This window comes from Carcharhinus amblyrhynchos, chromosome 5, assembly GCF_965287045.1.
Source record: "Carcharhinus amblyrhynchos chromosome 5, sCarAmb.v2.hapA, whole genome shotgun sequence".
Classification (NCBI taxonomy): domain Eukaryota; kingdom Metazoa; phylum Chordata; class Chondrichthyes; order Carcharhiniformes; family Carcharhinidae; genus Carcharhinus; species Carcharhinus amblyrhynchos.
In genome coordinates this window covers 121,635,153-121,878,945 of record NC_137328.1, presented here as the reverse complement: position 1 = coordinate 121,878,945, position 243,793 = coordinate 121,635,153, and the positions used below count along the sequence as shown (strand labels likewise).

The 243,793-nt window shown below is 45.7% G+C and overlaps 3 protein-coding genes across 6 annotated transcripts; 2 read left to right on the top strand and 1 right to left on the bottom strand.

Moving 5' to 3' along the window:
- Window positions 1-1,683: 1,683 nt before the first annotated feature.
- hgfac (HGF activator) lies at window positions 1,684-72,220 on the top strand. Of its 3 annotated transcripts, XM_080189493.1 has the most exons (19): window positions 1,684-1,842; window positions 7,543-7,639; window positions 18,081-18,177; window positions 21,683-21,756; window positions 24,369-24,482; window positions 29,274-29,405; window positions 32,292-32,402; window positions 36,151-36,325; window positions 40,246-40,340; window positions 47,921-48,034; window positions 49,412-49,543; window positions 56,012-56,122; window positions 58,486-58,660; window positions 59,364-59,458; window positions 60,766-61,006; window positions 63,469-63,608; window positions 63,728-63,868; window positions 67,855-68,003; window positions 71,946-72,220. In XM_080189493.1, the coding sequence occupies exons 1-19, from the start codon at window positions 1,780-1,782 to the stop codon at window positions 72,126-72,128; spliced, it is 2,439 nt and encodes an 812-aa protein (XP_080045619.1). In that variant the 5' UTR covers window positions 1,684-1,779; the 3' UTR covers window positions 72,129-72,220. The 3 variants fall into 3 exon arrangements, 2 of the variants coding, with proteins under 2 accessions (XP_080045619.1, XP_080045620.1); XR_013886696.1 differs by lacking the exon at window positions 71,946-72,220 and having other exon boundaries at window positions 63,739-63,868; window positions 67,855-67,970; XM_080189494.1 differs by lacking the exons at window positions 7,543-7,639; window positions 18,081-18,177 and having other exon boundaries at window positions 1,718-1,842.
- Window positions 72,221-79,195: 6,975 nt separating this feature from the next.
- dok7b (docking protein 7b) lies at window positions 79,196-152,905 on the top strand. 2 transcript variants are annotated; one of them, XM_080189760.1, is made up of 14 exons: window positions 79,196-79,339; window positions 79,478-79,523; window positions 85,554-85,784; window positions 90,471-90,671; window positions 96,835-96,954; window positions 104,764-104,871; window positions 107,911-108,779; window positions 122,860-122,908; window positions 141,643-141,737; window positions 142,559-142,628; window positions 145,039-145,100; window positions 147,021-147,078; window positions 150,698-150,856; window positions 152,201-152,905. In XM_080189760.1, the coding sequence occupies exons 1-14, from the start codon at window positions 79,286-79,288 to the stop codon at window positions 152,338-152,340; spliced, it is 2,262 nt and encodes a 753-aa protein (XP_080045886.1). In that variant the 5' UTR covers window positions 79,196-79,285; the 3' UTR covers window positions 152,341-152,905. The 2 variants fall into 2 exon arrangements, with proteins under 2 accessions (XP_080045886.1, XP_080045887.1); XM_080189761.1 differs by lacking the exons at window positions 141,643-141,737; window positions 142,559-142,628.
- Window positions 152,906-177,747: 24,842 nt separating this feature from the next.
- On the bottom strand, window positions 177,748-201,003 carry lrpap1 (low density lipoprotein receptor-related protein associated protein 1). Its single transcript, XM_080189491.1, has 8 exons — window positions 200,793-201,003; window positions 185,913-186,057; window positions 184,504-184,634; window positions 182,718-182,838; window positions 181,617-181,772; window positions 180,140-180,222; window positions 179,087-179,263; window positions 177,748-178,146 (listed from the first exon to the last, which is right to left on the bottom strand). Exons 1-8 carry the CDS (start codon window positions 200,961-200,963, stop codon window positions 178,078-178,080), a joined length of 1,053 nt encoding a protein of 350 aa, XP_080045617.1. The 5' UTR covers window positions 200,964-201,003; the 3' UTR covers window positions 177,748-178,077.
- Window positions 201,004-243,793: the final 42,790 nt, after the last annotated feature.

Here is a 243,793-nt window from a genome sequence, read left to right as displayed (position 1 = left end):
GACAACATCCCACCCTATTCCTGTAACCCCACATATTTACTCTGCTAATCGCCCTGACACTATGGTCAATTTAACATCACCAATCTACCTAACCAGCACATCTTTGGACTGTGGGAGGAAACCCACGCAGACACAGTGAGAATGTGCACACTCCACACAGATAGTGACCCGAGCCAGGAATCGAACATAGGTCCCTGGTGTTGTGAGGCAGCAGTGCTAACCACTGTGCCGTCCAGCATGTACTGACAGGTTAGCAGGTAACTCATCACCACCTTCTTAAGGGATGGACAATGAGTACTGGCCCAGCCAGCAACATCCACATCCTGTGTTTGAATATATTAAAAATAACTTCTCATCACCAACCATCTAACCAGGCCAGAGGCAAAGCCTAGAAGCGTCATTATGCATACGGTTCATAAAGAAAAGCAGTAATGAGTTCAAGAACTGAGTGGCCCTGGTGGAACCCAAACTGGGCATCACTGAGCAGGTTATTGTTGAGTAAGTGCCAATTGGTTGCACCCCTTCCATCTCTTTACTGATGATCAAGTGTAGACTGATGGGGCGGTAATTGGTCAGGTTGGATTTAACCTTCCTGGGCCATATTGCTGGGTAGATGCCCGTGTTCTGGCTGTACTGGAACAGACTGGCTAGGGGCACAGCAAGTTCTGGAGCACAAGTCTTCAGTATTATGACTAGGATGTTTTCAGCGCCTGTAGCTTTTGCAGTATCCGGTGCCGTCAGCCATTTCTTGATCTTATGTGGAGTGAATTGAATTGGCTGAAGACATTGGTGATGCTGGGGACTGCCGGAGGAGACCAAGACGGATCATCCATTCAGCACCTGTCTCTGAAGATGGCTACAAATGCTTCAGGCTTGTCTTTCGGACTCTGCTGTATATGTGAAATAGATCTGCAATGATGATGTACGGAAATGTGAAGAGGAATAAGGTAATGACATTAATTCATCTCACCTCCATCAACCATTAATATAATATTACCTATTGCTCACACAGCAATACCCACAGCTCACCCATCTTGAGAATTTGCTGAATACATGAAGTGGAAAAACTTTACAGTGTTATAGGGGATGAGCAGGGAGTGTGGAATGAATTGGGAAACTTTTTCAAGGGGCTGGCAAAAACAAAAGGATGAGTAGCCTCCTGCTATTATTGTATCATCAGATAATTGACGGTCTTGTAGTTTAGAAAGCCTAGACTGCTTTAGAAACATAGAAACATAGAAGGTAGGAGCAGGAGGAGGCCATTTGGTCCTTTGATCCTGGTCCACCATTCATTACAATCATGGCTGATCGTCCAACTCAATAGCGTAATCCTGCTTTAATTCCATGCTTGGTCACCTATTCATTTGTTTGGCAAATCATTCAATTGATAACACTCTGTGAAGTGTGATCTTCTGAATCAAATTTATAAACATGATTTGTTGCTGTTAATGTGTCACCAGCAAACCACTGAGTTTCTAGAAGCTTCTTCCCCTGTTGATTCAGGTGTTTACTGAAGAGGCCAGTACGATATTTTTGATGTTGAAACTTTGCCAGTAGTTGCAGCTGGTTTGGTAACAGTTGAGTTAATGATCAATGAGGAAAATGTCAGCACTGCTTGCCCGACTCCCCCACTGTGAGATCTGTGATCGCAACTGGATCCAATCATTTCCAATAAACCACCTGACCCCTCAGTGATCAGAAATCGAGTTGGCACAGTCTGAATCTGTCTGGGTGTCGGAGTCAGAGAAATCAGCAAGATTCAAAGGTGTCCAGGAAGCCATGCTTACACAACAATCAGTGATTGTCTTTTGGTGTTATGTTGCTGGTGGACTGGTGGGACACGTACGTAAATATTTACTTCTCAGTATAGTGTCAATGGAACAATCTTTACTTCCTCGATTGACTGTACCTTAGAAAAGTCTCGCATGGGTATGGCGCCCTTCACAGCACCTTCCAAAGTGCTTTACGGCCAATGAAGCACTTTCCCAAAGTCAGGTACGCCTTGTATTGTTGGATAAATGGCAGCCAATTTCCACAGACTTGATTATCTGTTGTCTGAGCTTACATTGTTTACAGACTAAAGAACATTGGGGAGAATTCATTTACTCCTTTATCAATCCTGCTGTGGGACCTTTGACATCAACCTCAGTGAGCCGATGTCACATCCAAAAGATGTTGTTTGTGGCTTGATGTAAGATTGGGAAATAATAGACCCTATTTGGAATATTGTGAGCAGCTTTGGGTCCCATACCTAAGGAAGGATGTGCTGGCCATGGTGGGGGCCCAGAGGAGGTTCACAAGAATGATGCCAGGTTTGTCCTATGAGGAGCGGTTGAAGATTTTGGGTCTGTATTCGATGGAGTTTAGAAGGATGATGAGGAATCTAATTGAAACTTACAGAATACTGAGAGGCCTAGATAAGAGTGGATGTGGAGAGGAGGTTTCCACTAGTGGGAGAGATTAGAACTCAAGGGCACAACTTCAGGCTAAAGGGACGCTCCTTTAAAACTGAGATGAGGAGGAATTTCTTCAGCCAGAGAGTGGTGAATCTGTGGAATTCATTGCCACAGAAGGCTGTGGAGACCAGGTCATTGAGTCTCTTTAAGACAGAAGTAGATAGATTCTTGATCAATAAGGGGATCGGGGCTATGGGGAAAAGGCAGGAGAATGGGGTTGAGAATCATATCTGACCCATTCAGAGTTGAGGAGGAACCTCTTCATTCAAACGGTGGTGAATCTCTGAAATTCTCTGCCCGTTGAAGTGGTGGAGGCTACCTCGCTAAATATATTTAAGTCACGGGTAGATAGGTTTCTGATAGACAGGGGAATTAAGGGTTATGGGGAGAGAGCAGGAAAGTGGAACTGATCCACTTCAGATCAGCCATGATCTTATTGAATGGCGGGGCAGGCTCGAAGGGCTAGATGGCCTACTCCTGCTCCTACTTCTTATGTTCTTATGTTCTTAGACCTGATGGGCCGAATGGCTTAATTCTGTTGCTATATCTTATGAAGTTACGAACTTACGATGCTGAAAACTCATATGGTTCATGAATATCCTGTAGAGAAAGAAATCTGCCATCCTTAAATGGCCTGCCCGTACAATTGACTGCAAAGACCACAGTAATGTGGTGATCCTAAACTGTTCTCTGATATGGCTGAGCAAGGCAATCAGTTCAGAGGCAGCTTTGGATGGGCAACAATTAAAATGAAATGGCCTAACTTCAGGACTGGGATTAATACAGTAGGTGAGATAAGGAAATACGTTTTCACACCAGAGTGGAATCCATGAAGATGCATGTGGAATCTGTGACAATCCTTCACCGGTGTACATACTTGGTGATGTCCCTCAGAACTGAGAGCATTTTTCAAAGTGGAAAGTAGGCTGCCGTTGAGATTTGAGTGGTATATGAGCTTGTACACTTTGGATGGCTGGTGAAGATTTATCAAGAACAGAAACAGAAAGATTGGGAAGGGTATAAATTTGTAGCTCTGTGGTGATAGGAGGAATAGACACCAGTGGAGGCAGGTTTGAATGATTTTATGTAGATTTTAAAGATAAAGTTTTTTTGTGTTTGGAGCGTGAGGAGTAGTCACTGGCGAGACCCACATCTCTAGTAGGATAGCATGGTGGCACAATGGTTAGCACTGCTACTACGCAGTGCCAGGCACCCGGGTTCGATTCCTGACTGGGTCATTGTGTGGAGTTTGCGCATTCTCCCCATGTCTGCATGGGTTTCCTTCGGGTACTCCGGTTTCCTCCCACAGTCTGAAAGATGGTTAGGGGTATCGGCCGTGCTAAATTCTCCCTCAGTGTGCCCGAACAGGCGCTGGAGTGTGTTGACTAGGGGATTTTCACAGTAACTTCATTGTAGTGTTAATGTAAGTCTACTTGTGATATTAATATTTAAACTGAATTAAGGGCCACTTAAGGGCATTTTCCTGCCCCCATTATTATTTATTGCCCATTCCCAAATGAGAAGATGGTGGAAGGCTGTCCCCTTTAATTGTCTGTGGAAAGGGTATCAGTCATATCTGGAATGGTGTCGAGATTTTTGAGTGTGTTGGAGCTGCACTCATGATCTCTATGACTCTGTGCCACATCCTGGCATGGAGTCATAGAGATTTACAGCATGGAAACAGGCCTTTCTTCCCAACTTGTCCATGCCATTTTTTTGTTTAACCACTAAGCTAATCCCAATTGCCCACGTTTAGCCCATATCCCTCTATACCCACCTTACCCATGTAACTGTCTAAGTGCTTTTTAAAAGGCAAAATTGTACCCACCTCTATTACTGCTTCTGCAAGTGGGGAGTATTCCATCACACTGTGCCTTGTAGAGGATGAATTTGGGTCAGAAGTTGTTTTCCAGCAGCAGAATCTGTGACTGAGTGGTCCTCTGTAAGATTTCCTCTCCTTCCAGCACCGGACAAAAAACATAGGAACTTAGGAGTTAGCAGCAGAGGGAGACAAATTCAGTCCTTTGAGTCTACTCCGCCATTCATTCAGATCATAGGTGATCTCTCCCTGCACTCAAATCCACCTCCCCACCTGTTCCCTATAAACCTTTGTCCCTTTTTTCAATGAGAAATATATCTTTCTCCCTCTTGAATCCATTCAACAATCCAGACTCCACTGTGCTATGGGGCAACGAGTTCCAGAAATTCACAACCCTCTCTGGAAGCAGCTAGAAAGGGTGCTCAAAACACACGCTGCTCCAAACAGTCCTGACTGAATAACTCTGGAACTTTGAACTGCTTTGATTAACAGTTCCAGAGCAGATTAATAGTTCATTGTTGATACAATTAGTTTGCTCTCTATTAGGCCTCAAGTGCTTTCTCTTTTCTCCACAGTGTTCAGTCTGGCCTCATTTTTTAAAACTGTCATTTCTTTTTAAATCTCTGGCCTTGCCGAGAAGCCTAAATGCTTTGAAGTTCTTTGTTAACATTCTATTTACTGCTCCAGTGCCTTTAACTAACCTCCTGATTGACAGGTCCAGGTTATTTCACAACAGGCAGCAGCTTTGTTTGTTTTTATTTCTCTTCTTCATTGATTCCTCTTTTCTAATCATAGTGTTTTGTTAAATAGGCTTTCTCTTTGATCTCAAGTTTCAACTGGTGTCAGCAGCTACTTGTTCTGTCTGCAGTTTATTTTTAAACAGACTTGTTCTTTGTTCTAAAAACTTTGGTTGAATTTATTTTCATAGTGTGTCTTCAACCTCCAGCCAGCACTGCCATAGAAGAGGCTGGCACCACTCCCCCGCCAACTTGGCAGTGTCACATTGATACTCTGGCACTGACACCACAGCAGTGTTACATTGATACTCTGGCACTGACACCCTGGCAGTGTCACATTGATACTCTGGCACTGACACCCTGGCACTGTCACATTGATACTCTGGCACTGACACCCTGGCAGTGTCACATTGATACTCTGGCACTGACACCCTGGCAGTGTCACATTGATACTCTGGCACTGACACCCTGGCAGTGTCACATTGATACTCTGGCACTGACACCCTGGCAGTGTCACATTGATACTCTGGCACTGACACCCTGGCAGTGTCACATTGATACTCTGGCACTGACACCCTGGCACTGTCACATTGATACTCTGGCACTGACACCCTGGCACTGTCACATTGATACTCTGGCACTGACACCCTGGCAGTGTCACATTGATACTCTGGCACTGACACCCTGGCACTGACACCCTGGCAGTGTCACATTGCTACTCTGGCACTGACACCCTGGCAGTGTCACATCGATACTCTGACACTGACACCCTGGCACTGTCACATTGATACTCTGGCACTGACACCCTGGCACTGTCACATTGATACTCTGGCACTGACACCCTGGCACTGACACATTGCTACTTTGGCACTGACACCCTGGCAGTGTCACATTGCTACTTTGGCACTGACACCCTGGCACTGACACCCTGGCAGTGTCACATCGATACTCTGGCACTGAGACCCTGGCACTGACACATTGCTACTTTGGCACTGACACCCTGGCAGTGTCACATTGATACTCTGGCACTGACACCCTGGCACTGTCACATTGCTACTCTGGCACTGACACCCTGGCAGTGTCACATCGATACTCTGACACTGACACCCTGGCACTGTCACATTGATACTCTGGCACTGACACCCTGGCACTGACACATTGCTACTTTGGCACTGACACCCTGGCAGTGTCACATTGCTACTTTGGCACTGACACCCTGGCACTGACACCCTGGCAGTGTCACATCGATACTCTGGCACTGAGACCCTGGCACTGACACATTGCTACTTTGGCACTGACACCCTGGCACTGTCACATTGATACTCTGGCACTGACACCCTGGCACTGTCACATTGATACTCTGGCACTGACACCCTGGCACTGTCACATTGATACTCTGGCACTGACACCCTGGCAGTGTCACATCGATACTCTGGCACTGAGACCCTGGCACTGACACATTGCTACTTTGGCACTGACACCCTGGCACTGTCACATTGATACTCTGGCACTGACACCCTGGCACTGTCACATTGATACTCTGGCACTGACACCCTGGCAGTGTCACATCGATACTCTGGCACTGAGACCCTGGCACTGACACATTGCTACTTTGGCACTGACACCCTGGCACTGTCACATTGATACTCTGGCACTGACACCCTGGCAGTGTCACATCGATACTCTGGCACTGAGACCCTGGCACTGACACCCTGGCAGTATCACATTGATACCCTAGCACTGACACCCTGGCAGTGTCACTGTGACATCCTGGCAGTGACACTACATGGCCAGGGTCTCACTTCCTGGATGTTACTGTCAGGAAGGCAGGGGGCATTGCCAGAGTGGCACTGTCAAGGGGTAGGGCCTGAAAGGTTGGGACTTAAAGGGGATCTTGAGGGGTAGATAGCAGGTCTTTGGTAACCCCATAACTGCGTGTCTCTCTTGTGGGGAGGGGGTGGCGGGGATGAAGCCTCTGGCTTGAAGGAGGTCAGGTCACCCTCAGACCTGCATAGTGTTGCGGGGGAGGGGGATGGGTGGTGGTGACCCGTACATTTAATGGTGGGGGGCAGGGTGCCCCTCTGTGATAACAGTTTGGGGGGGGGTCCTCCCTTGGTGTGTTGGGGGGAGGGGGTTGCCATTTCTGTGGCTCGGGGTGGGGGGAGATGTCCTTTAAAGATGGTGTCCCGATCTCTGTGGAGATGGGTTCCCCATTGAGGATTTCTTTTCCCAATGAAAGGTGATTGAATTCCAGCTGCTTAGCACTGCCATCCAGGGGGATCAATCCGGTTTTACCAGTAGTGCCGGTACGTAATTTGTTTTCTGGAGAATCGCGACCCGTGTCTCCTGGAAACAGCCTGGGTGGGGATCCGCCACCTGCACCCCCACCCCCGCTGCTCCTCAGCCCCCGCCTTTCCTGCCCAGCACTGGGACAACTGTTACCACCATTCAATTCTGCCCAATAAAACCATCGTAGAGGAAGTGACAGGAAGAGCATGGCAGGTAACGCTTTCTGTATTTAAATTCACAGTTTCCCTCGCAATCGCAATCAGCCTTCAAGTCAGGGGTTCCCAGAGATGGGTATGAGCATCGAGAACCACCTCATCCCCTCCAACATCCACACAGAGGTAACAGACTGGGTGCTGCTTTTCTGAATTATAATCCTATACTGATTGTCAACATTATCTCCATCTATGGGGTGTGCGTGCTTTGAGGGGGGTGGTGGTTGCGGTTGGGTGTTATCATTCATTTCTAGAGGGCTAGAGTACAAGAGCAGGGATGTACTGCTGGGGCTGCATAAAGCTCTGGTCAGACACCATTTGGAGTATTGTGAGCAGTTTTGGGAAGGATGTGCTGGGCTTGGAAAGGATCCAGAGGAGGTTCATGAGAATGATCCCTGGAATGAGGAGCTTGTCGTATGAGGAGTGGTTGAGGACTTTGGGTCTATACTTGATGGAGTTTAGAAGGATGAGGGGGGATCTAATTGAAACTTACAGGATACTGAGTGAACATGGAGAGGATGTTTCCAAAAGTGGGAGAGCCTAGAAGTCAAAGGCACAATCTCAGAGTGAAGGGACACTCCTTTATAACAATGAGGAGGAATTTCTTTTGCCAGAAGGTGGTGAAACAGTGGAGCTCATTGCCACAGAGGGCTGTGGAGCCCAGGTCATTGAGTGTCTTTAAGATAGAGATAGATAGGTTCTTGACTAATAAGGAGATCAAGGGTTATTGGGAGAAGGCAGGGGAATGGGGATGAGAATCATATCAGCCATGATTAAATGGCGGAGCAGACTTGATGTGCCAATGGCCCAATTCTGCTCTTTATCTTATATTATGGGTGACCTATTGGTCGGCTGGAGGAGTGGCGGTTGGACATTGCTTTGCAAGTGTTGATTTGCACAGAGCTTTGGTCAAAGCCACCCTGAGGAATTGTGTTCAGTGCTGGGCAGCTCAGTGAAGAAATATTAACCTTAGAGCAGAATCCCTGTGTCCCTATGCAGGTCCAACAAACAACAAGCAACTAGGAAGGTGATGGTACGTGTTGCTGCAGTTGTATAGATCCCACATAGAGTCATAGAATCGTAGAGGTTTATAGCATGGGAACAGGCCCTTTGGCCCAACTTGTCCATGCTGCCCTTTTTTAACCACTAAGCTAGTCCCACTTGCCTGCGTTTGGCCCACATCCTTCTATACCTTTCTTACCCATGCAACTGTCTAAATCCACATCCCTGGTGAGACAACAAGTGGGATATTGTGTACAGTTCTGGTCACCTTAGCAAAGGAAGGATTGCCATAGAGGGAGTGCTACGGAGGTTCTCCAGACTGACTCCTGGGTTGGAGGGATGGACCTATGAAAGAGACTGAGGAGACTGGGCATGTATTCATTAGAGTTTAGAAGAATGAGAGGTGATCTCATTGAAACATACAAAATTCTTACAGGATGTGACAGGGGTAGACACAGAAGGATGTCTCCCCTGGCTAGGGGTGGAGTGGGGGCGGGGGAAGAGTCTAGAACTAGGGAACACAGTCTCAGAATAAGGGGCATTTAGGACTGAGATGAGGAGGAATTTCTTGTCACAGAGGGTGGCCTGTCTTTGGAATTCTCTCAGGTTTGTCAAACATGATTTCCTTTTCATTGATCCATGTTGACTCTGACCAATTCTACCATTATTTTCCAAGTGCCCAGTTATCATCTCCTTTAGAATAGATTCTAGCATTTTCCCTTCTGCTGATGTCAGGCTAACACATTTGTGATTCCTTGTTTTCTCTCTCCCTCTTCTCCCACCTCGAGTGGGGTTATGTTTGCTACCTTTCAATCTGCAGGCACTGTCCTGGAATCAATAGAATTTTGAAAGATGACCGCAAATGCATCCACTGCCTCTGTAGCCACCTCTTTGAACACTGGGTTGTAGATCATCCAGTCAAGGGCGTGTATCAGCTTTTAGCCCAATGAATTTCTCCAGCACTACTTTTTTTAACAACACTTATTTCTTTCAGGTCCTCAATCTCACTAGTTCCTTGGCTCCTCAATATTTTGGAGGTTTGCTTTTGTCTGCCTCCATGAAGACAGACACAAAGGGTAGGATTTTCTGGCTGCACTTGTCCCAAAACTGGAAAATCCCACCCAAGATCAATTCACCATTCCCGTTAAGGGCAGGACAGGAAAATTCCCCCAAAGCATTTATTTTGTTTCTCTGCCATTTTCTTATTCCTCAATTTTAAATTCTCCTGTCTCTGTAAAGGGCCCACATTTGTCTTTACTGACTTTCCCTTGTACATACCCCTAAAACTTTTACAGTCTGTTTCTATCTTTCTCACTACTTCACATGTTCTAATTTCTCTCTCTGCCTTTATCAATTACTTGGTTTACCTTTGCTGTATTTCAAAATCCTACTAACCCCCAGGCTTTATTGCACTTTTTAGCAATTTTATAAGCCTTTTCCTTTGATCTAATACAATCTTTAGCTTTGCTTGTGCACCATGGTTGGATCTCTTTTCCTGTTGAACTTTTGTGCCTTAAAGGAATGTAGCTTAGTTGCAAACATGTTCTTTAAATGTTAGCCATTACCTGTTTACAATCATGCCTCTTAATTCAGCTCCACAACTTATCTCTGCCAAGCTGCCCCTCAAAGTTTCAGAGTTTCCTTTGTTTACATTTAAGATCCAAGTTTTGAATTGAATTGTATCACTTTCAAACTTAATGGAAAATTCTATCATATTATGGTCACTCTTACCTAACGGCTCCGATACTACGAGATTACTAATTGGCTCTTTCTCATTGCGTAATACTAGATCTAAAATAACCTGTTTTCTAGTTGGTTGCTCAGCATCCGGGGGTGGGGCATGGTGGCACAGTGATTAGCAATGCTGCCTCACAGCGCCATGGACCCGGGTTCACGGCCTGTGTGGAGTTTGCGTATTCTCCCCGTGTCTGCATGGGTTTCCTCCGGGTGCCTGGGTGGGATTGTTGTCAATGCAGACTTGTTGAGCCAAAAAACCTTCTTCCGCACTGCAGCGAGTCTATGGAGTATCATTAATTCTATCTGATTGTTTTCACAATCTCTATCCCTAACAGCTGATGCTTTCATTTATTTGTTACACGTCTTTCCTTCCTGCCACTGTTAGTTTATCGTATCTTCCCTCTCCGCCCACTATTTAGTTTGAAGGCCTTTTTACTCCCCTAGTTATACTAGTAATCTAATCAAAGTATTGAAAATGATTAAAGCAGTTGATGGGATAGATAAAGAGAATATAAGCGATCTGTTGGGTAAGTTTGGATGAAGGAGGCACCATCTTAACATTAAGCCATAGAGTCATAGAGGTTTATAGCATGGAAACTGGCCCTTCGGCCCAACTTGCCCATGCCACCCTCTCTCTTAAACCCCAAAGCTAATCCTAATTGCCTGCATTTGGCCCATATCCCTCCAAACCTATCTTACTAATGCAACTGTCTAAATGCTTTTTAAAAGACAAAATTGTACCCGCCTCTACTACTACTTCTGGCAGCTTGTTCCAGACATTCACCACCCTCTGTGTGAAACAATTGTCTCTCTGGACACTTTCGTATCTCTCCCCTCTCACCTTAAACCTATGTCCTCTAGTTTTAGACTCGCCTATCTTTGGGAAAAGATATTGACTATCTACCTGATGTATGCCCATCATTATTTTATAGACCTCTGTAAGATCACCCCTTAGCCTTCTACGCTCCAGTGAAAAAAGTCCCAGTCTATCCAGCCTCTCTTTATAACTCAAACCATCAAGTCCCGGTAGCCTAGTAAATCTTTTCTGCACTCTTTCTAGTTTAATAATATCCTTTTTATAATAGTTTGACCAGAACTGTACACAGTAGTCCAAGTGTGACCTCACCAATGTCTCGTACAACTTCAACAAGACATTCCAACTCCTGTATTCAATGTTCTGACCAATGAAACCAAGCATGCTGAATGCCTTCTTCACCACTTTATACACCTGTGACTCCACTTTTAAGGAGCTATGAACCTGTATCCCTAGATCTCTTTGTTCTGTAACTCTCTCCAATGCCCTACCAATAACTGAGTAAGTCCTGCCCTGGTTCCGTCTACCAAAATGCATCACCTCACATTTATCTAAATTAAACTCCATCTGCCATTCGTCAGCCCACTGGCCCAATTGATCAAGATCCCATTGCAATCTGAGATAACTTTCTTAACTCTCCACTATGCCACCAATCTTGGTGTCATCTGCAAACTTACTAACCATACCTCCTATATTCTCATCCAAATAAATAATGTAAATGAAAAATACCATTGGATCCAGCACTAATCCCTGATGCACACTACTGGTCACAGGCCTCCAGATTGAAAAACAACCCTCTGCAACCACCCGCTGGCTTCTGTCAAGAAGCCAATTTTGTATCCATTTGGCAACATCACCCTGCATCCCGTGAGATTTAACCTTATGCATCAACCTACCATGCGGTGTCTTATCAAAGGCCTTGTTAAAGTCCATGTAGACAACATCAACTACACTGCCCTCATCTACCTTCTTGGTTACCCCTTCAAACTCAATCAAATTTGTGAGACATGATTTTCCACTCACAAACCCATGCTGACTGTCCCTAATCAGTCCTTGCCTCTCTAAATGCCTGCAGATCCTATCTCTCAAAATATCTTCCAACAACTTACCCACCACAGATGTAGACATATTGGCCTGTAGTTCCCAGGCTTTTCCCTACAGCCCTTTTTAAACTAAGGCATAACATTTGCCATCCTCCAATCTTTAAGCATCTTCCCTCTGTCTATCAATGATTCAAATATCTCTGCTAGGAGACCCATAATTTCCTCCCTAGCCTCCTACGATGTCCTGGGATACATTTCATCAGGTCCCGGGGATTTATCTACCTTGATGCGCTTTAAGATTTCTGGCATCTCCTTCTCTGTAATATGTACACTCCTCAAGACATCGCTGTTTATTCCTCCAAGTTTTCTAACATCTATGCTTTTCTTAGTGGTAAATACTGATGAGAAATATTCATTTAGGGTCTCATCCATCTATTGTGAATCTGCACGTAGATGATCTTGTTGATCCTTGAGAGGCTCTGCTCTCTCCCTTGTTACTCTTTTGCCCTTTACTTATTTGTAGAAGCTCTTTGGATTCACTTTTGCCTTATCTGCCAAAACAATTTTGTGTCCCCTTTTTGCCCTCTTGATTTCTCTCTTAACTCTACTCCTATACCCCCTATACTCTTCAAGGGATTCACTTGATCCCAGCTATCTATGTATGTCATATGCCTCTTTCTTCTTCTTGATCAGGGCCTCAATATCTTGAGTCATCCAGGGTTCTCTACTTCTACCAGCCTTGCCCTTCACCCTAAGAGGAATGTGTTTACCCTGAACTCTGGTTAACACACTTTTGAAAGCCTCCCATTTACCAGATGTCCCTTTGCCTTCCCATGGACTCCCCCAATTAACTCTTGAAAGTTCCTCCCTAATACCATCAAAATTGGCCTTGCCCCAATTTAGAATTTTAACTTTTGGGCCAAATCTATCATTAAGAACATAAGAACATAAGAAATAGGAGCAGGAGTAGGCCATCTAGCTCCTCGAGCCTGCCCCGCCATTCAATAAGATCATGGCTGATCTGTCGTGGCTCAGTTCCATATTCCCGCCCTCTCCCCATAACCCTTAATCCCCTTGCCTATCAAAAACCTATCTACCCGCGTCTTAAAAATATTTAGCGAGGCAGCCTCCACCACTTCAACGGGCAGAGAATTCCAGAGATTCACCACCCTTTGAGTGGAGAAGTTCCTCCTCAACTCCATTCTAAACCGCCCCCCCCCTTTATCTTGAGACTGTGCCCTCTAGTCCTACTGTCCTTTCTGAGCAGGAAGAGCCTCTCCACCTCTATCCTATCCATCCCATTCATCATCTTATACATCTCAATGAGATCTCCCCTCATTCTTCTAAACTCTAACGAGTACAAGCCTAGTTTATTCAGCCTCTCCTCATAGCTCAACCCCCTCAACTCCGGTATCAGCCTAGTAAACCTCCTCTGCACTCCCTCCAAGGCCAAAATATCCTTGCGTAAGTGCCGCAACCAAAACTGCACACAGTACTCCAGCTGCGGCCTCACCAGTGCCCTCTCCATAGCTATCTTAAAACTAATAGAATTATGGTTGTTGGTCCCAAAGTGATCCCTCACTAACACTTCTGTCGCCTGCCTTTCCTTATTTCCCAAGAGGAAATCAAGTTTTATCCCCTGTCTAGTCAGGCCATCCACATATTGCATGAGAAATTCCTCCTGAATCAACGCAACAAGTTTCTCTCCATCCAACCCTCTAATACTATGGCTGTCCCAATGTTGGTAAATTTAAAATACCCTACTATTACCATCCTTGAGCTATCTGTAATCTCCTTACATATTTGCTCCTCAATTTCCCGTTGACTATTTGGAGGCCTATAGTACAACCCTATCAAAGTGATATCCCCCATTTCTCAGTTCTACCCATATAGACTCAGTGACTGATCCCTCGGATATATCCCCTCTCAGTATTGCTGCAATGCTTTCCCTGATCAAAAGTGCAACTCCCCCTCCTCTCTCACCTCCAGTTCTATCTTTCCTATAGCATCTGTATCCTGCAACATTGAGCTGCCAGTCTTCTCCTTCCCTTAGCCATGTTTCAGTAATTGCTATAATATCCCAGTCCCGTGTATCCATCCATGCCCTGACGTCATCTGCCTTGCCCATCAGGTCTCTTGCCTTGAAATAAATGCAGTTTAATGCTTAAATGCAGGATTGGAGAATAACTAATGTTGTACCTTTGTTTAAGAAGGGAGCAAGAATAATCCAGGTAATTACAGGCCGATGAGCCTTATATCAGTGGTAGGGAAATTATTGGAGAGGATTCTTCAAGACAAGATTTATTCCCATTTGGAAGTAAGTGGACGTATTAGTGAGGGGCAACATGGTTTTGTGAAGGGGAGGTCGTGTCTCACAAATTTGAGCTTTTCAAGGAAGTGACGAAGATGATTGATGAGGGTAAGACAGTGGATGTTGTCTACATGGACTTCAGTAGGGCCTTTGACAAGGTCCCTCATGGCAGACTGGTGTAGAAGGTGAAGTCGCATGGGATCAGAAGTGAGCTGGCTACGTGGATACAAAACTGGCTCGGTCAAAGAAGACAGAGGGTAGCAGTGGTTTCTGAATGGAGGGCTGTGACAGGTGGCATTCCTCAGGGACTAGTGCTGGGACCTTTGCTGTTTGTAATATATATATATAAATGATTTGGAGGAGAATGTAATTGGTTTGATTAGTAAGTTTGCGGATGACAGAAAGGTTGGTGGATTTGCTGGTAGCGATGAGGACCATCAGCGGATACAGCAGGATATAGATCAGTTGGAGACTTGGGCGGAGAGATGGCAGATGGAGTTGAATCCAGACAAATGTGGGGTAATGCATTATGGAAGATCTAATAGATAGGAAATATACAGTAAATGGTAGAATCCTTAAGGGTATTGATAGGTAAGGAGATAGGCAAAGGGTGTACAGGTACACAGGTCACTGGAAGTGGTAATGCAGGTGGAGAAGGTAGTCAAGAAGGCATACGGCATGCTCGCCTTCATCGGCTGGGGAATTGTGTTTAAAAAATTGGCAAGTCATGTTGCAGCTTTATAGAACTTTAGTTAGGCTGCACTTAGAATATAGTGATCAATTCTGGCCCTCCACTACCAGAAGGATGTGGAGGCTTTGGAGAGGATACAGAAAAGATTTACCTCACTCGTGCCTGCTATGGAGGGTATTAGCTATGAGCGGAGGCTGGAGAAACTTGGTTTGTTCTTACTGGAGTGATGGAGGTTGAGGGAGACCTGATAGAAGTCTACAGGATTGAGAGGCATGGACAGAGTGGATAGTCAGAAGCTTTTTCCCAGGGGGGAAGAGTCAATTACTAGGGGGCACAGGTTTAAGGTACGGGGGCAAGGTTTAAAGGAGATGTACGAGGCAGAGTTTTTACACAGAGATTAGTGGGTGCCTGGAACTCGTTGCCGGGGGAAGTAGTGGAAGTGGATACAGTAGTGACTTTTAAGGGATATCTTGACAAATACATGAATAGGATGGGAATCGAGGGATATGGTCCCTGGAAGGATAGGAGGTTTTAGTTAAATTGGGCAGCATGGTCGGTGAAGGCTTGAAGGGCTGAAGGGCCTGGTTCTGTGCTGTAATCTTCTTTGTGTTTTATTCTTAATCTGCATTTAACTGGCTGTTCCGGGGTGACCATTCGTCACCCCAGAGGAGGTAGTGGAAATCTGGAGTTCAAGCCTGAGATCGATAGGGTTTTGTCTGGGTAAGTGTAAGAGTTCTGGACATTCTCTCTTCCACCTTCTTCTGTCAGGAAAAAGATGCAAAAGTCTGAGGTCACACACCAATTGACTCAAGAACAGCTTCTTCCCTGCTGCTGTCAAACTTTTGAATGGACTTACTTTACATTAAGTTGATCTTTCTCTGCACCCTAGCTATGACTGTAACACTACATTCTGCACTCTCTCATTTCTTTCTCCATCAATGGTATGCTTTGTCTCTATAGTGCACAAGAAACAATACTTTTCACTGTATTATACATGTGAAAAGTACATATATGTGACAATAATAAATCAAATCAAACCAAAATCAAATCAAAAAATCCACACACTTAATTTCTGAGGTAACCTTGTGTCAGAATGTTCAGTCGGTGCTGAGATAATGTATTGAATTGACACAAAACTTAAACGAATCAGTGAGAGAATGGAAGCTGGAATGTGGGTGTTCAGGTGAATGTGTTGCAGCCTCTCACACTCACACATGGACAACAGGCAGCGCTGGGCTCCCTCTAGTGGTGTTCCTGCTTTCCTCAGTGAGAGGTGGCGGTCTGAGATTACTCAGAGAGTCTCTGTGGCAACATACAATTTTACATGCATGTTGCAGCCTGAAGTTATGAACCATATTGGTTGACACTCCAATGTCCCTTCCATCACATGGCTGGCAAGACCCACCAAAGCCTCTACTTTCTCAGGTGGCTAAGGGGACATTTAGCATGTCCACTATGACTCTCACCGGTTTTTACATGTACACATAGAAAGCATCCTTTGCAGATGTATCACGGCTTGGTATGGCTCCTGCTCTGACCAAGACCACAATAAACTACAAAGTGTTGTGAGCATAGCCCAGTCCATCACGCAAACCAACCTCCCATCCATCGAGCTTGTTTAACTTCCCACTATCCATTCTATGGACCAGTTCATCTAACATCAGGAATAAGGAAAATGCCAGAATCTATTATAACCTGGGTTCAGTTTTGTCTTCAGGTCACTGTCTGTGCGGAATCTACACGTTCTCCCCGGGTGCTTCGGTTTCCTCCCACAGTCCAAAGGTTAGGTGGATTGGCCATACTATGTTTCCCCTTAGCATCAGGGGTATTAGTAGGGTAAATATGTGAGGTTACAGGGTAGGGCCTGGTGGGATTGTTGTCAGTCCAGGCTTGATGGGCTGAATGGCCTCCTGTTGGATGGTAGGAGTTCTATGATGCAAAACATGACGCTGACCAAAGAGCAGCAGAATTAGACAATGTCAGCAGGGATTTATGAAAGGGAAATCATATTTGACAAACCTACTGGAGCTTTCTGAGGATGTAACTCATGGGAGGGAGCCAATGGGTGTGGTGTATTTGGATTATCAGAAAGCTATGAGCAGCCCTGGTGCCACTTCCATTCATCACCATTTCTGTGCCACCTCCCACACCTGTCCCCTTTGCATCCCAAACCCCCACACTGCATATTGGGCAGTAAATGGTACGAGTGTGGAATTTGGGCCAGAGTCAAAGGGCATATGTGAAGTTTGCAGCCCTGCATCTGCTGGGCCAGGTTGTGAAGATTGGCCACATAAAACAGATGAGCTTGGAAGTGCAGAATGTAGTGTTAGAGTCATAGCTAGGGTGTAGAGAAAGATCAACTTAATGTAAGGGAAGTCCAATCAAAAGTCTGGTGGCAGCAGGGAAGAAGCTGTTCTTGAGTCGGTTGGTACGTGACCTCAGACTTTTGTATCTTTTCCTGACAGAAGAAGGTGAAAAAGAGAATGTCCAGGGGGCGTGGGATCCTTAATTATGCTGGCTTACTTTCTGAGGCAGGGCGAAGTGTGGACAGAGTCAATGGATGGGAGGCTGGTTTGCTTGATAATATAAACACTGCTATCATGAGAATGTCACATCTTGGGGTAAGAACATCTGAATTTTTAAAAACTAATAATGGGACATGGGTGTCACTGGCTAGGCCAGCATTTACTGCCCATCCCTAACTGCCCTTGAGAAGGTGGTGGTGAGCTGCCTTCTTGAAATGCTGCAGTCCATGTGGTGTAGGTACACCCATCGTGCTGTTAGGGAGGGGGTTCGAGGGTTTTGACCTGGGACAGTGAAGGAACAGTGATATATTTCCAAGTCAGGATGGTGAGTGGTACGGAGGGGAACCTCTACGAGGCCTGAACTCAGTTGGGAGCAATGGACTCTGCAGAGATCAGCACTGTTTTAATTTCTTCATCATATTGATGTTAATTTAACCTCTTCAGTGTTCACCGAGTTTGGGGAGCTGTGTGCGTTTCCTTTCCGGTTTGCTGGCAAGCTACATCGCACGTGTATATGGAACGCTTTTGCAAATAGAAAATGGTAAGTCCGGCTCTACCCACTGACTATTCATCTTCTCCCAGGAACAATAGATGATCTAGGTTAATAACCTGCTGCCCCATTGCCATATGCAGCTTATCTGGGTTCTGGCATGGTGGCACAGTGGTTAGTACTGCTGCCTCATAGCACCAGGGATCCGGGTTCAATTCTGGCCTCGGTGACTGTCTGTGTGGAGTCTGCACATTCTCCCCATCCCTGCGTGGGTTTCCTCTGGGTGCTCCGGTTTCCTTCAAAGATGAGCGGGTTAGGTGCATTGGCCATGCTAAATTGACCCTTAATGACCAAAGGGGGACTAGCTGTGGCGAATGTGTGGAGTCGCAGGAACAGGGAGTCTGGGTGGGATGTTCTTTTGGAGAGTAGATACAGACTGGATGGGTCAAACAGCCTCCTTCTGCACTGTAGGAATTCTACAGCGTGAGTGCAGCCTGCAAGACATTTTATCAACCATTGGCCATGCGTGTTATTGACTCATCCCATGATTTCCATCTGCGTAGCTTTTTTTCTTACTGGTGTGACTAAAGTGATGCACGTGAGAAGGAAGGGAAAGTGAAGTGATGTGTGTGCTGATTGCTCACAACATTGACTGTGAGAGCCGTGCGCTCTCTCTCTGTCCAAATTGTAAATATCTTCATTTTACCACTTGAAAGTGATGATAGTTCTGTTAATATATAAATGATGTAGCACGGTGGTTTACACTGCTGCCTCACAGCGCCAGGGACCCGAGTTCGATTCCTGGCTTGGGTCACTGTCTGTGTGGATTTTGCACATTCTCCCCGTGTCCGTGTGGGTTTCCTCCGGTTTCAAAGAGCAAAGAACAACACAGCACAGGAAACAGGCCCTTCGGCCCAACGAGCCCGCGCCGCCATTTTAACATTGTGAGTTCCCTCTTCCACCCATGACCTTTGTCTATGCTTATGGCACTCCACATTGGAAACCAGATTGAGGGTTTAATTTAGGGACAATTTGTTACTCCAATCAGCCTAAGAGCACATCTTTGGGGTGTGGGAGGAAACCGGAGCACCCGGAGAAAACCCACACTGCAAAGATATGTGGGTTCGGTGGATTGGCCATGATAAACTGACCCTAGTGTCAAGGGGATTAACAGGGTAAATATGTGAGGTTACGGAGATAGGGCCTGGGTGGGAATGTGGTTGGTACAGACTTGATGGGCTGAATGGCCTCCTTCTATAACTTTTATTAAATATTCAGTGTGTATTAGACGTATTTAATCTTATTCATGCGGTACTGGTTAATGAACAAGCCCAATTTCAACCTTGTGGCCACTGAGATGAAGGAGGGCTACTCATGCAACCCACCTATTAGCCTAGGTTACCCATCATTGACCTAAAGTCTGTGCCCAACCAGTGAATGTTGAAAAGCTGTTCAGCCACAGGATGCTTCACAGACCACCTCATCCTCTGATGTTCACCTGTCTATCCAGCAAATGGGAAGTCAATGGATGTCCAACAGGTTTTATCCTCCTCCTAACCCCTGTGACAGGCCAATCTTACCCCAAACTCTGGCAAATTCAGCACTATAGGATGGTTATAATGCTGAAGGAGGCCATTCAGCCATCAAGTCTGTGTTCTCATCGAATCCCATAGTACAGAAGGAGGCCAATTGGTTCATCCAGGCTGCGCCAATCACAATCCCACCCAGACCAAATCCCCATAACCCCATGCATTTATCCTAGCTAGTTCCCCCTAATACTAAGGGGCAATTGAACATGGTCAATCCACCTAACCCACACATCTTTGGACTGTGGGAGGAAACCGGAGCACCTGGAGGAAACCCATGCAGACACAGAGAGAACGTGCAGACTCCACACAGAGACCTGAGGTTGGAATAAAATCTGGGTCCTTGGTGCTGTGAGGCAGCAGTGCTAACCCCTGTGCTGCCCTTTCTTCTGTGAAGGATAAGTCTGAAAGAATCATGCAGATGCAAAACACTAACTGTTTCTCTCTCCACTGATGCTGCCAGACTCAGGGAGTTGATTATGTGCTTTCTGTGCTTCAGTCTGTGAACTCTCTCCACAAGGGGAATTTAGATCATTCGACCAATCCCACCCATTCCCCAGAGCCATGAATTTATTTCTCTTCACAAACTTATCTGATTCCTTCCTGAAAGCACCAGTTGAATTTGCCTCCAGCACCACATCCTCAGCCTGTTCATTCGAGATCCTAACCGCAGGGAAAGTGATGGCCTAGAGGTATTATCGCTAGCCTGTTAATCCAGAAACTCAGCTACTGTTCTGGGGACCTGGGTTCGAATCCCACCACGGCAGATGGTGGAATTTGAATTCAATAAAGGATATTTGGAATTAAGAATGAAACCATTATTAATTGTTGGGAAAAACCCAACTGAATTATTGAATTCAAATTTCACCATCTGCCATGGTGGGATTTGAACCTGGATCTCCAGACCATTACCCTAGGTTTCTGGATTAGTAGTCTAGCAATAATACTACAACACACCTCCACTGTCAGAAAACAATTTGCAGAAGAGATTGTAGCTGGAGTAGGCCATACCATCCACACAAAGTAGCTCCACTATTGGTTGAGGTCTTGGCTAATCTTCCATCTAAACTTCACTATTGCCATCCTATAGCCAGTGCTCAGAATCGAGCAATCTCAATCTTAAATATACTCAAACGACTGAGGAAGAGAATTTCAAAGATTCACAAACCTCTGTGAAGAAATTTCTCCTAATCTTAATCCTAAATGATTGACCCCCTAATCTGAGACTCTGTCAAGTCCCATTCTCCAGCCCGGGGAATCCCAGCCTCTTAACATCCACTCTGTCAAACTCTCCCAGAAGTTTATACATCTCAATGAAATTGCCTCTCATTTTTATACCTTAAACATTGACTCCCACCATCACAGATGCACAGCAGGAGCATTGTGTACCATCTGCAAGATGCACTGCAGCAACTTGGCAGGCATCTATTGATAGTGCTTTCCAAACCGTTAACCAGTTTCTCAAAGGCAATTAGGAATGGGCAATAAATGCTGGCACAGCCAGCGATGCCCATATCCTGTGAACAAATAGTTATTAAAAATTCCCTTGAGAAAGTGGTGGTGAGCTGCCATCTTGAACTGTCATCATCCATGAGGTGTAGATACATCCACAATGCTGTTAGAGTGGTGGTGGGGGTGGGGGGGGTGAGCAGTTCCTGGATTTTGATTCAGTTACAGTGAAGGAATGGCGATATGTTTCCAAGTCGGGATGGTGAGTGACTTGGAGAGGAACTTGCAACTAGCGGCATTCCCATGTGTCTGGTGCCCCTGTCCTTCTCAATGGTGGTGGTCATGGGTTTGGAAGGGGCTGCCTGAGGGGCCTCGACGAGTTCCTGTTTGACAATAAGTGCTATCTTGTCAGTAACAATCAAATCCCATGAATGAATGAGTGAAAAACAATTTTAAAATCCTATTCTATCTCAACAGCTTTCTACCTTTTCTTGTTCCTGACACTTCAATTTCTGTTTCAGGTGTGCCACCACTCCCAATTTTGATGTGGATGGGCGATGGGGCTTTTGTGATGACGTCCAGCCATTAACACATGGTACAAATGCCCTACTTATTTGAAAAACAAGATGACTTGACAGAAAACAAAAGGAAGTTAGAGTCGCATTTGATAAAAGAATATCTGTAACCAGTGCTTGCATTTAATCTGCATATGTATTCGGCAAATCAAATGAATCACAGGAGGAGAATTCCTGGCGTGTATACAGGATTGCTTTCTGGATCCATATGTTGCGGAATCAACTAGAGTACAGGCCATCCTAGATTGGGTATTGTGTAATAAGAAAAACACCAGACGTGAGGTTGGGACAAATTAAAATTCAGCAAAGCAGCCAAAGAGATTAATTAAGAAGGGGAAAATAGAGTATGAAAGTAAGCTAGCGGAGAACATAAAAACTGACTGTAAAAGTTTCTATAGATATGCAAAGAGGAAAAGATTGACAAAAGTAAATATAGGCCTCTTACAGTCAGAAACGGGAGAATTCATAACGGGAATAAAGAAATGGTCATGGAATTAAATTTATTCTTTGCTTCAGTCTTCACAAAGGATGACATGAATAATGCCAGAAATTCTGAAAGAAACATGTTTTAGTTAGACTTTCAGAAGGCTTTTGACAAGGTCTTACATAACAAACTACAATGTAAAGGTAAAGTGCATGGAATTGTGTATAGGTAGTGTCTTGAGATAGATAGAAGGCTGGTTAGCAGATAGGAAGCAAAGACTTGGCAAAAATGGGTCTTTTTCTGATTGGCAACCAGTAACCAGTGGGGATCCATAGGGATCTGCGCTAGGAGCCCAACTGTTCACATTATATATTAATGAATTGGAAGAATGAAGAAAATATATTATTGGCAGATGATACAAAGTTAGATGGGAGGGTGAGCTGTGAAGAGGATGCAGAGATGCTTCAATGTGATTTGGACAGGCTGAGTGTATGGGTACTTGCGTGACAGTTGCAGTATAATCTGGATAAATGTGAGGTTATCCACTTCAGTAGCAATAATAGGAAGGCAGATTATTACTTGAATGGGTGTAAATTGAGAGAGGTGGATACTCAACAACATCTTGGTGTCCTTGTGCATCAGTCACTGAAAGCAAGTGCCAGGTACAGCAGACAGTAGAGAAGGCAAATGGTATGCTGGCCTTCATAGCGAGAGGATTTGAGTTTAGTGATAGGGATATTTTGCTGCAAATGTATAAGGTGTTGGTGAGGCCACACCTGGAGTATTTTGTGCAGTTTTGGTGTCCTTATCTGAGGAAGGATGTCCTTGCTATAGAGGGAGAACAGCGAAGATTTACCGGGCTGATTCCTGGGATGGCAGGTCTCTCATATGAGAACGGACTAAGATAGGATTTTATTCACTGGTGTTTAGAAGAGTGAGAGGGAATCTCATAGAAACTTATAAAATTCTAACAGGGTTAGACAGGGTAGATTCAGATAAAATGTTCCCAATGGTGGGGGAGTCCAGAATTAGGGCTCATAGTTTGAGGATAAGGGGTAAACCTCTTAGAGCTGAGGTGAGGAGAAATTTCTTCACCCAGAGGGTGGTGAATGTGTGGAATTCACTCCCACAGAATGTAGCTGAGGCCAAAACATTGTCTGATTTCAAGAAGAAATTAGATATAGCCTTTGGGGATAAAGGGATCAAGGGATATGGGGGGAAGGGGGGGAATCAGGATATTGAATTTGATGATCAGCCATGATCAAAATGAATGGTGGAGCAGACTTGAAGGGCCGAATGGCCTCCTCCTGCTTCCAGTTTCTATGTTTCTGTAAATGGTCTTTCCTTCCAGGTCTACCTCTTTCCCCTTTCTCTGGCTAGCTTTTGTTGCCCACCTCTAGAAGTACATGCATAGTGCTGTTAGTGAGGGAGTTCCAGGAGTTTCACCCAGAGACAGTGAACATATGAGCCAGAATGAATTTGATTTGTTAGGGGCTTAAAGGTGATGGTTTTTCCACGCACCTGCTGTGTTTGGGACTGTTTGCTTTTCCCAGGAATCGCCAAACCTTCCAGAAGGTGAAAGGGGATCATTGGATTTCACAGAGTTCTCCTAAAATCTTACATAAAGTTTCAAGTTTATTTATTAGTGTCACAAGTAGGCTTACATTAACACTGCAATGAAATTACTGTGAAAATTCCCTAGTCGCCACACTCCGGCGCCTGTTTGGGTACACTGAGGGAGAATTTAGCACGGCCAATCCACTTATCCAGCATGTCTTTCAGACTGTGGGAGGAAACTGGAGCACCCAGAGAAAATCCATGCAGACATGGGGAGAATGTGCAAACTCCATGCAGACAGTGACCCAAGCTGGGAATTGAACCCAGGTGCTGTGAGGCAGCAGTGTTAACCACTGTGCCACTGTGCAGCCCTGTAAAGAGTGATCAATGGGACAATGTGCTAGAGGGAGCCCAATGGTGTGCCACCATCTTCAGTCGAGGGAGAAAGGGAGAAAATTACAGGAAATCAAAGGGCTAAAATTACCATTGCGTGGTTCTAATCTGCAATATCATTGGCTTTTACCCCAATAAGTTGCTGCTTTAGCCAAATATTCCCTCATTGAGGAAATATCTCAGTGGCATCTGTATTTAAGTGAACCTGTTTTGAGTGTATATTTATTGTGCTCTGATCTCTTCTTACTTGTTTAACAGATTATTGTGAAAATCAACCTTGCTGGCATGGGGCTGCCTGTATCAATATCCCCACTGAGCACTCCTATCAGTGTATCTGCACTGACCAGTTCACAGGAAGGGACTGTGAGAAAGGTATGTGGCGTGGACATTCTTATTACTGCAGTGAAAGTAAGACCCTAGGCTGTAGAATAAATACAATAGAACTGTGTTCGGTTCTGGTCACTCTATTATAGAAAGGATATTATTAAACTAGAAAGAGTGCAGGAAAGATTTACTAGGATGCTACTGGGACTTGATAATTTGAGTTATAAGGAGAGGCTGGATAGACTGGGACTTTTTTCTCTGGAGCGTAGGAGGTTGAGGGTTGATTTTATAGAGGTCTACAAAATAATGAGGGGCGCAGATCAGCTAGATAGTCAATATCTTTTCCCAAAGGTAGGGGAGTCTAAAACCAGAGGGTATAGATTTAAGGTGAGAAGGGAGAGATACAACAGTGTCCAGAGGGACAATTTTTTCACACAGAGAGTGGTGAGTGTCTGGAACAAGCTGCCAGAGGTAGTCGTAGAGATGAGTATAATTTTGTCTTTTGAAAAGCATTTAGATAGTTACATGGGTAAGATGGGTATAGAGGGATATGGGCTAAATGCAGGAAATTGGGACTAGCTTAGTCATTAAAGAAATAGATGACATGGACAAGTTGGGCCGAAGTTTTCATGCTGTAAACCTCTGTGATTCTATGAGATACAGCTCCAGGCAGGAGAAGCTCTTTGTTCCATCTAGCCCACCTATTGACAGTGTTCTTTTGATGGAATACTGAAAATCCTGAATCCCGTTTATTGGGAAGAAGCTGCAGTCCTTCTGGAAGTTGTGAGGTCATTGAGTAGCACAGTGGACTCAAAGAACTCAAATTCCCTCCTTCTAATGGCAAAATAGGCTGGAGGTGGGGTGGGCGAGGGGCGGTGAATAGTCTACTCCTGTCCCTATGGAAACCCATTGAGTTTTCTTGTCTCACCACCCATCCTAGTAAGATCTCCCGCCAATGGCCCACAACACCCCATGCTCCATTGTTAACTTCCTCTGTCTGGGTCAGAAGGTTAAGGACTGGAGGCATTTCTCAGGAACTGGATCTCACAATCTGGAATGAGACATCAGGTGCAGTGCTGAAGGAACGCTGCATTGCCTGAGGTACCACCCTTTAGATGAGACATACTTACAATTCAGTGGGTCGATAAGAGCATAAAATGGGTCAAAGCTTCCCAGTGTAATGTTTAAGGAGCTAACAGCAGAGATGGTCTGAGCTAAGTGGGTGATGAAGAGTCGGTGAGAAAGATGTCCTCTGGTCACTAAGTTGGCAGTCATTGTGTGACAGATTGTAAAAGAGGCCCCACAATCTCAGTAATGAACAGGGTTTGAACAACTTCAAGGATTTCAACATCCACATGCTCTTCTGAAAAACATACTCTCGGTGTTGGGGACTCTTTGGGCCCTGAGCTTAATCTGAATTTGTCACCTGCTAATCCGTTACCCTTCAAACTGTTAAATCCTCAGTGACTAAATTCTTTCCACAACTGTCTTATGGAGGTGTGTCTGCTCCTTTATAAAGCCAAGGTTGACAAGGAGGTTGCCAAGATCCTGAGGGGCCGGCCGCAACATTCAATCCCCTGAAATATTGGGTGGTGACAGGGGATCTGGAGGATTGCAAATGTCTCACCCCAATCCACAAAGAAAATCTGACAATTGCGGTTAATTCAGTGTAGAGAATGTTTTAGAAAGAATTCCACTTAAATTCTCTTTCCACACTGAGTGGCACTCTAAGGCATCTGCTGTCTGTTTCCAAGGCTAATTACAAGTCACTAGCCTGTTGCCAGGGGCTAATAGATTGAGGGGCGCCACTCCACAACAAGTGTGATGACCAAGAGTCTCTCCCACTCTTACTACCAGCCATTGGCGTGTTTGGAAGGATTTCCTGAACTTCCTAACTCACAGACCACAGTCAGTAAGGATGGGCAACAACACCTCCTTCACAATCACCCTCAACACCGATGCCCCACAAGGCTGTGTTCTCAGCCCCCTACTATACTCCTTACACATCCATGAGCGTGTGGCCAAATTCCCTCCAATTCGATTTTCAAGTTTGCTGATGACACCACTGTAATGGGTCGGATCTCAAACAATGATGAGACAGAGTACAGGAATGAGATAAAGAATCTGGTGAACTGGTACGGCAACAATAATCTCTCCCTCAATATCAGCAAAATGAAGGAGATTGTCATCGACTTCAGGAAGCGTAAAGGAGAACGTGCCCCTATAAATATCAACAGGGATGAAGTAGAAAGGGTCAAAAGCTTCAATCTTTTAGGTGTCCAGATCACCAACGACCTGTCATGGTCCTCCCATGCCGACACTATCGTTAAGAAAGCCCACCAATGCCTCTACTTAGAAGACTAAGGAAATTTGACATGTCAGCTACGACTCTCACCAACTTTTACAGACGCACCATAGAAAACATTCTTTCTGGTTGTATTGCAGCTTGGTATGGCTCCTGCTCTGCCCACAACTGCAAGGAAGTACAAAAGGTCATGAATGTAGCCCAATCCATCACGCAAACCAGCCTCCCATCATTGACTCTACACTTCCCGCTGCCTCGATAAAGCAGCTAGCATAATCAAGGACACTACGCACCCCGGATATTTTCTCTTCCACCTTCTTCCCTCAGGAAAAAGATACAAAGTCTGAGTTCACATACCAATCAGCTCAAGAACAGCTTCTTCCCTGCTACTATTGACTTTTGAAAGGACCTTCTGTGCATTAAGTTAACCTTTCTCTACACCCTAGCTACACTGTAACACTACAATCTGCAGTCTCGTTTCCTTCTCTATGAGCAGTATGCTTTGTCTGTATGGTGCGCAAGAAACAATACTTTTCACAGTATGTTAATACATGTGACAATAATAAATCAAGTCAAATCAAATCAAGATTTGCAGGTTCATACTCAATCTGTTAGCTGCGTTATGAACACATCGTTATGTTGCAACTGTACAAAACTCTGGTGCGGCTGCACTTGGAGTATTGTATACAGTTCTGGTCACCGCATTATAAGGAAGCATTGGAAAGGGTGCAGAGGAGGTTACCAGGATGTTGCCTGGTATGGTGGGAAGGTCTTATGAGGAAAGGCTGAGGGACTTGAGGTTGTTTTCATTAGAGAGAAGAAGGTTGAGAGGTGACCTAATTGAGGCATCCAAGATGATCAGAGGGTTAGATAGGGTGGACAGTGAGAGCCTTTTTCCTCGGACGGTGATGGCTAACATGAGGGGACATAGCTTTAAATTGAGGGGTGATAATTATAGGACGGATGTCAGAGGTAGGTTCTTTACTCAGGGGGTAGTAAGGGCGTAGAAGGTTCTGCCTGCAGCAGTTGTGAACTCGCCAACTTTAAGGGTATTCAAATGGTCAGTGGATAGGCATATGGATAACATTGGAACAGTTTAGGTTAGAGGGTCATTAGATTGGTTCCACTGGTCAGCGCAACATTGAGGGCCGAAGGGCCTGTACTGCACTGTAATGTTCTATGTCCTATAAAGGCCATAAGACATAGGAGCAGAAGTAGACCATTCAACCCATCAAATCTGCTCTAACATTCAATGAGATCATGACTGATCTGATTGATAACCCTCAAGTCCACTTTCCCGCCTTATCCCCATATCTCAGACTGGATTCCCTTAGATATTTAATCAGTAAGGGAATCCAGAGATAGACAGATATTTAATCAGTATCTCAGGCTTGAACATACTTGATGACCCGGCCTCTCCAGCCCCATGCGGTGAGGATAGAACAATTGCGCAAATAGACTTTCAAAAGACATTTGATAAAGTAATGCATAATAGGCTTTGCAGAAAAATAGAAGTGCACAAGAAGAACAAAGCGGTAACACTACGGCACAAAATTGGTTAAAGGGTAGAAAACAGAGTTGTGGTGAATGGCTGTTTGAGGGACAGGAGGGAGGTAATATAAAGCAGTTATATCGGGTCATATCAAGCAGTTATATTAGATAATATAAAGCAGTTATTTTAGGTAATATAAAGCAGTTATATTAGGTAATATAATGCAGTTATATTAGATAATATAAAGCAGTTATTTTAGATAGGACAATGCAGTTATATTAGGTAATATAAAGCAGTTATATTAGGTAATATAATGCAGTTATATTAGATAATATAAAGCAGTTATTTTAGGTAGGACAATGCAGTTATATTAGGTAATATAAAGCAGTTATATTAGGTAATATAAAACAGTTATATTAGGTAATATAAAGCAGTTATATTAGGCAATATAAAACTAGAGGGCATAGGTTTAAGGTGAGAAGGAAGAGAAGTAGCTTCTCCTGATCTCTGTCTTGAACATTCCCCCACTTACTCTACAACTCTCTTGTCCTGGACTGTTCTAGAAGGGGGAATATTTGGTTAATATTTACTTTATCAATCCCTTTGAGTATTTCATATACCTCAATCAAATCCCCCCCCTCATTCTTCTGTGCTTCAGCGTGTATAAGCTCAAACTACTCAATCGCTCCTCATACAAAAGCCCCTTCAAACCTGGAATCAATCTAATGAACCTCTTATGAACCGCCCCCAGTGCCACCAGATCCTTCCTCAAAGAGGGTGACCAAAACTGTACACAATACTCGAAGTGTGGACTCACCAATGCCTTAAACAATTGTAACAATGTTTCTCTACTTTTATACTCTAGACTGTTTGCAATAAATTGGATAAAGACTCGGAGAAATAAACTTGCAGGGATTTGGAGAAAGGGTTAAGGAGTCAAAGAGTTAGACTGTCCTTTGCAGGATTAAGAAGAAGATTTGAATGTGCTGCACCATTCCATTATTCTATGATGTTATGACTGATTGCTTGCTTTTATGTTTAGAGAAGTGTTTTGAAAGACAGCATCTGAAATATTACAACATCGGGGAAACGTGGATGCGAATTCTTCATGGTGATGTAGAGAATTGTACCTGCACTGAAGGCGGGATTCATTCTGAACCTGTAAGGTCAGAAGGTACCTGGAAAACTGTTTATATAACATGTAACAATGTGCCATTTGTTATTGGCTGCCTATTTCTCACCAGTGTTGACTGAGATGATCAAATAGGTTTAAAGTTTATTTATTAGTCACTAGCGGGCTTACATTAACACTGTAATAAAGTCACTGTGAAAATCCTCTAGTCGTCACACTCTGGCACCTGTTCGGGTACAGTAAGAAGCCTCACAACACAAGGTTTCAAAAACAGCAGGTTTGTTTGGTAGCACAAGCTTTTGGAGCACTGCTCCTTCATCAGTGAGACTTCTTACTGTGCTTACCCCAGTCCAACACCGGCATCTCCACTCATATTGGGGTATACGGAAGGGGAATTTAGCATGGTCAATTCACCTAACCAGCATATCTTTCGGACTGTGGGAGGAAACCGGAACATCTGAAGGAAACCCATGTAGACACGGGGAGAACACGCAGACTCCACACAGACAGTGACCCAAGCCAGGAATCGAACCCGGGGTCCTTGGTGTTGTGAGGCAGCAGTTTTAATCACTGTGCCACCGTGCCACCCAATTGATTCCCATCAGTTTATCAGGAAACATGATTCCTTGATTTTGGGTGGAAACAGTAAGAAGTCTCGCAACAGCAGGTTAAAGTCCAGCAGGTTTATTTGGAATTACGAGCTTTTGGAGTGCTGCTCCTTCATCAGGTGAGTGATGCCGGCATCTCCACGTCTTGGGTTAGAGAGTAAACATGGGGGTCAGTGGAGATAGGAGGGAAGATAAAACTCCTGCTCTAAATCCCTTAGATATTGGTGAGGATGAATGTCAGTGGAAGGAGACTGAATAGACAGAATCCTTGTTAGGATAGATTGTACTGGGGCTTTGGTAGGAGGTTAAAATAGAGGAGCAGAATTCTTGATGGATATAGTGTAATGGGGTTGTGCAAAGTGCAGGCCAAATGTATGAAAGGGATTCTCCTGGTTCCATGCATTCACATGACATTGCTTTGTTTTTATTTCAATAGAGGAATCAGGAATAGTAGAGCTCTTGTGGAAGTGAGTAGCATCCCTGCCTCTGAGCCAGAAGCTCTGGGCTCAATTCCCACCTCAGGACTTGATGGCCAAGGAAAGTTCGTGCATAACTTAATCAAACTGGTTGAGTGTCAACGTGCAAATCCTTCCAAACACACCAATGGCTGGCAGTAAGAGTGGGAGAGACTCTTGGTCAGCCATGTTTGATGCGGATTGACGCCCCTCAAGTTATAATCCCCTGGGGACAGACTAGTGACCTGTTCGGAGATAACTAGCAATGGACACAGATGAGAGTCTGCCTCACTGTGCCACTAAGCATGGGAAGAGAATTGGAATTATTAATCTGGATATTATATCAGCAGAAAAATAAATAAACACAGAGGATTTCCTTGGAAATATAGAACCATTGAGTTTCAGAACACAGCAGGAGGCCATTTGGAAACAAACACCTTGCATTTCAATAGCACCTGTGTCAACCTTAGAATGCTCCGCAATGCTTTACAGTTGCTGAGATACTTTTTGATTTGTAGACACTGTTGTATTGCAGGAAATACAACAGCTAATTTGCACACAGCAAGATCCCACAAACAATGATCAATTAATCTGTATTTGTGATAACGAGTAAGAACATAGAACATAGAACATAGAACATAGAACACTACAGCACAAACAGGCCCTTCGGCCCACGAGTTGCGCCGATCACATCAACACCTATCTATAACCCCCAATCCCATTAAACCCCATATACTCATCCAGAAGTCTTTTAAAAGACCCCAGCGAGTTCGCCTCCACCACCACTGACGGCAGCCGATTCCATTCACTCACCACCCTCTGAGTGAAAAACTTACCCCTAACATCACTTCTGAACCTCCCTCCCCGCACCTTAAACCTGTGTCCTCTCGTAGCGACCATTTCAACCCGGGGAAATAGCCTCTGAGAATCCACCCTATCTATTCCTCTTACTCTTTTATCCCTTACTCTTTTGAGTAAGGGATAAAACTTTGTCAGGGCTCTGGGGAGATCTCCTGATTCTGTACATTCTCTTTGCCAGGGCAATCCAAAACTCATGGCGTTTTTTTATGACAAACGACAATGATTTATATTCATTGTGTGGGACATGGGCGTCGCTGGCTGGCCAGCTTCTATTGCCCAACTCTAACCACTCCTTCAACTGTGTGATTTGCCAGGCCATTTCAGAGCGCAGTTAAGAACCAATCACATTGCTGTGACTCAGGAGTCATATCTAGGCCAGGCAAGGTAAAGACAGCAGATTTCCTTGCCTAAAGGACATTAGTGAAATAGATGGGTTTTTCCCGACAGAATTCATAGAATCCCTACAGTGTAGAAGAAGCCATTCAGCCCATCAAGTCTGTGCGACCACAATCCCATCCAGCCCCTAAACGTAGCCCTATGTATTTACCCTCCTAGTCCCCCGCACACTAAGGGGCAATTTACCATGACCAATCAATCTAACCTGCACATCATTGACAATGGCATCATGGTCATCAGTAGGTTCTTAATTCCAGATATTTTTATTGAATTTAAATTCTATCATCTGCTGTGGCAGGATTCAAACCTGAGTCCTCAGAACATTAGTTGAATTTCTGGATTAATAGTTTAGCGATAATACCACTAGGCCATCACTCTATAACACATAGTTGTTGCTGATGCTTAATGCACTGTCACACAAAACGGTTACACAGAGACCACAGAAAGTGTCTTTGGAGTGAGAAATCGGGGGAAAGTGTTGGTGTGAAGGGGGAGATTAAAAAGAAACACAGTTGCTGTTTAAATGATACCCATTGAAACTCAAAGCTGATTTTGTTGAGTAGAGGAGTGAAGTATTTCAGAAAGTGACTCTTTCTTTTGATTCTCAGCCTGTGGGATCAACCCATGCCTTTACGGAGGGTCGTGTCAGCAGGTCAACACTACGGGCGAGAGTGTGTGCGCTTGCAGCAGGAAATACACAGGGAAATACTGCGAAATAGGTAAGATCACGGATAGAATGTGTTAGGGACCAGATCAGAAAATCCAAGGTATACTTGGAAGTCAACCTTTTGGTTTTGGTGTTAGGATGAACATGAAGTGTTTCATTCCAGGTATGACTTGATTAACCCTCTAAGTAGTTTATATTAAAACAAACTTTATTTAACAATGCAGTTAAAATACAACAAAAAGAATTAACTTAATGTTCATCAATTCAAAATACTCAAACATGACAAGGCATAATTCTTAACAGCTAGCTAATTCTATAGTTCCAATGTAAGCAATATCCTCACAGACATAAATCCCTCTTCAGAATCTATTATCACAAAAATATGTAGCTCATGTGGACGCTAGGTTTCCAGCTTTTTAACCCCTCTGGACAGTGATCCAGACAGACATCTGCCTTCTGATTCCCATACAGCAGCCTCCAGAGAAAAATCTAACTTCAAACAGCAGAACTTCAGAGGAAGAGACCTATTTCCTGGCAGATCCCTGTCTCCAATCTTTAGAGAGAGAAAGAGCTACCTCTCTGTATTGCTCCCAAGCTTCTCTCTGGGAACCTAGCCCCTCTCAATCACACGACCTTATTTGTCAATCAACTTAACAAAGCACCACACTGAAATCCCAGGGGAAGACTCTTCCCGCTTAGAAAGGACAGCAGGACCTGAGGGCACAGCCTCAAGATAAGGGGGGGGGGGGGCAGTTTTGATCAGAGTTGAGGAGGAGCTTCTTTACTCAAAGGATGGTGAATCTCTGGAAATCTCTGCTCGTTGAAGTGGTAGAGGCTACCTTGCTGAATATATTTAAATTACAGGTGGATAGGTTTCTGATAGACAGGGAAATTAACGGTTATGGGGAGAAAGCAGGAAAGTGGAACTGATCCACTTCAGGTCAGCCATGATCTTATTGAATGGCGGGGCAAGCTCGAAGGGCTAGATGGTCTACTCCTGCTCCTATTTCTCATGTTTTTATGTAAGACGCTAAAGTACCAACACTGCATTAGTTCAGATTAAAACAAACATTCCAGCAAATAACACCAATTAAGCTGCTATAATAACCGCAGGAGATGCCAGCTAGAGGCAAAGCTGTACCAATAAATATAAGTGACTACTAAAAAGAAATCTTGCACAAGAAACATGACACAAATACAATTCTTAAAGGCACAATGTTATTATAATGGGCCCTCACAGCAATTGCAGGGGTTTCAGCTGAGCATAGATAGACTAGAGGTCATTTGGCCAATAGGAACATACCTTACTTCTTTGTATTTGTGTTCCTATTGGTTGTCAACGAAATGATTCATTAGCAATTTTTCCAGGTTATTAGTGCAAATGTGTTGTTATGATGTGGTTAGTGAAAAATAACTTTTTGTTTTAAGTAGACAAAGAACAAAGTTTCAAATCCCAGTTACCCTCTAGGAGAATGAAGCTATAAAGTTTCACAGTTTTAAACAAATAATCATTACTATTCAAAGTCAAAAAAATAAATCAATTAGAATATATATCTTATATTCTAACATCCAGAATTAACATAAGGCAAATATGACTTAATAGGCAAATTGTGATTGAACACATTGTACATTGAATGGTGGATGCGATCAAAACAGATCCCATGAATTTCTCAGCAACCTACACAGGCATTAATGACCATTGTGAGTCACACAATCCTTGGACACTGAAGGAAAATTGAGCATGGCCAATTCACCTATCTTGGGTGTCTTTGGACAGTGAGAGGAAACTGGAGTACTCGGAGGAAATCCACACAGACATGCGGAGAACGTATAAACTCCACATGGTCACCCAGTGCTGGAATTGAATCCGGGTTCCTGACACTGTGAGGTAGCAGTGCTATTCACTGTGCCACAATGCCACCTTTTTTAATGTGGGGTCACAAATTTGTTTATTTATATAAGGAATTAAGCATTTGAGACTTAAAAGTTTGTAATGGGCTTTCATGAACGGAAATGTTTTTTGTTAATATCATGAACGTTGTAGTAAATATTTAGACCTTAATTTTATTTAATCTCAACATGGCTCCTGAGCTGTTCCCTGGATGGATGCTGGGTGATTTGGCATGCAGGGTGGAAGGGCCAAGGGTAGTGGCTGGAATGGCATGAGTTGACATAGAGTCTGTAAGCGGTTATTGGGATGGGGTCATGGGTTGGCATTAAGTTGATATGGGGGCATGGAGATGCCATGTTGTGAGGGTCTAGGTGGGTGGCATTGATTGGCTGTGAGGATTGAGGGCTAGAGGATTTAAAATTTGACAAAACAACTGGAATAAAGTTCCAGAGAATTGAGGTGGGCCATTTAAACAGCCCGCCTCTTCACTAACAGCTACTATGGTCCGACCTGTGTCCTGGGACAGTGGGGCGCACACTATTCCACTGTCACCCCGACAATGGAAATTGAGTCCGGTGGTACACTTTCTGCCGTGGCAGGTCAGAGAAACATTATCACTCACCTCTGTAGTGATAATCTAGTGATAGAAGTTGCATCGGGACATAGGACACAAGACTGGGCAGAGAAGTGGCAGATGGACTTCAACACGGATAAATGTGTAGTGGTCCATTTTGGCAGGACCAATGGGATGAAGGAATACAATATCAAGAGTAGGAGTCTTAGCTGTGTTGAAGAGCAGAAGGATCTTGGGGTCCGGGTCCATAGGACTCTTAAATCGGCCTCGCAGGTGGAGGATGTGGTCAAGAAGGCGTATGGTGTACTGGCCTTCATTAATCGAGGGATTGAGTTTAGGAGTCGGGAGGTAATGCTGCAACTTTATAAGACCCTTGTCAGACCCCACTTGGAGTACTGTGCGCAGTTCTGGTCGCCTCACTACAGGAAGGATATGGAAGCTATTGAGAGGGTGCAGAGGAGATTTACATGGATGTTGCCTGGATTGGGAGGCATGCCTTATGAAGATAGGTTGAGGGAACTGGGACTCTTTTCCCTGGAGAGACAAAGGTTGAGAGGCGACCTGATAGAGGTTTATAAGATGTTGAGAGGAATAGATAGGGTGGATTCTCGGAGGCTATTTCCCAGGGCTGAAATGGTCGCTACGAGAGGACACAGATTTAAGGTGCAGGGAAGCAAGTACAGAAGAGATGTTAGGGGTAAGTTTTTCACTCAGAGGGTGGTGAGTAATGGAATCGGCTGCCATCGGTGGTGGTGGAGGCGAAGTCGCTGGGGTCTTTTAAAAGACTTCTGGATGAGTATATGGGATCTAATGGGATTGGGGGTTATAAATAGGTCTATGGATTGGTAGGTATTGATGTGATCGGCGCAACTTGTGGGCCGAAGGGCCTGTTTGTGCTGTAGTGTTCTATGTTCTATAATATAAAGATGGATCCACATGCAGGTATTTGGAGAGTTCCAGGGAATCAGCAGTAATTTTTCCAGGGCAGGACGGCAGAATGGTTAGTACTGCTGTCTCACAGTGCCAGGGACCTGGGTTTGATTCCCAGCTTTAGTCACTGTCTGTGTGGAGTCTGCACATTCTCCCCATGCCTGTGTGGGTTTCCTTCGGGTGCTCCGGTTTCCTCCCACAGTCCAAAATATGTGTGGGTTAAGTTGATTGGCTGTGCTAAATTGTCCCTTCGTGTCAAGGGGACTAGCAGAGCAAATGCATGGGGTTACAGGGATAGGATCTGGGAGGTTGGTGCAGGCCTGTTGGGCTGAATGGCCTTCTTCTACACCGTGGGGATTCTATGATTAGCACACGGTATAACATTCACAAATGTATTTCATTCAGATTCTGCTGCTGAGTGTTACGAGAATAACGGGAGCTCTTACAGGGGGACAGTGAAGAGGACTGCCTTGGGGAAAGACTGTCTGCCTTGGACATCTCCATTCATACAGCCAGAGATCAACATTGGCGACTTGGAAGAGCCGCTCCGTTTGGGACTGGGTGACCACTCTTACTGCAGGTGAGAGGAACATGCTTTAAAACAGCAGCATGACTGGCAGTCACGCAGAGTTGGATCCTCGGTTGCTCACCTCGGTTCCTGCAGGGGGCACGCGTTATTACTCTGGGCTCCTTTGGTCTCTCACCCAAGTGACCTTTGTACATGTGTAAATCCAGTCAGGGCACAATTTTCCACTTCCCCCCTTCCCCCCCTCTAATCCCCCCTCACTTGTTCTCTGGTGGTGAAGTCAGCTCACCATTGGCTACTGGGGGGATCTTCCAGCCCCGCCAATGTCTACATGCTGGGGGAAGGAATGGAAAACCCCACCCAGTCAGTTTCCTTCTGTGTTATTCTTTGCTGTGATCTCGGTGTCACTTTGGGGCCAGTATTTATTGCCCATTCCTAATTGCCCCTTGAACTGAGTGGTTAGCTCGATCATTTCAGAGTCAACCACATCGCTGTGGCTCTGGAGTCACATGTAGGCCAGACCGGGTAAGGACAGCAGATTTCCTTCCCTAAAGAACATTGGTGAAGCAGATGGGTTTTTACGAAAATTGTCAAGATCACTGTTGCTGATTTCAATTCCAGATTTAATTAATTAAATTTAAATTCCACCAGCTGCCCATGAGGGGATTTGACCCGATGCTCCAAAGCATTTGCTAGGGCCTCTGGATTACTAGCTCAGCGGCAATACCACTGCACCATCATCACCAACCCCATGCGGTGGCTGCTGAGAGCACCTTAACATGGCTCTTATTTGTAGTCTGGGTGACTGAGACTATATTACTGTGTTGTGAAAAATGGAACAGGTGCAAGAGGAGATTCTTGCCAGGTTGTGGCTGTGGCAAATTGTTGGGGGGATTTCTCCAACCTCGTCGTGCTGTTAGTAGATCGTGCCGATTCTGGAGAATAGTGTGTGGGCCTGAAAATCTGCTCTGGATTTTCCAATCCTGCACCAATCCGCTTGTGATTCTCCCAGTCCTTCATTATGTCCTGAACCTGATTGTGCCCAGGAAGGATGTGAGTGCGATTAGCCTTTGTAAAGTAGCATTTAAACATGCATAGCCCTTTCAAATCGCACTAGTGAAGACCTGAAGTGACACTCACACCAGGGGACTTGGAGGCCACAGATGTCTCTGAGCGGTTGGGTGCATGGCTGGGTGGTGCAGATCAGGTGGTACTTCACCTGGTGGGGCCCAATTGGCACACTGGCAGTGACCACAGTGATTGGGGTCTGAGTGGGGGTTGGATCATGAAGGTGGTCTTGATGGGAGAGTATGTTAGAGATCAGGCAGTTTGACTCATTGGGAGGGTCTCTGATGCGCCGGTAACAGCAACAGTGACAGAAAGGGGTCGCTTCCTATGAGGGGATCCCATATGTCCATGGAGGGAGGGAGAGGGTTCTCCCTGTGCAGTCTGAGATCAGGACGCCCTTTCACAATGGTGCCCAAGCGCTCTGAAGCCTAGCTCACCAATGTGTTTAGGCCTCTCCCAGCACCAGCATGAAACTCCCAACTCTCTGTAGAGTGACTCAGTGTGGGATGGTTGTGATGTGGAAACCGGCACCTATCACTCTGTTATTCTCACTGTTATGAATTTCAATTCATATCATTGGATCCCCACAATGCAGAAAGAGGCCATTCAGCCCACTGAGTCTGCACCAACAACAATCCCACCCAGGCCCTATCCCCGTAACGCCATGTATTTTCCCGGCTAATCTCCCTGACATTAAGGGGCAATATCGCATGGCCAGTCTACCTACTGCACACATCTTTGGACTGTGGGAGGAAACTGGAACACCCAGAGGAAACCCACACAGACACGAGGAGAACACGCAGACTCTACACAGACAGTGACCCAAGCTGGGAATTGAACCTGGGTTCCTGGCGCTGTGAGGAAGAAGCGTAACCACTGTGCCACGGCTGCAAAAACAGCTGCAGCTGTAAAATGCAGTGAACTGGTCAAAGTTACTGATTTCTGGGACGCTCCCCAGTGCAAAATCTCACCTGTGTAAAGTCCCACCAGTGTAATATCCCGCCAGTGTAATACCCCGCCAGTGTAACATCCTGCCAGTGTAACATCCCACCAGTGTAATATTCTGCCAGTGTAAAATCCCGTCAGTATATCCTGCCAGTGTAAAATCCTGCCATTGTAATATCCCACCAGTGTAAAGTTCTGCCAGTGTAATATCCTGCCAGCATAATATCCTGATGTGGAGATGCTGGCATTGGACTGGGGTAAACACAGTCTCACAACACCAGGTTAAAGTCCAACAGGTTTGTTTGGCAGCAAATGCCACTAGCTTTCGGGGCTCTGCCCCTTCATCAGGTGTAGAGATATTTGTAAAGGGTTAAACATTATAGTGTTTTTTTTGTTTGTAATTGATAAAAGATCTTGCTAATTTTCTTTCTGTACATGTTAACTATATTCTTAAATAAACTTTGTTTGATGAAAGCTCCCTACTGGGTCACTTGAATCATAGCTGAAGGGAAACTTCTCATTCTTATCCTAGCCAAATTCAATATGAAAAACTTATGACTCAGGCTGACCCCATAAATTACTTTGGAGTTTCTAACTGGAACTATAACACTGTCCTTCACTGTTTCTAAAGTAAAGTTAGGATCTATCAAGTCAGGTTTCACTCTGGGATCTTACTAGCCCAGTAGTAACATCAGCTGGGATTGTAATGCCCCAGTGAGCAAAGTCAGATTGCTGTTTGAGAGAACTTGCTATATGTGTATGGACTGTTGTGTTTTATAGATTGCAGCAGGGGGGACACTTCATAAAGTCGAAAGCACTTGGGGGAAGCAGTGGCCACAAAAATTTTTCTTTTCTTGCACAGGATTATGTAGATTAACCTTAGAAAGAAGATTAGGCCTCAGTTATAACCTTGTGTCCAAAAGGACACCAGGATGTTTCCTGATCTGGAAGGTTTTAGGTATGAGGAGAGGTTGGATGAACTCAGATTGGTTTCACTGGAGGAGGCTGATGGGCGACCTGATAGAAGTCTACAAAATTATGATAGGGTGAGTAGTCAGAGGCTTTTTCGCAGGGTGGAAAGATCGACTACAAAAGGGCACAGGTTCAAGGTGAAAGAGGGAAAGTTTAGGGGAGATGTGTGGGGAAAGTTTTACACCGACAGGGTGGTGGGTGCCTGGAACTTTTTGCCAGTGAAGGTGGTGGAAGCAGACACGTTAGCAACGCTCAAGATATATCCTGATAGACACATGAACAGGAGGCGAATAGAGGAACAGAAACCATGTGTCGGTGCAGAATTAGTAGGTCGAAGGGCCTGTTCCAGTGCTGCATTTTTCTTTGTTCTTTGAAAGTGTCACCACTTTCTCAGTTTCACATTGTAATGTCAACCTAGATTATACGCTCAAGTTTTTGGTAGGATTTGAACTCAATGACTTTCTGCTTTAGGGGAAACAAGCTCTGCCCACTGATTAGGTCCTGACAGTCGAGGGGCTAGATTTTCTGGGTGAAGATGGATGAAGTAAAAGCCAACTCACTACACAGCCTTACCGTTTGAGGAGAAAGTCCCGCCTCCAAGAGCTGCTGGCCAATCAAATGCCCGGATGCTCTGTAGCCCTGGCCATTAGTGGTGGTCACTGCTGCAAACTGCACACTTGGCATAGGCCTCTTCTGCTGCAGGTTCAATCCCAACTGAAGTGAGAGAAGGCTCTTAGGGGGTTAGTTGCGCTACCTCTGCCCCCCTTGTCACTGATGGTGGGGGGTAAGCAATGGGGATGGCACCTGTGATATATTATCCAATGTTCTTGTTCCCCTGTCGCTTAACCACCATGTCAAATCTGCAAATGGATAAAAATATATCCATATAATATATATATTATACACAACTTTATAAAATTAAGGACAAGTAGAGGATAATGACTGGGCAGGAGATTGGACTATTAACAAGTTCCATGTATTAATTTCAGAAACACAGATGATGATGAAGAACCTTGGTGTTACACATTGATTGACGATACCATCGCCTGGGAAAATTGTGACATTCAACAGTGTCTGAAAGAGGGTGAGGAAAACAAATAATTCACAGGACTGTGGAACCATAGGAAGTGGGTGAGATCCTTAACGAGTACTTTGTATCAGTATTCACCAAGGAGAAGGACATGACGGGTGTTGAGTTCAGGGATATGTCTGTGAATGCTCTTGAGAATATCAATATATCAAAGCAATAAGTGTTGAGTTTCCTAAATTATATTAAGGTAGACAAATCCCCAGGGCCGGATGGAATCTATCCCCGTTACTGCAGGAGGCAAGGGGAGAAATAACTGGGCCCTTAACAGATATCTTCACATCCACTTTGACTACAGGTGAGGTTCCAGAGGATTGGAGAATAGCCAATGTTGTTCCCTTGTTCAAGAAAGGAAGCAGGGATAATCCAGGAAATTATAAACTAGTGAGCTTGATGTCAGTGGTGGGGAAGCTTTTGGAGAAGATACTGAAGGACAGGAATGTGCACATTTGAAGAAAATGGACTAGTTAGTGTCGGGCAGCATGGTTTTGTACAAGGACGGCCATGTCTCACCAACTTGATTGAGTATTTTGAAGAGGTGACAAAGAAAATTGATGAGGGAAGGGCTATGGCTGTAGCTTATATGGACCTTAGTAAGGCACTCGACAAGGTAGACTGGTACAACAACTAAAATCGCCAGAGATTCCTGGCGGGCTGCCTAGGTAGATATAGAACAGGCTTGGTTTATAGAGGATATAGAATAGTGGTGGGTGTTTTTCAGATGTAGTTAGTGGTATTCCGCAGGGATCAGTTCTGGCACCTCTAGTAGTTTGTAGTGTATATAAATGATCTGGAGGAAAATGTTTATTTATTAGTCACAAGTAAGGCTTACATTAACACTGCAATTAAGTTACTGTGAAATTCCCCTACTCGCCACAATCCAGCGCCTCTTCAGGTCAATGTACCTAACCAGCGCATCTGAATGTAGGAGGAAACTGGAGCACCCAGAGGAAACCGATACAGACACAGGGAGAATGTGTAAACTCCACACAGACAGTAACCCAAGCCAGGAATCAATCTGGGGTCCTCGGCACTGTGAAGCAGCAGTGTTAACCATTCTGTTACTGTGCCATCCAAATGTGGGTTGTCTGAATGGTAAGTTTGCAGATGACACTAAGATTGACAGAGTTGCTGATAGTTCCTGATTATCAGGGATACAACAGGATTATTGATAGATTGGAGACTTGGGCACAGAAATGGCAGATGGAGTTTAATGCGGAGAAATGTGAGGTTACGCATGTTGGAGGATCAAATTTAGGTGTGAATTATATTGTAAATGGCAGAACCCTTAAGAACATTAACATATAAAGGGCCCTGGGCGTACAGGTCCACAGTTCCTTAAAAATGGCAACATAGGTGACCAAGGTGATTAAGAAAGCATATGGCATGCTTGCCTTCATAAGCTGGGGCATTGAGTATGGGAGTTGGGAAATCACATTGCGGCTTTATAAAATCTTGGTCAGGCTGCTTTTGGAGTATCACTTGCAATTCTGGTCACTACACTACCAGAAGGATGTGGAAGCTTTGGAGAGAGTGTGAAGAAGGTTCACCAGATGTTGCCTAGTCTCGAGAGGTTTGACTATGAGGAGAGATTGAATAAACTAGGATTGTTGTTATTGGAAAGGCAGAGGTTGCGGGGAGACCTGGTAGAGGTTTACAAAATGATGAGACGCACAGATAGGGTGGATAGTCAAAGGCTTTTCCCCCAGGGTGGAAGTGTCAATTACAAAGGGGCACAGATTCAAGGTGAGAGGGGGAAAGTTTAAGGGAAATGTGTGGGGGTGCTTTTCACGCAGACAGTGGTGGGTGCCTGGAACACGCTGCCAGAGGACATGGTGGAAGCAAGCACATTAGTAACATTTAAGAGGCATCTGGACATTCACATGAATAGAGAGGGAACAGAAGGATACGGACCGAGTAAGGGCAGAGGATTTGTTTTAGCTTAGTTAGGGCATCATGATCAGCACAGGCTTGGAGGGCTGAAGGGCCTGTTCCCGTGCTGTACTTTTCTTTGTTCTTTATAGTGCTTGTTTAGTTATGATCTTATCAACAAATTACATTCCTGTGCAATGGATACCCAGAAGCTGATGGCCATCTATGAGGAGTGGGGGAGTGATGTTCCCCAGGGGTATGGTGAAACTCCTCAGGGAGGGCTATTTCCCTAGTAGACTATTTCCCAGGGCGGGTATTTCCCGGGGAGAGTGTTTCCCAGGGAGAGTATTTCCCGGGGAGGGTATTTCCCAGGGAGGGTATTTCCCGGGGAGGGTATTTCCCAGGGAGGGTATTTCTCGGGGAGGGTATTTTTCAGGGAGGGTACTTCCTGAGGAGGGTATTTTTCGGGGAGGGTATTTCCTGAGGAGGGTATTTTTCGGGGAGGGTATTTCCTGACGAGGGTATTTTTCGGGGAGGGTATTTCCTGAGGAGGGTATTTTTCGGGGAGGGTATTTCCTGAGGAGGGTATTTTTCGGGGAGGGTATTTCCTGAGGAGGGTATTTTTTGGGGAGGGTATTTCCTAGGGAGGGTATTTCGCGGGGAGGGTATTTCTCGGGGACGGTATCTCCCAGGGAGGGTATTTCTTGGGGAGGGTATTTCCCGGGGAGGGTATTTTTCGGGGAGGGTATTTCTTGGGAAGGGTATCTCCCAAGGAGAGTATCTCGCGGGGAGGATATTTCCCGAGGAGAGTATTTCTCGAGGAGGGTATTTCTTGGGGAGGGTATTTTTCAGGGAGGGTATTTCCCAAGGAGGGTATTTTTTGGGGAGGGTATTTCACGGGGTGGGTATTTCCCGAGGAGAGTATTTCTTGAGGAGGGCATTTCTCAGGGAGGGTATGTTCTGGGTAGGGTATTTCACGGGGTGGGTATTTCCCGAGGAGAGTATTTCTTGAGGAGGGTATTTCTCGGGGAGGGTATTTCTTGGGGAGGGTATTTTGTGGCAAGGGTATTTCCCGAGGAGAGTATTTCTCGAGGACGGTATTTCTCAGCGAGGGTATTTCCCAGAGAGATTATTTCTCAGGGAGGGTATCTCTCAGGGTGGGTATTTCCTGAGGAGAGTATTTCTTGAGGAGGGCATTTCTCAGGGAGGGTATGTTCTGGGTAGGGTATTTCACGGGGTGGGTATTTCCCGAGGAGAGTATTTCTTGAGGAGGGTATTTCTCGGGGAGGGTATTTCTTGGGGAGGGTATTTTGTGGCAAGGGTATTTCCCGAGGAGAGTATTTCTCGAGGACGGTATTTCTCAGCGAGGGTATCTCCCAGGGAGATTATTTCTCAGGGAGGGTATCTCCCAGGGAGGGTATTTCTCAGGGAGGGTATCTCCCAGGGAGGGTATTTCCTGAGGAGAGTATTTCTCGAGGACGGTATTTCTCAGGGAGGGTATCTCCCAGGGAGGGTATTTCTCAGGGAGGGTATCTCCCAGGGAGGGTATTTCCTGAGGAGAGTATTTCTTGTAGCGGGTGGTGAGGGGGAGGTGGTCAATGAAGTTCTGTGGGATATTTTTAATAATTAGGCTATTCTGTTAACACCGCTTGATTACTGTCTTGACCATTGCAGCTTTAACTACACCTCTGCTTGGAATCTGACCAGTCAAATGAAAGTTCTTCTGCTGGAAATGGTGTATGCAATGGCAATATTATTAAAATGTATTCTTTCATGGGGTTTAGATTTGACTGGTTAGGCCAGCATTTATTGCCTAGCAGTAATTGCTCTTGAGAAAGTGAGCTGCCTTCTTGAACCACTGTAGTCCATGTGGTATAGGTACACCCACAGTGCTGTTAGGGAAGGGATTGCAGGTATTTAACCCAGCAACCGTGAAGGAACAGTGATATATTTCCAAGTCAAGATGGTGAATGGCTTAGAGACCCCCTTGTCCTTCTACATGGAGGTGATTGTGGGTTTGGAAGGTTGAAGGAGTCTTGGTGAGTTGGTGCAGTGCACCTTGACAATAGTACACACAGCTGCCACTGTGTGTCAGCGGTGGAGGGATTGAATGTTTGTTGATGGGGTGCCAATTAAAGGAGCTGCTTTATCCTGGATGGTGTTGAGCTTCTTGAGTGTTGTTGGAGCTGCACCCATCCAGACAAATGAGGAGTATTCCATCACACTCCTGACTTACATAAGAACATAAGAACATAAATAGGAGCAGGAGTAGGCCAACTAGCCCTTCGAGCCTGCCCTGCCATTCAATAAGATCATGGCTGATCTGTCGTGGCTCAGTTCCACATTCCCGCCCTCTCCCCATAACCCTTAATCCCCTCGCTTATCAAAAACCCATCAACCCGCGTCTTAAAAATATTTAGCGAGGTAGCCTCCACCACTTCAACGGGCAGAGAATTCCAGAGATTCACTACCCTTTGAGTGAAGAAGTTCTTCCTCAACTCCGTTCTAAACCGCCCCCCCTTTATCTTGAGGCTGTGCCCCCTAGTCCTACTATCCTTTCTGAGCGGGAAGAGTCTCTCCACCTCTATCCTATCCATCCCATTCATCATCTTATATGTCTCAATGAGATCTCCCCTCATTCTTCTAAACTCTAACGAGTACAAGCCTAATTTATTCAGCCTCTCCTCATAGCTCAACCCCCTCAACTCCGGCATCAGCCTAGTAAACCTCCTCTGCACTCCCTCCAAGGCCAAAATATCCTTGCGTAAGTACGGCGCCCAAAACTGCACACAGTACTCCAGCTGTGGCCTCACCAATGCCCTATACAGCCGCAGCAAGACCTCCCTACTTTTATATTCAATCCCCCTCGCGATGAAGGTCAGCATCCCATTCGCCTTCCTGACCACCTGCTGCACCTGCAAGCTGGGTTTTTGCAACTCATGCACAAGGACCCCGAGGTCCCTCTGCACCGTCGCCTGCTGCAGTTTTTCTCCACGTAAGTAATAATCCTTCCTACCATTATTCCTACCAAAGTGGACCACCTCGCACTTGCCAACATTAAATTCCATTTGCCATTTCCTGGCCCATTCACCCAGCCTATCTAGATCCTTCTGCAGACTCTCACCACCCTCCGCACAATTTGCCTTTCCATCAATTTTGGTGTCATCAGCAAATTTCGACACCCTACACTCGGCTCCCTCCTCCAGATCATCTATATAAATGGTAAATAGCTGAGGCCCCAGCACCGACCCCTGGGGCACTCCACTAGTCACCATCCACCAATCCGAATAGCACCCATTGACCCCCACTCTCTGCCTCCTATTTGACAACCAGTCCTCTATCCACGCTAACACCCTACCCCCAACTCCATGTCCCCTGACCTTCTGCAATAACCTCTTGTGAGGTACCTTGTCAAACGCTTTCTGAAAATCAAGAAAGACCACATCCACCGGCTCTCCTCTATCCACCGCCCTAGACACATCCTCATAGAACTCCAGTAAATTTGTCAGACACGACTTCCCTTTAATGAAACCGTGCTGCGTCTGCTCTATCAAGCAGTTCCCCTCAAGATGCCTCGCTATTTCCTCCTTGATGACGGATTCTAACATTTTACCTACAACAGACGTTAAACTAACAGGCCTATAATTCCCCGCCTTTTGCCTGGCACCCTTCTTAAACAACGGCGTAACATTAGCCGTTTTCCAATCTTCCGGCACTTCCTCGGAATCCAGCGACGTCTGGAAAATAACCACCAAGGCATCCACTATCATCTCAGCCATTTCTTTCAGGACCCTCGGATGCATTCCATCCGGTCCTGGGGACTTGTCCACAATCAGCCCCTCCAGTCTGTCGAGCACCACCTCTCTAGTAACGGTAATGTCATCGAGACCCTCCAGTCCTACCACCTTTCCATATCTAACATCTGGCAAATTATTCACGTCCTCCTCCGTGAAGACCGAAACAAAAAAGTTATTCAAGACTTGTGCCTTGTAAATGGTGGAGAGACTTTGGGAAGTCAGGACGTAAATATTCACCACAGAATTACAATCCTTTCACCTACTTTCATAGCCACAGTACTTATATATCTGGTCAATCAAATTTAACAATCAAAGAACTAATTGGGTTATTGAAAACATGAAAAACATTCTTAACCATCTGTAAAGGTTACTGTGAAAGATATATGATTGCATAATTTTTCTTAATATAGCTAAAGAAATGATGAGGAAATTTAAGAGGGATGTTACAGTTTTCTGTGTCAGAGGGCTCATAAGCGATAGAGTCAGAGGGGGATTGAGGACTTGGACCTTCACTGTTCCTTCACTATTGCTGGGTCAAAATCCTGGAACTCTCCTTCACAGCAGTATGGGTGTACCTACATCACATGAACTGCAACAGTTCAAGGGGTGGCACAGCGGTGAGGCAGAGACCTGGGTTCAATTCACAACTTTGGTCACTGTCTGTGAGGAGTTTTCATGTTCTCTCCAAGTCTGGGTGGGTTTCCGTTGGATGCTCTGGTTTCCTCCCATTGTCCAAAGATGTGTGGGTTAGGCGGATTGGCCATGCTAAATTTTCCTTAGTGCCTCAAGAGTTAGGGGATTTGCAGGGTAAATATGTGGGGTTACAGGGCTAGGGCCTGGATAAGAGGCTACCGGGACTTGATGGATTGAATTATAAGGAGGGGCTGGATAGACTGGGACATTTTTCTCTGGAGTGTAGGAAGCTAAGGGGTCATCTTATAGAGGTGTATAAAATAATGAGGGGCATAGATCAGCTAGTTACTCAATATCTTTTTCTAAAGGTAGGGGAGCCTAAAACTAGAGGGCATAGGTTTAAGGTGAGAGGGGGGAGATACAAAAGTGTCCAGAGGGGCAAATTTTTCACACAGAAGGTGGTGACTGTCTGGAACGAGCTGCCAGAGGTAGTAGTAAAGATGGGTACAATTTTGTCTTTTAAAAAGTATTTAGACAGTTACATGGGGTACGATGGGTATAGAGGGACATGGGCCAAATGCGGGCAATTGGGATTTGCTTAGGGGCTTCAAAAAAAAAGGGCAGCATGGACAATTTGGGCCAAAGGGCCTGTTTCCATGCTGTAAACCTCCATGACAAGATCTGGTAATCAGTTTAGGATTTTCATTAGAGAAACAATGAAGGTTGATGGGGGCCTTTTATTCCTGTTTCAAATGTAAATAATATATTGTCAGTTTTAAATGGTTAATGATATTGAAGAAACAAATTAAAGTTTTTAATGTTTATTTATTACTGTGACAAGTCGGCTTACATCAACACTGCAATGAAGTTAGTGTGAAAATCCCCTAGTCGCCACACTTCGGCGCCTGTTCAAATACACTGAGGGAAAATTTTTGCATGGTTAATCCACCTAACCAGCACATTGTTCAGTCTGTGAGAGGAAACTGGAGCACCCAGAGGAAAGCCACACAGACATGGGGAGAATGTGCAGACTCCGCACAGACAGTGGCCCAAGACAGGAATCAAGTGCAGGTCCTCGATGCTGAGATGCAGCAGTGCTAACCGCTGTGCCACCGTGCTGCCCACCTGTAATTTAACACAAGGTTGGCACAGTGGATTGGGTGGGTGTGGGGGCTTTAACTGGGGTGCATCCCAGGAGAATTAAAATGTGGCTTCACTTCACTTTACTGAGGGGATGTGATTAACACTAGAACCTCTTTGCTTTCTGCCACACAGACCCCTGCCTTTCACATCCCTGTAAAAATGGTGGGACTTGCATCACAGACTCCCGTCTCAACTCATACCACTGTCGATGCCATGATCAATTTGCAGGAGTTAACTGCCAGGAAGGTAAGTGAACAGTTCCAGCATCACGTAATGATGAGGTGCAATAAACCATGTTGGGTACATTTATCCAAAGGCAATAATCTTGACCAAAACATCAGCCCTTAGAGAATCTCCAGCTCACTTTAGATTGAGATTTAGTGATCACTCTCTCTGATTTGATTTATTATTGTCACATGTATTAGTATACAGTGAAAAGTATTGTTTCTTGTGCACTAGACAGACAAAGCACACTGTTCATAGAGAAGGAAAGGAGACCCTGCAGAATGTAGTGTTACAGTCATAGCTAGCGTGTGGAGAAAGATCAACTTAATGCAAGGTAGATCCATTCAAAAATCGGATGGCAGCAGGGAAGAAACTTCTTGTGACGGTTGGTATGTGTTTTCAGACTTTTGTATCTTTTTCCTGAAGGAAGAAGGTGGAAGAGAGAATGTCCGGGGTGTGTGGGGTCCTTAATTATGCTGGCTGCTTAGCCGAGACAGTGGGAAGTGTAGATTGGGTCAATGCATAAGAGACTGGTTTGTGTGATGGACTGGGATTCATTCACGACGCTTTGTAGTTTCTTGCTGTTTTGGACAGAGCAGGAGCCATACCAAGCTGTGATACAATAGAAAGAATGCTTTCTATGGTGCATCTGTAAAAGTTGGTAAGAGTCGTAGCTGACATGCCAAATTTCCTTAGTCTTCTGAGAAAGAAGTTGGTGGGCTTTCTTAACTATAGTGTAGGCATGGAGGGACCAGGACAGGTTGTTGGTGATCTGGACACCTGAAAACATGAAGCTCTCGACTATTTCTACTTTGTCCCTGTTGATGTAGACAGGGGCACGTCCTCTACTACGCTTCCCGAAGTCAATGACAATCTCCTTTGTTTTGTTGACATTGAGGGAGCGATTATTGTTGTTGCACAGTTCACCAGACTCTCTATCTCATTCCTGTACTCTGTCTCGTCATTGTTTGAGATCCGACCCACTGCGGTGGTGTCATCAGCAAACTTGAAAATCGAGTTGGAGGGGAATGTGGCCACATAGTCATAGGTGTGTAAGGAGTATAGTAGGAGGCTGAGAACACAGCCTTGTGGGCCTCTGGTATTGAGGATGATCGTGGAGGAGGTGTTGTTGTCTATCCTCACTGATTGTGGTCTGTGAGGTAAGAAGTCCAGGATCCAGTTGCAGAGGGAGGAGCTGAGGCTCAGGCCACAGTTTGGAGATGAATCTTGTAGCAGTAATGGTGTTAAAGGCTGCACTGTAGCCTATGAATAGGAATCTGACGTTGGTGTCTTTGTTATCCCAGTGTTCCAGGGTTGAGTGTAGGGCCAGGGTCATTATACGCATATCATCCTCGATATTGCATTGACTTGGTCTTTCTCTTTTGCTCGGTGTTCCAGTGAAATGCTTCGACAGTGCCCATCACAGGTACTTCCTGACTGGAGAACGATGGATCCGAATGACTGGAGACCAGGTTAAAAATTGCGTGTGTGCTGACAGTGGGCCTGAATGTCACAACATTCAGTACAAAGGTATTGTCAGGAATTCATAACACTTCCCACATTCAAAGAATCTTTGCAGTGTGGAAGGAAGCCATTCAGCCCCTTGAGTCTGCACTGGCTCTCTGAAGAAGCATTCTCCTCAGAACCATAGAGTCCCTATGGTGCAGAGAGAGGCCATCTTGTCCATCGGGTCTGCACTGATTCTCCAAAAGAGCATCCCACTCAGGCCCTCCCTCTTCCCATAACCCTGCTAATCCACCTGTGCATCTTCGGACACTAAGGGACAATTTATCAAGGCCAATGCACCTAACCAGCAATTCTTCGGAGTGTGGGAGGAAACCCATGCAGACACGGGGAGAATGTGCAGACTCCACACAGATAGTGACCCGAGGTCAGTATTGAACCTGGGTCCCTGTTGCAGTGAGGCAGCAGCACTAACCACTCTGTCACCATGCTGCCCTAGCTTGAATTACAGGCTAATCCTTCGCTAAGGGCTTCTCCCTCCTCCCACCTTCTAACAGCTATGTTAATTTCCGACATCTCACTGGTTAAAACCCTTAATTGACATTTAGGGTCTGGCTTGGAACATTAGCTGGAAACATTGAGGTTATTCTACTTAGTGCAGAGATGGATAAGGGGTGATTTGATAGAGATGTTCAAAATCACAACATTTTGAAATCGAGAAACTATTCCCCTCTGTCAAAAAGGTTGGTAAACACAGTAAGAAGCCTGACTACACCAGGTTTAAGTCCAACCGATTTATTTGATAGTAAACTCACAAGCTTTCGAGGTTTCCCTCTTTGTCAGGTGAATGGAGAGCTCTGGCTTCAGACAGGCACTGTCTGAGGCCAGAGCTCTCCATTCACCTGACGAAGGGAGAAACCTCGAAAGCTTGTGAGTTTACTATCAAATAAATAGGTTGGACTTAAACCTGGTGTAGTCAGACTTCTTACTGTGTTTACCCCAGTCCAACACTGGCATCTCCACATCAGAAAGGTTGGTAACCAGAGGATAATTGGCAAAATAAGCAGAGGAGAGATTAGACAAAACACCCACGTAATAATTATGTTTCAAACTGGATTGTCTGAAGGACTGTATTAATTTGCAAAAAGGAATTGAATAAAATTTTGAAGAGGAGGCTATTGGAGAACTATAGTGAAAAGCAGCAAGGATTGAGCTATTTGGAGTTTTGAAGAGTCAGCATTGACATAAGGAGCTGAATGGCCTCCTTCTATCTGTAAGATTCTATTAGTAACCTGAGTGCTTTTTTCATTTATTCATCAGATGTAGATATTGCTGGCAAGGCCAGCATTTATGACCATGAAAAAATCTAATTTATCACTCACTTGTGAGATCCAAGGCGTCCTCCACTTTCTTACCCCAGGACAACAGGACATACCTGAGCTCCGTATCTCACTCAGTTAGCTTTGATCCCAACTCCCATTCATCTTCAAAGTGAAAGGATAATTTACAGCTCAACTGTTTACAACTTGATGATCCACAACATCTTTCTGGGACTTTTGGAGATTCAGGGTTTACTCATTGTAGGATTAGAATCTCCAGGTATTGTCTCCTTGTCAATAAAACAATGAATCCTTTGACCTCCAACAACTAATCTTACTGTGGGGATGCTGGTGTTGGACTGGGATGAACACGTTGACAGATCACACGACACCAGGTTATAGTCCAAAAGGTTTATTTGAAATCACAAGCTTTTGGAGTGTTGCTCCTGCATCAGGTGGAGAGAGATGCACAGGTGCAGAGTATATAAGAACATAAGAACTCAGAGCAGGAGTTGGCCATTTGTCCCTTGAGCCTGCTCTGCCATTCAATAAGATCATGGCTGATCTTTTTGTAGACTCAGCTCCACTTACCCGCCCGCTCACCATAACTCTTAATTCCTTTATTTTTCAAAAATTTATCTATCCTTGCCTTAAAAACATTCAATGAGGGAGCCTCAACTGCTTCACTGGGCAGGGAATTCCACAGATTCACAACCCTTTGTGTGAAGAAGTTCCTCCTCAACTCAGTCCTAAATCTGCTTCCCCTTATTTTGAGGCTATGCCCCCTAGTTCTAGTTTCACCCACCTGTGGAAACAACTTCCCTGTTTCTATCTGATCTATTCCCTTCATAATCATATATATTTCTATAAGATCTCCCCTCATTCTTCTGAATTCCAATGAGTATAGCCCCAGTCTACTCAGTCTGTCCTCATAAGCCAACCCTCTCAACTCCGGAATCAACCTAGTGAATCTCCTCTGCACCCCCTCCAGTGCCAGTATATCCTTTCTTAAGGGAAGAGATCAAAACTGTACATAGTACTCCAAGTGTGGCTCACCAGCACTTTATACAGCTGCAATGTAATCTTATTGTTTTTAAACTACATCCCTCCAACAATAAAGGACAAAATTCTATTTGCCTTCTTAATTCTTGTTCCACCTGCAAACCTTGAGATTCTTGCACAAGGACACCCGGGTCCCTCTGCACAGCAGCTTGCTGCAGTTTTTTACGATTTAAATAATCGTCCATTTTGCTGTTATTCCTACCAAAATGGATGACTTCACATTTACCAACATTGTACTCCATCCGCCAGACACTTGCCCACTCACTTAGATGATCTATATCCCTTTGCAGACTTTCAGTGTCCTCTGCACACTTTGCTCTGCCACCCATCTTAGTGTCATCTGCGAATTTTGACACACTAGGCGGAGTGATGATAGCCCGATACTCACAGGTAATCAAGAATGTCAACGGATATGTACAGGCAGTGTCGTGCAATGTAGGCGGCCGAATAATAAGTCTTTACAGGTCATCATGAGTGCTAATCGACAAATGCAGGCAGTTAAGTATAATCAGTATGTATAAAGTGTCAACAGGCTGTGTAACAAGTTAAAGGATAACCCAAGAACTGATAATTTAAGGCAGAGAGATAATTACAAATAATCAAAAAGTAAAAGCATAATAATGCAAATGCTGGAATCTGAAGCAAAAACAGAAAATGCTGGAAATTCTCAGCAGGTCTGACAGCGTCTGTGGGGAGAGAATGTTCAAGAGTCTAGATTGCCCCCGACAGCTGAATCAAGGTATACATGGTGTCAAAACAGGACTGCCAGGGAGATTTCTCCCCCACAGAACAGTATGGTGAGATTACATGCAGCATGACATGAACCCAAGATCCCAGTTGAGGCCGTCCTCATGCGTGTGGAACTTGGCTATCAGTTTCTGCTCAGCGACTCTGCGCTGTCGTGTGTCTCGAAGGCCGCCTTGGAGAATGCTTACCTGAAGATCGGGTCAGACTGAATGTCTGTGACCAATGAAGTGTTCCCTGACAGGAAGGGAACATTCCTGCCTGGTGATTGTCATGGGGTGCCAGTTCATCTGTTGTAGTGTCTCACCGATGTACCTTGCCTTGGGACATTCTTCCCTGCAGCATGTGAGGTATGATATGGAGATACTGGCATTGGACTGGGGTGGGCATAGTAAGAAGTCTCACAATACCAGGTTAAAGTCCAACGGGTTTATTTGGTATCATGAGCTTTTGGAGAGCTGCCCCTTCATCAGGTGACACTCACCTGAGGTGAGGGCTGGCCTCCATGCTGATTATACCTAACTGCTTGCACTTATCTATTAGCATTCATGAATACCTGTAAAGAGTTGATGGGGATGGGGGTGATTCTCCCAAAAGAACTCTAAGTGCTGAATTCATGTAAAAACTGGAGTAAACTGCTTGATTTTTCAGTGGGATTTTCAAAATAAATCTCCCACACTTTGAGTAGTGCAGAGTGCACTAGAGCAAATCACTCTAAAAATCAATGGGCAGGACCTATTCCCGCTGGAGAGGCTGGGAGTATAGTGCTGAGTGGCCACTGCGCATGTGCTGATCTGTCAGCGCCAAGATCAGCGCATGTGCAGTAACCCAGCACTACTGGCCTCTCAGTCACTGGCCAATCCCACAGCCCTGCATCGCTGCCCCTCTGAACCCCCCCATGATCTGATTGCTGCCCCTCTCCCCAGGACGTGTGTGGGCCAGTCTCAAGCCCGTCAGCCTGCTTCGATCTCTCACCCCCACCCCCTGCCAGTCCGCCTCAATCTCCTCGCATCCTTTAGCAGTCCTCATCTCCTCGACCCTCCACCCCACTGGCATCCCTGACCCGCCCCCCAAAAGTCCCGACCCTTCCCCCCCACCCTGCTGTCCCAATCTCTCCGGCAAGATGCCCCTGAGCATGCCACTTGGGCAGTTCCAGGGGGCCAAGCTGGCACTGCCAAGCTGACAATGTCCAGGGGTGGGGACCTCCTGGGGAGTAAGTGGGGAGCTATTGTAAACCCCACTGGAGTGAAACATTCCTGTTGGAGGGGAGAGATTCCTACCGGCCAGGAGGATTCACTCCCAGGCCCACTAATGGCATTTAAATGTGCATTGCATAAATTATTCAGCTCCAAGCTGATTTCTGGCATGGAACCGATGGCACCAGAAATCTAGCACCTGGAGACTGGAGGAGGCCATGGCATCCAGCGGGAAGCTGTTAAGATAGTCCCCCAGCCCTGCGGGTTGGGAGAGTCTCCCCTCTGTAATTCAGGCAGCCCACACTGCACTCTCACTGTCTGTACTTGTTCATTGACCCTCTTGATTACCTGTATTGGGCTATCATTACTCTGCCTATATATTCCGTGTTTGCGCACCTCTCTTCACTTTCCCTGACAAAGGAGCAGTGCTCCAAAAGCTTGTGATTTCAAATAAACCTGTTAGACTTCGAATACAAGGGGGCATGGGTTCAAGATGAGAGAGGGAACATTTAAGGGAGATGAGCAGGGGGAGGTTTATCACACAGAGAGTGGTGGGTGCTGGAATGCACTGCCAGAGGAGATGATGGAAGCAGGTACATTGGCAACATTTAAGAGGCATCTAGGTGGTGCATGAATAGGGAGGGACACAGACCAAATGAAGGAAGGAGGTTTTCTTTAGTTTAATTAGGGCATCAATCTTTCTTGATTTTCAGAAGGCGTTTGACAAGGTACCTCACAAGAGGTTATTGCAGAAGGTCAGGGGACATGGAGTTGGGGGTAGGGTGTTAGCGTGGATAGAGGATTGGTTGTCAAATAGGAGGCAGAGAGTGGGGGTCAATGGGCGCTATTCGGATTGGCGGTTGGTGACTAGTGGAGTGCCCCAGGGGTCGGTGCTGGGGCCTCAGCTATTTACCATTTATATAGATGATCTGGAGGAGGGAACCGAGTGTATGGTGTCGAAATTTGCTGATGACACCAAGATTGGTGGAACGGCAAATTGTGCGGAGGGTGTGGAGAGTCTACAGAAGGATCTAGATAGGCTGGGCGAATGGGCCAGGAAATGGCAAATGGAATTTAATGTTGGCAAGTGCGAGGTGGTCCACTTTGGTAGGAATAATGGTAGGAAGGATTATTACTTACGTGGCGAAAAACTGCAGCAGGTGACGGTGCAGAGGGACCTCGGGGTCCTTGTACATGAGTTGCAAAAACCCAGCTTGCAGGTGCAGCAGGTGGTCAGGAAGGCGAATGGGATGCTGGCCTTCATAGCGAGGGGGATTGAATATAAAAGTAGGGAGGTCTTGCTGCGGCTGTATAGGGCATTGGTGAGGCCGCAGCTGGAGTACTGTGTGCAGTTTTGGGCACCGTACTTACGCAAGGATATTTTGGCCTTGGAGGGAGGCTGATGCCGGAGTTGAGGGGGTTGAGCTATGAGGAGAGGCTGAATAAACTAGGCTTGTACTCGTTAGAGTTCAGAAGAATGAGGGGAGATCTCATTGAGACGTATAAGATGTTGAATGGGATGGATAGGATAGAGGTGGAGAGACTCTTCCCACTCAGAAAGGACAGTAGGACTAGGGGGCACAGCCTCAAGATAAAGGGGGGGCGGTTTAGAACGGAGTTGAGGAAGAATTTCTTCACTCAAAGGGTGGTGAGTCTCTGGAATTCTCTGCCCGTTGAAGTGGTGGAGGCTGCCTCGCTAAATATTTTTAAGACACGGGTTGATAGGTTTTTGATAAGAGAGGGGATTAAGGGTTATGGGGAGAGGGCGGGAATGTGGAGCTGAGACACGACAGATCAGCCATGATCTTATTGAATGGCGGAGCAGGCTCGAAGGGCTAGATGGCCTACTCCTGCTCCTATTTCTTATGTTCTTATCATGATCAACACTGGCTTAGAGGGCCGAAGGGCCTGTACCTGTGCAGTACTTTCCTTTGTTCTTTGTTCGTTGACTATAAACCAGTGTTATGTTTCCCAACTTACTGTCAGCCCACAGTGCAGGCCAAATCACCCCTTTCATTTGACCCAAATAGATTCTTGATAAACAAAGGGGAATGAAAGATTATCGTGGGCTAGGCAGAAATGTGGGGTTGAGGTTACAATCATCTTGACCTTGCCAGATAGCAGAGCAGGCTTGAGAGGCTGAGCGGCCTACTCCTGCTCCTGGTATGTATATCCGTGTGTTATTTTTCACCAATTCTCTTGTCCTTTTTCAGATTGCAAGGTTAATCACTGTCTCCGGGGTGGTGAGTGTCGAGCAATCCAGGACACGGGGGAGATGATTTGCCAGTGCAGAGATGGTTTTGTGGGGAAGTACTGTGATATAGGTACGCTCCTTGATTGGAATCAGCTTTCGCCTGTACAAGTGCTTTATCTTAATACAAGAACAAAACTCTGCAGATGCTGGAAGACTGAAATAAGAATGAAAAATGCTGGAAATACTCAGCAGGTCTGGCAGCGCTCGCAGGGAGGGTAAAAGAGAGTTAACATGAATGGGTTTTCATCCCAACTGGAAAAGGTTCGAGATTAAACAGGCAATAAGCAATTTTGATTTGATTTGATTTGTTATTGTCACATGTATTGGGATACAGTGAAAAGTATTGTTTCTTGCGCACTATATAGACAAAGTATACCATTCATAGAGAAAGAAACGAGACAGTGCAGAATGTAGTGTTACAGTCATAGCGAGGGTATAGAGAAAGATCAACTTAATGCAAGGTAGGTCCATTCGAAAGTCTGAGGGCATCAGGGAAGAAGCTTTTCTTGACTCGATTGGTACGTGATCCCAGACTTTTGTATCTTTTTCCCAAAGGAAGAAGGTTGAAGAGAGAGTGTCCGGGTTGTGTGAGGTCCTTAATTTTGCTGACTGCTTTGCTGAGGCAGCGGGAAGTGTAGACAGAGTCAATGGGTGGGAGGCTGGTTTGCAGGATGGATTAAGCTACATTCACGACCGGTTTCTTACAGGGAAAGGGGGGTTTGTGGGGCGTGGGTGGTGGGGAGAAGGGGGGTTGGTGGGATGATATCATGGATGGTGAAAGAGATGATGGTGTAAAGCAATAGAAAGTGGTAAAGAGACAATTAAGTAAGATGATTAACTATTAATTAATTAAATATGTGTTGAGAGAAAGTGTGTCTGGTAACAGCAGAATCATTGCCAGAGGCAGGCCAGAGGCTAGGAATACTGCGGTGAGTAACTCATCTCCTGATTCCCCGAAGCCCGTACGGCATCTACAAGGCACAAGTCAGGAGTGTGACGGAATATTCTCTACTTGCCTGGATGAGTGCAGCTCCAGTAACCTTATAGAGGTCTATAAAATAATGAAGGGCATAGACAAGGTAGATAGTCAATATCTTTTCCCAAAGGTAGGGAAGTCTAAAACTAGAGGGCATAGGTTTGAGGTGAGAGGGGGGAGATACAAAAGGGTCCAGAGGGGCAATTTTTTCACATAGTGGGTGGTGAGTGTCTGGAACAAACTACCAGAGGTAGTAGTAGAGACGGGCACAATTTTATCTTTTAAAAAGCATTTAGACAGTTATATGGGGATGATGGGCATAGAGGGATATGGGCCAAATGCGAGCAATTGGGATTAGTTTAGGGGTTTTAAAAAAAAGGGTGGCATGGATAGGTTGGGCAAGGGGGCCTGTTTTCATGCTGTAAACCTCTATAATACTCGAGAAGCTTGACACCATCCAGGACAAAGCAGTCTCACTTGATTGGCACCACATCTACAAACACCAACAGTCAGTAACAGTGTACCATCTACAAGATGAGCTGCAGCAATTCACCAAGGTTCCTTGGGCAGCATCTTCCAAACCATGACCACTACCATCCAGATTCTAGAAGGATAAGGGCAGCAGGCACATAGGAATATCACCACCTGTAAGTTCCTCTTCAAGCCACTCACCATCCTGACTTGGAAATATATCACCGTTCCTTCACAGTTGCAGGGTCAAAATTCTGGAACTCCCCCCTTAGTGGCATTGTAGTGTACCTACACCACACGGAATGCAATGGTTCAAGAAAGCAACTCGCCACTACCTTCTGAAGGGCAATTAAGGATGGTTAATAAATGCTAATCTATCCAGCGATGCCCACATCCCAAGAAAAAATAAAGTCTAAAAGAATGGAAGCAGTGTTTCTAATCTGAAGTTCTGGAATCAGTGTTGAGTCCAGGCCGCTGTAAAATGCTGAATCAGAATAGAAAGCCCTGCTCCTTGAGCGCAACTGGAAAATTGCAGGGGGCTGAGGACAGAGAGAGAGAGAGAGGTGCAGAATTAAGTTCTTTATTTTCTCATTTTGATTGGCAAAGGGGGGCACATGCAGGGAGCTGGGCTACAGAGGGGGTGGGCTGCAGAGGGTGCCATGACTGGGGACTCATCGGAAGGATCTCAATGCCCCAATGCTAACAAGGGTGGAATGATTGCTCTGGCAGACTCGCCCAAAAAAAACCAGGGTGTGCCAACTGGCAAAATCCTTCCAAACGTGCCAATGGCTGACGGGAAGAACAGGAGAGACTCCTGGTCAGCCACACTTAATGTGGAGTGGCACCCTGGTGACAGACTATATTCTGTATACCTATTCTGGGAATTACTAGCTGTGGAAACAGATGAAAGTCTGCCTCTGGACGCAGGAAGTGAATAGAAGAAGAAACTTAATCCTATGATCTCACAGATGTTTGTTTTGATCTAGATAAGGAAGCTACCTGTTATGAGGACAATGGGATGTCTTATAAAGGCACTGAGGATGAGAGTTCCTCTGGTCTCGAATGCATACCTTGGAGTGAGGAGTTCCTGCGAGATCAGTTAAACATCAGCAGTTTGGAAGGAGCTCTCCAGCTGGGTCTGGGCGACCACTCCTATTGCAGGTGGGAAGCAAAGAACTGAAGAAGATTCAGTAGTAACTGTCAAAAAGGGAATTGGATCAGTAGTTGAAGGGAAAACATTTTGCCAGACTATGGAGACAAGAGTAGAGGAGTGGGACCAATTGGCTAACTTTTTCTAAGAATCAGCACAAACACAATTAACTTGTTCTATGTATTATTCTCTGGTTGTATAATTAATTCAGTGTAAGCAGTGTGGAACTAGGTCATCAGTGTTGGAAGAGACAGGACAACACAAGAATTAGAAGCGGCAGCAGGCCTTCCTAAACATCTAAAGGCCTGCTCATCTAATGTACCTCATGATAAAACACTTGGAAATGGTCTGAGAGAGTGAAAGGCTCTTTATAAGTGTAATCTTTCTTCCTTCCCTCTCGCCTACCACCATGTGCATTGTAAAGTTTATTTATTAGTGTCACAAGTAAGGCTTACCTTAACACTGCAGTGAAGTTACTGTGAAATTCCCCGTCATCACACTGTTCAGGTCAATGAACCTAACCAGCACGTCTTTCAGAATGCGGGAGGAAACCAGAGCACCCGGAAGAAACCGATGCAGACATGGGGAGAACATGCAGACTCCACACAGACAGTGACCTGAGCCGAGAATTGAACTCGTGTGAAAGTTGATCTGTTGTGTAGGTTGATCACACGATGTAGAAAGATGGAGTCATGATCTAATTATCTGTTGCAGAAACCCAGATGGTGATGAGAAACCCTGGTGTTACATAATGTTGGACAATCATGTGTCCTGGGAGCACTGCAATATTGCAAAGTGTGGTTCGATAAGTGAGTATTCCAGCATCTTCCAATTTGTATTATTACTGGGTGTAAATTCAGGCAAGCTCATGTCATTGTCCTTTCATCAATATTGAGATAATGTGCAAATTCTTCCACAATATCAACAAACTTGATGCCAGTCTGACCTCATGGTCGGGTGTAACAGATTCAACAGCCAATTGAAGAGTGGGTTCAGTTGCCCTGCTCCCAGCGTCCAGGCCAATATTTCACTTATTGATTTGGTTTGATTTATTATTGTCACGAGTATTGGTATACAGTGGAAGGTACTGTTGATGAAGAGAGGAACTTGTCCTCCACTATGCTACCTGAAGTCGATGTCTATATCCTTTGTTTTGTTGACTTGAGGGAGAGATTATTGTTGTCACACCCGTTCACCCTCACCTGAGTGAAGGTGTAAAATCCCACCCTCTATCTTTTTCCTGTACTCTGTCGTCATTGTTTGAGATCCGACGCACAACGGTGATGTCATCAGCAAACTTGAAGATGGAGTTGGAGGGGAATTTTGCCACACAGTTATAGGTGTACGTGGAGTATAGTAAGGGGCTGCTGGCCAATCACCTTGGATGGTTGATGTTGCAGGTGGGATTTTCTTTCCAGATGGAAGTCTTTTCCTGATCCAAATATCACCCACGTTATGGTGGGCTGCTTCCCAAGCAAAGAGTAAGCCAAGATGTGGAGGAGAATCCAGCCCCCTGTAAAATCCAGCCTTTGCCCTTATAATCCAGGCTGACTGTAGTGCTGTACTGAAGGGGTGCTCCATTGTCAGAGGCGCCAACTTCCATATGCCATGTTGAACTTGTCCTTTCAAGTGGCCAAAAATTTTCCACGGGCACCACTTCAAAGTAGAGTAGGCAATGTAACATGCTATCTTGGCCAATATTCATCCCTCAACCAATATCTGTAAAAAAAAATTATCATGCCCATATTGCTTGCCTGTTTGAGAGGCATTTTGACAGGGACATGAATAGGTGGGTTTAGAGGGATATGGAGCACGTAGAGACAAAAGGTCTTTAGTTTAGAAAGGCGTCATTTGTTGGCGCAGGCTTGGTGGGCCAAAAAGCCTGTTTCAGTACTGTTTGTTTATGGGATCCTGCTATGCAAAATATCTTGTGCATTTCCCATACTCCAACAGTGACTACACCTCATTGGTTGTAAAGCACTTTGGGACACCCTGAGATTATGCAAGGTGCTATATAAATATAAGTTAATGCTATTCTTTCTAGTGTCACCTTGAGAGCACAAATTTGGGATGAGTTTGGATTTACCTCATACTAAGTTGTCCCACTGTCTTTCAGATGTATGGTCGAAGAGAGTTTCTCCTATTGCAAGGTTTGCAGTATCGATGTCTCCTCAACGCTCATCCATGTGTGGGAAACGTATCAAAAAGGGCCCAAGACCAAGGATTATTGGGGGTTCCTCAGCCATGCCCGGCTCCCAGCCCTGGCTAGCAGCCATATATACTGGGAAAAACTTCTGTGCCGGATCTCTTATATATTCTTGTTGGGTTGTCTCTGCTGCCCATTGTTTTGCTCATAGGTAACTATTGACCATTGGACTGGTAATCCAGGGACCCAGGTTAATGCTCTGGGACATGGCAGCTGCTGGAATTTCAATTCATTTAATAAATCTGGAATCGAGCTATGAAATCATCGTCAATCATAGAATCCCTACAGTGCAGAAGGAGGCCATTTGGCCCATCGAGTCTGCACTGACCACAATCCCACCCAGGCCCTATCCCTCCAACCTCATGTATTTACCCTGCTAGTGCCCCTGACACTATGCGGCAATTTAGCATGGCCAATCAAGCTAACCTGCACATCTTTGCACTGTGGGAAACCAGAGCACCAGAAGGAAACCCATGCAGACACGGGGAGAACATGCAAACTCCACACAGACAGTGAACTAAGGCCGGAATTGAACTGGGTCCTGGGCACTGGGAGGCAGCAGTGCTAACCACTGTGCTATCTAATTGTCATAAAACAAAACTCATCTGGTTCACCAATGTCCCTTTAGGGAAGCAAATCTGCTGTCCTTACCCAATCTGGCATCCATGTGCCTGCATACCCACAGCAACGTGGTTTAACCTTAACTCTCCCCTGAAATGGCCTTAGCAAGCCACTCAGTCAAGGGTAATTAGGGATGGGCAATATGGGCTTTGCCAATGACCCCCACATCCTATAAAATAATTTAAAAGAAACGGGGCAACCAATTCCTGAAGTTGTCAAGACAAGTTATGAATCCTTTCACTGAGTTGACAGATTGGTGTTGAGTCAGGGTATCAGGGATAGGCAAGTGGCGATGCCCAATCAGCCCAGTGGCTGGAGAGGCTGAGAGCCAACTCCAGTCCCTAATCCCTCCAGTCACCCTCCCATCAAACTGCAGTGTCCCTTATCCGGCAGGAACATCCAATCAGCAACAGAACATGGATCTCTGCCAACTCCAAATTCCTACATCTCCAGAAATCTTTCAATGCTGTCCGCCAGCGCGGATAAGGAATCCCACTAGAGGCCGGCATGAGACTGATTTGCATCCTGCTAATTACAGCACGGTGGCACAGTGGTGAACAATGCTGCCTCACAGTGCCAGGGACCCGGATTCGATTCTGGGTTTGAATCACTGTCTGTGTGGAGTTTACACATTCTCCCCATGTCTGCATGGGTTTCCTCCGGGTGCTCCGGTTTCCTCCCACCGTCCAAAGATGTGCGAGTTAGGTGGATTGGCCATGCTAAATTACCCCTTAGTGTCAGGGGGGCTAGCTAGGGTAAATGTATGGGGTTATGGGGATAGGCCCTGGATAGGATTGTGGTTGGTGCAGACTTGATGGGCTGAATGGCCTCCTTCTGCACTGTAGAATTCCATGATTCTAATGTGATGCAGATAAAGTCATGATGTGGAGACGCTGGCGTTGGACTGGGGTAAACACAGTATTAAGTCTCACAACACTACGTTAAAGTCCAACAGGTTTATTTGGTAGCAAAAGCCACTAGCTTTTGGAGTGCTGCCCCTTTGTTAGGTGAGTGGGAGTTCTAGATCCAGACGAAGGGGCAGTGCTCTGAAAGCTAGTAGCTTTTGCTACCAAATAAACCTGTTGGACTTTAACCTGGTGTTGTGAGATTTACTATGCAGATAAGGGCCAGAATCTTCCTTCCACACCCAACTCTCCATGATACCAGTGGAAATACATGTTGATCTAGACACATCTGGGCCAACCCAGCATAAGCTGGGATTTAGCTAAGGAAAGCCTGGGGCTGCCTCTGGAGTTTGTGAAGGAGGTCACCAATGATGCTGGATCCTGGAACACCACAGCAGTGGGTGAGATTATGGGGGCGGGGTTGAAACATCTATCATGTGGTATTCCAATTCCAGTGTCCTTGAGGAGCTCCATCTTCCAGCCTCAGAGTGTTCCTTGAGATCCTTCTTCATTCTTTGGAAGGTCCAAATTCTTTCTTCAATGGTGGGTTGGTCATGTTGGCTGCCTTACCAGTATGGCACCTGGATATTGGGCCATGCCATCAAACCCATCCTACCATGAAAGACTGTCAAACCTGCAGATACATCATTAATTGTACTAGGGATGGAAGATATGGCAAGGTGTCCTGTTGGCCCAGGACTTTCCACAGAATCCTATAGTACAGAAGGAGGCCATTTGGCCCATTGAGTCCATACCGACCACAATCCCACCCAGGCCCTATTCCCATAACCCTTCTGGTCCCCCTAACACTAGGGAACCATTTAGCATGGCAAATCAACTTCACCCTCACATTTTTGAGATTGTGGGAGGAAACTGGAGCACCCGGAGGAAACCCCACCCAGATATAGGGAGAATGTACAAAGTCCACACAGACAGCTGGGAATTGAACCTGGGTCCCTGGAGCTGTGTGGCAGCAGTGTTAACCTCTGTGCCACCGTAGATTCTTGTAGGTTTGTTAAAAAATGGTTTGTTTCTCATCGCTGTGTCCCCACAGTGAATTCTAACATGTATTCTCTTTTCTTTTAAGTCCACTGAGTTCATCTATCAGAGTTGTGTTGGGCCAGCATTATTTTAATAAAACCGACAAGAATACGCAGGTATTTGAAATCAAGAAGTACATTGTACATGATGAGTACAATGTATACGACGAAACAAAGCACGACATAGGTAACACTGCTGATTTTACCTTCCCTTTGAGCTTTGTACGACTGCAAAGTTTCATTTGAAAGGCCAGATACGTGTGCGTTTTTTTACGTGTCGTGAATGAACCTCTTTTGACCTCCTAGTCCTTCTGCAGTTGAAGAAGAAAAAGAAGCACTGTGCGATCAAGACTCGATTTGTTCAAACGCTCTGTTTACCGGCGGCCACTGACTTCTTCCCAGCTAATACTGAGTGCCAAATCTCTGGATGGGGACACACACATGAAAGTAAGAAACATTACAGTCCTCGTTTCCATATTCCTCAGCAAACTGAGAAGTGTGGGGAATAGTATGGTGACGGTGGCACGTTACAGTTACACACATGTTGTAGTCTGGAGCTATGGATAGTGATGGTAGAGGTTCCAAAGTCCTTTCCATCACATTGCTGACCAGGAACCTTGCCCGGTCTTACCCCCTGTCTTTGGTGTGCGTTGGAAGGATTTGCAAGATTGTGTTTTCTGCTGGCTGAGGACTGGAGTTGCAGAACTTGTTTCACAGTTGGTGCTGATGCCACAAGATGAAGTAGGTACACAGACACTGGGTTGGTCCTGCAGGTAGGAAATCTTCCAACAGGAGCAGGCTTGAAAAACAGGCGATTGTTCTGTCTGGAGAGCTGTTTGTTGGTGGTTCACCAGCTGGATGTTAAACAGCAGACTGCCTTTGAGGCTAATGGTGTGAGGTGAAAATTGTCCAAAAGGCCAGTGGTTATGTCATGTGATATGGACCATTAATGGCTAATTGCAGCTCAACAATCAGCTTCTGTGTTTCTGGCCAGAATTCCATTGTTCCTCCTTAAGGGACAGATGAGGTGGCTATTAACATCCACTCCAGTACAATCAGCTTCGATCTCTTTCCTTTGTGATAGTTCAGATTGGGAAGACAATTTGTCTGCACTTCTGTTGCTTTTGTTGATTATAAGGGGGCTACCTAATGAGGTGTGAGATTTCACAGGCTGAGACAGGAACTCTTTTGTTCTCAGAAGTCCCGTGGAACAAAGGATTATCCCTGTATTTTTATGACTTGCAGCAGTCATTCTTTTTGTTCAGCGGAAAATTGATGAAAAAATAGCAATAAGATTAAAGTTTTGAACATAAAGTAATGGATTTTTTTTCATGTTAAAGTCATAGACTCAGAGTCATAGAGGTTTACAGCATGGAAAACAGGCCCTTCGGCCCTACTTGTCCATGCTGCCCTTTTTTAAATGACTAAGCGAGTGCCAATTGCCCACACTTGGCCCATATCCCTCTATATCCATCTTACCCATGTAACTACCTAATGTTTTTTAAAAGACAAAATTGTGCCTGCTGCTTCTACTACCTCTGGCAGCTTGTTCCAGACACTCACCACCCTCTGTGTGAAAAAAATGTCCCTCTGGATCCTTTGATACCTCTTCCTTCTCACCTTAAACTCACCTTCTCACCTCTAGTTTTAGACTCCCCTACCATTGGGAAAAGTTATTGACTATCTAGCTGACCAATGCCTCTCATTATTTTATAGACCTCTATAAGATCACCCCTCAGCCCCCTATGTTCCAGGGAAAAAAGTCCCAGTCTATCCAGCCTCTCCTTATAACTTAAACCATCAAGTTCCTGTAGCATCCTCGTAAATCTTTTCTGTGCTGTTCCTAGTTTAATAATGTCCTTTCTATAATAGAGTGACCAGAATTGCACAAGTACTCCAAGGCTTTACCAATACCTTGTACAACTTCAACAAGATGTCCCAATTCCTGTGTTATGTTCTGATCAATGAAGCCGAACATGCTGAATGCCTTCTACACCACTCTGTCCACCAGTGACTCAATTTTTCATGAGCAATGAACCTGTACCCGTAGATCTCTTTGTGCTGTAACTCGACCCATTGCCCTACCATTAACTGAGTAAGTCCTGCCCTGATTCGATCTACCAAAATGCATCATCTCGCATTTATCTAAATTAAACTCCATCTGCCATTTGTTAGCCCATTAGTCCAACTGATCAAGATGTTGGAGAAATCCAATGATCTGGATGCCATGCTGGATTATTTTTCATGCTTACTTTTATAAAAATGTTCAGAGGTTTGCAAGAACATTTCCGGGGATAAGTTATAAGGAGATGTTGGCTCCTCGGAATGGAATGGAGGTTTTTCAAGTTGGTGAGACGTTTGGATAACATAGATAGAGAAAAAGCATTGCCCTGGGTGAGTTTATCACTAACTAGAGATCACAGATTTAACAACGTTTGCAAAAGATCTACACAGAAGCTGAGCACCAATATCCCACTTAGGGGGCTTTAGGGATTTGGAACGCTTGATTTGAAAAGGTGGTGGGAACAGATTCCATTAATAATATTGACAAATTCAGCACCATTTGTGACTCCACAGATACTGAGGCATCCCTTGTCCAAATGCAACAAGACTTGGACAATATCCAGATTTGGGCTGACAAGTGGTAAGTAACATTTGGACCACACAAGTGCCAGGCAGTGACCATCTCCCACTAACATTCATTGGCACTACCATAGCTGAAAGCTCACCATCAACATTCTTGGGGTTACCATTGACCAGAAGCTGAATTGGACCAGATACTTAAGTATTGTGGCTACGAAAGTAGATCAAAGGATTGTAATCCTGTGGTGAATAGTTACCTCCTGACTTCCCAAAGCCTGACCACCATCTACAAAGCGCAAGTCAGGAGTGTGATGGAATACTCCCCATTTACCTAGATGAGTGCAGCTCCAGCAACACTCAAGAAGCTTGACAGCATCCAAGACAAAACAGTCTGCTTGATTGACACCCCATCCACAAACACTCACTAAAATGCACTACAAGAACTCAGCAAGGTTCCTTAGGCAGTACCTTCCAAATCCATGACTGCTATTATCTAGAAGGAGAAGGGCAGCAGATACCTGGGAACACCACCATCTGGAGATTCCCCTCCAAGCCACTCACCATCCTAATGTGGAAATAGATCACTGTTCCTTCACTGTCACTGGGTCAAAACCCTGGAACTCCCTCCCTGACAGCACTGTAGGTGTATCTACACCTCAGAGACTGCAATGGTTCAAGAAGGCAGCTCACCACCACCTCCTCAAGGGCAATTAGAATGGGCAATAAATGCTGGCCTTGCCAGTAACATCCACATCCCATAAACTAATTTAAAAAATATATTAAAAGGGAGCTGGACAGGTGTTTGAGTAACAGACAAAGGATGGGAGATGATGGGATACAACACAATGGTAACACCAAGGGCCAGCACAGGCACTTTGGGCTGAATTGTCAGGATGTTGCCTAGTATGGAGGGCTTTAGCTATGAGGAGAGGTTGGAGAAATTTGGTTTGTTCTCACTGGAATGACGAAGGTTGAGGGGGTGACCTGATAGTAGTCTACAAGATTATGAGGAGCATGGACAGAGTGGATAGTCATAGAACATAGAACATTACAGCGCAGAACAGGCCCTTCGGCCCACAATGTTGCGCCGACCAATTAAAAAGCAATGACCCTCTAACCTAAACCAATCCCTTTCCATCCATAAACCTATCCACGGATCTCTTAGACGCCCCCAAACTAGACGCATTTACAACTGCAGCAGGCAGGGCATTCCAATCCCTCACCACCCTCTGGGTAAAGAACCTACCTCTGACATCCGTCCTATAACTACCACCCCTTAATTTAAAGCTATGCCCCCTCATGCTAGCTTTCTCCATCCGAGGAAAAAGGCTATCACTATCCACCCTATCTAAACCTCTAATCATCTTATATGTTTCAATAAGGTCCCCTCTTAGCCGCCTTCTTTCTAACGAAAACAACCTCAAATCCCTCAGTCTCTCCTCATAGGACCTCCCCTCCAGGGTGGAAGAATGAATTACTGGGGGCCACAGGTTTAAGGTGCGAGGGGCAAGGTTTAAAGGAGATGTACGAGGCAAGTTTTTTACATGGATGGTGATGGGCGCCTGGAACTTGCTACTGGAGGAGGTAGTGGAAGTGGATATGGTAGTGGCTTTTAAGGGGCACCTTGACAAATACATGAATAGGATGGGAATGCGAATGGAGGGATTATAGCCTCTGGAAGGGTAGGGGGTTTTAGTGCTGTTGGGCAGCATGGTTGGTGCAGGCTTGGAGGGCCAAAGGGCCTGTCCCTGTGCTGTAATTTTCTTTGATCTTTGAATTGCCTCTGCCTGTGCTGTACTTTTCTTTTATTCTCTAATTCTGCTTTCTCTTTTGCTTTATTCCTTTTCCAGATGCGAGTGAACATTCGAGAACTTTGCAGGAAGCCTCTGTCCCCATCATATCGCAGATATTGTGCAGCAGCAGCATGCTCTATGGCAGCGAGGTGACATCAGATATGCTCTGCGCTGGAGACCTCATAAAGCCTATTGATTCCTGCCAGGTACTCACTGTGCCTTCCACCTGAGCTTTCTCACCAAGCACAAAAAAACAAACATTATCGCAACTCCACTTCAGAAATGACCTCATTGACGGTGCTACACTTTGATTCAATCCTGTCGACAAGAACTTGGGGTGACATTTAGGGGGAATTTTGGGTGGCATGGTGGCACAGTTAGGACAGCACAGTGGCACAGTGGTTAGCACTGTTAACTCACAGTGCCAGGGACCCGGCTTTGATTCTGGGATCGGGTCACTGTCTGTGTGGAGTTTGCACATTCTCCCCGTGTCTGCATGGGTTTCCCCTGGTACTTTAGTTTCCTCACATAGTCAAAAGATATGCGAATGAGGTGCATTGGCTATGCTAAATTGACCCTTTGTATCAGGGGCACTATCTAGGATAAATGTATAGGATTTTGGTGATAGAGCCTGGGTAGGATTGTTGTTGAGCAGACTTGGTGGGCCGAATGGCCTCCTTCTGCACTGTAGGGATTGCATGATCTATGATCTAAGAAGGGCTGTCACCTGATATTATGCATGGGTCAAATCAGGTCACGCAGTGTCACAATTTTCACTAAGATCATAGGGTTATAGGGTCATAGAGGTTTACAGGATAGAAATAGGCCCTTCGGCCCAACTTGTCCATGTTGGCTTTTTTTTTAACCGCTAAGCTAGTCCCAATTGCCTGCATTTGGCCCATATCGCTCTATACCCATCTTACTCATGTAATTGTCTAAATGCTTTTTAAAAGACAAAGTTGTACCCACCTCTACTACTACCTCTGGCAGCTTGTTCCAGACACTCACCACGCTCTGTGTAAAAAAATTGCCCCTCTGGACCCTTTTGTATCTCTCCCCCTCACCTTAAATCTATACTCTCAAGTATTAGATTCTCCTATATTTGGGAAAAGATATTGACTATCTAGCTGATCTAAGCCACTCATTATTTTATAGACCTCTATAAGATCACTCCTAAGTCTTGCACACTCCAGAGAAAAAGTCCCAGTCTATCCAGCCTCTCCTTATAACTCAATCCATCAAGTCCCGGCAGCATCCTAGTAAATGTTTTCTGCACTCTTTCTAGTTTAATAATATCCTTTTAATAACATGCATCCAATCCCTTAGTAAGCAGGACATCAGCCTCAGATCAGTAGTTAACACTCTCATGTCAGAGTCAATAGATTGTGAGTTGATGCCCATAATCGAGATCACAATGAATGGATGGCATGGTGGTACAGTGATTAGCAATGTTGCCTCACTGTGCCAAGGACCCAGGTTTGATTCCCGGCTTGTGTCACAGTCTGCGTGGAGTCTACATGTTCTCCCCGCGTCTGCATGAATTTCCTCCGGGTGCTACAGTTTCCTCCCGCACTCCAAAGACCCGCTGGTTAGGTGGATTGGCCGTGTTAAATTCTCCCTCAGTGTACCCAAACACGCGCCGAGTGGCAACCAGGGGATTTTCACAGTCACTTCATTATAGTGTTAATGTATGACTACTTGTGACTGATGAATTAACATTACTTTTCATTGTGTTGAAACTAAGTTCAATGCATGACTGAGGGGGAGTGACACTATTGTCCATTCAATCTAAAAGGTCCCAAAGCCATTATTTCAACGAAGCGTGAGGCAGTTCTCTCTGGTGTTCTGGTCAACATTGATTAGCCAATAACTTTGAGTCATTGAGTCATAGAGGATTACATCATGGAAACAGGCCCTACAGCCCAACTTGTCCATGCACCCTTTTTTAAAACCCCTAAGCTAATCCCAGTTGCCCACATTTGGCCCATATCCCTCTTTACGCATCGTATCCATGTAACTACCTAAATACTTTTTAAAAGATAAAATTGTACCTGCCTCTACTACTACCTCACCACCCTCTGTGTGAAAATATTTGCCCCTCTAGATACTTTTGTATCTCTCCCCCTCACCTTAAAATTATACCCTTTAGTTTTAGACTCCCCTATCTTTGGGAAAAGATGTTGACTATCCAGCTGATCAGTGCCCCTCATTATTTTATAGACCTCTATAAGATCACCCCTCAGCCCCCTACGCTCCAGAGAAAAAAGTCCCAGTCTATCCAGCCTCTCCTTATAACTCAATCCATCAAGTCCCGGTAGCATCCTAGTAAATCTTTTCTGCAATCTTTCTAATTTAATAATATCCTTTCTATAATAGGGTGACCAGAATTGCACACAGTATTCCAAGTGTGGCCTTACCGATGCCTTGTACAACTTCAACAAGACGTCCCAACTCCTGTATTCAATGTTCTGACTGATGAAACCGAGCATGGCGAATGCCTTCTTCACCACTCTGTCCACCTGTGACTCCACTTTCAAGGAGTTATGAACATGTACCCCTTGATCACTTTGTTCTGTAACGCTCCTTAATGCCCTACCATTAACTAAGTATGTTGTGGCCTGGTTCAATCTACCAAAATGCATCACCTCACATTTATCTAAATTAAACTCCACCTGCCATTCATCATTCCACTGGCCCAATTGATCAAGATCCCATTGCAGTTGGAGATAACTTTCTTCACTGTCCACTATGCCACCAATCTTAGTGTATCAGCAAAATTAGTTGCATTGCTATTTGTGGGATCTTGCTGTGCACAGGTTGGCTGTGCCCATGTCAGTGACTGCACTTTAAAAAAAAAACTTCATCGGCTATAAAGAATTTTGAGAAGTTGTGAAAAATTCTGCATCTATACAAGTCATTATTTTCCTCAGATTTCCCATTGCCTGTGCTCCGAAAGACAAAGAACAAAGAACAAAACAGCCCCGGAAACAGGCCCTTCGGCCCAACGAGCCCGCACCGCCATCTTAACATTACGAGTCCCCCCTCCACCCATGACCCTTGTCTCTGCTTATGGCATTCCACATTGAGGGAAGACTAATTTAGAGACAATTTATTACCTCCAGTCAGCCTAATAGCACATCTTTGGGGTGTGGGAGGAAACCGGAGCACCCGGAGAAAACCCACGCAAGCACGGGGAGAATGCACAAACTCCCACAGACACCGGCCCAAATCCATGTGTCTGCACAGCAATCAGTGATAGTTACTGAGCTGTCGTGTTGCCCAGCATCTGGTCCAGTTTAAGCACACACTAATGACATGAAGTACTAGGCTACTCTCGAAACCACTATTGGGGGGGGAGGGGGGGGTTGGATTTCCAGCCTCCATGGGTGGGAATGATGGCAGGGGCGGAGAAACCAATGGGAGTTCTAAAGCAACTTTTATGCCCTTGGGATTTCCCATTCTTACTGTCTTGTGCTCTCCCTCCAGCACCCGCTTCCACTGCCGATACAATTGGGTTCTCACCACGGACCTCCATTAGCATACATTGTAATATTATTCGCAAGCATCTCTGATCTATTATCACCCCACATTAGAGCATTTCTACCCGCTATCCCCTCCCTCGCCGATGTAACGTCATGCTGGCAAGGTTTGCAACAACCGCCAGTACCCTGGCACTGCCCGGGCACTGACACAGAGCAGTGCCAGGGAAGTTGGGCTGCCAATGGGAGATATGTGTGGGAGTGGAATTCCCTGGGGTGGGGTGGTGGGGGGGCATCTGCGTGAGGAGGGGCATCCCTTGTCCCTCTGGGGGGGCATTCCCTGGGAGAAGGAGCATTACACGGAGGGAGAGGGGGATAGTGAGGGGGTAGATGTTCCCTGTGTCTATGAAGGGTCCTATTCCTTATCTTTATTAAGGGCACCCCGATTTCCTGAAAGTCAATGTTGTTTTTGGTGAGGCCAGTTGCCAGCGTGACATCGCGTGACCTGCCCACGGGATTCTTTCTGACCAAGCGTCCAAAAATACGGTGGGAAAAGGTGGCAGGGAAGCCACCTGTGTTGACACTTAGGGCAGAATTTTGACCATGTTACATATTCTTAACATTTATAAAAATCCCTTAACTCTCTGTCTCTGTGGCTGGTCTATGCAGGGAGATTCTGGAGGTCCGCTGGTGTGTTACAAAGATGACACCGCCTACCTGTATGGAATCGTTAGCTGGGGGGAAGGGTGTGGAAAGATGAACAAGCCTGGAGTTTACACAAGGGTCACCAAATATGTGGACTGGATCTACAAGAATATCAAACGCAGGCCGAAAGGTGGCAGGAAAGGATAAAAAGACATCTTACTGATGCATCTCAACACTTCTGTCTGTTTTGTGTGTGGAAACGATGACTTTGGAAGAACTCCCACAATTCTGTGTTAATTATTCAGGATGTGGGTATGCCGGCGTTGGACTGGCGTAAACACAGTAAAAAGTCTGACAACACCAGGTTTTAGTCCAACCTATTTATTTGATAATATACTCACTAGCTTTCGGGGTTACCCCCTTCGTCAGGTGAATGGAGAGTTCTCATTCAATGGAACTCTCCATTCACCTGACGAAGGGGGTAACCCCGAAAGCTAGTGAGTATATTATCAAATAAATAGGTTGGACTAAAACCTGGTGTTGTCAGACTTTTTACTTAATTATTCAGACCAGTAGATTGATGAACATTTGAGTTTTGTGAAGCTGTTTTGGTCTGGAGTCTTCAGGAATTAAAGAATTAATCTCCAAGGTTGTTCAAATTATAAATTACGTGTTTTTTCCCTTCCAATGTTCTTTTAAAGCTTTCATTTACTTATTATAAAAATATTGCTGTTGGCAATAAAGAGATGTTTGACTGGGCGGCATGATGGCACAGTGGTTAGCACTGCTGCCACACAGCGTCAGGGACCTAGGTTTGATTCTGGCCACGGGTCATTGTCTGTGTAGAGTTTACATGTTCTCCCCATGTCTGTGTGTGTTTCCTCCGGTGCTCCGGTTTCCTCCCACAGTCTGAAAGACGTGCTGGTTAGGTACATTGACCATGCTAAATTCTCCCTCAGTGTACCCAAACAGGTGCCGGAGTGTGGCAACTAGGGGATTTTCACAGTAACTTCATTGCTGTGTTAATGTAAGCTGGCTTGTAACACTAATACATATACTTTAAAAACTAAATGGTATAAGTGAATCACACTCCGCCATTCAGTGAGATCATGGCTGGACTCCTACTTCAATATTTTCCTTCTCTCTCTTGTTCCTCCCTCCACCTGGGAGCTGAATAGACTTAGGTCAATTTTAAAACTCTTAATATCACTCTTGGATAAATCCTGTTAAGTCAAGCAGTGCTCCCGATACTGCTACTTGGTTTGGTGTTCATTTTTGTCTAATTACACGGGTGTGAAGCATTTGGGGTAATTTGCTACGTTCAGTGTGCTATCTAAATGAACATTAGTGATTTCTGTGTTTTATATTTTGCTATTGGATCTGATTCCTTAACCATTATTCCAATTTTTAGGTTTCATAATCCCCTCATGTTTGAAAGTGCACATCGCGCACGTGCAAAAAATGCAAACCCCCACGTGCATCAAGTGGACAATCTGCAACAAGTACGCTGTCCACTGTGATCAACGTCTTGGGCATCTTTGCTGCTGCAGAAATATAGTAACCAACAGATGTGAAGTCAGTGCAGCAATTTGTAGTATTTCTGAACTGCTAGTCAACTGACTATCTTGTCACCATTGGCTACTATTCAGACTATCGGTCAGCTGACATCAATGTCTACCAGTGAGTTGTAGAATGCCTGAAAGCATCTTCAGTCATTATGGTGTCCCTGACATTGTGATAAGTGACAATAGCCCTCAGTTCATGAGTGAAGAATTCAGGTGAATTTCAGGTATAAATATTTTGAAGTTTATTTATTAGTCATAAGCAGGCTTATATTAACACTGAAATGAAGTTACTGTGAAAACTCCCTAGCTGCCAAACTCTGGTGCATGTTTGGGTACACTGAGGGAGAATTTAGCATGGCCAATCCACCTAACCTGCATCTGGAGGAAACCTACACAGGGACGAGGAGAAGGTGCAAACTTCACACAGATAGTGACCCAAGCCGGGAATTGAACTCGGCCCTGGTGCTACGAGGCAGCAGTGCTAACCACTGTGCCACCCCTCAGTGGTTGAGAAATTCAGCAGTACACATCATCTCCCCCCTCAAATGGAAAGGCTGACGAAGCAGTGAAAATTGTCAAATGGATTGTCAAAAAATTGCGCAAATCCAGCACTGATGCATACAAGGCAATCCCAGAGTTGGAGCTGTGGAAATTGTCCAGTTCAATGACTAATGTCACATCACACCCAAGCTACTCTTCCAATTGCTTAAAAACTACTGAAAGCAGAAGTAGTTATAGGCATGAGCACCAAAGTATAAGCACAATGACAAGGACTTACCTTATATTAAGCTGATCTTTCTCTGCACCCTAGCTATGACTGTAACACTATATTCTGCACTCTCTCCTTCTCAATGAATGGTATGCTTTGTCTGTATAGCGCACAAGAAACAATAATATGTTGAAACATGTAATAATAAAGCAAATCAAAAACAACAATGGCTGGGACAGTGGTATAGGGACAGTTCTGTTCATGGCTGGTGGAGCAGTAAGTGTCACAAGATGGACAATTCTCTTTGTCATTATAGAATCAGGTTGTGAGTGTGCACTCTGTCAATGGCAGCCTGTATTTCCTACCGTGGGACATCAGGACCATTACTTTAATACATTGGCATCTCATTATATGGACTCCTCACTGGAATCACTCCCACCCAAGCTGGATAGTCGGGGCACATTGGTGTGTAACCAGAACAATGTGTTTTACAATGTGGTACCTGGTGGCCTGCACTTCCCTTGTCAATCCAAGGTTAGTTTGCCGATCTTGTGTTGTGCAGCACTCATAGAATCACAGAGGTTTACAGCATGGAAACAGGCCCTTCGGCCCACCTTGTCCATGCCGTCCTTTTTTTTAACCACTAAACGGGTGGGAATCGGAGCCAGCCTTCACAGGTAGCAGCCTTTCACTTTCAGGGGAATGTCGCAGGCAAATCTTTACCCACCAGGCCCGGGGTAAGGCAGAGATAGCTTTTAATGGGCTGCAGGGTGAGACCTGTACTAGGGAAGTGGGAGCAAAGGCCTTAGGCAGGAGAAGGGCTGCAGGGCAAAGGCTGTACTTGGTGGGAGGGTTTGGGGGTCGGGTGTGCATTGGGAAAGTTGCTCTCAGACACATAACAGGAGATGCGGGGAGGTGGTAACTGTTGAGCAATGTAAGTGGCCTCAAGATGGGAGCGAGAGAGGTCCACCTGGCCATAGGCACATCCACTGAAATATTCAGGGACTAGTTAATGGATATGTACCAGAGGCATGGCAGGATCAAGGAATACAAGGGGGAGCACAAAGAGGGAATCCTCACAGCTCTTGTTAGTATCGAGGTGACTGACATCCAATTTCAATCCACACACACACTCTAAATTGAATAGGTGCTGTCTACCTCCGTGACAGAACCAGGCGTATGGCGGGGTGGGGGGGGCGGGGTGGGGGGGCGGGGTGGGGGGGTTGCTGTGGGGAGTGGGGGAGAGGTGTGGGGGCAGTGGGAGGGTGGTGGGGGGCACAGGAGTGTGTGGCGAGGTGCAGGGGATTTGGGGGATGCAGGAGGGGTGGGGTGTGTGGGGAGTGGGGTGGCTGCAGGGGAGGGTGGGGGGGGTAGCAGAGGGATGAGGGAGTAGTGGGGAGTGCAGGGATGTGGGGGGGGGGTACAGGTGATGTGAAGGGATGCAGGGTTGTGGAGGATGCGAGGGGTGAGGGGCTGTAGGGAGTGGGGGTTGTAGGGGCTGAGGGGGTGCGGGGCATTGTCGGTACAGGGTGGTGGTGTGGGGTGTGGGAGAGGGGTGCGGGGTCTGTGGGAGGTGGGCAGGCTGTGTGGGGTGGAGTGTGCGGGAGGGTTGAGGGGATAGAGGAGGTGGGGAGAGGGATCACCCTGGGAGCCACACTTGCACCTCACCCCAGATTTTTATTTTCCATTGAGGTCAGAATTATGCCGGAGTTTGGGCTCAGTTTGGTTAGAAAGACAAGTTGCCTTGGCGAGATCTGCTTCAAAACCCATCTCATCATCACTTTCAGATGCTGTCAGTGTGACCGGATTGAGATAAAGCCATCTTGTTTCCTTTTTTACCAACACACAGGGTTTGTCAGTGACCTCTCTGTGCTGAAGCATGCTCTGATCCAACAGAAACCCTTTGGTTAATTGGACTGGATTTTGCCAGCCCGTTGGAGACAGGCTGGGGGGGGCTGGTAAAGTGGCAGTGGGAGCCACGGGGGTGGAAGACACTTCATCACCTCGCTGCCCTGGCGTTTTGGCAGTGGAGCCAATCCTTCTGCTCAGAGGCCAATTGAGCCAGTTAAGTTAATGTCCTCTTTCTGCCTTCACTGGCATTTTACCAGTGGTGTGTGGGCCGCTGTGCTGCATGGGCACACTGCCCCTATACCACTGGCAGCCTCCTTTTCAGGCACTCTTTGATCCACAGGTTCCTTGATCCTCTGACTGTGTGGCCAAGTTCCCGTGCAACTCAACTTTCAAGTCTGCTGATGACACTACTGTCCTGGGTCAGATCTCAAACAATGACAAGACAGAGTCCGGGAATGAGATAGAGACTCTGGTGAACTGGTGTGGCAACAATAATCTCTCTCTCACTGTCAACAAAATGAAAGAGATTGTCATCAACTTCAGGAAGCATTGTGGAGAAATGTCCCTGTCCACATCAATGGGGACAAAGTAGAAATGGTCAAGAGCTTCAAGTTTTTTGGTGCCCAGATCACCAACAAACCTGTCCTGGTTCCCCCATGCCGACACTACAGTTAAGAAAAACCACCAACGCCTCTACTTTCTCAGAAAACTAAAAAAATTTGGCATGTCTGCTACAACTCTCACCAACCTCTACTGATGCACCATAGAAAGCATTCTTTCTGATTGTATCACAGCTTGGTATGGGCTCCTGCTCTGCCCAAGACTGCAAGAAAATACAAAGGGTCATGAATGAAACCCAGTCCATCACTCAAACCAGTCTCCCATCCATTGACTCTGTCTACACTTCCCGCTGCCTTAGCAAAGCAGTCAGAATAATCAAGGACCCAATGCACCCCGGACATTCTCTCTTCCATCTTCTTCCATCAGGAAAAAGATACAAAAGTCTGAGGTCACGTACCAACCAACTCAAAAACAGCTTCTTCTCTGCTGCCATCTGACTTTTGAATGGACTTACCTTGCATTAAGTTGATCTTTCTCTACACCCTAGCTATGACTGTAACACCACATTGTGCACTCCTTTTCTTCTCTATGAACCATATATTTTGTCTGTATAGCGTGCAAAAATAATATTTTTCACTGTATGATAATACATGTGACAATAATCAATCAAATCAAATCAAATTCCAATCAAAGAGAAGGGAGCCCTCCCATGGCAATAACACCACCTACCCTTACCAATGCTGTAGTTTCCAATCATTGGCATAACCATTCAGGCATGCCCCCTGTCCCTCCCCACCCAAACCTCACCTTCCTAGCTGGGGGCGGGGGTGTCTTTCCATGGCAGCCTCTTCTTTCAGCTGGACTCCCAGCAATGGCCACAGATTCTGAAGCTGCCCCTGAGCAATTGGTCCCCCAATTGGGCTGTAGGTTTTGTTGGGGGGGGGGGGGGCGCGGGTAGGCAGAAGTTGTATAAAGGGATGGCAGGGGACAGCAGCACCAATGGCAACCCAATAGTTCTCTAACTACCTCTCCCCAAGAAGATGTGGCCAGGTGCTCAATAGACTGCCTTATCTCCGGCCCCGACCTTCTCTGTCACTGCTTCGGATGGGCCTGGACAATTGAGCACCGGGCTCACTAAGCAGATGGAAAACAGCATTATAATAAATTTCCATATATTAATCTGCCTCCCGCCCATTTCCAGCACGAGGCTGACAGCGCTGGAAATGCGCTGCTCGTAATGTGGCACCAGTTGCAAAAACCAGCGCTAATCACACTAAGTCCTTTACACCCGACTTTACCACTGTGTCGTGCCTGTAAACGGGTGCAACGCGATAGTAAATTTGTTCCTTTTGAGTCTGGATGGCCCTTTGTCAAAGCTGACAAAGGGTCTGACGAAGGGACATCCAGACTTGAAACGTTGGCTCTGCTCTGTCTCCACAGATGCTGTCAGAGCTGCTGAAATTTTCTAGCATTTTAGAACATAGAACATTACAGCACAGTGTAGGCCCTTCGCCCTCGATGTTGTGCTGAGCTACGTCCAATCCCAAGATCAAGCTACCCTACTCCCTATAATCCTGGTGTGTTCCATGTGCCTATCCAATAACCACTTGAAAGTTCTGAAAGTGTCCGACTCCACTATCACACCAGGTAGTCCATTCCACACCCCAACCACTCTCTGAGTGAAGAACCTGCCTCAGACATCGCTCCTATATCTCCCACCATGAACCTTATAGTTATGCCCCCTAGTAACAGCTACATCCACCCGAGGAAATAATCTCTGCATGTCCACTCTATCTATCCCCCTTATCATCTTATAAACCTCTATTAAGTCGCCTCTCATCCTCCTCTGCTCCAAAGGGAAAAGTCCCAGCTCCCTCAACCTTTCCTCATAAGACCTACCCTCCAAACCAGGCAGCAGCCTGGTAAATCTCCTCTGCACTCTCTCCAAAGCTTCCACATCCTTCTTATAGTGAGGTGACCAGAACTGCACACAATATTTCAAATGTCGTCTCACCACTGTCTGGTATATTTGTAGCATAACCCCACGGCTCTTAAACTCAAACCCCCTGTTAATAAACACTAACACACTATAAGCCTTCTTCACGGCTTTATCCATGGGAGTGGCAACCTTCAGTGATCTGTGGATATGAAACCCAAGATCTCTCTGTTCTCCCACATTCCTTAGAACCCGGCCGTTGACCCTGCAATCTGCATTCAAGTTTGTCCTACCAAGATGAATCACCTCGCACTTATCAGGGTTAAACTCCATCTGCCACTTTTTGGCCCAGCTCTGCATCCTATCGATGTCTCTTTGCAGCCTGCAAGAGCCCTCCACAAAAACATTTTCTGTTTTTGTTTCACATTCTGCTGCGTTACCCCACAACCAGGTTAAAGCAGACAAGTTGCTGTTTGGCAGGTTGATAAAGAGGGAGATTGCTTTGCACTGCGGAGAAAGGCCTTCCCCTTTAAGGAGAGAGTTCTGTTTCACACATGGGCTTGGTGGGCGGTGCAGTAGGAGAGTGGAGGTGGGGAGGGGGTGGCAGTGAGGGTGGGGGTGGTAGAGAGGCGTCAGTGAGCACTCGCTGCTGTCTGTGCTCAGGCGCTGGGATCGTACAGCTCACCAAGTTATTTTGAAAGTGACCCTGAAAGTCTGCAGCTGTTTAGAACCATGACCCAAGATGACGGATTCGGCCGTAGCGGAAGGGCAAGTAAAATTGAGAGACGGAAAAAAGGTTTGTGGATCGTGCCGGGGAGAGGGGACAGAATATCAGGGTGGGGAGCAATGCGTGGGGATCTAAGCGTATGAGTGACTGGATCAGTTTGTTAACCGGTGTGTTCTTTCTTTCCCATACACCGCGCACCCCGTCCAGTGGAAAAGTAGGTGGCTGGTGCTTCGGAAGCCTTCTCCTGTAGCAGGTACAGCATGTCTGAACTTTACTCACTTGTCTATATCTGACTGCCTGGGCTTTATTAGGGGGACAGACTGGATACTGAGAAACTAACAGAGCAGTCACTGCTCACTCAGCGCGACTGCTAACCATTACGTCTCCAATGTCCTATTTTGAACAGTGCGTGACATGCAGTTTGTGGCATCTCGTTTTGTTCCCTTTGACCTGCGTTATAACACTTTGTCAAGTTTCACTAACCCCACCCCCCCGCTGTGTTAGTGTGCAGTAAAGCGAGAGAGGGGTGGGCTTCTAAAATGAGCTGAAACATCTCAACTTTAATTGCAATAGCACTGAGCACACACAGACACATAGACACACACAGACAAACTCACATACACACATATGTACATACACAGACACAGACAGACAGACACACACAGACACGTGCACGCACACACAACACACACACATAGACACATGTACATACAGACACAAACTCACATACACACATACATACATACACACGGACACACACACTGCACACACACACACAGACACATGCACACACACTCACACACACGCACATCACACACATCAGACACACACTCGGACATACACTTGGAGATACACATACACACAATCTGTTTAATCACATTTTGTTTTGATGTTTTAAGCTTTCTTTGCGAGTCTGCTTACTTTGATACAGTGTCCCTTTAAGGAACTGTGTTTTTAATTTATCCCTCACACACTCCCAGAAGTACAGACAGGGTGGCACAGTGATTAGCACTGCTGCCTCACAGCACCAGGGACCTGTGTTCGATTCTCGGCTTGGGTCACTGTCTGTGTGGCGTTTGCATGTTCTCCCCGTGTCTTTGTGAGTTTCCTCTGAGTGCTCCGGTTCCTCTCACAGTCCAAAAGATGTGCTGGTTAGATGCATTGACCATGCTAAATTCTCCCTCAGTGTTCCCGAACAAGCGCTGGAATGTGGTGACTAAGGGATTTTCACAGTAACTTCATTGCAGTGTTAATCTAAGCCTACATGTGACACTAATAAATAAAATTTAAAAGAACACTAACTCACGGACATAGTCTCACACACACACATACACAGCCAGCTGGCTGATATGTGCGAGTAACTCATGCTTGTGGTGCATACCCTGACTCAGAATTTTTCCCTCACATCTCTGTACAGTTGGCTCAATCCGCAGTTTTACTTTCGTCAAAACTTTTCTATTTCCCAAATTTTGAGCAGCGTTATTTTTAAAATATATTTTAAGCTGGAGTGTGTGTTCAAATTTGGAACTGTACCACGTGAGGATGAAAAGCACTGATTGATTGAATGGGAATTTTGCTCGCTATGTGTGAGAGAAAGCAACAGCAGGGTATTCTGGTGGGGCAAGATGTAGAGAGAATAAGAGAAGGTTCCTGAGGGCTATAAAGACTGGCATGGTTCAGCTGGGCTGAATGGTCTGTGTCAAAAATACTATAGAAACAGCTTAGTTTGACTTTGGTTTCTGTAACAATATCTGTTCCAGAATTTTAAAGGCTACATTTTGACATATACTCCCACAAAGTACTTCTATGCGGTGGGACATGTGAATTGTGATGTGTTATCCCTTAGTATTTTAAGTTTAAAGTTTATTTATTGGTGTCACAAGTAGGCTTACGTTAAAACTATTGAAGTTACTGTGAAAATCCCCTAGTTGCAGGTGCCTGTTCAGGTACACTGGAGAGAATTTAGCATAGCCAATGCATCTAACCAGTACATTTTGCAGACTGTGGGAGGAAACTAGAGCATCCAGAGGAAGCCCACGCTGACATGGGGAGAATGTGCAAATTCTGCATAGACAGTGGCTGAAGCTGAGAATTGAACCCGTGTCCCTGGCGCTGTAAGGTAGCAGTGCTAACTATAGTCCCATTGTGCGATATCGAGGTGTGATGGGGGAAGAGGTGTACCACTGAGAGGAAATACATCACTTATAGCTTACGCACGTAATATGCAGGGCTTTCAATATATTGTAATTGTAGTCATCTGCTTCCAATCATGGGATTTCTCACCAGTGCAAACACAGACACACATCCTCACCAATCTCATAATGTTAGTCTGTGCACTCTCCCCACACACCTTGATCTTGATCAATTGGGCCAATGGGCTGATGAATGGCAGATGGAATTTAATTTAGACAAATGCGAGGTGATGCATTGAACCAGGGCAGGACTTACTCAGTTAATGGTGGGGTGTTGGGGAGAGTTACAGAACAAAGAGATCTAGGGGTACATGTTCATAGCTCCTTGAAAGTGGAGTCACAAGTGGACAGAGTGGTGAAGAAGGCATTCAGCATGCTTGGTTTCATTGGTCAGAACATTGAATACAGGAGTTGGAATGTCTTGTTGAAGTTATACAGACATTGGTAAGGCCACACTTGGAATACTGTGTGCAATTCTGGTCACCCTATTATAGAAAGGATATTATTAAACTAGAAAGAGTGCAGAAAAGATTCACTCGGATGCTACCGAGACTTGATGGATTGAGTTATAAGGAGAAGCTGGATAGATTGGGACTTTTTTTCTTGGAGCGTAGAAGGCTGAGGGGTGATCTTATAGAGGTCTATAAAATAATGAGGGGCAGAGACAAGGGAGATAGTCAATATCTTTTCCCAAAGGTAAGGGAGTCTAAAACTAGAGGGCATAGGTTTAAGGTGAGAGGGGAGAGATACAAAAGGGTCCAGAGGGGCAATTTTTTCACACAGAGGGTGGTGAGTGTCTGGAACAAGTTGCCAGAGGTAGTAGTAGAGGCGGGTACAATATTGTCTTTTAAAAAGCATTTAGACAGTTGTATGGGTACAATGGGTATAGAGGGATATTGGCCAAATGCGGGCAATTGGGACTAGCTTAGGGGCCTAAAAAAAAAGCGGCATGGATAAGTTGGGCCGAATGGCCTGTTTCCATGCTGTAAACCTCTATGACTCTATGACCTACCACGTGCTCCTTTATTAATTTTTCGATTATAGAATTTTAGTTACAATTATAACACAGAACCCTTCCTAACAGCACTGTGGGTGTACTTACACCTCATGGACTGCAGTGATTCAAAAAGGCAGCTCATCACCACCTTCTCAAGGGCAACTATGAATGGGCAATAAATGCTGGCCAGCCAGCGATGTCCCATGGATGAATATACAAAAAAAGGAGGCAGTCCAACCCATTGTGGGGAATGTCCCAGTTCCTCCCACCACAGGAATTGGAATGGGTATACCATGGAAAAGTCTGTTGACCTCGGGATTTTCCGGTTTCGGGGCAAGCATGGCTGGATAATCCCATCCATCATGTCTGTGCTACTCTGGAGTAATTCACCAATCCCCAACACCAACCCCCCCACCTCCCACCCCCCCACCACCACCCCACACCCCTGTCTTTTCCTCCACAGCCCTGAAAATCTTTTCTCCTCAGACAATGATCCAATTCTTGTTGGAAAGTCAGGGCTGAATCTGCCTCCACCACACGGTCAGGCAGTGCATTCTGCCAGCTTCCCTGCATCGGGAAAGTTCTCTGCCTATTCACCCTCCCCATTCTACAACCTGCCTCTCCCCTCCACCACCCTGAGATCAATCGGACCCTCCCGCTCACTTGGTTGCCTGGCTACTTGAGAGCAGTTGTACCTTCCCCTCAGTTGGCGAGTGAATTGGACAGCTGTCGGTACAGACAGCTGCGAAACCTGGACCTTCAAAGATCCCTAATCCATTCACAAGATTCATTTACTCTGCCACTTGATTTCACCTGCTCCCTGGTCTGGCTCTGAACAAATAAATCCGTCTGAGGGATAAGAGAGGCTAAAATCCTTCTTGCTGGGTGTGTTCTGTCTGACGCTATGATCACGTCCTCTGGAGAGTGGTCGGGGTAAGGAATGAAGAGTCTGGCAGGCCTGGGGAATGTTGTTTAGCTGGCAAGGTTCGTTGTGCTCTGGCTGGGACTAGCTTGCTCATTTTAGCATCGTTAAGTTTGACCAAAAGGAAAAGGACTTGCATCTACCTTGCCACTTGCACCACCTTAGCACCTTCCAAAATGCTGCACGGTCAACAAACTATTCACCGACTGCAGAAAACAGCGTAGGCCGTTTGTGCACAGCAAGATCCCAGCAATTCACACACAAGCAGGAGGAGGCCATTCAGCCCCTCGAGCCTGCTCCGCCATTTAAAATAAGGATAAGTGGTAAACCTTTTAGAACTGAGGTGAGGAGAAATTTCTTCGCCCTGGGGGTGGTGAATGGGTGGAATTCACTACCACAGAATGTAGTTGACACCAAAACGCTGTGTGATTTCAAGAAGAAATTAGATATTGCTCTTGGGGCTAAAAGGAACAAGAGATGGGAGGAAGTTGGGGGTTCAGGATATTGAATTTGATGATCAGCCAAGATCAAAGTGAATGGTGGAGCAGGCTCGAAGGGCCGAATGGCCTATTCCTGCTTCTAGTTTCTGTGTTTCTATGTGATCATGGCTGTTCTGACAGTATCCTCAATTCTGCATCCTGCCTACCCACAATAACCTATCATCCCATCTCCTTGCAATGTGGGAATGAGTGGTTAATCTGTGCAGAAAGTGCTGGAAGGTTTCAGTAGGCTAGGCAATATCAGTTAGGATGACAGATCGTCGACCTGAAGCACTAACTCCGTTTCTCCCTGCTCAGACGCTGCTGTGTTTTTATTTCTAGAAAGGGCGGTGTTTTGCTGGCGTGCGGATGTTTCTTAGGGATGTGGGGAGGTTGAGGGATGAATATTTTCTGGGACACCAGGATGAACTCCCATGAGCTCTCCTTCAGGATAGTTTTTTTTAATCGTTCGTGGGACGTGAGCGTCATTGGCTGGGCAGCATTTACTGCCCATCCCTAGTTGTCTGAGAGGAGTTGAGAGTCATCAACATTGCTGTGGCTCTGGAGTCACATGTAGGTCAGACCTGACGGCAGATTTCCTTCCCTAAAGGAGTGAGCCAGATGGGATTTTCTGACAATTGAAATGGTTTCATGGTCATCAGTATATTCTTAATTCCAGATATTTTTTATTGAATTCAAATTCCACAATCTGCCATGGCAGGATTCGAACCCAGTCCCCAGAACATTAGCTGAGTTTCTGGTTTAATAGTCTAGCGGTAATACTACTTAGCCATCACTTCCCCACAAGTGCCTCCAAGCTCTTTAATGCCTGCCCAGTTTTGGGGGTGAGCAGAGTAGAAGGGTTGGTGTGGGGGCCAATGGGGCCTCACTTTTAATGTCTCATCCCGAAGAGTTCATCATTCCCTCGTTATTACACCGGGATGGTCAGCCTAGACTGTGGCTCTCAAATCTCTGTGGTGGGATTTGAACCCACAGCCTAGGGCAGTAGTGGGCGACATGTGACCCAGGGGCCACAAGAGGCTCATCTAGGTTCTGAGTGCAGCCCAGGAATGCAAGGGGCTGGGGGGAGGGGGGGGAGCAGGGGGCAGGAGAGGGGTTGGTTAGCACGGTGGGGCGGGGTGTCAGCACAGAGGAGGGTCAGTGCAGTGGTTAGCACTGCTGCCTCACAGCACCAGGACCTGGGTTCGATTTGCGGCATGGGTCACTGCCTGTGTGGAGTTTGTACCGGGTGCTCTGGTTTCCTCTCACACTCCAAAGATGTACGGGTTAGGTGGATTGGTCAATGCTAAATTGCCCCTTACTGTTGGGGGACTAGTGAGGGTAAATGTATGGGGTTATGGGGATAGGGTCTGGGTGGGATTGTGGTCGCTGCAGATTTGATGGGCCGAATGGTCTCCTTCTGCACTGTAGGGATTCTATGATTCTATCAATTTGCAATCATTTTGCTCTTTATGGGAGCTTTCTCTGCACAAATGAGCTGTTTCCTATATTGCTGCCATCCCAACACTTCAGAAGTATTTCATTGGCTGTAAAGCATTTTGGGACATCACAAAAGGTAGCTGTATAAATGAAAGAGTTTCTGGTGAGGATTTGGTGTGTGTGTGTGTGTGGTCGCAATGGGGGAGTCCACACCAAAGCTTCCATTGCCATTGTTCTGTTCTGTTGCTTTCAGACTGCTTGCTGATGCTGGTGTTCAAAGACAAGTCTGAGAAGAGCAAAGGTCACAAGGAGAGGAGCAGTGTGACTCTGGAGGACATCTGTGGCCTGGAGCCCGGCCTATCACTGGAGGGTGTTAACCATATCCTGGCAATCATCTGTCTGGGACAGACTGTGCTACTGGCCTTCGACAACAAGGAGACCATGTGTGCGTGGGACATGAGAACTCGTTACAGCCTTGGCGAAGGTAACTGAGGAGAACCAAAATCTGGGGGATATCACTGAGGCGCTTAATATGATGAAAGGACAGGAAGGGTAGATGGAAAGAAACTGGTGGGGGGAGGGGAAGGGATGGAGTGATGTGGGGTGGGAGTGGTTGGAGGGAGGGAGTCATGGGGAAAGGCTGGGAAGGAGGCGGTGGTGGGGGAGATGTTGGTGATGGAGATGGTGCTGGGGTGAGCGGATACTGGGGGGAGGGGGAGGGGGAGGGGGGGAGTATGGTGTTGGTTCCTTAAGGAACTTTGACCTTCTGAATTGTGGAATCTGACAGTTAGCGATGACCTTACCTTGCCCCACCTTCAACCGACCAGGTCCTTCCTAAACTCCCCACCTCCCCCTCTCTCCACCTCCATACTTCTTAAAGGAGGATTGATAAAGTAGACGCGGAGAGGGTGATCCCTCGTGTGGGGCAATCTAGGTCATAGTTTTAGGATAAGGGGTGGCAGATTTAAACCAGTGATGAAAAGAAACTACTTCATTCAAAGGGTCGTGAATCTGTGGAATTCACCACCCCAGAGTGTGGTGGATGTTGAGACACTGTGTAAATTTAAGGAGGTGGTGGACAGATTTTTAACTAGTAATGGTTTGAAAAATGATGGTGAGCAGGCAGGTAAGTGGAGTTGAGGCTGAGATGAGATAAACTGTTTAGACGGATACAGAATAGGCTTGGGTTATAGAAGGCAGAGAATAGTGGAGGAAGGGTGTTTTTCAGGTTGGAGATCTATAACTAGTGGTGTTCCACAGGGATCAGTGCTGGGACCTCTGTTGTTTTGTAGCATATATAAATGTTCTAGAGGAAAATGTGAGAGGTCTGATTAGTAAGTTTGTGGATGGCATGAAGTTTGGTAGAATTGCTGATAGCGCCAGGGATTGTCAGAGGATACAATAGGATACCGATAGATTGGAGATTTGATACAGAAGTGGCAGGTGGAGTTTAATCCAGATAAATGCGAGATAATGCATTTTGGAGGATCAAATTTAGGTGTGAATTATACTGTAAATGGCAGAACACTTAGAACATTAACATACAGAGGGATCTGGGCGTGCAGACCCCCATTCCCTAAAAGAGGCATCACAGGTGGACAAGGTGATTAAGAAGGCATAAGATATGCTTGCCTTCATCAGCCGGATCATTATTTCTTTTCAGAAGGAGGCAGTGGTATGGTAATCTAGAGACCAGAGAAATGATCTTGGGACTCGGGTTCAAATCTCACCACACTGGATGGTGAAATTTGACTTAAATAAAAAAAATTAATTGTTGTAAAAACCCATCTGGTTCACTCATGTCATAGAATCCTTACAATGCAGAAGGAAGCTATTTGGCCCATCAATCTGCACTGACTCTCTGATAGAGTATCTTACCCAGGCCCTATCCCAGAAACTCCTTGTATTTACCCCACTAATCTTCCTAACCTGCCATCTTGGGGCACTAAGAAGCAATTTAGCATGGCCAACCACCTAACCCCACATGTCTTTTGGATTGTGGGAGGAAACTGGAGCACCCACAGGAAACCCATGCAGACAAGGGGAGAAAGTGCAAACTCCACAAGGACAATCACCTAAGGCTGGAATTGAACCCGGACCTCTGTGCTATCCACTATTGTCCATTGAGGAAGCAAATCTGTTGTCCTTACCCAGTCTGGCCTACACGAGACTCCAGATCCACAGCAACGTGGCTGACTCTTAAACGCCCTTGGGGATGGGCAGTAATTGCTGGCCCCATTCCATAAACAAAAAGAAATCCCTCCTCCTCTGTCCTTCCCACATTACTGTCAATGGAACCTTATCCTTCCCACATTACTATCAGTGGAACGTTATCCTTCCCACATTACTATCAATGGAACCTTATCCTTTGCGCAGTACTGTCAATGGAACCTCTGTCCTTCCTGTATTACTATTTGGCGATATACTTAGACTGGGAGACCTTTGCAAATAGAGCAATGTGCAAGGTGTAGAGTGGCATTGAGCTCTGGGCGGATGGCATGCGAAAAACAAGGGCACGGCTCTTTGCCAACTAATACTTTTGGTTTCTGCCAAGCCCCTGTTGTGCCCACTAAATCCAGAAAACCATTGTGTGATGACAGAAAGCTGGGCGCCCGCTGATTGTTTCATAAGCGATGCCTTCATCAATCAGTACAACTTCATTTTGTCAGAATGTATGGTACTTGGAATCAATCTCGGCAGCATTGGACTTCACCCGGTGCAAGGGGACCTTTTATTCCCCTGTCCTGCGTGGAACCTTCCTGCAATCGCTCGTCAGCTCCTCCTCCCTTGCTGCTGTTCTGAACAGTGAGCTGAGAATCTGAGGGGTCCTGACAGGGTGGATGCTGAGAGGATGTTCCCCCTCTGGGGGATTTAGAATTAAGAGACAGTTTTAAAGAGGGAAGTGAGGAAGAATTCTTCTTTCAGAGGATCACTGGTTCATAAAACTCTCTTCCCTGGAGAGCAGTGACTGCTAGATTGTTGGTGGCATAGTGGTTAGCACTGCTGCCTCACAATGCTAGGGATCTGGGCTCAATTCCTGGCTTGGGTCACTGTCTGTGCAGTTTGCTCATCCTCCCCATGTCTGTGTGGGTTTCCTCCAGATGCCCCAGTTTCCTCCCACAGTCTGAAAGATGTGCTAGTTTAAGTGCATTGGCCATGCTAAATTCTCCCTCAGTGTTATCCGAACAGGCGCTAGAGTGTGGCGACTGGGGGGTTTTCACAATAACTTCATTGCAGTATTAACACAAGCCTACTTGTGACGGGAATAAATGCACACACGCTGAATATATTCCAGGCTGGGTTAGACAGATTTTTGATTGATAAGGCAGCCCTGGGGTGTGGGCGTTAGGCAGGAAAGTAGAGTTAGGGTCACAATCACACTAGCCATGACTGACTGACTGATGGAGCAGGCATCAGGGGCTGAACGTCTTCTCCTGCCTCTAAATCTGACGATCTTGAATTCTTAGTAGAAGGGCAAATCACGTTGATCTTCTCAGTTGCTGAGGGTGTACACTGGGGCATCAGGAGGGACATAGGAATTAGGAGTTTTCAGCCCTTTGAGCCTGCTCTGCCATTCAGTCAGATTGTGCTGGTCTTCTGGATAAAAGCAAATTACTGCGGATGCTTGAATCTGAAACCGAAAGAGAAAATGCTGGAAAATCTCAGCAGGCCTGGCAGCATTTGTAGGGAAAGGAGCTAACATTTCGAGACCAAATGACCCTTTGTCAAATCCACCTCCCCACCTGTTCCACATATCCCCTCCACCCTTTTTTTAACCAGGAGTATATCTATCTCCTTCTTGAAACCATTCAATCATTCTGACTCCATTGTGCTGTTACACTCTATCCCTGCTTACAGATCATTTATATGGATTGTGAACAGTTGAGGTCTGAGGACTGATCCCTGTGACATCCTGCTAGTTACATTTCCAAAGCCAGAGAAGGACTTATTTATCCCTCTTTTCTTGCTATACTTCATAAGAGGGGCAGGGTGGGTCTGGGGGTTGGGGTCGATTCTAGTGATCCCAGAAGTAGTGGGCGCAGTGATATCCCCTCGTGCAGGGGTTGGCTTCAGTAATGTGATCACTGATCTCCATCTGAATGGCTTCATAAGTTTAAAGATTATTAGTGTCACAAGTAGGCTTATATTAACTGTCTAATGAAGTCACTGTGAAAATCCCTGAGTCTCCACACTGCAGCGTCTGTTCAGGTACACTGAGGGAGAATTTAGCATGGCTGACTCACCTAACCAACGTGCTGTGTCACCATGTATGTCACCTCATAAAGGTGGACACTGACAGGAAATAAACGGCGGGGCCATGGGGAAGGGGATTGACAGCACCGCCTTAGAGAGAGGCGGCAGAGGCCTGATGGGCCAATGGGCAGCATGGTGGCACAGTGGTTAGCACTGCTGCCTCACAGTGCGAGGGATCTGGGTTGAGTCACAGTCTGTGCAGAGTTTGTACATTCTCCCCGTGTCTGCGTGAATTTCCTCCAGGAGCTCCAGTTTCCTCCCACAGTCCGAAAGACGTGCTGGTTAGGTGCATTGGCCGTGCTAAATTCTCCCTCAGTGTACCCAAACAGGCACCGGAGTGTGGCGACTAGGGGATTTTCACAGTAACTTCATTGCTGTGTGAATGTGAACCTACTTGCGACACTGATAAATAAACTTCAAACTGACTCCTTCTGTATCATCAATCACTCAACGACCCTGTCCTTAGGTTCACAGGATTGCCATAGGTGCTTCTCCCTCCATCTACAGTAAAGTACCTCTGGAGGGTGGCTCAGTCTCCTTTTGTTCTATTGCTTTCCCTGTGGCAATCATCTGGGCCACAATGATGTAGCAAAAAAGATTTTCGTTAAGGATAGTCAACAACAACTTGCAATGATTTCTGCTTTTAACCGAGTAAAGCATCCCAGGAGAGTGATTCAGACAGATGTTAACACTGAAACAAAGGAGAGGTTATGGGACAGGTGGCTAAAGGAGGAGTTTCAGCTGTGGAATTTCAGAGCTTGCAGCCTGGATTAAGACGTGACAGCCGAACCTCGGAAGCAAAAGAGCAGCAAGTTCTCAGAGGGTGGTAAAGGCTGACTTGTGGATGGTGAGTGTCAGTCACTGGTATTGTGGAAGAACCTGAAATGGTCTCCATGGTGTTGTCTTGTGTTCCCAGTTCACAGATTCCATGTTTCCGTGCTACCTGGCACCAAGCTGGAAAGCGGACCCGCAACTCTCCATTTCTGCAACAACATCTTTGTGTTGGTGAGGGACGTTCCCCCGACCATCATTGGCCAGTGGAAACTCTCCGACATGAGGCGCTATGGAGCCATTCCCAATGGCTTTGTCTTTGAAGGTGGCTCACGGTGTGGTATTTGTAAGTATTCTGCACCTTCTCATATTCCACTTCTGGGGGTGGCTTTCTGATGCTGAGCTCCTGGTTGTGGGGGAGGGTTCACCTCCTACCCACCGGCCAAGCTCATTGGTTGCATGTTTGATTTGATTTGATTTATTATTGTCACATGTATTAACATACAATGAAAAGTATTGTTTCTTGCACGCTATACAGACAAAGCATACCATTCATAGAGAAGGAGAGAGTTACAGTCATAGCTAGATTGTAGAGAAAGGTCAACTTAATATAAGGTAGGTCCATTCAAAAGTCTGACAGCAGCAGGGAAGAAGCTATTCTTGGGTCGGTTGGTACGTGATCTAGATTTTTGTATCCTTTTCCCGACGGAAGAAGGTGGAAGAGAAAATGTCCGGGGTGCATAGGATCCTTAATTATGCTGGCTGCTTTGCCAAGGCAGTGGGAAGTGTAGATAGAATCAATGGATGGGAGACTGGTTTGCATGATGGATTGGGTTACATTCCTGACCATTTGTACTTCCTTGTGGTCTTGGAAAGAGTAGGAGCCATACCAAGCTGTGATACAACCAGAAAGGATGCTTTCTATGGTGCATCTGTAAAAGTTGGTGAGAGTCATAGCTGTCATGCCAAATTTCCTTAGTCTTCTGAGAAAGTAGAGGCGTTGATGGGCTTTCTTAACTATAGTTTCGGCATAGGGGGACCAGGACAAGACAGGTTGTTGGTGATCTGGACACATAAAAACTTGAAGCTCTCGATTCTTTCTACTTCGTCCCTGTTGATTTAGACAAGAGCATGTTTTCCTTTACGCTTCCTGAAGTCGATTACAATCTCCTTCATTTTGTTGACATAAAGGGAGATTATTGCTGCCGCACCAGTTCACCAGTTTCTTTATCTCATTTCTGTACTCTGTCTCGTCATTGCTTGAGATCTGACCCACTACGTTGGTGTTGTCAGCAAATTTGAAAATCGAATTGGAGGGGAATTTGGCCACACAGTTATAGGTGTGTAAGGAGGATAGTAGGGGGCTGAGAACACAGCCTTGTGGGGCATCGGTGTTGAGGATGATCGTGGAGGAGGTGTTGTTGCCTATCCTTACTGATTGTGGTCTTTGAGTTAGGAAGTTCAGGATCCAGTGAGGCCTCCAATTGGATGTCAAGGATGAGAAAGCATTCTCACTGCCTTGGAGCTGGTAGAGATATGTTCTCACAGGTTTTGTCTTGATATCTTGCGGTTGTGTTGGAGAGAGCTGTCCTTTGGGTTCAAATAGGGTGGACATGAAAGATCCTGTGATACCTTCCCCTTTCTTTCAATGGGCTAAAGTTTTGATGCCCAAGTTGAACATCAATGTACCAAGAAACAAGACAAGAACACCTCATTGAATTACCGAGTTACTGTAATGTGATCAAGGGTCTATATCTGTGTGATTTTAATTGCTCTCTCTCTCTCTCGATCCATCCTCTCTCTCATAGAACCAGAGAATCCCTGCAGTGCAGAAGGAGGCCATTCAGCCCATCAAGCCTGCACTGACAACAGACCCACCCAGGCTCTATTCCCGTAACCTCACATATTTACTCTGCTAATCCCACTGACATTAAAGGTCAATTTAGTATGGCCAATCAACCTACCTTGTACATCTTTGGAGTGTAGGAGGAAAAATGTTGAAGTTAATTTATTAGTCACAAGTAAGGCTTTACACTAACACTGCGACAAAGAAATTCCCCTAGTTGCCACAGTTCGGCGCCTGTTCAGGTCAATGCAATTAACCAGCACGTCTTTCAGAATGTGGGAGGAAACCGGAGCACCTGGATGAAACCCATGCTGACACAGGCAGAACGTGCAGAATCCACACAGACAGTGACCCAAACCGGGAATCGAACCAGGGTCCCTGATGCTGTGAGTTGGCAGTACTGACCACTGTGCCACTGTGCTCCTCTCTCGCTCACCACCTTACAGACGCTCCTTCAAGCCAAGCTGTTGGTCACACTTTTCCTAATATCTTCAGGCTTGGCTTTGTATCACATTTTGTTGGCTAACTCTTCTGTGAAGCATCTTGACATAAGTGCAATTTGCTGTTCACTGCACAGTGACAGCTGCAAAGGAATCTGGGCTGACGTGTTTGTTTAATCCATTATCAACTCAACTCGCTTCACACATCTGCAATTAGCCTGATGCCACTTATGTCGATTACTGTTATAAATAATTTGACTTGTAAGTAAAGCTGCTTACTAGGCTGAAAAGGGTATTGGGCAGATTATATATTCTGACATCTTCTGGAATAGTTTGGATGGCACAGTGGTCAGCACTGCTGCCTCACAGCACCCGGGACCCGGGTTCGATTCCCAGCTTGGATGACTGTGTGTGCGGAGTCTGCACGTTCTCCCCATGTCCGCTTAGGCTTCCTGTGGGTGCTCTGGTTTCCTCCCACACTTCAAAGAGCTGGCAAAGGGTCATCCAGACTCGAAACGTTGGCTCTAGCCTCCCTTCACAGATGCTGTCAGACCTGCTGAGAGTTTTCCAGCATTTGCTGTATAAAGGCAGATGGATTGATTCTGAGATCTGTGGGTGAGAGTGCAGTTTGGAAGCTCACAAGCCTGTTGTGTGCACTGAGCCCTGCCCAGAAAGGGATTAAGATGCTGTTTGTGCAGGATCTTGCAGGAGATGCTGATCTTAAAGTGGCTTGCAGAGGATCAGGGCTAATGCCCCATTGTCTGGCCCTGCGTGACATCTCTCAGGAACTGGACTGCCCGGTGCTCCTGTGAGAGTTTCTTTTTGTTTGAAGTGAGTCAAATGTGCTGAAAGCAGAAAGTGGGGCGGGTACCTCTGATCCAGCAGGAATCACATCGACTTTCCCACCTGGCACCATGCTTATTCTCCAGATTGGAAAATTCGGGATAACTGCGGGGAAAACGGAACTAATCCCAAGACCTGCACAGTTTTCCTTTGGGAGAACGGTTATTAATGATAAGACTATATTTATGACCAGCCGACACTGCATCCCCCCCCTCCCCCTGTCTCCACAGGCTTTGACTCCCAGCCGATAAACAGCTGCTTGGCATTGCGGAGCTGCATTCCAGCCATTCCAAAGGCTGCCGAGTGTCCGGGGTTACAGTGGCTCACTGGGATGCAATGCTCATCTTGTCACCCAGACACGTGGCCTGCTGGGACCGTACAGCTTTCACTCTGAAACCTGTTTTCTAGGAAAATGTGCAGGAGGCGCGGATACTTGGTTGTAGTGATTACAGGGATTGGCGACCAGCAGTTATTAGGACGAGCTAAAATGGTTTATTTACAAGCAGATAAATATAGAGATCCTCCACAATGTTAACGCTTCCAGCTCTGTGATCAATCTGGCTACAAAAGCCCGCGCCCTGCAACGAGATACCCACCCTCGTTCCCCATTGCGCAATCGGGTCACATGACCCTCCCAATTACATCCCTTAAAGGGGCCAGCTCCCCCTCCATCCATCCCCCTTATTATACAACACATAAATAACTTCCAAAACATCAGCATTAATGAACATGGGGCAGCACAGTGGCATGATGGTTAGCACTGCTGCCTCATAGCGCCGGGGATCCAGGTTCAATTCCCAGTTTGGTCATTGTCTGTCTGTGGTGTTTGCACATTCTCCCCATGTCTGCGTGGGTTTCCTCCGGGTGCTCTGGTTTCTTCCCACATTCCAAAGATGTGCTATTAGGTGGATTGGCCATGCTAAATTGCCTCGTAGTGTCAGGGGGACTAACATGGGGTTATGGGGATGGGGTCTGGGTGGCATTGTGGCCGGTGCAGACTGATGGGCCAAATGGCCTCCTTCTGCACTGTAGGGATTCTATGACCATTTTTAACAGTTTATCAGGCACTCAGTCTGCCAGCGGACTGTCTCTTTCTGCAGGAGTGACATAGATCAACGGGTTGAGGTTTAACTGTTGAGGTAATTTGGGTTGGATTTGCTTCACTTGGACTCTTTCCTGGTTCCAGCACAAAACGTCCCACTATTTCCTTGGTTTCACTGGGAGCAGAGTCTTGGCCTGCCATTGGCTGATCAGCCACTTCACTCCTTAGATAAACAACCCTACTTGGTTGCACAATTGGATCGTGCGACAACACCACCTCTTGTGCCGGGTCCTGTCTCCACAGACGATCTACGGGTTTCTACCAAAACTTGTCCCGCACTTTCACTTCATAGGACAATGGTCCCGTCCCGGCTACAAAAACCCCTGAGGTCCAACCTACTCCGCTTTCAAAATTATTTCCAAAATCTGGACCGTCTATCTTAAATGCTCTTTCTACTTCTGACAAATCATGGTTCGTTTTTGATAAGAGAGGGGATTAAGGGTTATGGGGAGAGGGCGGGAATGTGGAACTGAGCCACGACAGATCAGCCATGATCTTATTGAATGGTGGGGCAGGTTCGAAGGGCTAGTTGGCCTACTCCTGCTCCTATTTCTTATGTTCTTATGTTCTTATGTTCCTTTTCTGACAACTCTGTCTTGTCTCCGTCCACCCCACCAAATTCGGAACTTCCAGGCTCAACCTGGTTCTCAAGCATCGACCCATCAGCAACTCAGCTGGAGCTGTTGTAGTGGTGGTATCCAGGGTGGTTCTGTAGGCTGACGGGAACCATGCTATCTTAGTCGCTAGTGACACCAATGATTGTTCCTTCATATTAGTCTTGGAAAGTTAAACTGTGTGTTCGGCCAATCCATTTGAACAGAGGGGTGATATGGTGCAGTTCGGATATACTTTATTCCATTAAATGTCATGAATTTCTGGAATTCGCCAGTTAGAATCATAGATCATAGAGTCCTACAGTGCAGAAGGAGGCTGATTGGCCCAATGAGTCTGCATCAACGACAATCCCATTCAGGGCCCTATCCCCGCCTCACAGCGCCAGGGACCCAGATTCAATTCCCGGCTTGAATCACAGTCTGTATGGAGGTTGCACATTCTCCCCATGTCTGTGTGGGTTTTCTTCTGGTGCTCTGGCTTCCTCAGACACTCTGAAAGACCTGCTGGTTAGGCGCATTGATCCGAACAGGAGCCGGACTGTGGCGACTGGGGCAATTTTACAGTAACTTCATTGTAGTGTTAATATAAGCCTTACTTGTGACTAATAAATAAACTGTACTTTATTTTACTTTAACCACACATATTTACCCTAACTAAGGGGCAGTTTATCATGGCCAATCCACCTAACTGCACATCTTTGGAATGTGGGAGGAAACTGGAGCACCCGGAGGAAACTCACGCAGGCATGGGGAGAACATGTGACCAAAGCTGCGAATTGGACCCAGGTCCCTGGCACTGTGAGGCAGCAGCGCTAACCACTGTGCCACCGTGCCGCCACTTGTGAACGCTTTTCCACCGTCCGAGACAAGTACTTCTGGTACGACGTGGGTGGCGAAAGGTTTGCCGTGGGTGGTGAAAGATCGGCGCAGTTCCTTGACCAAGGTGTTTGAAGTTGTGGACTTCATGTTGGAGCCAGATGGCTGTAGCTGGTGAGCGAGTGATTGAGAGCCGGGGTGGGCAGCGATAGACAGTTCCAGTAACGCAAGGAGTTCCAAGAGCCAGGCTCCACTGCCCTTGACTGGTTCCACCTCACCTACTTTGAAACCCCCCCACACCCCCCACTTCCAATGCAATTAAATTAGTCACAATCTCACTGTATAACACTACCCTAAAGGTACAGTAACACAGTCCGATCCAGCCTGTGGTGGGAATCGTTGCAGGTAGGATGAAACGTTTGACAGATCAGTCAATGATTCGTTGGGCAAGAATTTCCTGTCCCTCGGCAGGCAGGATTGGAAAATTTAGTTAATGTGCCTGCTTGGTCACCAGATGGCACGGTGGTTAGCACTGCTGCCTCATAGTGCCAGGGACCCGGGTTTGATTCCCAGCTTGGGTCACTGTCTGTGTGGAGTCTGCATGTTCTCTCCGTGTCTGCATGGGTTTCCTCCAGGTGTTCTGGTTTCCTCCCACAGTCTGAAACATGTGCCAATTAGGTGCATTGGCCATGCGAAATTCTCCCTTGGTGTACCCAAACAAGCACTAGACTATGGCGACTAGGGGATGTTCACAGTAACTTCATTGCAGTGTTAACGTAAGCCTTACTTGTGACGAATAAATAATGTTTGTTTCTTAGTTTTTTTTTTGCTTTGTGTTTCTCCGCCAGGGGCTGGTGTTTTCTGCCTTTCCTGCACTGAGGGCGAGCGGATCAGTTTCCTCTTCGACTGCATCGTCCGTGGGATCTCTCCGACCAAAGGACCCTTCGGGTTGCGACCGGTCCTACCAGGTTAATATCGGGGACTCCGCAGGGAACCAGCAAGGCGATGGCTCCCAATCCCTAACTCACGGGAGAGGAGGGAAGGGACAGAGTGGAGGAGGAGGGTCAGAAAGCGAGAGGGAAGGGATTGAGTAGATGAGGGAAGGAGGGGAAGAGAGGAGAGCAATTGAGTTTGGGCCACGCTGGCGCGGAAAGAATGTGCAAACTCCACACAAATAGTGATTCAAGGCTGGAATTGAACCTGGGACCCTGGCATTGTGAGGCAGCAGTGTTAACCACTATGCCACCGTGCCACTTCTCCTGTGAGTGACTTGAAAAATTAGTTCCCATCACTGATATAGGAAAGGATAATGGGGGGATCAGGTAAATGTAGAATAATATTTTGTGATAAAAACAAATTACTGCAGATGCTGGAATCTGAAACCAAAAGAGAAAATGCTGGAAAATCTCAGCAGGTCTGGCAGCGTCTATAAGGATAGAAAAGAGTTGACGTTTCGAGTCCAGATGACCCTTTGTCAAAGCTAAAAGGTGTAGAAAGTGGGAGATATTTATACTGCAGGGTGAGGGAATGAAAGATGAGTCATAGCCACAGAAACAAGGGGATAGACTGCTAATGGCAGTCCAGAGAGAGAATAGAGGATGTGAATGACCAAATGGCAGAGAAGCTGAAATCAGAGGGTAAACTGTGACAGGTGAAGATGTGGGAGAAGGGGGGAATGGATGGGAGAGAGGTGAAATTGAGAAAAGGGGAATGGGAAACAAAGGGGGATAAAATAGGGGAAAGAGTGGGGGAAGAAAATAAAGAAATAAAAGGTAAAGAACAGTTAATAATTAAAGAAAATGAAAACAAAAGGGTTGAGGTGGTGTGGAAACAATCACCCGAAGTTGTTGAATTCGATGTTGAGACCGGAAGACTGTGAAGTGCCGAGCTGGAAGAGGAGATGCTGTTCCTTCAGGTTGCATTGAGCTTCACTGGAACATTGCAGCAGGCCAAGGACAGACATGTGGGCATGGGAGCAGGATTCTGTGTTAAAATGGCAAGCAACTGGAAGGTCAGGGTCCTAATTGCACACAGACTATTTGGTGATATTGAGCAGCATTAATGCAGAATTATAACTGAAGGGAAGATTTGGAAGAATAATTTTCTTCATAGAATATGAAATACTTGTAGATGTAGAATGGGGTCATCTTTCTACGTTGGGTAATGTCCAGTGATCAGGGTTAAAAGTTGGTGAAGGAGGACATTGCACTTTCTAATCCCATTTTAGCTTCGGCGAGGTAGAGTCATTCAGGAGTGAGGGGAGAATCACGTGGGGCTCTCTGGTGCCTCAAATCATTCTATTGTGCAAACCCCACCACAGAATCTACCTTATTCCTTTATTGTCTTTCTTTTTTTTTCTTTCCACCCCTGCACTTTCCCCCTATTTTATTCCCCTTTCCTTACCTTTTCTCCTCTTTTGCTTCCCCATTCCCCCCCGCCTTTTCTCAATTTTACCTCTCTCCCACCCCCTTTGCCCCCACGTCTTCAACTGTCACGGTTTACCCTCTGATTTCTGCTGTTTGGCCATTGACACCTTCTATTCCCTCTATGGGCTGCCATTAGCAGCCTTTCCCCTGATTTCTGTCACCATGACTCATCTTTCATTCCCTCACCCTGCAGTATAAATATCTCCCACTTTCTATGCCTTTTAGCTTTGACAAAGGATCATCTCGACTTGAAACATCAGCTCCTTTCTCTTCTTACAGCTGCTGCCAGACCTGCTGAGATTTTCCAGCAATTGCTCTTTTGGTGACCGCAGACGGTATACTCAGTTCCCTCAACAGTAACAGCGAATCCTATTATCTCGGCCCAATCCCATTTTCCTGGTTTGCTCCTTCTACATTTTTATTGTTCCTCTTTTCGAAGCAAATTCCCCTGGGAAAGAATTCGCACACATGTAACTCAGAGAGAGGAAAAGCTTAGAGTTAAAGAGCTTCACTCAAGAGGGTGATGAGTAAGTGGAACAGCCTTCCTGATGGTGTCAGCAAATTGAGGTGGCCATTGGATAGCTTCTGTTGAAGGGAGAGAGAGTGTAAAGGATTAATGTGTAAATGAGAGAGCCAAGCAAGGCCAAGGACTCATCCTGGACAGGGAGGCAGTCAGAGCTTTGCTGGAGAGAATATTATGAAAAACTCCTCAATCAAGATTCTGTCTTTGACTTGAAAGTCCACAATGCCAGCCCTCAATGCCTCCCCAGGTCAGCCTTGGCACTACCCTGTTCTGGAGCAAGGTATCTGTCTCTACGCCTTAGCCAAGGCTGTAACACTACATCCTGCTCTCTCTCCTTTCCTTCTCTATGAATGGTATGCTCTGTCTGTATAGCGCCCAAGAAACAATATTTTTCACTGCATACTAATACATGTGACAATAATAAATCAAATCGAACCAAATTGGTTGAAAAGGCTATTCAACAGTTGGAAAACATAAAGCCCTCTCGCACAGATGGAATCTCTGCTGAAAGTCTAAAACACAGTGGGGATACACCTCTGACACAGCTGCACAACATCATATCTCTCACCTGGGAGCAAGAGAATGTACAGGGGGATCTCTGGGACACTGTGCAGGGGGATCTCTGGGACGCTGTGCAGGGGGATCTCTGGGACGCTGTGCAGGGGGATCTCTGGGACGCTGTGCAGGGGGATCTCTGGGACGCTGTGCAGGGGGATCTCTGGGACGCTGTGCAGGGGGATCTCTGGGACGCTGTGCAGGGGGATCTCTGGGACGCTGTGCAGGGGGATCTCTGGGACGCTGTGCAGGGGGATCTCTGGGACGCTGTGCAGGGGGATCTCTGGGACGCTGTGCAGGGGGATCTCTGGGACGCTGTGCAGGGGGATCTCTGGGACGCTGTGCAGGGGGATCTCTGGGACACTGCGCAGGGGGATCTCTGGGACACTGCGCAGGGGGATCTCTGGGACACTGTGCACGGGATCTCTGGGACGCTGTGCAGGGGGATCTCTGGGACGCTGTGCAGGGGGATCTCTGGGACACTGTGCAGGGGGATCTCTGGGACACTGCGCAGGGGGATCTCTGGGACACTGTGCACGGGATCTCTGAGACACTGCGCAGGGGATGTGATGGCCTAGTGGTATTATCATTAGACTGTTAATCCAGAAACTCAGCTAATGTTCTGGGGACACAGGTTCAAATCCTGTCACGGCAGATGATAGAATTTGAATTCAACACAAAATATCTGGAATTAAGAATCTACTGATGACCATGAAACCATTGTCAATTGTTGGAAAAACTCATCTGGTTCACTAATGTTCTTTAGGGAAGGAAATCTGCCATCCTTACCTGGTCTGGCCTACATGTGACTCCAGAGCCACAGCAATGTGCTTGACTCTCAACTGCCCTCCAAAGGGTAACTAGGGATGGGCAATAAATGCTGGCTAGCCAGCGACACCCATGTCCCACGGATGAATAAAAATAAAACAGTCACATGTATTAGTATACATTCTGCACGCTCTACAGGCAAAGCATACTATTCATAGAGAAGGAAATGAGGAAGTGCAGAATGTAGTGTTACAGTCATAGCTAGGGTGTAGAGAAAGATCAATTTAATGGGAGGTAGGTCCATTCAAAAGTCTGACAGCAGCAGAGAAGAAGCTGTTCTTGAGTCAGTTGGTACATGACCTCAGACTTTTGTATCTTTTTCCTGATGGAAAAAGATGGAAGAGAGGCTGTCCGGGATGCTTGGGGTCCTTAATTAAGAAGTGTAGACAGAGTCAATGGATGGGAGGCTGGTTTGGGTGATGGATTGGGCTTTGTTCTGACCCTTTGAGGGTTCGGATCTATAAAACAAAGACATTAAGGCGATGGTTTATGGAGCAGCAGCTCCTACGCACTTCACAGATTTGGACAACCTACCTCAAAGGAATTGGAAGAATATCCCCAGCGATGCCTTCATCAGATATTCCAAGTCCTGTGGCAAGAAAAGCAGCATACTGTCTCAAACCAACGCATCCAACACCGCGAGGCTAATCACCCGAAACCAGGTCTGCCTGCATTGGCCGGCCAACATCAGTGCCCCAAAGCAACTGCTCTGCTTGGAACTCGGGCCCGGCAAGGCACTCCCAGGAGGACAGTGGAAACTCTTCAGGGAATGTCTTCAAAGCATTTCTGAAGAGGTCAAACATCCTCGCTGACTAATGGGAGTCCCTGGCTTGCGACCCACTGAAATGGAGAAGGATCATTTTCCACAGTGACCACAGTGAGAGACCTCTGGAATATTCTGAGGTGAATTGAGAGGGCACGTGAATTTCTAAACATCTTGTATACCTAACTCTTTAAGCACTACCCGCCCTGCATGGGGCAGAGCCTGTAGATGGTATACTGGATTTATCAGCCATCTCAGGACCCTCCAAAGCAAAGTGGAAGTGAGATAGCCTTGATCTCAATGGACTGCCGAAGAGAAGTGTGTGTCTTTTTTAAATTTCAGATTGGCCAATTAGTCTGATAGGGTCTTTTCCACTCTTCCCCAATACTACATTTCTGATGAAAGGCGTGGGTGTGTGTGCGAGGGTGTGTGCGCGTGCGAGGGTGTGTGCGCGTGCGAGGGTGTGTGCGCGTGCGAGGGTGTGTGCGCGTGCGAGGGTGTGTGCGCGTGCGAGGGTGTATGTGTGTGCGAGGGAGGGTGTGCGTGCGAGGGAGGGTGTGTGTGCGAGCAAGAGTGTGTTGTTTATCTGAGAGTCAGAAGGTTCCGGGTTCACGTCCATTGCAGCACCTTGGCTATCTAATACAGACTGCCATTCCAGCACAGTACTGAGAGAGTGCTGCACTGCCAGAGGGTGCTGTCTTTTGGGTGAGACATTAACCCCATCTATCTGTCCCCTCAGCTGGACATAAAAAATCCACTATTTCAAAGAAGAATCGGGGTTTTCTCCCCAGTGTCCTGGCCAACATTCATATCACAACCAGCATCGTTGAAACAGACATTATCTCATTGTTATCGGGGGGAGCGGGCTGTTAGCTAATTGGTTGCAGCCTTTCTTGTCTTAGGAGAGTGGATGTGAAAGGTGCTATGCAAATAAAAATCTTTGTCCAACTGCCAACTGCACCTTCAGGTGGGCGAATTTAGACTTGGGATCTTTTCCTGTGGGACAGAATGGAAAGTATCAGGCATTTGGATTATTGCCATAGACCTCTAGAGGTCAGCTCATGGACAGCCCTGGAAAAGGGTGGTGGGAAGAAGCAGTGAAGTGGATAGTTCCGAGGGGCAGGCCACACACTCTGTCCTGCTGAATGGAGAAGTTCCTGATTGATGAATTTGTCCGCAGCTAGATCATGTATCCTTAGGTGTTCCGAGTGTAACTTTGTAAGTTGGATTCAATCCCTTTTAAGTGCATGGAGTGAAATGAAATCAGGCGCTTGGAACGTGAGCTGAAGCCAGTGGGTCAGCGTCCAATGGCTGGTATTGTGACAGCTACAGTTTGGACACATTGCCCTGGTTTCCTTGTTCCAAACTCCATTTCCTAGATACTGTCACCACCCATCTCCCTGGCAATGGTTTGAGATTAAGCCAGTCTGTTCACAACAGTGGTCTGACCTTTTTATTCAAGATGAGCTTATTCCCCTATTCACAATATTTTAAGAACCATTTAGACGAGCACTTGAAACACAGTCACTTTTTAAAAAATACTTCCTTTCATGGGATGTGGGCGTCACTGGCAAAGTCAGCATTATTGTCCAAATCTTATTGCCCCTGAACTACCTGGCTTTTAGACCATTTCAGAATCAACCACATTGCTGTGGGTCTGGCATTACTATGTTGGCCAAACCACGGTGGCACAGTGGTTAGCGCTGCTGCCTCACAGCGTCAGAGATCTGCGTTTGATTCCCGGCTTGGGTCATTACTCCCATCTATCTGTCTCCACATCTGGATGTAAAAAATCTACTATTTCAAAGAAGAGTCATGGTTTTTTCCCCAGTGCCCTGGCCAATACTCATACCGCAACCAGCAGCATTAAAACAGACATTCTCCCTGTGTCTGTGTGTGTTTCCTCCGGGTGCTCCAGCTTCCTCCCACAATCTGAAAGACATACTGGTTAGGTGCATTGACCCGAACAGGCACTGGAGTGTGGTGACTAGGGGAATTTCAGAGTAACTTCACTGCAGTGTTAATGTACTTGCAACTAAATAAACTTTAATTTTAGACCAGGGAAGGATAGCAGATTTCCTTCCCTACAAGACAGCGGTGAACCAGATGTGTTTGTAAAACTATTGCTGATATTTTCATGGTTGCTGAGGCTAGCTTTCAATTCCAGATACCCCTCCCATTCCCCTCTTCATTCATTGATCTGAAATACTATTGACAACCACAGTGGAATTGGACCTGTGTCACCAGAGCATTAGCTTGGGCCTATGGATTACAAGTCTGTGACATTATCATTGTGCTACAATCCACCCCTCACCACTCCCCCATTGCAGTGCAAGCTCCAGGTGAATTACTCAGTCAAATTCATTCTGTTTGAGAATAGTAGTGTCCCGATACGCAGCCATGTTACAAAGAATTAAATCTCCATTGGAGCACTATTCCTTTTTTTATTTCTGCTAAAACTAAGATGTGGAGAATTGAGATATCTCCCTATGGGGGACATAAGAACATAAGAAATAGGAGCAGGAGTAGGCCATCTAGCCCCTCGAGCCTGCCCCGCCATTCAATAAGATCATGGCTGATCTGTCGTGGCTCAGTTCCACATTCCCGCCCTCTCCCCATAACCCTTAATCCCCTTGCCTATCAAAAACCTATCTACCCGCATCTTAACCTACTGGAATTATTGCTAATCTATTAATTCAGAGACTCAGCTAATGTTCTGAGGACCTAGGTTTGAATCCTGCCATGGCAGATGGTGGAATTTAAATTCAATAAAAAATATCTGGAATTAAGAATCTACTGATGACCATGAAACCATTGTCGATTGTCGGAAAAACCCAACTGGTTCACTAATGTCCTTTAGGGAAGGAAATCTGCCATCCTTACCTGGTCTGGCCTACATGTGACTCCAGAGCCACAGCAATGTGGTTGACTCTCAATTGCCCTCAAAAGGCAAATAAGGGTGGATAATAAATGCTGGCCAGCCAGCGACACCCATGTCCCACAAATGAATTAATAAGGACATAAGAACTAGAAGCAGGATTAGGTCATCTGGCCCCTTGAGCCTGCTCCACCATTCAATAAGATCATGGCTGATCTTTTTGTGGACTCAGCTCCATTTACCTGCCTGCTCACCATAACCCTTAATTCCTTTACTGTTCAAAAATTTCTCTATCCTTGCTGAAAAACACTGGGCAGGGAATTCCACAGATTCACAACCCTCTGTGTGAAGAAGTTCCTCCTCAACTCAATCCTAAATCTGCTTCCCCTTATTTTGAGGCTATGCCCCCGAGTTCTAGTTTCACCCACCAGTGGAAACAACTTTTCTGCTTCTATCTTATGTATTCCCTTTATAATCTTATATGTTTCTATAAGTTCTCCTCTCATTCTTCATTCTAAGACAGCTCAGGCTTTGAGGAAGGGGTATTGGAGACAGTGTTCAGGATAATAGTGCTGGGAATTATTGAAACTCCATGGCCAGAAACCTTGCCCGCAGCTGGGATTCTCCGATCCTACTGCGGTGAATGGAGATTAGGCTGAACGCCAAATTCTCCTTCCTCACTGGCAGCAGTAGCGGGGTGTGAGAGATCGGAGAATTCTCGCCAATGTTAACCAAGCCTGGCTGCTTCTTGTAATCACAATATCTTTACAGCAAATTCTGTAATTGTCACCCATTGAATCGTAGATCCCAGCCTGAGCCCAGCCTACTTGGAGGAGAAGATTAGCCATGAAGCGTTGGAGCTGGAGAAACGGTTGAGTCTTCTATCGCAGTCCAGTCGACAAAGTAGTGGAGGTAAATGGAATGTCTCGCCTCAATTTTTAAATTTCCACCTCACCACCCCCATCAAACTTAACAGCCATGAGGTTCCTCTATTAGTGCTCTCTCCTCTGAATCAGATATTATCAGCTCAAGCTTCTATTTTCAGAGAGCAATACTGAATCTTAGACTGATATTAAGTTGATCTTTCTCTGCACTCTGGCTGTAGTAGTAATACTACATTCTGTATCTTCTCCTTTTCCTCTTTCCTATGTACTCTTTGAACTGTATGCCAGAGGCAGTACAGTGGCACAGTGATTAGTACTGCTGCCTCACAGCACCAAGGGCCCAGGTTCAATTCCAGCCTTGAGTCACTGTCTGTGTGGAGTCTGCACGTTCTCCCTGTGTCTGTGTGGGTTTCTTCTGGGTGCTCTGGTTTCCTCCCACAGTACGAAAGACGTAACAATTAGGCACATTGGCCATGCTAAATTCTCCCTCAGTGCTACCCGAACAGGCGCCGGAGTGTGGCAACTAGGGGATTTTCACAGTAACTTCATTGCAGTGTTAATATACACCTACTTGTGACACTAATAAATAAACTTATAAACTTTAGCTTTGTCTGTATAGCGCACAAGAAACAATAATTTTCACCATCCCATACATGTGACAATAATAAATCAACATCAAATCAAAAAAAGGTTTGGCCATTGAAGGGGTACTGCATTGTCTTTGTGACAAGATCTTAAAGTGACATCTCTCTGCCACTCATATGTTGAACCCACAGCATTCTTAGAAAGGAGAGCAGGGCTCTGGGGCAATAGTTACCCCTCATTCAACATCACAAAGAACAGATTAATTCATTACTGCCTCCTTTCTGCTTGTGGGTCCTTGCTGTGCGCAGATTGGCTGCTGTTTTACTCTGCATTACAACTCCAACGGAAAGTGCTCTCATCCTGAGCTGATCAAAGGCACTTTCCCCTCCCTTTCCCTGAGTTTTATCCAGTGATTCTGCTGAAAGGTCAGCCTGTTTAGACGTTGGGTAAATGTGGGACGAGTCAGATGATGCACCTGCAATCAAATAATCCCATGCCAAACTCTGTCAGGGTTTAGAACAACAATTAGATTCACTACAGGGGACCAGGGAGCAGCTGTGGATCCTTACCCCAGCGTCAGTTCAGGGGAAGAGCGGCAGTGGGGGGGCGGGGAGGAAGGGGGATCATCTTGTATTTCTGTTAACACAGTTCCAGGGAGCTCATCTATACAGATTATATTGAAAATCAGGGCAGAAGTAGGCCATTTGGCCCCTCAAACATGCTCCACCATTTAGTATAACCATGGATGATCTGTTTGTGATTCAATTCCACATTCCCATTTATCCCCTGATAACCTTTGGTCCCCTTAATTAACAAGAACCTGTCTACCTCTGCCTTAAAAGTATTCAATGACCCCAACTCCACTACCTCCTGAGATAACCCCCAATTTTGAAACAGTGCCCCTAGATCTGGACTCACTCACAAGAGGAAATATCCTTTCCACATCCTCCTCTTCAAAACCATTCAGGATCTTTCGTAAGGTCATAAGATATGGGAGCAGAATTAGGCCATTCAGCCCATTGAGTCTATTCCGCATTCAACCATGGCTGATAAGTTTCTCAACCCCATTCTCCCATCTTTTCCGCATAACGTTTGATTCCCTTGCCAATCAAGAACTCATCTATCTCTGTCTTAAAGACACTCAATGACCTGGCCTCTACAGCCTTCTGTGGCAATGAATTCCAGAGATTCCCCACTCTCTGGCTGAAGAAATTCCTCCTCATCTCCGTTCTGAAGGGTTGTCCCTTTACTCTGAGGCTGTGCCCTCGGATTCTAATCTCTTCTATGAATGGAAACATGTTCTCCACCTCCACATTATACAGGCCTTTTGGTATTCTGTAAGTTTTAATGAGATCCCTCCTCATTCTTTAAAGATGACCCAGAATCCTCAGATGCTCTGCATACGCCAAGCTTTTCATTCTCAAAATCATTCTCATAAATCCCCGTCTGGATCCTCTCCGAGGCTAACACATCCTTCCTTAGATATGGGGCTTAAAATTGTTCATAATACTTCGAATGTGGTCTGACCAGAGCCTTACAAAGCCTCAGTAGTACATCCTTTCTTTTGTATTTTAGTCCTTTCAAAATGAATGCTAACATTGCATTTGCCTTCCAAATTGCTCACTCAACCTGCAAGTTAGCCTTCAGAGAATCCTTAACTAGGACTCCCAAGTCCTTTTGCGTTGCCAACTTCTAGATTCTCTCCCCATTTAAAAAATAGTTTACGCCTCTGTTCTTTCTCCCAATATGTTTCAATCAAGTCACTCCTCTTCTAAACTCCGGGTGAAATAAGCCAAGTATGCGCAACCTTTCCTCATCAGACAACCCGATCATTCCAGGTATTAAACTAGTAAATCTCCTCTGAACCATCTCCAACGCATTTACATCCTTCCTCAAATTTGATTTGATTGGAGTTATTATTGTCATGTGCATTAACATACAGTGAAAAGTATTGTTTCTTCCACTCAATGCAGACAAAACATACCGTTCATAGAGTAGGAAAGGAGGGAGTGCAGAATGTAGTGTTACAGTCACAGCTAGGGTGTAGAGAAAATCAACTTAACGTGAGGTAGGTCCATTCAAAAATCTGACAGCAGCAGGGAAGAAACTGTTCTTGAGTCGGTTGGTACGTGACCTCAGATTTTTGTATCTTTTTCCCAATGGAAGAAGATGGAAGAGAGAATGTCCGGGGTCTGTGGGGATCCTTATTTATGCTGCCCGCTTTTCCGAAGCAGCGCAAAGTGTGAACGGAGTCAATGGTTGGGAGGCTGGTTTGTGTGATGGATTGGGTTACATTATGACCTTTTGTAGTTCCTTGCGGTCTTGGGCAGAGCAGGAGCCCATACCAAGCTGTGATACAACCAGAAAGAATGCTTTCTATGGTGCATCTGTAAACCAAAACTGTGCACAATATTCCAGGTGTGGCCTCACCGCTGTGGTTTGGAGGTGGATGTCTTTATTTGTTGTTTTGTTTCTGCTCTAGGGGATGACCGGAGTCTGTCCAGCTCGACTGAGTCCTCAGACACCAGCCAGTCGGACAGTGCCAGTATGGGGAGCCGGCTGACACTGTGGCCAGAGCAGCTGTCAGTCAGTGGCCTGCAGGAGGGTCATGCTCTGGGCCCTGCGGCGGCGGCTAGGGGATTGGGCCCAGCAGAGGAGAAGCTCTACACAGAGGTCGCGCGGGGATCATCGAAGCCCCCACCAAAGCCGCCCCGGTCACGGAAGCTGCAGGAGGTGGGCCGGCAGAGTTCCTCGGACAGCGGCATTGCCACGGCCAGCCACTCCTCCTATTCTGGAAGCTTCTCTTCCTACGCCGGGAGTCTGGACGTCTGTCAGAGTGATGAGTTTGGCTCCTTGCTTAGCCTCCCTTCAAACTTGCCTGCTGAGCGGACCCTGTGCACCTGTGAGGCTCCAACAGCTTCTGGTTCTGAGTATCAGGTTCCCAGCTCCATCTGGCATCACTACGACACACCCCGGAGTGTCCTACAGGCTGCTGCAGTGAAGGAAGCGCTCCCCGTCTCTTCACTTCCCTCCGTGTTAAAGGACCAGGCCCCGGTGCCTCAGGAGATGGCCGACAGCCAACTGGCAAGCACAGAAAGGGGCAAAAGCTTTCCGTCTGTCCTGGAAGGTGCCAGGGACCCAACTGGTGAACCGTACGTGGACTTAGTGCCAAGGTGGACTCAGTTAAAACTGCAGGGGCAGACACCAGATGCCCCAGGGAGTGAAGTACCCTCACTCAGCGGGACAGCGATGTCAGGAATGGGATCTACAGACCCTTGTGAGATGTGCAGTCCCTACCCAGGGGTGGGACGGGCTCTCTTCACTGCCTGCCTGACGTGTGGGGGCCTCAAGGTAACCTTTAAATACTTAGTAATTCTTGATAATGGCAGCAAATTATGTAGGACATACAGCACAGGAAGAGGCAATTCATCCCTGCCACCCCCGTATTGTTGGGAATGTCCCATTCAAGCAACGTCCTTGGAGCTGTAAAGCTTTGATGTTGTGGTTTTGGGTCCTCCAGTTATTTAAGTGTATTATCTAGGCTGGCACTCCCACTGCACTACTGCGGGGGCACTGCGCTGTTGGCAGTGCCATCTTTCAGATGAGGTGTGAAACAGAGTCCTGAGAGAGCAGATTTAAAAGATTTTGCAGACACCACTCCTCAGGAGGGCAGGGAAGTTGTCCCCCATAAACAAGCCAAATTTAATTTTCTGATCTTAAGACCGTAAAATATAGAAGTAGAATTAGGCCATTCAGCCCATTGATTCTACTCCTCCATTCGCTCATTGCTGATATGTTTCTCAACCCCATTCTCCCATCTTTCACCTGTAAGCTTTGATCCCCTTACCAACCAAGAACCTATTTATCTCTGTCTTAAATATACTCAATGACCTGGCCTCCACAGCCTTCCGTGGCAATGAATTCCATAGATTTACCACCCTCTGGCTGAAGAAATTCCTCCTCATCTAGATTTTAAAGGGTTGTCCCATTACTCTGAGGTTGTGCCTTCGGATCCCAGTCTCCCTGACTAATGGAAACATCCTCCCCATGTCTACTCTATCCAGGCCTTTCTGTATTCTGTAAGTTTCAATGAGATTCCCTCCTTGTCCTTCTAAATTCCATCGAACACAGACTCAGAGTCCTCACATGTTGCTCATGTGTAAAGCCTTTCCTGGGATCATTCTGGTGAACCTCCTCTGGACCCTCTCCAAGGCCAGCACATCATGATCCTCTTGCTGATTTGGGGGAGTTTGCTGTGTGTAAATTGACTCTGGTATTTCCTACATGACATTAATGACTACATTCAAAAAATACCACGTTGGCTGCCAAGTTTCTTGAGAAATCCTGAGGTTGTGAAAGGGGCTGTTGAAATGTGCTATTTAGGGCAGATGATGGCCTAGTGGTATTATCACTAGATGAGTAATCCAGAAACTCAGCTAATGCTCTGGGGACCCAGGTTCAAATCCCATCATGGCAGCTGGTGGAATTTGAATTCAATAAAATATATCTGGAATTAAGAATCTACTGATAACTATGAAACCATTGTCGGAAAAACTCATATGGTTCACTGATGTCCTTTAGGGAAAGAAATCTGCCATCCTTACCTGGTCTGGCCTACATGTGGCCCCAGAGCCACAGCAATGTGGTTGACTCTCAACTGTTCTCTGAAATGGCTGAGTGAGGCATTCAGTTCAAGGGCAACTAGGGATGGGCAATATATGCTGGCACAGCAGTAATGTCCATGTCCCATGAACGAGTAAAAAAAAGGAAGTCCTGCTTTGAAGTATGTAACGGGTAAAGAATATCCTTCATTTTCATGACAATGAAAGTGTTTACACCTGTATTTTTCACTCCAACATTTCTCAAGGCACTTCCATCCTTTTGTTGAAAGTGCAGTGACTGTTTTCTAGACCGGTGTGATTGCGATATTGGACACCTCCCATTCTGATCCAAATTACTGCAAAGATTTTTGCCCCATCCAATTCTCCAAAAGCATTCTATTGCATAGCATTTCCTGCATAGAAGCCAATCATTTGACCCATTCTTTCTCTGTAAGCTTTGAGCTACAGCTGTCTTTATGATGCAAAGACTTTACCCTGGAACCAGTTACTGCAGCTCCCTCTCCCTGATCCTGGAGCTATTCTCCCATTTGTAGTCGGTCTGAATTGGCTTCCGGAGTGGGAGAGATGTGAGTTCTATGCAGTCAAAGAGTGTGCAGTGGGCATGTCTCATCAGCATCTCTGCTGCAGAGAGAGGGAGCAGGGCGGGAGGAGCTCCAGCCTTTGTTTACCTAGTGTCTTGAATATTAGTGCATTTTCAATATTTGCATTTGGACAATAGGTGATCACCTGGGCACATTCATAGAACTAGAAGCAGGAATAGGCCATTCGGCCCTTCGAGACTCCTCCACCATTCATCCTGATCATGGCTAATCATCAAATTCAATATCCTGATCTCCCCTTTCTCCCATTTCTCTTGATCCCTTTAGCCCCAAGAGCGATATCTAATTTCTTCTTGAAATCACACAACATTTTGGCCTCAACTACATTCTGTGGTAGTGAATTCCACACATTCACCACCCTCTGGGTGAAGAAATTTTTCCTCACCTCAGTTCTAAAACGCTTACCCCTTATCCTCAAACTATGAGCCCTAATTCTGGACTCACCCCACCATTGGGAACATTCTTTCTGAATCTACCCTATATAACCCTGTTAGAATTTTGTAAGTTTCTATGAGATTCCCTCTCACTCTTCTAAAATCCAGTGAATATAATCCTAACCAACTTAGTCTCTCCTCATATGACAGACCTGCCATCCCAGGTATCAGCCTAGCAAACTTGTGCTGTACTCCCTCTATAGCAAGGACATCCTTCCTGAGATAAGGACACTAAAACTGCACACAATACTCCAGGTGTGGCCTCACTAACGCCCTATACAATTGCAGCAAAATATCCCTATCCCTATACTCAAATCCTCTCGCTGTGAAGGCCAATGTATCATTTGCCTTCTTTACTGCCTGCTGTACCTATATGCTTACTCTCACCGACTGATGTATGAGGACTCCAGGGTCTCGCTGAGTATCCGCCTCTCTCAATTTACACCCTACAAGTTCAAAGTGGAAACCCAGGTAGGGAGGATTGTACGACAATGAGAATCAATGGACACACGTACATCTACCAGTGTCCAATCACGTCCATGTGCGCAAACTGGCACTGACACGCACAGGTACATGTTCACAGACATGGAGAACCTCATTTGTTCAGTTACAATATGAGAATTCTGTGTGACCTTGCCACCAGCTTACACTCTGCCAGCCTGACTTTCCTGCACAATTACAACTGCCTGTTACCCATTTGTCGTTGAGAAGCAGGCAGGCAATAGCTGAATATCTCCCCCAGTGTGTGGTGGGGGGGTGGGGGGGGGGGGAGGTCAATGGGAGGGGGTGGGTTGGGGGGAGCGAGATTACTTTGGAAAGGACAGGCAGGATGAAGAACCTTGGGGTCAGTAGCACAGCCACATGGTGAATAGTTGCATGCTGTCTGTGCAAAGCTGAGCCCACAGGATCCCCTGTGCAATGTGGTCTGGGCTGGGTGCTGGGTAGAGAGGTGCACGCACAGTACATCAGGCAGCTTTGTAGTAATGTGTTGAGCTTTCATGGCTCGCCAAGTTTCATTTGAAGTGAATGCAGCAGTGTAAACACTGGCACACTTAGACAATGGGGTTTGGGATTCCATACCACGCTATAAATACAGCGGCAGCCGCAAGCACATTGCCATATTAAAGGTCCGAAATGGGCAGCAACAGAAGTCTGAGATAACAAACATCACCCACCAATCGAAGCTCCTCTCGCAGTACATTAAGAAAGAATGATCTGCATTTCTATAGCACCTTTCATGACCTCAGCACATCCCAAAGTGCTTCACAGCTAATTATACAAGGTGACTGCCACTTTTCCAACAGTGATTATACTTTGTAAGTGGATGGAAAGCACTCTGAGATTTTTTTTAAATTCATTTGTGGGATATGGGCATCGCTCGCTGGCCAGCATTTATTGCCCATCCCTAGTTGGCCTTGGAGGGCAGTTGAGAGATAATCACATTGCTGTGGCTCTGGAGTCACGTTTAGGCCAGACCAGCTAAGGACGACAGATTTCCTTCCCTAAAGGACATCAGTGAACCAGATGGGTTTTTTCGACAATCGACAATGGTTTCCTAGTCATCAGTAGGCTCTTAATTCCAGATATTTGATGAAAGGCACTATATAAATGAAAGTCACATAGTGGTATTGTGACTGGGCTGGTAATCCAGAGAGCCAGGGTAGTAAGATCTGGAATTAAAAGTTTGGTGATGACCACGAAACTATTGTTGATTAGAATGAAACCGGACAGATTTCCTGGCATCGACCTGGGCACTGGGAATGACAACAACAAACCCAGCCCTGTCAACACAGCAAATCCTGCCTTGCTAACATCGCGGGGATTGTGTCAAAATTGGACAGCTTTCCCAGACTAGTCAAGCAACAGCCTGCCATTGTCATACTCACTGAATCATATCTTACAGGTACATAGTGGCATACGGTTGGGAGTTTCCAGACTTGGGCTGATAAGTGGCAAGTGTGGGCAGCACGGTGGCACAGTGGTTAGCACTGCTGCCTCACAGCGCCAGAGACCCAAGTTCAAATCCGGCTTCGGGTCACTGTGTGGGGTCTGCACATTCTTCCCACGCCTGTGTGTGTTTCCTCCGAGTGCTCCGGTTTCTCCCACAGTCCAAAGATATACAGATTAGGTGCCTTGGCCATGCTAAATTGATTTCAGTGTCAGGGGTTTAGCAGGGTAAATGTGTGGGGTTATGGGAATAGGGCGTGGGTGGGGTTGTGGTCGGTGCAGACTCAATGGGCCGAATGGCTTCCATCTGCACTGTGGTGATTCTGATTTTATTCTAGCATTTGTGCCACACTAGTGCCAGTCAATGACCATCTCCAACAAGATGATTTAACCATTCTCCCTTGACATTCAATGCCATTACCATTGCTGAACCCCCACTATCGACATCCTATAGGTGACCATTGACAGAAACTGAACTGAACTAATCATATAAATACAGTGGCTACAACAGCAGGTCAGAGACTAGGAATCCTATGACGAGTATTATTTAAATGGTAAAATATTGCAGCATGCTGTTGTGCAGAGGGATCTGGGTGTCCTTGTGCAAGAATCAGGAGTTGGTTTGCAGGTGAAGCAGGTAATTAAGAAGGCAAATGGAATTTTGTCCTTTATTGCTAGAGGGATGGAGTTTAAAAACAGTGAGGTTATGTTGCCGCTGTATAAGGTGCTGGTGAGGCCACACCTGGAATATTGTGTACAGTTTTGGTCTCCTTACTTGAGAAAGGATATACTGGCACAGGAGGGGGTGCAGAGGAGATTCACTAGGTTGATTCTGGAGTTGAGAGGGTTGGCTAATGAGGAGAGACTGAGTAGACTGGGACTATACTCAATGGAATTTAGAAGAATGAGGGCAAGTCTTATAGAAACATATAAGATTATGAGCGGAATAGATAAGATAGAAGCAGGGAAGTTGTTTCCATTGGCAGGCAAAACAAGAACTAGGGGGTATAGCCTCAAAATAAGGAGAAGCAGATTTAGGACTGAGTTGAAGAGGAACTTCTTCACACAAAGGGTTGTGAATCTGTGGAATTCTCCGCCCAATGAAGCAGTTGTGTCTACCTCATTGGATGTTTTTAAGGCAAGGATAAATAAATTTTGAACAGTCAAGGGATTAAGGGTGAGCAGGTGAGTAAGTGGAGCTGAATCCACAAAGAGATCAGCCATGATCTTATTGAATGGTGGAGCAGGCTCGGGGCAGGGGGGCAGATGCCAGAGTGTGGTGACTGGGGGGTTTTTACAGTAACTTCATTGTAGTGTTAATGTAAGCCTACTAGTGACACTAATAAATAAGCTTAAACTCGAGGGTGAATAAGTTGTGCTGTAAACTCCTTGTTTTTCCATGTCTGTCTGTGTGATATGTGACCTGGAGGGAGTTTGAAGGTGGTGGTGCTCCAACCGCTCTAGTCTTTCTTGGCAGAGATCGCAGTGCTGTTGTGTGAAGCCACCTTGATGGGTTGCTGCAGTGTACATTATACTTGCTACAGCCACAGTTTCCTCATGAAGCAGTTGGACAGTGTGGTGGGGCTATTGAGTATTATTTCCAGGTGTTGAACGCATGGCCTTTTGGTTTGGTTGGGAGAGCTACACACTGAACTCTGGAAGACATGGGAGGTCAGAGTGCTTTTGACCCTGGGGATAAGTTTCGTTCTGAGCCTGTAACCAAAATTGATATTCCAAGGCAGTACTGAGGGAGTGCCACACTGTCAGAGGGTCAGTACTGAAGGAGTGCCGCACTGTCAGAGGGTCAGAACTGAGGGAGTACCGCACTGTCAGAGGGTCAGTACTGAGGGAGACCTGCACTGTCAGAGGGTCAGTACTGAGGGAGACCTGCACTGTCAGAGGGTCAGTACTGAGGGAGACCTGCACTGTCAGAAGGTCAGTACTGAGGGAATGCTGCAATGTCAGTACTAAGGGAGTGCCGCATTATCAGAGAGAGGGCACTGAAGGAGTGCTGCACTATCAGAGGGTCAATACTGAGGAAGTGCTGCAGTGTAGGTGGTGCCATCCCTTAAAACAAGATTTTGCTCTCTCAGCTGGATGTAAAAGATCCCATAGCATCACTTTGAAGAGGGCAGGCAGTGGGTTGGTGGTATTGTCACTAGACTAGTAAAAGTTTATTTAATAGTGTCACAAGTAGGCTTACATTAACACTACAATGAAGTTACTGTGAAAATCCCCTGGTCGCCACATTCTGGTGCCTGTTTGGGTACACTGAGGGAGAATTTAGCATGGCCAATATATCCAACCAGCACATCTTTCGGACTGTGGGAGGAAACCGGAGTACCCGGAGGAAACCCATGCAGACACGGGGAAAATGTGCAAACTCCACACAGACAGTGATGGGAATTGAACCCAGGCCCCGTGAGGCAGCAGTGCTAACCACTGTGCCACCGTGCCCCAGGGGTAATGCTCTGGGAATCTGGGTTTGAATCCCACCATGGCAGCTGGTGAAATTTGAATTGAAAAGATATCTGGAATTAAAAGTTTAATGTTCATCTGCTGTCCTTACCTGTTCTGGTCTACACGTGACTCCCACATGAATCCCCCTCAGGGGTGGGCAATAAATACTGATTACATCCCGTGAAGGAAAATGTAAAAAAAACCCCAGCAAGTTCTCCCTGGGGTCCTGATCAGTATTGATCCCTTTAACAACATTTAAAAAAATGCATTATCCTTCCTACTTTTTGTGGGCTGCTGCTTTTCCTGTATTACAACAGTGATTGTCCTTCTTTGTGAAAGGTGTGATGTGAATGTGAGTTCTTCTTCTGGTGTTGGCTGTAGTAGTGAGAGGAGGTGTGGTCGCAGCCTGTCCTGAGGCATGGTGTGAGTATGTGAAAAGTCAGGCAGCTGAGAATCTTGCACAGGTGCAGCTGGGGTCCCTCAGGACACGGTTATGTAACTGTGCAGATCGCAGCCGGACACTGAAGAGGAGACAGGGACCGAGGAATGCGTTTCTACATTTGTCACTCATGACCCCGAGCTAACTGGAATTAAGCTTCCCTTCCCTGCCTCCGCTCACCCAGAGCTCCGAATCTGTTCGAGGAGCTGGACAATCCATTCCGCATACCAAAAGAGAAAATGCTGGAAAATCTCAGCGGGTCTGGCAGCATCTGTAAGGAGAGAAAAGAGCTGACGTTTCAAGTCCAGCTGACCCTTTGTCAAAGCTAAAAGGTGTAGAAAGTGGGAGATATTTATACTGCAGGGTGAGGGAATGAAAGATGAGTCATAGCCACAGAAACCTTTCATTTCTTCATTTTTCTTCCCCCCCATTCTTTCCCCCCACTTTATCCTCCCTTTCTTTACCTTTCTCCCTCTTTGTTTCCCGTTCCCCCCTTCCCCCACATCTTCATCAGTCACACTTTACCCTCTGATTTCTGCTTCTCTGCCCTTTGGCCATTCACACCTTCTATTCTCTCTATGGGCTGCCATTAGCAGCCTTTCCCCTGGCTTCTGTGACAAAGCTTTGACAAAGGGTCATCTGGACGTGAACTTTGACAAAGGGATGTCTGGAAAATCTCAGCAGGTTTGGCAGCATCTGTAAGGAGAGAAAAGAGCTGACGTTTCAAGTCCAGCTGACCCTTTGTCAAAGCTTTTATCTTGAAATCTCTTCCCTGCTCCACCTCTCGATCCTGCTTTGAGATCCTCTTTAAAAACTCCTCTTCTTACCAGACACATGTCCTAATATCATCGTGAGTGTCTCGGTGTCAGTGATAACTCTACTGTGAAGCCCCTCGAGATGTCTCACAGCGTCAAGCAAACAATGTATAAACACAACTTGTTCTTGTTGTCTCTCAGCCCCCTCCTTCCCCTCCCCGGGGACAGTTAACACTCTGGCTGCTCCCAGCAGCACCACCCGATAGAAATTAAAGATACGGCAGCATCGATCTGCAAATCCCAAAATTGCCACCCACCCATCACACCATTAGCCCATCAGAAATTGGAACAGGAGTAAACCATTCAGCCCTTCAAGCCTTCTCCATCATTCAATAAGATCATGACTAATCTAACGCTCACTAAGTTCACTTTCCTGCCTCTTCTCTGTAATCCTTAACTCCCTGACTGATTAGAAACCTATCAATCTCAGTCTTGAAAATGTTTAAGGACTCGGTCTCCTCAGCTTCCTGGTATAAAGAATTCAAAACCCTTACCACACATTGAGAGAAAATAGTCTTCCTCAAATCTGTCTTAAATGAGCTCCCCCTTATTCCGTGACTGTACGCCCTGGTCCTACACTCTCCCATGAGTGGAAACATCCTCCCAACATTTATCCTGTCTAACCCGCGAAGAATCCTATATGTTTCAATTAGGTCACCTCTCATTCTTCTGAACTCCAAGGAGTACAGTCCCAACCTGTTTAATCTTTCCTCATATGGCAATTCCTCCACATCTGAGTTCATCCCAGTTCCACTTAGAAAGAAAACCAGAACTAGAGGGCACAGCCTCAAAGTAAGGGAGGGGTCAGTTTAGATCAGAGTTGAGGAGGAACTTCTCTCAGAAGGTAGTGAATCTCTGGAATTCTCTGCCCATTGAAGTGGTGGAGGCTACCTCGTTGAATATATTTAAGTCACGGGTGGATAGATTTCTGATCGATAAGGGAATTTAAGGGTTATGGGGAGCAGGAGGGTAAGTGGAACTGATTCACTTCAGATCAGCCATGATCTTGTTGAATGGTGGGGCAGGCTCGAGGGGCTAGATGGCCTACTCCTGCTCCTATTTCTTAAGTTCTTATGTTCTTAGGTAAACCTCCTCTATCCTGACTCCAATGATAATATACATCTCCTTACATAAGGGGACCAAAACTACTCCTGATACTCCAAATGTGGTCTCACCAGTACCTTGTACAGCTGTAGCAAGACATCCTGACTCTTATACTCCAACTCCCTTGTAATAAGGCCCAACATTCCATCAGTCTTCCTGATTACCTGTTGCACCCATGCGCTAGCTTTCTGGGTTTTATGAACTAAGACCAAGTCCCTTTGCGCTACAGCTTTCTGCAGTCTTTCTCCATTTAAATAATAATCTGCCTTCTCATTCTTTCTTCCAAAATGAACAATTTCACATTTTCCCACCTTGAATTCCGTTTGTCAATTTTCTGCCAATTTACATAACCTGTCAATATCTCTCCGTAAACTATTTATATCCTTCTTACGACCTGCCTTCCCTTGCAGCTTTGCATCATCCATAAATTTGGTCACAATAGGTTAGGTGGATTGGCCATGCTAAATTGCCCCTTGGTGTCCCAAGATGTGTAGGTAAGAGGAATAGCCATTGGAAATGCGGAGGGTTATGGCAATAGGTTGGGGGAAAGGGCCTGGGTAAGATCCTCTGTCAGGGAGAGGTGGTGCAGCCTTGATGGGCTGAGTGACCTCATTTTGTACGGTAGGGATTTTATGATTCTGTGCAAGATTCTGTGGGACGACATGATGGCACAGTGGTTAGCATTGCTGCTTTACAGTGTCAGGAACCTGGGTTCAATTCCTGGCTTGGGTCACTGGCTGTGAGGAGTCTGCAGGTTCTCCCCGTGTCAACGTGGGTTTCCTCTGAGTGGTCCAGTTTCCTCCCACAGTCCAAAATACATGCTGCTTAGGTGCATTGGCCATGCTAAATTCTCTCTGTGTAGCTGACCAGGCACCGAAGTGGCGACTAGAGAATTTTCACAGTAACTCCACTTTGTAAACATCTAACTTGTTCCAGATGATCCCACTCGGTTTTTTGAATCTGAATGAATTCTGTTGTAATGCTGAGGGAGAAGACTGTCTGTTTGGCCTCAAGTGGTGCACAAGATAATGAATTTCGTTATAAAGTGCAAACAGGCAAAAGCATCTCCCTTCATCATGACCGGAGAGATGGTTGAGTGATTAAAACCAACAAAGCTCATAAAGGCAGAACTGGAAAATTGGGCAGATTACAGAGATAGGGAGAGGATCAGGCCATGGAGGGATTTGAACATAAGGACGTACCTTCTACCTTTTCTTGATAGTACAGAACTTGTACACTGCTGAAAAGGGAGACATGTTGCTGAAACTTTTCATCTTGTACTCATCAGGACAAATGCAAGAATGGCAAATTTAAAGTTTACTTGTTAGTGTCACAAGTGGGCTTACTTTAACACTGTAATGAGGTTACTGTGAAAATCCCCTAGTCACCATACTCTAGCACCTGTTTGGGTACACTGAGAGAGAATTTAGCATGGTCAATGCACCTAACCAGCATGACTTTCAAAATGTGGGAGGAAACCAGAGCACCTGGAGGAAACCCATGCAGACACAGGGAGAACATGCAGACTCTGCACAGACAGTGATCCAAGCTGTGAATCAAACCTAGGTCCCTGGTGCTATGAGGCAGCAGTGTTAACCAAATGTGCCACTATCATATAAATAGTGCCACTCTCTACTTATACCATGAGAGTAAAGGAATGCCGATTGATAAGCAGGTTTAGTCTGATTGGCCGAGTCATTACCATGGAGAAAGAAATAGGTTTCCCATGCTCCTAGGCAATTCAAAAATAGGCACAAGACATGAACCCATTCCTTTTTTTTGCATCCCTGCAAGCATAAATGAGCCACATTATGAGATCAATTGATCATTTTAAATTGGTTATTATTGTAGTAATTAGCACACTCAATGCTGCCCAAACACAATCATAACTGACAGCAGATGTTGTGTGGACCAATTGGCCATGACAAAGCTTTGGGAAAGTAGGAAGGATTATTATTTAAAGGGCGAAAAGCTGCAGCATGCTATGGTGGAGGGGGACCTGGGGGTCCTTGTGCACGAATCGCTAAAACCCAGTCTGCAGGTGCAGCAGGTGATCAAGAAGGCGAATGGAACGCTAGCCTTCACAGCGAGGGGGATAGAATATAAAAGCAGGGAGGTCTTGCTGCAACTGTACAGGGCACTGGTGAGGCTGCAACTGGAGTAATGTGTGCAGTTTTCGTCGCCGCATTTGCGAAAGGATATATTGGCCTTGGAGGGAGTGCAGAGAAGGTTCACTAGGCTGATACCGGAGATGAAGGGGTTAGCCTATAAGGAGAGATTGAATAGACTGGGTCTGTACTCGTTGGAGTTTAGAAGGCTGAGGGGGGGGATCCTATAGAGACATATAAGATAATGAAGGGGATAGATAGGGTAGAGGTAGAGAGATTCTTCCTGCTTAGAAAGGTTAGCAGGACTAGAGGGCACAGCCTCAAAATAAGGTTGGGGGGGGGGTGTGTAGTTCAGATCGGAGTTGAGGAGGAACTTCTTCACTCAAAGGGTGGTGAATCTCTGGAATTCTCTGCCCATTGAAGTGGTGGAGGCTACCTCACTGAATATAATTAAGTCACGGGTAGATAGGTTTCTGATAGACAAGGGAATTAAGGGTTACGGGGAGAAAGCGGAAAAGTGGAACTGATCCACTTCAGATCAGCCATGATCTTATTGAATGGCGGGGCAGGCTCAAAGGGCTAGATGGCCTACTCCTGCTCCTATTTCCGATGTTCTTAAATCAGAGTTGACTCACCAGCCAATCAGCACCCTTTTCCCCTGTAGTATAATTTGTTGTAATTGTTTGAAATTTGACATTCTTGTGATTGTCCTAATGAGTACAAGACAAAAAGCATTAGCAGCATGTCTCTTTTTAGCAAAATTGATGCCCTTCCTAAAAAAAATCAAGGCAGTTGTGGACATACAGCAAGTGAACAATTACAGGAGTGATTGGTGAAAGGGAATTGGTGAGTTAGTCTAATGCCATGGACACCATCCAGGCAAACTCAATAATTAATCACTTAATAGTGCATTGAATATTCTTTTGGATAATGAACTTCTCCACCATTTTGTAAACACCTAACTTGTTCCAGATGATCCATAAGAGATGGGTGAGATCCTAAATAAACATTTCTCATTAGTATTTACTGTTGAGAAAAGCATGGATGTTAAAGAACTTGGGGAAATAAATAGTGATGTCTTGAGGAGTGTACATGTCACAGAGAAGGAGGTGTTGGAAGTCTTAAAGTTCTTCAAGGTAGATAAATCCCCGGGACCTAATGAATTGTATCCCAGGACATTGTGGGAGACTAGGGGGGAAAATTGTGACTCCCCTAGCAGAGATATTTGAATCATCGATTGTCACAGGTGAGGTGCCTGAAGATTGGAGGGTGGCAAATGTTGTACCTTTGTTTAAAAGGGCTGCAGGGAAAAGCCTGGGAACTACAGGCCACTGAGCCTCACATCTGTGGTGGGTTAGTTGCCGGAAGGTATTTTGAGAAACAGGATCTAGAGGCATTTAGATATGCAAAGACTGAATGGTCAGCATGGCTTTGTGAGCGGAAAATCATGTTTCACAAATTGGTTGAGTTCTTTGAAGGGGTAACAAAGAAGGTAGATGAGGGCAGTGCAGTTGATGTTGTCTACATGGAATTTAGCAAGGCCTTTAACAAGGTACTGCATGGTAGGTTGTTGCATAAGGTTAAATCTCACGGGATCCAGGGTGCGGTAGCTAAATGGATACGAAATTGACTTGATGACAGAAGCCAGAGGGCAGTTGTGGAGGGTTGTTTTTCAAACTGGAGGCCTATGAACAGCAGTGTGCCTCAGGGATCAGTGCTGAGTTCACTGTTATTTGTCATTTATATTAATGATTTGGATGAGAATAAAGGAGGCATGGTTAATAAGTTTGCAGATGACATCAAGATTGGTGGCATAGCGGACAGTGAAAAAGGTTATCTCAGATTGCAATGGGATCTTGATCAATTGGGCCAGTGGGCTGACGAATGGCAAATGGAGTTTAATTTAGATAAATGTGAAGTGATGCATTTTGGTAGATCAAACCAGGGCAGAACTTACTCAGTGAATGGTAGGGCGTTGGGGAGAGTTACAGAACAAAGAGATCTAGGGGTACAGGTTCATAGCTCCTTGAAAGTGTTGTCACAGCTGAACAGAGTAGTGAAGAAGGCATTCACATGCTTGGTTTCATCAGTTAGAACACTGAATACAGGAGTTGGGGCATCTTGTTGAAGTTGTACAGGACATTGGTTTGGCCACACTTGGAATACTGTGTGCAATTCTGATCACCCTGTTATAGAAAGGATATTATTAAACTAGAAAGAGTGCAGAAAAGATTTACTAGGATGTTACCGAGACTTGGTGTTATAAGGAGAAGCTGGATATACTGACACTTTTTCTCTGGAGTGTAGAAGGCTGAGGGGTGATCTTTTAGAGGTCTATAAAATAATGAGGGGCATAGATCAGCTAGATAGTCAATATCTTTTCCCAAAGATTGGTGAGTCTAAAACTACAGGGTATAGGTTTAAGGTGAGAGGGGAGAGATACAAAAGTGTCCAGCTGGGCAATTTTTTCACAGAGGGTGGTGAATGTCTGGAACAAGCTGCCAGAGGGAGTAGTAGAGGCGGGTACAATTTTGTCTTTTAAAAAGTGTTAAGACAGTTACATACATAAGATGGGTATAGAGGGATATGGGCCAAATGCAGGCAAATGGGACTGGCTTTGGGGTTTAAAAAAAGAGGGCAGCATGAACAAGTTGGGCTGAAGGGCCTGTTTCCATGCTGTAAACTTCTATGACTCTCTGGCTCTTTGATCCCACTCGGTTTCTGGAATCTGAATGAATTCTGTTATAATGCTGAGGGAGAAGACGGTCATTTTGGCCTTGAGTGGTGCACAAAATAACGAGTTTTGTTATAAAGCACAAACAGGCAAAAGCATAACCCTTCATCGTGATTGGAGAGATGCTGTTTATCAACACAGTTTTCTTTCTGTTACTGTCACTGAACAGGGAACAATGGCGTCGCAATCGGGTACGGCATCTATCCCTACTGTCCCAGGTAAGAATGGTAAACCTTTCTCTGCTATATTGCTGGTATCTGCTACAGTGTTGTGTTAGGAGCAATGTTGGAACCTGTAGACTGATTGAGTGGAAAATATCAATAGCCTTTGTCAGATCATTGAAATAAATATAGATATGCACATGTGGGATTTGGTTGAAGCTCATTTGGTTTAAGACTTTTGTTTGATTTTCCGTTTACATGTTGGTAGCTTGTGGATTTGCACTGTGGCTGGAAGGACCATTAGTTATTTTACAAGAACAGAAAACGCTGGAAAATCTCAGCAGGTTTGAAGGCGTCTGTGGAGAGAGAACAGAGCTGACATTTCGTGTCAGGATGACCCTTCGTCAGAGCTGAAGGCAAGGAAAATCGGACAAGATTTATACTATAGTGAGGGGCGGGGTCTGTGATTGATAGGAATGGCATTTGTCTTTTTGTCTAAGTCATTCCTATTAGTTACAGCCCACTCCCCCTCCCCCTCACTGCATAAATTTTGTCTGATTTTAAGAAGTTCATTTATTAGTCACAAGTAAGGCTTACGTTAAAGCTGCAATGAAGTTACTGTGAAATTCTCCTAGTCGCCAGTGTCCAGCACATGTTTGGGTCAATGCACCTAACCAGCATGCCTTTCAGAACGTAGGAGGAAACGTATGCAGACACGGGGAGAATGTGCAAATTCCACACAGACAGTGACCCAAGCTAGGAATCAACCCCTGGTCCCTGGTGCTGTGAGGCAACAGTGCTAACCATTGTGCTATCATGCTTGCCTTCAGCTCTGATGAAGGGTCACCTAGACTCAAACCATTAGCTCTATTCTCTTTCCACAAATGCTGAGACCTGCTGAGATTTTCCAGCATTTTCTGTTTTTGTTTCAGATTCCAGCATTCCCACAGTATTTTGCTTTTATGTTAGTTATTTTATACTGAGGAACTGGTTCATTGAACTCTCTTCACCTCCACTGCACTATGAATCAAGATAGCCTGAGATAGCCTTGAGCTAAAGAGGTAGAACACTGAGGTTTAAGATGATCAGTCGCACCCTGGATGGTGCATAGATTGACATTGTGTCAGAACTACTTCATTTGTTGGTCACAGTAGCTGGTATCAGGGAATATCAGAAGGACAATATGCATAGCGAAAGACTCATAAAGATCTCGAGCTTTCCTTCACCATTTGTTGTGCAAGAGGGAGCCAGGATCAATGAGGTTATGTCTCTACCCAGAGGTGAAACAGGGCAATTGCATCTATTTCCCTCTATATCAACAGCTTAATCACATTACGGTGGGATTTTGCGGCTTCGTTCGAGCGAGATCAGAAGTTCCCACCCAAGATCAAAGGACATTTCCATTGCCTGCCCCTTGCCCACTCCGATTCCGTGGCAGGTGGGGTGGTAGAATTCCAGTGTGCATGTGTCAAAAACCTGGATTTAATGATTTAATGTTGTAAACCAGATGTGCGCCAAGTACCACCAACTTCCTCCGTGGCTGGGATCCGGTACCACCACAAGTTTGGCTGAGCGTAAAAGTTCTCCATGCTCGCTGGCAGCGGAGCGGGAATGGATGAGATCGGAGAATCCCACCCTGGTGTCAGATGTGCATTTCCTTGCGCCTGCACTAGGGGAGGTTTGATTTTCCAAAACAAAAGGGGCGGGATTATCCGGCCACGCTCACCTGGAAACTGAAAATCCTGCCTGAGATCAATGTGCCTTTCCACGGTCCGCTTCTCTTCCACTATAGAACATAAAACATTACAGCGCAGTACAGGCCCTTTGGCCCTTGATGTGCGCTGACCTGTGAAACCAATCTAAAGCCCATCTAACCTACACTATTCCAATATCATACATCTATGATTCCCGTGGAGGGTGGAATGGGGAGATGTACCCCAAACTATTGCAATTATATCTTTGTAGGGAAGTATCAATTTTCCAAGAGGTTTTGACAGAGTAGAGTTGTTCCTGCTGGCAGGAGGGTAAGGAACCAGAGGATTTGGCGTAATGACAATTGGCAAAAAGGCGATGAGGATTCTTTTTTATTATTCAGTGAGTTGTTGAGATCTGCTACTTGGAGGCCTGGTGCAAGCAGATTCAATAGCAACTTTCAAAAGAGAACTGGAGAAATAATTGAGAGGATCCTTCATGTGCAACTGCCGCTCCTGTTAGACTACTGGCTGGCTCCAGAGCTGCGGGTGGATTTACTTTGGAGCATCCACAATGCTGAGGAAGTTGTGGAAACCACGTTCAGTGAGTTGGTTACATTGCAGATAAAGATTACTGAGAGTGATAGGGAATGGGTGACCATCAGACAGAGGAACAGTAGGAAGGCAGTGCAGAGGTCCCCAAGGTCAATCCCTCCAAAACAGACATGCCATTTTGGATACTGTTGAGGAGACAGCTCACCAGGGGAAGGTGGTAGCAGCCAGGTTGATGACACCATGGTTGGCTCTGCTGCACAGGAGGGCAGGAAAATGAATGGCAGAGCTATAGTGATAGGGGATTCAATTGTAAGGGGAATAGACAGACGTTTCTGCAGATGCAAACGAGACTCCAGGATGGTATGTTGCCTGGCTGGTGCAAAGGTCAAGGATTTCTCAGAGCGGCTGCAGGGCATTTTGGAGGGGGAGGGTGAACAGCCAGCTGTCGTGGTGCATATAGGCACCAACTATATAGATATAAAACAGGATGAGGTCCTACAAGCTGAATTTAGTGAGTTAGGAGTTAAACTAAAAAGTAGGCCCTCAAATGTAGTAATCTCAGGATTGCTATGAGTGCCACGTGCTAGTGAGAGTAGGAATGTCAAGATAGCTAAGATGAATATGTGGGTTTGAGGGATGGTGCAAGAGACAGGGATTCAAATTCGTGGGACATTGGAATGAGTTCTGGGGGGGGGTGGGACCAGTACAAATTGGACAGTTTGCACTTGGGCAGGACAGGAACCAGTGTCCTAGGGGGACTGTTTGCTAGAGCTGTTGGGAGGGTTTAAAATAATGTGGTAGGAGAATGGGAACTGATGCAGGGAGTCAGAAGGAAGTTAAGTTTGGACAGTAACAAAAGGCAGTAAGGGGAAAAGCGAAAAGCAGAGAAACCAAAGACAAAAATCAAGTAGGGCCACAGTACAGAGTACAAAGACTGTGGAGAACTCCGTGAATGGGTCCAGTAATGGTAAGAGAAATAAAATACAGGGAGAATGCACAAAACATGACGGACAGATGATTGAGAAAGCAGGGCAGAGAGAAAGGGTTAAACTGCATTCATTTCAATGCAGTTTAGGGGCAAGGTTTAAAGGAGATGTACGAGGCAGATTTTTTACACAGAGGGTGGTGGGTGCCTGGAACTCATTGCAGGGGGAGATAGTGGAAGCAGGTACAGTAGTGGCTTTTAAGGGGTGCCTTGACAAATACATGAATAGGATGGGAATGGAGGGATATAGTCCCTGGAAGGGTAGGGGACTTTAGTTAAGTTGGGCAGCATAGTTGGTACAAGCTTGGAGGGCCGAAGAGCCTGTTCCTGTGCTGTAATTTTCTTTGTTCTTTGTTTGTTCAAGAGGCCTGATGGACAATGTAGATGAACTCAGGGCATGGATGGGTACGTGAGACTGGGATATTATAACTATTACTGAAACATAGCTAAGGGAAGGGCAGGACTGGCAGCTCAATGTTCCAGGGTGCAGAGGCTTTAGGAAAGATGCAACAGGTGGTAAGGGAAGGAGTTGTGTTTTTGATTAGGGAGACCATCACAGCAGTACCAAGAGGGGATATATCCAAGGGTTTGCCCACTGAGTCTATATGGGTGGAACTGAGAAATGAGGAGAGACCAATTTGATAGATTGTACTACAGACCCCCAAATAGTCAACCGGAAAGTGAGTAGCAAATATGTAAAGAGAATACAAATAGTCTAAAAAAAAAGGGTGGTAATAGTAGGGGATTTTAATATTCCCAACATTGATTGGGATAGCCATATTATGAGAGACTTGGATGGAGAGAAATTTGTGGAGTGTATTCAGATGAAATTTCTCATTCAGGATGTGGATGGCCCAACTAGAGAGGGGGCAAAACTTGACCTCTGCTTAGGAAATAAGGAAGGATAGGTGATGGAAGTATTAGCGAAGGATCATTTTGGGGGCATTGACCATAATTCCGTTAGTTTTAAGATAGCTATGGAGAATGATAGGACTGGCCCAAAAGTTAAATTCTAAATTGGAGTAAGGCTAATTTTGATGATATTAGACAAGAACTTTCAAAAGTTGACTCGGAGAGTCTGTTGGTAGGTAAAGGGACGATTGGTAATTAGGAGGCTTTCAGAAGTGTGTCAACCAGAGTTCAGGGTAAGTACATTCTTTTTAGAGTGAAGGGCAAGGCTGGTAGAGTAGGGACCCCTGGATGACTTGGGATATTGAGACCCTGGTCAAAAAGAAGAAAGAAGCATATGACATGCACTGGCAGCTGAAATCAAGTGGATTTCTTGAACAGTATAGAGGTTATTGAATAGATTTAAGAGAGAAATCAGGAGGGCAAAAGGGGACATGAGATTGCTTTGGCAGATAAGACAAAGGAAAATCCAAAGAGCTTCTACAAATATGTAAAGGGCAAAAGAGTAACTAGGGAGACAGTAAGACCTTGTAAGGATCAGCAAGTCATATATCTGCAGATCCACAAGAGATGGGTGAGATCCTAAATTAACATTTCTCATCGGTATTTACTGTTGAGAAAGGCATGGATGTTTGGGAACTTGGGGAAATAAATAGTGATGACTTGAGGAGTGTACATATTACAGAGAATGAGGTGCTGGAAGTCTTAAAGCATATCAAGGTGGATAAATCTCCAGGATCTGAGGAGGTGTATCCCATGACGTTGTGGGAGGCTAGGGAAGAAATTGTGGGTTCTCAGGCAGAGATATTTGAATCATCGGTAGTCACAGTGAGGTGCCTGAAGATTGGAGAATGGCAAATATTGTGCCTTTGTTTAAGAAGGGTTGCAGGGAAAAGCCTGGGAACCAAAGGCTGGTGAACCCCACATCTGTAGTGGGCAAGTTGTTAGAAGGTATTCTGAGAGACAGGATCAACAGGCATTTAGAGATGCAATTAGGGACAGACAGCATGGCTTTGTGAGTGGAAAATCATGTCTCACAAATTTGATTGAGTTTTTTGAAGGGGTAACCAAGAAAGTAGATAAGAGTGCAGTCGACATGGACTTAGGAAGGCCTTTGACAAGGTACCGCATGGTAGATTGTTGCAGAAGGTTAAATTTCACGGGACCCAGGGTGAGATAGACAATTGGACACAAAATTGGCTTGACAACAGAGGGTTATTTTTCAAATTGGAGGCCTGTGACCAGCAGTGTGCCTCAGGGATTGGTCCTGGGTCCATTGTTATTTGTTATTCATATTAATGATTTGGATGAGAATTTAGGAGGCATTGTTAGTAAGTTTGCAGATGATACCAAGATTGGTAGCATAGTGGACAGTGAAGAAGGTTATCTAGGCTTGCAACAGGATCTTGGTCAATTGAGCCAGTGGGCTGATGAGTGGCAGATTAAGTTTAATTTAGAAAGGTGCTCCACTGGTGAAGGTCGGTCGCTAGTGGAGTGCCCCAGGGATCTGTTCTAGGACCCTTGCTGTTTGTCATTTTCATAAATGACCTGTATGAGGAAGTGAAGGGATGGGCTAGTAAGTTCGCCAACGATACGAAGGTTGGTGGTGTTGTGGATAGTCTGGAGGGATGTCAGAAGTTGCAGCGTGAAATAGATAGGGTACAAGACTGAGCGGAGAAGTGGCAGATGGACTTCAACACGGATAATTGTGTAGTGGTCCATTTTGGCAGGACCAATGGGATGAAGGAATACAATATCGAGGGTAGGAGTCTTAGCAGTGTTGAAGAGCAGAAGGATCTTGGGGTCCGGGTCCATAGGACTCTTAAATCAGCCTCGCAGGTGGAGGATGTGGTCAAGAAGGCATATGGTGTACTGGCCTTCATTAATTGAGGGATTGAGTTTAGGAGTCAGGAGGTAATGCTGCAACATTATAGGACCCTTGTCAGATCCCACTTGGAGTACTGTGTGCAGTTCTGGTCGCCTCACTACAGGAAGGATGTGGAAGCTATTGAGAGGGTGCAGAGGAGATTTACAAGGATGTTGCCTGGATTGGGAGGCATGCCTTATGAAGATAGGTTGAGGGAGCTAGGTCTCTTCTCCCTTGAGAGACGAAGATTGAGAGACGACCTGATAGAGGTTTATAAAATGTTGAGAGGAATAGATAGGGTGAATTCTCGGAGGCTATTTCCCAGGGCTGAAATGGTCGCAACGAGAGGACACAGGTTTAAGGTGCTGAGAAGCAAGTACAGAGGAGATGTTAGGGGTAAGTTTTTCACTCAGGGTGGCGAGTGAGTAGAATTGGCTGCTGTTGGTGGTGGTGGAGGTGAACTCGCTGGGGTCTTTTGAAAGACTTCTGAATGAGTATATGGGATTTAATGGGATTGGGAGTTACAGATAGTTCTACGGCTTGGTAGGTATGGATGTGATTGGCGCAACTTGTGGGCCGAAGGGCCTGTTTGTGCGGTAGTGTTCTATGATCTGTTAAAAAAGCGAGGTGATGCATTTTGGTAGATTGAACCAGGGCAGGACCTATTCAGTTAATGATAGGTCATTGGGAGAGTTACAGAACAAAGGGATCAAGGAGTATAGGTTCATAGCTCCTTAAAAGTGGAGTCACAGGTGGACAGGGTGGTGAAGAAGACAATCAGCATGCTCGGTTTCACTGGTCAGAATACAGAATACAGGAGTTGGGATGTCTTGTTGAAGTTGTACAAGACATTGGTAAGGCCACACTTGGAATACTGTGTACAGTTTTGGTACCCTGTTATAGAAAGGATATTATTACATTAGAAAGAGTGCAGAAAAGATTTATTCGGATGCTACTGGGACTTGATGGTTTGAGTTATAAGGGGAGGCTGGGTAGACTGGGACTTTTTTCCATGAAGCATAGGAGGCTTAGGGATGATATTATAGAGGGCTACAAAATAATGAGGGGCATAGATAAGGTAGATAGTCAACATCTTTTCCTGAAGGTAGCAGAGTCTAAAACTAAAGGGCATTGGTTTAAGGTGAAAGGGAGAGATACAAAAGGGTTCAGAGGGACAATTGTTTCACTCAGAGGGTAGTGAGTGCCTAGAACTAGCTGTAGTAGTAGAGGCGGGTACAATTTTGTCTTTTAAAAAGCATTGACAGGTACATGGGTAAGATGGGTACAGAGGGATTTGGACCAAATGTGGGCAATTGGAACTAACTTAATGGTAAAAAGTGGGCAGCATGGACAAGTTGGGCCGAAGGGATTGGTTCCATGCTCTAAACCTCTATGATAGAAATGGCAGGGCTATGGGGAAAAGAGCAGGGGTATGATGATTGATAGATCTTTTGAACAGTTGACAATGGAACAGTGGCCCAAATGATTTCCTTCTGCTTTGTATCAATTCTATGATTCCGTAAGGAGATGAAATAAAATTGGCTCTCGACAGACTGGAGGGACTGATTGTGGACAAGTCCCCAGGACCGGATGGAATGCATCCAAGGGTTCTGAAAGAAATGGCGGAGGTGATAGTGGATGCCTTGGTGGTTATTTTCCAAACGTCGCTAGATTCCGGGGAAGTGCTGGAAGATTGGAAAACGGCTAATGTTACGCCGTTGTTTAAGAAGGGTGGCAGGCAAAAGGCAAGGAATTATAGGCCAGTTAGTTTAACGTCTGTTGTAGGTAAAATGTTAGAATCCGTCATCAAGGAGGAAATAGCGAGGCATCTTGAGGAGAATTGCTTGATAGAGCTGACGCAGCACGGTTTTGTTAAGGGGAAGTCGTGTCTGACAAATTTACTGGAGTTCTATGAGGATGTGTCTAGGGCGGTGGATAGAGGAGAGTCGGTGGATGTGGTCTTTCTTGATTTTCAGAAGGCGTTTGACAAGGTACCTCACAAGAGGTTATTGCAGAAGGTAAGGGGGCATGGAGTTGGGGGTAGGGTGTTAGCGTGGATAGAGGATTGGTTGTCAAATAGGAGGCAGAGAGTGGGGGTTAATGGGTGCTATTCGGATTGGCGGTTGGTGACTAGTGGAGTGCCCCAGGGGTCGGTGCTGGGGCCTCAGCTATTTACCATTTATATAGATGACCTGGAGGAGGGAACCGAGTGTATGGTGTCGAAATTTGCTGATGACACCAAGATTGGCGGAACGGCAAATTGCGCGGAGGGTGTGGAGAGTCTGCAGAAGGATCTAGATAGGCCGGGCGAATGGGCCAGGAAATGGCAAATGGAATTTAATGTTGGCAAGTGCGAGGTGGTCCACTTTGGTAGGAATAATGGTAGGAAAGACTATTACTTATGTGGCGAAAAACTGCAGCAGGCGACGGTGCAGAGGGACCTCGGGGTCCTTGTGCATGAGTTGCAAAAACTCAGCCTGGTCAGGAAGGCGAATGGGATGCTGGCCTTCATAGCGAGGGGGATTGAATATAGAAGTAGGGAGGTCTTGCTGCAGCTGTATAGGGCATTGGTGAGGCCGCAGCTGGAGTACTGTGTGCAGTTTTGGTCGCCGCACTTACGCAAGGATATTTTGGCCTTGGAGGGAGTGCAGAGGAGGTTTACTAGGCTGATACCGGAGTTGAGGGGGTTGAGCTATGAGGAGAGGCTGAATAAACTAGGCTTGTACTCGTTAGAGTTTAGAAGAATGAGGGGAGATCTCATTGAGACGTATAAGATGATGAATGGGATGGATAGGATAGAGGTGGAGAGACTCTTCCCGCTCAGAAAGGACAGTAGGACTAGGGGGCACAGCCTCAAGATAAAGGGGGGGCGGTTTAGAACAGAGTTGAGGAGGAACTTCTTCACTCAAAGGGTGGTGAATCTCTGGAATTCTCTGCCAGTTGAAGTGGTGGAGGCTGCCTCGCTAAATATTTTTAAGACGTGGGTTGATAGGTTTTTGATAAGCGAGGGGGTTAAGGGTTATGGGGAGAGGGCGGGAATGTGGAACTGAGCCACGACAGATCAGCCATGATCTTATTGAATGGCGGGGCAGGCTCGAAGGGCTAGATGGCCTACTCCTGCTCCTATTTCTTATGTTCTTATGTTAAATTCTCTGAAGTTTAGAAGAATGAGAGGTGACCTCGTTGAAAGATCTAAGAAGGCTTAACATGGTTGAAGCCGAGAGGCTATTTTCCCTGGCTGGAGAATAAGCTAGGACTGTTTTCATTGGAAAGACGGAGGCTGAGGGGAGACCTGATAGAGGTCTACAAAATTGTGAGAGGTGCTACGGGCAAGGTTTAAAGAACATAGAACATAGAAAAACTACAACACAAACAGGCCCTTTGGCCCACAAGTTGCGCCAATGATATCCATATCTACTAGGCTTATCTATAACCCTCAATTCTCTCCTCCTCTCAGGCGTCCTCCCAAAGGCCTCACTTCAGCAGTTACCCATGTCCTACCCATTTCAAAACCCTTCCATTAAAGCCTTCTTCGTTTGGCACTGCCAACCTGTCACTGGCATTTTCCCGGGGCTCAAAGGCCCCAGGTATGGTTTAGTGGCAAAAGATATCTACTCAACAGCAGAAGGTAAAATGTGCAGGGTAACGAGGATTAATCCTTTGTTTGTTGGTGCTGACAGTTCATATTAATAATTTAGATGTTGGGACCAAAACACAATTTCGAACTTTGCAGACGACACAAAATTGGGAGGGAAAGCCAGCACATGATGAGGACTGCATCAAATTTGATTGCATATTGGTCCAGGTTTTTCAATAGTAATGGGGGCAAAGCTATCTGGCTTCTTTGTCATTACTCCACTGTAACTGGCAGAAACTTCTGAAACGTGCACTGTTAGGCTGTAATCAGTAGGGAACAATGAATTAATGATGGCTTCCACTTTTAAGATGTTAGTCTGACTACAAAAACCCTGGACAAATTTAAACTTTATTGATGAAGATTTAACAGGAATTTTAAAGGTGTACAAACTGTAAAATGTAAAATTTTATAACTACTTCTAAACTCCCTCGCCTTCCCGCACCCTCGCCTTCCCGCGCCCTCGCCTTCCCGCGCCCTCGCCTTCCCGCGCCCTCGCCTTCCCATGCTCTCGCCTTCCTGCACCCTCGCCCGCCCACACCCTCGCTATCCCTGTGAAGGTAATTTTGTATTTATGGAATGTCAAAATTTTCCATTATTATATAAAAAACTTACTGCGTGTTTTTAATTTCTTTCAGTTTGTTTTGTTCGGGATCAGATCAGAATCTCCAAGGTATATTATGAAGTCAGTTTTGACCGCACCTTTTTTATTTAGGCATGAGGGTGGGCATAAGATGTTTCACTCCAAGTTTGGTTCAAATGGCCCACTTGGAAGTAAAGCAAACATTATTTTTTAACAGCACAGTTAGAATGTAACAATAAGAATTAGCATCACTTTTACTAATTAAAATACTTAAACATGACAAAATATAATTTTTAACAGCTAGTTATCTCAATTGTTCCAATTTAGCGGAATCCCCACAGACATAAACACCTTCTTCATAACTAGTTAGCTTCAAAACAGATATGATTACAGGGATGCTCAACTTCCAGCCTTTTAACACCTCTGGAACAGAGATCCAGACATACACCTGTCTTCTGACTCTCATACAATCACTCCCAGAGAAATATCCAGCCCAAATAGCAGAATCTCAGAGAAAGAGATTTATATCCTGGCAGATCCCAGTCTCCAACTCTGAAGAGAGAAATACAGGCATTGCAAGTCGGCTAACATTAACACTGCAACTGCTGTGGAAACCCCTTAGTTGCCACACTCTAGCGCCTGTTCGTGTACACTGAGGGAGAATTTAGCATGGCCAATGCATCTAGCCAGCATGTCTTTCAGACTGTTGGAAGAAATAGGAGCACCTGGAGGAAATCCACACAGTCACGGGGGAGAACTTGCAGTCTCTGCACAGACAGTGATCCAAGGCCGGGAATCGGACCTGGACCCTGGTGCGGTTAGGCAGCAGTGCTAACCATTGTGCTGCCCCTTCACTGGCCATTCATTGGCCATAAAGCACTTAAGGACATGCTAAGGCCGTAACTGACATTATATAAATCAAAGTCTTCATTAGTTGCTTGAGTTTCCGCCTCCTGCTAATTGCCTCAGGATATTTTGTGATGCTTTAAGTGCGAGCTGCTTTCTGAATGTCCTCCAGGGCAATACATTAATATGTTGTGACACACATGTTATCAAATATCAAAGCCACATGCTGTCGGGGACACTCTGGGTGCATTCCCTCAGCAGTTATAGAAGGGTGATGATGATTAAACGGAGTAACCTAATCCAATACATCAACTTACGGCCTTGTTTTCTCACCTTGTGTTGAGAGTTTGCTGTGCGCAACCAGACTTTTAAATAGATCAAAGGGAATTTGATACAGATTTTGGGGTTATTCGAAAAACAACAAAAGCTGTGTCAAATAATTTCAGGGGGCAGAATATAGAATCTTCCATTCACAGTGAAAGTTCTTTGACACAGTCTCTTAATGTGGAGAATGTAGGTAAACCTCCCCATAACCCAAACCCCCCATCATGGCAAATGAGTTGAATTGTCCTGGGGACCTGGGTTCGAATCCTGCCATGGCAGATGCTGGAACTAAGAATCTACTGATGACCATGAAATCCATCTGGTTCATTAATGCCCTTTAGGGAAGGAAAGCTACCACCCTTACCCAGTCTGGCCTACACGTGACTCCAGAGACACAACAATGTGGTTGACTGCCCTCGGGCAAGTAGGGATGTGCAACGAATGCTGGCCAGAATAAAAAAAATGTGCTACGACTCCTTGAGACTGCTCCACAATCCAGTAAGATCATAGCTACCTCAGTCCACTTCCTTGCCCTGACCCCATAACCCTTGATTTTCTTACTGTCCAAAAACCTTTAATTTCAGTCTTCAGTATAATTCTCTGCTGAAGAGTCGCAGCCCCTGGGGTTGAGGTGGAGAATTCCAAAGATTTAGAACCTCCAAGTGAAGAAATTTCTCCTTACTTCGATCCAAAATGACTGATCTCACATCCTTGGTTGGGGAAACTGTCCTTCCGCAGCTCCCCTGTTGAACCCTCTCAGAAGTCTCTTCATTTTAATGAGATCAACTCTCGGAGAAAACAGGCTCAATCTCTCCTTGTTAGAACATAAGAACATAAGAAATAGGAGCAGGAGTAGGTCATCTAGCCCTTCGAGCCTGCCCCGCCATTCAATAAGATCATGGCTGATCTGAAGTGGATCAGTTCCACTTTCCCGCTTTCTCCCCATAACCCTTAATTCCCTCGTATATCAGAAACGTATCTACCTGTGACTTAAATGTATTCAGTGAGGTAGCTTCCACCACTTCAATGGGCAGTGAATTCCAGAGATTCACCACCCTTTGACTGAAGAAGTGCCTCCTCAACTCCGATCTAAACTGCGCACCCCCCCTTATCTTGAGGCTGTGCCCTCTAGTCCTGCTATCCTTTCTAAGCGGGAAATACAGCGGGAAATTTAATACAGTCTCTCATCCCAGGGGTCACTAGCATATATTTGTTGCACTCCCTGTAGGCCAATTATATCCTTCCTTGAGTACGGTGACCAAAACTGCACGCAATACTCCAGGTGCGGTCTCAGCAAGGCCCTATACAATTACAGCAAGACTTTCTTACCCTTACATTCTGTGCTGATCACTACTGAACACTTCACAATTGTTCTCCGGATACTAGATTAGGGAAGGAGTAAACAAAAACAAGTTGGGGTTCCTGCGGCAATTCCACCATTCATGATCTCTGCCTTGAAGTGAGAATTCTGGATATTGGGAGAAAGCACAATATAACTAGGCCATATCATCAAACAGCCTCACAATCTTCCTCTGACAAGGCTCAGCTGTGATGTCTCAAAACTGATTTTGTTTTACACACATTGACGGGATTTTGCCTTTGCTGACGAGGCTGGCATCTTTTGCCCATCTCTGATTGCCAATGAGAATGTAAAAATGGGGTGGCATGGTGGCACAGTGGTTCGCACTGCTGCCTCAGAGTGCTAGGGACCAGGGTTTGATTCCCAGCTTGGGTCACTGTCTGTGTGGAGTTTGCACATTCTTCTCGTGCCTGCATGGGTTTCCTCCGGGAGCTCTGATTTCCTCCCACAGTCCGAAAGACGTGCTGGTTAGGTCCATTGGCCTTGCTAAATTCTCTCTGTGTACCCGAACAGGTGCTGGAGTGTGGTGACTCGGGGATTTTCACAATAACTTCACAGCAGTGTTAATGTAATCCTACTTTAAAGTTTAGCTTTGAACCATTGCAGTCTGTGTGGATGACGGTAGCCCCCAATTCTGAACATTAGGGAGCTCAAGAATTTTGAGCCGGCAGTGATAATCCAAAGCATGAGGCATGGGTCTTGGAAGGGTGAGTAATGGTTTTCCCTGAGGCTGTTGTCTTTGCAGGGTTGTAGTGGTTGTGGGTTTTGGGGATGCTGTCAGAACGATCATTGGTGAATAACCACAGCATGGGACATGTTGCAAGCATGGTGGAGAGAGTGGGCCTTTAAGATGGCAGATTCATTGTCCATGATCTGGGACAATAGGTCTCTTAGAGACCTATAAAATTCTAACAGGACTAGACAGGGTAGATGTGGGGAGGATAATCCTGATTGCAGGGGAGACCAGAACCAGTGGTCACAGTCTGAAAATTGAGGGTAAATCATTTAGGATGGAGATGAGGAGACATTTCTTCACCCAAAGAGTGGTGAGCTTGTGGAATTCATTACCACAGGAAGTAGTTGATTCCAAAACATTGAATGTATTCAAGAGGCAGCTGGATATAGCACTTGGGGTGAATGGGATGAAAGGCTATGGGGAGAAAGCAGGTTTAGGCTATTGAGTTGGACGATCAGCCATGATCGTGATGAATGGCAGAGCAGGCTCAAAGGGCCAAATGGCCTCCTCCTGCTCCAATCTTCTATGTTTCTATGAAAGGGGTTGATTTGTTCTAGATGGTGTTGGTAATCTTTAGTGGAATTGCAAATCTCACTCACTCTGGCAAATGCAGAGAATTCTCCTGATGTTGTGGGTAAGGTTTCACTGTTTTTGAACGGTTATTGACTCACATGCGTTTAAAGAGATTATTGGTCTAAAGATAAAGATTAGCATAAATGTTTTAACTTCCCTTTCTGCACCCTCGGATTTCCGTTGAGTCCAATATTCTATAAAATGTCTATTTGGTTATTTATATGTCATGGAGCAGGATCTGGTAGTGAAAGCAGAGAGAAGGCGTGTATCAATAAGCTGTATGGGCTGACTGCGCCACGCAATAACCAATACAAGGAATTCCAAAGAATGTCCAGGAGCTCCAGCCAAACTCAGATTAAACAAGGTGGAAATTGGCACAGCAGCGACGGGGACATCTACGGTACATTGTGGGAAACCAGGAGTAGGTGCCTCAAAGATGTGGGCAGCTGTCAGCTTGGTGTAGCAGGGACTAGATGCCCAGCTCCCTGGAACGATTCTAGTGCTGATAGAAACCTCTTCAGCCGCAGCCATTCCATGGATGATAGACTGAACGTGGCGCTGGAGCGCAGAGCGACGGTTTGTGATGAGCTTAGAGCTCACAGCAAAACGTTTGCAAGGAGCCAGCAGTTGGGAGGATGGCTCAGCCACGCCACAGGCCACAGAGGTGGTCAAGGCAGCTCTGCTCCTGCAGAGAAAGACATGTATGAAACAATGAGCGCAGCGCAGCGTCACAAATCAGGACAGAGAGGGACGGTGAGCTCAAGCCGCAGTCTTGGTTCAATCTATGACCTTTGGAGAAAACTGGGAAACATAAGAGACACTTACAATGTCATCAACGATTCAAGAAAGCTACTCACCACTGTCGGAAAGGTACGGACGTTCCCAGGGACCGGGGGTGCAGTCACCCGTCACTGTGGTACCCCAGGGAATAGTCCGAACACCATGGCACAGCCTTATGTGTTCATAGAGGCCCCAGTACAAGAACACTGTGTGCCAGAGGGCTGCAAACCTGGTGGGGATTGCTGGAGATACACCGTGAAGGATGCCAACTGCAGTAAGTCCAGCACCTGGTCACCAGGAAGGCAGCAAGCGAGTACTGAACTGAACTGGAAAGATCACCAGCCTTCAGCCTGGGGGAGAGGATTCAAGGAGCTTGCTGCAAGCAATGACAATGCTTTGAAGGCAGAGGTGTTTGAAAGAAGGGAAATGGATGAAGGTAAACTGGCTACTTTAACAACTTATCATTACACTTTTTCACAAACCTCCATCCTCCCCCCTTTCCTACAGTCATTACCATCCAAAGTCTGTACTCTTTTCATTCTAACCAGAGTTTTACTATTCTCATTACCATCTAGAATACATGCCATTTCCATTATGAACTGAAGTCTCAACCAATCCCATTACTAACCAGAGTCTTTGCTAGTCTCATTACTAATCAGACTTTCCACTCTTCCCACTTACCAGAAACTCTGGTATCCTATTCCCTGACTCTCTGCTATTCCCATTATAAATCAATCCCCGCTATACCCATTACTATTCCTACTCCCAATCTCCACTATTCCCACTGCCTACTAGAATCTCCGTAATTCACAACACTAACCGGTTTCCCCATTGTTGCCATTACAACTTGCATTTATATATTAAAATGTCCTAGTTGGGTTACAGAAGCATAGTTAGACCCAAAGGGACATTGAAACAAGGAGAGGTTCAAATGCTGTTTTGAAGGGAAAAAAGAGGAAGATGGGATAGAGGGAGGGATTTGTATTGGGATTTGTATAGATTTTGTGCAGGAACTTGCTTACTGACATGGTTGTCAGTTTTGATGCAAAGGGAAGGGGACTGTTCAAAAGAAGCAGACCTGAAACCACAAATGTCTGGGGCTTTTACACAGACAGAGAAGTTGCATAGAGATAGGGAGGGATGAGTGCCTTAATGAGGCAGTGAATTTTAAATTTGAGGTGTAGGGGAACCCTTAACCTATTTGTGTCTCCATCAATCCTCACTACCTGCTGACCTCTCCAAACACTCCACTACCTGCTGGTCTCTCCTCTCACTCCATTATCTGCTGGTGTCTCTCCCACTCCATTACCTGCTGGTCTCTTGACTCACTTCATCATCTACTGTGTTTCTTCACCCTGTTTCCTAATCGTATCCTCGCTGTTCTCATTCTTTTCTAGGTTTCTTGCCTCTCCTCTGCCTCTTTACGGTGTATTCAATCTGACACAATCTTGTTTCCTGGTTTCTGTGTTGTTTATAATATCCTCTTTGTCTCCACAATAAAGACAATCTCCCAACACTTGTCTCCTGTGTCCGTATTTTCCTTGTGTGCTTCTATTTCAAGTTCTCTCTTCTGCATGGTTATTTTCCGTAATTCCCTTTAATTTTAATCCTATCCAATCTGTTTGGCATGCACTCAGGATTAGGACTGATGATTGACCTTTGTAGAATTTAGTTAATTTTACTCACAAAATCCTAAACAAAACACTTCTTCTTCCTGTTAGTTTTCTACCCTCCCCAGCTTCTGTTGTTGACTCCCTGTTGGGTTACAACGGCAAGGCTGCTAACCAGTTAGTCTTTGATCCCTGCACCTCTCAAATTTTGATTACAAATATTGGCAAGTGATTTGACCTCAAAGGGGAAAGCAAGAAGGATCTGGATCTGCAGATGGGATTAGAGTTATTTGATGCAATGAAGGGAATGCTAAGATGGACTAGATGGGCTGAAGGGCCTGTTTTGTGTGATACATCTAAAGCCAAATCCAAAACTCACTCTCATTCCTGCAAAGTCTTCCTCACTAACATTTAGGGGCTTGTTCCTAAATTGGGAGAGCTGTCTCACAGACTAGTCAAGCTATAGCCTGACATAGTCATACTCACAGAATTTACAGATAATGTACCAGACACTGCCATCACCATTCCTTGAGTATGTTCTGTGCCACCTGCAGACCCAGCAGAGGTGGTGGCACCATGGTACATGGGAAGAATTTGCCCTGGGTGTTCTCAACATTGAGTCTGGACTCCATGAAGTCTCGTATCTTCTGGTCAAACATAAGCAAGGAAACCTCTTGCTGATTACCAAGTATATCTCTCCTCAGCTGATGAATCAGTACTCCTCCAAGCACTGAGGGTGACAAGAGTGCAGAATGTACTTCAATGTCCATCACCAAGAGTGGCTCAATAGTACCACCACAGACTGAGCTGACTGGGTCCTAAAGGACAGAGCTGCTTGAGTGGGACTGTTGCAGTGCTGAGGGAACCATCAAGAGGGAAAAACATACTTGACCTCATCCTCATCAACTTGCAGGTGCATCTGTCCACAAGCAGATGGTAGTCCCTAAATTAGTTTCCTTCAATGTGGATGGCCATAAAACAATAGAAAAGGGTCATGGGTGGAAGGGGGGACTGGTGGTGTTAAAATGGCGGCACGGGCTCGTTGGGCCAAAGGGCCTGTTTCCTGGGCTGTTTTGTTCTTTCTACACAGTCCTTTGAAACAAAGTCATGTCCTCACATTGAGGGTAGCCCCCACTGTGTTGTGTGGCATTACCACCATACTAATAGATTTTGAACAGATCTAGCAACTCTAGACTGGGCATACATGAGGCGCTGTGGGCTAACAGCAGCAGCAGAATTATACTCATTCACAATCTGTCACCACATGACCTGGCATATCCCCCACTCAACCATTACCATCAAACCACACCAGGCATACCTAAAATAAATGAGGTGCCAAGCTGGTGCAGCTACAGGAATACTTGCATGCCAAACAGCAGAAGTATCAAGTAAATAGACAGATAAGCGACTCCACAACCAATGGATCAGGTCTAAGCTTTGCAGTGCTGCCCCATCCAGCCTTGAATGAGGCATAGACTCAAACAGTGCAGAAAAGGCCCTTCGGCTCCTTGTGTCTACACTGACAATAACTACCAGTAAAGACGTGCTATTCCCATTTTCCTGCACTTGTCCCACGTCTTGAATGCCATGATATCTCAAGTGCTCAGCCAAGTGCTTTTAAAGGTTGTAACGTTTCCGGTCTCCACAACCTTCCCAGGCAGCGCATTCCGGATTCCCACTACTCTGATTTTTTTCCTCAACTCCCCTTTGATTACCCTAAAACTATGCCCCCTCTTTTGAAAGTAACCAGTTAGATCTGCTTCCACCACCTTTCCAGGCAATAAATTTTGGATCATTATGACTTGCTGTGTTTTAAAACAAAAATTCTCTTCGCCTCTGGACCTTATGTTGATACTGTTAAATCTGTGTTACCTGGTTATTGAGGCACCTGCCAGTGGAAACATTACTTCTCATTCACTCTTTCAAAGTTTTGAAGATCGCTAATAAGTCTTCCCTTGAACCATCTCTGCTCTAAGGAGAACAGTCTCAGTTTCTCTGGTCTCTTCTTGTAGCTGATGATCTGCTGGGATAGGTTTTCAAGTATAATAGAAAATCGTCCGATATTCATTGGAATGAATGGAAATTGGCAGTTTTGTATTGACTCACTGTCGTTGCCAGATTAACATCAAACTGAATGTCAACCCTTTGTGAAGGTGAATATCAGTGGTAGAGGTTGGCCATGAGTTAGCCTGAGGTTACAGTGGGAAAGGAATTGGCATGGGGAGGAGGTTGAGATGAACATTGGTAATCAAATAGATGAACCCCAATTGTAAGAGTATAAGAAAAGCCTTCCTTCAAAGGTACCTCACGCACCTGTGCCCATGCACTCTTACTACAGATAAGAAGCCAAATAAAAAAGAGGAGAAGCTGAAGATGGTGGCAGGACAGATGTACGAGTTCATGGAGGCTCTACCAGCAGAGAAACAGTCGGAGGTGAGACATAGAAAGAGTTTGTACTTGGAGAGGGGGGTCAAAGAATGGGCCTTCTATCATTAAGTTAAATTGTATCAACACTCACTTGGTAGAACAGGAGTTGAATATTGCTGACAAAAGAGAGACATGCTGTCAAAGTTTTTCATTTGGCACTCATCAGGACAAACAACGGAATGCCAAATTTCAAATCATCACAACAATTTATACCATAGGAGAAGAAAGGTGCTTATTGGTTTGCAATACCATGGCCAATTCTCTTGCCAACCCAATTAGCATCCTTTTCTCCAGTAGTATAAATTGTGGTGGTTATTTGAAATTTGGCATTCTTGCATTTGTCCTGATGATTGCAAGGTCAAAGGTTTCAGGAACACGTCTCTCTTTTTCAGCAGTATTTAAACTGCATTGTTCATTTGTGAACTGTTTGTTGACAAATTTTGGAATTTAAAATAATTTGGGAAAAAAAACCACACAGTAAAATAACACATCTAATGGAACAGAACCTGCTGGAAATACACAGTGCCTCAATGATAGAAAAGAGAAAAGATGGGCTTTTATTATTTTACTTTTATTATTTTAAATATAGTGAGCTTTTGTGATCAGGAATGTAACGTTTGAAAGGGAGTTGGAAGCAGATTGAACAGTAACTTTCAAAGGGGTGCTGGATAATGAGTTGAAAAGGAAAAATTTGCAGGGATTCTGGGGGGTTGGAAATAATATGTTTCTGTTATTAACTTTGAGTAAACACCTTTGAGGAAACACCTGAACCATTGACCATGAAGGTAATTTTCCTTGGCTAATGGCTCCTATGTTTTGACTTACAGTTAGAGAAAGGCAGTGGATATGAATACATGGCCAGCTGTGGACAACAAAAACTACTTGCAGAGGGAGAAGGTACAACACTTCATTGTTACGTTTACAGGGGAAGCAGTGGCGTATTGGTATTGTCAGTGGACTAGCTATCCAGGGATTCAGGGTAACGTTCTGGGAACACAGGTTCAAATCCTAGCATGGCAGTTGGTGAAATTTGAATTCAAAAAGTGACTGTGAAACCACTGTCGATTGTTGTTAGAAACCCATCTGGTTCACCAATGTCCTTTAGGAAAGGAAATGTGCCATCCTTACCTAGTCTGGCCCACATATAGCTCCAGAGCCACAGCAATGACTCTCAAGTGCTTTCCGAAATGACCCAGTAAGGCATTCAGTTCAAGGGCAGTTAGGGATGGGCAATAAATACTGGCCCAGCCAGTGACACTCACATCCCTTAAATGAGTAAAAAAGATTAATTGCAGTTTACACTGCTTATCTGTTTGTGCAGATGGAATTTGCTCACCGTACATGATGGCAAGTACAATTTGATTACATTATTACAGTAACAAGAATGTTCCTCTGTCCAGTGAGAGTCACCCTGCTTGTTTTCAGCTCCACTGCTACCTGCAACTTTCTTCAAAGTCAGTACAAATTGTAACCCTACACCACTCTGAGGGGATTAGATCAGCTTTAAGCACATGTCATTGAACTTCTGTGCTACCAGGGACTTCAGCTATATGGAGAGACTGGAAAGGCTGGAGTTGTTCTACTTGGAACAGAGAAGGTAAGAGGGAAATTTAACAGAGGCGGTCAAACTTTTGATGAGGAAGAACATGCTTCGCTAGGTGGAGTGGCGATTTAGGAGAATTGGCAAAAGGAGCAGACAGCAGCTGAGGGATTGATGGTTTCTTGCTCCATGTATTATGTTGCTCTGGAACACACTGCCAGGAAGGGCAGTGGAGGTAGAATCAAATTGTAACATTCTGCTCTGTCGAAAGAGGGGCATGCAGGTAAATGGATAACCTTTGCAAAGAAGCAGTGCAGACCTAATGGGCCACATTATGTAAAGTTAAAGTTTATTTATTAGTCACAAGTAAGGCTTACATTAACATTGCAATTAAGTTACTGTGAAATTCCCCTAGTCACCACCCTCTGGCACCAGTTTGGTCAATTCAACTAACCAGCGTGTCTTTCAGACTGGGTGGAAACCAGAGCACCCGGAGGAAACCCACGCAGACACAGGGAGAACATGCAAACTCACCATGGTCAATCAACCTAACCCGCACATTCTTCATGGAACATGACCATCAGTAACCTCCTGTGCAACCTCCACACAGACAGTGACCCGAGCCAGGAATCGAATACAGGTCCCTGGCCTTGTGAGGCAGCAGGGCTAACCTCTGTGCCCCTGTCATTCTCAGATTCCCTGAGCTGCTTTTTGCTCCTGCTTGCTCTCACATTCACAGTACAACTATATAGAACCTTGGTTAGGCCGCATTTGGAGTATTGCATGCAGTTCTGGTCACCAGAAGGACAGGGACGCTTTGGAGAGAGTGCAAAGAATGTTCACCAGGATGTTGCCTGGTCTTGAGGGTTTTGGCTATGAGGAGCAGTTGAGTAAACTAGGATTGTTTTCACTGGAAAGACGGAGACTGAGGGGAGACCTGACAGAAATCTACAAAATTATGAGAAGCATAGACAGGGTGGATAGTCAGAGGCTTTTTCCCAAGGTGGACGTGTCAATTATAAAGGGGCACAGGTTCAAGGTGAAGGGGGAAAGTTAAGGGAGATGTACGAGGGAAGTCTTTCACACAGAGAGTGGTGGGTGCCAGGAACGTGTTGCCAGAGGAGTTAGTGGACGCAGGGACGTTAGAAACAATTAAGAGACATTTGGATGGGTACATGAATAGGGCGGAAATAGAGGGATATGGACTGAGTAAGGGCAGAATTTTTTTTTAGTTTAGTTAGGGCATCATGATCGGCACAGACTTGGTGGGCTGAAGGGCCTGTTCTTGTGCTGTATTTTTCTTTGTGCTTTATCCAGTGCACCTGAACAAGGTCTGGTGAGTGACCACAAATGAATTGGAGCACTTAATGTGCAAAAACTGACAACTTTTCATCTTAACGTTAATGTATGTGGCAAAAGGTTATCACATTGTAGTCAAGGTGGGCAACTGACTGTTTTAAACCTGGTCATGTTAAGCAGTAGAAGCTGTATTCTGTGGGCATAGAGAGTTTGAATGGAAATTCCATTAGATGCATCAGACCAAATATTAGTAACCAGCAAAAGAGGTCTGAATTTTGAATTTCCTCCGGGATTTTCTGTACTGTTGCTGTAACCTTGTACTGGGATTGTCCCAAGCCTGGATCAAATCCAAGGTGGAGCAGGAAAACCTCCCAGCTGATGGCAACCTCTCTCTCCTCTAACCGCCCATTCCAGACACTTTGTAACTTAGCAGTTGCTTACCTTGCTTCTGTTGTTTTCTTCTCACAGGTATGAAGCTTCACCGAGCACAAGGGGCACCCCTGGATATTGTGGGTCTTAAACAGAAAAAGGTAAGTGCTACAATCAGGCGGATGGAAGTGAGCGGCGATACAATGCACATTCCCATTAGAATCAAAGTATCATTCCCCATCGCACCCACTACCCCACCCCCCCGCAACCGCGTGCCCCCCCACCCCCCAAGCCCTGCGTCATTCAGCAACCCAAGCTTCTTTTTTAATCTTTATTCTTTCTTGGGATGTAGGCGTCTCTGGCAGGGCCGATACAATGGTTAGCACTGCTGCCTCACAGCGCCAGCGATCGATTCCTGGATTGGGTCACTGCCTGTGTGGGGTCTACACGTTCTCCCTGTATCTGCGTGGATTTCCTCCGTTTGCTCCAGTTTCCTCCCACAGGCCGAAAGATGTGCTGGTTAGGTGCATTGGCCGTGCCAAATTCTCCCTCGGTCATAGAGTCATAGAGGTTTACAGCATGGAAACAGACCCTTTGGCCCAATTTGTCCATGTCGCCGGTTTTCTTTTTACTTCTAAGCTTGTCCCAACATTGCCCACATTTGGCCCATATCCCTCTATACCCATGTTACCCATGTAACTGTCTAAAAGACAAAATTGTACCCGCCTCTATTACTACCTCTGGCAGCTCATTCCAGACACATAATGACTAGTCTTTCTTTCGGTAAATGTGTTGATTAGTGTTCTGCAGAAAATGATATTGAGCTGTAAGCCCTTTGACACCCCCCCTGCAAGTGTCCTCAGATACAAGGACAGCATTTTTAAGAGCTGTCTTTTGCTTCAGTTTAGTTGACCAGGTAAAGATATTGATGGTGTCCCATCACTGATTGGAAAACTGAATTCTTTTATATACATTCATGGAACATGGCTGTCCAGCATTTACTGCCCATCCCTCCTAAACTGGAGGGCAGTTTAGAGTCAACCACATTGTTGTGACCCTGGAGTCACATGTAGGCCAGACCAGGTAAGGACAGCAGATTTCCTTCCCTAAAGACATTAATGAACCAGATGGCTTTTTCCGACAATCAACAATGGTTTCACGGTCATCAGTAGATTCTTAATTCCAGATTTTTTTTATTGAATTCAAATTCTACCACCTGCCATGGTGGGATTTGAACCTGGGTCCCTAGAACATTAGCTGACTTTCTGGATTAAATGTCTAGTGATAATACCACTAGGCTATCGCCTCTGTGTTGCGGACTGGAAGGTCCTGGCACAGTAGCTGATTCTTTGGTGCGTTGGCGATTTGGCTGAAGGCTTCACCAGTCAATGTGGGTGCCTTCACTGCATCCCTGCATCTAATTGTTGGAAGCGGTGTTGTAGATTTTACTTTCGTTATCCAGTGTGTTAGACCCTTTGTGATGACAATGATGAATGGGGTCTCCCGTTCTGCCAGGGAGGGGTGCCCAATCTCAGAAATACCTTAGGAGATTGTAGGACCATTTTAAGAATCATATTAAGTTTTCAACTTGTTCTTCCGTGGGATGTGCAAGGCCCATCATCATCATCATCGATTGCCCATCCTTGGTTGCCCTTGAGAAGGTGGACTATCCTCTTGAACCACTGCGAGCCACGTGATAAAGTTTTTTCCAAAATACTATTTAGGGAGTTCAAGAGTTAAAGGGCATTTAAGCCACCAAGACCATGGCAAATGCACTTCAGGAGAGGGGGAGTGGGGAGGGTACGAGATTTTGTAAGAGCAACGTTAATCCCTCCATTGAAAATGTGACTCAAGGTTGAGATGTTGCCTCTTAAGCTATGAGAAATACTGTCTGAGCAAAACCAAGCGACAGTTACCAAGCTGATCAGCACCTCTCAGACAGAACTGGTATACTGCTGCAATTTCGGAGCTATAACTCTGCTGCTCACCCCAGTTCCATGAATGACATAGGCTCAGTGGGCCAAATAGCCTCTTTCTGTGCTAGGATAACTCAAATATCTGTCTAACCTTTGTGTTTTCAGGAGAAAGGCTTTCCAGAAGATGAAGGTCCAGGCAGCTTTGACACAAAGAAATTACCCGGTAAACACTTCAAAGTGACTACAAGTACATCTGCTAGTTGAGATCAGGGTAGGGGGTGGGGGGTCAGAGTGTGGAAGGGTGCTGGGGGGGAAGGTGGGGGCGGGGTGGTTAAGGCTGAGGTACCAAGTAAGTACTTTGCATCTGTCTTTGCAGAAACAGAGGCTGTTGTTGTCTTTATGATAAAGGAGTGGCTGGAGAAATTGGATAGGGTAAAAATGGAGACTGGCACTCCTCAATACAGAAAAGCTACCTGGTCCGGATGGAATACATTCCAGGGAATAGAGGGTGGGAAAGGCAAAGGCTCCGGCCTCTTCTGATCTTCCAATCCTCTGCAGATACTGGGGTGGTGCCAGAGGACTGGGGGAATCACAACAAAAAGAGAATTGATATAAACCAGAGGATTAAAGGCCAAATTGCTGAATGTTAGGTGGTGGGAAAAAATTAATAATCAAAAATCAGTTGTAACATGGAACAACAGGGGCAACAGGCTGGCACAGTGGCTAGCACTGCAGTGGTTAACAATGTCAGAGATCCGAGTTTGATTCCTGGCTTGGGTCTGTGCAGAGTTTGCACATTCTCCCCATGTCTGTGTGGGTTTCCTCCGGGTGCTCCAGTTTCTTACCGCAGTTTGAAAGATGTGCTGGTTAGGCACAATGGCCATGCTAAATTCTCCCTCAGTGTACCCGAACAGGCGCTGGAGTGTGGTGATTAGGGGATTTTCACAGTAACTTCATTGCAGTGTCAATGTAAACCTTATTTGTGACATTAATAAATAAAAATTTTAAGGACAGTGGCTGGAATTCTCTGACCTTGCTCGTGGCTGGGATTCTCGAGTCCTGCTGCAGTGAACAGAGATTTGGCTGAGCTCCAAATTATCCATTCTCGCTGGCAGTGATAGTGGGGCGTATGAGATCGGAGAATTCTGGCCAGTCTGATAAGTAGCAGATGCATGTCTGCTGAAAGTTAACACAGAGATGGATGGAGTGATTTATTTTGGAAAATACAATTAGGAATTCAGAAGAAGAATGGTAAGAATTTGGAACTCACTCTCTCTGGGAATTGTTAAAGTAAATGATAGACACATTTAAGGGGGGGACTATATAAACTTCTGAAGAAGAAATGGAGAGTTACTATTACAGATTTAGATGAAGGGACAGACTAGAGGAGATTCTAATTGAGTATAAATATTGACATTGACTGATCGGGCGAACAGCCTGACAGTCAATACGGAATAGTTAAAGGCAAATCATGTACGACAAACTGACTGTTCAAGGACAGCGCAGTGGTGGCACATTGGTTAGCACTGAGGCCTCACAGCACCAGGAACTGAGTTCAATTCCAGCCTCGGGTTAGTGTCTGTGTGAAGTCTGCACATTCTCCCTGTGTCTGAGTGGATTTCCTCCGGGTGCTCCAGTTTCCTTCCACAGTCCAAAGACGTGTGGGTTAGGTTGATTAGCCACAATAAATTGCCCCTTAGTGTCCCATGATGTGTAGGTTAGGGAGATTAGCAGGGTAACACTTGGGATTATGGGGAACAGTTCTCAGTGGGATTGCCCCTTAACGTCAGGGGATTATGTGGGGCTACAAAGATGGGGCCTGGGCGGGACTGTTGTTGGTGCAGATTTGATGAGCCAAATGGCCTCCTTCTGCACTGTAGGGATTCTATGAATTGAGTTGGCTTTGGGAGGCTCCACAAATTCTGTTTGTCTACTTAGGTACCCACGCACTAGAAGGTAGGTTTTAAATACTTCCTAAGACAGCAAAGAAAATTACAGCATAGGAACAGGCCCTTTGGCCCTCCAGACCTGTGACAAATCAGGGAATATTTTAATAAACTGATTAGTGTATCCTAAACAAACTATTAAATGGTTCAGTATAGATTTTTGAATGTCATTTTCAGTGATTTGGAGTCCATTTACTCCCAGCCTGAACACTGAACACTGCCAAGTTTAGTTTCCAACTGTGATGAAATGGTATTAGGGTTGTCACTCTTCAATATATCGAGTAATGACCTTTATCGGAAATAAGAAAGAAACAGTTACATTCTGTGATGCTGCCTGATTGTGCTGGCTCGTGGGGAAGTTTTACATTTGTGATTATGTCAGTGAATTTTTAGCAACAACCTGAAGGTTAACTTCAACAATTGCTGCAATTCTGAGGGTGTTTTGTCCACTGTACTCTGACTCTGTTCAAAGCATAAACGGTTGAGAGTTTGGTGACCAAATCACCAAAAACCTGCCCTGATCCCTCCATGCTGAAGCTATAGTTAAGAAAGCCCACCAAAACCTCTACTTTTTCAGGGGGCTAAGGAAATTTGGCATGCCAGCTATGAATCTCACCAATTTTTACAGATGCACCATAGAAAGCATCCTTTCCGAATGTGTGACAGCTTGGTATGGCACTTGCTCTACCCAAGATAGTAAAAAAACTACGAAGTGTTGCTACATAGCCCTGTCCATCACGCAAACCAGCCCCCCATCCACTGATTCCACCCACACTTCCCAACTTGGAGTCCTTGTGCATCAGTCGCTGAAAGTAAGCACAAAGCTATAGCAGGCAGTAAAGAAGGCAAATGGTTTGTTTGCCTTCATAGCGAGAATACTTGAGTTTAGGGATAGGGATGTTTTGCTGCAATTGTATAGGATATTAGTGAGGCCACAACTGGTGTATTGTGTGCAGTTTTGGTGTACTTATCTGAGGAAGGATGTCCTTGCTATAGAGGGAGTACAGTGAAGATTTACCTGGCTCATTCCTGGGATGGCAGGTCTGTCATGTGAGGAGAAACTTTGTCAGTTAGGATTCTATTCACTGGAGTTCAGAAGACTGAGAGGGGATCTCATAGAAACTTATAAAATTCTAACAGAGTTAGACAGGGTAGATTCAGAAAGAATGTTCCCAATGGTGGCGGAATCCAGAACTAGGCATCATAGTTTGAGGATAAGGAGTAAACCTTTTAGAACTGAGGTGAGGAGAAATTTCTTCACCTAGACAGTGGCGAATGTGTGGAATTCACCACCACAGAAAGTAGTTGAGGCCAAAATGTCTGATTTTAAGAGGAAATTAGATATAGCTCTTGGGGTTAAAAGGATCAAAGGATATGGGGGGAAGGGGGATCAGGATATTGATTTTGATGATCAGCCATGATCAAAATGAATGGCGGAGCAGGCTTGAAGGGCCGAATGGCCTACTCCTGCTTCTAGTTTCTATGTTTTCCTGGAGATTATAGAGTTGGGTGGAACATGCATGAAACTAGCATTGATGAAGCACAAACGATTCTGGAGGACCATAAATGTTGAGGAAATTGAAAACTTAATTTCAGTAATTGGGAAAACAAAAGAAACTGTGAAGAAGACCAATAATTATATACAAGATACAGTTCTGTATTCCCTGGTTTTATTGGGCTGGATTCTCTGACCTTGCCCGCAGCTGGGATTCTCCAGTCTCGCTGCAGTGAATGGAGGTTTGGCTGAGCGCCTAAATTCTCCATTCTCGCTGGCAGGGTGAGAATTCTGGCCATCATGTGTCTGGAAAAAAAACAAGCATTCCACATTTTACTGATTCTCAATCTACTGGAGTAAGTAAAAGAAAAGCCTCCAACCTACTCTTCTGTGTTATTCAGGAGGGGCGTTTGCTTACCCACTGGAGCTTATTTCTGGGAGCGACAGACCTCGTCCGACAGAAGGAGCAACGTACGTCAATATCCCAGTGAGCCCGGCATCGAAGAAACAGCTCCATTATATGGAACTCGAACTCCAGGAGCCCAGCCCCGCCATTCGAGGTAAACTAGCATGACATTACTGCACCTCAATTCTATGCTTTAGTCTTCCTTCTTCACACCTCTCTGTTAGGGAGCTGAGTGTTCCTACTTATATTTAACTCCACATAGGGACATAACTGCCAAGCTCCAGTATGCTGTAACTGGGAGGATACTCCAAATGTGCGCTGAGGAATCCTCTAATCTGCCAACCATTTTGCCATATATGTTGCCAATAGTAGATAGTTGAATGGGCACTTATCATTTTAAGTTTATAAACTATGATACCATATACAGGTAAGGTTGGCCTGGGAAGTTCAAACTTCAGATGGTTCTGACTGTCTTATCAGAATGGTTACCAAAAAAAGAGTTAGAACTCAAACCACTTCTAACTGCCGGGTACTATGGTGGCACAATGGTTAACACCAGTGCCAGGGATCCAGATTCGATTCCCAGCTTGGGTCACTGTCTATACGGGGTCTGCATGTTCTCCCCGTATCTGCGTGGGTTTCCTCTGGGTGCTTCGGTTTCCTCCCACAATCCGAAGGACATGCTGGCTAGGTGCATTGGGCGTGCTACATTCTCCTTCAGTGCACCCAAACAGCCGCCGAGGAATCAAGCGAACTGGCCCACTCTCAACCAGCCCAATACTGCACAACAAGAGAGAAGAGAATCTCAGGGATGGAAAAATAGAAATCACTAGCAGAATAATACTTTGTCCATTGCAAGCAATAATCACTCAAACTATCATGTGGGAGATCTGCTGGCATTTCTCCAAAAAACAGATGGGTTTAGTCCATTGATTGAGTCCAAAGATGTGCTGGTGAGATGCACTGGCCATGCTAAATTTTCCCTCAGTGCATCTGAACAGGTGCCGGAGTGTGGTGACTAGAGGATTTTCACAGTAACTTCACTGCAGTGTTAATGTAAGCCTATTTGTGACAATAAATAATTTTCAACTTTACTTTAAAATTGGTGTGGAGTGGCACAGTGGTTAGCAGTGCAGCCTCACAGCACCAGGGACCCGGATTCGATTCCTGGCTTGGGTGATTGTCTGTGTGGAGTTTGCACGTTCTCCCCATGTCTGCATGGGATTCCTCCAGGTGCTCCAGTGTCCTCACACAGCCCAAAGATGTGCTGGTCATGCAAATTGGCCGTGGTAAATGCAAAGGTTTGTGGAGAAAGGGTGAAGGGGAGAATCTGGCTGGGATGCTCTTTTGGAGAGTCGATGTAGACTCGATGAGCCAAATAGCCGCCTTCTGCACTTTAGGGGTCATTGATTCGGGGAGGCCATGTGATGTTTAATGGTTGGGGTTTGAAAAATTTGACTTTGTTTAGCTGGTGATCACACTTGTTTGTCTCCTGCAGGAGCGAGCTCTTCCAAGTATGCACAGATCGACATCACGGCCACAGAAACTGCTCATAAGGTGGGGACTCAGCACGCCCAACACCGGGAGGAGCGGTTACAGGAGCTGGAACAAAAGAGGAAAGGGCCAGCGCCGCAGTGATCAGCCAGGCTGTGGGCCTCCACAGAGAATTTTATCTTTTCTTTCATTCAGGACTGGAGCGCATTGACAGGCAGAGTCTGGGTGCCTTGGAAGACCGGTGATGGAACTTCTAATGTTGACATTGAACTGTGGCTCTGACGCTCCAGGACGCTCTTTTTGACAGTGAGCAGGCCCGAAGAGTTGATCAGACTTGAGTATTTTCTGCAACGTATTGACGGCAAGGATTATGTTTTCGACCACTCTCCTGGGTTAGATTCTGTTTTTCTCTTTGCCTTCACTCTCTTGAATGTGTTGGACTCCTTGCTTAGGGTACAGGACCATGGGTGCGGGCCGCTCTTTGGTACCTTACCTGTTCTTGAAAAGTGGGCCTCAGCACTGAGAATCAGCAAGCTGTTGGTCCGCAAAAAGTGGGTGGCCTCACAGCTGATCCTGATCCCCTTCTTCCTCTTGCCTTTCAGTGGGCAGCTGGATCACAATCAGGAGTTGATTTTCCGCTTCCATCACCCACCCCATTTTGGAAGTATGGAGGCCGATTTATAGTGCCCCTTCCTGTCCTGCCGGCTAACTCAACACAGATAGGAGGCGGGGTGGGGGGGGGGGGGTGGGGGGTGGGATCGAACCAGGCAACGTCATGGACTGTGTGGTTTCAATTGCTCATGAGGTAAACCCCTCGCTAATTGGAGGGGAAGAAAAGGAACCACAATTTGTTTTTTTGTCTTTTTAATTAAGAGCTGTCAGGCCTCAGTAATGCCAAAGCTATAATTAGCAATGGAATTGTTTAAAGATGAGCACGCACTCTTCCTTTTGGAAGTCCAAGTTAAAACTTAGTCCACTGGAATGTGACTCGAGTCAGTGTCTGCCTAATCCCTCACCCTTTCTAAGTCTGGATGGGCAATGCTGGTATGTGGTTAGAGTCTCGAGTGCATACTGGTTCTGTGCCTCTTGTATCTTTTTGGTGTACTACTTTTGGGTCTGGCTGCGAGAGGCAGGTGTTGGGAGAGGTGGGGGTGTTATATTCTACACTTCAGCAACTTTGCCCACACAGCCTTGAGGAAGGAGATTGGCGTCCCCTTAACAAACCCTCAACAGAAATGCCTGCGCCAAATCTCGATCAAGCTAAGGCGTGCAGTGGTTGCCGGAGGAGAAAATGCTGGAAAATCACAGCAGGTCTGGCAGCATCTGTAAGGAGAGAAAAGAGCCGACGTTTTGAATCCAGATGACCCTCTGTCAAAGCTAAAAGGCATAGAAAGTGGGAGATATTTATACTGCAGGGTGAGGGAATGAAAGGTGAGTCATTGCCACAGAAACAAGGGAAAAGGCTGCTAATGGCAGCCCATAGAGAGAATAAAGGCTGTGAATGGCCAAATAGCAGAGAAGCTGAAATCAGAGTGCAAGCTGTGACAGATTCCAGCATCCACAGTAATTTGCTTTTATCCAGTATGCAATGGTTGATTTATATTTAACTCTGCAGTGCACATTGCCCAGAATTATTGGTATGATAAGTTTTCAATTGATTGGCCCAGGTAAAATATATATTCATACAATACATATATATATTTTTAATTCTGTTTATGGTGTAACGTGACCACAATAGTCACATCTGTGGTGATGCAGATGCCACTGTATTGTTTGGGAGTCTTTGGGTCTGTGGTCAGTTAGCTTAACCACTTGAAACTTTGAGGGCACAGTTCCAAAATCTTGAAGTAACTGTTGGTGATGTCAGTGGATGGGAAATGAATGAGTTTGCTTGGCATTTCTCTGCCTGCTGGAAACAACCCCTTTATTTGAGTACAAGATGACAGAGCAAATATTGGGTAGATCAAAGTCATTGGGAGGGAGTTTTCCCGACCCGCCCGCCATGAAAATCGTAGCTGGAGGGCGTGAGGTGGGGGCAGAACATGCAAAGGTTTGTGGATCTCAGGTGGGATTTTCCGGTTTTTGGGGTGAGTGCAGTTGGAAAATCCCGTCCGTTGTCTTCAGTTTCCACAAGCTCCTTACCCTACTAACCAATTCCACCCTTATCCCAGGCCACTGCCTCAGTCTGAATCAGACACTTTGCAACCCTGGTGTTCCTATTGGATCCTGAGTGGTGTGCCGGTCTCCATATCTTTCTCACCCAGCAAGCTACCCGATCTTTGTTTCTACCTCAGCTTATCTGCTGTCGGAAACCACAACCATGGTTTGTTATCTCCAGACTCGACTATTCCTGTGGGGACCCGGCCTCTACCCTCTCAAAGCTTCAGCTCAGTCAAAACTCTGCTGCTTGTACCTGAACCCTCACCAATTCATCGTCCGTCACTCCTGGCCCGCCAAGATCTCAAATTTAACATATGGTGCCATTTTCAAATTTGTCCATTGCCTAACCCATCCCTGTCCTGGTTACATCCTTCAGCCTTCCGATCCACCAAGAACTCTGAACTGCTCTAGTTCTAGCCATTTTAAAAAGTTATTTGTGGGACACAGGTGCTGCTGGCTGGCCAGCATTTGTTGCCCATTCCTAGTTGCCCTTGAGAAAGTGGTAGTGAACTGCCTTCTTGAATCGCTGCAGTCCATGTTGACCCACAATGCCGTTAGGGAGGGAATTTCAGAATTTTGACCCGGTGACTGCAAAGGAACGGCGATATATTTCCAAGTCAGGATGGCGAGTAGCTTGGAGGGGATCTTGCAGGTGGTGGTGTTTCCATGTATCTGCTGCCGCTGTCCTTCTAGATGGAAGTGGTCGTGGATTTGGAAGGCGCTGTCTAAGGATCTTAGATGAATTGCTGCAGTGCATCCCCCATTTCCTTCACCATTGATGGCTGTGCCTTGAGCAGCCTAGGCCTTGTGCTCTGGAAATCCTTCTCTCAACCTCTCAAATTTCTCTCCTCCTTCAGGATGCTGGTTATTACCTTTATCTTTGACCAAGGCTTTCTATACCCATTCTAACATCTCATGTGTCTCCTTAGATTGCTGCTGTGAAGCATTTTGGGATGATTTTTCTACATTAGGGGAGCTATGTATATGTTAATTGTCATTGTGAGATCACAAAGTAATTGAGAATAAGAAAGGCCATTTATGCTGATCTATCCAGAGAGGAATTTATAATTAATCTATTTGCAGAACCTAACTGGCTCTTTGTTATTGCCAGTTGTGGCTAAGAAGATAGCATGCTTGCCTCTTAAGTTCCAGGTCCTGGGTTCAAGTCCCACTCCAGACCCTGAATGCAATAAACAAGGCTGACACTCCAGTGCAGTACTGAGGGAGTTCTGTACTGCTGGAGGTGCCATTCTTGTTAATACTTATTGTTCAACCAATCTCAGTAACATCATTTTAAAGTTTATTTATTTGCGCCATAAGTAGGCTTACGTTAACAATGCAATGAAGCTACTATGAAAATCCCCAAGTCGCCACACTCTGGCACCTGTTTGGGTACACAGAGGAAGAATTTAGCACGGCCAGTGCATCTCACTGGCACATCTTTCAGACTGTGGGAGGAAACCCTGAGCACCTGGAGGAAACCCACACAGACACGGGGAGAAGGTGCAGACTCCGCACAGACAGTGACCCAAGCCAGGAACTGAACGCGGGTCCCTGGCTCTGTGAGGGAGCAGTGCTAACCACTGTGACACCCAATGACATTTTTGGTCATTGGCGTTTGTGGGAGTTTGCTGTGCACTAATTGGCCACCACATTTTCTACATCAGAAGAGGCTGTAAAGCACTCGTGTAGGTTTGATGTTCATGAAGTATTTTATGTAAATGCTAGTCTTTCCCTTAAATCTGTCCCAAAGGAGTTCATCCTCTCATTCAGCTATCTGGTAGTCTGTTCGAGTTATGAAAGGCTTCTAATATTATTCCTAAATTTCCCCTGGTTATACTCTCCAAATATAACGCATTTATCATTTCCTTACTGTTGATTCTCTTATAAAGCTCTATAATATCACCCATCGGACATCTCCATTCAAGATGGTGAAGTCCTGAGTTCCTCCAATCGTTGCTTGTCTCTCCAATCTTCTACCAAGCGGAACTCTTTTTCTCTGATGCTTCCATGCTGAATGGAACCACACACACAATGCTCAAGGTTGTGACCTGACCAGAATGCTGTGCAGTTTGTTGAAGACTTTCTCTGACTTGTGTTCCAATATTTTTGCTGCGTGGTTCAGCATTTCATTGAACTTGTTGATTGCTGCATTACATTGGACTCAAGTCCTTGGATCTCTTTAAAATTCATCTTGAACTTCTTCAACTTCATTCTTGGCTCATAAAACGTCAAGAAATAGGACCAGAAGTACACTATTTAGCCCCTTGAGCCAGCTCTGCTATGTAATATCTTGAGTGGTCCGTAGAATGCCTACAGTGCAGAAGGAGGCCATTCGACCCATTGGCTCTGTACTGACTCTCTAATAGAGCATCTTACCCAGGTCCTATCCCAGAAAACACCACATATTCACCCCACTAACCTGCTAACCTACACATCTTGGGACACCCAAAAGGCAATTTAGTGTGGCCAATCCACCTAACCTGAACACCTTTGGACATTAAGGGACAATTTAGCATGGCCAATCCATCTAACTAACACAAGTTTTGACACTATGGATCAATTTAGCATGCCAATCCACCTAACCAGCACATCTTTGGACTGTGGGAGGAAACTGGAGCACCCAGAAGAAGCCCATGTGGAGAATGTGCAAACTCCTCACAGTCACACGAGGCTGGAATTGAACTGGGTCTCTAGTGCTGTGAAGCAACAGTGCTAACCACTGGCCTACCATGCCAATCCTCAACTTCAACTGCACTTCCCACCATATCCTTCATTGTTTTCCACCTTTCCTCTCCTCCTACAATGCTTTTATTTCTCTGAATGAAATATCATCTGCTGTTCTTCTGGACCATCTTACTTATCATGTCTGACTCATTCCGGAAATCCCTGCATTACCTCAATAACTGGCTCCAAGTTCAATGATGCATTCTCGCCTCCCTCAGGAAGGTGGTGGTTAGCTTGGCACCTGCTCACTACTAATTGGACAACTGCAAATTGGGCAACCTCGCGGTGAAATACAGCCTTGCTAAATTCTCCCTCAGTGTACCCGAACAGGTGCTGGAGTATGGCGACTCAGGGATTTTCACAGTAACTTCTAGAACTCGAGGGCACAGCCTCAGAGTGAAGGACGCTCCTTTCAAGCTGAGATGAGGAGGAATATCTTCAGCCAGAGGGTGGTGAATCTGTGGAACTCATTGCTATAAAGGGCTGTGGAGGCCAGGTGATTGAGTGTCTTTAAGACAGAGATAGATTCTTGATCAATAAGGGGGTCAAGGGTTGCAGGGAGAAGGCAGGAGAATGGGGTCGAGAATCGTATCAGCCATGATTGAATAGCGGAGCAGCCTCGATGGGCTGAATGGCCTAATTCTGCTCATACATCTTATCTCTTATATCTTCTGGTCTTAATGTAAGCCTGCTTGTGACACTAATAAATAAACTTTAAACTTAAGTGACAGACAATGGCATCCGAGCACATAGCAAGTGTTGGTCCATTGATGTCAAAATGGTAGTTTCTGCAGCTGAAGGGACCTTTGATGGAACTTACTGGCTGTTACGTTCCTGGTTGGGTTCCCAAGTGTGCCCTTGCGTTCTTTTATACTGGAGTGCCTTACTTTTAAAATGCAGCTCAGTCAGTTTCTTGTGTTTCTGTACCTCTTTTTAACATGATTGGGAAGTTAACTGTACGTTTTGTTTTTTTTTGATGGGGGGGGCGGGTTGCTGGGGTTTTAACTTTCTTTTTCGAAGTTTGAGATGATTTTTGCATTATTGCACAGGCATTAATACCAATTACTGCCTATCAGGGTCTTAAGGTCAATTCCTTTTTTCCCCACTATGTCCTGCTGATAAAATATTGAAGCAAAATGCAAAAGTGTCTCTGACATCTTGCAACAAAAAGGCATTTTGCGAGTATAAACCAAAATGAATGGAGGAAGAGCAAAACCTGGATGCTGTGGAATTCACAGGAAGGTTTTGCATTTCTCAGAGTTTGTTACTTTTTTGTGTAATTATAATCTATTTATTTCAAATGCATATATATATATATATATTTTATTCAATGATTTCGGGTTTACTGATGTAATCTTAATGTATAGTTGTTAAGGTGCTTTACTCCCAATGTTTGATGGATAGGAATTAACATACTGCCCTTTGAGTATGGTATGTACCACCAGTTGGGGAGTGAAGCTTATTTTTACTGTAAGAGGTCACTGCCAAACTTCTATAGGTATTTTTTGAACTAGCATGTCACCCTCGAAGCTTTTTAACACAGACTAAAGATAGATATAGGGATGAGTTGGTACTGTTGCATGTGCCAAATTAAAATACATTGGATTCAAGAGACTGCTAGATACACAGTTGAAATCTAAAAGTATCAAACCCATTTATAGTGATGCTTATGTAAATTCTTTTTGCATTGCAGTTAAGGGCTAGGGTGGTTGTTTCCACAAGTTTTACTGGACTGGAGTGGAGATTGCAGAGGGAGGTATTAGCTTTAAAAATACTTAAGGCTCATACAATGGTCCCGTGTCTACACTCGAGAGAGAACAGATGGACTGGCCTGCATTTATATAGCACCTTTCACATTCTCAGATCATCTCAAATACCAATTATTTTTGAAGTGTGGTCACTGTTGGCAAAAGTGTAGTGTAGGCAAAAGGGGCAGACAAGTGTGGTTGAAAAGCTGCCCATAAAGAGCATAAGATAAATTTGGATTGAGGGTTAAGTACTGGCTTATTTGCCTTTGCTGGTTACCATCTTATCAACACTAACATATAGGAACAGTATTGTGTGGCAGTCCACTGATCTTCGCAGCTGTAACCTCTCCCTCAGGCTGCAGAGATCTTACTTACCTTGGTCTGTATTTTTTTTATATATCCTCCCTCCTTCCAATCCTTGAAATGAGATTCCCATAATTGCTCACTTCCTCAAGCAGCTCTTCAAGTCCCCCTTACGTTTACCTCTACTGCCTCTGCTGCTTGTTTGGTCATTCCACATGAGCATCAACTGAAGATGTTCCGTTCATGCTCCTCCCCTCCTCTGAAGTTTGAGCCTCATGTCCTACAGTTCGTGGCAATCTTGGAACATATTATCAATGTTCAATTTATCCATTCCGTTATTACTTGAATGATCTCTTTGTGTATTCTTTAATCCAGGGTGAAAAAATCCCAAACTATCCATACGCTCATGTTCCTTCAGCTTATAGTCGGTTTTGTTCCCCATATTCTGTACCAAACAAGAAGGTAAATCTCCTCAGATGGGTGTCAAATGACCCCACAGCATTGCTTCTCCCTGGTGTCCTGACTCACAGCATTGCTTCTCCCTGGTGTCCTGACTAATATTTGTCGCTCAGTCCATATCACCAACAATGGATTATCTGGTTTTTGCTGCTTGTGAGAATTTGCTGTGTATGGATTGGCTGGCACGTTTCCTACATTACAACACTGATTGCATTGATTGGGTGGCACGGTGGTTAGCACTGCTGCCTCATAGCACCAGGGACCCGGCCGTTCGATTTCCGGTTTAGGTCACTGTCTGTGTGGAGCCTGCACGTTCTCCCTGTGTCTGCGTGGGTTTCCTCAGGGTGCTCTGGTTTCCTCCCACAGTCTGAAAGACGTGCTGGTTAGGTGTGTTGGCCATGCTAAATTCTCCCTCACTGAACCCAAACTAATAAATAAACTTAAAAAAAACTTCGAAAGTACTTGATTGGCTGCAAAGCACTTTGGGACATCCTGAGATTGTTTATTTATTAATGTCATAGGTAGGCTTACATTAACACTGCAATGAAGTTACTATGAAAATCCCTAGTTGCCACACTCCGGCGCCTGTTTGGGTTCGTTAAGGGAGAATTTACCATGGCCAATGTGCATAACCATCACGTCTTTCAGGCTGTGGGGGGAAAGCAGAGCACCCGGAGGAAACCCACGCAGACACAGGGAGAATGTGTAAACTCCACACAAACAATGACCCAAGCTGGGAATCGAACCTGGGTCCCTGGCGCTGTGAGGCAGCAGTGCTAATCACCATGTCACCCAGTTTGTGAAAGGTGCTATATAAATAAGGTTTTTTAAAATTTGATTAAGGTGTCAGTCACCGCCATATTGGTGGGACTCACACCCATAAGTTTATGCTAGTCAAACTGCTGTTAATTTGTGGAAATAACTTTATATGCAGGCTCTAGTCAATCTTTGCTTATAACTAGAAGCTCAGAGGGCGTGTTGAAGAAGAATTATTATTTATTACTGAAATAGGTGTTTTTTGGAAATACTTGAGTTGCATTTTTTTTTTAAATGTCTTGAAGATTTCTGTTGCTGATGTGTTTTCCATGGTGCCTGTGAGATTACCTTAAAGTCAGTTTTTATTATTATTGTACAACAAACAATTCCACTGTTTGTGGCCTCACTGCAGACATTACCTCAATTTGCAGGGTTGTGTAGTGAGGCTCAAAAGAAAAAAAAATCCTGTCGACTGCTGTAAATCTAAATTTTTGTGCCAGTGTGGTCCCTCCAGGCCTGAAGGAGCTGTGACTCCTTCTGGTACGAAGTGCCAGAGGTGATCCTCTCATGTCTTGCCCAACTGCCCATTATTCCTTGGCATCAGACTGTTCTAACATCAAAGAGGGGAACATCAGAACCGACCTTGGTCCAACCCTCACATGCTGTCCACACACACTGCATTTTCACCAAGGGCCCTTGAATAAATACTTGAGGGACCTTAAGCTGATTGTTCTTTCCCCACTCTGACTAATGACACTCAGACCAATTAGCTTTGCAATTGCTGCTTCAGATGAGTTGACACAAGCCAGGGATTGAATCTGGGGCGTTCTTGGTCTTTTGTGGCCACGTTCCTCCCTAAATTAGTTGGTCGAGTCTGCAGTGTCTGTGCCGAACTCAAAATGGAAAGTGACTGTGCAAAAATGCTTGAATTGCAGAGTGGTGTTTGTCAGCAGTGGAAGAGAGAGAAAGATCAGCAAGGAACTTTTGCGTTGGTGTTCATTAAATGATTTATCCTTCACTGTTGATTGCTGACTGCCCTGCTTCACATTTCCAGTTTTTTTTTTAAGTAGTGGCATGTCCATTATTAGACTGACGCCTCACTGCTGTCATTGAAACTGAGAGGAGTAGGCACTGTTTGGCTCAATTTGAACCTGGACCCAGGCAGCTCAGCCAGGTCTGGAGAAGCCTGCTGATATTTCCTTGGTTGTTGTTTCCTGCCTTTCTTTGTGACCCTCTTCCTGAACGTGTTGATACCTTTCTGGGGCCTGACCTCAGGTGCCTTGTCAATCATTCTGATGACCGGTTTGTTTGATGGTACGGGTGGGGGAGAAGGGTCATGGGTGGACGGGGGACTCGTAATGTTAAAATGGCGGTGCGGGCTTGTTGGGCCGAAGGGCCTGTTTCCTGGGTTACTTTGTTCTTTCTTTGTTCTTTGAGAACAGCACGATCCTGGCAGCTGCTAGCTTCCAGCAAGCATTATTGCAAAGTATTTTACAAGACAGGAACAGACCGGTCAGCCGAACAGGTCCATGTTGGGGTACTGGGTAATAAGAGGAGCATGAGCCCTTGCCAATTATTTTACCCGCATCCCTGGCTCTGGGCAGTTGCAGCACCTGCACATTGCCACGGCAGACCAGTTAGTGTGGCACAGACCAGGAATCGAAGCTGGGACCTTCTGGTCTGTGTGGTTCCATATTTACACTGCCTTAACTGACGGAGCTGTTGTAGAAGGGGTATAAGAGTGGCTTTTAATGAATTAATTGCTTGGACATGCTGATTACTCTGCAGCTGCGAGGGGTAAGAATTAAGAGTAGGCTGTTTTTTATTTCTATATATACATGTACGCACACATACACAGAGGACATGTTTACATCTATTTTTATTCTCCATGTGTTTTAAGATTAAACTTCCATAGCACGCACTGTTTATTAATTGCCATGCTATTTGCTGTACCCGTTAGAATATTGTTACTCCACATGTTCTTTGGAGATGATGGGATGAGTTTCAAGCACATTGGAGACCTGATCTCTTAATAAACAGTGGTCAACTTTGATCTATTGGTGTCTTGATGTGTTTACTCTGTTCCATGTCTTGTCAACAAACCTTGCCTTGTGAAATCTTCCAAACCATTTCATGCCATACAAGCCTTCAACATTGAGCTGTTAGTCTTTTTAGAGAATTCCTCAGCACACTGGGAGATGGATTAGATTGAGCAAAGAGACTGTATTCTGTAAAGATGATGTTGGACTAGATGCTTGCAGCCTAGGCTACTGGAAGGCTGGTCATTATGGAAGTTGTTGAGATGGACTTCCAGAAGTATTTGTAACGTGTTGTTAGAAAGGTGGCAAAAAATGCACCAAGTTTAACATTAGGGTGAAGTTGCTTGGGAAGTAAGAGGTAGAGAATAGAAATGAAGTTGATGAAGTCTGACTGGCAGTCTGTGACATGGTCATTGTGTCTGCACCAGCCATCAAGCAACTATCTAATTTGAAAACAAATAGTACCTGACCTCAGCAGTAAATAGGCCAATAACACTTGTACCTCAGGTCTCCACTCAACCTTCCAGCATATAAAAATGACCTGGATAAAGGAATAGTTATGATGACCAAATTGGATACTGTACATGGAAAGAGAACGTTATATAGAGACCACGTGTGTACACAAGAGATGGGGCAGATGTAGACCATTTGGCTTTTCGAGCCTGCACTACCATTCAGTACGACAATGGCTGATCTTGGGTTTCAACTCCCTTCCTCTACTGTGACGTTAGGGAGTTTATAACTTGTGCATTCTGCAGTTGTAAGCAAACCTTTTGTTTTTCTCATTGTTGCTGGGCTGTCTATGAGTCTTTTTATTGCTGCCTGAGCGGGGGTTTGTTTATTTTTACTGGGATGTTTATGACTTTGCACTGTTAGGAGAAAAACTGGTTGGCAGGTCAGGTGAAAGGAGTTCTTTTGTTTTCTGTTTGAGCTGATGTTTAACTTGAGTTTTAATTTTAGAAGGGGCATCAAGCTGAAAAGAAGTCTCTCTTTCTCGCTCTCGTTTTGGAAATTCTGTTGGTTAGCTGAAAGCAAGATCTTCCCTTTCTGAAGGAGGGAATCGGCTGTCGGTAGCTTGCCTAGAGTCTGGCGTTTTGGGAAGCTGTTTTGACTTCACACTTCTGAGTCTATCCACAGAATTGCAGACTTCATCCAAAGATCTCAGGTGTAATATCATGGAAGCATTAGTCTTTGCTGTGTTGAACCTACGAAAAGGGGTTTTTGTCTATGGAATTTGTTTGATTAGAACACATTAGATATATTTGTTAAGAGTTATACGTTTTAATTGTTTTGTCTACAATTGATAAGAGTTCTTGCTAATTTTCTTACTATACATGTTAAGTATATTCTTAAAATAAACTTTGTTTGATTAAAGCTCCCTAGCGCGTCATTCGAATCATACCTAAAGTGAAACCTATCGTGCTTATCCTAGTCAAATTCAAGATGCAAAACGTATGATCCAGGTGGGCTCCATACAACACTTTGGAGTTTCTGACTGAACCATAATAGGTTGGAAAACAGACGTGAGAAAGTGATGCTTCAGTTGTACTGTGCCTTGCACAGACTCCATCAGTATTGCTGTATTCAATTTTATTTTGGAGAGGGGGCTGCCGGAGAAGGGAGTGCAGATTCACCACAGGAACACCAGAGTTCAAAGCATTATCTTGGATTGTATTTCCTTGGGTTTAGATCGTGAGGTTTGGAATTTTAAAATGAAACAGGATTTTCCTCTGCTATGGCTAGAAAAGGGCACGACTTTAGTTTAGAGCTAGGTCATATAGAACTGAAATTGGGAAGTATGTATTACACAGTGTAGTGGAACATAAACATATGGAACAGGAGCAAAAATAGGCCATTCGGTCCCTTGAGCCTTCTTGCCAAGCAGTGGAAACATGGCTGACATATTTGTGTTTCAAATTCCACATTCCCATTTATCCGATTACCTACGATTCCCTTGCCTAATAAGAATACATCTCCTTCCACCTTAAAAATATTCAATGACCCTGCCTCCTGAATGTTCCAAAATTGCACAATGGAAAAAAAACTGTGTCCTAAAAAAGGCAACACCTAAATTTAAAATAGTGCCCCCTTGTTCACCCACAAGGGGAAACATCCCTTCCACATCCACCTTCAGAAGACCATTCAGGATCGTGTATAAAAGAACAAAGAAAAGTACAGGACAGGAACAGGCACTTCAGCCCTCCAGGCCTGTACTGATCATGATGCCTTTACTAAAGTAAAAATAATCTTTTGCCCTTGGTCCTTATCCCTCTATTCCTTCCCTATTCATGTACCCATCCTGATGCCTACTAAATGTTGCTAATGTGCCTGCTTCCACCAGCTCCTCTGGCAGCATGTTCCAGGTACCCATCCACTCTTTGTGTGAAAAACTTCACCCACACATCTCCCTTAAACTTTCCCCCTTTCACCTTAAACCTGTGCCCCTGTGCAATTGATACTCTCACTCTTGGAAAAAACCTTTGAGTATCCACCTTGTCTATGCCTCTCATAATTTTGTAGAACTCCATCAGGTGTCCCCTCAGCCTCTGTCTTTCCAGTGAAAATAATCCTAGTTTATTCAACCTCTCCTCATGGTCAACACCTTTGAGACCAGGCAACATCCTGTGAACCTTCTTTCCACTCTCTCCAAAGCTTCCACGTCCTTCTGGTAGTGTGGTGACCAGAACTGCACACAACACTGCAAATGTGGCCCAATCAAGTGTTTATGTAGCTGCAACATGTTTTCCTAACTTTTGTACTCAATGCCCTGGTCATATGCCTTCTTAATCACGTTGGGCAGCTGTGCTGTCACTTTCAGGGAACTGTGGGTCTGCACGCCCAGATCCCTCTGTATGTTAATGTTCCTAAGGGTTCTGCCATTAACAGTATAGCTCTCACCTAAATTTGATCCTCCAAAATGCATCATCTCACATTTAGCCAGATTAAACTCCTTCTGCCATTTCTGTGCCCAAGTCTCCAATCTATCCATATCCTATTGTATCCTCTGACAATCCCACTATCAGTAACTCCATCAATCTTCGCGTCATCCCAAAACTTACCAATCAGGCCATCCACATTTTCCTCCCGATCATTATACATACTACAAACAATGGAGGTTCCAGCAGTGATCCCTGCAGATACCATTAGTTACAGATTTACATTTCTAAAAAACACCCACCCACCGTTACTCTCTGTCTTCTATAACCAAGTAAAAAGTCTGACAACACCAGGTTTTAGTCCAACCTATTTATTTGATAATATACTCACAAGCTTTCGAGGGACACCCTCTTCGTCAGGTGAATGGAACTCTCCATTCACCTGACGAAGAGGGTGTCCCTCGAAAGCTTGTGAGTATATTATCAAATAAATAGGTTGGACTAAAACCTGGTGTTGTCAGACTTTTTACTGTGTTTACGCCAGTCCAACGCCGGCATACCCACATCATGACTTCTATAACCAAACCAGTTCCATATCCTCTAGCCCGAATCCCCTGTGATTTTAGTTTTCATACTAGTCTACCATGTGAGGCCTTGTCCAACGCCTTACTAAAGTCCATATAGACTACATCCACAGATCTTCCCTCAACAATTATCTATCACTTTTTCAAAAAACTGAATCAAGTTGGTGAGACATGACCTTCTCGTACAAAACTGCTGCCTGTCATCAGTCCATTTTCTTCCAAATGTGCATATATCTTGTCCCTCAGTATCTTCTCCAAAAGCTTCCCCACCACTGATGTCACGTTCACCGGCCTATAATTTCCTGGATTATCCCTGCATCCTTTCTTAAACAAGGGAACAAGGATGTGAAGGTATCTGTTACGGCCTCAGTTATTTCTTCCCTTGCTTCCCGGGATAGATCCTATCTGGTCCAGGGGACTTGCCTACCTTAATGTAATTTTGGGTACTCAACACTTCCTCCTTCGATATACTGACATTTTCTAGAGCATCTACATCAACGGGGACAAAGTAGAAATGATTTAGAGCTTCAGGTTTTTAGGTGTCCAGATCACTAACAGCCTGTCCTGGTTACTCCATACTGACACTATACTTAAAAAAGCCCACCAATGCCTCTACTTTCTCAGAGGACTAAGGAAATTTGGTGTGTCAGCTACGACTTTCACCAACTTTTACAGATGCACTACAAAAAGCATTCTTTCTGATTGTATCACAGCTTGGTATGGCTCCTGCTCTGCCCAAGATTGCAAGGAACTACAAAAGGTCATGAGTGTAGCCCAATCCATCATGCAAACCAGCCGCCCATCCATTGACTTGGTCTATATTTCCCACTGCCTTGGCAAAGCAGGCAGCATAATTAAGAACCACATGCGCCCCAGACATTCTTTTGCCTTCTTCCATCAGGAAAAAGATACAGAAGTTTTAGGTCACGTACCAACTGATTCAAGAACAGCTTCTTCCCTGCTGCTGTCAGACTTTTGAATGGTTACCTCGCATTAAGTTGACCCTTCTCTACACCCTAGCCATGACTGTAACACTACATTCTGCACTGTCTCATTTCCTTCTCTATGAACGGTATGTTTTGTCTGTAAAGCGCACAAGAAACAATACTTTTCACTGTATGTTAATACGTGTGACAATAATAAATCAAATCAAAAACACCTATCCCTGACCTCAACATCTTTATGTCCTTCACCTTGGTGAATACCGATACAAAGTATTCAGTAAGGATCTTGCTCACTTCCTGTGTCTCCAGGTATAATTTCCCTGCATTGCCCTGGAGTGGGCCTACTCTTTCTCTTGCTACCCTCTTGCGCCTTGACCCTGTTTGCTAAAGACGTCATGGGCCCTTTTAACCCTCCTAATTCCACATTTAAATTCCTTCCTCTTTCACTGTACTCAAGGGTTTTGTCAGTTTTTAGACGCCTAGACCTAGCATATACTTTGCTTTTCCTTTTGACTAAGCTTACAATTTCCCTTCTCATCCATGCTTCCCAAATCCTGCCATTTCTAATCTTCATTTTTGCGGGGCCATGCCAGTTCTGCACTTTAATCAACTGTCCTTTAAAAACCTCCCACATGCCAGATGTGGATTTGCCCTCAAATAGCCACTCCTAATCCACATTCCCCAGCTCCTGTCTAATTTGGATGTAATTGGCCCTCGCCCAATCAAGCATCCTCAACCGAGGGCCACTCTTGTCCTTATTCACGACTATCCGAAATCCTAAGGAATTGTGGTTGCTAAGCCCAAAATGCTCCCCCACTGGACTGAACAATGAGTTCAACAACTTCAGATGAACTCTCTCCTCCACCTCCATTTATTTTATTCCATTTCATCTCATTCATCCATTTTATCATCTTTCTTTTTCACTTCTTTTTCCACTTCTCCATTCCAGCTCTCCTTCTTTCCACCCCCTTCACTGCATCTGCCACATTCCTCAGGCAGTCCTTTAACAATCTGTATCTGTTCTGCTATTTTCACATTTTGATCACTCAATGGACTCCCTTACCACCTTCTCATTTACATTCCATTTGTCCAATTCCACACCCCCTCCCCAGTTGCTGGTTTTCTTAGCTCTTAGCTCTGATGAAGTGTCAGAAAGCCCACCGACCTTTAAGGAAATTAGGCATGTCAGCTACGACTCTCACCAACTTTTACAGATACGCCATAGAAAGCATTCTTTCTGGTTGTGTCACAGCTTGGTATGGCTCCTGCTCTGCCCAAGACTGTAAGGAACTACAAAAGTTCGTGAATGTAGCCCAGTCCATTACGCAAACCAGCCTCCCATCCATTGACTCTGTCTACACTTCCCACTGCCTCAGCAAAGCAGCCAGCATAATTAAGGACCCCACACACCCTAGACATTCTCGCTTCCACTTTGTTCCTTCGGGAAAAAGATGCAAAAGTCTGAGGTTACGCACCAACCAACTCAAGAACACCTTCTTCCCTGCTGCTGTCAGACTTTTGAATGGACCTACCTTGCATTGAGTTGGTCTTTTTCTACATCCCAGCTATGACTGTAATACCACATTCTGTGCTCTCTCACTTCTCTTTATGTGCGGTATGTTTTGACTGTATAGCGCGCAAGAAACAATACTTTTCACTGTGTTAATACATGTGACAATAATAAATCAAATCAAATCTAGATGCAAAATGTTGGCTCTATTCTCGCTCCACAGATGCTGTCAGACCTGCTGAGATTTTCCCTCATTTTCTGTATTTGTCCCACTGAAATATCAATCATTGGCCCAGCTCATTCCCCATACCAAGTTTAGTATGATCCCCTCCCCGGTTGGATTGTCAACATACTGTATCAAAAAGCCCTTCTGGACACATCCAATGAATTGTTCTCCACCTGAGCCTCTGGCTGTAAGAGAGTCCCAGTCAATACGGGAGAAATAAAAGTCACTCACCATAATTACCCTGCTTTTTTTGCACCTTTTCAGTATCTGACTACACAGCTGCTCCTCTGTCTCCTGCAGGCTGTTGGGAGGTTTATAGTACACTCCCAACATTGTGATTTCACCCTTCCTATTCCTGAGCTCCACCCATAATGCCTCACAACGAGATCCCTACAATGTGCCCCCTCCCTCAGCATTGCTGTGATCTGCTCTGTAATCAGTAATGCAACTCCCCCACCTCTTTTGTTTCCCTTTCTATCCTGTGTAAAACAACAATATCCCGGAATGTTAAGATGCTGGTGCCATCCCTCCTTTAACCATGCCTCTGTAATTACAATACCATCATAATTCCATGTGTAATCCAAGTTCTCAGTACCTCTGTCCTACCTGCAATATTTCTTGCATTGAAGCAAATGCACTCCACACCTCCAGTCCCACCAAGCCCCATGGCTTCCCTCTGCCTGCTCTATGTTTACCCTCTGCCAATGTTTGTCTCAGTCTCACTTCTTTCCCCATTCCCTACACTTACTGGCCTGCTGTTTTGGTTCCCACTTCCAACAAGTGACCACTGCACCCCTCCCACCACCACCACCACCTCCTCAAAATTCCAAGCTCAATTTGTCCAACCTTTCTGCACAAGTCAATCCATTCAATCTAGGTATCTAGCAAACCTCCTCTGAACATATTTGCATCCTTCATTAATAAGGCGCCCAAACTGCACAAACTATTTAAGACGTGATCTCACCAATGCCCTGTATAACTGGTGTATCATTACTCTGATGTTCGATTTCTCTCATAACAGAGGGCAACATTCCATTTGCCTTCTTGTTGCTGTTCCTACATACTAACCTTTTGTGACTCGAACATTTAGATCCCTCTGCACGTTGGAATTCTGCAGTTGTTGTCTGCTTGAGTAATACTCTGCCTTTTTATTCTTCCTGCCAAAGTGAACAACTCCACATTTTCCCATGTTATGTGCCATTGGTCAGATTTCTATCCATTCACTACACCTGCCTACATTCATCTGCAACCTACAACATACTTTCCTACTTAACTTTGCCACCTGCAAATCAAGATTTATCATCCCAAAAGCCTGAGGATGCTGAATCAGTGACATTTCCAAATTGGTTATCATAGAATCCCTACAGTACAGGAGGCCATTCGGCCCATAGAGTCTGTACTGATCACAGTCCTACCCAGGCCCTACTCCCGTAACCCTACTAGTACTATTGCTAACCCTGTTAACTAGTGGAATGCTCTCTGTAAACATATTTCTTCTAGAATATTACCCTGCTAATCTTCCTGACAATTTAGCCTGGCCAATCAACCTAACCCACACATCTTTGGACTTTTATGTTATTGGGTAAGAGATTCAAAGGATATGGAACAAGGCAGTAAAGAGAAGGATATGGAACAAGGCAGTAAAGAGAGTCAAGGCAGAAAAGTGAAACATGATTAGGTCATTCAGTCTCTCATGTTTCTTCCACTATTCAAGGAGACCATGTTAACCTCAACTACCGCTCCACTGATCCAGTATAAGGAACAGGTAACCTAGGCTGGAACTTCAGTGAGGTATGATGTAGCGCTGAAGATGCTGTATTGGCTATTAAATCAAGGTTCTCAGATGAACATTAAAGTTAAAGTTTATTTATTAGTCACAAGGCTTACATTAACACTGCAGTGAAGTCACTGAAATTCCTCAAGTCGCCACAGTCTGGTGCCTGTTCGGGTACAGAGGGAGAATTTAGCATGGCCAATGCACATCTAGCACATCTTTCAGAATGTTGATGAAACCAGAGCACCCGGAGTCCCCCCGTGTCTGCATGGGTTTAATGAGCAGACTCTGCACAGACAATGACCCAAGCCAGGAATTGAACCCAGGTCCCTGGCACTGTGAAGCAGCAGTGCTAATCACTGTGCTACTGTACTGCACTATTATGCAACCATGCAGCATTCAGGAACAGTGGGAGACTTATTTGTTAATAGGATATGAACATCATTGGCAAGACAACATTTAATTTTTAATTGCCCTTGAAAAGTAGGTGGTGAGCCTCCTTCTTTGAAGCATTGGAATCCATGTGGCATTGGTATGCCCACAATGCTTTAGATTAGGAGTTCCAGATTTTGATCTAGTGACAATGAAGAAATGGTCATATATTTCCAAATAATGACGTTCAAGAGTCAGATGGTGACCCAACAGTGGCAATCTCACTGGACTAGTAATTCAGAGGCTCAGGCTAATGCTCTTGGGAATATGGCTTCAAATCCCACCATGGAAGCTGGTAAAGTTTACATTCAATTACTAAATCTGGAATTGAAAACCAATCTCAGTGAACCATGAAGGCATCAACAATTGTCATAAAAACCCATCTGGTTCAATAACATCCTTAGGGAAGGAAATCTGCCATCCTTACACTGTCTGGCCTACATGTGACTCCAGTGCTACAGCAATGTGGTTGACTCTTACTGCCCTCCGAAATGGTCAAGTGAGACACTCAGTTTAAGGGTAATTAGGGGTCGAGGAAACAAATGCTGGTCCAGCCAGTGACACCCACATCTACGATATTAAAACACATCCGTCTTGAACTTGCAGGTAGTGGTGTTTCCAGATGCTCGCTGTACTAGGTGCCGATAAGTTTGGAAGCTGCTCAAACCTGGTGAGTTGCTGCAGGTCATCTTGAAGACGGTACCATTGTGAAGGCAGTGAATATTTAAAGTGATGGATAGGGTGCCAGTCAAGTTGGCTGCTTTGTCCTGGAGGTGGGGAGCATTTGAGTATTGTTGGAGCTGCACTGATCCAGGTAAGTGTATTCCATTACAACCCTGATCTGCGCTTTGTAGACGGAGGAGTTTTGGGGAGTCTGGAGTGGTTGCTGCAAATTTTCCAGCCTCCGACTTGTTCTTGTCACCACAGTGCTGATGTAGTTGGCCCAGTTAAGTTTTATTCTAACATGATTGCCAATGATATTGCAAGTGTGTAGAGAAGTGATAGATGATTGGTACTTGGTGTGAATTAGGATACGGGCAGTAGAATTTCAGACGATTTCAAGCTATCAGCCAGGAATTTATGGCAATAAATAAGAACATAAGAACAAAAGAAATAGGAGCAGGAGTAGGCCATCTAGCCCTTCGAGCCTGCCCCACCATTCAATAAGATCATGGCTGATCTGTCGTGTCTCAGTTCCACCTTCCGGCCCTCGCCCCGTAACCCTTAATCCCCTTGCCTATCAAAAACCTATCAATCTGCGTCTTAAATATATTTAGCGAGGCAGCCTCCACCACTTCAACGGACAGAGAATTCCAGAGATTCACCACCCTTTGAGTGAAGAAGTTCCTCCTCAACTCCGTTCTAAACCGCACCCCCCCATTTTATCTTGAGGCTGTGCCCTCTAGTCCTACTGTCCTTTCTGAGCGGGAAGAGCCTCTCCACCTCTATCCTACCCATCCCATTCATCATCTTACATGTCTCAATGAGATCTCCCCTCATTCTTCTAAACTCTAACGAGTACAAGCCTAGTTTATTCAGCCTCTCCTCATAGCTCAACCCCCTCAACTCCGGTATCAGCTTAGTAAACCTCCTCTGCACTCCCTCCAAGGCCAAAATATCCTTGCGTAAGTGCGGCGACCAAAACTGCACACACTACTCCAGCTGCGGCCTCACCAGTGCCCTGTACAGTTGCAGCAAGACCTCCCTACTTTTATATTCAATCCTCCTCGCTATGAAGGTCAGCATCCCACTTGCCTTCCTGACCACCTGCTGCACCTGCAGGCTGGGTTTTTGCGACTCATGCACAAGGACCCCAAGGTCCCTCTGCACTGTCGCATGCTGCAGTTTTTCGCCATGTAAGTAACAGTCCTTCCTACCAAAGTGGACAACTTCACACTTGCCAACATTAAATTCCATCTGCCAGTTCCTGGCCCATTCGCCCAGCCTATCTAGATCCTTCTGCAGACTTTCCACACCCTCCGCACAATTTGCCGTTCCACCAATCTTGGTGTCATCAACAAATTTCGACACCATACACTCAGTTCCCTCCTCCAGATCATCTATATAAATGGTAAATAGCTGAGGCCCCAGCACCGACCCTGGGGCACTCCACTAGTCACCAACCGCCAATCCGAATAGCACCCATTGAACCCCACTTTCTGCCTCCTATTTGACAGCCAATCACCTATCTACACTAACACCCTACCCCCAACTCCATGCCCCCTGACCTTCTGTAATAACCTCTTGTGCGGCACCTTATCAAAGGCCTTCTGAAAGTCAAGACCACATCCACCGGCTCTCCTCTATGCACCGCTCTAGACACATCCTCATAGAACTCCAATAAATTCGTCAGACACGACTTCCCCTGAACGAAACCGTGCTGTGTCTGCTCTATCAAATAATTCTCAAGATGCCTCGCTATTTTCTCCTTGATGACGGATTCTAACATTTTACCTACAACAGACGTTAAACTAACTGGCCTATAATTCCCTGCCTTTTGCCTGCCACCCTTCTTAAACAACGGTGTAACATTAGCCGTTTTCCAATCTTCCGGCACTTCCCCGGAATCCAGCGATGTTTGGAAAATAATCATCAAGGCATCCACTATCACCTCCGCCATTTCTTTCAGAACCCTTGGATGCAATCCATCTGGTCCTGGGGATTTGTCCACAATCAGTCCCTCCAGTCTTTCAAGCACTGCCTCTCTAGTAACAATAACGTCATTCAGGCCCTCCACTCCTACCATCTTTCCATCGCTAACACCCGGCAAATTATTCACGTCCTCCTCCGTGAAGACCGAAACAAAAAAGTTATTCAGTGCCTCAGCCATTTCCCCATCCCCTACCACTAACTCCCTCCTCTCATCCTCTAAGGGTCCAACGTTCACCCTAGTCAGCCTCTTCCTTTTTATATATTTATAAAAACTCTTACTATCCTTTTTTATATGAAGCACCAACCCAGCTTCATAGTTTATCCTACCCTTCTTTACCAACTTCTTTGTCATTCTTTGTTGATATTTAAACCTCTCTCAATCCTCTTCTCTCCCGCTACTCTAAATGCATCTGCTTTTAATTTAACACTTTCCTTTACCTCCTTCGTTATCCACGGCCGATTATCTCTCCTCCTACGATCCTTTTTAACCATCGGAATAAATTTCTGCTGAGCACCAAGAAAGATCTCCTTAAAGATCCTCCACTGTTCCTCAGCAGACCTACCTTCCAATGTGCTCCCCCAATCAACATTCGCCAATTCCTCTCTCATCCTATCGTACTCACCTCTGTTCAAACAAAGGACACATGTCTGGGAACCCACTTTCTCCTCCTCCATCTGCATCAGAAACTCCACCATACAATGATCACTCTTCCCAAGAGGATCCTTCACCACAAGGTCCCTAAAGTTAGTTTATTTATTAGTCACAAGTAAAACTTACCTCAACACTGCAATGAAGTTACCGTGAAAACCCCCTAGTCGTCACACTTCGGCGCTTGTTCAGGTCCGTGCACCTAACCAGCACGTCTTTCAGACTGTGGGAGGAAACCCACACAGACAGTGACTCAAGGCGGGAATTGAACCTGGGTCCCTGGTGAAGCAGCAGAGCTAATCAGTGTCACCAATAGTTGAGAGGGGTAACATAGCACAAAGGGGGGCTTCAATAGCAGATAGGCTGATGAAGGGGCAGGGTGAGGTTATATTAGAGTAGAAAATGACAGCTGGATCAGCATAGTTCACAGTATGACAATGAGCACAACAGAGAATTATTTGCAGAGGCAGGTTCACCTACTGGCAGCAGTGGTGAATGATATCTCCTTGGAGTTGATGTGCTGCTGGCAGTGTTCAGGTATCATACTGGGAGGGGAATATCAGTGGGGAAAGTGAGCACTAAAATAACTGCCAGTATATACACATCAAAAAATTATTTTGAACATAAACTTAAAAAACAACTTTTAAGAAATAAACCTCAACACAGTAAAACAAAAACAGGCACCAAGATAGGAAAAGTATGTTTTACCAGCTTTATTTCACTCATGGGTAAATTAGATGTTGCCATTTCTGTTTAGTGAATCCACTAAGTCATGCATCTTTTTGTTCACAACTCCTCCATGAACTCCCTTCTGCCCCATCAGAAACATCAAAACTTTGGAAGATTTCCCGATGCAGATGCTCTTTCCCTCACCGCCCAGTGTTCTGATATCCATGGAGGGATTCTTCTCCAGCAGCATGTTGTCGCGGATGATGGAGTACTTCTTCCCACCGATGGTGATCCCGTTTTGGAGGATCGACTTCCTGTTGGGGTCAATGATCACTTCGATCTCCTGGGATGTAACCTGGCCCAACACACCGTCGCTTCTGCATGCCCAAATCTTTTTGTTTTTGGGGGTGCATCCAACTATGGCAATGTCCGCAATGGTGCTGTCTCGCAGAACTGTTGCAATGTATTCTTTCCAATCCAGCATTTTTCTAGCCTTTGTAATCGAGGATAAAGGGATGACGTCCTTTGACCCTGAGGGAGGGCTGGGAAATGAAGCTACAGTCCAGCACTGGATAAAATCTGATGTCATGCATGCTTTATGACAGTGCCTTTACACCACAAGTACTGAACTGGGGAGACTTTCCCCCTCACTTACCTTCCCCCAACCCCCCCAGCTTATTTTATTTTCACCCTTTTTGCTCTGCTTTTCTCCCAGGTTTGCATCTTCTGAAAGCCACGAAGAAATTTGGAAACCTTCTGTACTAGACCTCTTTTGTATCTGCACCCGCTAACCTTTAAAATTCTGAGGTTCTGGGGCTGAGTGTTAAATGAGGTGGCAAAGGTACAAAGCTTGCAGGAAGGGACATCAGTCTTTCTCAACTTTAACCAAAAGAAACTGCAGTTCCTATAAAAATGGATGATTGGACAAGCAGTCTGACAGCACCGAGACAATGGAAGGATTGAGAGAGGCTTTACGTGGTACGGGAATTAAGGGTTATGGAACCAAATCTGGTAAGTAGCTCAAAGACATGGGTGGTGCAGTGGTTACCACTTCTGCCTCACAGCGCCAGGGACCTGGGTTCAATTCCCAGCCTGGATCACGTCTGTGGAGACTGCACATTCTCCCAGTGTCTGCATGGGTTTCCTTCGGGTACTCTGGTTTCCTCCCACAGTCCAAAAGGCATGTTGGTTAGGTGCACTGGCCATGCTAAATTCTCCCTCAGTGTACTCGAACAGGTGCTGGGGTGTAGTGGCTGGGGCATTTTCACAGTAACCTCATTGAAGTGTTAATGCTACTTGTGATACTAATAAATTAACTTTATTAGCCATGATCTAATTAAATGAAAGGACAGATCCAAAAGGCTGAATGGCCAATTCTTGTTTCTTTGTTTCTTGGTGGTGCAGACACAGAGCTGGGCATTATTAGGATTCAAGGTGGAAGCAGATCCCTCCCAATGAAGGGAGTCACGTGAACTATGTTGTTAAAGGCAGGCCCAGGTCCTTTACTGGGAAGAAGGTACAAGATGCTGACATCTGTGGACAATGAATGGCAACAGCAATTGTATTGACTGTGAGTAGACTGTTAATCACCAAGTCTCACAAGGATTTTAAGTTTTATAAATGGTTATACATTAAACTCTCTATTTAATTAGAATAGAGTTGGGAGTTCAGAGAATAGATAATTAAATTGCTATCTGGGTACGCAGCCCATGTGATTCACACTGTCATGGGAATGGGCTTTAGGGAGAAAAAGTCAATTGAAAGCCATTGGAGTATTGGTTTCCATGATTTTCTAAGATATCACTGAACATGACAGACGCAAGTCAGTCTGTGTGTGTGTGTGTACGCGCGCATGCACATGAGAGTGTGAGTGAGAGAGAGAGAGAGACCCTATCTGCTGTCTTTATTTACATCATGCAGAAAGCAGGTAGGAACCCATTTTGAGAACTGAGCAAAGTTACTTGTTTGGCAGGAGAGAAGACAAAGGAGAGAGAGAGTCTTCAGGAGCCAACAGGGTGATCCTGTTTACTCTGGTGAGCATGAGGTCTAAAAAGGAGCAGGAAGAAGATCTTGATATTTAGATTAGTGAAATAACTTACAGGTAGATATTACAACTGATGCCAGCACTTCAATTCTTTGGAAATTTAGAACATGGTGAATAGTAGTCTGGTATAATGCATCGTGATTTGTAGAGAGGAAGTGGTGAGTGGGGGAAGTGATTGGAAAAGTCCTTTTCTTAGTAACATCACTAGGGTAGCTTAATGCCTAAAGAGCAGTATTTGTGCAGTAAAATTCACTAAACAAATGGCAATTATCCAATTTACTGCATTTGTCACTTGTTTTATGCTAAAAGGAAAAAAGGACTTGCATTTATATATCACCTCTCAGCCTAAGGATGTCCAATGAAATACTTTAAAGTGCAGCAGAGTGTGGAAACATGGCAACCAATTTACACACATCAATCTCCCACAAAAAAGATAATGACCAGATAACCTATTGATTAATACTGTTGGTTAAGGATTAAGGACACCTGGGGAGAAACTCTTCTCTTTGAATAGCATGATGGGAACTTTTACTTTCACCAGCAGGGAGGACACAGCGTGGATCCCAGTTTAATGTCTCACCTCCTTTGGCACAACACCAGGTTAAGTCCAACAGGTTTATTTGGAATCACAGACTTTCGGAGCACTGTTTCATCAGGTGAGTCATCTGATGAAGGAGCAACACTGCCAAGTAAACCTGTTGGACTTTAACCAGGTGATATGAAACTTCTTACTGTGCCCACTCCAGTCCAATGCCAGCATCTCCACATCATGGTTCCTTTGGTACTGCAGGAGTGTTGGCCCTGATTGTATTAGACACACTGCACATTAGAGGTGACAGCAGTTTCTGTATGAATTCTGCACAGCCTGTCAAGTTCACTTTTGGAGATGTATCAAGTTGAGCAAAACAAATTTGTTTGGTCCTTCATAGGTTGACTCAGACAGGTCTATAGATCCATAACCAATACAGTGAACAGGTAGCGACATTACAAATACCGATATATAGAAACTCTGGAATTTAATTTACCACATATGTTGATTACACAGAGATGGCACGCTGCTTGATAAACTCAATTCAAACCAAATCAGCTATGTAAAGAGGTACCTTCTTTAACTGTGAAGCATAAGCAGCCGTATACAGCTTGTGTTCCAAATGGGTCCCACTCCTGCTGGCTCCAATAACTTGTACAAAAGAGTGAATCATTACAGAAGCAAAGTTACGTTTGATGATGTCTTTCAGACCTGATGAATTACGATTAGTATGCATTTTGATTTGGTACATGTTCCAACTAAAAGAATACAGCAGGTTCAGATTTTGGGCAGGAGCTGGGTCATAGTTCATTGTGATTGAGCCCTCCCTTTGAGAGTCTAGCCAGAAGGTCTTGCATGTGCTTCTTTACCTGAAACAAGATCCACAGATTAATAGGAGCCATTTTAAAAAAATCACAGCAGTTTTTTTGCGATCACATTGTTCCCTCCAGTGGGATTTATAATTGCTGAGGCACAGTTAATAAATGGCAATTCCTCATAGGAATACTGGGCAAGGAATCCAAGAAAGCTATTTCAGCTATGAGGGTATTTCCTCACCACGCATAAAAGGTACCAGAACATGGCCAATGTCCATTTGTAACGCAGAAGACTACAGTATCTCTCGAGGAGAACAAACTGCAGGACAAAACAGGGAAGGAGAGAATGAGCAGAGATGGAATAAGCTGGGATTGTTCTTCTTGGAAAGATGGAGGTTGAGGGGCAACCTGAGAGAAGTTTATAAAATTATGAGGAGCATAGATAAGGGGAACAGTTGGAAGCTTTTTCCCAGGGTAAAAATGACAATTACAAGGGGCACAAGTTCAAGGTAAGGGGGGCAAGGTTTACTGGAGATGTGCAGGGGATGTTTTTTACACAGGGGGTGGTAATGGCCTGGAATGCAGTGCCAAATGAGATGGTTGAGGCAGAAATGTTAGTAACATTTAAGGCTTATCTGGATTTATACATGAACAGGCAGGGAACAGAGGGATACAGGTGATTGGTCTAGATAGGACAACATGATCGGTGCAAGGTTTGTGGGTCGAAGGGCCTGTTCCTGTGCGGTACTGTTCTTTGGAAGTATTTTCAGTCGCTCAACAGCACAATAAAGCGATTGTGAAATTGGCATTTAGCACATTAACAAGAAGAAACTGCTTCTCCCTCCCTTTCCCCTATAACAAATGCAACTCCACTAGGTTCAGATTATTGGACCTTACTCTGCACAATTTGGGCCTCATTCCCAACACAGCAAACATGAAACATTTCACAAATGAGCTCGAGCTCTAAGGGGTAGATAAAGAGGGCATTATTTACCTTGTAGCCAAGTTCTTTTGTCTTTTCTGTTAGCATTGCATACTTTTCTTTGTTCCTGGACAAATGCTCCTTGTCTCCAATTGTCTCCACGTGTTTAAGCTTTTGATGGGACAAGTCCAGCTGCTCCTGATAATGTTGGTGCTTCTCAATCTTTGTCTCAAAGTGCTTCAGCTCCTCCTGCCATAAACCAGGTTTCAAAAAAAAAGCACAAAAAAAGTTTAAACATAAAAGCAAATGACCACAAATGCTGGAATCTGAAACCAAAAGAGAAAATGCTGGAAAATCTCAGCTAGTCTAGCAGCATCATTCAGCTTTGACTGGAATTGAACCTGGGTCCCTGGCGCTGTGAGGCAGCAATGCTAACCACCGTGCCACCCTACAGCACCTAGACTGTAAGCTCTGAAATTTCTTTCCTAAATCTCTGCACTTCTCTCTCTCACTTTAAGGCCATACTTAAAATTTACCCCCTTGTCCCAAGCTTTTGGCCATCTGTCCTAATAGATCATTATGTGGCTTAATGTCAAAAGATTTTACTGAGAACTCCCTGTGAAGCATATTGGAATGTTTTATTACATTAAAGCCTCTGTATAAATATGTGTTGTTTTTTTTTGATGTTGCATGCACGAAGTGTAAATCTAGAGTGATGACAGGCCTGGGTTACAAAGAGCTTTGGAGCCCATTGGACCTGCTGAAGCATTACGAATTGAATAAAAACAAGTCTGGTTTTATTCGGAAGAGTGCAGAGTTCTGGAAGATAGTAGGGAGTTACAGGGAATCTAAGGAACGAGTCCATGGAGAGATTTGAAAACACAAGAAATTAACAACTGATTCAGTGAGCATGGATGGGTGAAATGGGACTTGGTGAGATTTAGGAGAGAGGCAACAGACTTTTGACTCTGTGCAACCAAAGTAATACCAGATTGCCACCTTGAGGGTGGTTTTACTTCAGTTTGATTTCTAGAGGATGCAGAGAGAATTAGTAGGAATCTCTTTTCTGTGTAAAGTTTGTTGGTGAGTGAGTGAACCAAGCCTTATGTTGATAAGAACGTTTACCTTGATGGAATCCAGTTCATCTTCTGTGAAGTTTGACCGCTTCGCCATATCCCACAGTTCAAGTACTCTTGGCTCAGAAAATTCTGATGAGGGCAGGAATTTAAACAATTTCACTCAAATGCAATGATGTTATCGCTTATTCTGAAACATTCCTACTGATAAAACAGAGTGAATGCACTGGAAATGCACAAGTGGCCAGGCAGCATCTTCACCCAAAGCATTAACTTGACTTTCCTCCTCCTCAGATGCTGGCCAACATTTTGAGTATTTCCACTACACTCTGTTTTAAAACTTCATTTGGTTTTTCATGAATGTAACACAACAATCAAAAATGATAAAACTTGCAATGAGATTTTGAGCTTAACTCAAAATCATAGAACCGACAGCATAGAAGATACTTGACCCACTGTGACATTGCTGACTCTGAGAAAGAGCAGTCCTGTCAAGATCAACATATTCATTTTTAGTCTCCAACCCTGTAAGTTCCTCACCTTTGGGTATCTGTGCAAGTCGATTTGAAATTATTGATGGAACTGGCTTCCGTCATATTTCCAGATAGTGTTCCAGATTGCAACGAGTGAAATTATCCCTGGTTTTCCCTCTAGATCTTTGACCAGTGATTTTAAAATAATGACCTAACTATTCATTGGAGAATCCAGACAAGGGGGTTACTGAGCAGGCTAATGATAGGATTTTTTTAAGTTGTAGGACAACACAGTGGCTATCACTGCGGTCTCACAGCCCCAGGGACCTGGGTTCAATTTCTGGCTTGTGTGGAGTTTGCATGTTCTTCCCATGTCTGTGAGGGTTTCCTCCCATAGTCCAAAGATGCGCAGGTTAGGTGGATTGGCCATGCTAAATTGACCCTAGTGCCAGGGGGATTAGCATGGTAAACGTATGGGGTTACGGGAATAGGGCCTGGGGGAGATTGTGGTCGGTACAGACTCAATGGGCCTTCTGTACTGTAAAGATTCTATGACCCGCTCATGAGAAAGAGTAGAATGAAAACTATTTGCATCAAAACTTCTCATCACTTTCTCGCTGCAAAGAGGACAACTTTCTTGTATCTGAAATACTTCATCTCTGGTAACACCCTGATAAACCTCCTTCATGTTTTAAAATTCATAAAATAGGATGTATATAATCTAAAAGAATCCTACCATTAACCTGCTCAGTAACCCCCCTCCCATGGATTCTCCAATGAATAGCTAGAATAATTTCACTTTACTTATCCTAATGAATCCTTTATACAGAACATATATAACAGAGCCGTATTGTCCTTTTGCACCGAAATCACTGGTCGAACCACAAGCAGTTGGCCAGATTGATTTAGGAATAATCATTATAAAATGCAAACAGAATACAGAACAGAATAGAAATGGTCAATTCAAGTAGACCTTGCAGACTGACGGCTGAATACCAAGTTGCCCAAACATAACCACAGAAAAAGTAAACCCAAGAGGAAGAAGAACATTACCACTGTCCTCATCGTAACCTTGATGGATGAGTTTGCGCAAGCGCTCAAAACTTGCTTGGACATTGCGGTGCTTATCCTTCAGCTCCACATGCTTGGAATGTAGTAAATCTTCCTTCACATAGGCTTCGGATGGGCTGATCACATTCTGATAAATGTCTGGGGAAAGCACAGAGTTACACTTCATTAAAAAAAAACACAATCTGCCAGAAGCATAAATTTGAGCAGAGAACCATTCAGAGCTCATAACTGGGCCTACGCTAATTTTATAGTGGAGTTGAACACACAAATCCTGTTCCTCTACCTTTTCCCAGCTCTCATGAATGCTTTGATACCAGAGAGTTTGTAGCTCAAACTCAAAGAAATAATCTTGCACTGAACCCACATCATAATTTAAACATTTTCAACATTTCTGAACAGGTCCTCTTAACATCAGCTGCTCCAACTGTATAATTTTAAATCTCACACCACAATCAAGTTGAAAATATTCAAAACGTAGGGGCAGGAAACGACCAGCTGGTCCATCAATTCTATCCCACACATCCTTCTAAACTCCAATGAGAGAACTGTGGCTGGACAGTTCCCATTTCTTTCTCCTGCAGCCACATAATCTGATGGACAAAACTTCCTCCATGACCCCATCAAATTCAGATGCAGACAATACATGGGCCAAGTGATAAATTTGATATTTTTGATCCAGATTTTAAAGACAGCTGCTTTTGCCCTCAGATTTGCAAAGGCTGTCCAACTGACAAATTTTAACATAATTAACTTGGAGTCATGATAAAGTCCACAGTAGCTTTGAAGTCATTTAGTAAGAGAAAAATGATGGAGAACAATTACTTATCTACAGAAGTCTGGCCTGAAGTAATTCATGATGAGGAGTGTTGGACTGGGGTGGACACAATAAGAAGTCTCTCAACACTGGATTGAAGTCCAACTGGTTTATTTGGAATCACAAGCTTTTGGAGCACTGCTTTTTCATCACCTGAGAAAGGAACAGTGCTCCAAAAGCTTGAGATTCCAAATAAACCTGTTGGACTTTAACTGGTTTTGGGAGACTTCTTACTCAAGTAATTCAGACAGTGGTTTTAAATGCAATACCTTCATTCCTGCTGACAGTTTCCCTCAGAATGTCATACTCCTGAACTTTATCCTGGTGGTGTTGGAACTCACGGCGCAGTTTTCGAACCTCATCGTTGCTAAATTTCCCAGACGTTTTTGCCTAGTAAGGGGTCCAGGTTAAAGGTGCAATTGGTTAAAATTGGGTGCAACACGTACTTGGAATTTACCTTCAAAATTTTCGTATTCATGCGAGAAGATTACAATGTCAACTACAAGTCAATGGCAAACTTTCTCCATCAGTTTCCTGAGTCCATGTAGATGAAGCACTAACATTATTCCCGTCACAGCCTATTCATAACTACGCTAAATCACTAGGGAGAAATTAAAATCTGTTTCATTGCAAAAAAAATCCCCAACCTTACAAGCAAAACAAAACAAACAAATTCACTGTTACCAATTCTGTATTAATAATATTACCCTTTAGGATGGATGGCAAGGCTTTGGAAGGTATAGAGGAAATCTGTACTCATTGGAGTTCAGAAGGATGAGGGTGATCTTATTGAAACTTACAGGATACTGTGAGGCCTGGATAGAGTGGATGTGGGGAGGACGTTTCCACAAGTAGGAAAAACTAGAACCAGAGGGCACAACCTCAAGCTAAAGGGACGATCCTTTAGAACAGAGATGAGGAGGAATTTCTTCAGCCAGAGAATGGCGAATCTGTGGAACTCTTTGCTGCAGAAGGCTGTGGAGGCCAGGTCATTGAGTGTCTTTAAGACAGAGATAGATAGGTTCTTGATTGATAAGTGGATCAAGGGTTATGGGGAAAAGGTAGGAGAATGAGGATGAGAAAAAAAAAAATCAGCCATGATTGAATGTTGCAGCAGACTCGATAGGCTGAGCAGCCTAATTTTGCTCCTATGTCTTATGGTCTTATCGAAATGATACCAAAGATTACTGAGTTCAGCGAGAATGGAAAGGTTTTGATTGGTCTCCTTGGAGCAGAGAAAGTGAGGTGGGCACCTAAAAAGTAATTCAAAATCCTGGAGGAAGAGTTGGTGGATTCAGAGCCCATAATGTTCAAAAGGCAGTTGTACATGTATTCACATGAAGCTAATTTGCAGGCACATGGGGCTGAATTGAGCTGGCACAGGCAAGATGGGCTGAATAGCCTTCTTCTGTGCAGTACAGGATCCATGATGTCACAAAATCATTGTATTTGTATTGAAGTTTTGAAACTTACATCGCTCAGACTAGACAGGTTGGCTAGAAGGGGTGGGGGGAACGAGGGCAGAGTTTACGAGGCCAAGGTCATGAGGTTAGCAGAAATCTAACTGATGTGGAACTGTGGCATTTAAATTGAAGGCTTTCCATTCAATACATTGTGTGGTTTGTTTGATCTAATATTGAAAGATACAATCACACAACTTTTACTGCGAAACTTGAATATTTGGCTCCTTGTCCTCTTGAATTAAATCAAACAAGACAAAGGTCCAGGGTGATTCTGCAAAAAGAAATCTGGCAAATTCCTCTCTGACTCTAGTGATTGAAACTAGTCCAGGAAAAAGAACACTCTGGTTTTGAATACTTAATTTTTACAAGAGATAATATCTGCCCTTGCCAGCTCATAAAAATCACTGCATGACAAAAAGCTAATTCACCATGTTGGAAACACAAGGATAGTTAAAATATAATGCTAGATTTCAAGGCTGTGTACCAGCCCTTTTTGGAGAAGTAATAACTGCCCTCTCTTTTTTTCTGGTTCCTTTGATTAATTTAGGGATCCAGGTGTTTTGAATCAGAGCCAAAAAGGGCAGCCACCGACCTTATTCCACAATTTCTCCAGTTTTGGATCATCAAACACATCATTTTCAGAGTCCATCGAATCTTTCAGATAATTTGTGTCCATAGGAGCAGCATCCTTTCTTCCATCAAGTCTGTACTTTGTGAGGATGACTGCATTGAAAATAAAAATAGTGAAATTCACTTAAAGTTGCTTTAAAATAGAATCACGAGGTGGAGATGTTGGCATTGGACTGGGTTGGGCACAGTAAGAAGTGTTACAACACCAGGTTCAAATCCAACAGGTTTATTTGGAATCATGGGCTTTCAGAGAACTGCTCCTTCATCAGGTGAGTCAATATCATAGAATTACTACAGTCCAGAAGGCAGCCATTTGACCCATTGAGTCTGCACCGACTATCCGCCAGAGCACTCCATCCAGGCCATATCTTTGTAACCCCATGCATTTATCCCGCTAATCTCCCTAAACTACAGATCTTTGCACACTAAGGAGCAACAGAGCCTGGCCAATTTACCTAACCAGCACATCTTTGGACACGAAGGAGCAGGTTAGCATGGTCAATCCACCTAATCTGAACTACCTTATTAATGTGTCATAGAATTATAGAATCCATACAGTGCAGGAGGCGGCCATCTGGCCTATCAAGCCTGCACTGACAACAATCCCACCGAGGCCCTACCGTGTAACCCTATGTATTTACCTTGTTAGTCCCCAACACGAAAGGGCAACTTACCAGGGTCAATTCACCTAACTCGCATGTCTTTAGATTGTGGGAGGAAACCGGGGTAAGCGGAGGAAGCCTACGCAGACACGGTAACAATGTGCAGACTCCACAGTCACTCAAGGACAGAACTGAACCCAGGTCCTTGGCACCGTGAAGCAGCAATGCTAACCAATGTGCCGCCCAGAGCTGTTGCTCTGTTCATAACACTGGATCAGAAGGTTGTGGATTTAAATCCGACTCCCGGATGCAGGCACAACAATTAAGACTGACACTCCAGCGCAGTACTAAAGAAGTGCTGCACTGTCAGCGATGCCTTAATTTGGATGAGATATCAAATCAAGGTGATGCCTGCCCTGTGGGGTGCATGGAAAATATTTCATTACGGCTTGGTGAGCAGGTGAGTTACCCCTAGTGTCCTGGCCAATAATTATTCCTCACAACACCACCAAAAATAAACAATCATTCTCACATTACAGCTTGTGGGAGTTTACTATGCACAGAATAGTCGACACATTTCCTACATGATAATACTGGCCAGATTTCAAAAATACTTCACTCGTTGCGAAGCACTTTGGGATGTCCTGAGGTCAGGAAAGTCGCTATATCAATGCAATCGTTTATTTTTCTCTATGTGCTTTCTCCGTTTGCCTGGGAATCCAGTGATTACAGACTCCGCTTCAGCGCTTTGAAGACACTAAGAGTTTACCGTTGAAGTTACGCCGCAGCCTGGCTTCCTTTTCGCCGTCCTCATCAAGCCCATCAGCTTTCAACTTCTTCCAGTTCAGCTCATCCTTCTCCTGGATTTTCAGGTCACTGTGAAGCTCGGCTAGTTTCACAGGAGAGAACTGGAACTGCAAAAAGAGGGAAACATATACAGACATACCTTAACATCTGGTGGAACTGGATGCAGAAGATGGAGGGTTCCCTTTGGTATAAGGGATAAAGGGCTCATCTGACTGAGGTGTGTAAAATGTTAACAGGAATCAGTAGGGGAGATACAAAGAAACTACATCTGGTGAAGATGAAATAAGGACAAAGACAACATCAACCTTTTACACATGAAAAGTGGCAGAAATCTGAAATTCCTATTTCCACAGAAGGATTTTGGGGCGTGGAGCAAATACAACTTCAAGACGAGATTGATAACATGTTTATGGGCAAAGATATCAAGAGATGTGCAAGAAGCACAGTAAATGAGTTAAAGTACAGATCAACCATGCACAGCACATACAGTAACTTATATTCATACAGCATCTTTAATGCAAGGAAATGTCCCAAGGCATTTCACTGGAACATTATAACACAAACCAAGACGTTGAGCCACATAACAACACCACTTAAGGATAAAGAAAGAAGGGAAACAGAAAGCAGGAAGCCACTGGCCAATTTATCCAGCAGCTCAGAGGGAAAGTGCTAAGTGTCAGAGAAGGCGGCACGGTGGCACTGCTGCCCCAGCGCCAGGGACCTGGATTCAAGTCTTAGCTTGGGTGGCTGTCTGAGTGGAGTTTGCACATTCTCCCCATGTCTGGGTGAGTTTCCTCCAGGTGCTCCGATTTCCTCCTACAGTCTGAAAGACGTACTGGTTAGGTGCATTGGCCATGCTGACTTCCCCCTCAGTGTACCTGAGCCAGTGCTGGAGGATGGCCATTAGGGGATTTTCACAGGAACTTCATTGCAGGGTTGTCAGCCTACTTGTGATACTAATTAAAAAAAATTAAACATAAAATGCTGTTAAGGAGATTATAGCAAAGCACTTTTAAAATCTTTGATTTATTGTCACATGTATTGGGATACAGTGAAGAGAATAGTTTCTTGTGCACTATACTCAAGAGTACATAGGGGAGAAGGAAAGAACAGGATGCAGGATATGTTGTTGCAGTTACAGGTCGGGTGTAGAGAAAGATCAACTTAATGCATAGTATAGTCTAATGACAGCAGGGAAGAAGCTGTTCTTCAGTCGGATGGTATTGTCTTTCAGACTCTTGTATCTTTTTCCCAATGGAAGGTGGGAGAGAGTAAGTCTGGGGTGCATGAGGTCCTTGATTATGTGGGCTGCTTTCCCGAGGCAAGTGTAGACAGAGTTAATGGATGGAGGTTGGTTTGCGTGATGCATTAGGCTACATTCACGACCCTTTGCAGTTTCTTGTGGTCTTGAACAATGCAGAAACCACATCAAGCCGTGGTACATCCAGATAGGGTGCTTTCTATGGTGCATCTGTAAAGATTGGTGAGAGTCGTAGTGGATGGGAGAAACTGGAGCACCTGGAGGAAATCTACCAAGACACAAGGAGAATAGGCATGTTGAATTAATCTTCTGAGAATGTAGGGGCATCGATGGGCTTTCTTAACCAAAGCGTTGGCATGGAGGGACCAAGACAGTTTGTTGGTCATCTAAACATCTAGAAACATGGAGCTCTCAATCATTTATACTTCATCACCATTAATGTAGACAGGGGTGTGTCCTCCACTATGTTTTCTTAAGACGATGACTATCTCCTTCATTTTACTGACATTGAGGGAGAGATAATGGTCATTGCACCATTTCACCAGATTCTCTACCTCTTTCCTGTACTCCATCTCGTTTGAGATCCAACTCTTGTGGCAACGTCATCGACAAATTTGAAAATGGAGTTGAAGGGGAATTTGGCCACACAGCCAGAGGTGTACAAGGAGTATAAGGGACACAATCTTGCGGGGCACTGGTATTGCGGATGATCGCAGAAGAGGTGCAGTTGCTTCCTGATTGCGTTGGTTAGGGTGTCAGGTAGAGATAACATGGTTTTATGCATGTCAAGGGTTAATAGACAAAATAAGAGCTCATGACGTAAGTGCTAACCTATTAGCATGAATAGAGGATTGGTTAGCCAACAGGGAGCAGAGAGTAGGGATAAATGGGTTATTTTTGGGTTGGCAAGACATACCAAGTGGAGTGCCATAGGGATCAATGCTCAATTATTTACCATCCATCTTAATGACTTGGATGAAAAGTGAGTGTAAGCTTGCTAAATTTGATGACGACAGGACGATGGGTAGGACAGTAAATTGTAAAAGGGACATAAGGAGTCTTCAAAAACACATAGGTTAATGGACAAAGAACAAAAAAAAAATTACAGCACAGGAACAGGCACTTCGGCCCCCCAAGCCTGCATCGACCATGCTACCCAACTGAACTAAAACCCCTACCCTTCCGGGGACTATATCCCTCTATTCCCATCTTATTCATGTATTTGCCAACACTCCTCATAAAAGTCACTATTGTATCTGCTTCCATTACCTCACCTGGCAGCGAGCTTCAGGCACCCATCACCCTTTGGGTAAAAAAACTTGCCTCGTACATCTCCTTTAAACCTTGCCCCTTGCACCTTAAACCTGTGCCCCCTAATAATTGACTCTTCATGGGATAAAGCTTCTGACCATCCACTCTGTCCATGCCCCTCAATCTTGTAGACTTCTATCAGGTCGCCCCTCAACTTCCGTCATTCCAGTGAAAACAAACCAAGTTTCTTCAACCTCTCCTCATAGCTAATGCCCTCCATACCAGGCAACATCCTGGTAAATCTTTTCTGTACCCTCTCCAAAGCCTCCATATCCTTCTGGTAGTGTGGTGACCAGAACTGAACACTATATTCCAAGTGCAGCCGAACTAAGGTTCTACAAAGTTGCAAGGAATGGGGAGGAAATGATAGAATATAATGTGGGAAAATATGCATTTGTCCATTTGGGCAAGAAGAAAAGCAGTATATTATTCAAATGGAGAGAGAATGCAGAACTCATTGATGCCGAAAGATCTGGGTGCCCAGATATATGAATCAGTATGCAAGTGTAACTGATTAGGAAGGCAAATGTCATGTTGTCATTTATTGCAAGGGGAATGGGATATAGAACCAGTGTTTTACTACAGTTGTACAGGGCCTTCATGACACGGTGCATACTTTAGGTCTCCTTACTTAAAAGATATAACTGCATTAGGAGCAGCTAGGTGGAGTATATGTGCAGAGCCACAGGTGAAGAATGAATTTGACTCACCCTGTAGTGCATTATAGCCAGAAAGCAAAACTAAGGTGTTTGATGGCTGTGTGACTGAGGAAGTCAGGCCACGTGGATCCAAACAGGCAGTTGCACAAGGAAAATTCTTACATTAGCGTCAAATTGCTTCCCTCAGTTAAAAGTGTTGCATTTACCTAGGTTATGATTTGGAGAAAAATGTAACTGGATTGATCAGTAAGTTTGCGGACGATGCAAAGATTGGTCGAGTTGCGGATAGCGATGAGGACTGTCAGAGGATACAGCAGGATATAGATCAGTTGGAGACTTGGGCGGAGAGATGGCAGATGGAGTTTAATCCAGTCAAATGTGAGGTAATGCATTTTTGAAGGTCCAATACAGATAGGAAACATACAGTAAATGGCAGAACCTTTAACAGTATTGATAGGCAAAGGGGTCTGGGTGTACAGTGAGTTAATCCTTCATTCAGGTGTGAGGTGGTTAAGTCGAGGCAAAGTCCTCCATTTTTAGATTCGCTCCCTGAAATTTCACCTTTCTTAAATGAAGAAATGAGATGTATAGCGAGCTGTCAGAATGTGTGGTTGCTCGACTGAGGTCATTGAAAGTGGCAATGTAGGTGGAGAAGGTAGTCAAGAAGGCATATGGCATGCTTGCCTTCATTGGCCGGGGTACTGAGTTTAAAAATTGGCAAGTCACGTTGACGCTTTATAGAACTTTAGAGAGACCGCACTTGGAACATAATGTTCAATTCTGGTCGCCACACTACCAGAAGGATGTGGAGGCTTTGGAGAGGGTACAGAAAGGATTTACCAGGATGTTGCCTGGTATGGAGGGCATTAGCTATGAAGAGTGGTTGGAGAAACTTGGTTTGTTCTCACTGGAGCGACAGAGATTGAGACCCGATAGAAGTCTACAAGATTATGACAGGAGTGGACAGAATGGATAGTCAGAAGCTTTTTCCAGGGTGGAAGAGTCAATTATTAGGGGGCACAGGTTTAAGGTGTGAGGGGCAAGTTTTAAAACAGACGTACAAGGTCGATTTTTTACACAGAGTGGTGGGTGCCTAGAACTCATTGCCAGGGGAGGTAGTGGAAGCGGATACGGTAGTGACTTTTAAGGGACGTATTGACAAGTACAGAAATGAAATGGGAATAGGGGGATAAAATCCCCGGAAGGGTAGGGGGTTTTAGTTAAGTCAGGCAGTGTTGTCGGTGCAGGACTGAAGGGTCTGTTCTTGTGCTATAATTTTCTTTGTTATGGTTTACTTTGTGGAGATCTGGGCTTATCAAATCTATCTTTCTCAAAAAGGTTCCTTTTTAATCATGTGTTTTGAGGCTTTTATAGGACTGGAAAATAAAGGTGAAAAGCAGGAGACATAGAGGCATAGGCAAAGAAGGGAACAGAGAGAAAAAAAGGAAACCAAAGAGAGCTAGCTAAGAAAAAATACGAATAAAGCTTCTATCAAAGCCTACCAATGGCCAATTAACAGTGACAATAGTCAGCATTGATGTGTAACTGAAGAAAGTCAAGACTCCAGTTAATAATAAACACCATTTGAAAACTTTTAAAGATCAGGGTTCAAATGATTAAAAGTCATGGTTAACTACAAACCATCAATTATTTGAAACAAAGTCAAGTATTCATCTTTATTTACTAATTAACAGAAAGTAGTGATTGGATGGGTTATTTTCAGGTTAGCAAACAGTAACTAGTGCTGCTGGGTTCAATGCTGGAGTATGTAAAATCAGAGGCCTCCATCTTGAGTGCACATCTCTGTTTACAAGCCCCAAATGTTTCTGTCCCTTGAGCTAGCTTTCAGCTCCCTGTCATCTTGCATGGTGATCATTTCCACGTCAAGTCCACTGCCTTGTTCAAACACCTACTGACATTTTACTGTCAATACTCTGATGTCCACTTGAAGAAAAGGATTCCAGGCAGTGATTTGTTCCACCTTGCCTAACTCTTGAAATCATCTGTTGAATTCCTTTTTCAACTTGTTAGGTGATCACAGGCTTTGTTTAGATGCAATCCTTTGTTTGCTCTGTTGTTGGATTTTCTCCAGATTTGGGAAGAACAAAGAAACAGGCTCAGGCCTTTCGGCCCTCCAAGTCTGTGCCGATCGTGATGCCCTAATTAAAGTAAAAAACCCCCTCTATCCTTACTCGGTCCATATCCCTCTATTTCTTCTCTGTTCAAATAGCTCTTAAAGGGTGCTAATGTGCCTGCTTCCATCACTCCTCTGGCAACACGTTCCAGGCACCCACCACTCAAAAACTTTCCCCGCACATCTCCTTTAATCTTTCTCCCTCTCACCTTGAATGTGCCCCCTCATAACTGACACTTCCACCCTGGGAAGAAGCCTCCGACTATCCACCCTGTCTATGCCTCTCATTATTTTGTAGGCCTCTATCAGGTTTCCCCTTAGCCTCTGTATTTCCAGTGAAAACAATCCTAGTTTATTCAACCTCTCCTCATAGCAAACACCTTTGAGGCCAGGCAACACCGTCCTCCTTTGCACTCGCTCCAAAGCTTCCACATCCTTCTGATATTGTGGTGACCAGAACTGCACACAATACTCCAAACGCGGCCTAACCAAGGTTTTATATAACTGCAACATGATTTGCCAGCTCTTCATAGACATAGAATCCCTACACCACAGAAGGCCATTCAGCCCATCAAATCTGTACTGACCACAATCCCACCCAAGCCCTATTCCCGTAACCCCCACACATTTACCCTGCTCATCCCCCTGACACTAGGGTCAATTTAGCATGGCAACCTAACCTGCACATCTTTCGACTGAGGGGGGAAACCGGAGCACTTGGAGGAAATCCACTCAGACATGGAGAGAACGTGCAAACTCCACACAGACAGTGATCCTTGGCCAGAACTGAACCTGTGTCCCCGGCGCTGTGAGGTAGCAGTGCTAACCACTGTGCTGCCTATGTACTCTTGTACTCAATGCCCTGGCCAAATGAAGGCAAGTATGCCATATGCCTTCTTAATCACCTTGGCACCTGTGTTGTCATTTTTAGGGAACTGTGGGAGTGCTCAGTAATTTTATTTAACTGGGAGGACCCCAGGCTTGTTTTGACTTGAACACATTCACTGAGCACGTGACAAGTCTCTGCCCCTTGTCTGCATGGTTCAGCTCATTCAATTTTGCACTTATGGCTGCAAAAAATGCCAAGTCAAGTGTTCACACATTCTGACAGCTTGCTGTACATCTCATTCCTTGATTTAAGAAAGATAAAATTTTAGGGAGCAGATCTAAAATTCTCTGGAGGACTTTGCCTCGACTTAACCACCTCACACCTAAATGAAGGATTAACTCACTGTAGGTGACACCGAGCTCAAGTAATAATTTGAACAAGTTATGTTGTAGAGCTCTGGCATGAATTGTGATGATCTTGACAACTACCATTACAACAGAAAAGCTTGCTTGCTAGTGCTTGATGGTGGATAACATAGTGGCAAATGACAAAGGAAGGCAATTCAGGGTCATTTCTACAAAGTGCAACAAAAGTCTGCATTGACAGTGCACCTGATGTGGAGATGCTGGCGTTGGACTGGGTTAAGCACAGTAAGAAGTTTCACAACACCAGGTTAAAGTCCAACAAGTGTATTTGATAGTAAACCCACAAGCTTTCGGAATGCTGTTCCTTCGTCAGGTGAGTGGAAAGTTCTGATCAGAAACAGGGCATATTAGATGGGTTTACTATCAAATAAACTTTTTGGACTTTAATCTGGTGCTGAGAGACTTTTGACAGTGCACCATCAACTGTGATTGAAACCAGTTTCTTGATCGAAGTGTTATTCTCAGTTCCCTTTTAAATTAGACATTGTCGCTTCTTGTCCTTATTCTTTTGCCACTCAAAGTGAGGAAGTGCTCCTTTTGTGGTTGCATCTTTGAATGCCACGCAAACGAAAATCAGCTGGGCTGTATCCGTCATGACTGACTCATCAAACTGCAGTGCAGTTATTCACGTCCTGATGAGCCTTGTTTCATTTGCTGAGATGCATCCCTGAACAACAATGTCACTACAGCAACAAACTTCATTAATAAGTGTGTAGAAGACTGTGTGTCAAAGAAGCAAGTCCGCACGTTCCCCAACCAGAAACCACGGATGAACAGGGATAGTCATTGTTTGCTAAAGTCCAGGTCTGAAAAGTTCAAGTGGGGTGACCTTGACCCGTACAAAAAAGTCTCACAACACCAGTTAAAGTCCAACAGGTTTATCTGGTAGCACAAGCCACTAGCTTTCAGAGCACTGCCCTTTCATCAGGTGAGTGGGGGTTCCGTTCACAAACAGGGCATGTAAGGATACAAACTCAATTTACAAAATAATGGTTGGAATACGAGCCTTTACAGGTAATCAAATCTTAAAGACACAAAAAACGTGAGTGGAGAGAGGGTTAAGCACAGATTAAAGAGATGTGTATTGTCTCCAGCCAGGGCAGTCAATGAGATTTTGCAAGCCCAGGCAAATCGTGGAGGTTACAGATTGTGCGACATGAACCCAAGATCCCAGTTGAGACTGTCCTCATATGTGCAGAACTTGGCTATCAGTTTCTGCTCAGAGATTCTGTGCTGTCGTGTGCCGTGAAGAACGCTTACCCGAAGATCAGAGGCCGAATGCCCGTGACTGCTGAAGTGTTCCCCAACAGGAAGAGAAAACTCGTGCGTGGTGACGGTCGAGTGGTGTTCATTCATCCATTGTAGCGTCAGTCTGGTCTCCCTTACGTACCATGCCTCTGGACATCCTTTCCTGCAGTGTAGCAGGTAGACAACGTTGGCCGAGTTGCAAGTGGATGTATGTACTGCTCCTGATGGATGGCGTTCTCACCCGAGATGATGGCATCCGTGTCAATGATCTGATACATCTTACAGAGGTTGCTGTGACAGGGTGTATGGTGTCGTGGTCACTGTTTTCCTGAAGGCTGGTAGTTTGCTGCAGACAATGATCTGTTTGTGGTTGTGTGGCTGTTTGAAGGCAAGAAGGGAGTGAGAGGATGGCCTTGGCGAGACGTTCGTTTTCAATGACAAGTTGAAGGCTCTGGAGAAGATGCCGTAGCTTCTCCACTCCGGGGAAGTACTGGACGACAAAGGGTATCTGTCCGCTGTGTCCCAAGTTTGTCTTCTGACAAGTTGTATGTTCACCAGGTACACAGTACATACACTTGCAACTTGGCCAACACTGTCTACCTAATACGCTGCAGGAAAGGATGCCCCGAGGCGTGGTACATTGGGGAGACCATGCAGATACTATGACAATGGATGAATGAACACCACTCGACAATCACCAGGCAAGAGTGTTCTCTTCCTGTTGGGGAACACTTCAGCGGTCATGAGCATTCAGCCTCTGATCTTCGGGTAAACGCTCTCCAAGGCAGCCTTTGCGACACACAACAGCGCAGAGTCACCGAGCAGGGACTGATAGCTAAGTTCCGCATACATGAGGACGGCCTCAACCGGGATCTTGGGTTCATGTCATGCGATCTGTAACCTCCATGACTTGCCTGGGCTTGCAAAATCTCACTAACTTTCCTGGCTGGAGACAATACACATCTCTTTAATCTTTGCTTAATGCTCTCGCCACTCACATTGCTTGTACCTTTAAGACTTGATTACCTGGAAAGACTTGCATTCCAACTACTATTTTGTGAACTGAGTTTGTGTCTTTATATGCTATGTTTGTGAACAGAACTCCCACTCACCTGATGAAGGGGTAGTACTCCTAAAGCTAGTGGCTTCTGCTACCAAATAAACCTGTTGGATTTTAACTTGTTGTGAGATTTCTTAGAGTGTTTACCCCAGTCCAACAACGGCATCTCCACATCATGGCTATACAAGAAATCCAGGTCCAATCTACAGAGAACCAAAGATGTCAAAAGACAGCACTGGACCAAGCCAGAAAAAAAAGTCTGACAACACCAGGTTTTAGTCCAACCTATTTAAACCTGGTTTAAACCAATGCCGGCATACCCACACCAAGCCAGAATCTCAGGCTAGCCACACAGAATCCCACCGACAATGGAAAGGTCTGCAAGACATAACAGGCTACAAGACAAAGGCATGTAAAATCACCAGGTCCAACGCACCGCTCCCTGTTGAATTCAATGCATCTATCCCCATTTTGAGTATGGCTTCTGCTCTGACCAAGACCGCAAGAAACTACAAAGGGTTATGAACATTGCCCAGTCCATCATGAAAACCATGGCACTGTGGTTAGCACTGCTGCCTCACATCACCAGGGACCCTGACCTGGGTAACTATGTGCAGAGTCTGCATGTTCTCCGCGTCTGCGTGGGTTTCCTCTGGGTGCTCGGGCACCCTCCCACAATCCGAAAAATGAGCTGGTTAGGTGCATTGGCCATGCTGAATTCTCCCTCAGTGTATCCGAACAGACGATGGGGTGTTTTGAGAGGGGACTGTCACAGTAACTTCACTGCAGTGTTAATGTAAGCCTACTTGTGACCATAATAATTAAAAAGTAAACAAACCAGCCTCCCATTTATTGACTCCATCTACACTTACTGCTGCCTTGGCAAAGCAGCCAGCATAATCAAAGTCCCAAGCACCCCAGATATACCCTCTTCCAATGGTAAGAAAGATGCAAAAGTCTGAGATCATGCACCAACCGACTCAAGGACAGCTTCTTCCCTGCTGACATCAGAACATCAGACTTTTGAAAGGACGTATCTTATTTTAAGTTGATCTTTCTCTAAACCCTAGTTATGACTGTAACACTACATTCTGCACTCTCTCGTTTCCTTCTCTATGTAAGGTATGTTTTGTCTGTATAGAGCACAAGAAATATTTTTCCACTGTATCCCAATACATGTGACAATAATAAATCAAATTAATTCCACCCATAAGACCATAAGATACAGGAATAGAATTAGGCCATTCGGCCCATCGGGTCTGCTGCGCCATTCAATCATGGCTACTTTTAAAGCACTGTGCTCTTGATGGCTGTCGTAATTTCATCTTTGTTTTTAAAGCTTAACTTCACCAAAGTGAACAGTTTCTTATGTTTTGCCAGTAGATAACGTGAATAGATGCCTTTTTGCTAGCCTTGCCTTTAGCCAGGGGTTTTGAAAAGACTGACTTGCAACATTTCCTTTTTCCTGTGTGAAGGGAGATTGATTTGAAATTTTGCATGCATTGTCCTGTGATACTGTTCCAAATGACCTCATTTACTCAAAGCCACACTGTTGACAAATGGTCTTGCCTTTGACATTTGTGAAAAGAAATTCACTGTCCCATTCCTGGGGAAACGGTAGGTTTTTGCCATCTTGGAAATCTCTGGCTCCTCACTCATCGTTTTATCTTCACCCAGCTTAGTCCATCTGCGATACGGCAGCCAAGTCTGTCATCACAAGAAGCCCGAGTTCCCACACTTTTGGCAGCCAATGACAATGGACTTTGCGAGACTCCAGGATCGACCTGTTCAACACAATCAACTATTTGCAGACCCACTGATTTACGTCCAAAGTGATTGACTTGGATGAAGTGGTTGATTGTGTGGTAGCTAAATTTACTAATAAGACCATAAGACATAGGAACAGAATTAAGCCACTCGGCCCATCGGGTCTGCTCCGCCATTCAATCATGTCTGATTTTTTTTTTCTCATCTTAGGGTTAGGGTTTCTCATCCCTATTCTCCTGCTTTTTCCCCACAACTCTTTATTAAGCAAGAATCTATCTATCTATCTCAGTCTTAAAGACACTCAATGGCCTAGCTTCCACAGCCTTTTGCAACAAACAGTTCCATAGATTCACCACTCTCTGGCTGAAGAAATTCCTCCTCATCTCCATTTTAAAGGATTGTTCCTTTAGCCTGAGGTTGTGCCCTCTGGTTCCAGTTTTTCCTACTCATGGAAACAACCTCTTTATGTCCACTCTATCCAGACCTCACAGTATCCTGTAAGTTTCAATAAGATCCCACCTCATCCTTCTAAACTCCAATGAGTACAGACCCAGAGTCCTCAACTGTCTGATGCTGCAAAGAGAGGCTGGAGAATAAGTTGTGAGGAGGACAGAGTCTGCAAGAGCAGATGCTTGTTAATATTTGGAATTCTCTTCCCCAGACAGCAGTGGAGACTAGCTCATCTATAAGGGATCCAGGGGTTCCGGGGGCAGGTAGGAGAATGGAGTTAAGGCTACAATCATGGTCTTGTTGAATGGAAGAGTGGGCCTGAAGGGTTGAATGGCCTGCTGCTGGTTCTTACTTTCCGCCTCTTGTCCTGCTCAGTCTCATTAATCAGTTACAGAACTGCAGTGTTACCGCTCCCTACACAGTAAAGCACTGGATACAGCTATTGCAACACTTCAGTGTTCCGTGACCCAGAGAAAGCAATTCTTCAGGTCACTGGTGAGATTCAGTGGAGAGAACATAATTCCTCAAGCCCAGGTACCTCCTCCGATGACTCAGCAAGAAGCTGATCTACAAAGAAAACTCCAGGAAATTAACTGATTTCAGTAGGGCAGTCAACAGAAATCCTGCGACTTGCCTCACATCTGGGTTGGATGAAAAATGGATTTTTCCTTTATGGACTGAATCCCACTGAAATAAATTATTGTAATTCACACAGTGAAGAAATTCAAATAGAACAGATATTTACATCTCATTTTCTATCTGCAGTCCATGAGTGTGCTTTTCCTAAAGACACTGATGGTTCTACATTTTTAAAAATTCATTCATGGGATGAGCGCATCACTGGCTAGGCCAGCATTTATCAACCATCCCTAGATGCCCTTCAGAGGTGGTGGCGAGTTGCCTTCTCGAATTGCTGCAGTCCCTGAGGTGTAGGTACACCCACAGTGCTGTAAGGGAGTGAGTTCCAGGGTTTTGATGTAGCAACAGTGAAGGAATGGTGATATATAGGTATGCCTGGTGTTGCTCCTGGCATGCTCTCTTGCACTCTTCATTGAACCAGTGTTTACCTCCATAGCTTGGTGTAATGGTAGAGTGGGGGATAGGTTGGGCCATGTGGTGACAGATTGTAGTTGAGTACAATTCTGCTGATGATAATGGCTCACTACACCTCATCGATACCCAGTTTTGAACTGCTAGATCTGCTTGAAGTCTATTTAACAAAATGGTTGTGCCATAAGTTATTGGTGACTAAGTGCCACTTGCTAGCACTGTTGATGGCCCCTTCTGACACTTTACTGATGGGATAATAACTGGCCAGGTTGGATTTGTCTTGTTTCTTCTGTGCACATTTTTGGACACTAAGAGACAATTCAGCATGGCCAATCCACCTAACCTGCACATCACTGGACTGTGGGGGGAAACCAGAGCCCCCGGAGAAAACCTATGCAGATATGGGGCGAACATGCAAACTCCACGCCCAGAATTGAACCAAGGTCACTGGTGCTATGAGGCAGCAGTGATAACTACTGAGCCACTGTGCTGTTCTATCATGGACAGATGCACCTGCTGCAGGCGGGGTGGTGAGGATGAGGTCGAGTATGTTTTTTCCTCTTGTTGGTTCCTTCGCCATCTGCTGCAGACCCAGTATGGCAGCTATGTTGTTTAGGTAGGACGCGGCCTGCATAGTCTGTGCTCGTACTACTAAGCCACTCTTGGTGATAGACAAGCCGGCCAGACATTCTAGAGGATATTCCAGCTCACCCAGAGTACTTTCAGCACCCTCCCCACACTTAGTGCTTCATCCAAGTGGTATGGATGAACTCGTATGGATTTATCAGCTGAGGAGGGAATGGTACTTGGCACATCCAAAATTGATGTTGAGGACTCCTCCCTTCTGAGTATATACCACTGTGCTGCCACCTCCGCTGAGTCTGTCCTCTGCCACTGGCAGGAATGATGTTGTCCGGGACATTATCTATAAGGTATGATTCTCTGAGTGTGATGCCCCCCCCACCCCCTCAACTGACGTTATTGAAGGGGAGTTTGCAGAGTCCATAGGGCTAGATTTGCCGTTGCCATTCCTGCTTTCTAAGTTGATGCTGAGTGGTCAGTCTGATTTAATTTTCTGTTTACTTGGTAACAGCTGTACCTTAAACCATTTTCCCGCACTATCCTCATATCCCTCGATGTAATTATTATCCGGAGATCTACTGATTTCTGCCTTGAGCCTGCTCAATGCCTGAACTTCCACAGCCCCTTGGGGTAGAGAACTCCAAAGTTTTCACAACTGTCTGAGTGAAGAAATTTCTCATCTTCGTGTTAAATGGCCTACTCCTCATTGAGATTCTGTCCCCTGGTTCCAGACTCAGCGTAAAAAGTCTGACACCACCAGGTTTAAGTCCAACCAATTTCGGTTGGACTTAAACCTGGTGTTGTCAGACTTTTTACTGTGTTTACCCCAGTCCAATGCCGGCATATCCACATCCAGACTCACCAGCCAGGGGAAAACATCCTAATCACATCTACCCTGTCACATCCTGTTAAAAATTTTGTAAATTTCAATGAGAAACATTTAAGTATTGAAATAGCGATGTGGGAGTGGGTTGCTGATAAAGACAAGTCAAAATGGCACTGTTTTAAACATAGCTCTTTAATGATGGGATACATTCGGGTAAACTATCCTATCATTTCAAACAGAATGTCAAAAGTTGAATCAATTCTTAGCATCACCACTTTTGAAATAAAAGTGAATGAAACCCAGATATCGAACCTCTCTTTCATTTCTCCCATTAAAAAAAACAAATTAGGAAGGTTAGTCAGAGACAGATATCTGCCGCCCTTCCTGAGTATTTAACTTATTGTCTCTGTAGTTCTAGAAGGGTAGTAAAAAGTCTGACAACACCAGGTTTTAGTCCAACTGATTTATTTGATAATAGACTCACAAGCTTTCGGGGTTAGCCCCTTCGTCAGGTGAATGGAGAGTTCTGGCCTCAGACAGAGCATATAAAGCACAGACAGTTTAGAGATTACTGATTAGAATGCGAATCCTTACACCTAACCTGCTGTTCAAGACCTGAAGTGGCTGACAATGTGAATGGAAGAAGCACTGATCACAGGTTACAGAGATGTGTATTGTCTCCAGACAGTACAGTAAGTGAGGTTTTGCAAACCCAGGCAAGTCACGGGGGTTACAGATAGTGCGACATGAACCCAAGATCCCTGTTGAGACTGTCCTCATGTGTGCGGAACTTGGCTATCAGTCTCTGTTCAGCGACTCTGCGCTGTCGTGTGTCGTGAAGGCCGCCTTGGAGAATGCTTACCCGAAGGTCAGAGGCTGAATGCCCGTGACCACTGAAGTGTTCGCCAACAGGAAGGGAACACTCCTGCCTGGTGATTGTCGAGCGATGTTCATTCATCCGTTGTCGTAGCGTCTGCATGGTCTCCAATGACCCCGGGACACAACTCCACACCCCCCTGACCCTAGGACACAACTCCACCATCACCCCCACCCCTAGGGTACAACTCCACCCCCCTCTGACCCTAGGACGCAACTCCACCACCACCTCCCCCTCCGACCCTAGGACACAATTCCACCCCCCCCCCCCCCCCGACCCTAGGACACAATTCCACCACCCCCCCTCCCCCCCCGGCCCTAGGACACAGCTCCTCTCCCCCGCCCTGCCCTCTCACTCACTCACCCGCTGCGCCTTTTCCCAGACTTGGTTGAGTTTGGCGATTCGGAATTCAATGGTCCCCTTCCCCACTGCGGCCGCCTCATTTTTCTCCCTGGAGTATTTTCCGGTGGCCTGAGCGGCTCTGGGAGACAGGCAGAGAGTCAGCAGCGCCAGCCTCACCCAGCAGGCCGCCATCGCTCCGTCCGCACACTGAGGGAGCGTCACCCCGGCAACGGGCTCCTACCCGCACCGCGCCTGCGCCGCGCGTCTGCCCACGCTGCGCCTGCGCACCGCCAGGCTCCGGCCCGCACCGCGCCTGCGTAAGGCATGCCGTCTCCGCAAGCTCCCTGGAAACTACAATTCCCAGAGAGCATTGCGGGGGTGCTGCCCGCGACGTGATGACGTTAACAACGGAGTTAGAGCGCCCCCAACAGGTGAGGCTCGGTACTGCATGACAGCAGTCCCAGGTGATTGTGGAAGGACAGGTCGAGATGGAGAATTAGTGGGTTGTTAGGGAACATAGGGGCAGGACATTTAGATGCTGGAGCTTGTTCCACCATCATTCAATCTATCATTCCTGATCTGGGATTTAAATCCACATACATTCTAGGTCACTAATATCCTTTGAGGGAAGGAAATCCGCCATCGTAGGTGTGACTCCAAACCCACAACATTCTGCCCTCTGAAATGGCTGAGCAAATCACTCAGTTCAAAGGCAATCAGGGATGGGTAACAAAGGCCAACCTTGCCATTTATGCCCACATCCCATGAAAGAATAAACAAAACCATCTTTGACCATTTGGCTGACAAAGAGCACAGATTTCTATTTGCAAGGATTCAGTCACAGATTTCAAATGAACATTGATCCAGAAACAAGAGGGTTCTCAAACTTGGCCTTTTGGAAATGTTTCCTAATTTCACCTGTAGACTTGTAAACAAATGTGTCTCGTGTCCCAACACACTGGGTTTTTGATTTGATTTGGTTTATTATTGTCACATGTATTAACATACAGTGAAAAGCTTTTCATTGCGCGCTATACAGGCAAAGCATACCATTCATAGAGAAGGAAATGAGAGAGTGCAGAATGTAGTGTTACATTCATAGCTAGGGTTCAGAGAAAGATCAACTTAATGCAAGGTAGGTCCATTCAAAAGTCTGACAGCAGCAGGGAAGAAGCTGTTCTTGAGTCAGTTGGAACGCGACCTCAGACTTTTGTATCTTTTTCCTGACGGAAGCAGGTGGGAGAGAGATTGTCCGGCGTGCAGGGGGTCCTTAATTATGCTGACTTCTATGCTGAGGCAGCGAGAAGTGTAGACAGAGTCAGTACATGGGAGACTGTTTTGCGTGATACAGTGGGCTACATTCAAGACCTTTTATAGTTTCTTGTGGTCTTGGGCAGAGCAGGAGCCATACCAAGCTGTGATACAACCAGAAAGAATGCTTTTTATGGTGCATCTGTAAAAGTTGGAGAGTTGTAGCTGACATGCCAAATTTCCTTCGTCTTCTGAGAAAGTAGAGGCGTTGGTGGGCTTTCTTAACTATAGTGTCAGCATGGGGGGGACCAGGACAGATTGTTGGTGATCTGGACACCTAAAACCTGAAGCTCTCGATCCTTACGTTGACCTTCATTGTGAGAGGATTTGAGTATAGGGATAGGGATGATTTGTTGCAATTGAAGAGGACATTGGTGATGCCACACCTGGAATATTACATGCAGTTTTGGTGTCCTTATCTGAGGAAGGATGTCCTTGCTATAGAGAAATACAGCAAAGGTTTACCAGGCTGATACCTGGGATGGCAGGTCTGTCAGATGAGGAGAGACTAAGTCGTTTAGAATTCACTGGAGTTTGGAAGAGTGAGAGGGGATCTCATACAAACTTATAAAATTCTAACAGGATTAGATAGGTAGATTCAGGAAGAATGTTCCCAATGGTGGGGGAGTCCAGAACCAGAGGTCATAGTTTGAGGATAAGGGGTAAACCTTTTAGGACTGAGGTGTGAGGGGTGACGGAGGGGCCTGAGTTCCCAGGTCTCTGAAGAGAGGGCATCCCATTTAAGGGTATTAATAGGGGCATGGGTGGACTTCTTGTCCCAGGAGCAGTCTGCCCTCTTGTGAAAATGCATCTGAGCCAGGCTGGGAAGGATCCCAGAGGGAATGCTGTCTGTGCAATTTTACACCCCTCCCTGCACCCTGGCCTTGGAATCTTCCTGGCACAGGGAAGGTGGGTGGGGGGGTTGGAGCGGGGCAGGGGGTGGCGGGGGGGATGGTGGAGAGGCTGTTGGTGGGGAGTGTAAAGCTCTGGTCAGCTGTTCAGGAAACATCTGGGAAGGGGAGAGCAGAGTTAAAGGGTGGGATTCTACAATCTCGCTCGTCCTGAGGCCGTAAATCTCCTCCGAAGGTCAACAGACCTTCCCATTCTCTGCCCCGGGTCCACAACGACTCTGGTGGCAGGCGGGATGGTAAAATTCTGGCCAGTGTTTCAGCTCAAATGCTGTTTTGTCAGGTTGTGATTTAACTGGTTCTAGGCCAATGGGGCGGGGGGAGGGGACGGAGAGTGGGGGAGGGGGAGGAAGAATAAGGAAGGTCTATGAGAGGGTGGAAGGCAGAAGAGGTGAAATGGTAAAAAAAGAGTGGCAATGAGATGGGTAAAGATACGAAAGGCAGGTGCGGAAGAATTGGAAAATGGAAAGGGGATAGAGGCCAATTTTGGGAACAGCAAAAGCTGAACATAGCTGAACAATCTGTGATAAACATTGAAAAGTAATAGAGTAAAAAAGAGCTTTAGAATCAAAGTCGACACGCACATAAACCCTTCACCCGCACTGATGAAGGAACAAGTGTTCATAAGACATACCTCACATTATCGGGACACTGTGAAGCACTTTACAGCAAATAAATACTTTCGAAGAGCAGTTACCATCGTAATGTGGAGAAACGCAGCGACCAAACCAATGTTTACTCATTCGCACCTCGCAGGAAAAGCCCACTTTGTTTCACAGGGATTGGAAATCAATCCCTGCAATGGTTAAATGAGGAACTCTCCCCATACTTCTGTTGATGAGTGAAGATTTTATTTAATTCCTGTTGCCATAGCATTGGAACATGGCCAAACTGTTGTGCAGAATTGAGAATGTTGCTGTTTCAGGGCAGGTTCCAGCTGCGGTGCACAGAAGCAGGTGAAAAAAAACTCTGCCACATTCACAAAAGACATCTTACATCCCCGGGACCGCGCTGACAGTCAACGTGGAGAGTGGAGCAAGAGCAATAATTAGGGTCACCCCTTTCAGATCGATTTATTTGAAAGTATCTCCCAGAAAGAGAGAGAAGGAAGGGCGACCACGCATCGAAGTTTCCAAGACTTCCTGGTCAAGTGTGCCCGAGGCATGATGGACTGCCTGGTGACTGATGTTGCCCCCGCTTGCCTGGTTCGAGAGGGCCACCTCTTCCAAGACGAAGACACCGCTTACTCGGTGTCCACCGCCTCCGAGTGTGGGGACAGGGAGGAGTTAAAGCCTGGCCGGAGGAGCCTCAACAAGCAGGCCAACAAAGGCAAACCCTGGCGCAAACTTGAAGCAGCGTACTTTGATGGTGATGGGGTGAAACTCACCAAGAGTAAAAGCAAAGTAAGATCGTACACTGCAAGCCACCAGTAAAGCAATGTCAGAGGGAGGATCTTGCATTGACATCACTGCGTTCCATTAGGCCACATTCTGTTATTCCTTTTGAATAGAAACAGCCTTTTCTATTTGAAAGGATTGAGTCAGTTTTCCAACTGAATGCAATTATGCAGTCAGCATTGTGTGGAATAAATAATTTTGGATGCACGTGAATGCAAAACATGGCTGTGTAACTGGGGTCATGGACCCCTACCCTGGCATTCATTTATACATCATCTTTTATGACCTCAGGACATCCCAAAGTTCTCGACATCCAATTAAGTGTAGTCACTGTGGTAATGGGGGGAGGTGGTGGCCTTGTGCTATTGTCACTGGACTACTAATTTAGAGACCCAGGGTAATGCTCTGGGGACCAGGGTTCAAGTCCCCCACAGCAGATGGTGAAATTTGAATTCAATTAAAATCCGAATGACAATGAAACCATTGACGATTGTTGTAAAAACCCATCTAATGTTCTTTAGGGAAGGAACTCTGCCGTCCTTACCCGGTCTGGCCTACATGTGATCCACAACTCACAAATATCCTCCAAAACCCTCAGTTCAAGGGCAATTAGGGATGAGGAATAATTGCTAGCCTAGCCAGCAATGTCCACATCAAATCGATTGAAAAGTGTAGGAAAGGCATAAACCAATTTCTGCACAGCAAGTTCCCATGTCCCTGACATCTCTTTGAGGTGTTAGCTGGGGGGATAAATATTGACCAGGACTCCCCTGTTGTGGGATTATTCTGGAGGGAACTTGTTTTAATTTCTCATCCCAAAGATGACAGGGAAGTTCTCCCTCCACACTGCAAAGGGGTAAATCATTTGTTCCGGGTTCTGGGATGGTTCCATCTACATTCTGAGAGAATGATGAGCTATCGCTGACACCCAGGTGTACAAAAGCCAATGGGAACCCATTGCAAAATTCAAGTTTATCATGGCTAGCGCTGATGTGGACATATTTTTAAAAAATAATGAGCTGAATTGTAGAATTATAAAATCATAGAATGGTGAAGTGAGAGTGACTGCCCTTATTTGACCAAGTGTAGCATCACAGAGCCCTAGCAAAACTGGAATCAGTGGGAATTGGGGGAAAGCTCTCTGCTTGACACAAAGGAAGATGGTTGTGGTGGTTGGAGGTCAATCATGTCCACTCCAGGACATCAGTACAGGAGTCCTCAGGGTGAGTGTCCTAGGCCCAACCACCTTCAGCTGCTTCATCAATGACCTTCCTTCCATCATAAGGTGAGAAGTGGGGATGTTCACTGATGACTGCACAATGTTCAGTACCATTCATGACTCTTCAGATACTGAAGCAGTCCATGTCCAAACGCAGAAAGACCTGGACAATATCCAGGCTTGGGCTGACAAGTGGCGAGTACCATTTGTATCACACAAATGCCAGGCAATGACCATCTCCAACAAGAGAGAATTTAACTTTGATATTCAGTGACATCAGCATTTTTGAATCCCCCACTATTAATATCCTGGGAGTTACCATTGACCAGAAGCTGAACTGGACTAGCCATATAAATATTATAGCTACTAGAGCAAGTCAGAGGCTACGAATACTGTGGCAAGCTCCCCAAAGCCTGTCCACCATCAAGGTACAAGTCCGGAGTGTGATGGAATACCCCCCACTTGCTTGGATGAGTTCAGCTCTAACAATAGTCAAGAAGCTCCAGGACAAAGCAGCCTGCTTGATTAAAGCAGCCCGCTTGATTAACATCCCTTTCATAAACATTCACTCCCTTCACCAATAATGAACAGTGGCAGCCTTGTGTACCATTTACAAAATGCACTGCAAAAACTCACCAAGGTTCCTTAGTTAGCACCTTCCAAACTCACAAACTCTACCATCTAGGACAAGAACAGCAGATACCTGAGAACTCACCATCCTGACTTGGAAATATATCCCAGTTCCTTCACTGTCACTGGGTCAAAGTTCTGCAAACTCCCTCCCTAACAGCAGTGTACATGAGAACATAAGAAATAGGAGCAGAAGTAGGCCATCTAGCCCCTCAAGCCTGCCCCGCCATTCAATAAGATCATGGCTGATCTGTCGTGGCTCAGTTCCACATTCCCGCTTTCTCCCCGTAACCCTTAATCCCCTTGCCTATCAAAAACCTATCAACCGGCATCTTAAATATATTTAGCAAGGCAGCCTCCACCACTTCAACAGGCAGAGAATTCCAGAGATTCACCACCCTTTGAGTGAAGAAGTTCCTCCTCAACTCCGTTCTAAACCACCCCCCCTTTATCTTGAGGCTGTGCCCTCTAGTCCTACTGTCCTTTCTGAGCGGGAAGAGCCTCTCCACCTCTATCCTATCCATCCCATTCATCATCTTATATGTCTCAATGAGATCTCCCCTCATTCTTCTAAACTCTAACGAGTACAAGCCTAGTTTATTCAGCCTCTCCTCATAGTTCAACCCCCTCAACTCTGGTATCAGCCTAGTAAACCTCCTCTGCACTCCCTCCAAGGCCAAAATATCCTTGCGTAAGTGCGGCGACCAAAACTGCACACAGTACTCCAGCTGCGGCCTCACAAGTGCCCTGTACAGTTGCAGCAAGACCTCCCTACTTTTATATTCAATCCCCCTCTCTATGAAGGCCAGCATCCCATTTGCCTTCCTGACCACCTGCTGCACCTGCAAGCTGGGTTTTTACAACTCATGCACAAGGACCCCGAGGTCCCTCTGCACCGTCGCCTGCTGCAGTTTTTCGCCCCGTAAGTAATAGTCCTTCCTACCATTATTCCTACCAAAGTGGACAACCTCACATTTTCCAACATTAAATTCCATTTGCCAGTTCCTGGCCCATTCGCCCAGCCTATCTAGATCCTTCTGCAGACTTTCCACATCCTCCGCACAATTTGCCGTTCCACCAATCTTGGTGTCATCAGCAAATTTCGACACCATACACTCGGTTCCCTCCTCCAGATCATCTATATAAATGGTAAATAGCTGAGGCCCCAGCACCGACCCCTGGGGCACTCCACTAGTCACCAACCACCAATCCGAATAGCACCCATTGACCCCCACTCTCTGCCTCCTATTTGACAGCCAATCCTCTATCCACGCTAACACCCTACCCCCAACTCCATGCCCCCTGACCTTCTGTAATAACCTCTTGTGAGGTACCTTGTCAAACGCCTTCTGAAAATCAAGAAAGACCACATCCACCGGTTCCCCTCTATCCACCACACTAGACACAACCTCATAGAACTTCAGTAAATTTGTCAGACACGACTTCCCCTTAACGAAACCGTGCTGCGTCTGCTCATGCAGTGTAGCTGTACCTACACCTGCAGCAGTTCAAAGTGGCAGCTCACCACCACCTTCTCAAGGGCAATTAGGAATGGGGAATGAATGCTAGCCTAGCCAGCGACTCCCATAGCCCAGGAAGGTAGTCAACATCTTTTCCCAAAGGTAGGGGAGTCTAAAACTAGAGGGCATAGGTTGAAGGCGAAAGGGGAGGAATGCAAAAGGGCTCAGGGGCAAATTTTCACTCAGAGGGAGTGAATAGTAGCAGTGGGTACAATTTTGTCTTTTAAAAAGAATTTAAACAGTTTTTTCAAATTCATTTGTGGGACATGGGTGTCGCTGGCTGGCCAGTATTTATTCCCCATCCCTAGTTGCCAGAGGGCAGTTGAGAGTCAACCACATTGCTGTGGCTCTGGAGTCACATGTAGGCCAGACCGGGTAAGGACGGCAGATTTCCTTCCCTAAAGGACATTAGTGAACCAGGTGGGTTTTTCCGACAATTGATGATGGTTTCATGGTCATCAGTAGATTCTTAATTCCAGATTTTTTTAATTGAATTCAAATTCCATCATCTGCTACGGTGGGATTCGAACCCGGGTCCTAGAATGTTAGATGAGTTTCCGGGTTAGTAGTCTAGTGATACTAGGCCATTACCTCCTCCTGGGTTACATGGGTAAGATGGGTATATATGGGCTAAATGTGAGGAATTTGGACTGGCTTGGTGGTAAAAACTGGATAAGTTGGGTCAAAGGGCCTGTTTCCATGCTGTAAACTGCTATGACTCTATGAATATGACAAACACTTAACACAGCCATTTGACCCTCCGTCCCTGTGCCGCCTCTTTGAAAGAGGGGATTAAATTTGTTCCATTCTCCCTAAATTTATCAAATAGTCATTAAAATATGCTGCCTTTGTAAAACTGTTGATGGGATGTAAGCATTGCTGGTTAGGTTTATTTATTACTATAGCTGGTTGTCCTTGAGAAGGTGATGGTGAGCTGCCTTCTTGAAATGCTGCACTTGCCTTGTGTAAGTCCACCTGGAGTTAGGGAGTGAGTGCTGGCTGCTTTGAATCTATATCACTACCTTCTTGGGGGTAGGGGTGAATTGTACACCTCACTGTGGCTGCCACTGATCATAAAATAAAATGGATATCCAGCCCCATGCCTTCTCTCCCACCCCTGACCTGTCTTTGATATTACAGTGGGCAGGTAAGGCTTCAGGCCTAGTGAGGTCCTAATGTGGCCAATTAATGGTCATTTGAAGGTCTCATTCTGCCCCTGCCAGGTGCAGCAGGGGCATGCGGAGGCAAAGCAGGCAGCTTTCGCTGCAAGAGTGACTGGTGGGCAGTAAGGGCGGGCAGGGTGGTTTCCTTTGAGGGGGTGTCCTGCACCCATCAGAGGAGCCCTCCCTACGTGCTTTGAGCCACACCATTGGCCTCTATAACATGGCCCCAGCACTGATCCCTACATTCCACTAGTTACAGTGTACCAACCCGAACATCACCCATTTACCCCGACTTTCCATTGCCTATGAGTTAGCCAATGCTCAGCGCCAGGGACCCGGGTTTGATTCCTGGCTTGGGTCACTGTCTGCGGAGTCTGCATGTTCTCCCCGTGTCTGCCTGCGTTCCCTTCAGTTGCTCCAGTTTCCTCCCGCAGTCCGAAAGACGTGCTGGTTAGGTGCATTGGCCATACTAAATTCTCCCTCAGTGTTACCCAAGTATGGCAGAGTGTGGGGACTAGGGAACTCTCACAGTAACTTTATTGCGGTGTTAATGTAAGCCTACTAGTGACACTAATAAATAAGCTTTAAACTTTAAACTCTATCCTTGCTAAAATGTTACCCCAAAGCCATCAGCTGTTATCTCATGCAGTCGCCTCCAATGTGGCACTTTATCGAATGCCTTTGGAAATCCACTACATCCACCCTGTTACATCCTCAAAAGACTCAAATAGGTTTGTCGCACAGGATTTCCCTTTCACAAAACCATGTTGACTCTGCCTGATTGTATTCTGATTTTCTAAATGCCTCACTACTCCCTCCTTAATGGATTCTATTATTTTCCCAATGACAGAGGTTCAATCTCTGCAATTTAGACAGTTACATGGGTAAGATGGATACAGAGGGATATGGGCCAAATGCAGGCAATTGGGATTAGCTTAAGTGTTTAAAAAAAAAGGGTGGCATGGACAAGTTGGGCCGAAGGGCCTGTTTCCATGCTGTAAACCTCTATGACTCTAAACACCTGGCCTAGAGGTTGCTGCTTTTTGTCTCTCTTCTTTCTTGAAGAGCGATGTTACAGTTGCGGTTTTCCAATCTGCTGGGATCATTTCCAGAATCGAGGGAATTTTGGAAGGTTATAACCAATGTATCCACTATTTCAGCTTCTTTTCAGATCCTAGGAAGCGAGCCATCAGGAGCAGGGAGCTTGTCAGCCTTTAATTACATTAGCTTGCCTCGTACTTACCTTCCAGCGATAGTGATGGGATGGCACGGTGGCACCTAGTCACAATCTTACCGCCCGGTCAAACTGCCGTCCCACTACAGCAAGCTCGCAGAATTTGTCATCCAGCTAAATCTCCGTTCAGTGCAGCGGGATGGAAAAACCCCGCTGGCATGAACAGCTGTAAGATTCTTGCCTTTGTGTCCTGATCAATGTTTATCCCTTAAGCAATATCACAAAACAGAACTGAAGATTTGATCGTTATCGTGTTGCTGTTTGTGTGAGTTTGCCATGTGCCAATTGGCTGCTGTGTTTCCGACACTATAATCATGACAACACTTTAAGAATACTCCATTGGCTCTAACCTGCTTTGAGATTTTTGAAGGGTGCTTTATAAATGCAATTCTTCCTTTTCTTTCTGATTGTCCTCTTCTTAAGCTGCTCCTTGGAGTTGAGGATGATTGTAAGTGGATTCCAAAGAGTGAGGTGTGAAGGCAGAGGGGAATTATAGAGTCACAGAGTCATAGCGGTTTACAGCATGGAAACAAACCCTTTGGCCCAACTTGTCCATGCCACCCTCTTTTGTAAAACCCCTAAGCTAGTCCCAATTGCCCGCTTTTGGAGCTCATATCCCTCTATACCCATCTTACCCATGTAACTGTCTAAATGTTTTTTAAAAGACAAAATTATATCTGCCACTACTACTACCTCTGGCAGCTTGTTCCAGACACTCACCACCCTCTGTGTGAAAAAATTGCCCCACTGTACACTTCTGTATCTCTCCCCTCTCACCCTCTAGTTTTAGACTCACCTACTTTTGGGAAATGATGTTGACTATCTAGCTGATCTATGCCCCTCATTATTTTATAGACCTCTATAAGATCACACCTAAGTCTCCTACATTCCAGAGAAAAAAGTTCCAGTCTATCCAACCTCTCCTTATAACTCAAACTATCAAGTCTAGGTTGCATCCCAGTAAATCTCTTCTGCATTCTCTCTAGTTTAATAATAAGCTTTCTATAATAGAGAGGGAATTCCAGAGTTTGGAACCTTCTTAGCTGAAGGCATGACGACCAATACTAGTATAAAGGGAATGGGTTCCCGTGCGAGGTGGCCAGACTCTGCACTTGTGCAGAAAACCCAGCTGCTGATGGAATGGGACTTCAGGGATACAAACAGTCTGATTCAGTCTTAGACAATGGATGGGGTTCACGCCACACCTTCCCCAACGCCCCCCCCTTCTCCCCCGAACCAGCCCCGCCACCCCCCCCACCACAGGCCCGCGGTGAGCCACTGAAATCTTTGTTCGGGGGAGAGGGTGTGAAGGGCTGGAAAATTCCAGCCAGTGGCTGGGGGAAGGGATGAAGTTGGTAGCGAGGAGACTAGAGTTTGCAGCAGGGTTGTGGAACTTTAATGCTTCAGTTCTCTCAGTGATTCGCTGGAGAAAACTTCGGCTCCCGTGAGAATAGAGGTTGGACGTAAGCAATTCAGAGGGTCAATGTAGCGGCCCACTACAATGTAGTGGGTCGGTGCAGACTCAATGGGCTGAATGGCCTCCTTCTGCATGATCGGGATTCTATGATGATTCTATGATTTGATTTGCCTTGTTAATTGCACCTTTGATTTGTCATGTTTGATCTCAGGCCTTTTACCAGCTAGAAAACACTCAGAATTCTCAAACATTTGTCACATTCTGTACCCTTGCACTGCCTCCCATCTTCTACTGCTCCCTGATTATTGAAGAGATTGATATGGTCAAGAGAGTGAGTGAGACAGAGAGAGAGAGAGAGAACTATCCTTCTGGCTCAGCAGTCAGGAACAACCTTACAATAGGAGTCACAGGTCTTTCATGGGTGACATCAGGAAACACTACTTCACATCAAGATAGTGGAAATTTGGAACGTCCAACCCTGAAAATCTATTGAGTTTGGGCGTCTATTGGAAGTTTTGGACCTGAAATTGATGGACTTGGTAGGAAGGTTATTAAAGGATTAGGAAAAAAAGGATCAAAGAAGTTTAGATATAGATCACAGAATTGTTCAGAAGGAAGCCATTTCGCTCATTGTATCTGCACCAGCTGTCCATAGGGGTAACTGATCTAGTGCCAATCTCCCACCTTCTCCCAGTAACCCGACACACTCTTCCATTTCAGATATTAATCCAATGTCCTTTTCAATGCCTAGATTGAACCTGCCTCCACCACACTCTCAGACAGTGCATTCCAGATCTAACCACTCGCCATGTGAATCTGTCTCCACCACACTCTCAGACAGTACATTCCAGATCCTAACCACTCGCTGTGTGAATCTGTCTCCACCACACTCTCAGACAGTACATTCCAGATCCTGACAACTCGCTGTGTGAATCTATCTCCACCACACTCTCAGACAGTACATTCCAGATCCTGACAACTCGCTGTGTGAATCTATCTCCACCACACTCTCAGACAGTACATTCCAGATCCTAACCACTCGCCGTGTGAATCTGTCTCCACCACACTCTCAGACAGTACATTCCAGATCCTAACCACTCGCTGTGTGAATCTGTCTCCACCACACTCTCAGACAGTGCATTCCAGATCCTAACCACTCGCTGTGTGAATCTGTCTCCACCACACTCTCAGACAGTGCATTCCAGATCTTAACCACTCGCTGTGTGAATCTGTCTCCACCACACTCTCAGACAGTACATTCCAGATCCTAACCACTCGCTGTGTGAATCTGTCTCCACCACACTCTCAGACAGTGCATTCCAGATCCTAACCACTCGCTGTGTGAATCTGTCTCCACCACACTCTCAGACAGTACATTCCAGATCCTCACCACTCGCTGTGTGAATCTGTCTCCACCACACTCTCAGACAGTACATTCCAGATCCTAACCACTCGCTGTGTGAATCTGTCTCCACCACACTCTCAGACAGTACATTCCAGATCCTCACCACTCACTGCATGAAAATATTTCTCGTGCCGCTATTTCTTCTTTTGCCAATTATTTTAAATCTGTGCTCTCTCCTTCTTGATGCTTCGACCAATGGGAACCTGATCCACTCTGTCCAAAGCCCATGTGATTTTAAGTAGGTCTATCAAATATTCTCCCAACCTTCTTTTCTAGAAGGTAAACAGTTCTAACTTCTCTAATCTATAGCTAACTGAAGTTCCTCATCCCTGGACCAGATCACCCATGATACAATTGTGTTGTTGAAGAGGCTTGAAGGAATGCACTGAAGGTACAAAACACCTATGGACCTTGTGCCCTGTTGTACTTCAGTAGAGTGTATCTATACAGCTTGTGCACTGCTGTATCATCGAATCCCTAAAGCACCATTCGGCCCATTGGCCATTCGGCCCATCGAGCCTGCGCCAACAGCAAGCTCTATCAAAAACACCCATCCAAGCCCTATTCCTGTAACCCCTTGTATTTACCCAGCTAATCCCCCTGACACTAAGGGTCAATTTGGCATGGCCAATCAACCTAACTGGCATATTTTTGGAGTATGGGAGAAAGCCCATGCAGACACGGGGACAATGTGCAAACTCCACATAGACAGTGACCTAGTCCAAAGACATGCGGGTTAGGTTGATTGGCCATGCTAATAAAAATTGCCCCTTAGTGTCCTGGGATGCATAGGTTAGAGGGATTAGTGTGTAAAATATGTAGGGATATGGGGGTAGGGCCTGGGTGGGATTGTGTTCGGTGCAGACTCGATGGGCCGAAGGGCCTCTTTCTGCACTGTCGGGTTCTATGGGTTCAATGGACCCGATGCTGGAATCGAACCCTGGTCCCTACGCTGTGGGGCCTCAGCCCTAACCTCTGTGCCGCCCTGCTGCCCGGTATGTGCAGGGCCAAGATCTCTCCCAAGCTCTGAAATACTGACCGCCCGCCTCTTTTTCTCGTTTGCCAGACCCACCTCTCCAAACCGCACCTGAAGAGGCCGGAGAAAGCCAAGAGCCGGAAGAAGGTGGTGGCCGCCAGGAGGAAGTACCAACGGCGGACCCCCAAGCAGAAGTGGAGCGCCAACTCGGCCAGCGACGAGGACGCCGAGAGCCTCGGGTTCAGGTACCGGCGGCCAAACGCGTCCAAGTTCAGCAAGATCGGCCCCAACTCGTGTGTGTTCCTGCCAGTGCCGGAGGACATCTTCATTGAGGACATGCTGTCTGACAACCCGCAATACAAGAGTAACTCGCAGCTCAAGTCTGTGGAGTATTGGAGCAGTGTTGCTGCTGAACTGCCTCCGTACCAGGGCCCCTGGAGACCACGACGATATTACTGAGAATCAGACTGGGTTTTTTGGTTGCAAGAGAATAGGTAGCAGGGAATTTGTCACAAAGCTGGACTTTTTCTCCAACCCTCCCCCCACCCCTCACACAACCCATCTCCCCCACCCATGAACAGATATGTATTAATAAAAAAAAATTTTCATTTTACTAAACCTCCTCCCAAATTGGAATTAAACGTTTGTCTTGTATGTAAATACCCACAGATTGCAGAACAGGAGAAACAGCAGGATATGGGGGTTGGTGGGGGGGGGATCTGAGATTAGAGCAAATGTGGCCAATCTCAGGCCTCGCACCCGCACTGAATCACAGCATCCCACAGCGCAGAAAGAGGCCCTTCAGCCCATCTGTGCCGATGCATGGAAAACCCTGACCTCTCCATTTCATCCCACTTGCCAGCACTTGGCCCACAGCCCTGAATGTTATGATGGGCCAAGTGCTCATCCAGGTACTTTTTAAAGGATGTGAGGCATCCCGTCTCCACCACCCTCCCAGGCAGCACATTCCAGACCCTCACCACCCTCTGGGTAAAAATGTTTTTCTGCAAATTCCCCCTAGACTTCTCACCCCTCGCTTTCAACTTGTGTCCCCTCGTAATTGACTCTTCAACTGAAGGGGAAAAGCTGCTCCCTATCCACCCTGTCCGTGCCCCTGATAATCTCGAACACCTCGATCAGGTCGTCCCTCAGTCTTCTCTGCTCCAGAGAAAACAGCCCAAGCCTTTCCAACCCCTCTTCATATCTTAAATGTTCTAACCCTGGCACCGGCACACGGGAGCCATTAACTTGCTAGGCCGTAAGTTTTCATTTCTCCCTTTCAAATGGGCTCTTCATTGTCTTCAGTCAGCTAAGAGGCTTAAGAAAGGTCTGCTCTTGAACATGAGGAACTGGCCATTCAGCCCCTCGAGCAGACCCCCCCCTATCAGTTTGACTATACATTGCAGAAAAGGGAGCCAGGTTGCCAATTTTTTTTAAATCTTACACATCAGGATAAACACAGGAATGCCAAATTTCTCAAAAAAACACAACATTTTATACTACAGGAGGAAAGATTGCAAAACTCAAAACAAAACACATAGCCTGGAATTCTTCCCCCCAAGAATGGTGAGTTTTGAATTTGCGTGAAAACTGGAGTAATTCACACTGGTTTTCTCAGTGGGAGTCCAGACTAGAACCTCCCACAGCCTGTGCGCTGCAGATGTCACCAGCGTGAATATAATTATAAATCAATGGGTGGAGCCCACTCCCGGCTAAAACCAGCGGGCCCCTGCACATGCGCAGTGGCCCCACACTATCAGCCTCCCGATTGCTGGCGTGAATCCTGTGGATCACCCCTTTGACTGACTCTCCCAGCCTGCTGCGCTAAATAATTAGTGCAGTGGGATGGAAGGATCACAGCTTTACTCTCAGAAATGATACCTCAGTTGGGCAGGCACTTACTGAACTGTTTATGATCTATATAAGTGATCCCCAAACAGAGTATAACATTGCAAAATTTGTGGATGATACTAAAATAGGTGGGAAAGCAGGCAGTATAAGAGGATATAAAGATTCTACGTGGAAGTGCTGCTCTCATCATACTGCACTTCAATCCGACCCCATTTGGATTCCGACGTTCAACCTTGGACACCCTGGGTGGGATCCGCCGGCCGTTCACACCAACAGGATTTTCCAGTCCCGCTACAGTGAACAGCGATTTGGCTGAGTGCCAAATTCTCTGGACAATAGGAAATTACTGGAGATACAGGTATCTGAAACGCAAAGAGAAAATGCTGGAAAATCTCAGCAGGTCTGGCAGCATCTGTGAGGAGAGAAAGGAAGCTTTGACAAAGGCTAATCTGGACTCAAAATGTCAGCTCTTTTCTCTGCTTATGGTTGCTGCCAGACCTGCTGAGATTTCCCAGCATTTTCTCTTTTGGTTAAAGGTTCTATAGATAGATATAGATAAGCTAGAAGAATGAGCCAAAAGTTGGCAGATGTGGATAAGTGTGAGGTTGTCCATTTTGACAGAAAAAATAGAAAGGCAAATATTATCTAAATGGAAAACAGATTCAAAATTCATCTGGGTAGAGGGATCTGGGTGTCTGTGTTCATGAATCGCAGAAAGTTGGTATGCAGGTGCAGCACATAATGAAAAAGGCCAATGGGATGTTGGTATTGACGGCAAAAGAACTCGAGTATAAAAGTAGAGAAGTGTTGTTGCAATTGTATAGGATGTTGGTGAGACCACATCTGCAGTATTATGTCTAGATTTGGTCTCCTTAGTCAAGGAAGGATGTGGTGGCCTTGGAGGCAGTTCAGAGGAGGTTCACCAGATTGATTCCGAGGATGAAAGGGTTGATGTATGAGGAGAGATTAAACAGTTTGGGCTTGTACTCACTGGAGTTTGGAAGGATGAGGGAGGATTTGATCAAAGTACATAAAATTTTAAACAGGATTGATAAAGTAAATGTAGACCAAATGTTTCCTCTTACGGGGCAATCTAGAACAAGAGGTCACAGGTACAGGCTGAGAGGCGGTGGATTTAAAACTGAGATGGGGAGGAACTACTTCTCACAGAGGGTGGTGAATTTGTGGAACTTGCTGCCCCACAGTGTGCTGGAGTCTGAAACATCGAGAAGGAGATAGACAAATTTCTAATGAAAAAAGGATAAAGGGAACAGTGGGGGATTTGAGAGCAGGGAGAGGTCAGCCAAGATCTGATTGAATGGCAGAAGGGCTGAATTTACCTACTTCTGCTCCTAATTCCTATGTTCCTCTGGAATCCTAAGTATACTAATAGCTTCACTTACAACCAGTTTAAGATGCTCTGTTGAGCATATTATGTGGTTCATTTAGACTTGCTAAGAGCCACTACATTTACATGCAGGGACCCATTATCTACAAATAAAAGGGAACCATACATCTTTTTTGTATTACCAGGAGGCAATGGGAGCCTATGTTCTCTCTTACTTTCTACCTGGTAACATGTCAGCTGATGAGAGTCAATTTGCCCAACCAATCACAGCCTTTTTTTTCCCCTGTACTGTAAATTCTCGTGATTGTTTGAAATTTGACATTCTTGTATTTGTCCTGATGAGTGCAAGATGAAAAGTTTTGACGACACGTCTCTTTTCAGCAACATTCAAGCTCTGTGTTACCAAGTGACAGATCATAGCTGATCTGAATCTCAGCTCCATTTTACCGCCTTTGATTTTGATCCCTTGATATCCTTACTCAACACAATTCTATACGGCTTTCAGCCTTGAGAATTTTGACTGCTCCCCCTCCCCCTGCCCCGTTCTCCCTCCTGCCCCCCATTGTGTTTTGAAGGAGTGAGGACCAGATTCACATTCCTTGTGTGAAAAAGTGCTTCCTGATTGTGATTTCATTCCAAAATTGTTTATCTTTGACTTTAAGGTTAAGCCTCCAGCTTCTGGAATCTTCTGTGGAGGAAATAGTTTCCCTCCTGAGATATGGACCGGAATTCTCTGGCCATTCATGCGCACCACCACCCTCACACCTCCCCCCATCCCCCCCTCCCCTCCCCTCCCCTCACCCACCGACCCCTCACCTCCCCTCCACTGCCAGCAAGAACAGCGAATTTGGCGTCAAAAGAAAAAATGCTGGAAAATCTCAGCAGGTCTGGCAGCACCTGTAAGGAGAGAAAAGAGCTGATGTTTCGGGTCCAGACGACCCTTTGTCAAAGCTTATTTTCTCTCCTTACAAATGCTCTAGACCTGCTGAGATTTTTCAACATTTTCTCTTTTGTTTTCAGATTCCAGCATCTGCAGTAATTTGCGATTATCCAGAGAATCTGGCACTCAGCCAAATCTCCATTCACTGCAGCGGGACTGGAAAATCCTGCTGGTGTAAATGGTCAGAGAATCTCACCCATGGCGTCCAAGGTTGAAAGTCGTAATCCAAATGGGATTGGATTAAAGTTCAGCATGATGAAAGCACCACTTCCATACTTCTAATTCCAAATCCCTGGAAGAGTTTAAGAGCTCACTGGGGAGAGCGATGGACGTCTGATCTGAAAGGAGCTGAATGGCCTTCATTATAGAATACAAATGCAGGGATGTACTGCTGGGGCTGTCTAAGGCTCCGGTCAGACCGCATTTGGAATATTGTGACCAATTTTGAGGCCTAAGGAAGGATGTGCTGGCCTTGGAGAGGGTCCAGAGGAGGTTCACAAGAATGATCCCGGGAATGAAAAGCTAAACATACGAGGGGTGTTTGAGGACTCTGGGTTTGTACTTGATGGAGTTTAGAAGGATGAGGGGGATCTCACTGAAACTTACAGAATAATGAAAGGCCTGGATAGAGTAGACATGGAGAAGAAGTTTCCATTAGTAGGAGAGACCAGGATCTGAGGGCCCAGCCTCAGAGGAAAGGAGAAATTGTTTCGAATTGAGATGAGGAGGAATTTCTTCAGCTCGAGGGAGGTGAATCTGTGGAACTCAGAGGGCTGTGGAGGCCAGGTCATTGAGTGTATTGAAGGCAGAGATTGATAGGTTCCTGACTGGTAAGGGGATCAAAGGTTCCGAGGCCAGAAGATTACACTCTTAGGTTGTAAATTCTGGGGGTGATTTTGCTCCCATGTTCAACATGTGCGCAAACGATTGAGGTCAGGCTAACTGGCCAATAATTTCCCATCTTCTGCCTCCCTCCTTTCTTAAATACCATTTTTTCAGTTCCCTGGGACCTTCCCTGACTCCAGTGCCTGACCACCAATGCCTCCACAATCACCTCTCCTTCAGAACCCTGGGATGTAGTCCATCCGGTTCGGATGATTTCATAGAATCATAGAATCCTACAGTGCAGAAGGAGACCATTTGGCCCATTGAGTCTGTACCGACCACAATCCCACCCAGGTCTTTTCCCCATAACCCCCATGCATTTACCATAGCTAGTCCCATTGGCACTAAGGGGCAATTTAGTATGGCCAATGCACCTAACCTGCGCTTCTATGCACCGTGGGAGGAAACCAGAGCACCATGAGAAAACCCATACAGACACAGGGAGAATGTACAAACTCCACACAGACAGTGACCCAAGCCGGGTATCGAACCTGTGTCCCTGGCGCTGTGAGACAGCAGTGTTAACCACTGTGTCACCGTGCCATCTAAACTTCAGACCTTTCAGCTTCCCTAGCACTTTCTCCTTGGTGATGGCCACTACATTTACTGACTCTCTTGAAGTTCTGGCATGTTACTGATGTCTTCCACTGTGAAGACTTACACAAAGTACTCGTTCAGTTCCTCTACCATTTCTTTGTCCCCCATTACTACTTCTCCAGCCTCATTTTCCAGCGGTCCAATGTCTATCTTGGCCTCTCTCTTACCTTTTATATATATTAAAAAAACTCTTTCAATCTTCTTTTCTATTACTAGCTAGCTTACCTTCATATTTCATCTTCTCCACTTTTTTTTAGTTGTCCTCTGCTTGCTTTTAAAGGCTTCCCAATCCTCTGGCTTCTAACTATTCCTCGCCTCACAGTACACCCTTTGCTTTTATGCTATCCCTGACTTCCCTTGTCAGGCACGGTTGCCTCACCCTTCCCTTACCATGCTTCCTCTTCCCTGGAATAAATTTATGTTGTGTCTTCTGAATTATCTCCAAAGACTCATGCCACTGTCGTTCCACAGTCTTCCCTGCTAAGCTCCCATTCCAATCAAACCTGGCCAGTTCCTCCCTCATGTCATTGTAATTTCCTTCACTCAATGTTAGCACCATTGTTTCCGATTCCAACGTCTCCTCTCAAACTGCAAGGTTAAATCTATCATATTGTGGTCACTGCCCCTCGGGGTTCATTCATCTTAAGTTCTCTGACCAAGTCTGCCTCATTACACATCACCAGACCCAGAAGTGCCTGTTCCCTAGATATTTAGTCGAAAGGGTGTGACTGCCTCCTGACAGAAAGTGTCCAGGTAGTTCTCCCCCTCCTGGATACGTACCAGTGTTTGAAGCTCAGACTTCAGCTCAGCAACTATGAGCCAGACTTCTTCAAGCTGCCAATACTTGACGCAGATGTGGTCACAGCAGCTCGCAATGGGATGTGCCAGCTCCCACGTCATACAGCTCCCACACATCACCTGTCCAGCCATCTCTATGTAGTTAGGTTCTAAATTTCAAACAGGTTTGCTAAAAGTCCAACAGATTTATTTGGAATCACGAGCTTTCAGAGCACTGTTCCTTCATCAAGTGAGCCTGTATAACCTCACTCAGCTGATGAAGGGGCAGCGCTCCGAAAGCTCATGATTCCAAATAGACCTGTGGGAATTTAACTAGGTACTGTGAGACTTCTTACTCGATATATGACCTGTCTGTGAACCCAACTCTCCACTCACCTGATGAAGGAGCAGCGCTCCGAAAGCTCGTGATTCCAAATAAACCTGTTAGACTTTAACCTGGTGTTGTGAGACTTCTTACTGTGCCCACCCCAGCCCAACACCGGCATCTCCATATCAGATCACTGCTTTCCTGATGTCTTGTTTCAGATTATATCCCGTTCTCCAGGGTTCTTCTTTCCTGTTCCTTGTTACTGCCGAATATAACCTTTAACAACTAGAAACCACAGAAATTGCCTCAGAGACTACAGGTGATAAAGTTATTAAATACTTACCCGACCTTTCCGCTTACCAGTCACCTCTTTCCCTTGTGTCCTCTACTACTGCAGCAGGGCAAGGCCATACCTCGCTTTTACCTCCCCACAGTGCGCTTTTTATGGTTAGAGGAGAAGGTAGGGAGGGAAACACATAATGTTTCCCTCCTTCCCTCCTCACATTACCCTCTCTCCACTCACATTGCCTGGATCTTTAAGACTTGAGCTTAACTAATCCTTGACACCGTGGCTCTACTGCATGTTCTTCCTCCTGTATACCACTGGAGGCGTTCCTCCGCTCCCCACTTCTTGGTAAATGTTACTGGGCCGACTTCTCCCAGAATGCTCCAGTGAAGGCCAGACCAGGCGAGGATGGCAGATTTCTTTCCTTAAGGGGCATGAGTGAACCAGATGATTTGCTTTGATTCTGATTTGATTTATTATTGTCACATGTATTAACATACAGTGAAAAGCATTGTTTCTTGCGCTATACAGACAAAACATACCGTTCATAGAGAAGGAAAGGAGAGAGTGTAGAATGTAGTGTTACAGTCAGAGCTAGGGTGTAGAGAAAGATCAGCTTAAAGCAAGATAGGTCCATTCAAAAGTCTGACAGCAGCAGGGAAGAAGCTGTTCTTGAGTCGGTTGGTCTGAGGACTTCTGAATGGAGTTATCTTGCTTTAAGTTGATCTTTCTCTACACCCTAGCTATGACTGTAACCTGTGACCTCAGATGTTTGTATTGTTTTCCTGAAGGAAGAAGGTGGAAGAGAGAAAGTCCGGAGTGTGTAGGGTCCTTACTTATGCTGGCTGCTTTTCCGAGGCAGCGGGATGTGTAGACAGAATCAATGGATGGGAGGCTGGTTTGCGTAATGGATTGGGCTATGTTCATGACCTTTTGTAGTTCCTTGCCGTCTTGGGCAGAGCAGGAGCCCATACCAAGCTGTGATACAACCAGAAAGAATGTTTTCTATGGTGCATCTGTAAAAGTTGGTGAGAGTCGTAGCTGACATGTCAAATTTCCTTCGTCTTTTGAGAAAGTAGAGGCGTGGGTGGGCTTTCTTAACTGTAGTGTCGGCATGGGGGAAATCAGGGCAGGTTGTTGGTGATCTGGACACCTAAAAACTTGAAGCTCTTGACCCTTTCTACTTTGTCCCCGTTGATGTAGACGGGGGCCTGGGGTTTTACGATAATAGATAATGGTTTCATGGTCATCATTAGACTTTTAATTTGTGTGTTTTTATAATGAATTTGAATTTCACCATCTGCTGTGGTGGGATTCGAACCTGTGTTCCCTGAGGCGTTACCCTAGGTCTCTAGGTAAGTTGTCCAGTGACAATACCACTATGCCATCACTTAGCATTGGCCTGGCCAACAATGCCCACATCCCATGAAAGAATTTTTAAAAACCTGCGTCACATCTTGGGTCAACTACAAGTGCCTGTAACTGGGAGCAGAGACCCTGGGGTGAGAACCCAGGCCATTATCACATGCAGCAGAAGTCCATGTCGACTTTAGCAATGTAATGAGGTTATCCACTTTTGTAGCAATAATAGGAAGACAGATTATTATTTCAATGGGTGTAGCTTGAGAGAGGTGGATACTCAACAAGACCTTGGAATCCTCGTACTTCAGTCACTGAAAGTAAGCACGCAGGTACCGCAGGCTTTTAAGAAGGCATATGGTATGTTGACCCTTCATAGTGAGAGGATTTGAGTATAAAATAGGGATGTTTTACTGCAATTGTACAGGGCGTTGGTGAGGTCACACCTGGAGTATTGCGTGCAGTTTTGGTGTCCTTATCTGAGAAAGAATGTCCTTGTTATAGAGGGAAGGTTTACCAGGCTGATTCCTGGGATGGCAGGTCTGTCATAGGAGGAGAGACTAAGTTGGTTAGGATTATATTCACTGGAGTTTAGAAGAGTGAGAGGGGATCTCATAGAAACTTATACAATTCTAACAGGATTAGACAGGGTAGATTCAGGAAGAATGTTCCCAATGGTGGGGGAGTCCAGAACTAGGGCTCATAGTTTGAGGATAAGGGGTAAACTTTCAGAACGGAGGTGAGGTGAAATTTCTTCACCCAGAGGGTGGTGAATGTGTGGAATTCACTCCCACAGAATGTAGTTGAGGCTAAAATGTTGTTTGATTTCAAAAAGAAATTAGATATAGATCTAGGGGCTAAAGGAATCAAGGAATATTGGGGTGGTTGGGGGACAGGGTATTGAAGTTGCCGATCAGCCATGATCAAAATGAATGGCAGAGCAGGCTTGAAGGGCCAAATGGCCTAGTCCTGCTCCAAGTATCTATGTTTCTTTAAGCAGCAGTAGAAAACTTCAACAAACTCAGAAGGAGCCTATCGAAATCAGTCAGCAAATGGAGCTGAGAGAAGTTGTTGATAAGAACAAAGAACAAAGAAAACAACAGCACAGGATCAGGCCCTTCGGCCCTCCAAACCTGCACCGACCATGCTGCCCGGCTGAACTAAAGCCCCCTACCCTTCTGGGGACCCTATCCCTCTATTCCCATCCTATTCATGTCTTTATCCTGACGCCCCCTTAAAAGTCACTATCGTATCATAGAATCATAGAATCCCTACAGTGCAGAAGGAGGCCATTTGGCCCATCGAGTCTGCCCCAACCACAATCCCACCCAGTCCCTATCCCCACAAGTCCATGCATTTACACTAGCTAGTCCCCCTGACACTATGGGGCAATTTAGCATGGCCAATCCACTTGATCCTCTTCTATACAGTGCTATATCTTCTAAACGGTGCTTACTGAGGATCCTTCCTGTTGTGGTGTACATTGGTAAGTGTGCCTGTTTAACAGAGGGTGTTGGATGGAGCAGCGGGGTGAATGGTAGCAGTGCTTCCTCTGCTCCCAGTCTAACACCCTGACCAAAATGGAGTCTGGCTTCGATGTCATTTTGTCCCCAAAACAGCACCGAAATTATCACATGGTTTTGAAACCCACACAGCGCTCTCACTCCCAAAATGTGCAATACTCTGGAAGTGGGTAACTGCTGCCACAGGAGGGCACTCTTTGCCAGATCATTCCTCTCTGTTTCAGATCATTGAATGAGTGAAGAGCAACATATGATCATTCAGCCCATCAAACTTACCTATCCCACATTAGGTCTGTCACTGACGTTGTGCATCTTGCTGGGCGGATCAAAATAGCTAGCAGCAACATTTAATAAGAACTTGCATAGAGTACATATAAATTAGGAGCAGGTATAGGCACTTGGCCCTTCAACACCACAGTCCTGCCTACCCCTGATAACCCTCATTAATCAAGAATCTATTTGGCTTTGCTTGAAGAATATTCAAAGGTTCTGCTTCCACTGCCTTCTGAGGAAGAGATTCATGACCCTCTGAGAGAAAAAAAAATTCTCTCATCTCTGTCTTAAATGGGTGACCCCCTATTTCTAATCAGTGACCCCTCATTCTAGATTCTCTCACAGGAGGGAACATCTTCTCCACATCCACCCTGTCATTGCCCCTCAGGTACTTCTATGTTTCAATCAAGTTGCCTCTTACTCTTCTAAACTCCAGCAGATACAAGCCTAGCCTGTCCGACCTTCCCTCATAAGACAATCCACCCATTCCTGGTATTAGTCCAGTAAACATTCTCTGAACTGCTTCCAACATGCTTGCATCCTTCCTTAAATAAATTGATCAATATTGCACACAATGCTCCAGGTGTGGTCTTGCCAATGCAACTGTCCCCCTCATGCCGACACTACAGTTAAGAAAACCCACCAACGGCTCTACTTTCTCAGTAGACTGAGGAAATGTGGCATGTCAGCTACGACCCCCACCAACTGCACCATAGAAAGCATTCTTTCTGGTTGTATCACAGCTTGGTATGGGCTCCTGCTCTGCCCAAGACTGCAAGAAATTACAAAGGGTTGTGAATGTAGCCCAATCCATCTCACAAACCAGCCTCCCATCCATTGACTCTGTCTAAACTTCCTGCTGCCTCGGCAAAGCAGCCAGCATCATTAAGGACACCACACACCCCGGACATTCTCTCTTCCACCTTCTTCCTTCGGGAAAAAGATACAAAAGTCTGAGGTCACGTACCAACCGACTCAAGAGCAGCTTCTTCCCTGCTGCCGTCAGACTTGTGAATGGACTTACCTTGCATTAAGTTGATCTTTTTCTACACCCTAGCTATGACTGTAACAGTGTAGTCTGCGCTCTCTCCTTCTCTATGAATGGTATGCTTTGTCTGTATAGCACGCAAGAAACAATACTTTTCACTCTATACTAATACATGTGACAATAATAAATCAAATCAAAAATCAAAAACTGAAATATAACCTCCCCATTTCTGTATTCAATTCTCTCACAATATCATTCCATTAGCTTTCCTAATTACTTGCTGTACCTGCGTATTGGCCTTTTGCGATTCATGCACTAGGACAGCCAGATCCCTCTGCACCTCAGAGCTTTGCAATCTTTAACCATTTCGATAATGTGCTTCTTTTTTAATTCCTCCTGCCAAAATAAACAATTAAAGAGAGAGAAAATGTTCCCCGGTGCTCAAGTGTGAAGAAAATAATGAATGTCAACAGGAGAATGACTTGCAAGGGCGGGATTTTACAGCCTCGCTCACCCCAAAACCATAAAATCCCACCCGAGGTCAATGGACCTTTCCACGATCCGCCCATAGCCCGATTCGCACGGTGGGCGGGGCGGTAAAATTCCGGTCGCGCCGTCATAGCCTCGACTAACTTGAAGGAATGAGGCCAATGAATTGTGGTCAGTGTTGTAACCTTGGAAACGCGGCAGCCAATTTACACACAGCCAACTCCCAAAACAAATCTCTTCCTCGATGACAGGGCTGTACTGCGGACGGTGTCAGGGTATCTCCCCCACACTTCTGCAAATGGTCACAGAATCCCACAGTGCAGAAGAGGCCCTTCGGCCCATCAAATCTGCACCGATGCATGAAAGGCCCTGACCTGCCTGTCTAATCCCACTTGCCAGCACTTGGCCCATAGCCTTGAATGTTATGGCGTGACAAGTACTCATCCAGGTACTTTTTAAAGGATGTGAGGCATCCTGCTTCCACCACCCTCCCAGGCAGCTCATTCCAGACCCTCACCACCCTCTGGGTAAAAAGTCTTTCCTTGAATTCCCCCTAAACTTCACACCCCTCACTTTTAACTTGTGTCCCCTTGTGACCGACTAAGGGGAAAATCTGCTCCCTTTCCACTAAGTCCACGCCCCTCGTAATCTTGTGCATCTCAATCCGGTCGTCCCTCAGTCTTCTCTGCCCCAGAGAAAACAACCAAAGCCTACCCAACCTCTCTTCATAACTTAAATACAATGCGTCCTTTTGCATCTATCTGAGAGAGGATGGGGACTGTGTGTAATGTCACATCTGAACAATGGCACTTGCGACAGTGTGGACTCCCTCAGGTACTGTGTTGGGAGTGTTCGCCTTGGCGATGTGCTCAAGTGTCTGGAGTGGGACCCGAACCCACAAACCGCTGACTCAAAGGTATGAGCGTGAATACTGGACCAGAGAGCGGACAAAGCAAGAGCTTCACAGAGGCTGATCAAAAGCTGGGTCAAAGAGGTGAGTCCTAACACTGACCAGAGGTCACTGACCAGAGGTGTATCAGAGGAGACAGAGAGAGGGAGAGAGAGAGTTAGAGAGGAAGCAGGCATTGGGGGCAGGAGTGGCTGAAGGATTGATTTAAAATCCAGGATCTGTCAAGGCGTGGAATAGAAACATAGAATCTCTACAGTGCAGAAAGAGGCCATTTGGCCCATCGAATGTGCATTGACTTGGGGGGGACGGTAGTTAGCACGGCTGCATCTCAGTGCCAGGGGGCTTGGTTCAATTCCAGCCTTGAGTCACTGTCTGTGCGGAATCTGCACATTCTCCCCGTGTCTGCGTGGGTTTCCTCCGGGTGCACCTGTTTCCTCCCACAGTCCAAAGATGTGCGGGTTACGTTGATTGGGCATGCTAGAATTGACCCTAGTGTCAGGGGGTTTAGCAGAGTTAATATGTGGGGTTACGGGAATAGGGCCCTGGGTGGGATTGTGGTTGGTGCAGATCTGATGGGGCGAATGGCCCTCTTCTGCACTGTAGGGATTCATGATTCTTTGACTCTCTGAAAGGACATCTTATCCAGGCATACCCCCTTTCACCTGCCCTGTCTGCAAAGCCCTGCATATTTACCATGGCTAATCCATCTAGTTTACACATCTTTGGACACTAGGGGGCAGTTTAGCATGGCTAATCCATCTAATCTGCACATTATAGAACCATAGAATCCTACAGTGCAGATGGAGGCCATTTGGCCCATCGAGTCTGCACCGACCACAATCCCACCCTATCCCCAAAACCCCATGCATTTACCCTGGCTAGCCCCCCCCAACATTAAGGGGCAATTTACCACGGCAAATCCACCTAACCCGCACATCTTTGGACAGTAGGAGGAAACCAGAGCACCCGGAGCAAACCCACGCAGACACGGGGAGAACGTGCAAACACCGCATAGGCAGTGACCAAGCCGGGAACTGAACCCGAGACCCTGGCACTGTGAGGCAGCAGTGCTAACCACTGCGCCAACCTGCCACCTTCAGAGAACAGCTACATTGAATGGAAGAAAGACTCTCCTAAACCGAAAAATAACTCCTGGGTGGTAGCCATTAGCTGTGTTGAACTCAGAGTTATACTGCGTGTGATGTTGTTTTGGGAAAAGGGTCATTTCTCAGAGTTCAGGAACATTGGTAGATGGGAATGGAGTTTACTTCATGAGACACTGCGTGTTTGTGTGTGTGTATGTAGATATTATTGTAGTTAAAGATACTATTGTCTTGTATTATAGTCTTTCTTGTGGTGTGTTTCAAGTTAATAACTTTTTTTATGACTAATTGCAACAAGACTAATATTTTCTCCCGCAGGCAACATGCAAACTCCACATAGACAGTGGCCCAGGCGGGAATTGACCCCAGGTCCCTGGCAGTGTGAGGCAGCAGTGCTAGCCACTGCGCCACCGTGTCCCCTACTGATGGAAGCTGAGTCCATGGACCCAAACATCAGATCCATATTCAGACAGTGAGCTCCAGCTCACTGGAATGGGTGACGGTGTGAGGGGTCACAGGGTAGAGGTCATGGTGGAAGGGATCAGGGTCGGAGGGGTGTTGCTAGAGTTCTCTGCGAACAGATGTGGCGAGGTTTTTTTTTATATCCTTTCAGTGAAAATCTTTCCTCAGTATATTTAGGTGCGCTAATCTGCTGATGTTTTATTAATGCAGCTTTTAGTGGGTTTTATCAGCAAAAGGCAGCACCCGTGAATAAACCAATTTAAAATGACTGAGAGTGCCTTAAAAAGTCTAGACTGAACAATTTAATAGTTTCATTGGTGAGTCACAACATCACAGAATGCCACTGTGCAGAAAAGGCCCTTTGGCCCATTGAGTCTGCACTGATGCAGGAAATGCCCTGATCTGTCCACCTAGTCCCACATGCCAGCACTTGGCCTACAGTCTCTGCTGTAATCATAGAATCCCTACAATATAGAAGGAGGCCTTTTGGCCCATTGAGCCTGTACCGACAACAATCCCACACAAACCCTGTCCCCGTAACCCCACATATTTACTCTGCTCATCCCCCTGACCCTAAGGAGCAATTTAACATGGCCAATCCGTCTAACCCGCATATTTTTAGACTGTGGGAGGAAACTGGAGTGCTCGGAAGAAACCCCCCCCAAACGTGGGGAGAATGTGCAGACTCTGCACAGATCCCAAGGCTGGAATGGTTGTAATGTTCTCACGATGTTGGGCGTTGTGGGTTTTACATGGAAATAAAAAACTTGGGTTGCACATGTAGATTCAGACAACCACAGATTGGGTTTTATTAAAGAGCTGCTCGTTGAACTCCATCAGGATACAAAATTGAAAGTGAAACAGCAGCCTGAACAACACCCTAACGACATCACCAACAAGTCCTGCGATTAGCTCTTATTGCAACCATGCAAACCTTTGATATATAAAACATGTACACTCGGCAGATCATTAGTAAATGCATGGTCAGCATCAAGGATTCTAGGGCCGCTGCGCTCTGCTGCCCAATCAGAGGCCAGCAACTCTTCAGTGCTCAGCAGTGTCACTTGGCTTTCAGTGTGCCCCCCCCCCCACCCCAAACCTCCGTCTCACTCCCCCCCAACACCCACCCACACCCCTTTCTAATGGTGGGCTCCTTGACTGGGCACTCAGCGCCTTCGCAAGAGAGGCCCCCCTGGGAGCTGGCAAGAAAACATGCCAAGGTTTGCTTGTCATGTTTCCCCCTATCCCTCCTCCCGCCCCCCCTTTCCCTCCCTACGATTGAGTAGATTGGTCCTATACTCGTTGGAGTTTAGAAGGCTGAGGGGGGATCTTATAGAGACTTACAAGATAATGAAGGGGATGGATAGGATAGAGGTAGCGAGATTCTTCCCGCTTAGAAAGGAAACCAGAACTAGAGGGCACAGTCTCAAAATAAGAGGGGGGCAGTTTAGAACAGAGTTGAGGAGGAACTTCTTCACTCAAAGGGTGGTGAATCTCTGGAATTCTCTGCCTGTTGAAGTGGTGGAGGCTGCCTCGCTAAATATATCTAAGTCACGGGTAGATAGGTTTTTGACAGACAAGGGAATTAAGGGTTATGGGGAGAGGGCGGGAAAGTGGAACTGATCCACTTCAGATCAGCCATGATCTTATTGAATGGCGGGGCAGGCTCGAAGGGCTAGATGGCCTACTCCTGCTCCTATTTCTTATGTTCTTATGTTCTGCCCCCAGCTACACAGCCTCCAATGACAAGCTGCTTCAATTAGACTTGCCCCACACTTAACAGCTCAAAGAATTTTCCCGTAAAGTGTGAGCTGCTAATGACCAAAACAGAGAGGGAAGAGAAAAAGGGTACCTCTTTACCGATCGCCTCATGGTATTATCGCGAGACTATTAATCCAAAAACTCAGCTAATGTTCTGGGGACCTGGGTCCAAATCTCACCACGGCAGATGGTGGAATTTGAATTCAATCAAAGAAAATCTGGAATTAAGAATCTCCCGATGACCATGAAACCATTGCTGGAAAAACCCATCTGGTTCACTAATGTCCTTTAGGGAAGGAAATCTGCCATCCTTACCTGGTCTGGCCTACATGTGACTTCAGGGCCACAGCAATGTGGTTAACTCTCAACTGCCCTCTGAAATGGCCTAGCAAAGCACTCTGTTGTCAAAAAGGCTCACCACCACCTTCTCTAGGGCAACTAGGGATGGGCAATAAATGCTGACCAACCAGCGACGCCCATGCCCCTACGAATGAATAAAAAAAAGTCAATCTGGATTGGGAAAGAGAAAGGAAAGATGGAGATGGAGGGTAAATTAGAGTCAAATCACAGACAGAAAGTAAAATGAAGAGAAAGGAAGAAAGATTGAATTGGGTGGCACGGTGTCACACTGGTTAGCATTGCTGCTTCACAGCGCCAGGACCTGGGTTCGATTCCCACCTTGGGACACTGTCTGTGTGGGGTCTGTACATTCTCCCCGTGTCTGTGTGGGTTTCCTCCAGGTGCTCCGGTTTCCTCCCACACTCCAAAGACGCGCGGGTTCAGTTTGAAGGCCATGTTATATTACCCCTTTGGGGCCCTATTTTACCATTACATTGTGCCCATTTTCCAGTGTGAAAACGTGGTAGAGTCGGGTGTAAGACCATTAACACGACCCGCGCCTACATGATGGCCTCTTTACTGAGACCTGGGAATGGGTGCAATGTGATTCACGCCTGAAATGCACGCAATGGCGATTTAAATGCACTTGCACGCATTTCAATTGAATCAATGGACTGCCCACCCAACTTTATCAGCATTTCCCCCTTTACCACTGCGTTCGCCAATCCGGAACCGCGCCGTAATGGACCTGCTAAATAAAAGTCTGAATCGGGTGTTCCAGTTGCTGAAGATCGCGTTTAGTTCTTCCAATGGCTCCTTGACTCAGGTCGGTGGTGGTGGGGAGGGAGGCCCGACCGTTGTCTGGTTGGTTGTGAGGTTGGGGGGGGGGAGGGGTGGAGACAGACCAAATCATTCTCTAGTGTGGAGGTGGGGAGGGAGGAGGAGGCAGGTCAGATGTACTTTGGGGGGGAGGGGGGGGGGGAGTGTGAGGCCAGATCATTCTCTGGTGGGGAGGAGGGAGGTGGGTAAGATGTTGGTGGGGTGGGGTGGGGGGGGGAGACGTGGGTGGGCAGGGTGGTCCATTGCTACTCTGTGGGCGATCGGTGGGGGGGGTGGGGGGGGGTGCAGGGGGTCACGATCGGTCTGGGTAGCTGGGGAGGGGGTGAGTGGATAAGGGGAGCAGTGATGTCTGTGGGGACCGTCGCTCCCTGGGCCTCTTCCTCCGCTTTCTGTGGCCGGGGAGCGATCTGACACGGGCGCGCTCCTTTCAAACTTTTCCCCTCACTGCGCACGCGCAGTCAGAGCTCCGATCGTCTCGTGCGCGCGCTAAGCCCCGCCCACAGCGCGATTCAGATCCCCGATTTTTTTTTCAGGCTGAGTGCGCGTGGGGGTGCCTGAGAACAGATTTCCAAGTCGGGTCTGAATTGTGCCCAGATTCAGCACTTGGAATGAAAATGGTAAAATCAGGCAGAGTAAACATGCGGGGTTATGGGAATAGGGCCTGGGTGGGATTGTGGTCGGTGCAGACTCGATGGGCCGAATGGCCTCCTTCTGAACTGTAGGCCTTCTATGATTCTAAAAGAGAGAGGCAGGAAAAGGAGGATAAAATGAAATGAGATATTTCTAAGGCCTCTTGAAAAATTCAGCACTGGAAGCAATGAGAATTCATACTCAGAATAATTCATCTTCAGCGTCTGAAAGTTGGTTAGTCAGATACGTGGGCGGCACGGTAGCACAGTGGTTAGCACTGCTGCTTCACAGCTTCAGGGACCTGGGTTCGATTCCCAGCTCGGGTCACTGTCTGTGTGGAGTTTGCACATTCTCCCCGTGTCTGCGTGGGTTTCCTCCTGGTACTCGGGTTTCTTCCCACAGTCCAAATGTGCGCGGGTTAAGTTAATTGGCCACGCTAAAATTGCCCTGGGACGTGTAGGTTAAAGGGATTAACAGATAAATGTGTAGGGATATGGGGATAGGGCCAGGGTGGGATTGTGTGTCAGTGCAGACTGGATGGGCCAAAGGGCCTGTTTCTGCACTGTAAAGTTCTATAATTCTATGATGTTAATACTGATCACCTCACTAAATACGTCCTTACGCCCGCAATGGCCAGGCTTAACTTGCTGTGTCTGGTTAAACGGGCAAATTCCTGCAATAAAATGGGGAGTTTCTGTGAAGCTAACAGAGGGGTGGTGGAGCCCATACCACAGCCTATAGATGTTTGAGTTCGACTGTGTTCTGTCCCTTTTCTGTAATTGCTGCATCTTTTACCCGTAGTTATCAGTGTGTGTCAATAACCTGAGAGGCATCACAGACAACCATGCCACCGTGCACCCCCACTGCCACCCCCCCACTGCCTTCCCACCGCCGGCCTCCCCCACCCCACTGCCTTCCCAATCATCCACCCCATCAGCCTCCTCTAAGGATCTACTTACAGACCCACATGACAACACGTCAGAGCAGCACTGGGATAGATCAAACTGAGCCAGAGGCTAAAAGGGTCTCGGCCTGAGTCTGTCTTGGGTTTTTTTTTCTCTCTCCAATAAACTTCATCCAATCCGTTCAACCAGGGTAATTTAGACAATGTCCTCCAGCCGTTAGACACGGATATCTATTTGATGCCACTTTACTCACCCATCCTGCCTTTGAAAGGAGCCAACACAATTAAATGCTCTCCCTGATTCTCAGAAACACCTCACTGAGCGATGATCTCCTCGGGGGGGCGGAGAGGAGCAGAGTGTAACGTCCCCACCTTGACCAGGTCTAGTTGTCTCGGCCCTTGAGACCTTCCCAGGGTCAGTGCGAGCATCTCTCTGACCTCTGAGTTAGAAAGTTGGGCATTCAGGGAAGAAAGAAGTACTTGCATTGATATAGTGGCCATCCTTAATTACAGCCAATGAAATACAGCGCAGTCATTGCTACAACATAGAGAACACAGCCGTTCTCCCACAACATGAACGGGAGGTGAACAGAGGGGTAGAAACTGTGTATGGGCAACAAATACATTTTAAAGTTTATTTATTAGTGTTACAAGTAGGCTTACATTAACAACGCAATGAAGTTACTGTGAAAACACCCTAATCGACACATTCCAATGAATGTTCGGGTCAATGCATCTAACCAGCATGTTTTTCAGACTATGGGAGGAAATCGGAGCACCCGGAGGAAACCCATACAGACACGGGGAGAATGTGCAAACTCTGCACAGACAGTAACTCAAGCCGGGAATCAAACCCAGGTCCCTGGCGCTATGTGGCAGCTGTGCTAACCACCGTGCTGCCCTCGTGGGCACAAATAGGATTAGGAATCAGCGCAGGCTTGGTGGGCCGAAGGGCCTGTTCCTGTACTGTGCTGTTCTTTAACTGCAGGGTGTCGAAATTTGCTGATGACACCAAGATTGGGGGAAAGGCAAATTGTGCGGAGGGTGTGGAGAGTCTGCAGAAGGATCTAGATAGGCTGGGCGAATGGGCCAGGAAATGGCAAATGGAATTTAATGTTGGCAAGTGTGAGGTGGCCCACTTTGGTAGGAAGAATGGTAGGAAGGACTATTACTTACGTGGCGAAAAACTGCAGCAGGCGACGGTGCAGAGGGACCTCGGGGTCCTTGTGCATGAGTCGCAAAAACCCAGCTTGCAGGTGCAGCAGGTGGTCAGGAAGGCGAATGGGATGCTGGCCTTCATAGCGAGGGGGATTGAATATAAAAGTAAGGAGGTCTTGCTGCAGTTGTATAGGGCATTGGTGAGGCCGCAGCTGGAGTACTGTGTGCAGTTTTGGGCGCCGCACCTGCGCAAGGATATTTTAGCCCTGGAGGGAGTGCAGAGGAGGTTTACTAGGCTGATACCGGAGTTGAGGGGGTTGAGCTATGAGGAGAGGCTGAATAAACTGGGCTTGTACTCGTTAGAGTTTAGAAGAATGAGGGGAGATCTCATTGAGATGTATAAGATGATGAATGGGATGGATAGGATAGAGGTGGAGAGACTCTTCCCGCTCAAAAAAGACAGTAGGACTAGGGGGCACAGCCTCAAGATAAAGGGGAGGCGGTTTAGAACGGAGTTGAGGAGGAACTTCTTCACTCAAAGGGTGGTGAATCTCTGGAATTCTCTGCCCGTTGAAGTGGTGGAGGCTGCCTCGCTAAATATTTTTAAGAAGCGGGTTGATGGGTTCTTGATAAGAGAGGGGATTAAGGGTTATGGGGAGAGGGCGGGAAAGTGGAACTGAGCCACGACAGATCAGCCATGATCTTATTGAATGGCGGGGCAGGCTCGAAGGGCTAGATGGCCTACTCCTGCTCCTATTTCTTATGTTCTTATGTTCTTAAACAGCGATGTGATATCGAACAAATCACCTGTTTGTTTGAGGGAATGTTGCCTGAGGGATGAATGTTGTCTGGGTCACCAGTGAAAACCCCCTTGGAAATAGTGCCGTGGGATCTATTACATCCACCAGAATGGATTGATGGGCCCTCTGTTCAGTGCCACACTTGGAAGACAACAACACCAACAGTGCAGAACTCCCTCAGGGAACATCAGCCGCAGGAGCGGGGCTGGAACCTGGAATTTTAGCGTTCATTAGTCCCACTCCAGAGTGTGGAGCACAGAATCCATATTGTTGCTCCAGTGCAATACTGAGGCAGTGCTGCATTGTCAGAGGTGCCACACCTTGGGTGAGACGTCATGCTGAGGCCCAGCTGTCCTTTGGGACGGATGTCAAGGATCCCATGACATCATTTTGCAAGAGAGCATGGGAGTTCTCCCTCATGCCTTGCCTACTTCCCTCCCTAACAGCATTGTGGGTACATCTACATCACATGACCTGCGGCTATTCAAGAGGATGGCTCACCCCCATCAACTTCACAAGGGCAATAAACTCTGGCCGAGCCAGTGACACACACATCCTGTGGGGAAAAAATGTAGACTATCTGGTCATGATCACAGTGCTGCTCATGGGAGTTTGCTGTGTGACTGTGTTTCCTTTACTCTTCCCCTATCAACACTGACTTCTACAGACTCCCAGTCAAGCAACATCTAGGTTTAAAAATTCTTATGCTGGGGGTCATGTCAAAGAGGATAAAGAAGCCCTCCAAACCTGCACCGACCATGCTGCCCGACTGAACTAAACCCCCCTACCCTTCCGGGGACCATATCCCTCTATTCCCATCATATTCATGTATTTATCCAGACACCCCTTAAAACTCACTATCCTTCCATGGCTTCTCCGCGTCCCTCCCTATTCTTTATTACACCTCTCTGCCTTTCTATCTCCCCTTTAAAATACTCCTTATAATTCCCCTCTTTGACGAAGCTTTTACCAAATAAACCTGTTGGACTTTAACCTGGTGTTGTGAGATTACTTACAAAGCTTTTAGTCGCTTAACCTGTGATTTCCTTCTGTGGGTTCAGTGTCATATTTTGTTTGATAACACTCTTGTGAAGCACCTTATAAATAAATGTGAGTTCTTGTTACTGCTCCTTGGTCTCGGGGTGTAGTGTCCTCGGCCCAACCATCTTCAACTGCTTCATTAATGACTTTCCTTCCATCATAAAGTCAGAAATGGGGATGTTTGCTGATGGTTGCACAATGTACAGCACCATTCGAGACTCCTGAGATACTGAAGCAGCCCATGTCCAAATGGATAATATTCAGATTTAGGCTGACAAGTGCCAAGTAATGTTCATGCCACACAGGTGACAGGCATCTCCAACAAGAGAGGATCTAACCATCGTTCCTTGACGTTTAATGACATTACCACACTCCAATATCAGTATTCTGGGGGTTACCATTAACCAGGAGCTGAACTGGACTAGCCAAATAAATACTGTGACTACAAACACAGGTCAGACTGATTAACTCACCTTCTGACTCCCCACAGACTGTCCCATCATCTACAAGGCACAAATGAGGAATTTAATGGAATACTCTCCACTTGTCTGGATCAGTGCAGCTCCAACAGCACTCATGAAGTTGAACATTATCCTGGATAAAGCAGTCTGCTTGATTGGCACGTCAACAAACATTCACTCCCTCCAACACCTGGCAGTGGTCAGTACCATCTATAAGATGCACTGCAGGGACTCACCAAGGTTCCTTAGGCAGCACCTTCCAAACCCACGACCACTACCTCCTGGAAAGACAAGGGCAGCAGATACCTGAGAACACCATCCCCTGGAGGTCCCCATTCAAGTCACTCATCGTTCTGAATTGGAACCCGCTTCAATTCCCCTGGCAGACGGGACGATAAAATTCCAGCCTATGTGTCTGTCCCTTCACTTTTGCAGGGTCAAAATCCTGGAGTTCCCTCCCTAACAGCACTGCGGGTGTACCTACACCACGGGGACTGCAGCGTTTCAAGAAGACAGCTCACCACCACCTTCACAAGGGTAATCAGGGATGGGCAACAAATGTTGGCCTAGCCAGCAATGCCCATGAATTAATAAAATAATGTTGTCCCAAAAGCAATTATGAACAATGTCCCATTGCTGGTGATGGAATCCATTGGTGGATTAAAGTCTTGTTTCTCTGGCTTCTCACACAGAAGCGACAACATCTGCCAGGCAACCTTATTTTGTAGCCTTCCTGATTTGCACTCAGGCCCTCGGGCCCTCCTCGGCTACTGGAGAGTTGTGGTTGCAATAAAGATGTTGTTTTACTGTCTGGCCTGAATAACGAGAGTATCACTTGCCCTCTATAAACCAAGGGGATGTAGCTTGATTCTGGATGCAGCCAGTGTTCCCCTGTGAACAATGAGAGAATGGTTTCCAGCTCTGTGCATTATTGATCCACTTATTGCATCAGTACATCAGTCCGAATAATTGAAAGTCATTCCCGTAAAATATTCCACTTCAGACGTTGCCTAAATTCAAACCTTACTGCTGAGCTTGCGTCTGGAGCAATGTTGGCAAAGGCAGGACGTGCATCCCGATTCTGGATGGATAAAATTGCTGTGTGCAGCAGAGAGGTCACATTGAGGCCTTTTCCTCAGAGGGAACTCCTGAGTTTGCAGGAGAGATTGGCCATAGATTGTTTGGTGTGTTTTATCCTCGGGGGATATCCTTCCTTCCTGGATGTGAAGAGAATGCCCAGAATATTCACAGCTGATTTCTTCCTTTCAGAGAGATACGCAATGTAACGGGGAGTTTGGTGCGACAGATCTTACTGGTGTCTCTGTTGTCTTTTAGTTTTCTGCAGAATCTCGTCTCCCCGGCTGAAGAACTGTTGAAAACCATGCTCCTGTTTTGAAGGTACATGTCACGGATAAGACCACATGTTGTGTCTGTCCCTGAATCAGAATCACACATTGCAGGAAAGGCCCTTTGGCCCATCGAGCCTGTACCAATACAATAGAAACACCTGACCTCTCACCTAATCCCATTGACATGCACTTGGCCCGTAGCCCTGAGTGTTATAGTGTGCCAGGTGTTCATCCATGTACTTTTTTAAAGGATGTGAGACACCTAGCCTCCGCCACCTCGGAGGCAGCACGTTCCAGACCCTCACCACCAAAACAGACAAACTTGGTTCAGGAAAGGATTGGGTGCAATTTGAAGAGAGGGATTTGTTGAGGAGACAGTTCAGTGCTATGAAAAAGGACAGTTTACCAGCCTCTCCCTGAGCTTTCTTTTACAACAATGGTTTCATGGTCATCTTTAGACTTCTAATTCCAGAGTTTTCGTTATTTCAAATTTCACCATCCACCATGGTGGGATTAGAGGTGGATGGGGGTAAGGCAGTGGACGTGGTGTATATGGATTTTAGTAAGGCATTTGATAAGGTTCACCATGGTAGGCTTCTGCAGAAAATGCAGATGTATGGGATTGGGGGTGATCTAGGGAATTGGATCAGGAATTGGCTGGCGGATAGGAGACAGAGGGTGGTGGTTGATGGTAAATATTCATCATGGAGTTCGGTTTCGAGTGGTGTGCCTCAGGGATCTGTTTTGGGGCCACTGCTGTTTGTAATTTTTATTAATGATCTGGATGAGGGTATAGTTGGGTGGATTAGTAAATTTGCTGATGACACCAAAGTCGGAGGTGTGGTTGATCGTGAAGAAGGGTGTCATAGTTTGCAGGGTGACTTAGACAGGTTGCAGAGCTGGGCCGAGAGGCGGCTGATGGAGTTTAATGCGGAGAAGTGTGAGGTAATTCACTTTGGTAGGAATAACAGATGTGTTGAGTATAGGGCTAACGGGAGGACTTTGAATAGTGTGGATGAGCAGAGGGATCTAGGTGTATGTGTACATAGATCCCTGAAAGTTGGGAATCAAGTAGATAAGGTTGTTAAGAAGGCATACGGTGTCTTGGCGTTTATTGGTAGGGGGATTGAATTTAGGAGTCGCAGCGTTATGTTGCAACTGTACACAACTCTGGTGCGGCCGCACTTGGAGTACTGTGTGCAGTTCTGGTCCCCACATTACAGGAAGGACGTGGAGGCTTTGGAGAGGGTGCAGAGGAGGTTTACCAGGATGTTGCCTGGTATGGAGGGGAGGTCCTATGAGGAGAGGCTGAGGGATTTGGGGTTGTTTTCGCTGGAAAGAAGGCGGCTAAGAGGGGATCTTATTGGAACATATAAGATGATTAGAGGTTTAGATAGGGTGGATAGTGATAGCCTTTTTCCTCTGATGGAGAAATCTAGCACGAGGGGGCATGGCTTTAAATTAAGGGGTGGTAGTTCTAGGACGGATGTCAGGGGTAGGTTCTTTACCCAGAGGGTGGTGAGGGATTGGAATGCCCTGCCTGCTGCAGTTGTAAATGCGCCTAGTTTGGGGGTGTTTAAGAGATCTGTGGATAGGTTTATGGACGAAAGGGGATTGGTTTAGGTTAGAGGGTCATTGTTTTTTAACTGGTCGGTGCAACATCGTGGGCCGAAGGGCCTGTTCTGCGCTGTAATGTTCTATGTTGTATGTTCTATATTGCTGTCTGGGGCAGCACAGTGGCGCAGTGGTTAGCACTGCTGCCTCACACTGCCAGGGACCCGGGTTCGATTCCTAGCTTGGCTCACTATCTGTGCAGAGTTTGCATGTTCTCCCCATGTCCATGTCCTCTGGGTGCTCCGGTTTCATCCCACAGTCCAAAGATGTGTTGGTTAGATGGATTGACCCTTAGTGTCAGGGAGATTAGCAGGGTTAATTTGTGGAGTTATGGGATAGGGGCCTGGGTGGGATACGGGGTTAGGATCCGGTTGGGGTTGTGGTTGGTGCAGACTTGATGGGCCGAATGGATTCCTTCTGCATTGTAAGGATGCTATGATTCTATGAGAAATGAGTCCAGCTGCAGAGATCGGGGCGCCACCTATAAAGGGCGACCCAATCAGAATGTAAATAAATCTGCCCACCCCAGCCCACCGTGGAGGTCTCGGGGGCATCCCCTCACCCCTCTGCTGATTGGGGTTGGAGCCAGCAACTATTTGGCCCCCCATCTGTAATCAGAGCAGATACTTCTCTCCCCATCAGAACCTGCACCCCCGCCTCCTGAACAATCACAGCTGGCATTTCCCCGCTTCCCACCAAACCTTGGGCTCCTTCCCCCCCCCCTCACCCCCACCCCCTCAACCCCACAGTCAATGCTGGCACCCCCCCTCACCCCCACCCCCTCAACCCCACAGTCAATGCTGGCACCCCCCCTCACTCCCACCCCCTCAACCCCACAGTCAATGCTGGCACCCCCCACCCCCCCTCACCCCTGCCCCCTCAACCCCACAGTCAATGCTGGCACCCCCCTGCTCCCCCCTCACCCCCCTCCATCCACAGTCAATGCTGGCACCCCCCTGCTCCCCCCTCACCCCCCCTCCATCCACAGTCAATGCTGGCACCCCCCTGCTCCCCCCTCACCCCCCCTCCATCCACAGTCAATGCTGGCACCCCCCACCCCCCCCACTCCCGCCCCCTCAACCCCACAGTCAATGCTGGCACTCAGCTCTCTTTGTGAAAATTAAGTTGTAATTCCAGCTGTAGCCAAACATTTCATTCACTTTGTTCTGCAAGATACGGGACGCTCATTTCAGGTTGCTGGGACTTGTGAAACTACAGTTAAAAGCAATTAAAAACTACAGATGTGGAAAATTAAGTTATAATAAGTTAAGACAAGCAGCTCTGTCAAGCAATGGAAAATGCTTATTAGCAAACAAGGTCTACGGTGAGGCCAGCGCTTGTGTGCTCAGAATAAGCGACTAATCTAAACCTTTTGTTAGTTCCATAAACACTGTGTTCCCAGCCTTGGCCACCGGATAAAAATAAGACCATTTCAATAACAAAATTTTAAAGACCAAGTTACGGTGAGTTATAACTGCTACAATTTCTGTATGAATCAACAGAACACTCTGCAATGTTTTACGCTGTATTGTGTCCTCACTTGTGCACAAGTAATTAAAACTTAGACGTCTGAGTACTCTTAGTGCCGAGTGTTCTTTGTGCCCAAATCGACAACACCTTCCTCCCCAAACATTGGACTCCTTCCCCCCTCCGTCAGCACCTTGGCACAGCTTGACAATGCCATGAAGGGGGTTCGGTTCACCCTCATGCCTGCGAGGTGTGGTGGGGGAAGGGGGGGGGGAACGGTGGTGTGACATGTTATTTATAAAGGGTTAAAGTTATTTATTCATGTCACAAGTAGGCATTTAATAGAATTTAGCATGGCCATTGCACCCTAACCAGCATGTCTTCCAGACTGTGGGAGGAAACTGGAGCACCCGGAGGAAACTCACTGCTGCCTCACAGCATCAGGGGCCTGGGTTCGATTCCCAGTTTGGGTAACTGTCTGTGTGAAGTCTGCATGTTCTCACCTGCGTTTGCATGGGTTTTATCTGGGTGCTCTGGTTTTCTCTCACAGTCCGAAAGGCGTACAGTTTAGGGTGCATTAGCCACGCTAAATTCCCTTTCATTGCACCTGAACAGATGCTGGAGTGTGGCGACTAGGGGATTCTCACAGGAACTTCACTGCAGTGTTAATGTAAGCCAACTTGTGACACTGATAAATAAACAATAGCTGGCGCTGGAGGAGAATGGTTTGCTTGTCCAGAAAACAAATCCAGTAGAATAAATGTGGCAATAAAAAGGGAGAAAATTAGGAAGACGCTAGCACTCAAAGAGTTATGGGCGGTATCACAACCGTCCATTTTAAAAAATTCTTTCATGAGATGAGGATGTTGCTGGCTGGGCTAACATGTAATGTCCGTCCCTAATTACCCCTGAACGGAGTGGCTTGCTGGACCATTTCAGAAGCTATTTTCTGAGCCACCCACATTGCTGTGGCTTTGGAATTACATGTAGGCCAGACCAGGCAAGGACAGCAAATTTCCTTCCCTCAAGGACATTAGTGAACCAGATGGGGTTTTTAACAACAACTGACAATGGCTTCATGGTCATCAGTAGGCTTTTAATTCCAGGGTTTTATTGAGTTCAAATTTCACCATCTGCCATGGTGGGATTCGAACTTGGCTCCCCAGAACATAGCTCTCTGGATTACTCATACAGTGACAACACCACCAAGCCAGCACCTCCCCAAAGATGTAAAGGGGAATCAGGTAATCATGTGAATCAGGAAAACATTATAGAGGAGCAGGGGTACTGGACTGAAATGGTGAGGGACAATATGAAAGGGTTACCTCACAAATGATGGGCTGAATGGACCCCTTTTCCCTCGCCATCCATTTCTTTAACCAAGCATTTGATCACCTGCTCTAAATTCCCTTGCATGATTTGGTGTTGATGATGCTGTGAAGTTGGGTGTTAAAGATGCACATTATAAACACATTTCAAGAAAATGGACTGGTTAGTGTCCGACAACGTGGCTTTGTACAGCGAAAGTCACGTCTCACCAATTCAAGTTTTTTGAAGAGGTGGCAAAGATAATTGATGAGGGAAGGGTTGTGGATGTAGTTTATATGGACTTTAGTAGGGCACTTGACAAGGTCCCACATGGTAGATTGGTACAAAAACTAAAATCACATGGGATTCGGGCTGGCTAGGTGGTTACAGAACTGGTTTGGTTATAGATGGATCACCGGATGAAGGAGCAGTGCTCTGAAAGCTCCTGATTTCAAATAAACCTGTTAGACTATAACCTGGTGTTGTTAGACTTCGTACTTAGTTATCGAAGACAGAGATGGCAGTGGAAGGATATTTTTCAGAATGGAGATCTGTAGCTAGTGGTGCTCCGCAGGGATCAGTGCTGGGATTTCTGTTGTTTGAAGTACATATAAATGATCTGGAGGGTGGTCTGATTAGTATGTTTGCGTATGATACGAAGATTGGTGGAGTTGCTGATAGTGCTGGGGATTGTCAGGATATAGATAGATCGGAGACTTGGGCACGGAAATGGCAGATGGAGTTTAATCTGGACAAATGCGAGGTGCTGCAGTTTGGAGGGTCAAATTTAGGTGTGAGTTACACTGTAAATGGCAGAACCCTTAGGAACATTAACACACGGAGGGATTTAAATGTGCAGATCCACAGTTCTTTAAAAGTGGCAACACAGGAGGCCAAGGTGCTTACGGCAGCATATGGCATGCTCGTCTTCATGGGCTGAGTACAAGAGTTAGCAAATCATAATGCAGGTATATAAAAACTTGGCTGGGCTGCATTTGGAGTATTGCATGCAGGTCTTGTCATCACATTACCAGTGATGCACATACACACACATTCAGGCATACACACGCATACTCAGATACACACGCATACACCCACACGCATATACACACACACACAGACTCATACATACATGCACACATAGACACTCACATATACACAGATCTGTCACACACACACACACACACACACACACACACACACACACACACACACACACACACACACACACACACACACACACACACACACACACACACACACACACACACACACACACACACACACTATATAATTATAGTTTATTTGCTGCAGTAAATCTCTTCCAGGCAATTATCCTCATTCTAAGAGCACTGAGCAGAGTGAGTGAGGTGTTAGCTCAGTGACTGGCCTACCAGCACATCTGGAGAAACAGCTGCACAGCTCTGCAGAAAGCAGCATCATTCACTTCACAGTAATAGTTTGTGCTTTGTGTATCCTGCAGGAAAACAGTTACATTCAGCAATGTGTTAACGATCTTTTATTTTATTAAACAAACATCTCACCTTCTGTTGTGCAGTTTAAAACCAGCTGGTACCATTACCCGCTCACCGTTAGAAATCTGAGCAGGAATAGACCCTGAGCTGTTAAATGATCAATCTGTCACTTCACTGTGTTTGGATCTGATTGGGAATCGAAGACTCATTTTCATTTCCTTTTTCTTTTTCTCGTTCTCTCTCCCTCCATCTCCTCCCTTCCTCACCAGCTATCCCTCCATTCCCTATTCCTTCCTTCCTTTCTTCCCCACCCCTCCTCTCCAATCACCTCCACTTCCCTCTCTGTCTCCTCTACTCACCTACTCTTCACTCTCTTCCTCTCCCCTCTGCCTCCTCCTCTATCATCTCCTCCATTTTGCTTCTCTTCCACTCCTTTGCACCCCTCTCTATCCTGTCCTCCGTCGCACTCAATTCCTGCCCCCTTCCTTTCCCCACCCTCCCATGCTCCTTATACCCTCTTTTCTCATTCACTCTTCTACCTTACCCTCCTCCCTCCACTTTCTTCCCTCCCCTTCC

Coding starts and splice junctions, on each gene's coding strand:
- hgfac (XM_080189493.1), top strand. CDS start 1,780: ATGCTTACACAACAATCAGTGATTGTCTTTTGGTGTTATGTTGCTGGT. Junction 56,123..58,485: donor GGGGAAGTACTGTGATATAG/GTACGCTCCTTG, acceptor GTTTTGATCTAG/ATAAGGAAGCTACCTGTTAT. Junction 58,661..59,363: donor GGCGACCACTCCTATTGCAG/GTGGGAAGCAAA, acceptor TATCTGTTGCAG/AAACCCAGATGGTGATGAGA.
- dok7b (XM_080189760.1), top strand. CDS start 79,286: ATGACGGATTCGGCCGTAGCGGAAGGGCAAGTAAAATTGAGAGACGGA. Junction 96,955..104,763: donor GTTGCGACCGGTCCTACCAG/GTTAATATCGGG, acceptor ATTGAATCGTAG/ATCCCAGCCTGAGCCCAGCC. Junction 122,909..141,642: donor ATCTATCCCTACTGTCCCAG/GTAAGAATGGTA, acceptor CTCTTACTACAG/ATAAGAAGCCAAATAAAAAA.
- lrpap1 (XM_080189491.1), bottom strand. CDS start 200,963: ATGGCGGCCTGCTGGGTGAGGCTGGCGCTGCTGACTCTCTGCCTGTCT. Junction 184,635..185,912: donor GCTGCGGCGTAACTTCAACG/GTAAACTCTTAG, acceptor TTTTCAATGCAG/TCATCCTCACAAAGTACAGA. Junction 178,147..179,086: donor CAAAAGAACTTGGCTACAAG/GTAAATAATGCC, acceptor ATCTTGTTTCAG/GTAAAGAAGCACATGCAAGA.